At 45.3% G+C, this 288,358-nt stretch overlaps 2 protein-coding genes across 9 annotated transcripts in view; both read left to right on the top strand.

Annotated features, from left to right (window-relative positions):
- The window catches only part of LOC137424750 (SEC24 homolog B, COPII component), a 125,702-nt gene extending 117,448 nt beyond the window's left edge, over positions 1-8,254 (top strand). For both annotated transcript variants that reach the window (XM_068112516.2, XM_068112515.2), the window contains one exon: positions 7,073-8,254. In XM_068112516.2, the coding sequence (XP_067968617.2) occupies positions 7,073-7,187 (115 nt within the window). In that variant the 3' untranslated portion in view covers positions 7,188-8,254. The remainder of the gene's footprint in view (positions 1-7,072) is intronic.
- Positions 8,255-48,913: 40,659 nt separating this feature from the next.
- Positions 48,914-265,766, top strand: FCHSD2 (FCH and double SH3 domains 2). Of its 7 annotated transcripts, none has more exons than XM_068112523.2 (20): positions 48,914-49,059; positions 64,500-64,597; positions 67,490-67,535; positions 120,320-120,396; positions 134,588-134,732; positions 163,290-163,426; positions 179,551-179,614; positions 179,853-179,981; positions 180,328-180,450; positions 180,594-180,689; positions 185,432-185,560; positions 204,580-204,690; positions 208,080-208,241; positions 222,799-222,921; positions 229,607-229,690; positions 230,166-230,334; positions 235,664-235,953; positions 243,895-244,003; positions 245,890-245,954; positions 262,704-265,766. In XM_068112523.2, exons 1-20 carry the CDS (start codon positions 49,039-49,041, stop codon positions 262,779-262,781), a joined length of 2,256 nt encoding a protein of 751 aa, XP_067968624.2. In that variant the 5' UTR covers positions 48,914-49,038; the 3' UTR covers positions 262,782-265,766. The 7 variants fall into 7 exon arrangements, with proteins under 7 accessions (XP_067968624.2, XP_067968623.2, XP_067968629.2 ...); XM_068112522.2 differs by having other exon boundaries at positions 245,887-245,954; XM_068112528.2 differs by lacking the exons at positions 48,914-49,059; positions 120,320-120,396 and having other exon boundaries at positions 64,512-64,597; positions 245,887-245,954.
- Positions 265,767-288,358: the final 22,592 nt, after the last annotated feature.

Genomic DNA, 288,358 nt, shown 5'->3' with positions numbered 1-288,358 from the left:
GATCTCTCTGACTCTCTTGAAAATCCTCTCTATCTCTTTGCTGATGACTCCACTCTCTGCCGCTCCATTCCTCATCCCTCAGATCGGCAGTCTGCAGCCTCCTCACTCTGCAGACCTGGACAAAATCACAGACTGGGCAAACAAGTGGAACATGTCTTTCAATCCTGACAAATCTCACACTCTTACGATGTCTCTCCGAAAAGACCGACTGGACAACCCTCCCATCTACTTTCTGAATAATCCTCTCCAAGAAGTTCTGTCACTCAAACTTTTGGGTCTCACTATCTGCCATGATCTTTCCTGGGAAAACCATATTTCCAAGCTGGCCTCCAAAGCCAGTCGCCGACTGGGCATCCTCCGTCGTGCGAAGTCCTTCCTTGGCACACCTGAGCTCCTCACCACATACAAGGCTTTCATACACAGCTCAATGGAGTACTGCTCTCCCCTCTGGGCTGGTGCTCCTGCCTCACACCTAGCTCGTCTTCACGCTGTTGAAACCAAAGCGTTCAGAATCATTGGAATCTCCCGCGATGACGCTATCTCCGAGGGCCTTTCACTTGGTGGTCTTTCCGTGGTCTTTTCCGTGGCAGGTTGGTGGTCTTTCCGTCTTCTACCGATTCCTCCCCGGCCTTGCTCCCCCAGCTCTCTCTGGGCTCTGTCCCCCAAATATTCCTGCAGGTCGCACAAGATCTGCCTGCAACCAACCCTCTTATGGTTAAACTGCCAAAATCGAGACTCTCTGCTCACCTTCACTCATTCATTCCTCTTTTCTCCCGCCTCTGGAACAAACTCCCTCACTCTCTTCAATCCCACTCCTCCCTCCAGGTCTTTAAAACGGCTGTTCACCACCATCTCTTATCTTCCCCAATCCAAAACCTTGATCTTTTCTACCCCCGCTAATTTCACCCCAAATCCACTTTTTTGAGGTGACTTTTGACTTCTTTCCTGGAAGTCCTTGGTGTCCTTGCGTTTTATACCTATCCTGCCTCCCCCAGGCCCTCTCCCTCCAAAAACATCTCCCGATGTCCCTGCTCTGAAATGTTGTGTTTGTGTGCTTCCTCCCCTTCTCTCCCCATCTTGTCAACCGCTCCCCTTTTCATATACTTTGTTTGCTTGTTTGTTTGATTTGTTTGTTTGATAAATGTTAGGTCTTTCACGAGCCTTGAATCTGTACACACAAAAAAAACAAAAAAAAAACATATAGATAGATTTTTTTTTTTTTTTTAAAGAAAGAAGGCGCTTCCAACAAGAAAGTAAAACTCGATCTCCTCCACAAATTTGAGCAAATAAGCAAAAGCAGACCCGGTCTCAGGCGATGCTTCACCCGCTTCACAGCAGGCTTCCTCAGGCCAATTGACCACGTGCCCTGGCACGTACCGGTTTTTGGCCACATTGTTTGTCTCATTGTGTACTAAAAGTACATTGTTGTCTCTTTGTGTCCTTGTCCTGCATGTGATTGTGCAAAATGTCTTCACTTTTTATCTCCAATTTTAATTTTATATATATTTATATACAATTTTAATTTTATATATATATATATATATGTGTGTGTGTGTGTGTGTGTGTGTGTGTGTGTGTGTGTGTGTGTATACAGGGTGCGCCAGAAATATGGTCATTTTTAATAGTCTAGTAGGAAGACTAGGTCCCCCTGCACCCCCCGGAGATATACTTCTAATCAGTGTTTCTAGATTGGAAAAAATGTGTAGAAAATGACTAGCTATGGCCCCAAGCTGAAAAAATGTCCCACATACCATTTTTATGCAAATTACTGCTGCCATTATCAAAAAAACGATTTTTGACATATCTCAGCCAATATTGCAGATAATTGAAAAATGAAGGTGTCTAGACCCATGTTTTGAAGGGCATAGATCATGATAGAACTATTCATAACATGATTACATGTGTCTATGGTATACTAGTATGCATATTAATGCTGTAATTACAAAATAATCAGTTTTACAAATGATAAGGATACGTTAATACTGCAGATAACTTAACATGGTACATAAGGGGTCTAAACCCAGGTATTTTCAAGGTTAAATGTCAACAAGATGCTCCTGAGTCTTGCATAGGGGCGGGACATTGGCAGTAACATTGGTACCACTCAACTTTTCTTCCCACCATTGACTTTGTATTGCGAGAGATTTTCACTTGCTTATTTAAAGGTTTCTCACCCAGCCCACGTAAAATCTACCAACTCCTGCTGTTAACTCCCAAACATATTTTTTTATGTTATCCAATCACAGTGCAGAAATGACAGACTAGAGATCCAAATTAGTGCTGCTATAGCTGCCATTTTACATTTCCATCCATGTAACATGCGCGCTCGCGCGCTCGTATCAATTGGTAATGTCGCGCGCTCGTATCAATTGGTAACGTTGATGTTATTGAATACCTCAGTTGAAAGTTCAGTCTTCCATTCCATCTGTGTGTTGTTCTTGGTATTCATCCTCCAATCTAGCCAGGTAAGATGCTAACTATAATGTTACTCACACTCTTGACTTCAGTTTCTGCATGAAATCATAAACAGGCAGAATAACAGCTGAGCCAGCTAGCACCATGTTAGCTAACGTTAAAGCTAGCCTCATCTATGTACAGTATGTTCCTAATGTCGGTGTAACTTAAACTTTTGTTAATGCCAAACATGAGACATATCTGTTGACTTCTGTATATGAATTGAACCAGAAAGAGGCACGACAGCTGAGCTAGCTACAGTAACTTAGCACAATGTTTCATTGGCCTAGATAGCTAACGTTAGTGTGGAAGAATTTAGATGTTTTAGCTATTAGCACTTTTGATGCCACTAAACATGGTTTAGTCAGCTAAAAAGTACCCTAGTGTAGAACATGACTCAGAACCTCTGTTACCTCACTGAAAACTCAGAGCCTCCTTTCACAGGCACTTTTAACATCATTCGTGATTTCTTATTTGTCATTTAACAGTGATGGTAGACATCGACAGCAAGCATGCCCAAAAGAAAACGGAGTGTAGAACCTGCAGCCCAAAGCTCTCCTCCTACATGCATCCTTCATGTACCATCCATGTCTGATCATGGGGATTTCACGCCCCTCCGTAAAATTAAAGGATCTGCTTCAGAAAAACTGCAACTGCTTCAAAAGATCCGGGATAGACGTCTCAACCAACCGCATGACTCCCCATGTCGTATGCAATCAGTATGTGATCAGATCCCGGCAACTCTTCCTGATGACCTAGAAAGAGTAGGATATCACAGCAAGTGTTATAAGCACTTTGTCCGCCACTTTCATCGTCTGGGAGATGATACAGAACCAGGGCCATCAACCTCATCATGGCATCACTCTCCTCGTAAACCAGGAGGTTCTGCTGAACCCATCTTCCCGCCAGAGTGTATATTTTGTGAGAAAGTTGAGACCAAAGATGCTCATCGCAATACTGAGAGGCCTACAACCTTCCCATCCTTTAAAAACAAAGAAAATGCATGGGAGCAAATCGAAACACGGGCTGAGAAAATGGGTCTCTATCGACTCCATCGAAAGGTGAAAAACAAAGACCTCTTTGCATGTGAGGCCAAACACCATCCGTCATGTTTTAAAGCTTTCCGCACAGCATTCTACAACTATGAGCGTGCGATTCACAGAGCCGAAGCACCAAAGGAGCAGGCTTGCATGTCAGCCGCCCATGAAAAGGCATTCAACTCAGTACTGGAACACATTCAAACCCAGGTCATCCAGCAGAATAAAGTTCTACAGCTTTCTTCCTTGCGCTTGCTCTATGTCGAGGAACTGAAACTGAATGGATATGAGAACTCAAATTATCGGTCAGAGAAACTACTGAAACGCCTACAGAATGACCCAATCAAGGAGCATATCCACTTCACGAAGGTTGATCATGACAAATGTGATGTCATTTCTTTCTGGCTTGTGCACAGCTCAAACATAACAGTTTCCAATGCTCTCGCACGAGCATTCACACTCGGAAGCACAAACAAGAACCAAAATGTTGCCCTCCAACTTCGCCAGGGTATTCTACAGGCTTTCAGAGAGTGTAAAGACCAACCATGGCCACCAACAGCTGAAGACATGGAGCTCAATCCTGAAGACATCCTACCTCCAGACCTTGTCCGCTTTCTCAGCGTGCTAATGACTGGCAAGGAGGGCATCGAGACAGAAAAGGTGAAGCGTCTGGTCTTCTCCATTGGACAAGATCTGTGCCGTGCAGTGTCAGATGGAAAATGGAAGTTACCAAAGCACATTCTCCTCTGTGTGACTGTAAGGCACCTGTTCCGAAGCAAACAGCTCACCACAATACTACACAGGCTTGGACACTCTGAGAGCTACGATTTCGCCTTGGAGTTGGAAACTGCTCTCGCCAAGGTCCTGGATGAAGTCTCAACTTATCGTACACCACAAATTGTGACAGGAGAGGGCAACCTTGTATTCCACTGTGAGTGGGACAACTTGAATAAAACCACTACCAGTGTGCACGGCAGCAACATTGTAAACAGTGCTGGAGGAATCATGGTGCAGGAGGTCAAGCCCGGGTTCGAGAGCAGCAAGGACCGAATGCTACCTACCATCAATAGGTCACAACAGCGTAGCCTGAAGGTCGACACACCAAAAACTCTCCCACCCTTGCACTTTACTCGCGTTGGCCCGAAGTTCCCTGAAGGCTCATCATTCACACCGCCAGCAGAGAATGACACAGTCTATGCCACTACGATGCAAGAGTACTACATCTGGCTCTTCATCAGATACATCGGAAGCTGTGGCCTGCAGCCTGTGCCTGGGCTAGGGGGTTTCACCTCTGCAACTGGTTCTCCCCCACCCAGCAAATCAACAGTCGACTACTGCACGCCTATCCACCAACCGATCACAGACAACGCAGTTGTTCGTGAGCTACTGAAGCGTTCCGAGGCAGCAACTGCTGAGGTGGGTCAGAGATGGGTCCTGAATACATTTGATCTGGGTGTCTGCATGAAAGCCCTTCCCATCATCTGGCGCTGGCCAAATGAATTTGCTAGTCATGTAGTAACGATTGGACCCTTCCACACATCCATGAACTACATCGGGATGCTCACTGGACACAAGATGCGTGGTTCTGGATATGCAGAGATTCTCTTTGAGGCACAACTAGTAACAAGTGGATCTCTCAAAGGTGTTCTCAGTGGAAAGGCCTACGCAAAGTCCCTCTTTTGCCTCAAAACAGTGTGTGAGGCAATGGAGAGGCTGTTGATGGAGAGATTCACTGAGGAGGAGAACATCATGATCTCTGACCCTGCTGTGCTTCTCAGAATGACCCAGTCTTGCAACCGAGAGCACCTCGATGAAGCCCTCAAAGACCCCTCAACTCTACTCCTCATCAAAAATTTGCATAAAATTTGCATAATTTTGCATAAAATTTGCAGCAGTAATTTGCATAAAAATGGTATGTGGGACATTTTTTCAGCTTGGGGCCATAGCTAGTCATTTTCTACACATTTTTTCCAATCTAGAAACACTGATTAGAAGTATATCTCCGGGGGTGCAGGGGGACCTAGTCTTCCTACTAGACTAATAACATGCCATTTATTTGTGGAAAAGAACATCTTGGAGATGCGCACCATTTCGTCTGACACATTCCTCCAATCTTGGACGCCAATTATATTCATGACGTTCTGCAACATGGCCACGTCAGTATCATTGATTTTGCGTCTGATGTTTTCCTTAAGTTCCTGAAAGGTTTGTGGACGGTTAACATACACTTTAATGGTGTGTGGACAGTTAATGTGGTGATGGTCCTTTAGATATGACCACAATAAATAATCACATGCAGTCAAATGGGGTGACCTCGCTGGCCATGGAATATCGCCATTTCTGGAAATGACATGCTTTGGATAGAGCGCCCTTGCAGTAGTCATGGACACTGGCGGTGTGGGATGTTGCACCATTTTGCTGAAACCACGTCATTGGACTCACTTCTGCAAATCTGTTTAATTCTCTGAAGAAGAAGTTAGAAACCATTTCGGTATATCGAGCTGCAGTAACAGTGATGGCATTTCCGTTATCGTTCTCAAAGAAGTTAGGCCCTATGATGCCGAACGACGAAAGTGCACACCACTCTGTGACTTTGGGACTGTGTAACGGTTTCGTGTGCATTTCTCTTGGGTTTTTGGCTGCCCAAAAACGAGTATTTTGCTGGGTTGAGATAGCCACACAGATGAAAATGTGCTTCATCAGACATGAACAAATTGTTAGCAATGTTTTGGTTTTCATTTCCGTCCATAAATGAAAGCATTCCCTCATTCTTGCGTATTTCACCTCATTCTTGCGAAAGCATTCTTGCGGGCAATCTCATCATATTGGCTTAATTCCTGGACAGTTTGAAATATATAGGGATAAAAGTTTAAATCCTTATGCAATATGCGTTGTAGTGGCGTGTGAGAAATTCTTAAGGCTGATGCATGCTTTCGGCTGGAGCGATGCGGACTTCCCAAAACTGGCTCCCTTACACGCTCCAATTTTTTGTGCCGTTCTTACTGATTTGGCTGCTCCTGGCGGTTTCTCTTTTAAAGTTGAACCGGTCCTCTCAGACTTCTGAACCCATAACTTGATAGTACGAACAGACGGCACATTTCCATGATGTTGAACATTGAAATGGAGTTTGAGTTGATGTGCAGCAGTTGCACTATCATTATTCTTGTAAAAAGCTTTGATAGCAAAAGTGCGTTCTTCACCCGACCAGTTCCACATGGTCACTCAAGTGTTCTGCCTGCACAAAAATAAAACTAAATCAGTAAAAAAAATTTTTTAATTAAAATGCATGTTATGTAATTCAATATCATGAATGAATTTATTTTGAAATACAATTTTTTATTTCCTTCATACGAATTTCAAAAATGACCATATTTCTGGCTCTTTTTAGCCCTAGATCAGTTTCAAAAAAATTAAACCAATGCAGCCATGGTTTTCTTATAAATTATCATTGATAATAACAATGAGAATAGTTGTAGATCGTAAACAGTGATTGTTGTGACTTTATTCAGCTTCACATTAGCTCCGATGACTTAACCCATCTCCTCCCCTTCCACCTCCCACTCACCCATTCTCTTTGGCAGGGATGACAGCTCAGAGAGAAAGCGTATTCTTCAGCACATGGTCGAGGATCGCTCCGAATCAGCTCCAACATATTACGACTTTCTCGTCCAAATCCAGACACATGTTTGCAAGTGAAGAACGTGTCTGCAATGAATTTCAATGTGTTCCTTCATTTTCTTTTGCAGTCTCATCCAATGAAGAATCTGCACTTTCTGCGGTCCCTTGTTTTCTGTCTTTGTCGCTCTCTTGTTTGTGTTTATCATCCTTCAATCAAAGAGGTGTGTGCACTGCATCGCTACTGAAGTAAGATGTATCTGGATTTCGGAAGTTAAAGTGAGGTGTGATTTGTTCACTGGATTATGGAAGTGCAGTACATTTTGTTCGTTTGGTTTCACAATAGGCTACGCAGGCAAGATCACTGGAATAGGACATCATTGTGAAACTCATTTTTTATTTTGATACACCACATTTACCTGTCGTCTGACCTTTCCGCTTCTTGGAATTTCTTGCCTTTCTCTTTTCGCACGTGTGCCTACCCCTCCATTTACCCCACTCCCCCAAATGTCTCCCAATGTAACATCCTACTATGAAATGTATCAACTTGTAAATGTCAAGATGTCTTTACTCGCTGCCCTTTACGTTTTCATTTTGTTATAAAATTGGCTTGCCGGTTTTATGCTCTGCTGAGGATTTACAGTTGTTCTTCAAGTGAAGTTCAAGAAAAGGGCTTTTTTAACTTACAGGAAGTTGGACAAGTTGTGTTTTCATAGGTTTATGAACTTGCATTATGAAAGGTTATTATGAAAGAGCTGGAAATTTGGCATGAGTCATACTTTAATTGATATTGATTGAATTCATAATTAAGTAATTAATTAATTAATAATAAATAAATTAATAAATTCATTAATTTATTTCATAATTGAGGTTTAAAATGGATGAGGTCCCTACTTCTGGCATTTTACATTTACGTTGATAAATTTCAAATCTCACAAACCTGTTATTCGCAAATGAAGTAGCGGAAAATTGTCATTTGCCATATGGTGATTTTAATAGGGTACTACGTGTCCCTGATATTTGCCATATGGTACTACGTGCTCCCTGATGAATAAGTGGACAACTGTGTCTTTGCAATTTCTGTGTTCGCAGAAACATATCTGCATTTCTCATCATGTCTAGCATGTTTAACAATCATGTCGGGATTATTTCTCACGGGGGGGGGGGGGAGGGGGGGGAAGTGAAATTTTTTTTTCCAACCCACGACGAAACGGTCATACTCCAGCAAAGGTCCACTTCGATGTTGGTCTCTTTTGGCTGTAGACTACTTCCTCTGTAGACCGGTCGCACATTTTTCCCAGTGGTGTTTCCTTGTGCTGGAGGAAGAGCAGCCATTGGTTGTTTTTTTTAGTTTTTTTTTTTATTGTACTTCACTTTTGCTTGGGAACTTTATGTAGGAGTACACTTTTTGAGGCTTCCCTCTGAGGAAATGTTTGTCATCTTGATGATGCTCATCATGCATGTTCTTTTGGTTTCCACCTTTATTTTGCTCATTTTTGCTTCATTCTTTGTTCGATCTCCTTTTATTCTTATTCAAGGGTAATATTTTGAGAAGACACCTAAAACGTGCTGCGATTACTTTGTGTACAGATATTTCTTATGCAACGGCACCAATTAGCGTACACTCCCAATGTAATTCCTCCAATTAGATTTCTCAAGAAATTTGATTGTTTTACCTCTGTTTGTACTCAAGACATCAAATCTGTTTGTACAACAGATTTTATGTCTTGTAAATAATAAAATGTAAACCTCAAGAAATCTGTTTGTACAGAGATCCATAAAGTTTTGAGGAGCAATACATTTCATAAACAGTCACCATTCTTTGTTATCCTTTCGAGTTTGTGTGAACCAGGTTTGTCAATTCCTTTACAGTCAAATTCCTTGATACCCATCCTGCAAACCTTCATGTTAATTGACTGCAGAGGTAAATTGATGGGGTTTAAGCGATTACTGTCACTGGTATTTCTCTACTTGGATTGGTGAAAGGTTGGGCATGTTTGTTTGTTTTTTCCCCTCGTTTTTCTTTGGCGTTGTGATGAAGAATTTCTCCCATCGGTGTTTGCTCTCCCAATGCGAGTTTTCCATCTCAATAATGCCCTGAGTTGTTGATTGTCCATGTTGTGACACCCCTGAATGTCAAGAAGCATGCACACCATGAGCACCTTGGCTAAACGTTTTCTTGACATTCCGTTCGAATGCGCTCTTATCGTCACCATGCCATTGATTGATGTTTTCTTTCACGTTTAAACTGGAGAAAACACTATTCGTTCCAAGCTATCATTCCAGGGAAAAGGAAATCGTTTATCGAAATCATATCGGTGTAAAAGCTTGGTGTCGGTTTGAACGGCTTTCTCACTGCTACTATTTTTTTTAAATGAGAAACGAAAATATGGGCGACTTGCTTTAGTAGCTCTTCTCCTACATGAATTACCATTAAGCAGGCAAGAGGAAATACTTTTTGAAGTTACTGACATATTTGTCTTTTCGTGGACCTGTCTCCTCTTGCTCCCACTGCGTGGCACTTCTTCGTGAATGCTGTAAATAGATTAAAGCGTATTTGTAACGTTAACAGAAAAAGGCATGTTTGCCTTCCTTTAATTTTTATTTTTTTTCAAGGAAAATCTTGAGCAACACTTAATGCAACCAAAACCGTCTATTCTTTGCACTGCAGAGTTACCTGCCTTGTCCGAAAGTCACTACTGTACTTGTTTTGGGAGATGAAGGGGGTAAAAAGTCGTTCAAACTCGTGTCGTTTTCTATAGATTCGTGCAGGCTTATTGTTCAAATTTTAATTATTAATTTTTTATTCCTTGATGGGTCATCGCACTCTGAGGCTACATTTCCAGAGGGAAGTGATGCTGTAAAGAGATGCTTACAATAGCATATAGTACAGGCATGCAGACTCTGATCTGGCCCTTCAAGTATCCGCAATCTTATTCTTCACGACAAAAGAGATTATTATACATTTCTTTTTTTGCAAATGACCATCAACAAGCTAATATCTTACAACATCTACAGTTTTGATTTTTTTTTATAAGTTGTGTTGAGAATAAACAGACGTAGTAACTTTCCGCACTTACGAGGTGGTCTTGGTTTGTAAAGTTGAAATCACAGTCGTTACGTATTTAATACTTGCACTTTGAGTGAACGACAAACGTACCACATGTGCGGATTTTGTGGTGTGTATTTGTTTGTGTTCACGTCGAACAATCACTTTCCAGATGTGCACATCAATGCAGATCTTCATTCTGAACTTCCTCTCACACTTGACTCTTGTATCTGTATATTAAAGCATCGGATGAGTTTCTATGCTATTTGTAAAATTGCGGGCGGGGGTGGGAGAGGAGGGCAAACCTTTAACTTGTTCCTGATCTCGAAAGGATAACAAATTGCAGCATTTTTTTTTAAACTCAAACTGCTGTTGCATTTCAAAAGGCACATTAGTTCATAGCAAGTACTGTTGAATTTTTTTATGGGTTCTGACAAAGATTCATGATTCATCGTGGTGTGTTATTGCACTGACAGAGTGGTGTGCTTCTAGCATGGTGTGCTGCAGATCGTCATTGTGTGGAGGTTATGCTGCCATACCTGGGTTGTGCTGCCATACCAGAGTTGTGCTGCCATACCAGAGTTGTGTTGCCACACTAGGGTTGTGCTGCCACACTAGGGTTGTGCTGCCACGCTAGGGTTGTGCTGCCATGCCAGGGTTGTGCTGCCACGCCAGGGTTGTGCTGCCATGCCACGTTGTGCTGCCACACCCACGTTGTGCTGCCACACCCACGTTGTGCTGCCACACCCACGTTGTGCTGCCACCCCCACGTTGTGCTGCCACGCCCGGGTTGTGCTGCCACGCCAGGGTTGTGCTGCCACGCCAGGGTTGTGCTGCCACGCCAGGTTTGTGCTGCCACGCCAGGTTTGTGCTGCCACGCCAGGGTTGTGCTGCCACGCCAGGTTTGTGCTGCCACGCCAGGGTTGTGCTGCCACGCCAGGGTTGTGCTGCCACGCCAGGGTTGTGCTGCCACGCCAGGGTTGTGCTGCCACGCCAGGTTTGTGCTGCCACGCCAGGGTTGTGCTGCCACGCCAGGGTTGTGCTGCCACGCCAGGGTTGTGCTGCCACGCCAGGGTTGTGCTGTCACGCCAGGGTTGTGCTGCCACGCCCGGGTTGTGCTGCCATTCCCAGGCTATCCTGCCACACCCGTTCTGTGCACTTGCTGCATCATCCAGAGTTTTGTTCGTAATGATACGTTGCACCACATTTTAAAATGATACTTTGATTTTGCCACCAAGCAGCTCTTTCTTGCTGTCCATTTTTTATTTTTCTAAATTTTTTCCCCTCCTTCTTTGTAATGAAGTCAGATTGGTCTTTTACGTGGAACACAAATGATGACGTAAAATGCAGACTATGCTTTGTTTAGGAGAAAGTACAAATTTTTGAATAATTATTCACCTATGTAGTACCTGTTGCACCTTGACCATCCCCTTTATTATATTCATTGTCTGTTCCCACCTGAATCATCGTCATCTCTTAATTTTGCTTGCCTCCTACATTTCCCAAAATTGACATTGGAATATTTTCTTTTTTGGCCAATCCTGCTTAACCGCCTCAATATAGCGTTGTGTACTGTAGAGATGCCACAGGATCCTGTTTAGTGAGATCTCTGCTACTGTAATTATGTGGAATGTTATTTGTATAATAAACGTTTGAATACATGTCTGTGTTTTTTCTCTGAAGCCCATACTAAACTGGATTATTTTGTAGCCGGTGACGCCATTGTCACATCACAACACTTTTACTCGATGGACAGGAATATCATTATTGTCTGAGAAAATCTAAAAATACATTTCTGAAGGTCTGGGCTCTAAATGCGTATAAGGCCTGAAAGATCGAAGTAGAACGTGATTGTCATAGGGTGCTTTGGCTTGTTTTGATGAGAAAAATGATGTGCAGTGATTGGATACAGCAAACATCATCTCTTCGTATCAATCACACTACTGTATATACAAATTAGTGTGTGTGTTTGTATACCATGACAGATAGGAGCATGTCTACCCTCTCTAGGGGTTTGGAGAGTTACAAATGCAACACCATTATTAGCCCCGTTGGACTTGGTCTGAAACGGGTGCTTATGGATTGGGTCTCGTCTGTCCGTCCGTCCGTCCGTCCATCCATCAGCAACCATATCTCAGCGATGTATGAACCAATTTTGTTAATACTCGGTACAACGACAATACTTGATGGTATACATATGCACACTATTTTGTTTCACGATGCGATCAAAGATGGCCGACTGGCGGCCATTTTAGTTGTGAAAAACCCGATGTTGAACATGTTCTCAACCATTTATTGGATATGCATTTAGCGATGTTGTTCAAACTTGGCAAACAGATAATGAATTATGGTTTACATATACATGTCATTTATTTTCGAGATCAGATCCAAAATGGCCGACTGGCGGCCATTTGTTACTTACACGTGCCCCCAACCATTTATTGAACATGCATGATCTGACTGATCAAACTTGGTAAAAGCATGGTACATGATGGCATATATGTGCACCTCATTTTATTTTGTGATTTGATCAAAGATGACCAACTGGTAGATTGGCGGCCATTTTAGTTGTAAAAAAAAAACAACCCAATATTGACCACATCCTCAACTATTTCTCGGATATGGATTTATCGATCTTGTTCGAACTTGGCACACAGATAATGAACATATGCACATCATTTTTTTCGAGATCAGATTCAAAATGGCCGACTGGTGGCCATTGTGTTACTTAAACGTGTCCCCAACCATTTCTCAGACATGCATGGACTGATTTTGTTCAAATTTGGCAGAAAGTTAATATATGAGAGTATTCAGATGCAGAAAATTTTGTTTTGTAATCTGACCAAAGATGGCCGAATGACGGCCTTTAAGTCCATACAGCAAAATTACTAAAACCACAGGGGCTATGACATTTTATGTCTTTTTCTTATTGTTTAAGAAAGGATCCAGAGAGGAAACTGAGAATGATAGACATATTAGCTTAACTTCAGTTGTGGGGAAGATGTTGGAGACATTAATTAGGGATTGGTTGGGGAACCATTTAAATAAAGGAAAACATATTGTTACAGACACGACTTTGATGTTATGGTGGGCCGAGCGGAATGGCCGCCGTGTCCGCACAAGTTACCCGATTATGCTCGAACGTTGACTAAGTCACGCTATGCTAAATCAATGATGGAAAAGACACAACGGCTGGATTAAAATGACACGACACCAAGGGTTCAGTTCTCAAGACCTCCGGAGGAGGTTATATTAGGGCGGAAGGTCAGATTACAACGACAAGAGGGACAGCATAGAAAGGCAGGCACTTAGACACACTCTTATATTAGCCCCGACAGACGACAGATAAACGGGACAAAACTGACTCACACGGGGATTGATGGCAAGGAAAGCGGGTAGTCGATGGCTCAAGGTGCACTCTTGGCTCAAGGACAGAATCGACCCGCTCCGGTCCAGAGATGCGGGAGGTCTCACTCAGCGCTCGAAGGTCGTGACTTGTCTTCTTCAGTCGGGGGCGCATCTCACGTCATGTCCGGTAAGTGGCCGCGTATATCCGGCGGGGAGTGACACGCCCTCGGCTCGTTAGCTCCGCCCCAGATGGAATCGGCCCGTTGCTTCTCATTGGGTGCGTGCGGGGGGGTTACCGGCTCCGCCCTTGACGAGGGGCTGACAGGGAGCCCCTTCGTGGTAACCCCGTCGGAGCGCATGGTCAATGGCGGCTAACCGAGCCGGTGTGAGGACGCACACTCCCCCGCGCCGCGCCGCCCCCATTCTCCTCTGTTGTTGTAGTTGTTGTTGTTGTTGTTGTTTCATGGGGAAGATGTGAGGAGGTAAGGGGAGGTCCTAAACTCACTACTGGTGCCATACGATCACATTCTGGTGCAACGAAGAGTCAGAATTAATGGAAACGAGTCCTTAACTGACATAGACTAAGAATAACAAGCAAGATGTCCTATAGTTGTCTACGTGAGATGCGGTGAACCTGGGCACGACATTTAATGGGGGAAAAAGGGGAAGGTCGGTTCTACAGAGTGTTATTTACAGGCAATGGGACTAGGGAATGGGGGATAGTTGGGGAGTATTGGGGAAATAGGGGAGTATTTACAAGCGGATATTGAGGCCAAGTCCCATATCCGCAACATTGCACCCTTCTATACCCTCGGGGCGTCCCGACCCGATAAATTTTTACCTATTTTAGTGTGGCACTCAGATGTAGTTCCCTCTACTATTAACTCTACCCTGAGTGCGACAGTTTTACAGATATTCACAAACGAGTAAATATTTCCCCCTGCGACGTTGCACCCTTCTCCTCACAGAAACACACCCACAGGATAACCGAATTGCGGAAAGAATTCGCAAACTAAACATACAGCCGGTAGGGAGCATTATTTACAAGACTACGCTGCTATTTACACTACGATCCAGGACCTGTTTTTGGAGGAACACATGCAGATGTTATGCATAGAGAGAGCACGCATGCCAGCATCGATACACCAACCCACGAGTGCTCTGTGGCCTACGGCCTTTAATAATGTGCAGAGCACCCCTTCCCAGCACCAAAAGCACCACCCCATCACACAGTCAGCACCATCCGGTGCACCAATAAAGTGTTTAATAACCGTGGTGTGGTGTCGCAGCCGGCCGATGTTCTGCCGCTGGTCTTGCCTTCATGTGATGCACTTGGCCTTCTTACTTCTTTCAAAAATAAAGAAAGGCGCCAACCGCGTCCATTTCTCTATTGTGGCCGTCAGGGGGCCAACTGTTAGTGGTTCACCTTGTATGGCATAGGTGCCACGTTGACCCATAGGTCCATCCATGGGTGGTGCTTGGCCGCAAAAGAACTGCGGTCCATATGGTGTATCGATCCAGGCAGCAAGCAGCGAAAGTGCAGGCCCACAACTGCGTAGCCAGCACCTCTCTCTCCTCTCTCTCTACCCCAAAGCCAGATCCTCGGAGGTGGGAGACAAAAGAAGCAGACAAGTGAGTAAGGTGGTAAGGGCGCAAAAGTGCACGCAATATAAGATGATGCACACTGGGGGCACATGGGAACCAGGTGAGACAGGTACGTTCCTACCGTACGCCCCCCCCCCCCCCCCACCAGGTAACCTACATGGCCCCTCCCTTACCCCTTACTGTATCCACAAAACACAACACTACCCATAAACATCTACTTTACAAATCAACAAACGTCCCTACTGTCTTCCCCGTTCCTCCCATATACCAAATTCGTCTTCTCTCCCTCCTAACCAATCAAATTTGCCATTTTCAACTCTCATCAAAATTTGCCATCTCCAACTCAACATCATAATTTGTCATTACCAATTCATCATCAGTCCCTCCTAGGGAGGGAGAGATGGAATCACCCCAATGTCTCATCCACGTCGTGATGCGTCTCACCAATCCACACAGCAATTCTCATTTCCTGCACACAGAACAAAGAAAACACAGGTGTGGAGTCATCATCATAACCACAGGTAAGTGGCTGCGTATGGTGCGACAGGTTCATCAATCCTAACTATTTCCTAAATGACTTTAACAACTTTACACTACCCGGGGTCTTTCTCCGGCCAAACCATTGGCCCTCTTACACTATGGGTTCTAAAAACCAATTCCCATTGAGCAAACTGTGGTGCTTTTCAATTTGGGGTCTCACTCCCCCGATTCATCTCCCGGTGCCCTCGCACAATTTCTGGGCTGTGGCGTGTACCTCTCCCAGCGGGTCTACCCACCTGCACACCTCCACCACTGCAGTTGCCTCCGAGCTTACCTGCTCCTTACCCTAACCTAACTACCTGGGGAAGGCCCTCTGGCGCTCTCCCCACTCGGTGCCCTCTCTGGCACTGGGCTACCCGGGTCCGTCCTCCGGATCCTCGGGCCCCATCCACAACTCTACCGGCTCCCAGAGCCCACCTGCGGCCTCACCTGGCCGACATCCTCACAGTGGTGGAGTGCCCAACCAACTACACACACTAACAGGCTACACGCCCAGCCATTTCCACAACACTAATGCACCCATTCACAACACCATTCTGCAACCGCACCACAAATGCCAATATCCCACCACAATTTACCTATACCCTCTGCCTAACACTTACACTACCCGCCCCGGGTACTCGTGAAAGGGGTCCACTCTTCCCCCATCCACACCTTCGCACCATGCACACCACTCCGTACCACTTACTCCAACTCTCTCCACACACCTGTACCTGCACACCTGTGCTCTCACACCTGGTGCCACCTGCACCCTTCTCTCCCCAAGCGCATTCGCGCTGATCCACACACTCCCTACTCATACACTGCTCCACACACCTGTCCAGTTGCACACCTGTGCAATCACACCTGTTCAATTCTCACACACACGGCATCATCTCATCTAACTACTCCCCTCTGAAACTTGCGCTTCCCAGTCGTCCCTTTAAACTATTGCGCTCCCACGTCATTATCATCCACACTAATCTACCTGCGTCCCCACTACAGGTATCAGTCACTAACTAAACTTACCGTTACCTAATGTCATCTTCGCTAGATCCCTACCAATATAACCTAACCCACCCGGGCTAGTTTTCACTGCCATACACCCCATAAGCTATTGCGCATTTGCCCCCACTTCTGTGAGGGATGGTGGATTTGCCATCCCACCACATCGGGGGTCTCCCACTACCAATTTTGCACATCAAATTCCAACAAATTCAAAATTTGCCAATCACTACCCATCATCTGCCAATCACTACTGCCAATCCCTTGCCAATCATCAAATTTTGTTTTTCTCTAATTTTGGGTCCAAAACACTAACCTCATCACCCAGTCTACTCACTAATGCCTCTCGGTGCGCCAATTCCTGTCCAAAGCCCGGCTTCGTAAAGCCAAGCAATGGATGCGGGTTGTTCTGTGCCAGCGGCTGGATGCGTCCGGCACTCGGTGCAGGGACGGGGGCTTACCGGGGCCGAGATCCCACGCACCATCTCGGCGTGGAGCCATCCAATGTCCCGATCTCGACCCGCCGGAATGCCTCAACAAAAAGTGGTCGCCATGACGACCCTTTCTATCGGGCTGCCCGCTCCGCCTAGTGGAGCACGGACGCGGCCGTTCAAAGCGAGGCCCAGCACGCACCGAGGGCCCGATTCGGCTAAAAGTCGCTCTAACCTCTAAACCGGTTACCGTCGATGCTTCACCTGGACGCTTACACCCCGCAGCCCGTTCCTTGCTCACACATCCAGCCATTTCCATGCTCCTTGTACCGTTCCTTACACACCCAGGTACACCCATTCCACTCACAGCCTTGGTCACACACCTGACCACCGAACACTTTGGCACACATTCGTTGGTCGCACACCTCACCAACACACCTCTTCGCGCCCCCTCCTCTGTCACCTCCTCTGTGACAATCACAGGTGTGCTCTCATTCGCACACCCAACCACGTGCCTCACTACCAACTCAAATGTGCCTTCCCACACACGCTCTACCATTCCAGGTGTGCATCCTTCCATCCCAGGTGTACATCCTCGCTCACCTGTCACAACCAACTCACTCTCCTTGTCACTCTCACTACTCTCACCTCCATTCTTGACAGCGCACTCACCCTTACTCTTGACAGCGCACTCTTTCCTCATGCACCCGTCCGTTACACACCTTTCTCGCGCACACTCTCCCGTTACACACCTTTCTCGCGCACACTCTCCCGTTACACCCTCTGTAACACTCACCACAGGCGTGCATTCTTCCTTGCCTTTGACAGCGCACTCTTTCCCCATGCACCTGTCCATCACACACCTTTCTCGCGCACACTCTCCCGTCACACCCTCTGTAACACTTACCACACCGCGCTTCCATGTGCTCCCTCGCACACGCGCTACGACCGACTCACTCTCGCCAGCACCCTCACTCCTTGGCACGCACTTTTTCCTCACACACCCCAGAGTCGGACTTTCTTGCACACCTCCTTTTTCGCACACCAGACCTGTCGCACACTTCACCAACGGCCTCTCACGAACACCCGGGTCCATCTCGACCCCCAAGCTTCTTAAATCCCCTGGCGCATCATACGCACGACCATATTGGTCACCACTTACACCGGGTCCTCTTCCTCTTCGCTTCTCCTCCATCACCTGCGAATCCCTCATCCGGTTAATGAGCACATCATCACGATCCAAACACAGACTTTGGACCAATTCTTTTATCTCCTCTTTTATCTCTTTCTTATCCTCCCTCCGTCGCTTCTTAATTTCGCTCACCCCTTCTTCCACTTCTTCTAATTTCTGCTTCACCTCCTTTATTCCCCGGTACGTCTCCTCAAGCTCGTCCTCCAAGGCTACCTTGACCGTTTCCATGTGCGTCCTCACCTGCCGGTCCTTCGTCTCCATTACCTCTATCACCTCGTCCAACCTCGTTGTCAATCCCTCACGTACCATCTGACATTCCCTCTTCGTCGCTATCAAGTCGTCTTTTAGTTCTTTCTGTGTCGCTTTTAAACCTCCTAATACCGCAGTGTTCCTTTGAACCTGCTCCACTAACTCCGTCTGTCCCACCGTCAGCTGCTCCACCTCCTGCGTCAGGTCCTCTATGCCCCCCTGCAATTTTACAGTCCCCTTTCTCACCTCCTTCTCCATGCGCTCCTTACAGTGCCTCACCTCACGCACTCCTCCGACCTCCTCACTCACACCTCTTCTGATCTCTTCTCCCATCACTTGCATCTCCTGCCCAGATGCCACCCTCATCTGCTCCATTTCCTCCCTGTGAGCATCCAGTTTGGTTTCTACCCCCATTCTGACCCCCTCTATCTGCTGCCCCATTTGGTTAACTTCCCTTTCCGCTTGGTCCCTCATGTCCCTCAATTTGCCTTCCATCCTGTTTTCTAACCCCTCTAACCCTTTTTGCATCCCTTCCATTTGATTCTCTTGAGCGGCCATTCTGTTTTCTACCCCCATTAACCCCTCCTGTATTTCCCCTAATCTATTGTCTAATTTCCCAAATTTCTCGTCTAATCCCTTAAAATTATTGTCTAACCCCTCTCCGGTACCCCTCGCTTCGTCCCTCATTACCCCTATTTTGCCCTCCAATCGCTCACCCTGAGCATCCATCCGGTTCCCCATTACCCCCAATTGCTCATTCTGAGCCTCCATCCGGTTCCCCATTTGTCCCATACTGCTTTTCAAACCTCTAATTTGGTCTCCCAATTGCTCACCCATTTGTTCCATAAGGGCCCTCATTTGCAGGAGGAAAAGGTTCGAATCCACCAGGGGCGCTGCCACGGTCGCGGGCGCGGTGACCAGCGAGGCGCCATTTTGCGCCCCCGCAACGTCGGGCGCAACGACGCTATTTTGTGCGTCTGCTACCCTCGCTGCTTCGCACTCCTCGCGTCCCTCAATTTGGTCCTGGACCGACCCTGCCTCACTCTCCCCTACCGGACCCCAGCTGTCTTGATCCGCCATAGCGCGACTTTCAAAATTCGGGTTTTTATTTCCGTAAAACAAATCAAATTTCGCCGTTATAATTTCGAGCGCGGGAAACGCGCTCCGGATCGAATTCTACCTCCCAACACCAGTTGTTACCCTAGTGGTACAATTGGTGTTCCAAAATTTGGGCCTAATAAATTTAGTCCCAGGTTCGAATCCGACACTCCTGACACCAATTGTTACAGACACGACTTTGATGTTATGGTGGGCCGAGCGGAATGGCCGCCGTGTCCGCACAAGTTACCCGATTATGCTCGAACGTTGACTAAGTCGCGCTATGCTAAATCAATGATGGAAAAGACACAACGGCTGGATTAAAATGACACGACACCAAGGGTTCAGTTCTCAAGACCTCCGGAGGAGGTTATATTAGGGCGGAAGGTCAGATTACAACGACAAGAGGGACAGCATAGAAAGGCAGGCACTTAGACACACTCTTATATTAACCCCGACAGACGACAGATAAACGGGACAAAACTGACTCACACGGGGATTGATGGCAAGGAAAGCGGGTAGTCGATGGCTCAAGGTGCACTCTTGGCTCAAGGACAGAATCGACCCGCTCCGGTCCAGAGATGCGGGAGGTCTCACTCAGCGCTCGAAGGTCGTGACTTGTCTTCTTCAGTCGGGGGCGCATCTCACGTCACGTCCGGTAAGTGGCCGCGTATATCCGGCGGGGAGTGACACGCCCTCGGCTCGTTAGCTCCGCCCCAGATGGAATCGGCCCGTTGCTTCTCATTGGGTGCGTGCGGGGGGGTTACCGGCTCCGCCCTTGACGAGGGGCTGACAGGGAGCCCCTTCGTGGTAACCCCGTCGGAGCGCATGGTCAATGGCGGCTAACCGAGCCGGTGTGAGGACGCACACTCCCCCGCGCCGCGCCGCCCCACCCCCATTCTCCTCTGTTGTTGTAGTTGTAGTTGTAGTTGTTGTTGTTGTTGTTTCATGGGGAAGATGTGAGGAGGTAAGGGGAGGTCCTAAACTCACTACTGGTGCCATACGATCACATTCTGGTGCAACGAAGAGTCAGAATTAATGGAAACGAGTCCTTAACTGACATAGACTAAGAATAACTAGCAAGATGTCCTATAGTTGTCTACGTGAGATGCGGTGAACCTGGGCACGACATTTAATGGGGGAAAAAGGGGAAGGTCGGTTCTACAGAGTGTTATTTACAGGCAATGGGACTAGGGAATGGGGGATTGGGGATAGTTGGGGAGTATTGGGGAAATAGGGGAGTATTTACAAGCGGATATTGAGGCCAAGTCCCATATCCGCAACAATATTCAAGGCAGTTAGCCCAGATTTTACAATTTGTGTCCACTCTCAGGACAGCCAGAAAACAACATCTGGCCAACCTCAAGTTTGAACTATCAAACTTCTCCTTCCTCAATAAAAAAAAACCTGGTGGCACCCTTGTGAAGTCCACACCCCTCCACCCCTTCTCTCACTTCAAATGGCAGCACAGCTGACTACTTGCGAGAAGGCCGAATGCCTCAATCTTCAGTGTTTTCTTCCCATTATTGTGTACCCAACCGCTCACTTCCTAAAGCATCTGAGATGGTGGTGAACAGTGGTTTTGGAAGACCTGGTGGGAAGAATGAGATTGAAGAGAATGTGAAAATTGGTTCCACAGGTTGGAAGAAAGAGGAATGAATGAGTGAAGATGAGCAGTGATTCTGAATTTTGGGAGTTTCATAAGAAGGGGTTTTTGGAAACCCAAAGATACTTGGAGGAAACTCAAATATTTGAACCATCTGCTATTTTTAATTCCCTCTATATGACGGACCCAGATTGCATCTATTTCACAGTATTAAAGAAGCGGGAATTGGTGTGTCAAATATGATGACCATTTTTGGCCATTTGAACCAGAGGCATTCCTGACTCTGCAAGGCGGTTGAGATTTTGAAAAGAGCGGAAAATCCACATCGTATTATGGATTACATAAAGACTCCTTCGTTCACGTGTGTAGTTATGTCTGTGCATGTGGCGTATATAGAGCCTCGTGGCTTTGTAATTTATTGAAGACTTAAAACGAATAAGAAGACTATGATCCCTCCTCCATATTTAGCAAAGCGATGGTTGTACTGTTTTGTTAGAGTGCTTGTTTGGGTGCTTAATCCACTTGGTGAGCACTCTACAAGCTTCCATCTCTGCAAGCTTACATGGCGATACCGCAGCTTGGGTCTCCATGGGTACATCCCTGGAGTTAGCAACGCAAAATATATTGGAGGATTAGAATTAGTAAAGCAACTGGACAAGTGAACTTGAAGTTCAAGAGAGAATTGAAAAATGTTTTCAGTGGCAACAAAGCAATGAATCCCCACACCACTACACGGCAGAATGGCTGAGAGGTACGCACACTCGCTCCAAGCCATCTAACCTGGGTTTGAATCTCGACCCAGTTATAAACGGTCACCCCGGTGTTTCACAGGCAGAGTAATTCATCAATGTGTGTGCCGTCCCTCAGATGGACATTAAACTGGACGTCACATCTGCCAGATTTTCTTCCCCTCTCTCCCCCATACCCTCCTCACTCTTCCCTCCCCTTCCTCACTCTCCCCTCCCCTTCCTCACTCTCCCCTCCCATTCCTCACTCTCCCCTCCCCTCTTCCCCTCCTCTCTCTCTCTTCCCCCTCTCTCCTTCCACACCTCTCTCTCCTACCTCTTTCTCTCTTCCCCACAATCCTCACCTCCCTTGCTCCTCCTCCTTCCTCACTCTACCCTTTTCACTCTCCACTCACCCATCCCTCTCTCTTTTTCTCTCTCCCACCCACCTCCTCGCACCCTTCTCTCCTGGACTGTACAGTATAGCAACATGTGTCGCTGTCCCACCCATACATGCTCCCCCCCCCCCTTCCCTCTCTCTCTCCTCCTCTCTCTCCTGTTCCTCCCCACCCTTCTCTCTCCTTCCAGCTGCGTGACCAGTATTGGTGAAATTTCACCCAATTGGGTGAAATCGGTCGGAGTCTGGTGATCTGGTGGAAGAAATCGAAATTGGTCGAACTCTGGTGAAATATCAACAATACTCCCCACCACGAGGGGGCGGGGCATGTTAAGTAGTTAAGAACCAACAGGAAGCCAGTTCGGAGCACCGCCGATGGGGCCGCAGTCAGCCACATCACCAGTACAACACCATGACAGGCAAACATCATGCAAGGCAAGCAGTCAGCCACATCACCAGTACAACACCATGACAGGCAAACATCATGCAAGGCAAGCAATAGCCACGCCCAGGAGGACCTTTGATTGACAAGGGGGAGGGGCGTACAAGAAGCGGGCCACACTGATTGGCCACCGACAATCGAGGTGCGACCAATGACACCTCGGCCAATCAGTGAGGGAGGCGAAAACATTCGGCCAATCGGTGCGGAGGGCAAAAAATACCTACCAACAAGTTGCGCACAGTCCGCACACACACGTGTGTCGTGTGTGTGTTGGAGGGAAGGGCCGGTGGCGGTGACGTCAGACCACGGCGAGTAAACGGCGAGACAACACTTGGCACGTCAGGTAAGACAGTGTTTAGTGTTACAGTTGGACGCCGTCCAAAGATCTCGTAGACGCAGTGTGCTCCGGAGAGTGCCATTCCCGCTACACCACCGGACTGGAAAATGCTGCAGAGCAGAACTCCACCATCACTTTATATGACGTTGTTGATGATGAGTAATGATGAGGCCGTTTTGCGAACTTTACGCAACTTTTTTCGTTAAAAAAGTTTGTTCGACAGTTCATTTGTCAATAAAGTTTGTATCGTAAACAATATTTACAAGTTTGTTATCATTTAGCAGTCGATATCCAATGAAAACTTGGCATTTGGTGAAATCTACTTCAATTTGGTGAAATTTAGGCACCCGATTGGTGAAATTCGAAAAACCCGAGTGGCAGCACTGCCTTCCAGACCTCAACTAAATCCTCCCCTCTCTGCCGTCATTCCCCCTTCTCTCTCCCTCTGCCTCTCCCTCTCCCTCACCCTCTCCCTCTCCCCTCCCTGCCGGCTGTTGCGATTTGGGTGTGGCATCATGGTGGCTGTGTGCAACTGCTCTGTGTTGTGGTGAGTCCTTTGAGTGTTTTTCTCCTCTCCTCTCCTACCCCTCCCTCTCCTTTTCCATCCTGTGTGCGTTGGCGTTTTTGTTTTTCATCCTTTCTGTACCTTTGTCTTCGAGAGAGAGAGCGCACAGTCCGGTGGTGAGAGGGTCCTAAGCCGGCGGTCTGGTATGGCCGCCGGTGGGGGGAGGTCTTTTCTTCACTTTGTGGCTGTGTTTAATGGCTTTAGGCTAGAGCTGATCTGTTTGTTGGTGTTCGACAAACATTGGGTTTTCTCCGTTCTCGGTTACGAACGTGTCTTTGGTCGAGTTAGAATGGCTGGCGAACGTTTCCGCATTGATACTGTTACGGATTCCGGTCCATTGATTGCGTTACGAAAGCGTATAAATCATATATCTTTCTGGCGGGGTTCCTCTCACGGTCCGGGGGTCACCGAGACCAGGTAGTCACCGGGAGGACCACGTAACAGAATTGGGGGCTCGTCCAATTGAATTCCGGGATATAAAATTGTATAAAATAATAAAATAATATTTTTATTAATTTTAATTAATTAATTATTGATTGGTAAATTTTTGGGAAATTGTGGTAAAGTCTTGGGTGAAGGTTAACAGGTGTTAACGATAGTCACCATGGCGTTTGTGGCACAGAACTTTGCGGTAACCCCGAGTGAGGCACAGTTCCGAGCGTTACTAAAATCGGACCTCTTGAAATTGGCCAAACATTTTAACTTGGAGGTCCGAACTAATTTGAGGAAGGCAGAGTTGCAGACCACGGTGATACAGTCTATGGTGGGATTAGGAACATGGGACGAGTTAGCCTGGGAGTGGCTACCCGAAGAACCAGAAGACGTTGAGCTCCGGAAACTAGAGTTGCAATTGCGGAGCCAGGAACGGATCAAAGAAGAAGAAAGGAAAGCAGAAAAGGAAAGATCAGAAGAAGAAAGGAAAGCAGAAAAGGAAAGATCAGAAGAAGAAAGGAAAGCAGAAAAGGAAAGATCCGAAGAGGAAAGGAAAGCAGAAGAGAGGAGAGACGAGAAACAAGCAGAAGAAAGGAGAGTGGAACGAGAACTCCAGGAAAGGTTAGAAGGGAGAAAAGCAGAGGAGAGGAGAGCTGCAAGGGAACTCGAAGCAGAGGAGAGAAAAGCCGAAAGGGAATTAAAGGAACGTGACATGGCGCTTCAGCAAGAAATTAAATTCAAGGAGCTGGAGTTAATGAGAGAACGGGGAGAGGTACCACCCTTGCTGACTGGGCCGACACCTAGCCAGAACACCTGGGATGTGGGCAGACATGTGAGGCTGGTTCCACCCTTCAGTGAAAAGGAAGTCGCTAAATTTTTTCCACACTTTGAGAAAGTGGCTCGACAGTTAAACTGGCCGGAGGAGGCCTGGACCATACTAGTGCAAAGTGTGCTGGTGGGTAAAGCTCAAGATATTTATTCGGCGCTACCAATGGACCAATGTGCAGATTATGAGGTATTGAAGAAGCACATTCTCAAAGCCTATGAGTTGGTTCCTGAAGCTTACTGGCAAGAATTCAGGAATGCCAGGAAGAGGGAGAGTGAGACCCATGTGGAGTTTGCCAGAGTGAAAGAAAACAAGTTTGTTCGGTGGTGTGAGTCAAAAGGAGTCGGGAGAGACTTCGAAGCATTGCGTGACTTGATCCTGGTGGAGGAATTTCAACAGTGTGTCCACGAGGACATCAAAGTGTACCTGCAGGAAAAGAAAGTACCAAAGTTGTGGGACGCAGCCACCATGGCAGATGATTATGCCTTAACACACCGGATAGGGGTCCACAAACCTAACTCCTCGCCTAGACTTCAGCAGGGGAGTTATGGAACACCCGGTGCGGAGAACGACAATACATGGCGGCAGCCTCGAGATGATTATGGGGACAACTCTGATACCCCAACTGTTAGAAACCAGAAGGCTACGGGCCCAAGACAAACTTATTTTCCGGGGGGCTCAAGGCCGACCCCGAGGTTCTCCTCCGGGCCTACTTGTGCTTTTTGCCATAAACCTGGACACGATGTCCAGTTGTTACCTCATGAAAAGGGACAACCCAGAGCGGAGTCCGACTAGTACAACTCCGAATGCGATGGCAAACGTAAGAAATCGCCCACAGAAGAGTTACCAACCATTTATTTATGAGGGATTTGTCTCACTAGAGGGAGACTTGACTAACCCAAGACCTGTTAGGGTATTGAGGGACACAGGAGCCCATCAATCCTTAATGCTTGAAGGCATTTTGCCATTGTCAAAGAGTACCGCAACTGGTGATAGTGTTCGGTTACAAGGGATCGGTGGCTGTGTTAGTGCTCCACTTCATGTCATCCATTTGGAATCCGATTTGGTGTCAGGACCGGTCACCGTCGGTTTACAAGCCACGCTTCCTGTAGAGGGAGTATCTGTGGTTATCGGGAATGATTTGGCCGGGGGTCAAGTTTATGGTAACCCGAGGGTTGGTAAAGAGCCCAGCAGGGAAAATAACACCACACCAGCTCGGGAGGGCGACAAAAGTACCAAGTTATTTGTAGGGGGACTGAACTTCAAAACAGAGGAAGAAGTTCTGACCTCTGTCTTCAACAGATATGGGCCGCTGGTGGAAGTGCGGTTGGTAAAAGACAGGGAAACGCAACAGTCAAGAGGGTTCGGCTTTGTCACGTTTGCAAGCACAAAAGACGCCAGAAAGGCAGAGAAGAATTGGAATGGTAAGGATTTGGAGGGTCGGACCATAACAGTAGGGAAGGCATTTCGTAGGCGTCGAGAGGTCTACAGAAGAGGACAACTTGGCGGTAGTTTTGGTGTCGGCAGCAGCCGATATTACTATGGAGGCTCCCAGAGTTATGGCATCCCCCGAAAGAATGATTGTCAGAGCACTGGCCGAGACGGAGACCGCCAGTCAGGTGACTACTGGGTCAAGTGGTCCCACCGTAACTGTTAGGAGTCCGGAGAAGTTGAAGCACTATATACGGCGGAGCCGCCGAGCCTGGGCTCCTACACGGACTAACCGTGAACGCCACGTTCTTAAAGGCGTCCAGGTAGTGAACTTTCCTGCACGGACTAACCGTGAACTCCACATTCCTTAAGGCGTCCATGTAGTGTATACTCAGCTTGGCCTCCCGAAAAAGTGCTATCGACTTGTTTAACTTTGGGGTTTTGGTCACCACCCCTTAACCGGCATTCAAGAGAAACTAGAAGTGTTGACGCTTGGTCCAGAGTGAATTACCTTTGGAATCTCTGGGGGTTTTGTGAAATTTTGTTGCTTTGTTTTTGAGATGTGATAATTGTGCCCGGGGGAACTGATGATTTGGGGTGTGAGTTATCTTGTTTGTTTATCAAAGTTGGCCTGCAAAGAAAGTTTTCGCTGGGTTCAAACTTTCTTTCTTGAAGGGGGGGAGTGTTACGGATTCCGGATTTATGTGAATTACTATTCAGGTCATTGCTTATTAATGTTTATTTTATTAAAGGTTGTTGTGGTTAAATGGTTAGAAGCGCTCCTGATAACAGGAGACCGGAAACGGGATGGTGAACCGGAAGAAGAAGGAAGACAAGGTCGGGAGACAAGCGGCCATCTTGATCCTCGACCAGCTCCGACACGAGCCGAGTCGATCTTTATCTGCTTTGGAACGCTGCGTTTGAAAAGCCCGTCTGGCGAGAGGAGTTATCTGCGCGGGGTGATTGCCTGTTACGTGTCAGGTTGCCGTGGGTTCCTGGAAGGAACCAAGCGTCCGGCACGGTTCGCCTCGACGCCTACGAGTGCGTGTACGGGTCGCACCTTGGGCTTTGCGAGCCGTTCACAGCCCAGAGGCCGCGATCACGGGCTCCGACCCCGGTGGCGGCCCGAGGAGGCGTCTGCTGTAGCAGCCGTTCCCGGTACGGGACGTGCACGTTTGGAGCACGTCAGCCAGGGGTCCGTTCAACCGCCCGTGTGCGGAGAAGTCGACCTTCACCTTGGTCTGGAGGGGCCCAGAGACATTGTGAGGGACAGTGACCATTGAGGGTGCAGTGAGTGGGGTCAAGGGGGGGAAATATATGAGATGGCCATCTTAGTAATATTGTTGATTGATTGTTGATTGTTGTTGATTGATTGGGAATATATTATTGATTAATCCGGATCCTTGGTGTGGGGTTTCTTTTTGACTGGAATTCATATTGATTGCGTTACGAAAGCGTATAAATCATATATCTTTCTGGCGGGGTTCCTCTCACGGTCTGGGGGTCACCGAGACCAGGTAGTCACCGGGAGGACCACGTAACAATACGTACGAATCGCTAACTCAAACACGGGCTAGCTTGTGTTCCTCCCAACGAGGTGGAAATTAACGATGCGCTTTCCGCCATTGGAAACATCGTCGGTGCACACAGTATTCGCGCTGCCTCTCGTATGAATAAGAAATTTGTCGTATTTTTGTCCGAGGAGCACATGGTAGCGAGTGTAGTTGAACAAGGCTTGTTCATTGAACCGAACACGTTCCTCTCTGTGTTCGCTTTACAAGCCCCTACGGTAAAGATTACCATCAGTAATATCCCGCCATTTATTAGAAATGAGGATTTACGTGAACAATTAAGCAAGTTCGGTGAGGTCGTATCGAGGATTTCGATGGTGCCGATGCGAAATGTTTGCGATCGATTCAAACATGTCATGTCCTTCAAGAGAGTGGTGTACATGGTACTGCCTGCAAATGTAAAAACGCTCAATGTCGTGCTGAGTGTGAAAATCAACGGCTTTGAATACAAAATGTATGCCTCCTCGGAGGCTATGACGTGTTTCGGGTGTGGGGCTTATGGGCATGTGAGGAGTGCCTGCCCCAATGCGGTTACACCGCAGGAAAGCTGAAGATTGGTGAGGAGCGACTCCTCTTCACCGCACACTGACGGGGAGGAGGTGGATCGAGCGGTTAATCCACCTACTGCGGTAAGCGAAACGCTAGACCCGACCACTCCGACCGGGGGTGGGGGAGGGAGTGATAGATTTCGAATGTGAGGTGACTAACCCCGCCCCTCTACTTAAGGTGGGAATGAAAGTGGTTGAACCCTCTCCCATTTCGTCCACTGTACACGACAGTGCGGACGATAACATGGAAGTATCGGTAGCGGACACCAGGAAAAAAGGTCAGAAGCATTCAAGTGATGAATCCTGTGATTCCAAAGAAAAACAAAATAAGATTCAGATCGTGTCAGGCTCGCAGGACCTCCAGGGTGAGGCCTACACCGGAAACTCCTTGGCGGTAATGGAGATGGTACCGGAAGTGTATGTACGTGAGGAAGATTCGCTTGCACCACTTGCTGAGATTGAGTATGACCCGGAAAATAGTCGATCCTCTCAGGATGTGGTAAGTCCTTGTCCTGATAACCAAACTCCCTCAGACGAGTTAGCAGCTGGATCTGCTAGTGAGGAAAAAATAGATAAAGGGGAAAGTCCTTACGACTGTGAGGATAACGTTAACCCTTCCCTGACAGATAAAAATGAAAGGGATGATGAGGTGGGGGACATACTTATACTTATAGCCACAGGGGATATGGTAAATTTGGAAGGGTCTGCAAGAGCACGGAGGTCCTTGACCCTGTAGAATTGCTGTTTCCAAAACTAAGTGTTCAGCAAATAGGAGGAAAAGATGCAGATCAAGATGAAGCACTTGATTCTGATGAAACCTCTTCTACTCCACTCTTTAGTGCTTCAAGTGCTCAAGAGAGTGAGGCGTGTGATGACAATACCATCACCATGGTTTCTCAAGAAAATGTTATCAAGTTCCTTGAAGAAACGTTCAGGAAAAGACATGTAAAAATCAGACTACTTTCCGAATCTGGATGATTTTATTTTGACTGCAAAGAACATGATTCGTGAACCTTATCAGGTTAACATGTCAGAACCTCAATTCCAGAGGCTAAGAAAATGTGTAACTCGAGCGGGTAAGGAACTTCATGAATAGTTCACAGAGTGGAGATAAAAGTAGCATCCTTAAACATCAACGGTGGTCGCAGTTGTGTGCGTCGCCTCCAGGTGTTTCAAATGTTTCAGAATGAAAAAATTGATGTGCTGATGTTACAAGAGACGCACGCAAATCGGTCTTCTGAGGTTGAGTGGCGTAAAATCTTTAAAGGTTGTCACTTTTTCTCCAGTGCTTTCGTTGATGCCAAGGCTGGTGTGGCAGTCGTGTTACATCCTAGACTCCAGCCGTTGGAGATCAGATGTAGGGAAATTTGCAAGGGCCATTTACTATCTGTGGAGTTTGTCAGTGGTAACCAAAAGATTTGCACGACTAATGTATACTGGCCTAGTGCTAACTCTGCAAGAAGTGCTTTTCTTCACAAGTTAGCGGGTTTTTTAAGCACTATTGACCTGTCTATGTTGGTTTGCTTGGGGGGAGACTACAACTGTACCCTCAACCCACAACTTGATAGAAACACTCCTGAGCCTCATCCACCGAGTGCAAGGCCTTTGGCACAGCTCGTTAAAAAATTTCAACTTGTGGATGTGTGGCGGGTACAGAACCCTAACATCCGGCAGTACACGTGGGTTTGTGCTGCAAGAAATCTTTTGACAATGGCTCGTTTGGATAGAATTTATGTTAACCATGATAAGGTAAATCTTGTCAAGAATTCTTATATAAGGCCATCTGGTTTTTCTGATCATCACATGGTCGTTGTTGTATGTGGCTTACCTCATCACGTTTGTAGAAGTGCATATTGGACTTTCAATGTCAAACTTGTACAAAGTGAGCATTTCAAAGAAGCATTCAGAATGGTATGGAAAGAATGTGAAATGCAAAAGTTTTCCTACCTAAATTTAAGGCAATGGTGGGATTGCACAAAATCCCAAATTAAGTGTTTTTGCCAGCAATACTGCCGTTATAATACATGCAACACACTCGGTGTGATATCTGCCTTAAAAAACGATATACTTTATTGTGAGCAGAAATCTGGAATGTCCAACGAAAATGTGCAGCAGTTGTCAGAGAAAAGAACACTACTGGCTGAAATGGTGAAAGAGCGTGCATCTGGAGCTTTCGTCCGACTGCGAATGGACAATATCCAACTTGACAAACCAAACAAAGACTTTTCAATTTGGAAAAGACAGCCAAGATCCCTCAACAAATTCACGCTTTGCGCTCTTCTGTCGGTGCAGTTCTGTCTTCTCAAAGTGACATCAAGAATGAATTACGAAACTTTTATTCAAAGCTGTTTGCCTTGAGAATGGTGAACCAGGAAAATAGAAACGGGATGTTTGAACTGCTCCCATCTCTGTCTGAAGACCAGCAACAACAACTGGAGCCTGGCATCTCTCTCAGAGAACTTATATTACTGATGCTCTTAAAGGAATCCAAGATGGGAAAGCCCCTGGACTTGACGGCCTCCCAGTTTAATTTTACAAGGCCTTTTGGGACATTCTAGGCTCCACTCCACTTGACATCTTTCATGATAGTCTTGAACAAGGTGAATTGCCATTAAGTTGCCAGAGGTCAGTTTTGTGTGTCCTTCCAAAAAAAGGGAACTTGCAAGACGTCACAAATTGGCGGCCTGTGTCGCTCCTAAATACGGACTATAAAATATTGTCGAAGGCGCTCGCGATACGTCTAAAGGAAGTCATCCCCCTTTTGATTGATATTGATCAGTCTTATTGTGTTCCCGAGCGTTCTATTTACGATAACATTTTTTTGGTGAGAGACTTGATCAGTCTCGGTCGTACTACATCTCATGGTTTTGGTTTGGTTCATTTAGATCAAGAAAAAGCTTTTGACAGTGTTGACCATTCTTTTTTGTTTGCTGTACTAAGGAGAGCTGGTTTTGGACAAAATTTTGTTTCCTATGTTAAGTAGTTGTATGAAAATGCATCCTGTCTGTTGAAGGTAAACAACAGCTTATGTCGCCCTTTTCCCTTTCAGCGAGGTATCCGTCAGGGCTGCCCGCTTTCAGGTATGCTCTACAGTCTCTCGGTCGAACCTTTACTAGCTTTGCTCCGCAACTCAGTGGAAGGAGTCTCCTTAACAAAAAAACTACAAAAAGGTCACTTCAGCTTATGCGGATGACATTTGTGTTGCTGTTTCCAGCCAAAATTATGTGGGTGAGGTCTCTCGGTGTCTGTCCCAGTTTGAGCTCACTTCCACGGCAAAAGTAAATTGGAACAAAAGTGTTGCCTTATGGGTGGGTCCCAGTCCGCCTTCCTCAGCTCTGCCTGTGTTACCAGGAGGAATGCAGTGGAATAAAGAGGGGTTTAAATATTTAGGGTTATTTATAGGAGTCCAAGCTTATGAACCAAAAAATTTGGAGGGTTTCTTGGAAAGAATTAAGCAGAAACTAGCTAGGTGGAAATGGTTGCACCACCTTCTATCGCTTAAGGCAAGGGTGACAATAATAAATAACCTGGTGGTTCCATTTATTTGGCATAAAGTTATCCCCCTCCAACCTCCTAGATACTTGGTCACAGGCATTCAGAGGGTTCTATCTCAGTTTTTCTGGGGAGGCCACCATTGGCTTGGACCAGAAGTGGTGTGCAGACCCCGAAATGCAGGTGGCCAAAGCTTGATAAATCTCCCGAGTCGGATAATGGCTTTCCGCATGTTGACGATAAAGCGTTTATTGTATGGTGAGTGTGTCCCATGGCGGCCTCTCACAAATGCTTGGCTGCAGGAAGCAGATGGGTTGAAGTATGACCGAGAGCTCTTCCTCATGGACCTGCAACATGTCAACACGACTCTGCTCCCCGAGTTTCATCAGAGCCTTTTGAATGCCTGGCAAGTCCTTGGAATACAACGATTAGAGATGTCCTACGATGCCAAAAAATATATGCATGAGCCATTGGTTCTGAATCCTTTATTCCCTGAAATTTCAACCTCCAGGTCATTTATGCATTGCTTCACCAGTAATGGAATAAAGGGAGTGCGAGGCCTGATGAAGCCTTCCCTAAATGGATGGTTATCCACCGGCTCTCTCACATCAAAAGTGCGGGTTCGGTCATCTAGAATGGTGGACAAAGTTTTAAGAGTTGTGATTAAAACTTTCAGGGATTTAAATATCGGGTGGACTGGGGCAGATGAAGTGGTGGACTCTCGTCTCTATTTCCCCGACCTCCAAATCGCCTCAAAAAAACAACTGTGTCTTCTCAAATTCAGATGGTTGTGGTGTGTTTCATGTGATGGGAAAAAAAGTTATTTATGAGATATGCCAAGAGGTGCTTATACCGGGTTTCACAAAACCTTTTAAAAATCCGTGGGAGTAGCTCTTTCCGGTTAGTTCGTTCCTATCTCCAGTGTGGAAAGAGATGTATCGGTCTCCAACTTCAGGTCGAACCGGAGACTTAAATTGGAGATTAGTTCATCAGGCCCTGGTCACCAAATACTTACTTAATAAGTTTGATCCCTCTGTACAGAATGTTTGTCCTTTTCGTGAAGAGGCTGAAAATGTGACCCATGCTTTCGTGGAATGTAGGAGATTGGTGCCCCTTTTTGTTTCCTCCAACAGTTATTTTATAAATTTAAGTTTGTTTTTTCTGTTCCAATTTTTGTATATGGCATTTAAAGGAGCACCAAGAGCAAGACAGCGGTGCCTTTCTTGAATTTTCTGTGCGGGATTGCTAAACTTGCAATTTATAAAACTAGGAAGATCAAATTGAGTGGCAGAGATGAAAATGTGCTCTTTTGCTTTAAAGGAATAGTGTCGGCCCGGATAAGTTTCGGCAGTGTGAATGACGATTTTTTTTACAGATGAGGTGTTGTTTGTTTTTGTAAATTTTACTTATGCTCAATGTCCACATATATATGTATATACATCTTTTTTGCTTGTACAACCTTCTTCTCTTGTAAAAATTTGTGGTGTTTTCTGTGTGTGTTTTGATACTTTTATAATAAAAGCACACAAAAGTCAAGTCTCTCTCTCTCTCTCTCTCTCTCTCTCTCTCTCTCTCTCTCTCTCTCTCGCACACACACACACACACCTCTTTCTCTCTGCTCCTCCCCCCTCTCTGGGAGGGAGGATGGTGGAGTAGGAGGAAGGGCTGGAAGGGTGGTGTGGGAGGAGGGAGGGGAAGGAGTGGAGAGGACGTTTGGAGGAGGGGTGGGAGTCTGGAAGGGAAGTGGGAGGAGTAGGGAGGGGAAGGGTTGGGGTGGGAGTCTGGAGGGAGGGGTGGGTTGGGAGGAGATAGGGGACGGGATGGGATGGGATGAGGAAGGGGAAAGGGCGGTATGACTGAGAATGGACCCTGCTTTGCCTGACAATGCCGGGTACCTTTGCTAGTAGGAAATAAGATAGGTAATAACTAGTTGTGTTGTGTAAGTTACACTAATTGTGTAAGAACTAGAACGAGTGTGAGGATAGTGTTGAGGAAATAAAAGCAAGACACCTGGGAATACACCCACGACTAAAGCTGAGCACACTTTATATCCGAGGAAGGTCTTGAAAAAGGCCTTGCAGGCATTGACGATTCGAAACGAATAGCACAAAACAACGAAGCATAATCGTATGTCATTATTAAACTACCTCACGCTTATTCTAAACAGGCAATGAAGGAAACAACTATCACTATACTACGCAAAGTTTACCCCCGAGAAGGCTTTGCCACAACACACTCGTCTTTACTTAAAAAAAGAGCCTTGAGGAATTGTACCTTCTCTCATCCCCGTGACAACAATGCACCTGTTTTTAGGTAGGCATAACACTGACTGTTACCAATTTTAACAAATGCGTGCATAGGGATTCCAATATGTAGGTCTATAATGTATAAGCATATCCACGCACGCACACCAGTAACAACTAGTTCTTACCTCGCACTCGCACGTCATACTCCAGGAATATAATGAGATTTTACGGTCCTCGTCTTTGGAACACTATTGAGGGAGCAGTGAAAGCCCAGTCGTCCAGGAACAAATTTAAATCTTCCTACAATAACTTTATCATGTTCCAATATGTAGGTCTATAGTATAAAAAATATTCCCCTGATGTTCAAACAATTCTCGCATTTAGGTATTTAGTCTATTCTTGCGTTTGCTTTTTCTCGTAGTCATTTGCTCATCGTTCTTGCCTGGTAGTTGATAGTTTGTTGTGTTGTCATTTTATCACAAGCTTTAGTTTTTTGGAAATTCCCCTGTATTCCACATCCACGAGATGGGAGTGCAGGGCAACCTGTTGCACACAGGTTCCTACTTTCCAGCGACCAGTCCGGTCTCCATGCAGTGGTTTCATGTGGATGTACTCACCAACATTTAGCTCAGGTAAGTCTCTGGCTGACCTGTCATAGGTGAGCTGGGATATTTGCTTTTTTGACGCAGTTTCTCCAAAAGACCTGGCACAACACAAGGCTCGAGCAACCTGTTGGCCACAGGTAAGGGCATCTTCAACTCTCTCGACATCAAGCGCTGGGCTGCTATCCATGCCCTCCGTTGGTGTGTTCCTCCACTAGTGGGGCAGCTTAGCACCGAATTTCAAAGGGATGGGGACATGCCGGATAAAAGCACCAAAATTTTATCAGGCAATCTTCAGGGTCCCAGCTATGATTCTATAACCGGCGCCAAGCGATACGACCACTCTTATTTGAAATGTTTTATTATTTGTAAAATTTTGTTTTTGAAAATTTTGGGAAAAATTTTTTTTGGGGGTTTTTGGAAAAGAAATGTTTTTATTGCAGAAATGAGAATCTTTTCCGAACATTTTGGTGTAATTGTTTTTAAAATCGAACATCTAGAAGTATTTTAAAACAATATTTGAAAATTAGGTGTCTCGGGTGCATTTCCTCAATTTGGAAAATTTCTTGGAAATTTTTTTTTTTTTGGTTTTTGGAAAAGAAATGTTTTTATTGCAGAAATGAGAATCTTTTCCGAACATTTTGGTGTAATTGCTTTTAAAATCGCACATCTAGAAGTATTTTAAAACAATATTTGAAAACTAGGTGTCTCGGGTGCATTACCTCAGCATCTAAGCTTCAATTCTAGAACCAGCGCCAAACGATCCAAACAGCAAGATGCATGCACAATAGACATTTATATATTTTTTATTTAATTACATGCATATTATATTAAATCTGCTATATGTTGAAATTATATCTGCTATATGTTGCTATATGTTGCATGGCAAAAGAAGAGGTGGTCAAGGGAGATTGTATAGCCTGGTCCGCCTACCATGCCTCGTTTCAAAACAGTCCTGCTCAAGAGGTAGAAGCTGCCATCACTCAACTTCTGCCTCTCTTCAATGAGAAGGCAGCCACACCTGCAATGATCAAGCATGGAATGGATGTCATCCGTGAATCTACACAGTTCCTGAACCCTGGACAGATTCCAATAATAGCAATGGATGCTCCGCTGTATGCGCTTGCCAAGTTCATTCAGTGGCACTGGCCTACCACACACGGTGAAGACCAGTATGTTGTCATGTTCGGCGGACTCCACCTGGAGATGGCGGTGTGGAAGACACTTGGAGACTACCGAGACGGATCTGGATGGGCGACAGCAATAAACCAGGCAGGCATAGCCTCTGCTGGCACAGCTGAATCCTTCCTGAAGGCATCACACCTGACAAGAACCAGGCATGCCCACCAAGTCAGCGCTCTGGCACTCTCCAAGCTGCAACATGATGCCTACCTGAAGGGAGCTGCTGGTGCAGCAACTGAAGATAGGACAGAAGAGGACTGGAAACAAAGCATGATCACGAAGAGTCCAACCTTTCAGTACTGGGACACCATCCTGAGGATTGAGCTCCTGGGACTCACCTTCGTTCGCGCTCACAGAGAAAGAGACTTTCCCCTGTATGTCGAGTCTCTGAAAGCCCTGGCACCATGGTTCTTCGCACTTGACCACCATAATTATGCCAGATGGGTCCCGATCCACATCCGCAACATGGAGAGCCTCCCTCCAACAATCGAAGAGGAGTTTATTGTCAGAGGCAACTGGGTTGTTCAGAAGACAGCCAGAAGGTTCTCCAGCATTCCGATCGACCAAGCCCGTGAACAAAATAATGAGCTTGTGAAGGGCCCTGGAGGAGCAGTCGGCCTGACTGAAAACCCACCAGACTTCAAGAAGTGGATGATCGCCGGACCTGAGCAGGCACGCATTCTCACTGAGTTTGAGTGGGAGTACACTGCCATCTCAGAAGATGAACGACAGCACCACGAAGAAGGTCTGTCTGCGCAGAAGACATTTCACGAGCAAACACTGGGCCTTATTCAAGTTATCAACGAGATGAGCAACCCGTTCCTAGATGAAGGAAGCGAGCTGATTGCACTCAACATGCGGCATGTGATTGAAGAATCTGTGGCCAACACTGTGCATACCATAGAAGAAGTGGGAAAGGCTCAGTACGACAGCTACAACAAGGCTATCATCACTGAATGAAGGCAATCCATCCATGAGCCTGTGAAGAGGAACTCATTGCCTCTCTTCAGGTCACCATCCAAGGGGAAAAGGAAGCAGTCAGAGGATGTTTCCCTGTTGAAAGATGATGTGTCCCTCTTCTCTCGTCTGTACATAGTTGCTCAGAACAGGGATACAGATATGGGAACCTTCTTCCAGCATGAAAATCATCCGCACCCCCCTTCTCTATCTGAAAGAGGAAAACTGCGCCAAGGAAAGAAGTCAGACCTCATTGGTATCCTTGTGCAAGAGCCACAAAACTCTGCAAGAACCATTTCCAAATTGAGGAAATGCACCCGAGACACCTAATTTTCAAATATTGTTTTAAAATACTTCTAGATGTTCGATTTTAAAAACAATTACACCAAAATGTTCGGAAAAGATTCTCATTTCTGCAATAAAAACATTTCTTTTCCAAAAACCAAATGTTTTTTTTTCTTTTCCAAAAGTTTCAAAAAACATTTTCACAAATAATAAAAGATTTCAAATAAGAGTGTTCGTATCGCTTGGCACCGGTTATAGAATCATAGCTGGGACCCTGAAGATTGCCTGATAAAATTTTGGTGCTTTTATCCGGCATGTCCCCATCCACTACCTAAGCTGCCTGACTATATGCCCTTCCAGTAATCATTGCCATCACATGTAGCTTTCTTGCACAGGCTCTTTACAATTTTGACGGCAGACTCAGCTTTGCCGTTGGCTTTTGGGTGTCGTGGAGAGGATGTGAGATGCTCGAATTCCCATTCGATGGTAAAACGTCTGAATTGCTCACCTGCAAATTGAGGACCATTGACAGAGATCACAAGGTCCGGTGGACCGTGGCGTGCTAACTGCGCTTTGCATCGCCGGATTGTTGTCTCAGCAGACAGATCTGGGAGTAGCGCAATTTCCCAGAAGTCAGAATAGTGATCGACCATCAGGAGGAAGTCTTTCCCAATGTACTTGAATAAGTCCATGCTGATGATCTGCCAGGGCCGTGTGGGCAACTCGTGCGACATCATCGTCTCCTTTTGCTGCTCATGTGCATATTAATTGCACACTGAACATTTACTGACAAAGTCTTTGATCTCTGCTTGCATGTTTGGCCAGAAGAGAGTATCACGTGCTTGCCTGAAGCATGCTTCCCCTCCAATGTGGCTGGAGTGAATTCGCGCCAGCATCTCTGGGCGCAGTGACTTTGGTATTGTAACTCTCTGACCTTTGAACAGCATGCCATTCTGCACACTGATTTCGTCTCTGCATAGCCAGTGTCGTGAAAATCAACAAAGTCCACAACTTTGTCCCATAGGTAGGTTTAATAACAATCAGATCTCTGGCATCATCCTGTAAAATACAATCATGCAATATATATCAGGATCGTGGCATCATATAGGGAGGATCGATAATATTAGTCAAAGCAAGCAAGCCTAGAATATGAAAGGGTACATACCATCCGAGTCTACATGTCATAGAATAATGTCGCAGGAGTGGCCCGAAGTCGCGGATGTCCGAGGTCTTATAGACGCCTCTCAGTGGTTTAAGCGAGCATCACACCTGGGTTCAACTTTAATGCATTTTCACTACATTCTCCCCGCCGTTAGAACTACACTGCCGCTAGGCAGGAATCAAGCGTGCGTCAGCATTAATTGATTAGGAATGTCAATCCAAGTCAGTCGGTCCATCCGTAGCGGTCAGGGCAGCGAATTATCCTGCCAGCACGGGTATGGAAACTACCGGGTACGACATCCCCAAGCCCGGAGTCCCCTGCATTGGAGTAGCTGCTGGAGGCAGGTGGCGGAGGGGGCACCTCAGTGCCTTCAGGCATGGGTGTATCTGGCGAGCGGAGGGACGGCAGATGCTCCATAGTGGGAGCTTCGGGAGAGTCCATAGACTCGTAAATCGGTTCGTCGATATCCCTATAAGGGTCGATGACCCCACAAGGGGCGAGATGGCGTACGGAGACAGTGGACTCACGTCCATCTGCCGTCATCACACGAGCATGCTCGGGATTAGCCTGGAGTACCTGCACCTTATCCACTAAGGGATCGTACTTGCTCGTGTGAACCGCACGTTTGAGATAAGCCGGCCCCGGCTCAGCGAGCCAACTGGGTAAAGATCGGATACTACCCGAGCTTCTAGGGTGGTGGAACAGTCTTTCGTGAGGAGTCTGGTTGGTGGCCGTACATAGTAGAGCCCTGATCGAGTTCAGCGCCGCAAGTAGCGACCAAGCCCATTTATCTAGGCCCCGGCCGAGGGTTCTGAGGCTTAGCATGACGGCCCTCCATATGATCCCATTAAAGCGTTCGACCTGCCCATTCGCCTGCGGCCTGTACGGTGTGGTGTAACTCGAAGCGACATTATTCTGGAGCAAGAAGCACCTCACTTCCTGGGACAGGAACACTGCACCCCGATCTGTATGCACGTAGGCCGGATACCCAAACATAGAAAACAAATTCTGCAGGCACCGTATGACTGTGGCAGCCGTCATATCTGCGCACGTATAAGCGAAATGGAATCGCGAGTACTCATCAACGATAGCGAGCAGTTACGAGAGTTACTTGACACCGGCAGCGGCCCTTTGAAATCCATCGCCAATCTCTCCCACGGTCTAGTAGCCCTGACCAGCGTCCCCATGGGAGGGTTGTAAAAACGCGGTTTGAGTTCCGCACATACAGCGCAGTCGCGGTAGATCCGGCGGATGTCCTCAATTGAGTACGGCAGATTACCACGACGCACAAAATGAGCGAAACGCGTCACCCCAGGATGACACATAGTGTCGTGCAAAGCGCGCAGACCCTCCAAAGTTATGAGACCCGCACACGTAGCCGGCCTTGATAAGGCGTCGGCGACCAGGTTATCCTTCCCCGGGCGATATTTGATGGTGTAGCAGAAGTCGGCGAGTTTGATACGCCAGCGAGTGATTTTCTCATTCTTTATGCGTTGGGCATGTAAGGTGTCGTACATAAACGCCACGCTTTGTTGGTCTGTGATGATTTGGAAGCATCGCCCGAGCAAGTACGAACGCCATCGCCGAATCGACTCGACGATCGCGTACGCTTCCTTTTCGACAGACGAATGCCTCTGCTCAGCGGAGGTGAGAGTCCGCGAAAAGAAAGCCACAGGGCCCCCCCCCCCTGGGAGAGAGTCGCCGCTATCGCATGATCCGAGGCATCACTTTCTAAGACGAAAGATTTGCTCTCGTCGATCGTCGCCACAGCGGCACCAGCGATGTCGTCCTTAAGGCCCCTAAAGGCAGCCAAGGCGGCTGGGCTCATGGGGAACGCATCGCATGCCACAAGTGGGCGGGGTTTCGCGGAGAAATTTTGCACCCACTTAGAATAATGGGCGATCAGCCCGAGAGCACGCTTCAGCGATGCTCGATCGCAGGGCGGGGCCATATCGAGCAAGGGTCGCAGACGCTCCTTATCAGGAGCAACAGAGCCGTGGGTCACGGTGTACCCCAGAAGATCTATCTTGCGCATGGAGTAACGACATTTAGCCTCATTCATGGTTAAACGATACCTCTGCGCGACCTCGAGGAAGCGCTTCAGATTCGCATCATGATGCCCCTGGTCATGCCCGCAAACCGTAAGATTGTCCAGATATACAAAGACATCGGTCAAGTTCTCCTTAGCGATGAGGTCATCCATAGCCCTCTAAAAACAGGACACCCCGTTTGTCACCCCAAAAGGTAGTCGGGTGAACTGGTATAACCTTTGACCTGATTCAAACGCAGTATAGATGCGGTCTGCCTGAATGATGGGGATCTGATGATACGCACTGCGTAGATCAAGAGTGCTGTAGACTGAGTACTGGGCAACCTGTCGAACCAAGGCGTCCATTTCCGGGAGGGGGTAGGCGTCCAGCTGTGTAAATCGATTAATCGTCTGCGAATAGTCGATTACCATTCGTTTGCGATGCGCCTCACTTCGCACCACCAAGACCTGTGCCCGCCACGGCAACCGGCTAGGTTCTATGATACCTTCCTTTAAGAGCTGGGCTGTCTCTTCCGCAATGAATTGCGCGTCAGCTCGGGAGTAGCGCCGTGATTTTACCGCTACCGGTGTGCAGTCTGTGGTCATATTGGGGAACAGCGACAGAGGCTCAATCTCCATCCCTGCGAGTGCACAAACAGCCAGCGTATCAGTACCACCAAATTCCATTTCCAATCGTCCGTGTCGCTTAAAAAAGTCGTGTCCTAACAAGATATCAGCACATAGAGCAGGCAAGACCATGAGATGTACATCTGGAAACATTCGTCCCTTTATCACAAGCTTCAATCGACATTCCCCTTTTGTGTTGAGCCTAAGCCCTTGGGAGGCCATAAAGATCCGACAGCATGTCCCGAGAATCGGCCATCCATGTTTTTGCACCAGTCCATGATCGATATAACTATCCGTGGACCCTGTATCGATGAGAGCCAGTGCAAAAATTCCCTCGATCATAAGTGGGATGATGACCTGAGCCAGGCCAGGCGGTCCGGCAGACGCCGAGCCATCAGAGCGAGACGATCGCGCCTCGCGTGTAGATCCGACGCCAGCTGCAGTTCTCCGTTTGTTCGAGCAGCCCCCGGAGGGCGCTCGTGTCATGCGCGTAGTTTGAAAGCCATCTGCAGTCTACCGTGCCAAAACAGGAGCTTGTAGTGCGTACGAGCAGCCTTCGGATGGCACTAGAGTAGCGCGGATCTCATAGCTATCATGAGACGTTTGGATTCCAGCCAAGGACAGTCGCTCCGCATTCGGTCGTATTTTCGCCAGTTGTTTTGGCGGTCCGTTGAATCTCACCAAGGTCGAGCGTGCAGCCAGGGGCCCACGAGGAGGTACGCCGCTCATCAAAGGCGGGTGAGGCGCCCCGCTCTGTGCCCGGCCCTTTGGCCCGGCGATAAGCACATTCATTGTCATGCGTGTTCGTTTGCCCCGCGCAGCTTTTCGGCACACTTTTGCAAAATGCCCTTTTGTCGAACACAGATGACATATCGCCTCCCGAGCTGGGCACGCCGACCGGGGATGTTGTCGATTCCCGCAGAAATAGCACGTAGCGTTTTGTCTGGGCTTTGGACCAGCAGCTGCAGCCAAGCCGGAATCAGGGTCCTCCTCGGGAGAAGCCAGGGGTTCCGGCAGGGATGCCGTGTCGGCTTCCGGGTCGTCGGCGGTAGCTCTCTCCGGTCGGGCTTGACGAGAAATCCCCGCAGTGACGCGCATGTGATCATAAGCGTCAGATTGTTCACGAGCTGTAGTGTAGACGTGAGCCAGCCGTAAAGCTTCCGTGAACGTCAAGTCCTCAACCTCAAGAAGCCTCTGTCTAACGGTAGAAGACCCGATTCCTGAGACAAAAGAATCACGTACAAGGTCGTCCTGGACTTGCTCGTGTGTCCGCACCTCCTGGGCACTCTCAGCAAGCAGACGTCGCCATTCTTGTGCGTAGTGGTCTAGCGACTCTGTGGGCTGTTGAGTCCGCTTGGCGAGCAGATGCCGGGAATAGACCACGCTTCGCTTCTTAATGTAAATCTGCTTTAGCTCCATCACCGCTGCATTGAATGTCGTACACTGTTCGATTCCCCTGTAGACAGTGTGGTGTACTTTAGTTTGCAGTACCTGTAATTTTGTTTCTTCAGTGACATCGGCGTCCTGGGCTTTGAACTGATTGTCCAGGGACTTTAGCCAATGCGTCAGCTCCGAGGCCGAATCCATGGCTTATGGGTCGGCGGAAAATTGTGGCACCTGGATCATCCTGTGTCCCGTCATGTCCGCCTCGTGTCCTCGAGTGGACGGTAGACTGATTGTTATTAAGTGTCGTGAAAATCAACCAAGTCCACAACTTTGTCCCATAGGTAGGTTTAATAACAATCAGATCTCTGGCATCATCCTGTAAAATACAATCATGCAATATATATCAGGATCGTGGCATCATATAGGGAGGATCGATAATATTAGTCAAAGCAAGCAAGCCTAGAATATGAAAGGGTACATACCATCTGAGTCTACATGTCATAGAATAATGTCGCAGGAGTGGCCCGAAGTCGCGGACGTCCGAGGTCTTAGAGACGCCTCTCTGTGGTTTAAGCGAGCATCACACCTGGGTTCAACTTTAATGCATTTTCACTACAGCCAGTAATCTCTAACAGCAAGAGATGTCTCCTCTCTCTGGTCAGGCCTGTCGGACAAGTCAACAATTTTTAGTGCTTGCAAGTATTCGTCTCTGTTTGTGTACTGTCTGATCTGAAGCAGGCATCGATCAGTGACGTTCAGGTACTCTGCCTGATTGATATGCTCCACATCATTATGCTCCTGCTGCATGTTACAAACTGAGTGTCGCTCATGGTCCTCACTGGGAGTCCTGACCGCAGCTGTTGCCCTGCTGAACGTGTCGCTGGTGTACATTTTAGGCCCAGGCTTGTCCACAACCCTGAGGCTGTAGTTCCAGAGCATGAGCAGCATGCTCTGGAGTCGCTTCAGTGCGCTTTGGAGGGGCTCGCTGTAAATGGCAATGAGCGGCTTGTGATCAGTCTCTGCCGTGATCATTTCACGGTCATACAGATAGTGATGGAAGCGTTGACAGGCAAACACTATGCTCAGGCATTCTTTTTCAATCTGTGCATAGTTTTGCTCCATCAGCATTAGTGCCCTTAATCCAAATGGAACTGGTTATCCCTCTTGCATGAGACAGCACCCAAGTCCATTTTTGGCTTGAGTCACTTTGTATGGTGAGTGGCTTTGAGGTGTCATAGTACCTTAATACAGTCACGTTGGTGACCAAGCGCTTTATTTCTAAGCATCGTGTTTCGATAGCCAATGCCGTATCGCATCCATGTCCAGCAGTCTCCTCAACGGCTCACAAACCTCAGAGAGGCGTGGCATGAATTTGGCGAGGTAGGTCACAAAGCCGATTAAACGCTGGACCGCCTTCAGGTCTGTTGGGTGTGACTTTTCCAGGATGGCCCTCACCTTTTCGAGGTTAGCCTTCATGCCATTTGAAGACGGTATGTGTCCATGGAAACGGCCCTTTGTCACTTTGAACTACAGCTTCTTCAGGCCAAGTCTTAGTTTAACCTGCCTGCAGCGGTTCATCAAAGAAAGTAACTTTGCATCATGGTTGCTGTCTGTCTCACCATCTGTGCCCCCTGAGGCAACAATGAGGATGTGTCATCTGCAATAGGCTCTACTCCACCGATCCCAGCCAATAGCTCATGCTGCTTACGTTGGTACACCTCTGGTGCTACGGAGACTCCAAAAGGCAGTTTGAGCCACCATTTTCTGCCGCAGGGTCTAGATTCTAGAATGTTGTCATGTAACTGTTCTCCTCGTCGAGCCTGCATTGCAAAAAGGCATGGTGAGCATCTATGAGTGTGAGTGAATACCAGTGCCTTTGGTAGTTTGTACAAGACATCTTCAAGAGTTGTCATAATGTAGTGAGATCTTTGCAGTGCTTGGTTCAAAAACTTTGGATCTATGCAAATTCTCAGTTTCTCAGGCTTTTTCATGCTGACCATGTTACTTATGCAGTCTGTCGGTTCGGTCACAGGGGCAATGTGACCATCTGCCTCATGTCTGTCCAGCTGGGCCTTCACGGCGGACTTCATGGCTATGGGTACATTGCGTGGTGCGCACTGTACTGGACGGATACTGGCATCCAGTTCAAAATGTACTTCTCCTGGAACTGACTCTATTGGCCCATTGAAAACATCGTTATACATGCTTATCAGCTGTTGTTTGGCCAAAGGCCTAGTTAGATTAATGCTACATTTTGTTCAGTTCAGCAGGGACATTGAAGTGCATCAGTCCCAAGCGCTCACGTGTAGAGCCTGACAATAGGGGTTTCTGATTGGCCTCCACAAACTCAAGCTTGTGTGTTCGTCCACGTATTACACACTTTGTTTTGAAAAGTCCCAGTGACCTCATCAGCTCGCCCAATACAACTTCAGTCTCGTGTCACTTGGTAAGAGTCGGGCTTTAGGTGCTAGAGTCATCTTGTCTTTACGGCTCATTACGTCGCATGTTGCCCCCGAGTCAAGCTGGCATTGGTGTAACGTGTTATGCAGTTGTAGTGTGATGAATCATTTTTCCCCTCTCGACCTCACAGCACCGATGCACTCACTTGTGTAAATGAAATTGCCACTGATATCGTCTTCCTCATCCGATTCAGTATTTTCCACCCTGTGAAGATGCCCTGCTGTGGACCTTCTCATGCTCTTAAAGTATACTTTGGTAAAGTGATGAGCTCTGCCCACATGATCTACATGTCTTACCAGAGGCAGGACAGTGTACTCTTCCTCCTCTGTGTGCATTGCCACAGTATTTACACATGTCACGGTTGTCTGTCCACGTGGTGGGAGGCTGGTCATTTTGCTTTGTTGCTTTTGGAGAGCCGGTCCTGCTATAATGTTGTCTCGTGACATTAAGGAGAGCCTGGTGTTGGCTTTGCGGTTAGGGTGCCGGCTTGGGATCCTGGGTTTGAATCCCGGTCGATCGCTGAATTAACGCCAGGGGGGTTGACTCAGCCTGTCATCCTTCCGAGGTCGTCAAATTGAGTACCAGTTCACTGGTAATTCCCTGTGTGTCTCAAGATGCGACTAACAGGGTTGGCGGCAGGAAGGGCATCCGGCCGTAAAACATCGCTTCAAAAAGGGGACCAAGGTGCCCGAAAAAGGCCAACTCCTGCTCTGCGGGGAAAATGGCCTCTAAAGGTGGTTAGTTGTGACATTAACACTGTCGCTCAATGGCCTGTCCTACTCCATTGTTCTCATCCTCATGTCCGTGAGCTCCGCCACCCGGCACGTCTCAATGGCCACGTTGAGACTTCCCTCAAGAGGCGACAGCAAGTACTCTCAGTACGGTAACAACGCCGAGAACGATTTTGTCTCCACTCAGCTCGTCTTTCAGTAAACCACATTCACAAGATGCAGCTTTCTATCTTGGGCGAAACAAAATTATCAATTGATTCTCCCTCTTCTTGCTTCCAGCTGATGAACACGTATGGATCAAAAATCACATTTCTCACCGGATGGAAGTTTGTCTCCAATGGAATTAGTAAAGACGTAACGTTTTTCTCCTGCTCAGCTGTGAAATTCAAGTTGTTCTTATAAACATGCCGACATTCGCTGCCCATCACCCTTCTCAGAGTTGCTGCTTGCACTTCGTCTACCTTCTCATTAAGACCGGTTACTAGTAAATAATCCTCGAATTCAGCTCCAGAAATGTCCAAATTACCGCTCCAGTCACCACTCGTTTTCATCGCGTCCGGGGTGGAATGTTAGCAGCCATGTTGGTCAAGGCCTATCTATGTCCGTGACGTTTTATCTGGAGATCACAGTCTTCAGTTAGTTACTCACTTTGGCACACACGGTGGGTGCTTGGAGGAGTCCGTTACTGAATAGAAGGGTAACTCGAGCCACTTCTGTTACCATGTTTCAGACGCTTGTATAAAGGAACACGGAGCCAAAGTCAGTTCAAGTAAGCCATGTTCCACGTGCAGCCCGGATGTGACCCCGGAAGTACATCTCCACAGTATTGCCATGTATGCCACAGTCACCCACTCGACAGTGTATGTATTATGCAACAAGTTAACCCCGGTAACAGTAACGATGGTAAGAGTGACGATTTATGAGGTAACAATGGCAGGGGTGAAAAATGATGAGGTAACGATGGTAGGAGTAAAGACAGACGAGGTAACGATGGTCAGAGTGAAGACAGATGAGGTAACGATGGTCAAAGTGAAGACAGATGAGGTAACGATGGTAGGAGTGAAGACAGATGAGGTAACGATGGTAGGAGTGAATACAGATGAGGTAACGATGGTAAGAGTGAATACAGACGAGGTAACGATGGTAAGAGTGAATACAGATGAGGTAACGATGGTAAGAGTGAAGACAGATGAGGTAACGATGGTAAGAGTGAAGACAGATGAGGTAACAATGGTAAGAGTGAAGAAAGAGAAGGTAATGATGGTAAGAGTGAAGACAGATGAGGTAACAATGGTAAGAGTGAAGACAGACGAGGTTGCGGTTGTAAAAGTGAAGACAGACGAGGTAATGATGGTAAGAGTGAAAACAGACAAGGTAACAATGGTAAGAGTGAAGACAGATGAGGTAACGATGGTAAGAGTGAATACAGATGAGGTAACAATGGTAAGAGTGAAAACAGACAAGGTAACAATGGTAAGAGTGAAGACATGAGGTAACGATGGTAAGAGTGAATACAGATGAGGTAACGATGGTAAGATTGAAGACAGATGAGGTAATGATAGTAAGAGTGAATACAGATGAGGTAACTATGGTAAGAGTGAAGACAGACGAGGTAACGATTGTAAGAGTGAAGATTTACGAGGTAACGATGATAGGAGTGAAAAATGACGAAGTAACGATGGTAGGCGTGAAGACAGATGAGGTAACGATGGTCAGAGTGAAGACAGATGAGGTAACGATGGTAGGAATGAAGACAGACGAGGTAACGATGGTAAGAGTGAAGACAGACGAGGTATCGATGGTAAGAGTGAATTCAGACGAGGTAACGATGGTAGGAGTGAAGACATGAGGTAACGATGGTAAGAGTGAAGACAGATGAGGTAACGATTGTAAGAGTGAAGTTTATGTGGTAACGATGGTAAGAATGAAGACAGACGAGGTAACGATGGTAAGAGTGAAGACAGATGAGGTAACGATGGTAAGAGTGAAGACAGACGAGGTAACGATGGTAAGAGTGAAGAGAGATGAGGTAACTATGGTAAGAGTGAAGACAGATGAGGTAACGATGGTAAGAGTGAAGACAGACGAGGTAACAATGGTAAGAGTGAAGACAGACGAGGTAACGATGGTAAGAGTGAAGACAGACGAGGTAACAATGGTAAGAGTGAAGACAGACGAGATAACGATGGTAAGAGTGAAGACAGACGAGGTAACGATGGTAAGAGTGAAGAGAGACGAGGTAACGATGGTAAGAGTGAAGACAGATGAGGTAACGATGGTAAGACAGATGAGGTAACGATGGTAGGAATGAAGACAGACGAGGTAACGATGGTAAGAGTGAAGACAGACGAGGTATCGATGGTAAGAGTGAATTCAGACGAGGTAACGATGGTAGGAGTGAAGACATGAGGTAACGATGGTAAGAGTGAAGACAGATGAGGTAACGATTGTAAGAGTGAAGTTTATGTGGTAACGATGGTAAGAATGAAGACAGACGAGGTAACGATGGTAAGAGTGAAGACAGACGAGGTAACGATGGTAAGAGTGAATTCAGACGAGGTAACGACGGTAAGAGTGAATACAGACAAGATAACGACGGTAAGAGTGAAGACAGACGAGGTAACGATGGTAAGAGTGAATTCAGACGAGGTAACGATGGTAAGAGTGAATACAGACAAGATAACGATGGTAAGAGTGAAGACAGACGAGGTAACAATGATAAGAGTGAAAACAGACGAGGTAACGATGGTAAGAGTGAAGAGAGACGAGGTAACGATGGTAAGAGTGAAGAGAGACGAGGTAACGATGGTAAGAGTGAAGACAGACGAGGTAACGATGGTAAGAGTGAAGACAGACGAGGTAACTATGGTAAGAGTGAAGACAGACGAGGTAACGATGGTAAGAGTGAAGAGACGACGTAACGATGGTAAGAGTGAAGAGAGACGAGGTAACGATGGTAAGAGTGAAGACAGACGAGGTAACGATGGTAAGAGAGACGAGGTAACGATGGTAAGAGTGAAGACAGACGAGGTAACGATGGTAAGAGTGAAGAGAGACGAGGTAACGATGGTAAGAGTGAAGACAGACGAGGTAACGATGGTAAGAGTGAAGAGAGACGAGGTAACGATGTCAGCGCCACCTGGTGGTTGAATTGTGTATAATTACACTTCCCTTTCACTGGGTTCCTGAATGCCCAACACCCCCCTCTGTCCCAACCCCCACCACCATTACCCCGCGCTCTCCAAAACTCCTCCCACTCTCTCCACCTCCTCCCTCCGTCTTACTCTGACTCCACTCTTTGAGTCGCTTCCCTTCACGTCACGACGTTGATTTCGATTTCTGTCTTCATGCAGTGAAATACCATCATCTACACCGCGTTCCCTACGACCCAGAAATCATGCAGCCTCCGCCTCGGAAGGTCAGTCGTGTGTGGTGTGTTGGTTGGTGGGTGTGTGTTGGTTGGTTGGTTGTGTGTGTGTGTGTGTGTGTGTGTGTGTGTGTGTGTGTGTGTGTGTGTGTGTGTGTGTGTGTGTGTGTGTGTTGGTTGGTTGGTTGGTTGGTTGGTTGGTTGGTGTGTGTGTACGCGCGCGAAGGTGTGTTTGTGTGTGATGGAGGTGTGTGATAAAGGTGTGAGTGTTACGGAGGTGTTTGTTTGTGTGTGATAAAGGTGTATGTGTGTGGGTGTGATGAGTGTGGGTGTGTGTTATGGAGGTGTGTGTGTGATGGAGGTGTGTGTGTGTGTGATGGAGGTGTGTGTGGCTGTGATGGAGCTGTGTGTGATGGAGCTGTGTGTGATGGAGGTGTGTGTGATGGAGGTTTGTGTGATGGAGGTTTGTGTGATGGAGGTTTGTGTGATGGAGGTTTGTGTGATGGAGGTTTGTGTGATGGAGGTGTGTGTGTGTGATGGAGGTGTGTGTGTGTGTGATGGAAGTGTGTGTTTGTGTGTGTGTGTGTCTGTGTGATGCGATGGAGGTGTGTGTGTGTGATGGAGGTGTGTGTGTGTGTGATGGAGGTGTGTGTGTGTGTGTGTGTGTGATGGAGGTGTGTGTGTGTGTGATGGAGGTGTGTGTGTGTGTGTGTGATGGAGGTGTGTGTGTGTGATGGAGGTGTGTGTGTGTGTGTGAGTGATGGAGGTGTGTGTTTGTGTGTGTGATGGAGGTGTGTGTTTGTGTGTGTATGTGTGTGATGAAGGGGCGTGTGTGTGATGGAGGTGTGTGTTTGTGTGTGTGATGAAGGTGTGTGTGTTATGGAGGTGTGTGTGCGTGTGTGTGCGTGTGATGGAGGTGTATGTGTGTATGTGTGTCTGTGTCTGTGTCTATGTGGAGTTGTGTGTCTGGGTGTGTGTGTGTTTGTGTGTGTGTGATGGAGGTGTGTTTTTTGTGTTTGTGTGTGATGGAAGTGTGTGTTTGTGTGTGTGTGTGTGTGTGTGTGTCTGATGGAGGTATGTGTCTGTTTGCGATGGAGGTGTGTGTGTGTGGGGGTGGGGGGTGAGAGGGGCTGTGTTTGCAATGGATGTGTGTGTGATGGAGGTGTATTTGTGATGTAGGTGAATGTGTGTGAAAGAGGTGTGTGTTTGTCTGATGGCGGTGTGTGTGTGTGTGTGTGTGTGTGTGTGTGTGTGTTATGTAGGTGTGTGTGTGTGATGGAGGTTGTGTGTAGGTGTGTGTGTTTGTGTGTGTGTGATGGAAGTGTGTGTGTGTGTGTGTTATGTAGGTGTGTGTGTGTGTTATGTAGGTGTGTGTGTGTGATGGAGGTTGTGTGTGTGTGTGTGTGGAAGGATGTGTGTGTGTTTGTGTGTGATGAAGGTGTGTTTTTGTGTGATGGCGGTGTGTTTGTGTGTGATGGAGGTGTGTTTGTGTGTGATGGAGGTGTGTTTGTGTGTGATGAGGTGTGTTTGTGTGTGATGGAGGTGTGTTTGTGTGTGATGAAGGTGTGTTTGTGTGTAATGAAGGTGTTTGTGTGTGATGGATAAGTGTGTTTGTGTGTGATGGAGGAGTTTGTATGTGGTGGAGGTTGTGTGTATGTGTGATGGAGGTGTGTTTGTGTGTGTGACGGAGGTGTGTGTGTGATGGAGGTGTGTGTGTGTGTGTGTGTGTGTGTGTGTGTGTGTGTGTGTGTGTGTGTGTGTGTGTGTGTGTGTGTGTGTGTTGATGAAAATAGGTTCACCTTTTTCTTTCTCTTGCTGTGATTTACCTTGAGGACAGTGCGAAAAGCTTCGGTTATTCTTATTATTTCGTTTGTTTTCTTACACACACACACACACACACACACACACACACACACACACACACACACACACACACACACACACACACACACACACACACACACACACACACACACACACACACACACACATACACACACACACACACACACACACACATACACACACACACATATATATAAATATATATATACAATATACATACATACATATATACATGAGTGTGTGCATGAGAATATGGTGAATACTAATTAATAATCATTTGAAAGGGTGATGGATGGAAGTGTGTGTGTGTGTGTGTGTGTGTGTGTGTGTGTGTGTGTGTGTGTGTGTGTGTGTGTGTGTGTGTGTGTGTGTGTGTGTGTGTGTGTGTGTGTGGAAATAGGCCTTATGAGCCCGTTCGCCACGTGTCAGCACGAGACGGACGTGTATTGTAATCCCTTTTACAGACTTGGCATTTAATATGGAATATATATTTTTTCTTGACTTGGGTTTACTTTCTGAACTCAGTATATCAATCTGGTGAGTTTCTTTTACCCTTCGGTGATGTCTTTGTTGAAAGAACCATGTCACTGATTGTCTTTCGCAGCAAGAAGTCAATAACAGGATTATATCACAGGTGGCGTGACAAAATGTAAGGACAGGTACATTTGACGATTGGCTTCACAATCGGGTATATAAGGGTTGTTGCGTTCTGTATTCGTGGAAAACAACTGCTGCACGTCTACAAAAGTTATTGCCGCTTCCGCTGGAGATGGTCCGTCAACTTGACAATGCTGTTTGTCATGGAGTGGTGGCTTTACGAAATTCTGGCATGAAACAGCGTGCTATTGCTCGGCAGTATGGCATCCCTCAAGGTCAGGTGTCAAAGATCCTGAAACGAAATGCTCAGAGGGGTGTCCCTACTCTAATACCGAGGCCAGGACGTCTACGCAGAACCACAAGGAGAGATGATCACCAGCTGCACCGGTTAGTCTGCAATGGCCGTACCAAGTCAGCTAATCGGCTTAGGGCTGAGTGGCAGCAACTGACAAATGTGCCTGTATCCAGAAGGCTAGTCAACCAACGACTGGTTCAAGCAGGCTATCGTGCCAGGCGTCCCCTGAGAAAGCCACGCCTGACCAGACAACACAGCCAGCGCCGATTGCAGTTGGCCAGAGATCACCGTCAATGGCAGCCAGGACACTGGAATCACGTGACCTTCAGTGACGAGTCTAGATTTCTGGTCTATCGTCAAGATGGCCGCGTCTGAGTGCGCAGACAAGTGCACGAAGCCCACAACGAAGATTGTATCGTGCCAAGAGTCCAAGCTGGAGGTGGTGGGGTGACCGTTTGGGCTGCTTTTCATGCAGGGGGCAAAACTGACCTGGATGTTCTGAATGGAAACCTGAACCAGTTCAAGTACAGGGTCATTCTGGAAGAAACATTGCTTCCATTTGCTCGTGCAGCCTTTCGAGGAAACTTTGTCTTCCAAGATGACAATGCACGGCCTCATCGTGCTCGCGTGATCCAACACTTTCTTGCTGACCGTGGTGTAGAGCATATGGAGTGGCCTGCCATGTCCCCGGAAATGAATCCGATAGAGATCTTGTGGGCAGAATTAACGCGTCAAATCGACAACTTGGACCCGCAGCCTACCTCTGTGCGTGAATTGCAGCAGACTATTGTCACTGCATGGCAAGCGATTCCTGTCCAAACCTTGGCAAATCTCGTGAACAGCATGCCTCGACGTGTACGTGCTCTCCTGAATGCTCGTGGGGGTTACACGAAGTACTGAACTGTAATTTTACTGTCCATAATCCCAGTCATAATTTAGCTTTTGTTTTTGTTGAAATTTTTTTTGGCTAATATGCAAAATAAAGAGATACTTCTGGAAAACGTACAGAGGTTTAACACAGTACTGTCTGTGAATTGAGTTCGATATCAGTTTACATCACTTTCAAGGATCAATTTATTTGCTTCGAAATGTCAAATGTGGTTTTTGTTTCTTTTAAAGATCACATTAACAAAATCTAGAATAATTTCAACATAATTCCAATGAACTTTTGGTTCTAAGTCATCTTGAAAAGTAAGTTCACCCCCACAAAAAAAATATTCCATATTAAATGCCAAGTCTGTATGTTTCTCTATTTGTTCGCTTGCATTTTGAGATCATTTGTAGTCAACCATTTGAGCTTATTATGTTATCAATTTTTCAAAAATTATTTGCTGTTTTCTGACAATATGGAGAACATTTGTTAATAAAACTTATTTCTAATTTGTTTTTCGCTGTTCCTTTTCTTAATTTTATTTCGAGTTCAAAGAGGGCGCTTTGCATTTTCAGATGCTTTCTAGTTCTTATGTGTTCTCGTGATTTTGAGTACTAGGACGTGCCCGTACGTGGGTGCCCGTTCCTTGCCCAAAAAAAAAAAAAAAATGTCTTCGCCCATGCATGCATGGGCGTGCCCATGGGCCCATGGGCGTGCCCGTAAGTGCGTGATGTGACCGTACAATGAATGTATCGTCCCGACACCGCAGCTCGGATGGCGCTGCAGTTAATCGGGCCTGTATCGGCAGAGTTATTATAAACGTGTACTACAATCGATCGTACCTTACAGCGTCTGCTCGCCACGTTCAGCATCAGTACGTCGTCACTATGACTATCCGTAAGTCCGGAAGTGACGTCCTCATTTGACTGTCCGGAAGGTCGCATATCGCAGTTACGATGAATCGCAAATTAGTTTTAATTAGTTTTAAAACATAGTTTAACGCCAACATAGCGCCAACATAGTTTGCCAACGTGAAATAAATGAATACGCTCTCAAATGTGCCGTCCGAGGCAGAGTCTGTTCGCCACGTTCGGCACACGTGATAGCTCGCTGCTCTCTGATTGGTTGAATCGTTTTTTGGACATAGCTCGGTAACTACTTGTCCGATTAATATGAAACCTTGAAAAGGCACATCCTCAGGTCCCCAGCAATATACCTGGCAAGTTTCAAGTATATCGGACCCGTGGTTGTCGAGAAACAGCGGTCACAGACACACAGACACACAGACACACAGACACACACACATACACACACACATACACACAGAGATTACTGGAATTATAGATAGATGGAGGGGTGTGTTTAATGTCACTTAAGGTTGAAGTGGTGTTTTAAGTAATTGTAGTCTTTTCATTATGAAGCAAGCGTGTGTCTAAGGCCTACTGATTTTAGTGGCTAGTTGAGCAGCACATTCATTTTTACCTCCGCCACCGAACATGAACAGAGGTTATGTTTCACCCATGTGTTTCTGTTTGTCTGGTTGAGCAGGATACCTCAAAAATTTGTGTATGGATTTGGATGCAACTTGGTTGGAAGAAGGAATTGAGGCTTTTGTTGGGCAAGATTTTTATTTATTTATGACTAGCCGAATGCACCCGGCGTTGCCCGGTTTCTTTTTGAATGAATTTACTACTATAATTCAGCTTTTACTCGTGGCGGTAGAAGATTGACTACAATAATTCAGCTCGGCTTTTAATTGCGAAATGGGCCAACCCGGCCGAGGCGGCCTCGACCGGCCTCACCACCTAGCCTATAACCTTCCCGGGGCCCGTCCCGGCATTTTTAGTTCTTTTTGAATGAATTTACTACTATAATTCAGCTTTTACTCGTGGCCGTAGAAGATTGACTACTATAATTCAGCTGAGCTTTTAATTACGAAATGGGCCCAGCCCGGCCGAGGCGGCCTCGACCGGCCTCACCACCTAGCCTATAACCTTCCCGGGGCCCGTCCCGGCATTTTTAGTTCTTTTTGAATGAATTCACTACTATAATTCAGCTTTTGCTCGCGGCCGTAGAAGATTGACGACTATAATTCAGCTGAGCTTTTAATTGCGAAATGGGCCCAGCCCGGCCGAAGCGGCCTCGACCGGCCTCGTCACCTAGCCTATAACCTTCCCGGGGCCCGTCCCGACATTTTTTGTCAGAGGTTTCCTCCTATCTTTCACCGTTCAGGAGATTAGCGCGTGCAGCCAAACAAACAAACAAACAAACAAAAACTTTTTTTATATATATATAGAAGAAGATAATTGCCCCCAAGCAAGGCATAAAGCCACTCGAGGTACTAAGAGGCTACAGGAAATTTGGATAAAGTCAAGGCGAAACAAATGGAATAAAATAAAAAGAGGAAAAGAAGAAGAAAACATCCAAGACACGACGATAGAAGTACTGACAAACGTTCACAAAAGAGTTGGTGCCAACGCCTCGTCTCACCAAGGTGAGCAAACACCTTGAAATACAAGACAAATAATAAAAAATAACGAATGTTCAACTTCAAAAGTCTCGTGAAATACAGTGGGATGAAACTTCAAAGACGTAGGAAGTAGGAATTTATATTTCTCTTCAAGCTGAGTGGATCATAGGATGATGGGAAGCACATTACAGGAAGTGTATTCCAGAGCGAGACTGCACGAGGAGAAAAAATATTTGCAAAGCATTTCATTCTACACTTTGGACCAGCCACAGTCTATGGATGTCCAGAGACGGCAAGCCGAGTCATGCGTCCGGACACTCGGGCAGAAGGAACCAGGTTAGAAAGGCCAGCGGAACATTTGCCGTGAAAATATCTGTAAAACAAACTAAGAGTGGCAACTGACCTACGGTGAGAGAGTGATTGAAGAGTTGAACCCATCTCCGCACCACCCAGGTTGACTATGCGTTTCTGGAGCCAATCAAGTAAAGATGATTGTCAGGCTGGGGCTCCAGCTCATATGTGATTGAATTACTCCATGATGTGGTGTATAGTTATCTTGAACAAGTACAAAACAACATCAGGAGGTAAATAGCTCTGCTCTAAAAAAAGCCAACAAACTCTCTTGGAAACACTCTCATCTCAATACCAGAAATGTACTTATCCCAGCTAATGTTAGGGGAGATGTCAAGACCAAGAAGATGAAGTTCAGATGATTCCAGTAAGGTTGAAGACCCCCCCCATGTGCAGAAGGTAAAGACTGTTTCTGGAGTGGCACATGGACAACAGTTTCGTTTTTTTCGCAATGAAGGTTACCAGCCAATCATGTCCCCACTTCAACACATTCTCGAAATCATTGTCCAGAGAAACTCCCACCTCATTACAAGTAGTGTTGAGTGAGTTGGCAGATGTACAATAAAGTGAGGAGACATCAGCATACATGGCTAGCTGAGACAGAACATTATGAGGATGGTCAATGATATAAACAAGGAACAAAGTGGAGCAGAGGCCTGTGGGACACCAGAATTGATGGAGGAGAAGATTGACCCTCAAGTACCACCTTCATCTTGCGATTTGTAAGGAAAGACGACATAATGGAATGCATTACTCCAGATACACCATGTGACTGAAGCTTGTGTGGCAGATCCTTGTGCCACAACAGGAATATCAGTCATTCGAGATATCCAAAGCAGTTAATCGAGATTCACCCTTGAGCTCCATTGTCCTATTGAAATGATAAGTAATTAATGATAGCAAATCGCAAGTAGAGCAAGAATAACGAGAGCCATACTGGCAGTCAATGACAAGTTAATTGTCATCCATGGGGCTGCGAAGTTGTTGACTGATGAGACATTTGAATACCTTACTTATTACAGGAAGCAGGTTGGTTGGGCCAGGTGCAGATCCATAATTTAAGGTTAGGGTGGCGTGGGGAGGGCGCGAAAATTTACATTGGTCTGAAAAATACAATTTCGCCGAGCAGAGCGAGCGGAACATTTTTTTGTGGGTGTTTCTTTGTGTCATAAAGTCTAAAGACTTCTAAATATAGACAAATAATGCTCTAGAAATACACATGAAAATAAGTACTCTAATGATTTTTTTTTGTTGCTGAAAACTCAACATTTATTGACATTATTGTCTCATCGTAGACATCCAATTGAATGAAAAGCAGACATTGCATATGATGGAACAAATGACATGATGATCAAAACAAATTAATTGTTCCTATGCAATGTTCAACAATAATAGCAATTAGGCCAATAAAATTGATGTGTGACGTCACTGCGATTGTCTGATGTACTTATTTTCTATTCAGACAGACAGATTCATGGATAACATCTTTCGAGAATGTTTTCTTACATACATGGTCCACTACCCTCTCAATGTCTTTGTACACATATAACAACACCAAAGCATCGAATCTGCAATTGTTGTTGTTGTTATTTTTGAATGTTCAATCGGGAAATGAAATTGACAATAACAGAAACTACACCAAAAATACCTATCCTTCTTTTTCAAAATACTTCTAGTGACGAGGACCCTGATTTTTGGCACAATGTGTTGGTACACTTCAAAAATGTAAACATAATTAAATCCTGGAAGCATTTTCTTAAATGTAATAATTGCAGATTATACGTTTACATTTTGAAACGCAATGCAATATTAGGTAGGCGTACTTTCCTTATTATATATTTAGTCTTTGCAGTGCAAATATTTGAAATATTTCCTGCGAGAGAGTTTCCCACATTCCGAGATCGCATCTTAGGTTGTTATATACACTTCAAATACATGTGGAAAAAAAACAATCGCTTTTGGCAGGAGGTGATCCCCCCCGAATCCGCCCCTAGGGGCAATAGTTACTTGGCTCAGAATACTCATCCGCACCCGTCCCTTGAAAACAGGGACAAACAGAATCCACTTTCCAGGATGGAGGAGCAGACACCAAATCAGACAAGCACATGTTGTATAGCTTAGCAAGAACCAATGACAGTTCAGGACAACGCATCGTCACTACAATCACGGGATTCCATCAGGACCAGTAGGGGTCAAGGCATCTGGAGAACAAATAATTTTGGAAACCTTTTTCTGAGTGATAAAGGGAACAGGAATATCAGAGTCTGTACGTAATGGAAAATCAGGAAGAGGGCATCCCTGATCATTGAGTGTTGAATTAAAAACAAAGCGGTTTGAAAAGAGGTTAGCCTTATCCAGAGGTGAAGTAACAACCTCAGGTCCATGAAAGAGAGGACATATAGAAGATTTATTGTGGTTGAGTACACTGTTGGCAATCCGCCAAAAGTCCCAAGAGCCAATCCGCAGAGTCGCAATGTTATCGGCTACAGAAGCTGCATATTGCTGCTTGGCATCTTCAATAACTCTTTTACAGTGGTCACTTGCTTTGTCAAACAGACATTTGGACTCCAGAAACCCTTGCACATGGTGCTGCTTGAAATAGTGGTTGCAATGATCAAATGCTGATGCACAAGCTGGAGTGAACCATGAATGGCAATTACGCCTCACTTGATAAGTACGTGAGGGAATATAAATGCCCATACCAGTGCCTATCTGTTGGGATATTTCCTCGGCAGCCATATCCAGACCAAGACTTAATGCTGAGGTCCATGACACATCAGCAAGAAATGAACGAAACCCATCCCAATAAGCCTTCCTAAACTGAAACACAGTATGATGAAAAGGATGAGCTGGAGTTGAGAGTGAGGAGTAAGAAACACGAACAGAAACAGTGGAATGATCCAAGGTACCAATTGGAGGCAGGACATTGGCAACACAGTCATCAAGATTAGAACACAAAAATAGATCAATCGAGTATATTCTATCCAAACCACGATGAGGAATATGATTGGGAGAGACAATAATTTGGATGAGATTTTGAGAGATTGAAAAATGATTTGTATCAATATCAGAAATGTCAGTATTACGAGTGTAAAGGGCCATTCCTTGTGGTGTACATTGAAGTCACCACATACCATGATGTGTGCAGAAGGGTGGAGTAAGATAGCCCTGTCAATGCTGTCTTAGATTGCGTTCAGTGCAGCACAAGAGTGAAAGGTAGGTGAACGATACAGAAAGAAGAGATATGTTGTTGGATAAAGAAGAGCAAGGTGTAAAAACACAAAAGCATGACTGCCACTTTCAAGAGAAAATGAGGGAGGGGATGCTATACAGTATACACGATGGGGCTGCTACTGATAACATGATTGGTAAGACTAGGCAGCCAAAATAATTACAGGAGAAAGGTTTTTACAAACCACTCTATGCAAACGGCAGGAGTTTAAATTTTAAGATTGAAGGGTTTGAAGCTAAGGCAGATAGTGAGGAATATGATAAACTGTACGTAGTTTCAGTAAGTGAGACTTGGTTTAATGCGGAGAGTTGTTGGAGGATAGGACAAGACGTGCAGGTGTAATAGGAAAGAGAAAATTGGAAGAGGTGTATATGAGGAGAATTGTTGGCAGACAGGACGAGAAGACTACAACATGTGTAGGTGTAATAGGAAAGAGAAAATCGGAGGAGGTGTAGATTAGAAGAGGGAAGAGTATTGATTGTGAGGGATTTTAATTTGCCAGGTATATATTGGGTCCTAGAACAGCGAGAGGGCAAAGCAGATGAGGATTTCCTAGACCGAGTCCAATATTGCTTCTTAGATTTTGTAGATGAACTCACGAGGGGGTGGGGGGAGGGCAGAGGAACCTACGAGGAGGATGGGGAAGACCCACGAGGAGGGGGAGGCAGTGTTGTACCTATCCCAATAAGGGAGAGGAAGGGGAGATAGGAGAGTATTTTGGGATGAGTGACCCCAACATGCGCAGGAAGGGGCGAAAAGGACGATGAATGTATTACAAGAGAGATTATAGAGGCTAGGATGAGGGTGACAGATTACAGTGGAGGGATGTCGTGGAAAGAAATTTGATGAACAAGGGATTAAGAGTAGAAGGTACAGAAGACAGGAGAATAGAGACGGGTGATCCAAGTAGTCGACTCCTTACTGCTTGGATTAAGACTTAAGAAAGAAGACGAAGACCATGAAATACTACCATGTGCAAATAGTATTTTAAGTGTGAGAGTTTGGGATAATAGAGTAAGGCTATTAGATTTCATGAAGGTAAGCTTTGAGGGTATAAGGAGAGAGTTAGGCACTCTAAATTGGGACAAACCAACAATGAGGCAATCAGCAACACAGAAATTGGACACCTTCATGAAGCATAATTTGCAGTGTACTGGGTAAGTGTATTACAGTGAGGTACAAGTCTAGAGGCAGAAATAGATCAGGGTGTTTGAATAGGGAGGAAAGGAATGTTATTAAGGATAAGCAGGAGGAATTCATAAAGTACTAGCGGAGCCTACCCGTCGCTTCGTTGACGGACCAATTAGTCATCCTGTTTAACAAAATAAATTTATCCGTGCGAAGAGTGCTTTACCCTCAGCGTTTCCCATGTATAAAAGGAATTGTAATAGCCTCTACCACCACCACCAAGTGGCGCTACACGGTACACATTTACATAGAGAATTTATGCCCCCTCCCCAAACCCCCACTTGAGGTTGCGGCTACATAGCATATGTTACCCCCCACACAAAGTTTGTATTTATACCTCGAGTTTGGAGTTTGTAACTTAAAAGATGTGGTTGTGCATAGAACACATGCAGACAAAAAGAGAAAAAGAGAGATTTGCATTTTATAGGTTTAGATGAAATAACGGGGTGCAAATCGGATTACCCCAATCCACCTTAATATTATGTGATTACCAACATCACCTACTCTTACCTCATAACACGATTTCCTACCTTTCCAACTTCTCCTTTCACTCCATTCACAATGTCGGTAGTAGCGAGATATGTCTCAAACTACAATTATCCAAACTACTTTCAGGTCCCAATTTATGATCTCGTGAGATGTAACCCAAGGAATTTCCTTGGAATAGTCACCCTCAAGTGATTGTGAGCAACCTAATTGTGTTAATAAATGCTCCTAAATTAATTATCTTCTTTGTGATGCATACATACATCTATATATATAAAACACAGTTTGTGTGTGTGTGTGTGTGTGTGTGTGTGTGTGTGTGTGTGTGTGTGTGTGTGTGTGTGTGTGTGTGTGTGTGTGTGTGTGTGTGTGTGTGTGTGTGTGTGTGTGTGTGTGTGTGTGTGTAATGTTACCGATAGACTCCTAAACGGAGAGGCTTACGTGCTTGATATTTGACATAGACATGGCCATTGAGCCTGGGACGAACATGGCCGAACTCAAAATATTTGACGATCCATATTTTTTATTCATATTTACCTCAGCGCATTTCAGCGAAGTACCCGCTAATCTCAGCCGGTTCCAGAGCAGCTCGCTGATTCGCTCAGAGCGATCACGTGATGTTCCATTCCCGCCGCCAGACTGATTCGCTCAGAGCGATCACGTGATGTTCCATCCCGTCACACGTTTTTTCACCTTTTATGCGATCGTGTTTTATTATCGATTTTGTGCGATATGAATTAAATGTCTTTGAAACAGCTGTGAAACGTCTTTCCACAACCCTTCCGTAACCGATTGGAGCAGTTTATTGCCGCACAAAACGAGATCCGCGAAGCGAGTTGGTCGAGTCATGCTGACCAAGATGGCGACACGGTGGCTTCACTTTTCACGGAGTATGAGCGTTCTATATATTTTCAATTCAGTGCGCCCGTGATTTGTGGCATAGACATGACCATTGGGCCTTCACGGTGTAATTTGTGCGAGGCTTTTGTCCGAGTGAGCTTGAGTCGAGAGGGCGAATGTACGGGTTGGGAATGTACGGGTCTCCCTTCCCCCGCCCGGCAACGCCGGTACTGGAGGAGTCACAGGATCGGTGAGTCTCCAAAATCCGCTTCGTGCTGTTGCGAATATGCAGGACTATGTCCGATTGTTGTGCTGCTCTCCGACCATGAGAACTGCAACGTCATTGTTGACTGGCCATCCCCTTCCCTCCCCCTTCCCCCTCCCCCCCTCCATTTGCCCCCTCCCTTCCCCCTCCACCCTACCCCCTCCCCTCCCCCTCCATTTTCCCCCTCCCCTCCCCCCTCTTCTCCCCCCCCCCCATTCCCCTCCCCTCCCCCCCTCCCCCACCCAGCAATGCCGGGTACTTCTGCCGGGTCCCCCCCTCCCCCTCCCCACTCTCCTCCCCCTTCCCCCTCCCCACTCTCCTCCCCCTTCCCCTCCCCCTCCCCCTCCCACCCCTTCCCCCCTCCCCCTCCCCCCTCCCATCCCCTCCCCCCTCCCACCTCCTCCCCCCTCCCCCTCCCACCCCTCCCCCCTCCCCCTCCCACCCCCACCCCCTCCCACCTCCTCCCCCCTCCCTCTCCCACCCCCTCCCCCCTCCCCCCTCCCACCACCTCCCCTCTCCCCCTCCCATCCCTCACCCTCCCATCCCTCACCCTCCCCATTCCCCCCTACCCCCTTCCCCTCTCCCCCCTCCCCCCTCCCCCTTCTCCCCTCCCCCCTTCCCCCCTCCCCCCTCCCCCTCCCCCCTCCGGCCCCTCCTCCCTCCCGTCCCCCCTCCCCCCTTCCCCCCGCCCCTCCCCCCTTCCCCCCTCCCCTCCCCCCTCCCCTCCCCCCTCCCTCCTCCCCTCCCCCCCCCTTTATTTATTATCATATCTTTATCATTATTATTTATTCATCTTTATCTTTATATCTTTATATCTTTATATCTTTATCGTTATAGGCAAGCATCACCGACCTGCTGCTAGATATCAAGTTGAGTTTTTTGGTTTGTTTTTTACAGACGCGTTTGCTTTTTTTAATGTAAATTTTCATTGATGTTTTTAACTCAACTGGACTACTGCCCAGTTGACTTCATCACATACTGAACCCTCCCGCGTCCGTCGTCCGTCGTCTGTCGTCGTCATCGTCATCTGTCGTCCGTTAACTTTTCGACGTTAACACTCCAGCGTCCACAAATATCAACCGATTCTGATCAAACTTGACATGCAGGATCCTTACCCCAAGGACCAGGTTGGTATTACATTTCAGCCCGATCCGTTGAAAAATGGCGGACTTAGGCGACCATTTTGTTTTTGGTCATGAAAACGACATTAACACTCTAGCGTCCACAAATATTAACAGATTTTGATCAAACTTAGAATGTTTAACTCTTACCACACAAGGTAGGTTGCTATTGCATTACAACCCGATCCGTCACAAAATGGCCGCCACAGTCCGCCATATTGTTTTCAGCTCCGAAACGACGTTAAGACTTTAATGTCCACAAATATTTATGGATTTTGATCAAACTTGGTGTGTGAGACAGCGAATTACACCCGTTTCCTTTTATCTACACAACTATATTTCTGCAACATTGTTGCAGAAATTGTAATATTATTGTAATTGTAAAATGTAATCAATAATTGAAAATTGTAATCATTGTATCAATTGTAAAACAAGGACAAGTATAAGGATACAAGGACCTTAAAATTGTTACACAAGGTTGTTGGCTTTTCATTTAAGTCAAATCTAGTACAGACAACTGACCTACTTTAAAGTTGTCCAGTCAGTTCAGTTGAGTTCTGCTTCCCTGGAAGCTCTAGTTATTTTACAGTCATATAAATTTAAATTTTCGAATGCTCAATTTGGATTGAGGTTATTTTTATTTTTATTTTTTGTTAGGACGCGTTTACAGTTTTTTTTAACGTAAATCTTTAATTTATGGACACTTTTTCTTTTTTTCATTTACGGACATTATTGTCATGTTTATTACTCACTTTACGGTTATAGAAATTATAATTTTCAAATGCTAGGTATTGATTGAGGGTTTTTAAAAGGTTTTTTTATAGACGCTTTACATTTTTTAAAATGTAAGTCTTTCATTTACATACGCCTTTTTTTTCATTTACGGACATTATTGTCATGTTTATTTCACAGTTTACAGTTATAGAAATTACAATTTTCAAATGCTCAATATCGATTAAGGGTTTTTTTTGTTTTTTTTATGGACACATTTATGGGTTTTTTTAACGTAAATTACGTAAACTTGTAATTATTTACAAGACAGGTTCAAGTGTGCTTCCCTTTTCTTCCCTAATTTTTGTCTGTCGACCATATGATCTCTTCCATATATTTACAGTGCCTCGTCCATTCTTATTTCCTGTATGCTCTTTAATAAAACCATTTATTATAAGGAAGGTTTTCCCAACTTTTGCCATCGCGCTTGCCCAGAATAACCGCCAAATTTGGTTTACTTATTGAACAATCCTTGGGGGTTTGTAAATTGTTAGAGCATACGTAGTGTGAATCTGGAGTCTGTCTGTGTTGTTCATATGGTTTAAATACCACTCGGCATGATGGGAGACGTTAGTCCGACTTTTTTTTTGTCATTAAATACTGTTTGTGTATAAAACACTGGTGATATCTGCGCTTGCCCCATGGCTCTCATCCCCAGTGCTCCATCCCCCCCCCCCCCATCCCTAACCCCAGTAAATTTTGCTTGAAAAACTGTTTGACTGATATGGTGTAGATGTAGCCACGGCTTGATGGGCCGAATAACATCCTCCTGCATCCATGGTCCTTGTGTACCCTTGTGTAAATGTGTATTGTATTGCACAACTCCCAGGGGATATTACAAGGCACACTAAAATAGCCAATCCTTGAGAAATCATTCCATCCCTACTTCTGGGGGAATATACAGTACCCGCCGGTAAATCTAGGGGAATTAACCTCTCCATAAGGATTGGTTCTTCACAAGTTATTTTAATATATATGTAATGCTTTAAGAATTGCCTTTAATGTTCAATAAATCAATTATACATTATTTGTGAGTAATAGCTTTATGGAAAAATGGTGTTTGTCACTGTGTGTGTTGAAACCACATTATTGCCAGATAGTTGCAGTGAGCAGAGATTTTGATCGATTTTATGTATTGGTTCATCATTTCCCTTCCCAGGCAAAAGTTTATCAGGAGGTGCGGACTCTACACTCTGAACAACTGGCCCGTCTCCAAGCCAAACATCAATTAGAAAGTGACCTGTTAGAAGACATCAGGTCAGCTACATTATTCTTATTACTGAATTATTAGCAGTTTCCTTGTGTTTGTGATTTTTTACATCTTCCTGTTAGTCTTAAACTACGTTCACATATACGGATATGGATATGGCAAAGGCATGCGGCAACTCAGACGGTGTTCACAAAAACACACTTCCATGGATACGGACTTCCGAGTCAAAAGTGCGGAGATAGTGTTTTTCCTGCACAACTGAGCAAGATGCATCAGCAACACTATGTCAAGGAGGCAACGTTCTCTGCTGGAAGATAGTTGGTGATTCTCATATTGAATGCATATTATCTAAAGGAAAATAAATCTAAAGGAAGGCGCAGATGGTGTTTAAAGGAAGGCCCAATACTCCGAAAGAGACACCATGACATTAGCAATGCAGAACCAGACATTGTGTATATTTTGGGGATCTTTGTGCTCAGGGATTCTTGGGTCATATAAGCAACGTTTCCCCTCACCAGCTACGTAAACTTCATAATGACTCGGTATGATCAGGGAAGAATGGTGTGCAGCCGGATTCTTGATAGTCCACATGACATCATTTTTGACAAGTTGCCATCCGGTGGCATTGTGGATACAATCTTAATTGAGACATGGTGTGACTGGAATCTTCGTATGTATATTTGCATGCCGTATCTGTAGCCACGTCGGACATACTGTATATGAACATTGACATTATAAAAAAGTATTGACCGTGATTTTTATGGAATATGTGAACTGTATCCATGTATATCTGTACATAGCTGGTTTACCCTTTGCCGTGCCACTTGCTGCGTGCCTTGAAACCCCCAGCTACATCGTGCATCAACTTGTTGTGCCTGGCCACCCTTGCCGCTCCCGGCCACCACTTGCCGTCCCTGGCTGCGCTTTCCCACACCCGGCCGATCCTTCCCACCCCACTTGCGGCCCTGCTTGCCCGCCCCGCTTGCCCACCCTACTTGCCCGCCCCACTTGCCGCCCCCATGCCCGCCCCCTTTCCCACCCCACTTGCCCGCCTCACTTGCCCACCCCACTTGCCCACCACACTTGCCACCCTACTTGTCACCCTACTTGTCACCCCACTTGCCACCCCACTTGCCACCCCACTTGCCGCCTCACTTGCCACCCCACTTTCCGCCCCACTTGCCCGCCCCACTTGCCCGCCCCACTTGCCCGCCCCACTTTCCGCCCCACTTACCGCCCAACTTACCGCCAAACTTACCGCCAAACTTACCGCCCCACTTGCCCGCCCCACTTGCCCGCCCCACTTGCCCGCCCCACTTGCCGCCCCACTTGCCGCCCAACTTGCCGCCCCATTTGCGGCCCCACTTGCCACCCCACTTGCCACCCAACTTGCCGCCCCATTTGCGGCCCAACTTGCCGCCCCATTTGCGGCCCCACTTGCGGCCCCACTTGCGGCCCCACTTGCGGCCCCACTTTCCGCTCCCTGCCATGCCAGACCGCCTATTTCCCGCTTGTGTTTTCCCCTTGCCGCTTCAGGTTGCCCCGTAAATGATATGCCGTATGTGCAAACTCTTAATTTACCCATTTGCCGCTAACAAAGTATGAGTTTGCCTCAAATTAGACAAACTGCACATTGGAAAATAACATTTAGGCTGGAGTTCCCCAAGGCAGTGTTCTGGGCCCTGTGCTATTTCTGGTCTTCATTAATGATCTCTCCGACTCTCTGGAAAATCCTCTCTATCTCTTTGCAGATGACTCCACTCTCTGCCACTCCATACCTCATCCCTCAGATCGGCAGTCTGCAGCCTCCTCACTCTCTGAAGACCTGGACGAAATCACAGACTGGTCAAACAAGTGGAACATGTCTTTCAATCCTGACAAATCTCACACTCTCACTTTGTCTCTTGGAAAAGACCATCTGGACAACCCTCCAATCTACTTTCTGAACAATTCTCTCCAAGAAGTTCTGTCACTCAAGCTTTTGGGTCTCACTATGTGCCATGATCTTTCCTGGGAAAACCACATTTCCAAGCTGGCCTCCACAGCCAGTCTCCGACTGGGCATCCTCCATCGTGCGAAGTCCTTCCTTGGCACACCTGAGTTCCTCACCACATACAAGGCTTTCATCCATAGCTCAAAGGAATACTGCTCTCCCCTCTGGGCTGGTGCTCCTGCCTCACACCTAGCTCGGCTTCACGTTGTTGAAACCAAAGCTTTCAGAATCATTGGAATCTCCTGCGATTAAGCTAACTCTTAGGGCCTTTCACTCACTCACCGCAGGCAGGTTGGTGGTCTTTCTGTCTTCTACCGAGTCCTATCCGGCCCAGCCCCCCCCCCCCCCCCAGCTCTGTCTGTGCTCTGTCCCCCCAAATATTCCTTTAGGTCGCACAAGATCTGCCAGCAACCCTCTTTTGGTGAAACTGCCAAAATCAAGACTCACTGCTCACCTTCACTCTTTCATTCCTCTTTTCTCCCGTCTCTGGAACAAACTCCCTCACTCTCTTCAATCCCACTCCTCCCTACAGGTCTTTACAACAGCTGTTCTCCACCATCTCTTATCTTCCCCCATCCAAAACCTTGATCTTTTCTACCCCCGTTAATTCACCCTAGATCCACTTTTTTGAAATAACGACTTCTTTCCTGGAAGTCCCAGCAGTGTCAATGTGCTTTATACGGCCCCCCTCCCCCCTTTCCATACCTCCTCCCTCCAAGCCCTCTCCCTCCCACAGATCTCCCAATATCCCTGTTCTCTACTGTTGTACTTTTGTGCTTCCCTCTCTCTCTCCCCATCTTGTCTCCCACTCCCTTTATTATATGTTTTATCTGTCCATTTGTTTTTTTGTGATTAATGTTAGCTCTTACATGAGCCTCGATCTTGTATACAAAAAAAAAAAAACATCAGCATTTTTAAGGTTGTCATTATTTATTTATTGTTCCAGGACATTCTGCAAACAACGTGCAGCCATTGAGAAAGAATATTCACAGGTGAGGACTCTTTGGGGTTTCATACACATGGTCAGGAATATCATTCAGCCACTACACAGTACAAATTTGCCTTTAAAACAGCGATGGGAGTGGTTGTGATTGAGTGGGGGGTTCTTTTCATCTTTCCCTTTTTCCATCTTTCCCTCTTAATGTATACCTTTGACTTTGCAACTCGTCGCGTATCCTTCGTTGACATTTAGTGGTCCTTTGAAGGCAGGGAGATTCGTGTCATTGCTCTCGACCTGTTCATGAAAGATATTGGCACCAGTGTGCAGAAGAATTTTCCATTTATCTCATGGCCTTGTTTTGCTCTAAGCCTGTTGTGATCTGCTGTGTATGACGACCCTTTTGGCTGCAGTATATTTACAATTTTTCCTGTTTTTCTTCACCTTCACATAACTGCTGTGTTTGCGTAATAGTGGTAGGCGTGCGGGGCGCCCAACTAACAATGTCTGAATAATATCCAAATAACAATGTCAGGATGTTGAGTAAAGTAGTTTTTGCTTTACTTGGTTGTAATTTTAGTACATTTAGCCAGTTATTGTTTTGACTCTTAGCGCTGCTGAGGTCAACTTTAGTAACTATGAATTCTCAAATTGCTTTTGTATAAACGTTTTGGGGCATCCATAGTAATGACAAACATCTTCATCATTGGACAAAACTTTTACTTAGATCGTTGTTTTACTTCTGCCACCGAATGTGCAGATATGGGATTATGGACTATGGGTTGTGATTATGATTATTGATTATGGATTATGGGATTGTGGACGAGTTATGACAAAACTAGGTGGATGAGTTGGTTAGGTGACAAGAACAAGCGATAGGATTTTGGTTCAGGTCCGAGTCCAGATATGACCTATCAGTAGCAGACAAAACGTAAACAGTTCAGCCTGGCGGAGGTACACTCTCTACCGAGCACCTTTCTAGTTTATTGACCTGTATCGTTGATCTCGGAGAGCACATTAAACCAGCTCGTCCCATTATTTATCAGTTCCCTGTGATTGCGAAAGATGTTGTGATGCATATTGAAAGGGCATATGCAGTCACGTCTGGGCTGCCTCGACTGGGTTTGAATCCTGACCCAACTATGAACTGTTATCCTGGTGTTTCGTATGCAGAGCAACACATCAATGTTTGCGCCGTCCCTCAGATGGACATTAAACTGTGCATCCCATCTGCTGATATTCATGAGTGGATGTTAACGTTTCCACAGGGTCCTTCGCGAAGAGTAGGCGAGTTATTCCAAGTTATTCCACCCTGGCTAAATTCCAGATTCCTGCATGGACTTGCAGGTAGCAAGTGATGTGATGCGGTCTTAGAGGTTTTTTGACACTAGGTTACACGGCATGCTATCTTTGATTGTGGTTCCTGTCTGGGCAGCAGCTTCAGCACTTTAAACAAATTGACCAGGCAGTTCACATTTTTTCATGTGAACAGCCTTGGATGTGAAGGGCAATCAACAACATTAATGATGTAGCGGCATGTTGAGAAATTTTGGGCTATTCCTGATTTGGCACCTTGGCCACTTACTGAATCGACAGTGACACTGGCATAGGACGCCTTGATTAAAAAAATAACAAGTTTTCTGGATTCATAATTGAATCCTTGTTAAATGTGTGTTCTTCTGATCGATCAATCAATAGGTAATCTGTGTCTGTTTTTCATTGTGGTTCAAACCCCTATTCAGATTATTAGCTGTAATCTTTTCTTCTAATGCTGGGATGTTCATTCAACCTCACCCAACCTTTCTTATCATGCTGCCTTCTTCCACAGATCAGTACCCCAAATCCTTTCTATATGTATTTCTTTGGTACACCTTCCCATATCTACAGCTGGGCCTCACACACCCGGCCTGTTGCTCAGTTCTCATTTTCTCCATCCTGCATCCTTGTCTGTTCCCACGCAATGTCTCCTGGCCCAAGGGTCAGGGCCCCTTTGTACAAAAGCCTGAGAGGCCCACCGGCCCACCTCCCTGCATACACCCACTGCCATGTGGGAATTGTTTCTGCGTGCCAAATTGCACAGCACCATCCAGCACACTTTAACCATTTGTCAAACACCGTGACCTGCCACACTCGGTGCCTAGCCGGTAAAGTTTGCAGGTTGCCCACAATTCAGAATTTAGCAGGTGTTTTTTTTTTCTTCTGTTTGTTCACCTGCTGATAAGAGGAAGTTGGTGGTGAGCAATGGTTATGGAAAACTGTGCCAGCAATGGTAATGGAAAAGGCACAATCTTTGGTAACTTTGCAAGGGTTTTATTCTCAACACACACAGTCAACATATAGGCTGCAATATGGCCGTGCTTTGCAGCTCTTTTTGGGACTTAGTCATTGCAGCTGAGTGATAAGTGCTCACAGGGAGGTTATTGGGTGTTGGTGTGAGTACAGCATGTGCGCGGTCTGGCCAGTGTGTATTGCAAGTGCATAATTGGTTGGCCGACGTGAGAGGATGTGTGAAAGTTGGTAGGTTTACGTACACCTGGTACAGTGGTACATGCCACCTGGTTTGACCATTTTTAATAACAGTTATTTAAATTGGTCATTATGTCCTTACGCTTCAATCATTCGATTAAAGCCGATTAATGGTGGAGCTTGTAGATGAAACATATGCAGACATATTGCTGTATTTTTACATGAATTGCAAGGATATTGTTATGTTTGTGGGGGTGGGTAATGAAATACCTTAGTCAAGGTAGGATTACACAGGGTAATGTGCTCTGACTGTCGCGAAGAAGAAGAAGAAACCTTCCTGCAATTAAATCAGGCCCGGATGTCCGTGTAAGCGTTTTATGTCTCCATGCGAGGGGTGGAGCTATGCTAATTAGTTAGGATATAAGGGTAAATTCCTTGTGTGTAGTCGCCTCTGTGTTTTTCCCTTAGTTCTTATAACACTTACACCACCAGCCATGCGATCATTGCCTACATTAAATAAATCGATCGCCGACCGGATCCGGACATTATTACGACACCACCCAGCTCGAATTTTCTCAATGGGCATCAAGTGTGGCTGTTAGGCCATGCCCTGAAGGACGATTGGTTGGGGTAAGCGAGTGGCGCTCGGTGATTGGAGCAAGTGTGATGTAGGAGAGAATGTTCAAGTCCAAGGAGAAAAAAGGGACACGTCCCACCATTTTCTCTGTCTCTGCACTGGGCTTCGTCACGAACCGGCATTTCACATATTTTCTCATTCTGGGCTACGTGGAGTTTGGTCGCATATTGTCTCGCTCTTGGTCCAGGCTCTTGACGCATATTTTCTCTCTCTCTTGCGCTGGGTTTCATTGCGAGCGGATGCACAGTCGCACTCTCTTGGTCTGGCCTTCATCACGAGCGGTCACAATTTATACACTCTCCTTGGTGCTGGCTTTGTGACGGCTGCGCTTCATGCCGGGTGCGCTTGAGAAACAGCGGGGCTTTGGGGGCATGGGATGCTTTAAGGAAGAGGGATTCGGCCACCTCGCACAGACCGGCTGGCGGCGGCACGACTTCGCACCATTGCGTGATTTCCTGCACAGGAACATGGGACCTGTGGTGGCCCCGAACCGTCGTGGAGACTGGAGCTGAGTATCAGCAAATGCACCACACTACGCATTTGATTTCATTTATCATTCCCTTGTGTTGTATACGAGTCCATTTGGGGGCGCTCCAATTCGGAATTATATTTTACCGTACATTCATTTTTGTTGTCCTGGTTTGTTTTCATTAAATTCACTATTTATTGCATTTCAGTGTCATGCCTGTCTTGTACGTTTATTTGTTGTGGGGATCGGATAACCCCCGTGCCACGTCCGTCCATGCAGGTAAGCCCTCGCTGCCCTCCACTACCCCCCCCACCCCCCCGCGCGGGCACAAGGTACCTCCATAGTTGGGTATACGCCTCGGAGTTAACGCTCGTTTGGTCCTATGTCGCCCTGAGGTCTTCACTACAGGGTGGACACGACAATATATTAGCAGACAATCACCAAATACATAGGATATTGGATTTGAACCCGTCAAATCCATATACATAGTGTAGTATATGGGATTTTAACCCAACAAATACATATAAAGGGTAGTATATGGGATTTTAACCCAACAAATACATATAAAGTGTAGTATATGGGATTTTAACCCCAAAATACATATACAGGGGAGTATATGGGATTTGAACCCAAAAACTACATATAGAGGGTAGTATGTGGGATATTAACCCAACAAATACATATACAGTGTAGTATATGGGAATTGAACCCAATAACTACATATACAATATAGTATATGGGATTTGAACCCAAAACCACATATGCAGTGTAGTATATGGGATTTGAATCCAAAAACTACATATTGAGTGCAGTATTTGGGATATGAACCCAACTGATACATAATACAACCTTTAGGTAGTAGGTTGTAGACAGCAACCGCTCAGGGTGGTACTACCGTTCTGACTTAGGAGCGTTAAGGTGGTGCCCGGAACCATCTTGCACTCTCCGTGTCAATATTGCTGGTCTTACTTTCTGCCTCACTCAAACTACAGCGACCGGGCTAGCTTCAACCTCTCTTGCTCGCAAACAAACATCATACACTTTTCATTATACACTTTCCTTCTCTTTTATTTAAGGCCTGGCCTCAATGAGGGCGATATAGTCCGTGCGTGGAGCTTTCAACATAAATAAATAAATAAATAAATAAATAATAATACTGTAATAATAATTATATATATATATATATAAGTTCAAAACACACCTGGTCACAAGTGTGCCGCACTGACCAGGTCCTCAGTCGAGGTCCTCAGCATCATCCTGTTTCGGCCCTTCAACCTCGATATGGTCAGCTAAGGTGGGCCAGCAGAGGCACATACACATCCACATGCAGCAACTACACCTGGATGCATACATACCCTCACCCGCAGCCAGTGCGAACGCAGACTACAACAGCAACACCTCCGCATCCAGAATCCACAGCACCAAACAAACATGGTGGAACACTCAAACACCCACCTTTATACCCTTCACCACTCACCAACAAAACACACCAGATCATTCATACACACACATCCACACACATACACACACAACACCAACCAACCACCTACCCTTACAACATACACCACTCAACATACAAAAACACACACTCATGCAAAAATTTATTCATGCAAAAACACACACCTTCACCACTCACTCACTCACTCACATACACAAAATAAGAAATAATAATAGTAACAAAAAAAAATTTAAAAAAAATTAAAAAACCACACACAACCAACCACCTACCCTTACCAACATGCACCACTCATGCAAACATGCAAAACCATTCATGCAAAACCACACCCACTCATGACCCACTCCTGCAACACACACACACACACACACACACACACATACACACACACACACACACACACACACACACACCTCCATTTCTATTCCGTAACCTCAACCTACACCGTTCGATGTGCCTCCCTAAACTTCCTCCAAATCCAAAATGAGCCTTTCAAGGCAACCTGGGCCACCTTGTCATACATCCTCCTCCTTTCTGTCCCACACACTCCAAGCCGAGCAAGAAATGCAGAAAAGAAATTTCCAATACACCCTCTACACCCCACCTAAAATGGCTGACACGAAACTCGCCAACCCTTCTCCCGGCACTCTGCCTCCAGCTCACTGTACTTTCCTCTCTTCCTCTCGTGCACCTCCTCCATGTTCTCTTCCCAAGGTACAGACAATTCCCCTAAGATGACCTGTCTTGTTGCACCTGACCAAATGACAATGTCAGGCCGCAACCTTGTCACACATATCTCCTCTGGGAATACCAATTGTGGCTTTAGGTCTGCCACCACCTGCCAATCACAAGCATCTGACATTCTGACAGCCTCTTGCTTTCCACCTCCTCCTCTTTCCACCTCCTCCTCTTTCCACCTCTTACCACTTGGCCCTCCTTGACAAACCACACCTCTCCCCCATCAGTCTCCTTCTCCACTCTTCTCTCTCTCTCGACCTCAGCACCTCTTGTTGCACCATCTGCACAACCTGCACCACCACCGCCAGCACCTGATCATGTCGCCACCTGTATTGTCCTGCTGCCAATGCTACTGAACATGCACTCAGTGCATGCTGCACCGTTCCCACACCTCCACACAAATAACATCTCTCCTCCTGCAACAACCCCCACAATCTCAAGTTTACTGGTGACGGAAGCACATCATACGTTGCCCGCAACAGGAAATTCAACAATATTGGCTCCATCCTCCAAATCTCTTGCCACTTCAATATCATCACCCGCACACCTTCCCACTTAGTCCAAGCACCTTACTGTGCCTGACCGACTGCTTTCACATATCTCCCCTCCTCTTCCTTTCTTCTCACCTCCCTCTCAACCATCTTCCTCCTCTCTTTCACACATGCCTTTCCCCATCGCTCATGCTCCATCCACCCCAAGCCATGCTTCCCATGCTGTACCATCCCCATGACCTCCCCCTGTTGCAACCGCTCCTCCATCTCGTCCACCTCTGCTCTTGCATTCGACTTCCGACTTCCCTTATTCTCTGGGAGAGCATTCTTTACCACTGCATCACTTGAATTCCGCAACATCATGAACTCCCGCACCCTCACCACCTTAAACTCCTCGGTTAATGATGTCAAGGGAAACTGGTTTTTCCACTCTGACCATAAAAGGCAATCATATATAGATACAGTATCGTAAATACAGTAATAATACAGTATATACAGTATATACAGTAAAAGGCAAAGGTATATATATATATAAACAGTATAGTATATGGGTTTGAACCCAACAACTACATATTACATATACAGTGTTGTTTGTTTGTTTTTCTAGCTATCTGTGAGCGGGATATCTCAAAAACGTATTGACTGATTTGGACAACATTTAATGGACAGGTTGGGTGTGTGACAAGGATGAATCAATTTGATTTTGGTGAAGATCCAGATCCGGATTTGGATCCGGATATGAGAATTTTTAGGTGATTCTTCACCATTGATAGATGGGGCCAAAAACGATATATAGCACGATATCTCAAAAAGTTGTGGATGAGTTGATGAGGTGACAATGCCAATTCGATTTTGGTTCAGGTCTGAATGCAGATCTGGCCTATCAGTCGGAGGTATGCGCTCTCCTGAGTACTGTTCTAGTTTTTATCTCGAAGTTACTCTGTTTAGCTTAAGGGTCGTAAATAATAACGTTGATTATTGTGATTTAAAATCCATTTTGAGTGCCATTCCAAAGGTAATTTGAAGGAGTATTGCATTAAAAGGTTGACTGTGATGAAAACGATTGAGAGACAACCAAACCAATCAGCACAATGCTCCTCATTCGAACAAGGCTTGAGAGACCTAAGACCATTGTCTCTTTATCCATCCCTTCCTCACTGTCCTGGCATTGTGCCAGTTATCCTTTGTTGACAATTCTGTTCTTAGTCATTTACCTTTCATACGACCTATAAAAGCCAAGGGTGGATGATCGCACTGGCTAATTATATAGGATCTCTTCATGTAACACAATATAAAGCGATCAAATTGGTACCTGACAGTTCACCTTCATTTGGAGGTATTTAATGTCACTGTCATTTTTACACGTGACATGTCGCAGGTCTGCAAGAGCTTTGCTTTGATTTTGTTGCTGCTGCTGCTGCTGCTGCTGCTGCTGCTGCTGTTGTTGTTGTTGTTGTTGTTGTTGCTGCTGCTGCTGCTGTTGTTGCTGTTGTGGCTGCTGCTGCTGCTGTTGTTGTTGTTGTTGCTGCTGCTGCTGCTGCTGTTGTTGCTGCTGCTGCTGTTGTTGTTGTTTTTTGTTTTTTTTTCTTGTTGGGGGTCGATTTTTTAAATGTGCACCCATTGGTCGGACAGCTGCTGGACAACACCCACATATGTCACTTGACTCCAACCACCATAGCACCGAGACAAAATTATATGGCCGCCATCTTGGTTTTCTGGTGGGCCTAACACATTAGGCCTGTAGGCCTCTGCTGATTTATACACTGCCTGGGTTTGTTGCATCAGATTTTCTTTGTGTCGAGTGTTATTCACGATGAGGGAACCCGAAAAATCTAATCATATGTCGAATAATAGAAAGGTTTAATCAAACCCATCAGAACGCATAGTAATCAAGCTTTACGTTACATTGCGTAATCTTGTGTTATGCAAATTAGTAAAAAAAATAGTGTTATGTAATTTTTAATGGCCCCATATTAGGGTAAAGCAATTTGTGACCATGTGACGAATCAGCTCGTTCTGATGTAACTGTGGCGGAGGCTGTCATGGATGAAGTGTCGAGTTAATCTTTCAATAGCACATTAAATCTGTGCCTCCCAATCAGCCCCTGACCGGAATTTGTCGCAGGTTGTGAACACAGTGCAGTCATTCTTGTTTTTTTATGCATCTCAGTCCAGCTTGTGACAATTGGTATTCTAGCATTGCAGGCCATGGGTATAAAGCAGCGTATTTGACAGCAGTAAACGTGAACCAACCGGGATATCATGATTTCGAGCGTATGAGCAAGCATGTTGATTTGCTTCCTTTATATGAATGGATTTTCATGAAGAACCTGCTTTATCTCATAATTACGTGTATATTCTGGCATCTTTTACAAATAAATTCTGCTGGTGATTCAGTGACTGAGGTTCAGCTATGTCACTGATCAGTGCCCCCATCGTTTAAGACAGGAATTTTATATTTTGCTGAGGGTACCAACATGAGTGCTACTTCTTAATGGCCAAAATTATCCCCACCTTCCCCTCTGCCCTTCTCTTTTTTTTCTTTTTTTCTTTACATAATCAAGGCTCATGGAAGAGCTAGAACACAGAATTGATCAGAACATAACAAAAGGATCCGCAGGAAGCGAAGGGGAGAAATGCCAAAAGCAGAAAGGAGGGAGAAATTACACGAAGAAGGATAAACCAGGGATGTGGGTAATGATTAGGGGAAAGCGAGAATGCAACAGATGGACAACTTGGATACAGAAGCAAATTTTTGGGGGGAGTGAGGGGTGGTGTAACGGGTGTAGAAAGCATCATGGTTTTGGATGGGGGATGATCTGAGATGGCGGTGAACGGCTGTCCTTTTTTTCTTTTTTTTTGTATGCAGAATCGAGGCTCATGTAAGAGCTAACAAATTGGACATGAAAACATGCACAGATACATAAAACATACAATGAAGGGAGCGGGAGACAAGAGGGGGGGGGGGGGGGGGGAGAGGGAAGCATACAAGCACAACAACAGTAGAGAACAGGGACGTCGGTAGATCTGTGGGAGAGGGAGAGCTGGCGGAGGACGGGGGAGTCGTACACTGTATAAAGCAAATGAACACCACGAGGAATTTCAGGAAAGAAGTTGTGGATTGAAAGAGGCAGATTTGGGGTGTTTTAACGGGGTAGAAAATATCAAGGTTTTAGATGGGGGAAGATAAGAGATGGTGGTGAACAGCTGTTATAAAGAACTTGAGGGAGGAGAAGGATTGAAGAGAGTGAGGGAGTTTGTTCCAGAGGTGGGAGAAAAGAGGAATGAAAGAGTGAAGGTGAGCAGAGAGTCTTCATTTTGGGGGTTTCACCAGAAGAGGGTTTCTGGCAGATCTTGTGTGTCCTGCATGAATATTTGGGGGACAGAGCATAGACACAGCAGAGGTAGCAAGGCCGGAGAGGAGTCGGTAGAAGACAGAAAGACCACCAACCTGCCTGTGCTGAGAGAGAGAAAGGCCCTCAGAATCGGCTTCATCACGGGAGATACCAATGATTCTGAATGCTTTGGTTTCAACCGCGTGAAGCAGAGCTAGGTGTGAGGCAGGAGCACCAGCCCAGCGGGGAGAGCAGTATTCCATTGGGCTGCGGATTAAAGCTTTGTATGTGGTGAGGAGCTCAGAAGTGCCCAGAAAGGACTTTGCACGACGGAGGATGCCCATATGGTGACTGGCTTTGGAGGCCAGCTTGGAAATGTGGTTTTCCCAGGAAAGATCATGTCAGATAGTGAGACCCAAAAGCTTGAGTAGAATTGGAAAGGTGAGTATCGGCTGAAGAGGTAGAAGAAAAGGGAGATAAAGGGGGCGGGGCGAGACAACACGCACGTAGTCGTGTGCGGGGACCGCGAGGAGGGAAGGAAATATATATACAGTATATATATATAGTATTTAAAACTTTAGACGTTGTTCGTTTAACGTTTAAAATGTTAAACGTTAGAAGGGTAAGATGTTCGGGCGAGATAGGGGGAGAAAAGAAAATCGAAGAAAAAAGCAATACAAGAAAGAACTTAAGTTTACAAAATACCGACGGGGGGAGGGAAGTCTCAAGGGACCAGGCTGCCCATGCGGTGTGAACAAAAAACGTCTAATTGCACACTTTTGTCGTCAAAGTAGTCAAAGTTTTCACGGATTACAAAACCAAGACCTAACTTGAAACACACTGTAACACATACACGGTAAAATAACCAGTGGAAATTTGACAAAGACACGATTAGGAAAATACTTAACTTTGATGATTCTGTTACGTGGTCCCCTCGGTGACTACCTGGTCTCGGTGACCCCCGGACCGTGAGAGGACCTTCGCCAGAAAGTAGTATTATATATGCGCTTTCGCAACGCAATCCCTATGAATTCCACCCAAGAGAAACTGATGTTCAATGATATATTTCCAGGGTAAGGATATCATACAATTTCAATGATACAATCACGGATATTCCCCGAGCAATCAACAACAAACAACCATCAACAATTCCCAATCCACAATCAATTCCCTATATGATTAAGATGGCCATCTTATATATGTGTGTCCCCTTCGGTACTCACGACCCCCTTTTGGTCTCTGCCCCTCACAATGTCTCTGGGCCCCTCCTGACCAAGATGCTGGTCGGCGTCGCCGCACTCGGGCGGTTGAACGAACCCCGGGTGGACGTGTTTCCACCGGGCAGGTATCGTACCAGGCACCGCGGCTGCAGCCCCTCGTGGCCACGCGAAGCGGGTACGGTAAAGCAAGCCAAAAGCCCCACGCCGCTTGCAAGGCGTGTTAGGCCCCAACGTGCGACCCGCACGCGTCTGTTTAGACGGTGCCGCAAACGGTGCCCGACGCGGGGTCGATGCACGGCCCCACGTCAACTTGACGTCTCCACCGGGTAGGTACACGTCCCGGTAACTCCTCTCGCCAGACGGGCTTCGGAACGCCGCTTTTCCACGCGGCGCAAGGTCGATCCCACCTTTCGTCGGAGCGGGGCGAGGAAGAAGAATACTCGTCGCTTTTCTTCCTCGTGTCTTTTCCTCTTCCGTTTCCGGTCACTTCCGTTTCCGGACACTTTTCAGAAGGGCTCCTGACCCTCCAACCACAACAACCCTTAATCTACTACACATGGATAAGCAAAGACCTGAATGGTAATTCACATACATTCACATAAATATGTAACAATGTGGAGAGCTCCAAGGACGCTTCCTTGCCGGAGGAACTGGAAACGGAAGTGAAGACCTGGAGAGAAGAATGAAATTGAAGAGGATGTGGAAGTTGGTTCACAGGCAGGAAAAAAGAGGAACAATGAGTGAAGGTGAGCAGTGGTTGTGGATTTTGGCAGTTTCACCAGGAGGGGGTTGCTGGTCCCATAGATACCTGGGGATTGGGGAGGGGGACAAAGCATACAGAGGGCAGTGGGTCAAACACTAGAAAGGAGGCGGACGAAGACAGAGAAACCACCGGCCTGTCAATGATGGCTAAGTTTAGCCTAAACTTGGCTAAATGATGGCTAAATCACGGTGGCAGGGGTTTTCGACGGTCCACACGGTCTCCACGTTTTTCAAAGTTAAGTCTGTTCACAATTGTATTTTGTCGAAACTGTATTTATCGTTCGGTGTGTGAACTTATAGTGTCCCCCTTGGAAGTTTCTCGGTGTTTATCTTTCATAAATTAATCGTTTGTTTGCCGCGTCGCGAGCAAGGCCTTGCAGCCTCAGGCTTCCCCCGTCGAAGGTTGTTCCTTCCTTCGCTGTTTTGCTAGCTTTTTTGATTTCCCCTTCTCCACCAAGCTTCACCAAACATCTACTATTTGTCTAACGTTGTAACCCCCACACCCCCCCCCCCCAAAAACAAACAAAAAAAACTTTTATTTCCCTTTCTCCTCGTGTGCTTTTGCCTCTGCCCACGTGCGCTGTCTCGCCCCGCCCCCATTTTCCCCTTGCCTTCCACCTTTTGCCCTGTTCAAGTGACTCGTGGTCGTCGCTCTAGGCTTCCTCTCCCCATTGGTATTTTTGTGAATATAAGATTGTTCTTCACAGTTCTGTTTAAATATGTTTCAACTATCCCCTTCAGTGTTTTATTCAGTGGTTTATTACAACACGCTGTTTTTCTTCTTATTTAAAAGGCTCCTTTCAATTTCCTCTTCAACTCATTCCATTTCAAAAAAATATTCAATCTCTTATGATTCCAAATCACTCCATGCTCTAAATTCTCATTCATTCCATCCCTCCTCCATCGTTCTTAAACGAATCGCGAACTTGAAAATCACAACAAACCCAATTTGTTATATATGTTCATCTTTCATTAATCATCCACTTTCTAAACTCCCCCCTTGCCCCTCCCCTTCAAATCTCCCCCCCCCCAACCATCCCTCCCAAATTCTCCCTCCTCCCACCTCCTTCTCAAAGCTGCCTCCTCCCCACTTCCTCTCCCTCCTATGTCATACCTCCACCTCCCCCAACCTTCTACTTTCCTCTGCCCCCCCTCAAACAAACTCTCACTGTGCCTCATTCCATCACCATCAAACCTTTCGTCCTTCTCATCCTTCCCTTTCTTGTAACTCTTCTGTAATCTCTGACACACTATCAACTGCTCTTCCTACATCCCCCTCACCCTTCATCTGACCCTACCCCTCCCCTCCCCTGTCCTGCACCTGATGCTCCCCCTCTCTCCTCACTAACGGTATGGACCTCAAACATCCAGGGCCTTCGCTCAAACCTGATTGATCTCTCCATTCAGGTTGCTTCTGAAAATCCAGACTTGATCTGCTTAACAGAAACTTTCCTCCTTCAAGATGTCTCTGATTCCTTAATATCTCTTCCTGGTTACTCCCTCCTCCGGTACGATAGACCTGATCCTTGTCCTGGTGGTGGGGTGGCTATCTTTATCAAAAACTCTCTTCCTCACTCTCCCTGCACTGCCCTCTCTCCACCCCACCCACAGGAGTACCTCTGGCTACGGCGTCCTCTCCGCTCCCACCTTTTGTTCATATGTGTTCTGTACCGTCCTCCAAACAGTGATGACTCCATTTACATTTCTCTGTCGGACAACATGGACCCACTTCTATCAACTCATCCAAACTCTCTCTTCCTCATATGTGGCGACTTCAACTGTCATCATGCCAGCTGGCTGGGTGTGGGTTCATCTCTCACCAGCCATAGCACCTCAGCAAAGGACTTCTGCGACTCATTGGGACTGACACAATCTGTCAATTTCCCGACCCGGATCTCAGTCATCGGAGCATCTTCTCTGCTGGACTTGGTTATGACTAACTTCCCTGCAAATGTCTGCTGCTCTTCTTCTGCTCCAATCGGTTCTTCTGATCATGTGCTTGTTAAAGTGGACGTCTCACTGGCCATTCTCAGAGAGCCTCCTCAGCGCCGACGAGTCTGGCATTTCACTCAGGCCGACTGGCACGGTCTGCAAGCAGCCATCAATCAACTGGACTGGTCTCCCATCTCTAATGCCTCTGACATCAATTCTTCCTGGGAATTCTTCCAAAGCAAACTGCTCTCTCTCATGCACAGATTTATCCCATCTCGTCTTCAGTTGTCTTACCCTTCCTCCCGTCCATGGTACACTGAATCTTGTGGTGAGGCAGTTGCCCTGAAACAACTTGCCTTTGCGTCTTGGAAGGCAAATCCAACTGAAGGCAATCTCAGTTCCTTCCACCAAGCTCGAAACAAGTGTGTTTCTACCCTCAGGAGTGCCAGGAAGCACTATCTCTCCACACTCAAGATTGAACTCTCAAACCTGTCTCCTTCCTCCAAATCCTGGTGGCGTCTGGTCAAATCCGTTTCTGGTGTTTGTCCCCCCTCCATCCCCTCCCTTACCTCAAATGGCTACACAGTTGACACCGCACGTGACAAAGCCGAATGCCTCAACTCTGTGTTTGCCTCAAAATCTTGTGTCCCAAACCCATCTCTCTCTGTTCCCACCTTTTCCAGTCGAACCCAACTGCTCCTGGACTCTGTGTCCTTCTCTCCTGACAAGGTGGAGAAGTTTTTATCAAACCTCGACTCTGATTCTGCAACTGGACCAGATGGCATCAGCCCTCGGGTCCTAAAATCCTGCTCTGCCGCTCTATCTCACCCTCTCTCTGTTCTTTTCACCCTCTCTTTTGCTCAAGGTCATCTGCCAGCATCTTGGAAATCAGCAAACATTACCGCTTTACACAAAAAGGTGCAAAAACAGATCCTTGCAACTACAGACCAATCAGCCTGCTCCCAATTATCAGCAAAGTCATGGAATCCATCATTGCTTCAGATATCAAATCCTTCCTCTTCTCCAATGGCTTGATCTCTGATCATCAATTGGATTCAGACCAGGTCATTCTACTCTGGACATGTTGCTTCTGCTGTCTCAACAATGGATGGAGGTCCTCAATGCCAAACAGGAAATCAGAGCTGTCTCACTTGACATATCATGTGCCTTCGATACGGTCTGGCACCCAGCTCTGCTCACCAAACTCACCTCCTATGGTATTCAGGGAAATCTCCACTCATGGCTTGCGGATTTCCTCTCTGGTCGTAGGCAACGTGTGGCCCTGAATGGATTTCTCTCATCTTCCCTTCCTGTTCTGGCTGGAGTTCCCCAACGTAGTGTTCTGGGCCCTGTGCTATTTCTGGTCTTCATCAATGACCTCTCCGACTCTCTGGAAAATCCTCTCTATCTCTTTGCTGATGACTCCACTATCTGCCGCTCCATTCCTCATCCCTCAGATCGGCAGTCTGCAGCCTCCTCACTCTCTGCAGACCTGGACAAAATCACAGACTGGTCAAACAAGTGGAACATGTCTTTCAATCCTGACAAATCTCACACTCTTACAATGTCTCTCCGAAAGGACCGACTGGACAACCCTCCCATCTACTTTCTCAACAATCCTCTCCAAGAAGTTATGTCGCTCAAGCTTTTGGGTCTCGCTATCTGCCATGATCTTTCTTGGGAAAACCACATTTCCAAGCTGGCCTCCAAAGCCAGTCGCCGACTGGGCATCCTCCGTCATGCGAAGTCCTTTCTTGGCACACCTGAGCTCCTCACCACATACAAGGCTTTCATCCGCAGCTCAATGTAATACTGTTCCCCCCTCTGGGCTGGTGCTCCTGCCTCACACCATGCTCGGCTTCACGCTGTTGAGGCCAAAGCTTTCAGAATCATTGGAATCTCCTGCAATGTAGTCAACTCCGAGGGCCTTTCACTCACTCACCGCAGGCAGGTTGGTGGTCTTTCTCTCTTCTACCGACTCCTCTCCCGCTTTGCTCCCCCAGCTCTCTCTGTGCTCTGTCCCCCCAATATTCCTTCAGGTCGCACAAGATCTGCCTGCAACCCTCTTATGGTTAAACTGCCAAAGTCTAGGCTCTCTGCTCACGTTCACTCTTTCATTCCCCTTTTCTCCCGCCTCTGGAACAAACTCCCCCACTCCCTTCAATCCCACTCCTCCCTCCAGGTCTTTAAAACAGCTGTTCACCACCATCTCTTATCTTCCCCCATCGAAAACCTTGATCTTTTCTACCCCCGGTAATTCACCCCAGAGTCCTTGCAGTGTTCATATGTTTTATTCCTCTCCCACCTCCCCCCAAGTCAACCCGATGTCCCTGCTCTCAAATGTTGTGTTTGTGTCCATCTTGTCCCTCTCTCCCCATCTTGTCTGCCGCTCCCCTTGTTTTTTGTGTTTTGTGTGTCGGTTTGTCTTTTTGTGTGATTAATGTTAGCTCTTTCACGAGCCTCGATCTTGTATACAAAAAAAGAAGAAAAAAAAAAAAGTTATAGGCCTATAGACTTAGCATCATCACGAGAGATTCCAATGATCTTGAAAGCCTTGGCGGTTTCCAAGGCATCAATCTGAGCAAGATGTGAGGGAGGGGAGCCAGGCCAGAGGGGAGAGCAGTACTCCATAAAGCTGCAGATGAAGGCTTTGTAGGTCGATAGGAATTCAGGTGTGCAAGGAAGGACTTTGCATGACGGAGAATGCCCAGTAGACGTCTGGCTCGGGAGGCCAACTTTGAAATGTGGCTCGCCCAAGAGAGATCATAGCTGAGAGTGAGACCCAAGAGTTTGAGTGACTGAACTTCGTAGAGGGGGTTGTTGAGAATGTAGATGGGATAGTTTGCGGCCCGGTCCTTTCTAGACGGTCCTGGCTAGACAGCCTAGAGACGAGTGTGCGTACCTCAAGGCCATAGTCAGCCACAGCGAGAGATAAAACGAAATTACACCAACAGCGCTGAAAAGCAAAAGATAACTCAACAGAAGGATAAAGTTATTGAAAATCACCCAAAATTTAGTTCATTTTTGTTACACAACAAGTGGTAGAGAATAACGTCGGTGCTATCTTCTGAACCCTGTAGGGTTGGGGATGGGGTGGCAAACAAAGTAGAGATTATATACAGACTTGGCATTTAATATGGAATATTTTTTTTGTGTGGGTGAACTTACTTTTCAAGTTGACTTAGAACCAAAAGTTCATTAGAATTATGTTGAAATTATTCTAGATTTTGTTAATGTGACCTTTAAAACAAACAAAAACCACATTTGACATTTTGAAGTAAATAAATTGATCCTTGAAAATGATGTAAACTGATATTGAACTCAATTCACAGACAGTACTGTTAAACTTCTGTACGTTTTCTAGAAGTATCTCTTTATTTTGCACATTAGCCAAATTTTTTTTCAACAAAAACAAAAGTTAAATTATGACTGGGATTACGGACAGTAAAATTACAGTTCAGTACTTCGTGTAACCCCCACGAGCATTCAGGAGAGCACGTACACGTCGAGGCATGCTGTTCATGAGATTTGCCAAGGTTTGGACAGGAATCGCTTGCCATGCAGTGACAATAGTCTGCTGCAATTCATGCACAGAGGTAGGCTGCTGGTCCAAGTTGTCGATTTGACGCGTTAATTCTGCCCACAAGTTCTCTATTGGATTCATATCCGGGGACATGGCAGGCCACTCCATATGCTCGACACCACGGTCAGCAAGAAAATGTTGGATCATGCGAGCACGATGAGGCTGTGCATTGTCATCTTGGAAGACAAAGTTTCCTCGAAAGGCTGCACGAGCAAATGGAAGCAATGTTTCTTCCAGAATGGCCCTGTACTTGAACTGGTTCAGGTTTCCATTCGGAACAACCAGGTCAGTTTTGCCCCCTGCATGAAAAGCAGCCCAAACGGTCACCCCACCACCTCCAGCTTGGACTCTTGGCACAATATAATCTTCGTTGTAGGCTTCATGCACTTGTCTGCGCACTCGGTTGCGGCCATCTTGACGATAGACCAGAAATCTAGACTCGTCACTGAAGGTCACGTGATTCCAGTGTCTTGGCTGCCATTGACGGTGCTCTCTGGCCCACTGCAATCGACGCTGGCGGTGTTGTCTGGTCAGGCGTGGCTTTCTCAGGGGACGCCTGACACGATAGCCTGCTTGAACCAGTCGTTGGTTGACTAGCCTTCTGGATACAGGCACATTTGTCAGTTGCTGCGACTCAGCCCGAAGCCGATTAGCTGACTTGGTACGGCCATTGCAGACTAACCGGTGCAGCTGGCGATCATATCTCCTTGTGGTTCTGCGGGGACGTCCTGGCCTCGGTATTGGAGTAGGGACACCCCTCTGAGCATTTCGTTTCAGGATCTTTGACACCTGACCTTGAGTGATGCCATACTGCCGAGCAATAGCACGCTGTTTCATGCCAGAATTTCGTAAAGCCACCACTCCATGACAAACAGCATTGTCGAGTTGACGGACCATCTCCAGAGGAAGCGGCAATAACTTTTGTAGATGTGCAGCAGTTGTTTTCCACTAATACAGAACGCAACAACCCTTATATACACGATTGTGAAGCCAATCGTCAAATGTACCTGTCCTTACATTTTGTCATGCCACCTGTGATATAATCCTGTTATTGACTTCTTGCTGCAAAAGACAATCAGTGACATGGTTCTTTTAACAAAGAAATCACCGAAGCGTAAAAGAAACTCACCAGATTGATACACTGAGTTCAGAAAGTAAACCGAAGTCAAGGAAAAAGAATATTCCATATTAAATGCCAAGTCTGTAATTATCTACCAATTACATCAGTCACAGACATGCAGAGACAGACAGACAAGACACCAAATTGTGTATTTTAGTATGACAACAGGGGCCCCCACTGGGCCACTATGGTATTTTGCATGGGGCCTCCAAATGACTAATGCCGGCACTGTCCATCACAGACGGGTTGGTAGTGTCTCTGTCTTCTACCACCTCCTTTCTAGTCTCGCACCCTCTGCTGTTTCTGTGCTTTGTACCTCCTCCCCCTTCCAGGTTTATGCAGGGCACACATGGTCCACCACCAACCCCCTTCTGATGAAACTCCAAAAATGCAGGATCACTGCTCATTTACACTCATTTGTTCCTCTTTTTCCCACCCGAGGAACAAACTTCCACTTTCTCTTCAATCTCATTCCTCCCTCTAGGTCTTCAAGACAGCTGTTCACCACCATTTCAGATAATCCCAAATCCAAAACCATGATCTTTTCTATCCTTGTTAATGAACCTGCCCCCGGCCCTCCCAAGCCCCCCTCCTTCCAAATTTCCAGTTTTTTCTTCCTAAGGGTTTCCTTCTGTATCTATCTGGTCCACCCCATGTATCCTTTCCTGCTCCTCTTCCTCCCCAAACCCAGTGTTTGTCCAAGTCTTCCTATATTTTGTTCTTCAACTCTGCTTTGGTGTTGCCCCCCTCCCTCTACTGTTCCTTTTGTCCTGTTACTTCCTGATCCTTTCAGTGTTCTATCTCTTCCACGAGCTTTGACTCAGTAGTTCTACACCACCAACTCATGGTCTCTGCCATTTCCATGACTGAACCTTACTACACCTGCTGAGATCCTGTTCTCACTTTTCTCCTGCAATCCCTTTTTTTGTCCTATGGTGAATATATTTGTTATCATCCCACTGTTTGCCCTTTGCCCCATTTTGTCTGTTGATTCATTGTCTTCCTTTGCATATAATTTAATCCTCTCTTTGCCCCCTTTGATCCATTGCTCCCTCCCGATGTTATCTTCCATGAACCTTGGTACCTGGATGCAAAAGTGTATTGCAAAATAAATCCACATTTGGTTTAGCTTTTACTCTTATTCAATGTTAATTAAATGTATACGTTATAATTAGGATTGTTTGTCAGTTATACCATTGTGACATTTTGTTCTCTGAATACGTTGTATCGCATTGTGACAATTGTGACATTATTATTTTCAACCCTGTGGTTGAAATGTCAGACTTGAGGTTTTATCTTCAGTAATTAATGACTACCATGGTGTGACATTTTGGTTTTACTGCTCGTGTTTTCTGCACACTTTTTAAATGCAAATGAAAAACAGAGCAAATTAACTGCACAATGTATACTAAAAACAACCTGCATTACAATGAAAGGTGGTGACATCATTTGCATTGAAAGCAAAATGAATCGGTTTTATCCATTCTCCATTTTTATAAACAACTTCCTCTGCCACCACACCCATTACTTTCTCTTTGTCGCTTTTCCACAACCTCCCTTTCTCGATTCCCACCATGGAAAGGCTGCCACTGGAGATGAGGGGTGGGTGCGTGGGGTGGCAGGTTTGGGAATGCTGGTGGTTGTGTGATTGCAGGTTAGGTAGTTGGACCACCAATGGATTTGAACAACTAAAAGTTGATGTCAACATGTTTACCGCCATGGAAAACAAAGTATGCGGCTGACGTTTCATACGACAAATGGTTAATGCTTGAAAACATCAGTGGCACCATGTTTCCCACTGTGTTAAAGATACTCATCTTTTTTTTAGCTGATAAAATCCATTTGTTCATCTTGTTTGCTGACATAGACCTTCACAGAGGTTAGTGTTTCGTTATAGTTTGACTACCTCTCAATCTTATATGTAGTGTTTGGCCCCATGCCCATCATGCACACCAGGGAATGAGTGGTACCAGCTCTCCACTTGCTGCAATTTCCTTCTGCCCCTTCAGCTTGGGTACACTTACAGGTTTTCACACACGCAACAAAGGACTCGACCTTGTCAATTCCTGTGGTTGATTGCTGTACTGTAATCAGACTTTGTTACTCTGAAACAGGAATGGCCTCCAGTCAAGTGAAAGTAAATGAGAAGAACCATGGATTGCAACTTGTGTCTCATTGGTTGTTTTGAAATATTGTTTTAGGTTAGCCACAAGCAAGGTGAGAATATGTGCTCAAGATGTTCTCGCAGGTTTTTGGCATCAGTCATGCAGAGCACTAGATATCATTGTGTCATTTTCTTTGGCATGCCTACAAGATGGCTACCATGATAGGGAAAACAGTGCCAAAGCATTGCACAGCCTCATGCCATTAGCAATTGAGTTTGAAATTCTTGTTTTCTAATTCCACTTTCTTTTATTCTATTTTGGCTTTCGTGGGCTGGCAGGATAGCTTAGTGGTACACGCATTTGCCTTTGAGCTGTCTAGCCTGGGTTTGAATCCCGACCCCACGATCACAAAGAGGAGTTTCATTATCATTGACACCCTGAACAAATATGTAAATGAATAATTCAGAGTGGTATATCGGCATGAAGCAATTATAAACAAGAAAGAGCAATCAGAGATTGCAGACCCTCGCCAGGATATGTTTTCAGCGGTTTTTAAGGCTTTTGTGCTAAAACAAATATGGCGGCCGAACCACGTGACCGATGACGTCAGCATTATTATTTTTTCTCCACCAATTTATCCCGAGATTATGCTCAATGAATTTCGTCTTGATCAGATGAAGTTTTGTACTTGTCGAATTATGACGTCATAATGGAGGCACCTATGACATCATCATTAACATATTTTATTCCCCATGGAGTGTTCTTTACAATGAGCTATGTCAATTTTTTCTATTCAGCGCTTTCAGAGATATAGAGGTGCAACGTTTTTTGGTTTTTCCAAGATAGCGGACGAACCACATGACCTATGACGTCATAATTATCATGAAAAAAATTCTACAGGTGGAATTGCACCTATGGTGAAAATTTCCTGTCAATTGGACCAACGGTTGCAGTGAAAAATCATATTTATTCTGTGTGGACAAACAAACAGACATACAAACAAACGGACTCAAATGCAATACCCTCTCCTCTGGTGAGGGTAACTAGAATGTCACTTGGTAGAACGTATATCTCTACCAGGCTGAACAGTTTACGCTTTGTATCCACTGATTGTCCGGATCTGGATTCGGACCTGAACCAAAATCGAATAGGCTTGTTCTTGTCACCAAACCAACTCTTCCACCTAGTTTTGTTATAACTCCTCCATAATATTTTTAAATATCATGCTATATATCGTATTTGGCCCCATATCTAAATGGTGAAGAATCGCTTTAAAAATTAAAAACTTCTCATGTATGGATTTGGATCTTCACCAAAATCTAATCCATTCGTCCTTCTCACAACTCAACCTGTCCACAATGTTTCATTCAAATCCGTCCATAACTTTTTGAGATATAGTGTTATATACAATATATATAACTAAAGAAGCACACGAACCTTATGACATGACACTGACGTCATGAACATAAATTATACCAACACATCACCTCCAAACTAGGAGGCATCCGTGTGGTACTCAGGTCTTTGCAGACTGAGATTGAAACTCTATGGTCACAAATAGACAAAGGCAAAGTTAGTCACACGAGCAACATATAGGCCCATTTGTAGTATAGTTATGTCTTAGTATGTATAAGAATAGGCCATTTCCCCTCTTAGTACCTGCGTTGTGTAAAGACAGGAGAATAGGCCCCCCCCAATCATTTTGCTCCAACCTCCATTCTACCTTTATGGGCGCAATCCATCCCGCGTCCCATTTGGCTGTCCCCTAGTCGAGTTAACACGAGGTGGGCCTCGAAAGGTGAAGGAGGGGAGCGGGGTCGGGGTGAGCGGCGTGGGGGCACGGTAAGAGCCACCAGCCAATCGGAGCTCGAGCGGCATGGCGTGAGAGGGCGTGGTGAAGAGAGTCTGGTGAGTTCCAGAAGGTTCATGGGGCGGGTCTATATAAGCCCATACGAAAAGCCCTCGAAAGGACTTACAAGCAGGACTTGCAGAGGATAAGCGCATGGTAAAGGAGGACTTGCACCAGTGGCGCGATAGGACTTGAGGAGAAAGGACTGTGCCAGAGAATTTGCATCACTCGCCGTTGTTGATCTTTGACCCTCGCAATTGAACGTGCGCGCCAGGGGATAGAGGAAGAGGCGTTGGCCGTACATGTACGCAGGCGCAGCCAGACGCGCCGATAACGAAGACAGCGCATTTCGGCCACGCGAGTGAACGCGGCCATAACCGCGAGTGAATAAGCGAGTGAATAACCGCCAGTCCCGCCAAAGTCCGCCCTCTACCGTGCGCCCCGAGATAACCCGATTGTTCAGGCGACACGCCACGAGCTCCTGGCTTCTCCTGCCTCCATCTCCACGGGACGTGCCAGGGACCGGAGAGAGCTGCACGAGAGCCATTCCTGGACACGCTGGAGAACATCATCCTGCCGATCAGCAATCCCCATGTGAGTGTGTGTGTGAGTCGGGCCCGTTTGTCCAGGGGTATTAAGTATAAGACTGTTTAAGGATTTCCCTGTGTCTCTTCGTCCTGGCTGTAAATACGTGCAATCATAATTAAACATCTTTGTTCTTCCTTTCATTTCCAATTCGATCGCCTTTGTGGTTTCTCCATTGGCTAAGCGTGGTAGGAATAGAACCGCTTGAATCGGGTTCCACCATCTATAACGGTGCGGATCACGTGTACGCAACCCCTCGGCGTATCACCAAAACACGTGGTTCATGCGAGGCTTATTTCCTCGCTTCAGGGCAGCGCTAGTACTTAGGTAACAGCGAATTTGGTCCCGAAACCCTATTTAGCGCTGTCCGGAAGGGACGTAATAGGTCTCGGGTCGCACCAGGTCAGTCAAGACAAGGGGACTAATCCCCCCTTGGTAAGGGAAGAAGGCCGGCAGCAGATCCACAACAATTGGTGTCAGGAGTTGGGATAGGACCCGAAGTGCGCTTAACGCACTCAAAATTACGAGCGACCGAAATTTAATTATCAACATCCAAATTTAATTCGTGCCATGGCTAGCCAAATCGATCAGATGCCGGTGGGGGTAGAAGAGGAGGTATCTGAGGAGGAGTTAGAATCGATAACCCAGGACCCCCGGGAAGAATGGGAAGAAGAGGAGAACATTGATGAGGGGCCGGCCGTAGGGGTAGAAAATGGCGGCGCCTCGCACGTGGCGGCGAGAGCCGAGCCCGTGGCGCCAATGGATATGGGCACCTTCATGGCGCAAATCAAAGCATGTTTCGTGGTGCAAAGTAATGAAATGAATGCAAAAATGGATGCAATGGGGGGTAGATTGGAAAACAAAATGGACATCCAAGAAAAAAAGATGGATGCTCAAAGTGGCCAACTGAAAGAAATGGGGGACAAATGCATCGGGGGAATAAAAAAAATGGGGGAGGACATTGATCACATGTTGAGCGAGGAAGTCGCATTGGTACGTGACGGGGTAACGCGATGTGAGGAACGCGTGGAGAGCGGGGTAGAGCCGAGCGCGGCCGGAGTGACCGAGGGTGTAGAAATCGCGAGTCGGGGTGTAGAAAAGCCGACGGCCGCCGAATTGGAAAAATAAATTTTATTGGTGCCGGCGGTCGTCGAGGACAAAGAAATGTGTATAGTTGAAATTGGGCCCGAAGAGACGGCAGGTATAGAGGAATTATCGCGGGAGGAAAAAATGGAATCCGCGCAAAGTTCGTGTTCGCATTGTGATGCCGTACTTGCTAACAAAATGGAAGGTTTGCAGGTGCGGTTGCAGGAGAAAAGAACCCTGAAGGTGAGTCGGGGTGTGTATGGCGCGAAAGTGCTTGGCGCGAAAACATTTTTGGCGCGCTTGGGATCGCGACGAAACCCAGGCGCTCGTGGAAGGTCCGTGGTGCGATGTGTGAAGGTGAGTGGCGCGCGTGTGCGAACGGCACCGGAGCGCGAGTGTGTAACAGGAGAGTGTGTTACAGAGTGTGTGGAAGAATGCACAACGGAGTGTATGTGGGAAGAGTGTGAAACAGAGTGTACGATGGCCGAGAGTGAGAGAGGATGCACAACGGAGCGTGTTGTAGAGAGTGTGCAGGAGTGCACACCAGAGCGTGTGATTGGGTGTGCAACAAGACAGTGCACACCCGTGGGTAAGTGTGCGCTGATTGGGTGTGTACCGGGAGATTGCACACCCGTGGTTGTTACTGAGGGTGTAACAAAAGAGTGTGCGTGAGGGTGTGCGATGGCCGAGTGTGTAACGGAGTGTGCGAGTGGTATGAGAGCGCCAGGATATGTGCGAGGGTGTGTGATAATGGAGTGTGCGAACGGTGTGAGTATGCCTGAGTGGTGTGCACCTGAGTGTGCAAGAGAAGAGAATGCACGAGCGAGTGCAGTAACGGAATGCAGGGGGTGTATGGGGGGTACTGGAGCGCCTCGATGTGCGAGAGTGGAACGGGTCGCGTATGTTGGGAACGCGGCTCGGGCATCGACGCAGACCGGGGGAGCGTTTAGGGCGACGTATAGCCGACGCGAGCCCTCGGTGCATGGTGTGCTTTGTGTGCAGCGGGGATCGGCGGGGATCGTTGCCGCGGCGGCGTGCATGATTCGGGCCGGGCCCCGCCCTGAAAGGGTCGGTGCCGCGCCTTGGCGGGAAAGGCGATCGGCACGGTTTGAGGGGGGGGGGGGGGTAGGAGAGGTCGGAGCTTCGCCCCCTGGCGGCCGCGGTGCTCCGACCGTGGGCGGCTGGGCCATCGTGCATGGGACCGAAAGGCTCTGCGCAGAGATGGCGCCTGGAACCTTGGTCCAACAAAACCTCCTCCCCTGAATCGAAAATGCCGGACGGACCCAACGTACAGTAGACCAACCACCCGCATGCATTGCTCGGCTTTTCGAAGCCGAGATGTGACGAAAATGTGTTTCCACACCGAGAGGCTCATAGTACAGTGGATGAATAGCCATAGTGTTGGCGAATGGTACCCGGCGTAGGGAGTGGTGGTTTCGCCATTCCTCACAAATTTGGGGCACATGAGCAATAGATTATGGGGTGGCAGTGTAAACTAGCCGAGGGGGGGCTAGGCTAATTGATAGGGATTTAGAGATGACAATAGGCGACACAAGATTTAAGTAGTGACTTTTGTACAGGTAGAGGGGACGTAGTTAGATTAGATGGATGATAATGACGAGGGTGTGCTTAGTGTAAGGAAAGACGGGAAGCACGAGTTTTAGAGGGAAGTAGTTAGTTAGATGATGCTGTGTGTGTGTAGTAGTGTGGAGAAATTGTGTGTGTGGGTGAGCTTGAGCAAATGAGGAAATGAATGAAATTGTGTGTGTGGATGAGCTTGAGCAAACGAGACATTGGTTGGGGATAACCAGAGGTGGTGTATGGTGGTGTATTGAGGACGAATGGAGTGTGTTGAAGTGAATTGACTTGCATGGTGTGCAAGTGGGGAACAGGTATGAGAGCACAAGAGGTGTGCAAGAGGACTTGGTGTGTGGAATAAATGGTGTGGAACGAGTGGTGTGGAATGCTTGGTGTGAAGTAAGAGGTGTGGAATGCATGGTGCGAAGGAGTGAATGGGGGAAGATGGACCCCTTCACAGATACCCGGGAAGGGTAGTTTAAAGTTAGGTAGAGGGTTTAGGTAAATTGTTGGATATTGACACCTGTGGTGCAAGTAGTGGCAAAGAAGTGCTTGGATGGGTGCATGAGTCTGTGGAATGGCTGGGCATGTGGGCTTTGTTGGTGCGTATGGTTATTTGGGCACTCCGCCACTGGTAGTTTGTCGGCCAGGTGAGGCCGCAGGTAGGCTCTGGGAGCCAGTCAGAGTAGTGTTCAGTGGGGCCCGAGGATCCAGGAGAAGGACCCGGGTATCCCAATGCCAGAGAGGGCATCAGGGGGTGAGAGAGCCAGGAGGGGCCTTCCCCAATTTAGGTAGTCGCAAGGTGCAAGGTAAGCTCGGGTGGCGACTTCAGTGGGGGAGGTGCGCAGGTAGGTAGACCTGCTAGTGGAGCCACACGACCCAGCCCCGAAATTGTGCAAAGGCACAGTGTGGAAAATTGGGGAGTGAGACCCAAATTCAGGGGCACCGCAGAGTGGTCGATGGGAATCAGGTTTTTAGAACCACATAGTTTAAAGATGCCGATTGGCAGGACATGACCCCGGGTAGTTTAATTGAGTTAATGTAACTAGTTTAGTTAGGATGAGGAATTCCCTTTGCACCATCCACATTCATTCACCAAGGTGACAAAGCTCTGCACCAGCACCAAGGCTTTGCAATGATTTGAGTAAGTGAGACGCATCTCGACGTGAATGTGACATTGTGTGGTATTCCATCTCTTCCTTCCTGGGAGGGATTGGAGACGAATTTGGTTTAGAGGGGGATATGGGAGACAAGATGTAGAGACGGATTTGTAATTTGTAAATACAGGGAGGGGCAAGGGTAGTGTAAGCTGACATGGGGGGTACGAACGGTTAGGGACGAGCTTGCTCTGCTCGCTCTCCCGCGCCCCTCATGTTGCATTACGTTGTGTTTGGTGTACCCTTGCGCCCTGTCCTTTGCTAACCATGCTTTGTCTTTCCTCCCCACCCATGGACCCACTTTGGAGGAGGAGTGTGCAGCAGCTTTGAGCTGTGCAGCTGCACTTTGCTACACCTGTGCAGCTGCACCATGCTACACCTGTGCGGCTGCACATTGCTACACCCATGCAGATGAACGGCGCGGTACTTTGCTGCCGTACTCTTATTATAACTTTGCTGCATGTGCACAGACACTTTGCTGCACCACATTACACCTGGACCACACGTTTTGTGGCTTTACACTTTGCTGAGCAGTCATTTGCTGCAAACTTGCCTTTCATCTTTGGACCACGTATTTTGAGTGGCATCAATGTCACGCAGTTGGACCACATTGGGTTGGCCCTGCTGACAAATAAGAACGAACACGGTTTCTGTACATTTTATTGTGGTGTGCCAGGAAAGAAGACTTGTAAGTTTTTATGGCACACCGAAGACGAAGCAAGAAGACGCAAGATGCAGCAGCCCAGCAGCAAATGGTGAACTGTGCATTGAAATGTGTTTTGTGTATTGGTGCATTGCTGTGCTTTTTCTCCCCTCCAATCTTCTTTCCACAAAAAGAACAGGTCCTGGGTTGTAGAAATGTAAATAATTAGGTTGTGTGATTGTAAATAAGATGCTACCCACCGGCTTTATGTTTAGTTTCAAAATAATTCCGCAATTCGGTTAGTTGTGGGTGCGAGTCTGTTAGTTAGTTACACAACGCAGTAGGTGGGACATATTTAGTGTTGTAAAACTGTCACATACACGGGGTTGGAGTAAATGTTAGAGGGGAACCACATCTAAGTGTCACACGTAATTAAAAACTAGTCCCAAGTCTTTCTCAAAACCGGTTGTTCACACCTGTGTGGGTTCGACTCGGGGACGAGTCTGACGAGGGAAGGGGGCAGTGCTGCGGTTTTGAGATTGGCACATTGAAGTCATTAAAGGTTAAAGGTTTGCCCCCCATAGTTAGTCACACGAGCAACATATAGGCCCATTTGTAGTATAGATGTCTTAGTATGTGTAAGAATAGGCCATTTCCCCTCTTAGTACCTGTGTTGTGTAAAGACAGGAGAATAGGCCCCCCAATCATTTTGCTCCAACCTCCATTCTACCTCTATGGGCGCAATCCATCCCGCGTCCCATTTGGCTGTCCCCTATTCGAGTTAACACGAGGTGGGCCTCGAAAGGTGAAGGAGGGGAGCGGGGTCGGGGTGAGCGGCGTGGGGGGACGGTGAGAGCCACCAGCCAATCGGAGCTCGAGCGGCATGGCGTGAGAGGGCGTGGTGAAGAGAGTCTGGTGAGTTCCAGAAGGTTCGCGGGGCGGGTCTATATAAGCCCATACGAAAAGCCCTCGAAAGGACTTACAAGCAGGACTTGCAGAGGATAAGCGCGTGGTAAAGGAGGTAGCAGGGTTCAGCTGCACAGGTGTAGCAAAGTGCAGCCACACAGCTCAGTGTTCCTGCACACTCCTCTCAAAAAAATGGGTCCATGGGTGGGGAGTAAGACAAAGCACAGTTAGCGGAGGAAAGGGCGCAAAGGTACACACAATACAAGGCAATGCAACATGAGGGGCGCGGGAGAGCGAGCGGAGAAAGCTCGTCCCTAGTCATTCGTACCCCCCCCCCCCCCACCCCCATGTCAGCCTACACTACCCTTGCCCTTCCCTGTATTTACACTTTACAAATTCGTCACTATATCTTGTCTCCCATATCCCCCCTCTAAAACAAATTCGTCTTCCAATCCCTCCCAAGAAGGAAGAGATGGAATAAACACAATGTGAAATCCCGTCGAGATGCGTCTCTGCCATCCAAATCATTTGCAAAGCCTGGTGTGGAGTTCCGTCTCCTTGGTGAGTGGATGTGGATGGTGCGAAGAGATTTCTCATCCTAACTATACTCCAATAACATTAACTCTTAAACTACACGGGGTCATGCCCTGCCAATTCAATTGGCCATCGTAACACTATGTGGTTCTAAAAACCAATTCCCATTGACCCACCCTGTGGTGCCCTCCAAATTTGGGTCTCACTCCCCAATTTTTCTTACTGTGCCTTTGCACAATTTCGGGGCTGGGTCGTGTGGCTCCACTAGCAGGTCCAACTACCTGCGCACCTCCGCCACTGAAGTCGCCACTCGAGCTTACCTTGCTCCTTGCGACTACCCTAAATCGGGGAAGGCCCCTCCTGGCTCTCTCACCCCTCTGATGCCCTCTCTGGCATTGGGCTACCGGGTCCTCTCCTAGGATCCTCGGGCCCCACTGAACACTACTCTGACTCTAACTGGCTCCCAGAGCCTACCTGCGGCCTCACCTGGCCGACAGACTACCAGTGGCGGAGTGCCCCAATAACCATACGCACCAACAAAGTCCACACGCCCAGCCATTTCCACAGACTCACGCACCCATCCAAGCAATACCTTGCTACTACCTGCACCACAGGTGTCAATATCCAACAATTTACCTAAACCCTCTACCTAACTTTAAACTACCCTCCCCGGGTATTCGTGAAGGGGTCCATCTTCCCTCATCCACTCCTTCGCACCATGCACTCCATACCACTCATTCCACTCCATTTATTCCACACACCAAGTATTCTCACCATTTATTCCCCACTTGCACACCATGCAAGTCCATTCACACAACACAATTACACATGTCCTCAATACACCACTTAGACACTTTTACACACATACAGCATCATCTAACTAACTACTTCCCTCTAATACTCGTGCTTTCCCGTCTTCCCTTACACTAAGCACATCCTCGTCATTATCATCCAACTAATCTCTCTACGTCCCCTCTACCTGTACAAATGTCACTACTTAAATCTCATGTCTCCTAAAGTCATTTCTAAATCCCTAACAATTATCCTAGCCCGCCCTCGGCTAGTTTACACTGCCATCCCCATAATCTAAAGCTCATGTGCCCCCTAATGAATGGTAAAGCTACCATTCGCCAACACTATTTCTATTCGTCTGCTCCACTCGAGCCTCTCCGTGCGGCAATACATTTTCACAGCGCGACTTCGAAAAACCGAGCAATGCATGCGGGTGGTTGGTCTCCTGTTGGTTGGGTCCGTCCGGCATTTTCGATTCTGGGGAGGAGGTACGCTTGGGCCAAGGTTCCAGGCGCCATCTCTGCGCGGAGCCTTTCGGGCCCCGGCACGATGGCCCAACCTCCCCCGGTCGGAGCACCGCGCCCGCCAGGGGGCGAAGTTCCGACCTCTCCTACCCCCCCTCGAACCGTGCCGTTTGCCTCTTTCGCCACGGCACGGCACCGACCATACAGGGCGGGGCCCGGCAGGAATCGTGCACGCCACCGCGGCAATGATCCCCGCCGGCCCCCGCAGCACACAAACTACGCCGCACACCGAGAGCTCGCGTCGGCTATACGTCGGCCTAAACGCTCCCCCGGTCTGCGTCGATGCCCAAGTCGCATTCTCACATCAACACGCGACCCGCTCCTCACTCGTACACAGAGGCGCTCCAGCGCCTCCCATACACCCCCTGCATTCCGTTATTGCACTTTATCTCCTTGCATTCTCTTTTCTTGCACACTCAGGTGCACACCACTCAGGCGCACTCATGCCGATCGCACACTGCATATCATCACACACCCTCGCGCACATCCTGGCGCTCTCGTACTACTCGCACACTCCGTTACACACTTCACTTCCACGCACTCCTCTCGTGCACTCTCTCTCGTTACATCCTCTGTAACACCCACGGGTGTGCACTCCTGCACACACCCAATCAGCGCACACTTACCCACGAGTGTGCAATCTCCTGCTGCACACCCAATCACGTGCTCTGGTGTGCACTCCCACACACTCTCTACACCACACTCCGGTGTGCATTCTTGCACACCCTCTTTGGCCACTGCACACTCTGTGTCGCACTCTTCACACATACACTCTGTTGTGCATTCGCTCTCACTCTCGGTAACAGACTCTCCCGTTACACACTCGCGCTTCGATGCCGTTCGCACATGCGTGCCATTCACCTTCACACATCGCACCACGGACCTTCCACGAGCGCCCGGGTGACGTCGCGATCCCAAGCGCGCGAAAAATATTTTCCCGCAAAACATTTTTGTGCCAAACATTTTCGCGCCATACACGTTCCTACTCACCTTCTGGATTCTCTTCTCCAGCAACCGCACCTGCAAACCTTTATTGGGATTAGGCAGCATGACATCACAATGCGAACACGGACTTTGCACATATTCCATTTCTTCCTTCGGTTTAATCTCTAACTCTGCCGTCTCTTCGACCCCAATTTCCATTATAATTTATTTTTATTTTTCTAGCCCAACGACCGCCGGTGCACATAAAATTTTATTTTCCAACTCTGCGGCCGTCGGCTTTCCCATACCCCGAGTCGCGATTTCTACCCCGGTCAACTTGACTGCGCTCTGTTCTACCTCGCTTTTCACGCGTTCCTCATGTCGCGCTACCCCGTCGCGTACCAATGCGACCTTTCCGCTCGACCTGCGATCAATGTCCTCCCCCATTTTTTAATGTTCTTTTCTGACTGCTATCTGGGCATCCAATTTGTTTTCCAACCTTTTTAACCCATCGTTCATTTCACAGCTCCATTCTTTCATGAGCGCTGACAGTTGAGTCATGAATGATTGCTCGTCCATAACCCCCACTTGCGCAGCGGCTCTAGCCTTCGCAGCCACGTGCGAGGTGCCGCCATTACCAGTTGTCGCACCCTCATCTGTGTCCTCCTCTTTTTCTCCCAATTCTTCCCGGGGGTCCTGGGTTATTAGTTCTTCTATCTCCTCCTCTTCTACCCCCACGGACATCCGACCGTCTTGGCTAGCCATGGCACGAATTAAATTTAGATGTTAATACTAAATTTCGGCCGCTCGTAATTTTGAGTGCGTTAAGCGCACTTCGGGTCCAATCTCACTCCCCGACACCAATTGTTGCAGCCAATATTCCAATTGGTGTCCAAAATTTTGTCTAACAAATTTCGTCCCAGGTTCCAAATCCCCACTCCTGATACCAATTGTTGCGGATCTCAACGCTTTCTCCCCTTACCAAGGGGGGATTAGTCCCCTTGTCTTTGACTGACCAGGCGTGACCCGAGGCCAATGACGTCCTTTCCGGACAGTGCTAAATAGGGTTGTAGGACCAGATTCGCTATTACCTAAGTACTAGCGCTGCCCTGAAACAAGGAGATAAGCCTCGCACGAATCACGTGTGTTGGTGGATACGCCGAGCGGTAGCGAACACGTGATCCGTGCCGTTATCAATTACTAGATCCCGGTCCAAGCGGTTCTTATTCGTGCCACGCTTAGCCAATGGAGAAATCACAGAAGCGGTCGAATTGGGAAGACAGGAAGAACATAATTTATTCACACTATTTACAATCATGCGAAGAAGAAGAGACACAGTGCAGCCTTAATAACAGTCTTAACTTACTCCCAGGACAAACGGGCCCGTCTCACACAAAGACACTCACACGGGGCTTGCTGAAGAGGGTCAGGTTGATGGTCACCAGCACGTCCAGGGATGGCTTCCGTGCAGCTCTCTCTCCGGTCCCCAGCTCGTACCGTGAAGTAGGTGAAGGCAGCAGGCAGGAGTTCTCCGCATGTCGTTGGCGCACACGGGATAATACGGGGCGAACGGTAGGGTCTGGGCTCTGGCGGTTAACACTGGCAGTTATTGCCGCGTTCACTCACGTGCTGCGTACGTAATAGGCGAATACCGTCCAAGCAAGTTCAAGCAAGTCCTCTTGTACAACGAAGTTCTCTCTTGTGCTCTCTTGCATAAGTCCTCTTATCACGGGCAGTCCTTACCAAGTCCTCTTAAGGGCTTTGTGCAAAGGCTTTTATAGGTACGCCCCGCAAACCTTCTAGCACTTGCCAGACGCGCCTTACCACGCCCTATCACGCCATGCCCTTAGAGCCCTGGTTGGCTGGTGGCCCTTACCGTCATCGCCTCTGACGCGCTCCTTGACGCCGCCCCACTCCAACCCTGCGCTCCTCCCTCTTCTTAGGCCTACCTCGTGTTACTCGACTAGCGAGCGAACAAAGGGCAGTGAATGCTGCTGGCAGCCAAAGCGTAACAAACTGCTACGGGTAGCCCAAAGCGTAACAGAATGAGGGATCAGCCAAATGGGGCGCGGGATCAATTATGCCCATAGATGGAATTGGAGGGTGGACGCAAAATGAAAGGACCTAAACTCATGTCTTTACACAACGCAGATATTACGAGGAAAAATGGCCTATACTCACACATACTATGACATAACTAATACTCTAAGTGGGCCTACGTGTTGCTTGTGGACTAGCTATGGGGGGGGCAAACCTTTAGCCTTTAATGATGTCATATGCATAAATCTCAAAACCGTAGCAATATATATATATATATATATATATACAGTCACGTGAAAAAGTAAGTACACCCCATGTAAAGTTTTGACTTTTTCAAATGAAGATCACATAGCAGCTATGTGATGCTATGTGATACTGATGAAGATCCTCTTAAGGGCTTTGTAATTTGTAATAATTTTGTAATAATAATTTTGCTTTGTAATAATTTTTCTATTACATTATATGTAATACAGCTATGTGATGAAGATCACATAGCTGTATGTTGAAATATGTTGAAAAAGTCAAAACTTGACATGGGGTGTACTTACTTTTTCACGTGACTGTATATACAGTGCGTATCAAAAAAAAAAGGTAATCCGAATTCAAGGGGTTAATATGAAAAGGTTATTTAGTTTGACAATTTACATGTGGTTTACCAATTATGAGGAGAGCCTCAGCTTTCCATTGATGCCTTTCATGCATCATTGCTGTCACACATGACCGAGTACATGTTCATTGAAAATGACAAGGTCAAATCGCATTTTTACAAGTTTGGCTAATTGGTGCAAGACAGTTTTAAATGGACGCATTACTTGTCGACTGCCAAGTTGATTATGTAAAATTGTTAAGCTGGTCTGGTAATCATCGGTTGCGTCATCCTTTGTTTAAGATGGGTATTTAAGATGGGCCTACAGTGTATGGGTTTAGCGGCAGTCTGAGTCATTGAAAAGATGGTTCAACTTACGACTGAACAGCGGACCTTCGTGGTTACAACCTTTCACCAAACTGGAAGTTTGCAGCGAACTCGTGATGCGTTCAGGGAACGTTTCCCAGAACGGGAGCTTCCAGCAGCCAGAACCATCTGGGCGAATGTTAGAAAATACCAAGAGCATGGCACTAGCATCAACCGCAACAAGGAGAATTCTGGGAGGAGGCGCACTGGGCGATCAGAAATGAACATTGCAGCAGTAAGGCAGCAAGTTTTGGAGCATCCTAGGGATACCAGCGCAAGACTAAATGGGACGGGAAAGCCCCTGCGGCAACATTCAACCGAATCACAAGACTGGACATCCACCAACATCCATATCGGATTCACATCCAGCATCAACTTACGTCAGGGGATTTTGCCAGGAGGCTGGTGCTTGCCAGATGGTTGATAGCACGTTGCGAAGCAGATGTCAATTTCCTGTGGTATCTCGTTATCGGCGACGAACCTGCTTTCGCCATGGACGGCAGGCAAGGTTAATACCCATAATGTTCTTCAATATGCACCGACAGGACAACCCCTGGAATTTAATTTTGACACCAATGTGAATCGACAAAAGTGGACTGTTTGGTTGGGACTTTGTGGAAGTGGTCAGGTAGTCGGACCATTTTTCTTTCAAAGGATTGTCAATGGTAACAGGTATCTGCAGATGATCAATGATGAAGTTTTACCGCAGATGGAGGAGAACTTTGAGCGGCAGGTTCGTGGTGTCTTCAGATATCTCTGGTGGGCCCAAGATGGCATCCCAGCACATCGTCTTATCGCTGTGCGAGATCGACTGAGGGAACTCTTTGGAGGCCGAGTCATCGCCCTCAACCATGCAGTGGAATGGCCGCCAAGATAAACTGACCTCACACCATGTGATTATTTCCTTTGGGGACATTTAAAGAACAAGGTGTTCATAACTCCTCCCCGTGATCTTGACGAATTGCAGGGCCGTATTCGACATGAAGTGGATGCTTTGCGCAATGACCCGGCTATGATGAGATGAGCAGTTCAGGGCATGCTCCGCTGCTGTGAGCTTTGTGTTGAAAGGGGAGGTGGACATGTTGAAGGCGTGGGTGCATAAAGGCCAATCATTCCTGAGAAAAGTTCACATCTGACGTTCATTTTGCACCAATTATCCTGACTTGCATCGATTAGCCAAACTTGTAAAAATGCGATTTGAATTTGTCATTTTCAATGAACATGTACTCGGTCACGTGTGACAGCAATGAGGCATGGAAGGTATCAATGGAAAGCTGAGGATCTCCTCTTAATTAGTAAACCACATGTAAATTGTCAAAATAAATAACCTTTGCATATTGCATATTAACTTTTTGCATATTGCATATTAACTTAATGCATATTAACTTTGCATATTAACCCCTTGAAATCGGATTACATTTTTTTTGATACGCACTGTGTGTGTGTGTGTGTGTGTGTGTGTGTGTGTGTGTGTGTGTGTGTGTGTATATATATATATATATATATATATATATATATATATATATATACGTATATATATAGTTTTAGCCGTATCACGTTCTTACTTGATGGTGGAGAATCACTTAATAAATTATCAACTCTGGATCTTCACCAAAATCTAATCATTTTGTCCTTGTCACACGTCCAACTTCTCCACAAAATTTCGTCCGAATCCATCCATAACGTTTTGAGATATCCTTTTCATAGACAAAGAGTGAAAACATAATCTCTGCCCACCTTCATGGCGGAGGCAGCAATTCAGTATTTATAATTAGCTCAATGTGGTATGTTCAGTCAGTAGCAATGATTGTAATGTCCACATCCTATATATATACACACTACATGGCACACACTACATGGCCAAAAGTATGTGGACACCCGAACATCACATCCGTATGTGCTCATTAAACATCTCATTCCAAAATCATGGGCATTAATATGGAGTTGATCCCCCATTTGCTGCTATAACAGCCTCCACTCTTCTGGGAAGGCTTTCCACTAGATGTTAGAACATTGCTGTGGGGATTTGCTTCCATTCAGCCACAAGAGCATTGGTGAGGTCGGGCACTGATGTTGGGTGATTAGGCCTGGCCCGCAGTCGGCGTTCCAATTCATCCCAAAGGTGTTCGATGGAGTTGAGGTCAGCGCTCTGTGCAGGCCAGTCAAGTTATTCCACACCGATCTCGACAAACCATTTCTGTATGGACCTCGCTTTGTGCACGGGGGAATTGTCATGCTGAAACAGGAAAGGGCCTTCCCCAAACTGTTGCCACAAAGTTGAAAGCGACCAATCATGTAGAATGTCATTGTATGCTGTGGCGTTAAGATTTCCCTTCACTGGAACTAAGGGGCCTGGCCCGAACCATGAAAAACAGCCCCAGACCATTATTTCTCCTCCACCCAACTTTACAGTTGGCACTATGCATTTGGGCAGGTAGCGTTCTCCTGGCATCCGCCAAACCCAGATTTGTCCGTCGGACTGCCAGATGGTGAAGCGTGATTCATCACTCCAGAGAACGTGTTTCCACTGCTCCAGAGTCCAATGGCAGCGAGCTTTACACCACTCCAGCCGACGCTTGGCATTGCACATGGTGACCTTAGGCTTGTGTGTGGCTGCTCGGTCAGGGAAACCCATTTCATGAAGCTCCCGATGAACAGTTGTTGTGCTGACGTTGCTTCCAGAGGCAGTTTGGAACTCGGTAGTGAGTGTTGCAACCTAGGACAGACGATGATTTTTATGCGCTCCATGCTTCAGCACTCGGTGGTCCCATTCTGTGAGCTTGTGTGGCCTACCACTGCGCGGCTGAGCTGTTGTTGCTCCTAAACGTTTCCACTTCACAATAACAGCACTTACAGTTGATAACAGAAAAGGCAGCTCTAGCAGGGCAGAAATTTGACGAACTGACTTGTTGGAAAGATAGCATCCTATGACGGTGCCACATTGAAAATCACTGAGCTGAAAAAGTTCAGTATGGCCCATTCTCCTGCTAATGTTTGTCTATGGAGATTGCATGGCTGTGTGCTTGATTATATATACCTGTGAACAATGGGTGTGGCTGAAACAGCCGAATCTACTAATTATTAGGGGTGTCCGCATACTTTTGGCCATGTAGTGTATATATCTATATTATAATAGCCGTAGATGATTCTGTCTGTCTGTCTGTTGGGTGTCTGTCCGGGGTGTGGCTTACTCGGTTTGCAGAGTAGCTCCACCCATAGCTCCACCCATTCTGGGAGTGGCTTCATATAATTATAAACAAATATCCACCATTTTGTTAACTCACAATTTCACATAGCTTTGAGGCCTGTTTTGTAGGCCCGTGGTGTCTTGCTCTCTCTCCCAGTTTTATTTCAAATCAAATTCGATATATCATTTCATTTTTCACAGTCGCTAACATAGTTTTAGACTCGGTTGAAAAAAAACGGGAAGAAAATCCAATGAAAGTTGCCGTTTATAGAACGAAATGAATTCTCAAATGCCTGTAACTTCAAGGCCATTGAGTCTCTCTCACGCCTTTATCTCCATTCTAACTCACCATATGATTTCATTTTTATCGATGGTTTTAGAGTCGGTGTCAGCAATAATTGAGAACATTCCACACACGCGGGAAAATGCAGATATATTTTTAAAAATCGCTTCATGGTGTATCATACACTGCCCAACATGACACCGACGGCAGTGTCGATATATATTAAAAATTCGATATATCATTTCATTTTTCACAGTCGCTAACATAGTTTTAGACTCGGTTGAAAAAAAACGGGAAGAAAATCCAATGAAAGTTGCCGTTTATAGAACGAAATGAATTCTCAAACGCCTGTAACTTCAAGGCCATTGAGTCTCTCTCACGCCTTTATCTCCAATCTAACCCACCATATGATTTCATTTTTATCGATGGTTTTAGACTCGGTGTTAGCAATAATTGAGAACATTCCACACACGCGGGAAAATGCAGAGATATTTTAAAAAATCGCGTCATGGTGTATCATACACCGCCCAACATGACACCGACGGCAACGTGTCGATATATATTAAAAATTCGATATATTTCATTTTTCACAGTCGCTAACATAGTTTTAGACTCGGTTGAAAAAAACCGGGAAGAAAGTCCGATGAAAGTTTCCGTTTATATTATAGAACGAAATGAATTCTCAAACGCCTGTAACATAAAGCCCATTCATTGAGTCTCCCTCACGGCTTTATCTCGACTAATTCACCATCACAGTCGCTGGGATGGTTCAAGTCTCAGTTTCAGCTAAAGTTGAGAAAATCGGCGACATGTATTCCAACAGCCGTTTTGAATGTGTCGACTGTTACGTCGGCACGGGGAAGGAGAGAGGAGAGAACGTTCCCAGGACTTCATTATTTAAATTATCACTTAGTAAAAATACAGCGACTGAATACTGAAGTTCGGGATCCAATCGAAGTGTAATTATATTTTTCCATATCCCTGGGGTGTACATACAGAGTTTGTTTTAAGCGAGTCAACTCTTTTCCAACCATGGAATTAAACAATACAGTACTTCAAAAATTTACATAATAATGTAAACTAACTATGGAATACAATATTTATTAATAACGTTTGGTTTTAATCTATTTTTACTTTGTAAAGCGAAAGGTTATCGATACATTAAAGATTAAAAATGAAGAAGAGTCATGGGCTCCATAGGCCGACGATCGGCTTCTGTATGCTCTGTATGTCTGGATGATTGGATGTGCATTTTAAGACTCAATCAACACGTCTTCGATCATGAATTACTTTCAGAACAACTCGAGCAAAGGAAACGAGGTAATGCCTGTTTCGTTCGGAGCGATTATACACCACCCAAAGAAAATGCGTTTCGCAGCTGCAGGAACTACAATCATGAAATCTTTATTTATTTATTGTTAAATCGTGAAATCTTTAATTTAATTTAATTGAAAAAAAAAAAGTTTTCACATGAGTTTCCGTGTGTGTGTCACCCACTCTCCAGTGTGTGTGTGTGTGTGTGTGTGTGTGTGTGTGTGAGGGATTGGAGAGGAGTGTGAGGGATTGGAGAGGAGTGTGAGGGATTGGAGAGGAGTGTGAGGAAGTATTGGAGAGGAGTGTGAGGAAGTATTGGAGAGGAGAGTGAGGGATTGGAGAGGAGTGTGAGGAAGTATTGGAGAGGAGTGTGAGGGATTGGAGAGGAGTGTGAGGAAGTATTGGAGAGGAGTGTGAGGAAGTATTGGAGAGGAGTGTGAGGAGGTGTTGGAGGGGTGTGTGAGGAGGAGTGGGATTGGAGAGGGGTGAGGGTGGAGAGAGGAGAGTGTCAGGTGGAGAGGAGTGAGTGTCACATATTATGTGAAATATATAAATTGTGTTCATTACACCATTTCTGGATCTGATGAATTGCCAGTAACCATTATGTACAAGTTAATGTGCAGCATCTAAATCAAGATGTCCAAATGTCGCACACGTTCATGCCCGTGGGATTCCCACGGGTGACCCCACGAGACTGCAGCAACAAAAAGAACGAGACGGGAGAACGAGACCCTCGACGAACGTGATCACAGACTCACACAGGATGCTGCTGCAATGACGATGAGGAGGGTTGGAGAGGAGCGAGGGGTTGGAGAGGAGTTAGGGGTTGGAGAGTGAGGAGCTAGGGGTTGGAGAGTGAGGAGTTAGGGGTTGGGAGTTAGGGGTTGGGAGTGAGGAGCTAGGGGTTGGAGAGTCAGGGGCTAGGCGTTGGAGAGGAGCGAGAAATTGGAGACGAGTGAGGGGTTGGAGAGTGAGGAGCGAGGGGTTGGAGAGCGAGGAGTTGGAGAGGGAGGAGCTAGGGGTTGGAGAATGAGGGGCTTGGGGTTGGAGAGCGAGAAATTGGAGAGGAGCAAGGGGTTGGAGAGTGAGGCGCGAGGAGTTAGAGAGTGAGGAGCGAGGGGTTGGAGAGTGAGGAGTTGGAGAATGAGGAGCGAGGGGTTGGAGAGTGAGGGGTGAGGTGTTGGAGAGTGAGGAGCGAGGGGTTGGAGAGTGAGGGACGAGGGGTTGGAGAGCAAGGAGCGAGGGGTTGGAGAGCGAGGAGCAAGGGGTTGGAGAACGAGGAGCTAGGGGTTGGAGAGCAAGGAGCTAGGGGTTGGAGAGCGAGGAGCTAGGGGTTGGAGAGCGAGGAGCTAGGTGTTGGAGAGTGAGGAGCGAGGGGTTGGAGAGTAAGGAGCGAGGGGTTGGAGAGTGAGGGCCGATTGGAGCGGAGAGTGAGGACCGATTGGAGCGGAGAGTGAGGGCCGATTGGAGCGGAGAGTGAGGGCCGGTTGGAGCGGAGAGTGAGGAGCGATTGGAGAGGAGAGTGAGGAGCGATTGGAGAGGAGAGTGAGGAGCGATTGGAGAGGAGAGTGAGGAGCGATTGGAGAGGAGAGTGAGGAGCGATTGGAGGGGAGAGTGGGGAGCGATTGGAGAGGAGAGTGAGGAGCGATTGGAGGGGAGTGTGAGGAATTGGAGAGGAGTGTGAGGGATTGGAGAGGAGTGTGAGGGATTGGAGAGGAGTGTGAGGAAGTATTGGAGAGGAGTGTGAGGAAGTATTGGAGGGGAGTATGAGGAGGTATTGGAGGGGAGTGTGATGAGGTATTGGAGGGGAGTGTGAGGAGGAGTGGGATTGCAGAGGCGTGAGGGTGGAGAGAGGAGAGTGTCAGGTGGAGAGGAGTGAGGGGCACATATTATGTGAAATATATAAATTGTGTTCATTACACCATTTCTGGATCTGATGAATTGCCAGTAACCATTTTGTAAAATTTAATGTGCAGCATCTAAATCAAGATGTCCAAATGTCACACACATCCATGCCCGTGGGATTCCCACGGGTGACCCCGCTAGTCTATATTATAATAGCCGTAGATGATTCTGTCTGTCTGTCTGTCTATCTGTTGGGTGTCTGTCCGGGGTGTGGCTTACTCGGTTTGCAGAGTAGCTCCACCCATAGCTCCACCCATTCTGGGAGTGGCTATAAACAAATATCCACCATTTTATTAACTCGCATAGCTTTGAGTCCTGTTTTGTAGGCCCGTGGTGTCTTGCTCTCCCCCAGTTTTATTTCAAATCAAATTCGATAAATCATTTCATTTTTCACAGTCGCTAACATAGTTTTAGACTCGGTTGAAAAAAAACGGGAAGAAAATCCGATGAAAGTTGCCGTTTATAGAACGAAATGAATTCTCAAAGGCCTGTAACTTCAAGGCCATTGAGTCTCTCTCACGCCTTTATCTCCAATCTAACTCACCATATGATTTCATTTTTATCGATGGTTTTACTTTTAGACTCGGTGTCAGCAATAATTGAGAACAATCCACACACGCGGGAAAATGCAGAGATATATATTTTAAAATCGCGTCATGGTGTATCATACACCGCCCAACATGACACCGCCGGCAATGTGTCGATATATATTAAAAATTCGCTTTTGCTTTTCCGTTATGATATATTACTATTTCGTTTGATGATAGTCGTCACAAAAACGTCAACAATGATGCCGACATATATTTCTTCGTTTTTATTTCATTCAACATATTAGCCGGAAGTAAAATATGTTTCAGGAAATTACCGAGAGATTTTTCTTCGTTTTTTTTATTAGTTATGTGCGCATACACTTTAAATAGGTTTATTTGAAATCTTTAATTTTCCACAAACATTCCACACACGCGGGAAAATGCAGAGATATATTTTTTAAAATCGCGTCATGGTGTATCATACACCGCCCAACATGACACCGACGGCAATGTGTCGATATCTATTTTAAATTCGATATATCATTTCATTTTTCACAGTCGCTAACATAGTTTTAGACTCGGTTGAAAAAAAACGAGAAGAAAATCCGATGAAAGTTGCCGTTTATAGAACGAAATGAATTCTCACAGGCCTGTAACTTCAAGGCCATTGAGTCTCTCTCACGCCTTTATCTCCAATCTAACTCACCATATGATTTCATTTTTATCGATGGTTTTAGAGTCGGTGTCAGCAATAATTGAGAACATTCCACACACGCGGGAAAATGCAGATATATTTTTTAAAATCGCGTCATGGTGTATCATACACCGCCTAACATGACACCGACGGCAACGTGTCGATACATATTAAAAATTCGATATATCATTTCATTTTTCACAGTCGCTAACATAGTTTTCGACTCGGTTGAAAAAAAACGGGAAGGAAATCCAATGAAAGTTGCCGTTTATAGAACGAAATGAATTCTCAAACGCCTGTAACTTCAACTTCAAGGCCATTGAGTCTCTCTCACGCCTTTATCTCCAATCTAACTCACCATATGATTTCATTTTTATCGATGGTTTTGGACTCGGTGTCAGCAATAATTGAGAACATTCCACACACGCGGGAAAATGCAGATATATTTTTAAAAATCGCGTCATGGTGTATCATACACCGCCCAACATGACACCGACGGCAACGTGTCGATATATATTAAAAATTCGCTTTTGCTTTTCCGTTAAGATATATTACTTTTTCGTTTGATGACAGTCGTCACAAAAACGTCAACAATGATGCCGACATATATTTCTTCGTTTTTATTTAATTCAACATTATTAGCCGGAAGTAAAATATGTTTCAGGAAATTACCGAGAGATATTTCTTCGTTTTTTAAAATTAGTTATGTGCGAATACACTTTAAATAGGTTTATTTGAAATCTTTAATTTTCCACAATATAATTTACTTGCCATTTATCATTTGATGATTACGAGACAAATTCCTCTTGAGGATCGTGACAATTCATGCGCTGCGTGGAAACTTCTATTTCCAAAATGAATGAGACGATCGATGAAGAACGCAGACTTGAACAGGATGCAGCAAGAAAACGAATGAGACGGGCGAACGAGTCCATCGACGAACGTCAATGCAAACTTGCGGGGTCACCCGTGGGAATCCCACGGGCATGGATGTGTGTGACATTTCGACATATTGAGTTAGATGCTGCACATTCATTTTTACAAAATGGTTACTGGCAAGTCATCAGATCCAGAAATGGTGTAAAAACCACCGTTTAGAGGCCATTTTTCCCCGCAAAGCGGGGGTTGGCCTTTTCGGGGACCGTGGTAGTTGTTGTTTTTTTGTCCCCTTTTTGAAGCAATGTTTTACGGCCGGATGCCCTTCCTGACGCCAACCCTTTTTGCCGCCTTCAACGACAAACAGGGAATTACCAGTGAACTGGTACTCAATTAGCCGACCTCGGAAGGATGACAGGCTGAGTCAACCCCCCTGGCATTAATTCGGCGATCGACCGAGATTCGAACCCAGGATCCTAAGCCGGCACCCTAGCCGCTAGCCCAACACCAGAAATGGTGTCATGAACACAATTTATTTACGCACAAGCACAAAAGCAAGACGGGCCGATTTCCGATTCCGACGGGCGAGACGGGCCGATTTCCGATTCCGACGGGCCGATTTGGAGCAAGAAAAAGAACGAGACGGGAGAAAAAGGAGAGAAACGAGACGGGGAAAGCCGATTGGAGAGGCGAGTGAGGCGCGATTGGAGAGGAGTGTGAGGCGCGATTGGAGAGGAGTGTGAGGCACGATTGGAGAGGAGTGTGAGGCGTGATTGGAGAGGAGTGTGAGGCACGATTGGAGAGGAGTGATTGGAGGGGAGTGTGAGGCACGATTGGAGAGGAGTGTGAGGCACGATTGGAGAGGAGTGTGAGGCGCGATTGGAGAGGAGTGTGAGGCGCGATTGGAGAGGAGTGTGAGGCGCGATTGGAGAGGCGTGTGAAGGATTGCAGAGGAGAGGAGTGTGAGGGATTGGAGAGGTGAGGGATTGGAAAGGAGAGGGATGTGAGGGTTTGGAGAGGAGAGGAGTGCTAGGTGGAGAGAGGAGAGTGTCAGGTGGAGACAGGAGAGTGTCAGGTGGAGACAGGAGAGTGTCAGGTGGAGAGGAGTGAGGGGTCACATATTATGTGAAATAACTAAATTCACACCATTTCTGGATCTGATGACTTGCCAGTAACCATTTTGTAAAAATGAATGTGCAGCATATAACTCAATATGTCGAAATGTCACACACATCCATGCCCGTGGGATTCCCACGGGTGACCCCGCTAGTCTATATTATAATAGCCGTAGATGATTCTGTCTGTCTGTCTGTTGGGTGTCTGTCCGGGGTGTGGCTTACTCGGTTTGCAGAGTAGCTCCACCCATAGCTCCACCCATTCTGGGAGTGGCTTCATATAATTATAAACAAATATCCACCATTTTGTTAACTCACAATTTCACATAGCTTTGAGGCCTGTTTTGTAGGCCCGTGGTGTCTTGCTCTCTCTCCCAGTTTTATTTCAAATCAAATTCGATATATCATTTCATTTTTCACAGTCGCTAACATAGTTTTAGACTCGGTTGAAAAAAAACGGGAAGAAAATCCAATGAAAGTTGCCGTTTATAGAACGAAATGAATTCTCAAATGCCTGTAACTTCAAGGCCATTGAGTCTCTCTCACGCCTTTATCTCCATTCTAACTCACCATATGATTTCATTTTTATCGATGGTTTTAGACTCGGTGTTAGCAATAATTGAGAACATTCCACACACGCGGGAAAATGCAGAGATATTTTAAAAAATCGCGTCATGGTGTATCATACACCGCCCAACATGACACCGACGGCAACGTGTCGATATATATTAAAAATTCGATATATTTCATTTTTCACAGTCGCTAACATAGTTTTAGACTCGGTTGAAAAAAATTGGGAAGAAAGTCCGATGAAAGTTTCCGTTTATATTATAGAACGAAATGAATTCTCAAACGCCTGTAACATAAAGCCCATTCATTGAGTCTCCCTCACGGCTTTATCTCGACTAATTCACCATCACAGTCGCTGGGATGGTTCAAGTCTCAGTTTCAGCTAAAGTTGAGAAAATCGGCGACATGTATTCCAACAGCCGTTTTGAATGTGTCGACTGTTACGTCGGCACGGGGAAGGAGAGAGGAGAGAACGTTCCCAGGACTTCATTATTTAAATTATCACTTAGTAAAAATACAGCGACTGAATACTGAAGTTCGGGATCCAATCGAAGTGTAATTATATTTTTCCATATCCCTGGGGTGTACATACAGAGTTTGTTTTAAGCGAGTCAACTCTTTTCCAACCATGGAATTAAACAATACAGTACTTGAAAAATTTACATAATAATGTAAACTAACTATGGAATACAATATTTATTAATAACGTTTGGTTTTAATCTATTTTTACTTTGTAAAGCGAAAGGTTATCGATACATTAAAGATTAAAAATGAAGAAGAGTCATGGGCTCCATAGGCCGACGATCGGCTTCTGTATGCTCTGTATGTCTGGATGATTGGATGTGCATTTTAAGACTCAATCAACACGTCTTCGATCATGAATTACTTTCAGAACAACTCGAGCAAAGGAAACGAGGTAATGCCTGTTTCGTTCGGAGCGATTATACACCACCCAAAGAAAATGCGTTTCGCAGCTGCAGGAACTACAATCATGAAATCTTTATTTATTTATTGTTAAATCGTGAAATCTTTAATTTAATTGAATTGAAAAAAAAAATGTTTTCACATGAGTTTCCGTGTGTGTGTCACCCACTCTCCAGTGTGTGTGTGTGTGTGTGTGTGTGTGTGTGTGTGTGTGTGTGTGTGTGTGTGTGTGTGTGTGTGTGTGTGTTCCACTACCGTGTGTGTGAGAGTGAGGAGCGATTGGAGAGGAGAGTGAGGAGCGATTGGAGAGGAGAGTGAGGAGCGATTGGAGGGGAGTGTGAGGGATTGGAGGGGAGTGTGAGGGATTGGAGAGGAGTGTGAGGGATTGGAGAGGAGTGTGAGGGATTGGAGAGGAGTGTGAGGGATTGGAGAGGAGTGTGAGGAAGTATTGGAGAGGAGTGTGAGGAAGTATTGGAGAGGAGAGTGAGGGATTGGAGAGGAGTGTGAGGAAGTATTGGAGAGGAGTGTGAGGGATTGGAGAGGAGTGTGAGGAAGTATTGGAGAGGAGTGTGAGGAAGTATTGGAGAGGAGTGTGAGGAGGTGTTGGAGGGGTGTGTGAGGAGGAGTGGGATTGGAGAGGGGTGAGGGTGGAGAGAGGAGAGTGTCAGGTGGAGAGGAGTGAGTGTCACATATTATGTGAAATATATAAATTGTGTTCATTACACCATTTCTGGATCTGATGAATTGCCAGTAACCATTATGTACAAGTTAATGTGCAGCATCTAAATCAAGATGTCCAAATGTCGCACACGTTCATGCCCGTGGGATTCCCACGGGTGACCCCACGAGACTGCAGCAACAAAAAGAACGAGACGGGAGAACGAGACCCTCGACGAACGTGATCACAGACTCACACAGGATGCTGCTGCAATGACGATGAGGAGGGTTGGAGAGGAGCGAGGGGTTGGAGAGGAGTTAGGGGTTGGAGAGTGAGGAGCTAGGGGTTGGAGAGTGAGGAGTTAGGGGTTGGGAGTTAGGGGTTGGGAGTGAGGAGCTAGGGGTTGGAGAGTCAGGGGCTAGGCGTTGGAGAGGAGCGAGAAATTGGAGACGAGTGAGGGGTTGGAGAGTGAGGAGCGAGGGGTTGGAGAGCGAGAAATTGGAGAGGAGCAAGGGGTTGGAGAGTGAGGCGCGAGGAGTTAGAGAGTGAGGAGCGAGGGGTTGGAGAGTGAGGAGTTGGAGAATGAGGAGCGAGGGGTTGGAGAGTGAGGGGTGAGGTGTTGGAGAGTGAGGAGCGAGGGGTTGGAGAGTGAGGGACGAGGGGTTGGAGAGCAAGGAGCGAGGGGTTGGAGAGCGAGGAGCAAGGGGTTGGAGAACGAGGAGCTAGGGGTTGGAGAGCAAGGAGCTAGGGGTTGGAGAGCGAGGAGCTAGGGGTTGGAGAGCGAGGAGCTAGGTGTTGGAGAGCGAGAAATTGGAGAGGAGCAAGGGGTTGGAGAGTGAGGCGCGAGGAGTTAGAGAGTGAGGAGCGAGGGGTTGGAGAGTGAGGAGTTGGAGAATGAGGAGCGAGGGGTTGGAGAGTGAGGGGTGAGGTGTTGGAGAGTGAGGAGCGAGGGGTTGGAGAGTGAGGGACGAGGGGTTGGAGAGCAAGGAGCGAGGGGTTGGAGAGCGAGGAGCAAGGGGTTGGAGAACGAGGAGCTAGGGGTTGGAGAGCAAGGAGCTAGGGGTTGGAGAGCGAGGAGCTAGGGGTTGGAGAGCGAGGAGCTAGGTGTTGGAGAGTGAGGAGCGAGGGGTTGGAGAGTAAGGAGCGAGGGGTTGGAGAGTGAGGGCCGATTGGAGCGGAGAGTGAGGACCGATTGGAGCGGAGAGTGAGGGCCGATTGGAGCGGAGAGTGAGGGCCGGTTGGAGCGGAGAGTGAGGAGCGATTGGAGAGGAGAGTGAGGAGCGATTGGAGAGGAGAGTGAGGAGCGATTGGAGAGGAGAGTGAGGAGCGATTGGAGAGGAGAGTGAGGAGCGATTGGAGGGGAGAGTGGGGAGCGATTGGAGAGGAGAGTGAGGAGCGATTGGAGGGGAGTGTGAGGAATTGGAGAGGAGTGTGAGGGATTGGAGAGGAGTGTGAGGGATTGGAGAGGAGTGTGAGGAAGTATTGGAGAGGAGTGTGAGGAAGTATTGGAGGGGAGTATGAGGAGGTATTGGAGGGGAGTGTGATGAGGTATTGGAGGGGAGTGTGAGGAGGAGTGGGATTGCAGAGGCGTGAGGGTGGAGAGAGGAGAGTGTCAGGTGGAGAGGAGTGAGGGGCACATATTATGTGAAATATATAAATTGTGTTCATTACACCATTTCTGGATCTGATGAATTGCCAGTAACCATTTTGTAAAATTTAATGTGCAGCATCTAAATCAAGATGTCCAAATGTCACACACATCCATGCCCGTGGGATTCCCACGGGTGACCCCGCTAGTATATATATATAGCTTGAACAGTTTTGTAGCTTGAACAGTTTTGAACACAAGAATGGACAAATATTGCCCAATCAATGTGTGCAAAGTTGATAGAGACCTATCCCAACAGACTCAAAGCTGGAATTGCTGTCAAAGGTGCTTCCCCCAAGTATTAACTCGGGGGGGGGGGGGGCGAGTGGGGGAGGGGGCACTTATCCAATCAAGATAATCTCGTTTAGTATTTTTAATTTATTTTCTGAAATTTGTAGAATTTGTTTTTCACTTGGAAGTTGTGCGTTATGATGTGTAAATAAATGTGGAAAAGGTCTGTTTTAATGCAGTTTAATTCCAGTCTATAAGGCAACAAATGGTGAAAATTTTTAAATACAGACTTGGCATTTAATATGGAATATTTTTAGTCGCATCGCAGACGCTGCTAATAGAGTGCCCTCTGCTGTTGTTGTTGTTCTTCTTGTTCTTCTTGTTCTTGCAGAGAAGACAAAACCTCAAAGCTCCACCCATTCTGGGAACCATAGCTCCACCCATTTTGGGAGAGGCTTCATATAAACAAATATCCACCATTTTATTAACTCGCATAGCTTTGAGGCCTGTTTTGTAGGCCCGTGGTGTCTTCCTCTCTCACACAGTTTTATTTCAAATCAAATTCGATATATCATTCCATTTTTCACAGTCGCTAACATAGTTTTAGACTCGGTTGAAAAAAAACGGGAAGAAAATCCGATGAAAGTTGCCCTTTATAGAACGAAATGAATTCTCAAAGGCCTGTAACTTCAAGTCCATTGAGATTTTTTTTTTTTTATCGCGGCATGGTCAGTCATACACCGCCCGAAATAACAGACGGGAAAATGCCGAGATATATTAAAACTTCGTCCATTTGATGACAATCGTCACGATGAAATATTTAATTTATATGTCGTCACAATAATGTGGAGAGAGGAGCATAGCTTCGTTCACGTGTCGCCACACACGGGAAATTGCCGAGATATATATTTTTTAAATCGCGGCATGGTCAGTCATACACCGCCTGAAATAACAGACGGGAAAATGCCGAGATATATTAAAAATTCGTCGCCACACATGGGAAATTGCCGAGATATATTTTCACTTTGCACAAAAATAACATCAAGTAATCGAATCAATAGGAATGTCCTGTGCCTATAACATCGACGTTATAGGCACAGCTGCATATAGGCATTGTGTAACATCGACGCGGCTTTTGTTTTAATTAAAACTTTTTGTACTTGTTTTTTTCTTGACTTGGGTTTACTTTCTGAACTCAGTATATCAATCTGGTGAGTTTCTTTTACGCTTCGGTGATTTCTTTGTTAAAAGAACCATGTCACTGATTGTCTTTCGCAGCAAGAAGTCAATAACAGGATAATATTACAGGTGGCGTGGCAAAATGTAAGGGCAGGTACATTTGACGATTGGCTTCACAATCGGGTATATAAGGGTTGCTGCGTTCTGTATTAGTGGAAAACAACTGCTGCACGTCTACAAAAGTTTTGCCGCTTCCTCTGGAGATGGTCCGTCAACTCGACAATGCTGTTTGTCACGGAGTGGTGGCTTTACGAAATTCCGGTATGAAACAGCGTGCTATTGCTTGGCAGTATGGCATCACTCAAGGTCAGGTGTCAAAGATCCTGAAACGAAATGCTCAGAGGGGTGTCACTACTCCAATACCGAGGCCAGGACGTCCCCGCAGAATCACAAGGAGAGATGATCGCCAGCTGCACCGGTTAGTCTGCAATGGCCATACCAAGTCAGCTAATCGGCTTAGGGCTGAGTGGCAGCAACTGACAAATGTGCCTGTATCCAGAAGGCGAGTTAACCAACGACTGGTTCAAGCAGGCTATCGTGCCAGGCGTCCCCTGAGAAAGCCACGCCTGACCAGACAACACCGTTTGCAGTGTTGCCTGACCAGACAACATTTGCCAGCGCCGATTGCAGTGGGCCAGAGAGCACCGTCAATGGCAGCCAGGACACTGGAATCACGTGACCTTCAGTGACGAGTCTAGATTTCTGGTCTATCGTCAAGATGGCTGCGTCCGAGTGCGCAGACAAGTGCATGAAGCCTACAACGAAGATTGGATAATGCCAAGAGTCCAAGCTGGAGGTGGTGGGGTGACCGTTTGGGCTGCTTTTCATGCAGGGGGCAAAACTGACCTGGTTGTTCTGAATGGAAACCTGAACCAGTTCAAGTACAGGGCCATTCTGGAAGAAACATTGCTTCCATTTGCTCATGCAGCCTTTCGAGGAAACTTTGTCTTCCAAGATGACAATGCACGTAGTGCTGTTAGGTAGATTCAAAATGCCGTTTCGGAACCGTCTCGATAAATTTTCAATTTTCATAACGGGATCTCGGATCGGCTCGGTTCCTGACAAAGTAATACATAAAAATAAAAAAAAATAAAAAAGGCTTCAGAAATAATGGAATTTCATTACAATATATAAACAACAATGAAAAAAATTCATTTCTGATGTTGAGTACTTAAATTCCGACTTAGCTTCCATTTACCGGGATGAAATAAAATACAACGCCTACATGCAGATGATCGGCTAACGCTAAGCGTTCAATATAGCGTGCTCACCGACCTGACGCACGTCCCACTACCCAACTTATCAGGCCTAAAGTGGAGATAAGATAACCAAAATACTTTCATATTCAAACCGTCAAACCAAACCCACCCACCCCCCCCCCCCCCCCCCCCCCCCCGAGGCCCCGAGTCCTTATCTTCACAATTGTTATCGCCATGCTGTCTTATCATATTCGTTATCTTAAACGCCAAGATAGAAACAAATTAACTAAAAAAGCCATTGAAAAGTTTGAATGTGAACTCATTCTGGGATCTTGAAGTTAATTCGTACAAAACGAACATTAAACTCATTTTTTCAGTCTAACACGATGGATAATGACAACATAAAGCAGAGCGAAAAGCGATGTCAGGAAATAGTGTACTTTATATATTACGTTTTAGCGGTTGCCGAAGACGATAAGAAGAGGCAATTTCGTTAGGTACAAAAGGTTGTTTATTGTACAGGTATCTCCAGCAACTGCTAGCAAACGGAAGTCGTAACGGCTTATATAAAACAAGCACCCTCTTCGGAGGGCGTGGCTCCAGCAGCCGCGCGTGCGTCATGACGACACAACCAAACGTCCGTGTGCGTGGGTTCGACCAAACATTCGTAATGGTAACCGTCACATGCGGATAAGTTAACCGCGACAAGTGAATAAGTTAACCGCGACATGTGAATAAGTTAACCACTACAACGTGTACAATCCGAAATGCATTATAGGCTTATAAATATGACTTAAGAAGTGCATTGTTTGTTGACAAGGGGAAAATCCTGGAACAGTGAGTTTACTTTATCTATCATCGTTTGTGTCAGTTGAGCTGCACTTGCGAAAAATGATGCTTGTGCAGAAGCAGAGTAATGAAAGCAAGGCTCAATAAATGCCTCTATTATGGAAAATATCTGCAAGAAGTTGGAATTTTAACCGGGATTTTTTTACCGAGAAATTGCGTCAGTCAATTTATCTCGGGACCGTCCCGAGACCGTCTCGAAAGCCGAAACCGCCGGGATTTCGTCCCGGTCTCGGATCGGTTGACAGCCCTAAATGCACGGCCTCATCGTGTCCGCATGATCCAACACTTTCTTGTTGACCGTGGTGTCGAGCATATGGAGTGGCCTGCCATGTCCCCGGATATGAATCCGATAGAGAACTTGTGGGCAGAATTAACGCGTCAAATCGACAACTTGGACCAGCAGCCGACCTCTGTGCGTGAATTGCAGCAGACTATTGTCACTGCATGGCAAGCGATTCCTGTCCAAACCTTGGCAAATCTCGTGAACAGCATGCCTCGACGTGTACGTGCTCTCCTGAATGCTCGTGGGGGTTGCACGACGTACTGAACTGTAATTTTACTGTCCGTAATCCCAGTCATAATTTAACTTTTGTTTTTGTTGAAATTTTTTTTGGCTCATGTGTAAAATAAAGACATACTTCTGGAAAACGTACAGAAGTTTAACACAGTACTGTCCGTGAATTGAGTTTGATATCAGTTCACATCACTTTCAAGGATCAATTTATTTGCTTCGAAATGTCAAATGTGGTTTTTGTTTCTTTTAAAGGTCACATTAACAAAATCTAGAATAATTTCAACATAATTTCAATGAACTTCTGGTTCTAAGTCATCTTGAAAAGTAAGTTCACCCCCACAAAAAAAATATTCCATATTAAATGCCAAGTCTGTAGTATGGCAGATAGGTGCAGGAATTGTGCCTTTGATGATACAAGCATGGCATTTGGCACAGTCAGAGTATGTCCTAAGAAAGATATTTGGCTATAGGGGCATCGCAGATTTGTCTGATTTGAAAAATGGCCGCCATTGTTGTCACAGGACAAATCTGCGATGGCCCTATAGCCAAATATCTTCCTTAGGGCATACTCTAACTGTGTGCCAACTCTCGTGCTTGTATCGTCAAAGTCACAATTCTCCCAAATATTTCACCTATCTGCCGTACTAAAAGGGGGTGTAAACTTTCTGTAGGCACTGTAGTTTATGATGATGGGATCCAAGGTCCAAACCCCTGTGCTGTTTATACCTTGTTGATTAATTCATCATCTACCTATCCTATCTATCTATATATCTATCAATCTATCTATCTATCCTATCAATCTATCCTATCTATCTATCGCGGCGTCAGCAAGGGCATCCGGCCATAAAAACATTGCCTCAAACAGGGAACCATGACTGTCATGGGGCCCGCAAGGCTAACCCCTGCTCTAGCGGGGAAAATGGCCTTAGATCATTCATTCATTTCATTCTACCTAGGTCTTTGTAATCCATGTAAAAATGCATTGACATCATCTTCCATCCTTGTCCTGCAAGTGATGCATGTACAATTGTACATTGTACAAGCTCCTCCATTGCCTTTGGTGAATGTTAAAAAACATCCTCTCCAAAGATTGTCAAGTTAAATGATTTTGGTGTCTGCACTTAGATATGACAAAATTTGGTGTTGAGTCTTACAAGTACTTTTAGCTGCAAGTGGAATGGTTTAATAGTGATGTTTGTCTTCTCTCGTTTATGCTTTAGGCCCTACAGAAGCTGACAGCACAGTACATGAAGAAAGAATGGGCATTTGGACAGACAGACAGCAAAACGGACAGCTGGTAAAGTCAGTCCGTGGTTTCCATATCCGTGAATGTATTATAAAATATATATAAATAAATAAATAAACACTTCAAATTTTTGAGTTGATTTGATCAAATGATAAAACTCTATGTAACGAAATATGTTTTGCAGGAAGTTATAATTAATTATTGCTGAGAAATGATTGTGCTATTTCTGCCTAACTGTTTGTGGTTAATGAGCGCCATTTCATGTTCGTGTTGTTCGGAAGTGACGTTGGTTTGCTCAAACGGGTGTTGCGCATGCGCTGTGTGTGTGCCCCCGGTTCGGTTTGCTGAAATCCATCCTGTGGCCTGTGTTGACTGATCACCCTGATGTGTGGTGAATAAAGCCGATACATCTATAAAGCCTGAACGTGTTTGGTTGAGTTTTCCCTCGGAGTGAAGGAGGAACGACTTCCGTTGTTGGCGTGGTGGCAGCGTCTTTGAACCTCTTCGCCCGCTGGCTCAACAATCGACGGAGACCAAACAGTAAATTCCCGCCTCATTTTACACGAGCGTTGCCACATATACGTGATCAACCAACCAGGGGAATACCATCTGGATAATACGAGCATTGTAATTTCGGTTTCAGGCAGGGTACAACATGGCAGATACTCACCGAGCACCAAGACAGTGGTGTCTCAGTAAAATTGAAACTGTGAATTATTTCGAGAATTGGCGTCAGAACTTGCATTTTACACTGTCCCTGGATGCTAACTTTGCCCCGTATCTTGTTGATGGGACCCAATGGGAAAATAACCCCAGAGCTGCCCTCCTCAGGGGATTTACCGATGATGGGGCAGAGGTCCAGGAGGTGGTACGCCGCACAGCCCAACAGAAAGTAAACATGCTGGAACTGATGCTGGGTCATATAGCCAATTATTGTCCCGTGATTTATCGAAGCACCATTGTGAAGAATTCCACATCCGTAGAGAACATTTGGCAGACCATTCGCCTTCATTACGGATTCCAATCCACAGGCTCCCACTTCATTGACTTTTCTGATATTCACCTCGAACCAGAGGACCATCCTGTAAACCTTTACCAGCGCTTTATGGTCTTTATTGAGGACAACCTGATGCACCGTGACAGCAGTATCACCCATCATGGGACGGGACCAACCGAAGACGAAGAACTGTCACCTTCTCGCGAGAATTTCATTGTACTCACTTGGCTGCGTTTGTTACACAATGACCTCCCCAAGTTAGTCATACAACGTTTTGGTACGGAGCTTCGTTCTTGCACTTTGGCATCCATCAAACCTGAAATATCCCAAGCCTTGGCATCCCTCTTAGACGAGGTCCATACTGTGGAGGACGCTAAAATTATGCGTGCCGCCACATTTCTCCCTGGTAGTCCTGGTCGAAGACCTCTAGGTCCCCCAGCCTATCCAGTTCCCCGGAAAGCCTCGAGAACCGAGATTCGTAAAGGCATGTCCCTTGTGTAAGCAGGCTGAGCGTGCCGATTGTCATTTTTTTTGGCGAATGCAGCTTCCTGCCCGACCAGGATCGCAAGTATATGGCCAAAGCCCGACAAATTGCCCAGATTTTTGACGATGACAAAAACTATTCTGGTGACGATGGTAATGTTGACTCTGACAACGATGCCAATTCTGCCTCTGCTCTCCGAATCCAGATTTGTCAGTCCCCGTATTTGGACACTTTTTACGGTTATCAAACCACCCGCATTACTATCGACAGCAGAGCGACTGGTAATATGATACGTGGGTTCGCAGCCAAAAGCCTAGGCATTCCAATGCAAAAGAGCTCCCAATCCACTCACCAGGCCGACGGATCCTCGCCACTCGAGGTTATTGGGGAAACTCGTTTCACATTGGTCCGTGACAAAAAAAGAGTTTTTATTTGAGGGTCTTGTGGTAAAAAATTTGGATGTGGACATATTAGCAGGATCACCGTTCATGGAATGTAATGATGTTGGTGTTCAGCCTGCTAAACACCAGGTGACTCTCGTTGATGGCACAATTTGTACGTACGGATCGGTGGAAAGGTCTTCCAACCAACATAATGTGAGACGCACCCACATTTTGCGAGCTACATCCTACTCAACAACAGTTTGGCCGGGAGACTACCTTGAGCTAGACCTCCCGCATGAGCTCTATTCTTCTGATGACATATTTGCACTTGAAACACGCACTGATGCCCGTGGTGAGGATGGACGTGCCAGGCAGACTTGGCCTCCACATGACATCATTTCCAGCGTCTCAGGAACGATATGGATCCCAAATCTGACAAACTTCCCACAACAACTCAAACAAAATGAACACTTCTGCCAAGTTTGTTCTGTGTTTAGCCCCGTTGAAAATCCTGAGGACCAGTCATGCCCTAGCATACCGCAAAAGTCCACACGGTCGGATGTCAGACACTCCGACCCCTTCCAACTGGATCCACACAACATTATTCCCCCAGACATCAAAGCCAAGTTCCAAACTCTCCTTGAGGAATTTGATGACATATTTGATCTGAAGATTAAAGGCTACAATGGCACCTCTGGCCCGATTCAGACTGTTGTTAACATGGGTCCAGTGCAACCCCCACAGCGTAAAGGCCGCGTTCCCCAATATGCTTGTGACAAGCTTGTTGAACTCCATCAACGATTCAATGATCTGGAAGAAAGGGAGGTTTTTGCTCGTCTGGAGGATGTACAGATCACTATTGAGTACCTTAATCCATCCTTTTTGGTCAAAAAGCCCAATGGTGGTTCTCGCTTGGTGACTGCATTCGCTGATGTCGGGCTGTATAGCAAATTCCAACCATCTCTCATGCCTGACATGGACTCCACCCTGCGCCTAATCGCACAATGGAAGTACATTATTACCACTGACCTTACCAGTGCATTTTATCAGATCCCGCTGTCACGAGAGTCCATGAAATACTGTGGGGTTGCTACCCCATTCCGTGGCATACGGGTATACATAAGATCCGCCATGGGAATGCCCGGTTCGGAAACCGCCCTAGAATAATTGATGTCGCGTACTTGGCAACCTCCTCGAGGATGGGGCAGTTGCCAAATTAGCTGACGATCTGTATTGTGGAGGAAGCACACTCGATGAACTCTTATGCAATTGGCGACGAGTTCTTCAGGCGCAGGGGCAAGAACAATTTGTGCCTCTCAGCCCCTAAGACAATCATCTGTCCAGCACCTGTTGTCATCTTGGGTTGGATTTGGCATCAAGGCACAATCCAAGCCAGCTCTCACCGCATTGCAACACTCTCCACGTGCTCCCTTCCGGAGAAGGTGAATGGTCTGCGCTCCTTTATTGGAGCTTACAAGGTATTGGGCCGCGTAATACCATGATGCACGTCACTCCTTTCACCATTAGATGACGCAACTGCTGGTCGCCAATCTCATGAAAGGGTAGAGTGGTCAGATGACCTCCGCTACGCATTTCACACAGCCCAGTTGGCACTGGCATCCAACCGTACCATCATTCTCCCCCATCCCGATGAGCAACTTTGGATCATAACAGATGGTGCGGTGAAGAAACGTGGCATTGGTGCCACCCTGTATGTTTCACTTGGAGGTAAACTCCACCTCACAGGCTTCTTCAGTGCTAAACTACGGGGAAGACAGGTCACATGGCTTCCGTGTGAAGTGGAAGCTCTATCGCGGTCGTCACCAGGCATTTCAGCCCATATATCATCCAGTCCAAACATAGAGCCTGCATCCTCACTGACAGTAAGCCTTGTGTACAAGCGTATGAGAAATTGTGCCGTGGGGAATTTTCCGCTAGGCCGCGCGTGTCGACTTTCTTGTCCACGGCCAGTCGCTACCAAATGTCCATCCGACATCTTGCAGGTTCAGTCAATGTACCGTCTGACTTCGCCAGTCGCAATGCCACAATCCGTCGTGGAAGATTTGCTGTTTTGTGGCACGGACAGTGGACTCCTTTGCCAGGGGGTCATCGGTTCGCGATATTGTCGCGGGCAATAAGAAGCTTCCCTTCACTAACAGGACTGCTTGGCTCTCCATGCAGTCAGAATGCCCCGACCCACCCCATATTCCTTGTCAACTCTGAGCACCCATCAACATAAATGAGTCGTCCACACGTGCCCCTGATCCAGTTCCAGCTGACACTGCCGGGGTTCTACCTGCGTGTGCTGACCAGGCCCAGACACCCGCTGAGCCTCGTGGGTCTGAGGAGACAGATCGTGCTGCTGCCCAGAGACACTCCACTCGTCGGCGTTGTCCACCTAGACGGTTTGATGATTACCATTTGGACTTTTGAGGTGATGCATAAAGGTGATTGCTTCCGTGCTGTGTAACCAGTCACGTGGGTCAGATTAATCCTTCGTGTTTATTTTTGTTTTTGCCTGCAACAATCTGTTCATCAGTCCGGGTTTTCTGATGAGAAGAGCTACGTTAAGAATGGACTGAATTCAGTTGTCATTAGAAATGGTTACATTAGTATTGGATTTTGCCCTTGTGTTCTATTACTCAATGACATGTATTTGTCCCCATAACCACATTATTGGCTCTCTTTATCATATGGTTCCTTAACTCTCATTTAGAATAGAGCTTTGGAGGCGGTCACATGTAGTGAAAAGATTAGCAAAGGAGGAAAAGTGGCCACGCCATTTCATGTTAGTGTTGTTTGGAAGTGACGTTGGTTTGCTCGATATGGCGTTGCGCATGCACTGTGTGTGTGCCCCGGTTCGGTTTGCTTAAATCCATCCTGTGGCCTGTGTTTATCGATCATACTGATGCGTGGTGAATAAAGCCGATACATCTATAAAGCCTGAACGTGTTTGGTTGAGTTTTCGCTGGGAGTGCGGAGTGAAGGAGGAACGACTACTAGTCAGGTTCACTATGTTTTTTCGTTCAAAATTTTGGTAGATTAGCAAAACTATACATTTCTGGAATACTCAGAGCATGAGGAATCCAAAAATTAATGTTTGCATTTGCATAGACACCTTTGCGAAAATGACACTCAGGACAGTGATTAAGATCTGTAAAAGCATATTCCTGAACGGTGTAGACCTAGTAGATCCTGTGTATAGGACTTATAGTTCAATCTGATACTAACAAGGCTACTTTCTTGCTTTATAAACCCATACCTATAACTTCAAAGGACTTGCAATATCATGTATTATGTAATACAGTTATATCACAAATATAAAGACAATGGTTTTCAATTACCTTTGTTTGTTGCTTTTCTATAATCCTGAGCACTATTTTGAGGCCTTTATTGGATTCCTTAACCCAGAAAACATAGGATTAGCATATTTAATTAAGTTTCTAGGTTGACTAGAAGCTGAGATAGCGCAAAATATGTATTTTATGGCGGCCATTTTGAAAATCCAAAATGGCGGCCATGCAGGTGTCTGTGCAAATGCCAACATTGATTTTCGGATTCTCCATGCTCTGATGATTCCAAAAATGTACAGGTTTGCTAATCTCCCAAAATTTTGAACGAAATTATATTTGTTAACATAGTGAACCTGACTCTTCATCACTGTCCTGAGTGTCATTTTCGCAAAGGTGTCTATGCAAATGCAAACATTAATTTTTGGATTCCTCATGCTCTGAGTATTCCAGAAATGTATAGTTTTGCTAATCTACCAAAATTTTGAACGAAATTATATTTGTTAACATAGTGAACCTGACTATACCGTTGTTGACGAAGCAACATTATTACATTAATTTTGTTAGTTATGATATAAACAGTGTATTTGTGCTCATTTATTCGATTCTAAATGGCACTTTCTCCACGCTGTTTAACACGTGCAAAATGAATGGAAACAAGTACAGATACATTCAAAGTGCACCGCCCCCATGCCAAATAATTAAATATCCTACAGCGCGGCATTGCCGGGGTGCCTCCGGCGCCCGGCAATACCGCAGTGCAGCTCATAGAGGCTGCATTGGGAGGGAGAGGTGTACACTAATTGATTGATTAATTGTATAATTAAAATCAATAAAAGATCATCACAAAATATTTTCTTAATCAATTGGCTAATACCATAACAAAACCACTAGTGCTTCATCCGAAGATGTATCTTTTAGAAATTTAATCAAATAAGTCATTAATAAAAAATTAAATAATTAATTGATTAATCAATAAGTAATTCATCGATTAATCAATAAATAATGAATCGATTAAATGATTAATCAATAAATCAAAAATATCCTTGATAGCCACATCACTTGGTCACTGTCATGTCCAAATATTAGCTTCCCAGCTCAAAAGGTGCCTGAGATATTGGCCAAATGAGAAAGAAAATAAATAAATGATTAATAATGAAAATAAATAAATAATAATCATTAAAAAATTAAATAATAAATCAATTCTGTCACAGAACACATAAACCACCACCATTTCATCAGAATCTGTAACTGGGAAAAAAAATTTTTTTAAAGTAATTAATCGAATAATTAAATAATCGATTCATTGATTAATTGATTAATCAATAAATCAAAAATATCCTTGATAGCCACATCACTTCGTCACTCATGTCCAAATATTAGCTTCTGAGCTCAAAAGGTGCCTGAGATATTGGCCAAATGAGAAAGAAGATAAATAAATGATTAATAATGAAAATAAATAAATAATAATCATAAAAAAATTAAATTATTAATCAATTCGGTCAGAGAACACATAAACCACGACCATATCATCAGAATCTGTAACTTGAAAAAAAAAAGTTTTTGTCATTAATCAAATAATTAAATAATTAATCGATTAATTGATTAATTGATTAATTAATAAATCAAAATAGCCTTTGCAGCCAAATCACCTGGTCATTGGCATGTCCAAATATCAGCTTCCTAACTCAAAAGGTGCCTGAGTTAATGGTCAGAAGAGAAAGGAAATTTGATTAATTAAATAAGTACTAAATTAATCGCTAATAATTAAATAACTCCTCAATTAATTGATTAATCAAAAAACAAAAAATTGCGTTTTTGACAAAGGACTTGCTCACTACTGTGCCAAAATTTCAGCTTCCTAGCTCAAAGGATGGCTGAGATATCGCCCGGACAAACAAACAAGAAAGCAAGAAAACAACGAGAGTGAAAACTGAGTACTCCCTTTCAGCGTGCGTCACTGCCGAGCCCCCTTCGGTGCCCGGCAATGACGTTTCGCAATGCCTGGAGATGGCACAGGAAAGGTGCGGTGTACAATTATGGGTTTATTTGACACTATTGGTTTGTAAGGTTAACCTGTTCAACTGGTGCTGGCAGCATCGGAAGCTCTCTGTGCTGCATTTAATGGTTCTTCGCTCTTATTTTTTTTAGGGAAAAGCAAACAATGTTGTGGTCTTCTTCCAAGCAAAGCCTGAGATATCCATTTCTCATTACCTCCGCCACAAAAGGTGGATGGAGGTTTTGTTTTCACCCCTGTCTGTTTGTTTATCTGTCTGTGAACAAGATATCTCAAAAAGTTGTGGACGGATTTGGACAAAACTTGGTGGACAGGTTGGCTATGTGACAAGGAAGAATTGATTAGATTTTGGTGAAGATTCTAATCCGGATCTGGATCAGAGAATTTTTAAAGTGATTCTTCACCATTGAGTGATAAGGCAAAAAACGATATATTGCACGATATTTACCTTCGCAAAAGCGGAAGGTTATGTTTTGATCGCTGTGTATTTATTTGTATGTCTGTGTGTGTGTATGTTAATCGCATAACTCAAAAAGTATTCAACCGAATTGCATGAAATTTGGTGGGATGATTGGTTATTATACGGGACACATTTGATTAGATTTTGGGAAACAGATTTGCTCAAATTCTGACTATTTTTAACTCGATCGTATTTCACTCAAAGTTATGAGCGACTGAAGAAGAAGATGTCCATCCAGGACGTCATCACTATAACGCGATCTCCCGCGATCATTTCAACCTCAAAAAAAATTATAATTGCAGATTTGTCAAGAGATGAGGCATATTAACAAACGAATGAAACAGATTTGCTCAAATTCTGACTATTTTTAACTCGATCGTATTTCACTCAAAGTTATGAGCGACTGAAGAAGAGGATGTCCATCCAAGACGTCATCACTATAACGCGATCTCCCGCAATCATTTCAACCTCAAATGAAATTCAAATTGCAGATTTGTCAATCGGGGAGGCATATTAACAGACGAATGAAACAGATTTGCTCAAATTCTGATTTTTAAAAATCGATCGCATTTCACATAAAGTTTCACATCGCATACACTCCCATGCCAAGTTCAGAACAGTAGCTGCGGCGAAGGTATGCGCTCTACCGAGTGCCCGGATTCTAGTTCAGAGTTGTGGACGGATTTTGATGAAATATGGTGGATATGTTGTGTGTGACAAGGCAGAATTGATTCAATTTTGGTGAATATCTGAATCTGGATCTGGATACGAGAAATTTTTACTTTTTTAAGTGATTCTTCATCATTGAATGATAGGTCTAAAACGATATGTAGTATTGAAGGAGCTGTGCTCCAACTCGAATCGAAAGAATGGACGCGACAAAAAGCTGGAATTCGTCCGAGTTTCTTTATTGCATCAAATCAACTCGGGTACTCTGAAAAGCCCGTTTATCGGGCAGCATTATATACAAGCACTCGAATATCTCATGCCGGAGCGTTTGCCCATAAAAGGCGCGACTGGGCATGTCCGGGAGACCTGGGCGAGTCTGGACATGCCTGGGAACGGCGAGACTGGGTGTCGCCGGACGGGCCGGGCGTGCCTGGACATGCCCGGGAACGGCGAGACTGGGTGTCGCCGGACGGGCCGGGCGAGCCCGGGAAAGGCGAGTCCGGGCATGCCCGGGAAAGGCGAGACTGAGCGTCTCCGGGCGGTCTGGGCGAGCCCGGCACAGCGATCGCTCCGTGGTTGCGTCCTCGGCAGATGTAAGGCGATTGTGTATGTTCAGCGGCAACCGCTACACACGCCCCCCCAGAATCGACTTGCACCGGCAGGGTCAATTTAAGGGGGGTCCTGATGACCCGGCCGAAGCGACCCCTGGAGGGTCGTGGGGGGGGGGGGGGGAATTCCGGTGTGGGGGTGGGTGGTCGAGCGGGAGGCACCGTGGACGGGGGGTGGCCTCGCCGCGGAGGAAGGGCCAACCGAGGTGGTTGGTCGATGTCCACGTGCGCCGGCTTGAGGCGGTCCACCGAAATCCGGTCCGACCTGCCGCCGACGTCGATGACGAAGGACTTGTCGTCCCGTCGCAGGACCCGGAAGGGTCCGTCGTACGGTGGCCTGAGTGGCCCCCGGTGTGCGTCATGACGCACAAAAACGTACTCTGCTGTGCGAAGCGCTGGGGGGACGTAGGCCTGGGGGTCACCGTGGTGGGACGTTGGCACAGGGGCAAACCGTCGGGCGGTCTCCTGGAGGTCCGAGCGCTGGCGAGCTGCGGACCAGGGACTGGTAGCGTCGGGCACGAATTCGCCCGGGACGCGTAGCGGCTGGCCGTAGACCAGCTCGGCGGTGGACGCCCGGAGGTCCTCCTTGGGGGCCGTGCGGAGGCCCAAAAGGACCCACGGTAGCCGGTCGGTCCAGCCGCTGTCCTGAAGGCCGGCCATGAGCGCGGCCTTCATGGAACGGTGCAACCGCTCGCACAACCCGTTGGCTTGGGGGTGGTAGGCCATGGTACGGTGGAGCCTGACCCCCAGGTTGCGGGCGACCGCGCCCCACAGCTCGGAGGTGAACTGCGGCCCGCGGTCCGAAGAGATGTCCGCCGGTGCGCCGAAGCGGGCGACCCAGGTGGCGATGAAAGCCTGCGCCACGGCGGCGGTGGTGGTGGAGACGAGGGGAACGGCCTCCGGCCACCTGGTGGTCCTGTCCACCATGGTGAGCAGGTGTGTGAAACCCCGTGATGGGGGGAGGGGGCCCACCAGGTCCACGTTGACGTGGTCGAAATGCCGTTCGGGCACGGTGATAGGTGCCAGCGGGGCCTGGGTGTGTCGGTGGACCTTGGCCTGTTGGCAGGCCGTGCAGGTGCTGGTCCAATCGCGGACATCCCGTCGAAGGCCGTGCCAGACGAATCGCGCCGACACCAGCTTCTGGGAAGCTTTCCGGCCCCGGGTGGGAAAGGCCGTGGAGGGAGGCGAAGATGCGGTGTTGCCAGGTAATGGGCACGATGGGGCGAGGCTGGCCTTGGGAGACGTCGCAGAGCAGGACAGTGTCCGCGAAGGGCCGTCGGCCAGGCGGAGGCCCGTGTCTGCCGCCCAGAGGGCTTGCACTGTGGTGTCGGTGGTCTGGGCAGCCGCCATAAGCGCGAAGTCCACGCCGAGGTGGACCGCGTTCGCGCTGGCCCGAGAAAGACAGTCGGCCACGGCGTTGTCTTTGCCGGCGACGTGCCGGATGTCCGTGGTAAACTCCGACACGGCGGAGAGGTGGTGCTGCTGGCGGGCCGACCACGGCTCCGTGACTTTGGCCATTGTGTAAACCAACGGCTTGTGGTCGACGAAAGCCGTGAAGGGTCGGCCCTCCAGGAGGTGGCGGAAATGGCGAACGGCCAGGTGTAGACCGAGGAGCTCGCGGTCAAACGTGCTATATTTGAGCTCGTTCGGCCGGAGTTGCCGGCTGAAAAAAGCGAGTGGCTGCCAAACCCCGTTCACCCATTGCTCATGTACGGCGCCCACCGCGTAGTCGGAGGCATCCGTGGTGAGGGCGATGGGAGCGTTGAGCACCGGGTGAGCGAGCAGTGTTGCGTCGGCGAGGGCCCGCTTTGAGCTTGTAGATGCCGCGTCCATGGCTGCGGACCAGACGACGTCGTGTTTGGCCGGCTTGCCCCGGAGGGCTTCGTAGAGGGGCCGCATGAGCTGAGCAGCGCGGGGCACGAAGCGGTGATAGAAATTCACCATTCCGAGGAACTCCTGCAGGGCCTTGATGGAGCGGGGACGTGGAAACGCGGTAATGGCCTCGACCTTGGTAGGCAGCGGCACGGCCCCGTTCTTGGTGATGTGGTGGCCCAAAAAATCAACGGCCGTCGTGCCGAAGTGGCATTTGGCCGGGTTGACGATTAGGCCGTGATCGCTGAGGCGCCCGAACAGTGTTCGGAGGTGGAGGAGGTGCTCGGCCCGGGACGCGCTGGCGACGAGGATGTCGTCCAGGTAGACGAAGAGGAACGGCAGGTCGCGCAGCACGCCGTCCATCAAGCGCTGGAACGCCTGAGCCGCGTTCTTGAGGGCAAATGGCATTCGAAGGAATTCGAATAAGCCGAACGGCGTGATGACGGCCGTTTTTGGGACGTCGGCCGGCCTGACAGGTACCTGGTGGTATCCAGGCCAACGGGCGGAGAAGTCTTGAATGTGCGGGATCGGATACCTGTCGGGGGTGGTAACGTCGTTAAGGCGGCGGTAGTCGCCACATGGGCGCCCAGCCGCCCCCCGGCTTCGGTACGATGTGTAGTGGCGAAGCCCACGCGCTATCGGAGCGCCGCACGATGCCGAGGTGTTCCAAAGCGTCGAACTCGGCTTTGGCCACGGCGAGCTTGGCTGGGTCGAGGCGGCGGGCTCTGGCGTAGACCGGCGGGCCCGTAGTGGGTCTGTGGTGCTCGATACCATGTCGTACCGCGACGGCCGAAAACGTCGGCCGCGTGAGGGCCGTGAACTCCGCGAGCAAACTCGTTCGCCGCCGGGAGGGCGCATGCTAGCTCGGTTGGCACGGAGCTGCTCAACGTGCATGCCAGGGAGCTGAAGGTCTCGGCGTTGACGGGGCGACGCCGTTTGACGTCAACCAGCAGCCCGTGTGCGCAGAGGAAGTCGGCGCCCAGCAGAGCCATGGGCACGCTTGCGGTCACAAAAGTCCAATGAAAGCGCTGGCTGCCGAAGCAGAGGGTGACGTTGCGCGGGCCGAAGGTGCGGATGGCCGATCCGTTGGCCGCCACCAAGGAGGGGCCACAAACCGCGGACTGCTTGTCCTGATCGGAGGCGGGTATGACGCTCAGTTGGGCGCCGGTGTCACACAGGAAGCGCCGTCCGGACACTTTGTCCCTGATAAAAAGTAAGTTGCCCGTGTGGCCGGCGCTCATGGCTGGTAATGAACGCCGGCCCGGCCGTTTCCCGACTTGCCGAAAGTGCACGGGGGTCGGCATGTCCGGGCCTTTTGTCCGAACCTGGCATGGTAGTAACACCACGCCTGGTCAGGTGTAGGCCCCGGTCGTCGTGTTGGAGGCGGTCGGCACGGCGTAGCGGCCGCCAATTGCGCCGGCAGTTCGGCCGCCGACCGTGCCGGGTGCTCGGGCGCCATGGGCGTTGCTTCGGACGGCGGCGGGCTCCAGGTCGCTGCCCCGATGCGTTGGCCTGCCGAGGAGATCTTGTCGGCTTCCCTGGCGAGGGCGCGGGGATCCGTGATCTGCGTGCTTGCCAGGGCGAGGCGTACCTGGCTAGGAAGCTGACGGAGGAACAGCTCTTGAAAAAGAAAATCCGGGGCGTGCTCCCCGAGCAACGAGAGCATGTAATCCATTCGCTCGGACGGGCGCGTGTCGCCGAGCTCGGGCAGGTCGAGCAGGCGCCGTGCGCGTTCCGCCGATGAGAGGGCGAAAGCGTCGAGGAGGAGCTTCTTGATCGCGCCGTACTTGTCAGCGGCTGGCGGGTGCTGGAGGAGGCTGAGGGCGCGGGCCGCGGTGGGTGAGCCGAGTGCTGCTACCACATGATGGAAGCGGGTGTCGTCGGCGGTGATGCCTCGCAGGGCGAACTGAGAGTCCGCCTGGGCGAACCAAACCGCCGCGTGAGCCTCCCAGAAGGAAGGCAGTTTGAGGGCAACTGCCGTGTCCATGTCGGTAGGTCACCAATGAAGGAGCTGTGCTCCAACTCGAATCGAAAGAATGGACGCGAGAAAAAGCTGGAATTCGTCCGAGTTTCTTTATTGCATCAAATCAACTCGGGTACTCTGAAAAGCCCGTTTATCGGGCAGCATTATATACAAGCACTCGAATATCTCATGCCGGAGCGTTTGCCCTTAAAAGGCGCGACTGGGCGTGTCTGAGAGACCTGGGCGAGTCTGGACATGCCCAGGAACGGCGAGACTGGGTGTCGCTGGACGGGCCGGACGTTCCTGGACATGCCCGGGAACGGCGAGACTGGGTGTCGCCGGACGGGCCGGGCGAGCCCGGGAAAGGCGAGTCCGGGCATGCCCGGGAAAGGCGAGACTGAGCGTCTCCGGGCGGTCTGGGCGAGCCCGGCACAGCGATCGCTCCGTGGTTGCGTCCTCGGCAGGTGTAAGGCGATTGTGTATGTTCAGCGGCAACCGCTACAGTATAATATTTCATTATTATAGTATAATATATTATCGTATAATATTGCAATAACGTTGTGGATGACTTGTCACAAAACTAGGTGGATGAGTTGGGGAAGTGACAAGACAAGCTGATTAGATTTTGGTTCATGTCAAATCCAGATCTGACCTATCAGTGGGAGAGAAAACATAAACTGTTCAGCTTGGCAGAGGTACGCACTCTACTGAGTGCCATTCTAGTTTTATTATGCTACTAGTAAAAAGCCCATAAAAATGAGGGGTTGGAACAATTTATTCAACAGTGCAGCTTCGTGAGCGTGCCAAAGTCTGAAGCCTCGGCCTAATGTCAGATTTGCTTTTATCTTCTTTATTTATGAGACATCCTGTGGACGTAAATAAACACTCGTTTTACTCTGTACTCGTTGTACATAGCGTGCAGTGAATTTCACCTACCTGCGCCTTGTATTTATTGTTGTTAAAAAAAATGCTTCTGTACACCGCCCTGGAGGCTTGGTTTGCAGGCCACCGTCTACAATTCCAATATAAGAGACATATTTAATCTTTTATTGAAAATGTTTTTCGAGTTTGTTTTATCCTCAAAAATGACCGTAGTGAACACACATTCGTGTTAAAAGATTGGCCTTTAAAACTACCCTTATGAAGGGGGACAGCCATCTGTACAAACACACAAACGGACATTGTGTTTTATATGGTAGATTGGATTGTTGCACCAGGCTCGTTGGTGTATGTAATGGTTAGAGCATCTCATCTGGGTCTGGGAGGTTGGCAGTTCGACCAAAGACTTTGTTTCATATGTCGGCAGGCTATGTCATACCAAAGACTTTAAAAATGGCATGTGCTGCTGCTACCTTGCTTGATGCTTAGCATTTAAAAAGCGATAGAGCACGAACACAACAACTATATGTTGGCAATCTTAGCACAGGCGTTGACCTCCTTCTGCATTGAAGTTCCTTGGAAGGGAACTCGTGTTATTATTAAAGCAATTGTTTTTGCAGGACTATATTTTGTGCTTGGCACCTCCTTCTTGAAGGGACCATGTCTGCAGCACAAACCAGGCAGAAGATTTCCGAGATGTTTCGATGTGAGATCTCGGATGCAGCTCGGTCTGTACGTGCTGCTAAGGAGCAACAATTGAAGAAGGTGAGACAAGTTTAAAGATAGTGGTCTGATTACATGAGACCTGTGCACTGAGGGCTGAGGCAGGTGGGAGAGAAAAGTGACTGTTTTGAAGGAAGGTTGTGAAGTTACCTATGCCTATGAACCCAAAACCTGGAAATAGAATGTACTGCTTGTATGTAATTGAGGGAGTTTTATTTCTGTATAATTCGTTGTTCCTTTCAATTTTTAAATCTCTTTTTAGGTATCCTTTATCTGCTCTAGCTTCCTTTTGATACGTACTATAACAGACTATGGCAGCATCAAAGACTCTCTCTGATAAGTACTGTATGTACTATTTTTGATATGTATAAGTTTAATGCGCATCTTCGGACAAAAAAAAGACAACTTTGCTCAAACATAAACCCAATAAATATGCAATAAATACAATAAATATAATGGACAATGTCACAGCATGCGCTCATTAGGTTTGGAGAACTGAAACTATATTCTGATTGGTTACTCCCGACCGCATCCAGGCGACTCCATTAGTGAGTGGATACCAGAGGTAATGTACCGTGTAGAAGGCGGTGCTTATCGCTCCCATTAGGGTACAGCGATAGCTGGATGGGATACCTTAATGGCGGTTCACCACTGATAGTATGGAGTCGTATAATGACTGGTTTATAACCAAAAGATTTTCAGATTCACAAGTGTATGCAGGACTCACTGCATTGCCCTGATGAAGCCCCATCAAGGGCGAAACCAGGTCGGTAACTCTGAGTTTTGTATGCACTTGTGATAGTATCTGAACTAAGATCCAAATTACGCACTGTCAGATGGCTCTTCCAGAACTTGGCAGGCAAGGCGTACGTACCTGGCGGTGACGTCACAGCGTGTGCTCATTAGGTTGGAGAACTGAAATTATATTCTGAGATATATATATATATATAATATATATATATATATATATATACGTATATATATATATATATATGTTGGTGAAGTTGAAGAGAGTGGAAAGGATGAAGAGGCGAAGAAAGGAGAGGCAGAGGAAGAGAAAGAGGTTCTTTGAGAAGCCTTTTCAGTTTATGAAGGATCTGTTGGAGCCGTCTCGAGGTGGTGTACTAAAGGTACCAAAGGAAGAGTTGGAAGGTCACCTGCGTGTCACGTATGCAGACACAAGGAGGAACGAAGTGGTGGAGGACATCGAAGGATTGGTGAGACCGACAGAGCCAGGTGTTCCATTTGATTTGTCAGAGCCAAAGATGTCTGAGATTGAGGCAGTTTTGAGGAAGGCACGGGCGGCATTGGCTCCAGGACCAAGTGGAGTGCCATACAAGGTGTTTAAGAGTTGTGAAGGCATCAGGCACTATCTGTGGAAGGCTCTGAAGGTGGTATGGAAGCAAGGAGTGGTGCCCAGTCAATGGATTAGGGCAGAAGGAGTTTATATTCCAAAGCAGGAGGAGGCTGTGACACTGGAGCAGTTTAGACCAATATCATTGCTCGATGTAGATGGGAAGATATTGATGAGTGTCTTTGCGGCACGGCTATCAGGCTTCATCAGAGGGAATGGTTTTGTGGATGGTTCTGTGCAGAAGGCAGGAATACCAGGATCACCAGGATGCATTGAACACTCGGCAATGGTCTGGCAAGTGTTACAGGAGGCAAAGAGGCAAAGGAAGGATGTGGCGGTGGTATGGCTGGATTTGGAGAATGCATATGGGTCAGTGCCGCATGCCTTGATCAGGTATGCCATGGATTTCTTTTGGGTGCCACGGAGATTTAGGGATTTTTTGATGGCATATTATGATCAGTTTTGGATGCGGTTTGCGACACATTCCTATGTAACAGAGTGGCAGAAGTTGGAAGTGGGGATCTCAATGGGATGTACCATCTCCCCTATTTTGTTTGTGCTGGTTATGGAGTTGTTGATACGTGCGGTGAGTGGACATGGGAAAGAAGTGGAGCAAGCCCCTGGTCAGAGGTTGCCAGCAATGTTTGCTTTCATGGATGACCTGACAGTTGTCCAACAGTCCGCTGATGCAGCAGTCGAGGTGCTGGGACGACTGGAAAGGTTGATGCGGTGGGCAAGAATGGGATTTAAAGCAAGAAAGTCGAGGAGTGTGGTAGTCAGACGAGGAGTGGTGGATAACATGCGCAGGTTTGAGCTGGGAGGGGAGGTGGTTCCATCATTGGTGGAGGCCCCTGTGAAGAGTTTGGGAAGATGGTATACAGTGGAGTTGAATGATGTGGGACGAGTGGAGGAGGTCAGAAACAAGCTTTTGAGAGGTTTGAAGAGGATTGATGGATGTGGTTTGCCGGGTACGTTGAAGGTATGGTGTTTGAAGTTTGGGTTGATGCCACGAGTATTGTGCCCATTGATGATGTATGATATTGCAATTGGGCATGCAGAGAGGATGGAGGTTGTGGTGAGCGGGTTTGTGAGGAGGTCGTTGGGAGTGCCACGCTGTTTGACGAACATTGCCTTTTATGGTCAGGGTGGAAAACTCCAGTTTCCCTTGACATCATTAACCGAGGAGTTTAAGTTGGTGAGGGTGCGGGAGTTCATGATGTTGCGGGATTCAAGTGATGCAGTGGTAAAGAATGCTCTCCCAGAGAAGAAGGGAAGTCGGAAGTGGAATGCAAGAGCAGAGGTGGACGAGATGGAGGAGCGGTTGCAACCGGAGGAGGTCATGGGGATGGTACAGCATGGGAAGCATGGCTTGGGGTGGATGAAGCATGAGCGATGGGGAAAGGCATGTGTGAAAGAGAGGAGGAAGATTGTTGAGAGGGAGGTGAGAAGAAAGGAAGAGGAGGGGAGATATGTGAAAGCAGTTGGTCAGGCACAGCAAGGTGCTTGGACTAAGTCTGAAGGTGTGTGGGTGAGGCTATTGAAGTGGCAAGATATTTGGAGAATGGAGCCAATATTGTTGAATTTCCTGTTGCGGGCAACGTATGATGTGCTTCCGTCACCAGTAAACTTGAGATTGTGGGGGTTGTTGCAGGAGGAGAGATGTTATTTGTGTGGAGGTGTGGGAATGGTGCAGCATGCACTGAGTCATGTTCAGTAGCATTGGCAGCAGGACAATACAGGTGGCGACATGATCAGGTGCTGGTGGTGTTGGTGCAGATGGTGCAACAAGAGGTGCTGAGGTCGAGAGAGAGAAGAGTGGAGAAGGAGACTGATTGGGGAGAGGTGTGGTTTGTCAAAGAGGGCCAAGTAGGAGGAGGAGGAGGAGGTGGTAAGAGGAGGAGGTGGAAAGCAAGAGGGCTGTCAGATGCTTGTGATTGGCAGGTGGTGGCAGATCTAAAGCCACAATTGGTATTCCCAGAGGAGATCTGTGTGACAAGGTTGTGGCCTGACATTGTCATTTGGTCAGGTGCAACAAGACAGGTCATCTTTGGGGAATTGTCTGTACCTTGGGAAGAGAACATGGAGAAGGTGCACGAGAGGAAGAGAGGAAAGTACAGTTAGCTGGAGGCAGAGTGCCGGGAGAAGGGTTGGCGAGTTTCGTGTCAGCCATTTGAGGTGGGGTGTCGAGGGTATATTGGCAATTCCTTTTCTGCATTTCTTGCTCGGCTTGGAGTGTGTGGGACAGAAAGAAGGAGGATGTGTGACAAGGTGGCCCAGGTTACCTTGAAAGGCTCATTTTGAATATGGAGGAAGTTTATGGAGGCACGTCGAACGGTGTAGGCTGGTTGTGTGTGGGTTTTTTTTTTTTTTTTTGTTACTATTATTATTTCTTATTTTGTGTATATGAGTGAGTGGGTGAGGGTGTGTTTCTCCATGAATTAATTTTTGCATGAGTGTGTGATTTTGTATGTTGAGTGGTGTATGTTGTAAGGGTAGGTGGTTGGTTGGTTGGTTGGTGTTGTGTTTGTGTGTGTGTATGGGTGTGTATGTGTGTGTATGAATGATCTGGTGTGTTTTGTTGGTGAGTGGTGAAGGGTATAAAGGTGGGTGTTTGAGTGTTCCACCATGTTTGTTTGGTGCTGTGGATTCTGGATGCAGAGGTGTTTTTGTTGTAGTCTGCGTTCGCACTGGTTGGGGGTGAGGGTATGTACGCATCCAGGTGTAGTTGCTGCATGTGGATGTGTATGTGCCCCTGCTGGCCCACCTTAGCTGACCGTGTCGAGGTTGAAGGGCCGAAACGGGATGATGCTGAGGACCTCGATTGAGGACCCGGTCAGTGCGGCACACTTGTGACCAGGTGTGTTTTGAACTTATGTATCTATCTATATTATAATAGCCGTAGATGATTCTGTCTGTCTGTCTGTTGGGCGTCTGTCCGGGGTGTGGCTTACTCGGTTTGCAGAGTAGCTCCACCCATAGCTCCACCCATTCTGGGAGAGGCTTCGCTTCATATAAACAAATATCCACCATTTTATTAACTCGCATAGCTTTGAGGCCTGTTTTGTAGGCCCGTGGTGTCTTGCTCTCTCTCCCAGTTTTATTTCAAATCAAATTCGATATATCATTTCATTTTTCACAGTCGCTAACATAGTTTTAGACTCGGTTGAAAAAAAACGGGAAGAAAATCCGATGAAAGTTGCCGTTTATAGAACGAAATGAATTCTCAAAGGCCTGTAACTTCAAGGCCATTGAGTCTCTCTCACGCCTTTATCTCCAATCTAACTCACCATCTGATTTCATTTTTATCGATGGTTTTGGACTCGGTGTCAGCAACATGGGAAAATGCAGAGATATATTTTTTAAGATACACCATATCACCGCCCACCGCCCAACCGCCAACAACCGCCCAATATGTATCATACACCGCCCAACATGTATCATACACCGCCCAACATGACAGACGGCAACATGTCGACATTATCGCTTTTTCTTTAAACCGAGTGAACCGAGCCGAACCGAATAAACCGAGTGAATTCACCGTTTACTTTTGATGACAGTCGTCACAAAACGACATATATTTCTTCGTTTTTATTTCATTCAACATTATTAGCCGGAAGTAAAATATGGTTCAGGAAATTACCGAGAGATATTTCTTCGTTTCTTTATTTATTAGTTATTTGCGCATACACTTTAAATAGGTTTATTTGAAATCTTTAATTTCACAATGTAATATATTTGTCATTTGATGATGACGAGACACTTCCTCTTGAATCGTGACAATTCATGCGTTGCGTGGAAACTTCCATTTCCAAAATGAATGACACAGTCGATGAAGAACGACTCGGTGTCACCAACGCGGGAAAATGCAGAGATATATTTTAAAAAATACACCATATCACCGCCCACCGCCCAACCGCCAACAACCGCCCAACATGTATCATACACCGCCCAACATGACAGACGGCAACATGTCGACATTATCGCTTTTTCTTTAAACCGAGTGAACCGAGCCGAACCGAATAAACCGAGTGAATTCACCGTTTACTTTTGATGACAGTCGTCACAAAACGACATATATTTCTTCGTTTTTATTTCATTCAACATTATTAGCCGGAAGTAAAATATGGTTCAGGAAATTACCAAGAGATATTTCTTCGTTTCTTTATTTATTAGTTATTTGCGCATACACTTTAAATAGGTTTATTTGAAATGTTTAATTTTCACAATGTAATTTATTTGTCATTTGATGATGACGAGACACTTCCTCTTGACTCGTGACAATTCATGCGTTGCGTGGAAACTTCCATTTCCAAAATGAATGACACAGTCGATGAAGAACGACTCGGTGTCAGCAACGCGGGAAAATGCAGAGATATATTTTTAAAAATACACCATATCACCGCCCAACACCGCCCAACAGCCAACAAGTATCATACACCGCCCAACATGACACAGACAGCAACATGTCGACATTATCGCTTTTTCTTTAAACCGAGTGAACCGAGCCGAACCGAATACACCGAGTGAATTCACCGAGCGAATTTCATCCAATTCCACCGAGTTTCATGAAACCGAGAGATATTTCTTCGTTTTTATTTTATTAGTTACCAGCAGAAGTACCCAGCGTTGCCGGGCAGGGGAGGGGGGAAGGGCACGTACACTTTAAACATGTATATACATGTGGGATGTGGGATATATACATGTGGGACATGTGTACGTGTGTGTGTGTACGTGTGTGTGTGTGTACGTGTGTGTGTGTGTACGTGTGTGTGTGTGTGTGTGTGTGTGTGTGTGTGTGTGTGTGTGTGTGTGTGTGTGTGTGTGTGTGTGTGTGTGTGTGCGCGCGTGCATGTGTGTGTGTGTGTGTATATATGTGTGTGTATGTGTATGTAGGCTAACCCCCGCTCTAGCAGGGAAAATGGCCTTAAAATGCATGTTGTTGTTGTATGTGTATATATATATGTCTGTGTCTGTGTGTGTGTGTATGTGTGTATATGTGTCTGTACGTGTGTGTGTGTCTGTGTGTGTGTGTGTGTGTGTGTGTGTGTGTGTGTGTGTGTGTGTGTGTGTGTGTGTGTGTGTGTGTGTGTGTGTGTGTGTGTGTAGATGTATATATGTGTATATATGTGCATATATGTGTATATGTGGATACATATGTGTATACATATTTGCATATGTGTATATGTGTCTGTACGTGTGTGTGTGTATATGTGTGTGTGTGTGTGTGTGTGTGTGTGTGTGTGTGTGTGTGTGTGTGTGTGTGTGTGTGTGTGTGTGTGTGTGTGTGTGTGCATCTGTGTCGATGTACGTGTGTGTGTATGTGTATATGTGTGTGGGTGTATATGTGTGTGTGTGTGTGTATATGTAAACATGGGCCGGTGTGTGTGTAAAGTGTGAGGAGGTATTGGAGAGGAAAATGCAGAGATATATTTTTTAAAATCGCGCCATGATGATAAACGAAAATACACCGCCTAAAATAACAGTCGACATATATTTAAAATTCGTCACACACATCCATGCCCGTGGGATTCCCACATGGATGTGTGTGACATTTCGACATATTGAGTTAGATGCTGCGCCTGCTCATTCAGTTATATAAAATGGTTACTGGCAATTGATCACATCCACAAATGATGTAATCCACACAATTTATGTACTTTACATAACGTTAATAGGAATACATCCCCGTGTAGATGGGAATGACATATAGTTCACCGAAAACGTTGAAGCAACCGCATAATATTACGGTAATGTTTAACTCTGAGTGAGAATAGTTCTAAATTTTAAAAACTTTCTTCTGATATTTGTGATTTATTTCAAACAAACTGTATTTCCCATCTACACGGGCATGTATTCCTATTAACGTTATGTAAAGTACATAAATTGTGTGGATTACATCATTTGTGGATGTGATCAATTGCCAGTAACCATTTAATATAACTGAATGTGCAGGTGCAGCATCTAACTCAATATGTCGAAATGTCACACACATCCATGCCCGTGGGATTCCCACGGGTGACCCCGCTAGTATATATATAATCGACATATGTGGGAAAATTACGCACCCATACCGGGAATTTAACCCATGTCCTCTGGTGAATCGTCTCAGTGCTCTGCCATCTCAGCTATCTGGGTGATATGAACCTGATCAAGCATGCAATTTCCCCACATATGGAATTGCCACTCTCTTTCCGCCACTGCTTCTGGGGCACTCGTTGTCAACCATAGGAGCAACAATGCCCTGCTCATGACAGGGTCTTCCTCCAATGAGGGGACAAATCGATGTCTGCTATTATAGACATCACTGGGGTTGTAGTAACGCAATTATATAAATGAACATGATTACAAATAATTAATCTATACTGTATATGTGGGAAAAATTGCGTGCTCGGTCGGGGGTTGCCCAGATAGCCCAGATGGCAGAGCACTGGTACGGTTCACTAGAGGACCTATATATAATTAGAACTTTCCTGGTCATTTGGCTTGTTTTGAAGCGACTTTTATTTAATATTTTTTCACTCTGTGGAGCGTTTACCATGTTTCAGGGTGGGACAGACAGACAGACAGCATCAACCTCATATATACAGTCACGTGAAAAACTAAGTACACCCCATGTAAAGTTTTGACTTTTTCAACATATTTCAACATACAGCTATTTGATCTTCATTTCAACAATATTGATAGATAAAGGTGATATAATATAACAAATATCATGAAACATTTACATTTTGTAGTCCATTGTATAATTTAAATAAACATAATGCAAATTTCGCATGTGGAAAAAGTAAGTACACCACATGAAATGTAAAAAAAAAAAAATCTTTTTAACATATGTGGACATATCAATATTTGATCTTCATTTAAACAGTATCTACAGATAAAGGTGATCTAATTGAACAAAAAACAATGAAAGATTGACTTTGCAATAATTTATTCAACAAAAAATTAACAGAGATGCCATTTCCTTCTATTGAAAAAGTAAGTACACCCTTGGCTCTAATAGGTGGTATTGCTCCCTTTGGCAGAAACAACCTCAAGTAGGCGTTTCTTATAATTGTCTACCAGTCTCTGACATCGACAGGGAGAAATTTTTGCCCACTCCTCCATGCAGAATTCTTTCAGCTGTGCGATGTTTGAGGAGTTTCTTGCATGCACAGCTCGTTTCAAATACCCCCACAACATCTCAATGGGATTTAGATCCGGACTTTGACTTGGCCATTACAGAACCCTCCATTTCTTTATTTTCATCCATTCCTTGGTGGATTTACAAGTATGTTTAGGGTCATTGTCATGTTGCAAGGTCCACCTTCGGTTGAGCTTCAACTTTCCGACAGATGGCCTCACATTATCCTCAAGCACCCTCTGGTACAATGAAGAATTCATAGTGGATTCTATGATGGTGAGCTGCCCAGGCCCTGATGCAGCAAAGCTGCCCCAAACCATAATGTTTCCACAACCATGCTTTACAGTTGGTATCAGGTTCTTGTGGTGAAATTCTGTCTTTGGTTTTTGCCAAACATGTCTTCTGGTACTGTGGCCAAATAGCTCTACCTTTGACTCAGCTGTCCAGAGTACATTGTTCCAGAAGTGCAGGTTTTGTTCATCTAGAGGCCTAGATGTTCATTGGCAAACTTTAGTGTTGCCCTGATGTTCTTTCTGGACAGCAAAGGTTTCCTCCTGGCACACCTCCCATGTTGATCAAATTTGTGCAGCCTCTTTCTAATGGTAGACTCGTGCACTTTGACATCAACAGTGGCAAGAGCTACCTGTAGGTCCTGTGATGACATTCTGGGGTTCTTAGAGACTTCTTTCAGCATCTTGCGGTCTGCTCTCGGGCTGAACATGCTGGGGCGGCCTGGCCTGAACAAGTTGGCAGTTGTTTGGAATCTTCTCCACTTGTAGATGATCTTCCGGACAGTCGAATGATTGATTTTCAATTGTTTGGAGATCTTTCTAAATCCCTTCCCAGACTCGTAGGCTTCTATAACCTTCTTTCTGAAGGCCTCAGAGAGCTCTTTAGATCTAGGCATGGTGACGCCACACACTTCAACAACAAAGAGCAAACCAAACGAAATGTCTGAGGTTTAAATAAGACAGGTTCCTCCAAGGTCCTCTCTCATGATGTTCTAATCATTTGCACCTGAGCTGGTGCACCTGATTCTAATTTTAGGTATTTGAAGTAGTGATAAATGTAGGGGTGTACTTACTTTTTCCACATGCAAAATTTGCACTTATGGTTATTTAAATTATACAATGGACTACAAAATGTAAATGTTTCATGATATTTGTTATATTATATCACCTTTATCTATCAATATTGTTGAAATGAAGATCAAATAGCTGTATGTTGAAATATGTTGAAAAAGTCAAAACTTTACATGGGGTGTACTTACTTTTTATTATGTGTGTGTGTATATATATATATATATATATATATATATATATATATATATATATATATATACTGAAACGCAAAAGAAACTTACCACCTTTGAAACCTTTAAATATCAACAATAACACTGCGTGTAGTAAATGTGTGAACTTATTTGTGGACAATAGTGTCCTCACTGTCAGACAAAACGGTCACGGATGGTCACTTGAACCTTCAATGGTCACTTCATAGCACAGCTGTTGAACAGCCGTTTTGACTGTCATTGATTAGCCAAGGGGTACGGGATGATTTTAATGAGCTGCACGTGATGTCTTGATATTGGCTTTAAAAAGGCCAGTGCAAAATGGGCATTTCAATCAACATGCCACGATTGTCAAGGGATAAACGGCAGCGTGCCCTGGGCATGCTGCAAGGCGGACTGAGCTACCGTAAGGTGGCACGTCGCCTTGGCTGTTCACACCAGACGATATCGGCCCTGGTGGACAGAGACACCCTCCACAACTCTGCAGATGACAGACCTCGATCAGGGAGGCCAAGAGTCACCACTGCAAGGCAGTACAGGCAGATGGTCCGAAGTCACCTGCGGGATCGATTCCGTCCAGCATCCCGCACTGCGGCAGAAACTCCGGGGCATGCAAACCACGGATCTCCAATGATACTGCACGAAGACGACTGCATGACTATGGTCTGACTGCCAGAAGACCATACAGAGGCCCCGTGATGATGGCTGCCCATCGCCGCAACCGACAGAGATGGTGCCAGCAGCATCAGCGGTGGACCTTGGCGCAGTGGAACGAGGTCGCTTTCAGCGATGAGTCAAGGTTCTGTGTGGACAGTCCTGATGGGCGTGAGCGTGTCTGGAGAAGAACTGGTGAGCGATATGCCGATTGTTGCGTGCGTCAGGCCAACAGGTGGGGTGGCCCAAGTGTGATGGTGTGGGCCACCATATCAGGCCGGTACAGGACGCCACTGGTGGTTGTGGATGGGAATCTTAACACCAAGCGGTATGTGGATAACATCCTGCGACCTCATCTGCTGCTGTTCCTGCTAGACCACCCAGAACTGAGAACCTTTCAGCATGACAACGCTCGTCCCCATGCTGCTCGCTTTACCACTGCATTTCTCCAAGGCGAGAACATCAACACCATGCAGTGGCCTGCGTTCTCCCCTGACCTGAATCCCATAGAGCACCTGTGGGATGAGCTTGGGAGACGCGTAGTTGGCAGGGCCAGGACATGGGCAGAGCTGCTTCAGACATTGAGGACTGAGTGGGACAGAATCCAGCAGCAATCCATCCAAAGACTGGTAGGCAGTATACGCCGACGATGCACTGCCTGTATCCAAAACAATGGTGGCCACACACGCTATTGAAAGGGGACTGACATTGCACCCTGTGCTGTTCTGTACTGTAGAACAAACTGATGAGATGGTGTATCTTGGTCAAAAACTTGACATGTCATCAATAAAATGCCAATGTTTCAATTAGCAATTGTTGGTTTGTTTTATTTTGAACTGTTACAATTTTATTACATTTCAAACAAGTGATAAGTTTCTTTTGCGTTTTCGGTCTTTTTGAAGTTGGTCAAAATGGTCAAATTTTTTGGTCAAAATGCCCATTTTGCACTGGCCTTTTAAAAGCCAATATCAAGACATCACGTGCAGCTCATTAAAATCATCCCATACCCCTTGGCTAATCACTGACAGTCAAAACGGCTGTTCAACAGCTGTGCTATGAAGTGACCATTGAAGGTTCAAGTGACCATCCATGACCATTTTGTCTGACAGTGAGGACACTATTGTCCACAAATAAGTTCACACATTTACTACACGCAGTGTTATTGTTGATATTTAAAGGTTTCAAAGGTGGTAAGTTTCTTTTGCGTTTCAGTATATATATATATATATATATATATATATATATATATATATATATATATATTGTTACGGACGCGGGTTTTAGATGTTATATTGACCGAGCGGTGGTGTATTTAACCGCGTCCGAACAGTTACTCCCCGATTAAAACCCGATTCCACCCGACGTTGACCAGATCGCCCCACAGATATTCAATCGGGAAATCTCTAAAGCGACCGAAAGAGAATGAAAAAGAAGAAGAAGAAGAATACGGAGGAAGAACAGATTTTATTATACACACACAAGCAATGGATGGAAGAAGCAGTAACACAGCGAATCGTTAACTTACACTATTCATTTTTACTTAGCCCCAAGACACGAGTAGGACAGGACGTTCACACTTACACAGGGGATATTGCAGGCAGGTAGGGCTTGAGATGGATTGCTTGAGAGGGAGGCAGGGTCGGGAGGCCGCAGCTCACAATTCCTCGCGGTTTTGGCGGGAAACCCTCCGTCGTGTATCCACTGCGGTAGACGTCACGCGCTGGTTCGGCACACCTGCTCCTCTTCTTGGGGTGGGGCCGTCTCCCTCCTTTCAGCGCGTCTCTCCAAAGCTGGTTTCCTTGCCGAGTACCTCTCCTCTTTGGCTTGGAGCGTTTCGCATCTCACCTCTTGGTGCAGCCTCTTTGCTCATCTCCCAAGGCCTCTCCAAGTCATCTCGCAGCTCATCTGCTAAAGCAGTCCCTTACAGTCGCTTTTATCACCTCGGGCGAAATCAAGCCGCCGGCTCCCAGGGCACGCCTACCGGGGCGCTCACCGCGGTGTTGATTGTCTGTTAGAGCTGGTTCACTCCTTCCCTCTTATGACGAGGTGGAGACACGCCTTTCTTCCCCAACCCTACCTCGTGGCCAATGGTGGTTTGAAGAAAACCGCCCAAAATGCGGAAGGCAATTGGAAGGGAGGTTTTGGGGAAATTGGAAGGGCCTACGCTTATTTTGTTTGATACAATGCAAAGTCAATCTAGTGGGAAACACATATTTAGCCTACATGGAATAAGGAAATACACTATTTAAAAGATATATCGTGACCTGCGTGTAAGTTTCATGGAATTAACTAGGAGGCCGGCTACGACCATTATTTACATTACCAGGGTGTTACCGTACCTTTTGTAACGTTCACATTGTAACGTTTTCACATTCGTTACACTTCCTCCAAAATTGTTACACTTCTCAAAAACCGTTACACTTCTCAAATTCGTTACACACTTCTCAAAATCGTTACACTGCACCCCCCTTTCTTCAGGTCCGTCCTCGGGCCTATTAAACTTTAACTTAGTGTGACACGTAGGTGTAATTCCCTCTACAATTAACCTGACCCTGAGTGTGACAATTTTAAAACACAAATAAGTATGTCCCCCTATTGCATTGCATCCTGTCTAACAGACTCAAGCCCACAGCTAACCGAATTACGGAATTATTCTCAAACTATACATTTACGGTGGGGAGCATTATTTACAATGACGTGATTTCTTATTTACAACGCAACCCAGGACCTGTGTTTTTTTTTTTTTTTGTTTTTTTTTTTTAGGGAACAAGAGAAAGAAATTCCTGTTGGGAGGGAGGAGACAGCACGCATTGCATCGATGCACCAGTACCAGTACCACCAAAGCACCCCAAAAGCACCAAACACCACAAAGCACCACAAAGCACCCAAAAGCACCATCCGGTGCGCAGTCACCATGGTTCATAATAAACACAACAAAACAACTGGTGGTGGTCTTCTCTTTCTCTGCTGGGCCGATGTTCTTCCCGACGTCTTCTGGCTTCATGCGGCCTAGTTGGAAATAATAAAAAGCACAACTTGTGTCCATTTTTATTTAGGGCCTCAGGGGCCAACTAAGGGTGGTCCACCTGTTTGGCATAGGTGCCACCTTACCGAGGTCCGCAAGCAAGATTCCCTGGCCACTATGGCCGGTCTCCAACAGAGGTGCCCTGCCCCAGAACCTGGGGTCCATCAAGTGGTACTTGGCCGCAGAACAGCGGTCCATACAGTGGTACATCAACGCAATGCATGCTGGTTCTGGGAATCTCGGGCGCACAATGGCCACCTCACGCACGCTCCCATCGGCACCCAATGGCGCACAGGTCATGTGGGAGACAAAAGAAAGACAATTGAGCGAGGGGTAAGGTCACAAGGGTACACGTCAATAAGGCAATGCAAGGTGAAATGCGTACGGAGGGCGAAGTGAGAAAGCTCGTCCCTACCGTACGTCACCCCCCTGTCACCTACCCTACCCTTACCCCATATGTACAAAAATCTACCCATTTACAAATTCGTCACTACTGTCACGTCTTCCCCATATTTCCCCTATACCAAATTCGTCTCCACAATCCCTTTACTTCAAAATTTGCCATCACCAATTCATCATCAATCCTCATAAGGAGGGAGAGATGGAATTACGCACAATGTCATACCCACGTCATGATGCGTCTCACAATCCAAACATTTGCATCATAAAAAATAATCTAAACATGGCATGGTGTGGAGTACCTGTCACCTCAGGTGAGTGGATGCAGATGGTGCGAGGAGATCCTTCATCCTAACTATCCTCTAAATGACTTTAACACACTTTACACTACCCGGGGTCTCTCCCTGCCAATCCATTGGCCAACTTACACTATGGGTTCTAAAAACCAATTCCCATTGACCAAACTGTGGTGCCTCTCAATTTGGGGTCTCACTCCCCCGATTCATCTCCCGGTGCTCTCGCACAATTTCTGGGCTGCGACGTCTAGCTCTCCCAACAGGTCTACCCACCTGCACACCTCCACCACTGTAGTTGCCACCCGAGCTTACCTAGCTCCTCACCCTAACCTAACTAACTGGGGACAGCCCCTCTCCTGGCTCTGTCACCCCATGGTGCCCTCTGGCACTGGGCTACCCGGGTCCGTCCTCCGGATCCTCGGGCCCCATCCACAACAACTACTACCGGCTCCCAGAGCCCACCTGCGGCCTCACCTGGCCGACATCCTCACAGTGGTGGAGTGCCCAAACCAACTACACACACTAACAGGCTACACGCCCAGCCATTTCCACAACACTAATGCACCCATCCAAATACCATTCTGTCACCCGCACCACAGATGCCAATATCCAACCACAATTTACCTGTACCCTCTACCTAACACTTACACTACCCACCCCGGGTATCCGTGATGGGGGTCCACTCTTCCCCCATTCACACCTTCGCACCATCCACTCCACTCCACAATTTCCACCATCCTCACTCCACGACCATCCATTCCAATACTCCAGATATTCCACACTACCATTTATTCCACACAGCCACATACACCTGTTGTGGCACACCTGTGCCCTCACACCTGGTGCCACCTGCACCCTCCTTTCTTCCTGGACCATTTGGTCAACACAACACGCAATCATCATCACTCACTCATACACTGCTCCATCCACCTGTTCAGTTGCACACCTGTGCAATCACACCTGTTCAATCACACCTGTTCAATCCTCACACACACGGCATCATCTCAGCTAACTACTCCCCTCTGAAACTTGCGCTTCCCAGTCGTCCCTTTAAACTATTGCGCTCCCACGTCATTATCATCCACACTAAACTACCTGCGTCCCCACTACAGGTGTCATTGTCACTAACTAACCTTAACGTTACCTAATGTCATCTTCGCTAGATCCCTACAATTATCCAAGCCCTCCCTGGCTCGGTTGTCATAGCCACCCCATAAACTATTGCGCATTTGCCCCCACCTTCTGTGAGGGATGACAGCGTTGCCATCCCACCACAGCGGGGCATCTCACTACCAATTTTGTTCGTCCAGATTCCAACCAATTCAAAAATTTTCCATTTACTGCCAATTCTACTCACTTTTCTAAATTTCGTTTTAAATCACTATCACTATCACGATCACCATCATCACAGTCCGCTATATCCTAGCCTCGGTGCGTCATGACATCATTAAACTCGGCTTCGTAAAGCCGAGCAATGAATTCGGGTGGTTTGGTTGCCTGCAGGTTGAATCCGTCCGGCTTTCGGTTCAAGGGAGGTGGTTTGGTTGGGCCGAGGCTCCACGCACCATCTCGGCGCGGCACCTTGCGGTCCCGGGCCCGATGGCTCAATCTCCCCCGGTCGGAACCCCGTCCCCACGAGGGGGCACCGTTCCGCTTCCTCCCACTCGCCCTCGAACCGGACCGGTCGCCTCGCCCGACAAAGCCCGGACTCGACCGTGCGGGGCGGGGCCAAGCCCGAATCGGCAACGACGCTTCGAAGAGAAGCGACGCAGCATCGACCCGCGCCGGGCCTCGCACCCCTCGCACCGAGCGCTTGCATCGGCTATCCGTCGCCCTAACCGCTAACCTGGTTACCATCGATGCTTTACTTGCATGCTTACAAGCATACGCTACCCCTTTCACCCTCACAAAACCTGGCGTTCCAACGCCGTCCGTACATTCCACCAACGCTCTCCCTGTTACACACCACACCTCTCGCGCACACTTTGGTCCACACCTCTCCTCCGTTACGTCCTCCGTAACACTCACCATGGGCGTGCACTCTTGCATCCACCCACTAACGCGCTCACATGGGCTCTCCCACACCCGCGCCATGACCAACTCAGGTGTGCTTCCTCGCACACGTTCCACCACCACCTTACTCTCCGTGTCACACTTCGTACACCCCGACGTGCATTCTCGCTCGCACTCGGTTTCACACTCGCGCTCCGATGTGCCCTCTCGCACCTGCGCCATCACCAACTCACTATTCCTGTCACACTCCGTACACCCCGACGTGCATTCTCGCTCGCACTCGGTTTCACACTCACGCTCCGATGTGCCCTCTCGCACCTGCGCCATCACCAACTCACTATTCGTGTCACACTCCGTACACCCCGACGTGCATTCTCGCTCGCACTCGGTTTCACTCCCACACTTTATAACACACCCACTCGCCGACGCACACTTTTTCCTCACACGCGTGCCATTTCCACTCACACGGGACCCTTCACCAACGCCCGGGTGCTTCCTCGATCCCAAGCGCGCGAAAATTCTTTTGTCGCTAAACATCCTCCTGCAAAATCTACCCGCACAATATACAGCACGACTCACCTGGGGGATCCTTTTCTCCACGCGAACCTGCAAACTTCCATTCGGGTTAAGCACAGCATCGTGATGTGAGCAGGGACTTTGTACATAATCCATTTCTCCCTGCAATTCCCGGGCTACCTCCGTCATCTCTTCAATTTTAATTCCCAGCACTGCTTTTTCTTTATTAACCTCGGCAACCGTTGGCTTTAATAAAACACCCTCCTCTACCTCAGCGGTCGCCGGCTTTTCCAAACCCCGTGTCGCGATTTCTACCCCCGTCATTGTACCCGTGCTTTCCTCCGCTTCGCTCAACCGGCGCTTCTCGACCCGCGTTACTTCCTTGTGCACCCCTGGGACCCTTTCGCCCACCATGCGATCCATGGTCTCCCCACATTTTTGCATGCGGTCATCCATTCTGTTGGTTATTGCTTCAATTTGGTTTCCCCATCGCTCACTGTTAGCCCTCCTTTCGTCCCTCATTACTCCCAATTGCTCACTATTCTTCTCCATAAGGGCCTCCATTTTATTACTCAATTTCTCCCCGTTTATTCTCAGCATCTCGGCGAATTGCGCCATGAAGTCCCCCACATCAAAGCCCGCTGGTAGTGGTACGGTCACGGGCGCGGCAAAATTTGGTGCCGCTGTAACCACGTGCGCGAGAGCGCCATTTGGTGCACCTGATACCCCCTCAACCACACCTTCTTTACTCTCCTCCACCACTTTTCCCACTTCTTCCCTGGGGTCCTGGGTCGATTCTACCCCGTCTATCTCTCCCACCGACATCCGATCGCCTTGATTGTCCATGGCGCGATCTCAAAATTCGGGTTTTATAAAACAAAATAAATTTCGGCAGCTTGTAATTTTGAGCGCGTTAAGCGCGCTTCGGGTCCGATTTCGGGTCCGATATCCCTCCTCGACACCAATTGTTACTCTAATAGTACAATTGGTGTTCCAAAATTTGGGCCTAACAAATTTAGTCCCAGGTCCGAATCCCACTCCTGACACCAAATGTTACGGACGCGGGTTTTAGATGTTATATTGACCGAGCGGTGGTGTATTTAACCGCGTCCGAACAGTTACTCCCCGATTAAAACCCGATTCCACCCGACGTTGACCAGATCGCCCCACAGATATTCAATCGGGAAATCTCTAAAGCGACCGAAAGAGAATGAAAAAGAAGAAGAAGAAGAATACGGAGGAAGAACAGATTTTATTATACACACACAAGCAATGGATGGAAGAAGCAGTAACACAGCGAATCGTTAACTTACACTATTCATTTTTACTTAGCCCCAAGACACGAGTAGGACAGGACGTTCACACTTACACAGGGGATATTGCAGGCAGGTAGGGCTTGAGATGGATTGCTTGAGAGGGAGGCAAGGTCGGGAGGCCGCAGCTCACAATTCCTCGCGGTTTTGGCGGGAAACCCTCCGTCGTGTATCCACTGCGGTAGACGTCACGCGCTGGTTCGGCACACCTGCTCCTCTTCTTGGGGTGGGGCCGTCTCCCTCCTTTCAGCGCGTCTCTCCAAAGCTGGTTTCCTTGCCGAGTACCTCTCCTCTTTGGCTTGGAGCGTTTCGCATCTCACCTCTTGGTGCAGCCTCTTTGCTCATCTCCCAAGGCCTCTCCAAGTCATCTCGCAGCTCATCTGCTAAAGCAGTCCCTTACAGTCGCTTTTATCACCTCGGGCGAAATCAAGCCGCCGGCTCCCAGGGCACGCCTACCGGGGCGCTCACCGCGGTGTTGATTGGCTGTTAGAGCTGGTTCACTCCTTCCCTCTTATGACGAGGTGGAGACACGCCTTTCTTCCCCAACCCTACCTCGTGGCCAATGGTGGTTTGAAGAAAACCGCCCAAAATGCGGAAGGCAATTGGAAGGGAGGTTTTGGGGAAATTGGAAGGGCCTACGCTTATTTTGTTTGATACAATGCAAAGTCAATCTAGTGGGAAACACATATTTAGCCTACATGGAATAAGGAAATACACTATTTAAAAGATATATCGTGACCTGCGTGTAAGTTTCATGGAATTAACTAGGAGGCCGGCTACGACCATTATTTACATTACCAGGGTGTTACCGTACCTTTTGTAACGTTCACATTGTAACGTTTTCACATTCGTTACACTTCCTCCAAAATTGTTACACTTCTCAAAAACCGTTACACTTCTCAAATTCGTTACACACTTCTCAAAATCGTTACAATATATATATATATATATATATATATATATATATATATATATATATATATATATATATATATATATATGTATTGTGTGTATATATATATATATATATTGTTGCGGAACTCCTCGTCGGCCTTCCCCTTTACCAAGAGGGGGTTAATCCCCTTGTCCTTTTACTGGCCTACACGATCCCGGGGCTATCACGTTCCTTCCGGTCGGTGTTAAATAGGGTTGTTGGCCGAATTAGTCCTATTACCTAAGTACTAACACCGGCCGTGAAGCAAGGAAATAACCTCCGCCCCAATCACGGATGTTGATGCAATATGCCGAGCGGATGGCGATCCGCGATCCAGGCCGTTACCAGGGACTAACCCGATTGGAGCGGTTATAATCGTGCCGCATTTACCCAATGGAGAAATCACAAAGACGAGCGGATTAAGAGGAAAACAGGAAGAACAGGCAATTTATTCACACTTTGTACAAATGAGAAGAGGAAGGAAAAGAAAGAATGTACAGGGAAGAGGAAGAAGCAGATACACAGGGCAGCCTTATACAGTCTTACTTATTCCCTGGACACGGGCCCGTTCACACTCAGACTCACTCTAAGACTCACTCACACGGGGTTTGTAGATGGTCGGGTTGAGGGTCCAAGGGTCCACAGCTCGTCCGGTCCCCGACTCGTACCGTGCAGATGGTGGAAGACGGCAGGCAGCTCTCCGCGTGGCGTAGGCGCGAGGCGGACAGTTATATATCGGGGAAAGTTCGGTTGGCTGGTGATTAGATCGCGTACGCAATAGGTGTACTGGCACCTTTATACGCGCTCCCGGTATTGCTATGTACCATGCGCTGCTCCCCCAATGATGTTACCAATGGTGCCTTCGCACAAAAGTCCTTCTGCATGCTGCAGTCCTCCGCAATGCGTGCCGCGCGCCAGTCCTTTGTAAAGCGCAATCAATCCTTTTTAAGGCTTGTCACCGCGCGTCTCTCCCTCTCGTAACTCTGCACACGAACCAAGCGCCTCTCCCTTAACTCAACTCTGCCAGCGTCTCTCCCGTAACCCAACTTGTGCCTCTCCCTTCTCAACTGAGGTGGGGGCCTCGCGCGAAGGGTTTTATTGCCACGCCCAGCGAACCCTCTGGAATGTCCAGCCACGCCCTGTCAGGCGATGTCACCTCAGCCCTGATTGGCTGTTGAGGGCTTACCGGCTCCGCCTTTGACGGCTGCTTGACGTGGCCACACCCCCACCCTTGCGCTCCGCCCCCTTTTCGGGCCTTACCTCGTGGCCTTTGGGCTGGGTTGAGCGAGCAAGAGCAGCAAACGCTGCTGGCAAGCAAAGCGTAACAAACTGCGAGGGGCAATGGGGTGCAGACAGGATAGCGCTTAATGGCGTCGATTGGAGGGAGGCTGCAAAAATGGACGGATGGGGCCTACTCTTATTTGTTCTACACAACGCAGATGCAACTATTGGGAGTGGCCTTATCCCAAACACATACTATGAAATAACTAACGTCCTAAGGTGACCTACGTGTAGCTTGTGGCCTAACTATGGGGTGCAACCTTTAACCTTTAATGATGTTACCTGTGTGGGTTCTCAAAACCGCAATAATATATATATATATATATATATATATATATATATATATATATACATACATACATACATACATACATACATACATACATACATACATACATACATACATACATATATACATACATACATACATACATACATAGTTACATACATATATATATATATATATATATATATATATATATATATATATATATATATATATATACATACATACATACATACATACATACATACACACACACACACACACACACACACACACACACACACACACACACACACACACACACACACACACACACACGTAATAAAAAGCACGTTGCTGCAGAATTGTTTTTCACGATGCGGAAAGGTGAAAGCCATCGTGACAGATCTCAGCCTCGTACATTACCTGAGCATTCACTAACTTACAAGGATGACAAATGTGTATCGTGAAGTAACGAAAAACAGATTGAATGAATATAAATCCAGAACATGAAGAACATACAGAATACCACCTAAAGGTATGTGAAATTCAACACGTGGTTGTTAGAAACCAGATTTTCATTAGAGCATCAGTAATATTTAACTATTAACCGTCTTAGAGCAGAAATCTTCCTCTGCTTGGCAAAATGTTTCACTTCATAATGCATACTTTCCTGTAGTCATAGTTACCAGTTGTTCGTGTATATTTTTTATTTTTCTGAAGAGTTTTCTTAATCCAGCAGCGAATCGCTTTTTGCAGCAACAATGTTAGTGAATGGAGCTGTCATCTCTGAACATTTATCCCAAGGACAGAGCCAGGAATTTTGTGTAGGAGGGCTTGTGCTAGCAGCATGTCATGAAAGCTTTTGTAAAGTCTCCTGGGTGCAGGGTAACCTTTTATTGTGTAAAAATTGATTTTGTCAGCGGCATCGGCGATTTTATTTGAAGCAAGTGGGAATGCTACTCTGTCATCCCAATAAGCAAGTGTTTTGTACAAGTTGGATGTTATGATACAAAACAGTATTTCTTGGAAAATTATTCTTGTATTTGTTCACATTATATTCTTTCCTGTACAATCGATATTGAATTAAGTAAACAAATGAGGTTAAAAAATAGTGCGTGAACCAACACTGTAACCTCGCAAATCCAACCACAAACAGCACCTGCACCCAATTACTTCGGTTTTTGCTCCCAAGAACTTGCTGCCTGTATACCTCCGCCATTAGCGAGACAACGGATTACTCGACAAGCCACGACATCTCATGATTATTGTGTGGCCATTGGCAACTCAAGGGTGGGCCGTTATGATGTTTGTTTCTTCCCCTCCACTGCCAAACTCTGGAACTCTTTACCTTCACATGTCTTTCCAAACACTTATGATCTTCCCCTTTTCAAAAAGCAGATTTTCTGCTTTCTCAAAAACTCTGACTATTCTCTCCTTCTTTACTTTTCTATCAATGCAGCTCTTTTATTTGGCCTGGCCTCGATGAGGACGACATGGTCTGTGCCTGGAGCCTTCTATATATATATATATATATATATATATAAAATTGCCATTGGTATTTGGGGGAACCTACTTGATTGTTTATCCGATGTTCTTCCCGAGTGGAAAATACAAATCTTTCTTGATGGTGTTTTGTCTCGTGCACTTCCTGCTGAGGCTCATGTGCGTAAAGCATCGTTACAGGACCAACTGTATTATTGATCTATATCATTGACCTCTCTTAGGCTAACACAGTTTTAGGCTAACCCCCGCTCTAGTAGGGAAAATGACCTTTAAAATGCATGTTGTTGTGTTGTGTATCATTGACCTCTCTGCTTCATTTGGAAAATCTTTTGTACCATATTGCTGATGACTCCACCCTGTGTATAACAGGACAGAATGCTTCTTAGAGTCAGGCTGACACAGCATATCGGTCTCCAAACCTAAAAAGGCCAAGTCGTTAGTCTGCTACTTGGAAAATGTCTTTCAATGCAAACTCTCACTCTCTCCCTCATAAGGATTTGCTCTCGAACCCCAGAGTGTACTTTTTTGTGAACCCCTGGAAGAGTTGCTTTACATGGAGCTCATGGGCTTCAATATCTGTCACGAGTGTTCGTGGGTTGATCATATATCAAAATCGTGGATGGATAACATCTTTAAAATGGCCTCTCAGGCTGGCCAACAACTTGGTATTCTCTGCAGAGCCACGTCCATTCTGAGCCACTTGTACAAGACCTTCATCCGAATAAATATGGACTACGGCTCCACAATCTGAGCTGGTGCAGCTGCTTCAATCTTCCATAACGAGGTGCCATAAGTCTAAGGATTTTGTAATATTGGCATCTACTGACAAGAGGCCAAGTCCTAGGGTCTGCTTCTCGCCCCACCACAGACTGGTTGAGGGACTCTGAGTTTTCTATCACTGCATTCCTGGCCCTGGTCCACCTATACCCACTTCCCTCCATCCACACGTAGCCCTCCTGCGGCACACACAATATTCCAGAAACTCACACTTAATTTCCCTCCCAAAATCTATTAGCTGGATGCTCACGTCCATTCCCTTATTTCTCTTTATTCACTTGTCTGTAGAACTGATTCCCTGTGTTTGTTGCCTTGTGCGATGGCCTCCAAAGCCAGCTGCAGACTCAGAATTCTCTGCAGGGTCTAATCCTTCCTCTGCTGTCCTGAACATATAATGGTGTACAAAGCCTTAATTTGGCGTTTCATGGAATATGGCTCCGCACTGTGGATTTGTGCTTCTGCTTTCCATCCTGCACCCTGTTGAAGCCCTGGAATCTAACGCCACCCACCTCGTTGGAATTTTGTATCAGGAAGCTGAATCTCTGGGTCTGCTTCTTGCTCATTGTAGGCAAGTTGGTGACCTCGAGGTTATTGTTATTATTAATTATTTTTACCTGTTCAATTATGGTCTTGTTCCTCCTGCCGTATCACATTTCCACCCAGCCATTTCCCTTTCATTGTTGCACACATTCTGCCAGAAAGCCTTTCTTTCTTACCCTTCTAAAGTCTGAACTCAGTGTGAACCATCACAATTTCATCCCCTTCTTTTTTCACCTGTTGAAGTGTTTTCGTGGGCCCTTGCATTATTTTGAGCTCGTTTTTGTGAGATTTCAGGTTTGCTCCCCACTGTCTATTCATGATCTCTACCATTTTCACTACTAAGTTTTACTTCCCCCAGTTATGGTCACCTAGCATAAGATATTGTGAACTTAGGTGTACCATTAGGTGTTCATCGGTAAAGCTCTCTTAGCGCACCTACTCTACCCATCTCCTCCAGTTATCTAATCCTAGTTAAACTTCCAAAATCCAGGTTTTCTGCAATTTTTTGTTTATTTTCTCCTGTTTATAGTCCGATTGTCTTCTTGAGACTTAAATTTTGCATTATTACCCCCAGGACTTTAAACACTTGGTGCACCACCATCTGCCATCCCCTATCTATACCCACAAACAATCTAACCCCCTTCCCCCCCTCGCCCCCCCATCAACTCTACATATCTTGACCCTCTTATTGCAGGTTTCGGTGCACCCCACACCAACCCCCACCCCCCCATCTTCCTCTCTCTCTCCTCTTTTTAGGTTCATTCATTCCCTTGCTTGTTGTATCTAACCAGGGCCCCAAAGCTCCATTGTCAGTGTGTGGCCTTTTTATACCTTGCCACCTATCTCTTCCATGCACATATATTTTGTATTAGAAATGGGGGGTTGCAACCCCTTCAACTCCCCCATTTTGTTCCACCTCATGTACTCCATCCCCAGTGGCTGTGACTGAAACGGCAAGGCATACAAAGCAAATGTAGGATCTCTGCAAAGTGGTAAAACTTGTTCTCATTCCATAGTTTGAATTACATTTTTCATTGATCATAATGTTTATATTTAGGCAAAGAATGTGCAGTGCTCTGCTTTGGGGCATTGAGCTATGAATGTGCCAAATTATCATTCCTCTTTTGTGATATTAAGCAATATGTATTTAGGCCTGTGACACTGTGGCTGTTGTCGCTTCCCCTACCTTGAATAATGCTAGATGTAATTCACAGCAGTGTATGCCAACAATGCATTGGTACTTTAGCTGGTGAGTGGGAATAGCATATATGGAATGATTATGCAATTGTGGTATAGTGCATAATCCACATTGGCCCAGAATTATTATTTTAAGTCACCCAAGATCACTATCTCTGAAGTTTGTGTTTTAGGTCTTACCAGTTTCTGCTCTATAGATGCGCTTCCTAAACTTGTAATATTTTGTGGCAGTCTTTTGTTGAACTCTCTTGATTTTTCTTATTTTATTTTATTGTGACTATATTATTTCTTTTTGTGGTCTCGGACATGAGATTATTCATTGCAGAAATAGCTGTGCTACTGTATGGAGGTTTGCCCTTGCGGGAATGTAGCACGTCCAGCTTCAATAGGCATTAAAATATGAAATATTTAGTCATTCTTGTAACCACCCTTTACTTTCAGTTCTCGGTGGTTCTCTCCATGCTTGCTTCCAGTTTATCAACAATTTCCTGCCTTTCACAGTTCCTTTCATGCCATTTCCTGCCTCGACTCAAACGCCTCCATTGTGTGACTTTGGTCGGGATCATGATATCTTTCACTTTGAGACGAGTATTCATGAATGTGATGTCGATTTGCTCTTTGCATGCCAACTAATTGTCATGCTCGAGTTATATTACACATTAAATGTCAAATCTGGTTTGGCCTGTTTAGTGTTCGTTCCCCTCATATAAGGCTGGAACACAGGTTCAAATTCCATATTCTATATGCATTTGCATATTGTCTACTAATACCATGTAAAGGTATACTGATGTTGGTCGGGATCATGAAGTCTCTGTCTCTGTCTCTGTCTCTGTCTGTCTAATGTCTCTGTCTCTGTCCCACATGTGCTGTGACAAGAGCCCTTGGAACTTTGAATTAGTCTTTTGCCTTGTGTGTACTGGATTTACAGAAGGAAGAACTATATAAATATATTATGACCAACACACAAACATGCATGTGACTCTGCTGCCCTCTGCTGATGCAGAATGTCTTCAAATTATATCGAGTAAAATGTGGCCTGAACTGTTGGGGAACAGGTCTTGGGTCCTCCACCAACTTTAAATCATTTATGTCAATTTATGTAGGAAATGCTAATTTAAACCTGTACTTTTAACCTGTGCTCAAAATACGACACTATGGTCTATATAGTCCCACATACTGTACTCCACTCTTCATAACAGAGTGCAAGAATAAAAGTGGCGTTTTATGCGTTATTCTCTGCTCGTGTGGCTGTAATACTGCACAGGTAAGATGTTCGTTGAACTTAGTAAGGCTATACTCAAAATGGCGACAAGGAAATGGTGATTGGTATGGCAAAACTTAAGGTTACTGTACCAAACTGCCCCTGCTTCAATACAGCAAATATTTAGCTATTTTAAAGCTCCGATGATCTCATTTCACTCTCACTCTCTCACTCTCTCTTACACACACACACACACACACACACACACACACACACACACACACACACACACACACGCTGTGTGCCCTTTTTCACTGATTTCATTTCAATGATTAGACAAAGAAGGATCACTGGAATGGCTAAGAAGAGGTCAGCTCAACTGGGATGGAAAAAAAATCATTATTAATGCCCAAGACCAAGGATACCAGGATGACCGTTTATAGCTGAGCCAAGATTCAAACCCATGCAGGACAGATCAGAGGTGAGCGTGTATACCTCAAGGCTATCCTACCAGGAAGTATAATTTTGCCAATTCTTGTCTGTATTGGTTGAAAGTCTTTGGCATGACGAGCCAAAAACTTTAATATTGTGACCTTTGACCACTATAAGATCTTGAAATGGCTTTGGTCAGTATTTTATCTAAGCCTCACTATAGTGGCCATTAGAAAGCACCTTTGTGCTAGCTTCAGTCTTTATTGACGCAAATACAGGGAATTACAAGGCAAAATGGGAATTTTTCATTATTTCACCTTTAACCCCTGTTAATCATTTGGAAAGAGGTAGGGGTGGGGAAGGAGAGATTACCGGGGGTAGAAAAGATCATGGTTTTGAATGGGGACAGAGACACCACAGACCTGTCTGCGATGGGAAAGTCATAGGCCCATAGACTCAGCTTCATCATGGGAGATTCCAATAATGTTGAAAGTCTTCTTTTCCATGGTGTCAAGCTGAGCAAGGTGTGAGCCAGGGGCACCAGCCCAGTGGGGAGAGCAGTACTCCATCAGGCTGTGGCTGAAGGCTTTGTGGGTGGATCGGAGTTTAGGTGCAGTCCCAAGGAAGGACTTTTTAGGACGCAGGATGCTGAGTCAGCGACTGGCTTTGGAGGCCATCTTTGAAATGTAATGTGTCCAAGAAGGATCATGGCTGACAGTGAGACCCAGGAGTTTAAGTGACTGAATTTCCTGAAAATGATTGTTAAGAAAGTAGATGGGAGGGTTTGCAGTCCTTTTGGAGAGAGATAGTGAGCGTTTGAGATTTGTCAGGATTGAAAGACATGTTCAAAGTGTTTTACCAACTTGTTATTTTTTCAAGGTCTGAAAATAGGGAAGAGGCTGCTGCCTGCCTATCTGAAGGATGAGGGATGTCACGGCAGAGGTTGGAGTTGTCAGCAAATGCATTAAGGGGATTTTCCAGAGGGTCAGAGAGATCATTTGTGAAGATTAGGAAGAGGACAGGGCCCAGAACTGCTTTGTGGAACTCCAGCCTTGACAGGAAGAGCAGATGAAAGGATTTTGTTGAGAGGTACACATTGGCTATGAGAGTAGTGGAAGCCAGTAAGCCATATGCGGAGTTGACATTGGATGCCATAGGCAGAGAGTTTGGAAAGCAAGGAAGGATGCCAGATTACATTGAAAGTTTGAGATATGTCGAGAGAAACAGCCCTGATCATCTCATGTCTGACATTGAGGGCCTCCATCCATTGTTGGGAGAATAGGAGCAGCATATCCAAGGTGGAGTGCCCTATTCTGAATCTGTAATGGTGATTTGAGATGAGGTTGTTGGAGAAAAGGAAGGATTTTCAAGCCATGGAAGATAACTTAAAACAAATGATAGGATCAAAAGAGCAGAAAAAGGATGTGCGAGAGCAGCAGAGCAGTTTTTATAGGACACGCGAGCTGATGCCATCTGGTCCAGTTGCAGAATTTATAGTCGAGGGTTGCCAGAAACTTCTCCACCTTCTCAGGTGCAAAAGACACAGAATCCAGCAGCAGTTGGGTATGACTGAGAAGCGTGGGTACAGAGAGAGAGGAGTTGCAGACACAATATTTGGAACCAAACACAGAATTAAGGCATTCGACCTTCTCACGAGTGTTGTCGGGTGTGGTGCCATTTGAAGAGATGGATGGGGTGGAGTGAGAGCATACTCCAGAGACAGACTCAACGGGGCACCACAACGTTTTAGAGGAGAGAGACGAGTTTAAAAGTTCAATCTTGAGGTTGGCTGGATGTTGTTTTCTTGCTCTCCTGAGAGTGGACACACTTGTTACAGGTTTTGTGGAATCATCTGAGAATGCCTTAAGTCGGGTTTACTTTCCACAAAGGGAAGGCAAGTTTTTTCAGAGCATCTGCCTCACCACAGTATTCAGTGTACCATGGGTGGGAAGCAGGACAGGATAACTGAAGACAAGATGGGATGGATCTCTGCATAAGAGAGAGCTGGTCTCTGTGGAAGAATTCCCAGGCTGAGTTTATATCAGTGAAAGTAGATATAGGAGACCAATCCTGAAGTGAGATTGCTGCTTGCAGTCCCTGCCAATCCGCCCAGACTGGCGTGAGGAGTGGGCGAAGCCTTTTTCTTCTGCTTTTCTTTATTGTTCTGCTTTACTGTACTCCATTTGATTTATTTTTGTTTTTCCCTATCCTTTACTGCCGTTTATGATGTGGGAGCACTTGAAATTGTATAATCAGTTTTGCTACATTTCTTCCCGTGGCTTCAAGTAGCCTTTGGGTTGCATTGGTTCTTTATGACCTGTTTTGTTATGCTGGTAATTAACTTCACTAGCCGTTAGATACTGGCAGTTTGGAAGTTTTCACCAAACCACCAAACCCATGGCAAAATTACTTTTTGGGTGGTATTCTGAGAGTTTGGCTCAGAAAGTGTTCTTTAACTTTTTTGTGTTTTATTTGTTTTCAGTGTTCTGATCAGCTGCAAGAAGCACAGGCGGACCTGGCTGTCACTGTAAAGGAGCTTCACAAGACAAGGAGCAAGTACCAAGACATGGGCCGTGCTGCCTTACAGGCACGTGAGCGTGCTAGTGAAGCCGAGACAAGGTGATGTCATTTAACACTACTCACTCTGTGCCCTTTACAACATTCAAAAGTCTCATTTATTTTCAGTCTCTTCATTGTTTTTCTTTGTCTTTATTTTTTGGTCTACCCTCCCTTAGAAGAGTAGATGTATTGTTTCTATCTCTTTTTTTTCATGTTTCTTTCTTCTTTTTAATTTCCAGCTATTATAACCACAAACATTTCTTTCATTTCTGAGCCAATCTTCAAATTTGGAGTAATTTCTTTGATTTAGGCCCCATTTCCATTAAAGGGTCAAAGTTGAAACGCTAAAAATCCCACTTTGTATTTGAGTCGATAAGAATTAAATTTTCCTAAAGGATGCTTAAAAACAACCCCTATACGGATGCATAGAAACATTCCAAATTGTAGTCGTGTTGTGGCTTACATGGTGGTCACAAAACAGCCTTAATTTTGTGGCCACCTATTTTATGTGGCCACTTTCAGAAATACCGTTTAAATTCATCTAAATATTGTAATATGCAATTGCCTTGATTAAATTATGTGACTACCTGTCTTGAGTTGATAAAAGACTTGTCATTGAGGTTTGTACAGACCAATATTTTTTTGATATTTAATAGCCTCGATCAGGTGGCCACTTATTTTATGTTTCCACACTCAGCAATACTTCTTGCTTTGGCAGGAAAAAAAATCGTTTTCATCCTTTTTTTCTTCAAACCTGATTTCCGCGGTGTTCAGGAGAGCAGGTTCAATTTTACATGGGTCAAAGGTCAAAATCTGTCACAGCATAGTATGAATGTTAAAACACAGATTCCATGCCCTGTTATTTTATCTGATTGGGAATGTAATAAGAATACTGATTTGGTGTGTGGTTTTCTCGTGCGTTGCCGATTTATGTTTTCCAATCTGAATTTGCAACATTTTCACACCAAATCCAACTGGCTGAGTGGTGGCGATTAGATGGGGTGGAGGCACTAACCTAAAACCCTGTTAGCTTTACCTATGGCTGCCTGGCACTGCCCTGTCTGCTTACCCCCCGTATATGTTACCAACCCCAGATCCTTCTTCGATGTGACACGGTCCAAGACTGTTGCTTGTATTATATAAACTCTATTTTCATTATTTTTATCTTTTCCCAGCAGCTTACATTTCTTTATGTTAAACTGCATCTGCCAATCCTTTGCCCAATCTTTAAAAGTATCTCAACTTTCCTGAATCTGATCACCACCCTCTCTGCTATATGCCTTACCTCGATGCTCCGTTCTATCTGCGTATTTGTAAATCTGACTATTAACCCCACGATCCAAATCATTGATGGAAATTATCTATCTATAATTCCAGTAATCTCTGTGTGTGTGTATGTGTGTATGTCTGTGTGTTTGTCTGTGACCGCTGTTTCTCGACAACCACGGGTCCGATATACTTGAAACTTGCCAGGTATATTGCTGGGGACCCGAGGATGTGCCTTTTCAAGGTTTCATATTAATCGGACAAGTAGTTACCGAGCTATGTCCATAAAACGATTCAACCAATCAGAGAGCAGCGAGTTATCACGTGTGCCGAACGTGGCGAACAGACTCTGCCTCGGACGGCACATTTGAGAGCGTATTCATTTATTTCACGTTGGCAAACTATGTTGCCGCTATGTTGGCGTTAAACTATGTTTTAAAACTAATTAAAACTAATTTGCGATTCTTTCGCTTTCCTGCGCGTTTGTGCACGCTATGGCGATTTCTTTACCAAACTCCGCAAGCCGTTCGCTTTGGACCAAACCATTTCATGTAAATAGAGGGGGGGGATTGTCACCGTACTCGCAAGCCGTTCGCTTTGGACCAAACCATTTCATGTAAATAGAGGGGGGGGATATAATTTTAGATATAGATATAGTACGGGCATGCCCTAGTGAATAATAATTGTCCTAGTACTGATCCGTGAGGTGTCCTACTACTTACAACCTTCCACTCACAACCACTCTTTGCTTCCTATCACTAAGCCAGTTTCCAATCCAGTTAGCTACTCTACCAGCTGTACAACACTTTAGCTAAAAACCTCCACTCGCACCTTATCAAATGCCTTCTGAAAGTCTGGATAAACAACATCCACTGTATTTTCCTCATCCACCCAATCAGAAAATGCTTCTTCTAACTTCTACCCCCCGGATATATTACCAGAAGATTGTGAAGGAAGGAAGGTGTGGGGGCGCAGCACCTCAGCGACCATGTCAGAGGCAGGGGACTGTGTATGAGGGTTCGCAGCCTTGAGAAGCCCGGTGTGCAGCTAATCAGTGCTCCCGGCTGGGCACGGTTGCAAGAGGCTATAAAAGTCGTGGTACGAGAGCTGTGAGTCAGTTCGTCAAACGAGTGAGTGGTAGAGCGAGTCGGTGGGTTGACACCAATCAGAAACGAAGTGTGAGCGTTGCGAGGGTTAACCAGCTCAGTGTCCACGGAACAGCATGAGGGAGAACGTGGGAGTGATCCGACATGAAGCACAGCAGGAGTCCGGACCAGGACAGAGTGTGTCTCGTCCATATTGACCTCACCACTCTCATCACAACCACCAACTACGGGCCTAGTGTGTGGACAGGTTTCTTATCGGTCTTGCCCCCCTCTTTATGCCTCTTATTTGTGAGTGTGAGGGCGATAAGTTATTGGATAAGCCGGGAGGATTATTTGTGGGCGCTGTGATATCGGCTGTACGGAATTCACCATTCATTGTAGTGTTGCTTCTCTGTTCTCCCTTTCCCCTCTTTAATAAACCCTGTTTCTACGTTATTGGAGTGTTGGTTTGGTGTGTGGTACCGAAATGGCCGGGACAAATAACTTCGGTGTGAGTAAATCCACAGCCATTGGAAATTAACGCAAAAAAGCCCTCGTTAGGAGGGTACAAATGCTGTGGTTTGTCAAGGGTCTTCGCTCAGCCCCTGCCCTTTCAAACTGACAAACTCATCATAGGTGACAGGCTTGTAGTTATTGTGCATCAGACACCGTAGCAAAGATCTTTTGGGCTTTCCCGGCAGATGATGTTACAGTTCCAAGGACTACCCGTTGCTAAATTGGTGATTGTTCGGGTGGATGATTTGACCGTGTCCACCCGCATCACCATTACAATATTAACTTGTGGGCAATTTGATGAGTAGAAAGGCATATCACATGTCAAAGGTTGAAGGAAGCAAGTTTTTCTAGCTCGTCTATAGTAAGGTTTAGATGAGCTGTAAAAGCCATAATAATGTCCTTAAGTCAGGCAGGCAGTGGCCCATTAACATTTTTGTCATTTTTTCCCCTGCTCCTCTGAAGCAGCTCAACGGATCGTTTTTAAACTTGGCATGATGATTCATGGCGTCAATCCGCAAAAACTGATGGAGCCATTTTTTTTAGCTCACCTGGAACTAAGTTCAGGGGAGCTTATGCGATGGCGCGTCGTCCGCCAGCCCGTCAGCCCATCAGTCCGCCCATCCATCTGTAAACACTTGCAACTTCGTCTCCGAAACCGCTGAAGGGATTGTGACGAAACTTGGCACAAATGATATTTGTTATGTTGTGACTAAAGTTTGTTCACGGCACTAATAAAATCGAAGTCTAAGGAGGTCAACGGGGGATCAAAGTGGGTCCATGTTTTTGACCCCCCCAAAATAGGTATTTCCTTTCTTCTCTGAAACTACACGATTTCGATGAAACTTGACCACAACCTTTACCACCCGTGCTGTACCAAAGTTTGTTCACGGCATTAAAACGAATATGCCCCTTTGAGGGTTATGGGGGGGGGGGGGAGGGGAAGGGGTTGCCCCCCAAAATAGGTATTTGCTTCCTTCTCAGAAACTACGCACGCAATTTTGATGAAACTTCACTACAACCTTCATCACCTGTGATGTACCAATATTTGTTCAAGGCATTAGAAAAATTGGGGTCTGAGACGGTATACACGATGGGACGGGAGGGGGGAAGGAATGGTAGGGGGTCCCCCCCCCCCTCCCCCCCAAATAGGTATTTTTTTGTTTGTTTGTTTAAAGTCTTATGATTATGTTGGTATGATTCTACATGCTGCCCTGTATTCTAGCAACCCTTGAAATTGGTTTGAAACATCTTTAGTCAGTGCAGTATACTGTTTAGTCCACCAGGTGAGCACCAGGGGTATTGCCCGTATGTTTTTTAATTTCCATCCAGGTGGAGAGATAATTAGCTGATTAACGCAAAATGTAATCGATGTTTGTATGTCCATCACATACCACAAGATTCCGTCATCTCACGAGATTGTGAATTCTTCTGCCATCAATTCTTCCTGGGAATTCTTCCAAAGCAAACTGAGATCTGCTCTGACAACATGTTCTCAATTGTGTTTTTGTCGAGACTGTATCTATCTTTCGGTGTATGTACCTATAGCGTATCTTTTGGAAAATTTTCGGTGCTAATTTTTCGTACATGTATACACAATCGTCGGTGAATGCGTATCGAGTATTCTGCGGCCTAGTTCTCGTAGGCTTGGCTACCGTACCGTCTCCGACCTTGTGGTTTTGTTTTTCTCTTAGTGATTCGTCGAATCCGCTGCAATTATTTTCGTTCACTGTTTCGTCCCAGTCGTTCACCCCGAACCTCCTTGTTTAATATCTCTGCTCACAAAAAAAAAAAAAAAAAAAAAATTTTTTTTCCTTCCCAGGTCTTATTCGTTTATTTGTTGTTCTTATATGTTCGTTCGTTCTTCGTACGCGATCACGTGGTTATAAATGTATAATCTCTCCCCTGAACAACTATTTTCTCTCATATATTATAACACCCTTTTCTTATTTTCCTACAAAAGGATGCTTTCGTCTTGCTCACCAAATCTATTCATTCCAAAAAATATATATAATACCATCTCTTACAGTTCCTCCTTTCTACATTCCCTAAACTATCCAGAACTCCACCCCTCCTTCAGTGTCCTCAAACGTATTTTTGACTCGAAGGTCTCAAACTCATTTTGCAAAAAATGTTCGTTTCCCATGAATCGTACACTTTCTAAAATCCAATCTCACCCCTCCCCTCCAAATCTTCCCCATCACCCCTTCCCTCAAAAACTTCCCCATCATCCCTCCCCTTCAAAACTTGCCCATCACCCCTCCCCTCCAAATCCACCCCCTTGCCCCTCCCCTCCAAATCTTCCCCATCACCCATCTCTTTCAAATATTCGCCCTTGCCCCTCCCCTCCAAATCTTCCCCATCACCCATCTCTTTCAAATCTTCCCCCTTGCCCCTTCCCTCCCCTCCCTCCTAAACTCCCCCCACACCCCTCCCCTCCGAGACTCTCCCTCGCTCCTCCCCTCCTAGACTCCCCTCTCACCCCTCCTCAAAGCATCCTCCCTGCTTCTTCCCCCTTCCAACTTTCACCTTCATCTCCCCCAACCTTCTGCCTCGCTCTTCCCCCTCCTCAAATAACACCTCACTGTGCCTCACCCAATCTCCATCAAACCTTTTGTCCACCCCATTCTTCCCTTTCTCCAAGCTATTCTGAAATCTCTGAAATCTCTGACACACCTTCAACAGCTCTCCCTACCTCTTCCTCCTCTTCCACATCTTACCCTACCCCTCCCCCCCCCTGTTCTGGACCCGATGCTCCCCCTTCCTCTTCATTAACGGTATGGACCTCAAACATCCGGGGCCTCCGCTCAAACTTGACTGATCTCTCCATACACGTTGCTTCTGACAAACCAGATGTGATCTGCTTAACAGAAACTTTCCTCCTTCATGATGTCTCTGATGCCTTGGTATCTCTCCCAGGTTACTCCCTCCTCCGGTATGATAGACCTGAGCCTCGTCCTGGAGGTGGGGTTGCTATCTTTATAAAAAACTCTCTTCCTCACTCGCCCTCCACTGCCCTCTCTCCACCTCACCCCCAGGAATACCTTTGGCTACGGCTTCCCCTTCGCTCCCACGTTTTGTTCATATGTGTGTTGTACCGTCCACCAAACAGCGATGACTCCATCTACATCTCGCTGTCTGATAATATGGACCAACTTCTATCTACCCATCCCAACTCTCTCTTCCTCATATGTGGTGATTTCAATTGTCACCATGCCAGTTGGCTGGGTGTGGGTACCTCTCTCACCAGCCACGGCTCTTCAGCAAAGGACTTCTGCGACTCACTGGGACTGACACAATCTGTCAATTTCCCGACCCGGATCTCAGTCAACGGAGCATCTTCTCTTCTGGATTTGGTTATGACAAACTTCCTTGAAAATGTCTGCTGCTCTTCTTCTGCTCCAATCGGCTCATCTGATCATGTGCTTGTCAAAGTGGACATCTCTCTGACCATTCTCAGAGAGCCTCCTCAGCGGCGACGAGTCTGGCATTTCACTCAGGCCAACTGGCACGGTCTTCAAGCAGCCATCAATCATCTGGACTGGTCTCCCATCTCTACCGCCTCTGACATCAACTCATCCTGGGAATTCTTTCAAAGTAAATTGCTCTCTCTCATGCACAGATTTATCCCATCTCATCTTCAGTTGTCATACCCTTCCTCCCATCCATGGCACACGGAATTTTGTGGTGAGGCTGTTGCCCTGAAACAACTTGCTTTCGTCTCCTGGAAAGCAAATCCAACGGAAGGAAATCTCATTTCCTTTCACAAAGCCCGAAACAAGTGTGTGTCCACCCTCAGGAGAGCCAGGAAACAATATCTCACCGTTCTCAAGACCGAACTCTCTTGTCTGTCTCCCTCTTCCAAATCCTGGTGGCGTCTGGTCAAATCTGTTTCTGGTGTTTGTTCCCCCTCCATCCCCTCCCTCACCTCAAACGGCTTAACGGCTGACTCCGCACGTGAAAAAGCTGAATGCCTCAACTCTGTGTTTGCCTCTAAATCTTGTGTCCCAAACCCATCCCTCTCTGTACCCACCATACCCAGTCGTGCCCAGCTGCTCCTGGACTCTGTGTCCTTTCCTCCTGACAAGGTGGAAAAGTTTCTGTCAACCCTCGACTCTGATTCTGCAACTGGTCCTGACGGCATCAGCCCACGGGTCCTAAAATCATGTTCTTCCGCTCTTTCACTCCCTCTTTCTGTTCACTTCACCCTCTCCTTTGCTCAAGGTCATCTGCCATCTGCTTGGAAATCAGCCAAAATCACCGCTTTGCACAAAAAAGGTGCAAAAACAGATCCCAGCAACTACAGACCAATCAGCCTTCTCCCAATTATCAGCAAAGTCATGGAATCCATCATTGCTTCAGATATGAAATCTTTCCTCTTCTCCAATGGCTTGATCTCTGATCATCAATTTGGTTTCAGACCTGGTCACTCTACTCTGGACATGCTGCTTCTGCTTTCTCAACAATGGATGGAGGTCCTCAACGCCAAACAGGAAATTAGAGCTGTCTCCCTTGACATTTCACGTGCCTTCGATACGGTCTGGCACCCTGCTCTGCTCACCAAACTCTCCTCCTTTGGTATCCATGGAAATCTCCACGCATGGCTGGCGGACTTCCTCTCTGGTCGTATTCAACGTGTGGCCCTGAATGGGTTTCTCTCATCTCCTCTTCCTGTTCAGGCTGGAGTTCCCCAAGGTAGTGTTCTGGGCCCTGTGCTTTTCCTGGTCTTCATCAATGATCTCTCTGACTCTCTTGAAAATCCTCTCTATCTCTTTGCTGACGACTCTACTCTCTGTCGCTCCATTCCTCATCCCTCAGATCGGCAGACTGCAGCCTCCTCACTCTCTGCAGACCTGGACAAAATCACAGACTGGGCAAACAAATGGAACATGTCTTTCAATCCTGATAAATCTCACACTCTTACGATGTCTCTCCGAAAAGATCGACTGGAAAACCCTCCCATCCACTTTCTGAATAATCCTCTCCAAGAAGTTCTGTCACTCAAGCTTTTGGGTCTCACTATTTGCCATGATCTTTCCTGGGAAAACCACATTTCAAATCTGGCCTCCAAAACCAGTCGCCGACTGGGCATTCTCCGTCCTGTGAAGTCCTTCCTTGACACACCTGAGCTCCTCACCACATACAAGGCTTTCATCCGCAGCTCTATGGAATACTGCTCTCCCCTCTGGTCTGGTGCTCCTGCCTCACACCTAGCCCGTCTTCACGCTGTTGAAACCAAAGCGTTCAGAATCATTGGAATCTCCCGCGATGAAGCTAACTCCAAGGGCCTTTCACTCACTCACCGCAGGCAGGTTGGTGGTCTTTCCGTCTTCTACCGACTCCTCTCTGGCCTTGCCCCCCCAGCCCTCTCTGGGCTCTGTCCCCCAAATATTCCTACAGGTCGCACAAGATCTGCCTGCAACCCTCTTATGGTTAAACTGCCAAAATCAAGACTTTCTGCTCACCTTTACTCCTTCATTCCTCTTTTCTCCCGCCTCTGGAACAAACTCCCTCACTCTCTTCAATCCCACTCTACCCTCCAGGTCTTTAAAACAGCTGTTCACCACCATCTCTTATCCTCCCCCATCCAAAACCTTGATCTTTTCTACCCCCGCTAATTTCGGTCCCCATGTGTTTTATACCTCTCCCCCCCCCCCCCCCTCCCCTTCCCATGCCTCCTGCCCCCAAGCCCTCTCCCTCCCACACTTCTCCCTGCTCTCAAATGTTGTGGTTGTGCTTCCCCTTCTCTCCCCATCTTGGCTTCCGCTCCCTCTTTTGTATATTTTGTTTGTCTGGTTGATTTGTTTGTGAAATAAATGTTAGCTCTTTCACGAGCCTCGATTCAGTATACAAAAAAAAAAAAAAAAAAAAAAAAAAAAAATCTCCTTGGAAATCAGCCAACATTACCGCTTTACACAAGAAAGGTGCAAAAACAGATCCTTGCAACTACAGACCAATCAGCTTGCTACCAATAAATCAGCATGGTCATCGAATCGATCATCGCTTCTGACATCAAATCCTTCCTCTTCTCCAATGGCTTGATCTCAGATCATCAATTTGGATTCAGACCAGGTCATTCTACTCTGGACATGCTGCTTCTGCTGTCTCAACAATGGATGGAGGTCCTCAATGCCAAACAGGAAATCAGAGCTGTCTCCCTTGACATATCTCGTGCCTTTGATAGGGTCTAGCACCCAGCTCTGCGAACCAAACTCTCCTCGTATGGTATCCATGGAAACCTCCACACATGGCTTGCAGACTTCCTTTCTGGTCGCACTCAACGTGTTTCCCTGAATGGAATTCTCTCTTCTCCCCTTCCTGTTCAGGCTGGAGTTCCTCAAGGCAGTGTTCTGGGCCCTGTGGTTTTTCTGGTCTTCATTAATGATCTCTCCGACTCTGGAAAATCCTCTCTATCTCTTTGCTGATGACTCCACTCTCTGCCGCTCCATACCTCATCCCTCAAATCGGCAGGCAGCAGCCTCTTCACTCTCTGCAGACCTGGACAATATCACAAACTGGTCAAACAAGTGGAACATGTCCTTCAATCCTGACAAATCTCACACTCTCACTTTGTCTCTCCGAAAAGACCGTCTGGACAACCCTCCCATCTATTTTCTGAACAATACTCTTGAAGAAGTTCTGTCACTCAAGCTTTTGGGTCTCAATATCTGCCATGATCTTTCTTGGGAAAACCACATTTCCAAGCTGGCCTCCAAAGCCAGTCGCCGACTGGGCATCCTCCATCTTGCGAAGTACTTTCTGGGCACTTCTGAGCTCCTCACCACATACAAAGCTTTCATCCGCAGCTCAATGGAATACTGCTCTCCCCTCTGGGCTGGTGCTCCTGCCTCACACCTAGCTCGGCTTCACGTGGTTGAAACCAAAGCATTCAGAATCATTGGAATCTCCCGTGATGAAGCTGATTCTGAAGGCCTTTCTCTCTCCCACCGCAGGCAGGTAGGTGGCCTTTCTGTCTTCTACCGACTCCTCTCCGGCCTTGATCCCTCTGCTCTGTCTGTGCTCTGTCCCCTAAATATTCCTGCAGGACACACAAGATCTGCCAGCAATCCTCTTCTGGTGAAACTGCCAAAATCAAGACTCTCTGCTCACCTTCACTCTTTCATACCGCTTTTTCCCCACCTCTGGAACAATCTCACACACTCTCTTCAATCCCTCTCCTCCCTCCAGGTCTTTAAAACAGCTGTTCACCACCATCTCTTATCTTCCCCCATCCAAAACCTTGATCTTTTCTACCCCAGTTAAAATGCCCCAAATCCACCTCTTTGAATCCCCAGCTTCCTTCCTGGGGTTCCTCGAAGTGTTCATTTGCTTTGTGTACCTCTCCCTCCTCTCCCAGCCGTCCCCCCTTCCACAGATCTACCGGCGTCCCTGTTCTCTTCTGTTGTTGTGCTTGTGTGCGTCCCTCTCTCCCTCTCTTGTCTCCCACCCCCTTCATTGTATTTTTGTGTGTCTGTGCATGTTTTCATGTTCAATGTGTTAGCTGTTACACGAGCCTCGATTCTGTATACAATATATATATATATATATATATATATATATATATATATATATATATATATATATATATATATATATATATATATATATATATATATATATATATATGTATATATATATATGTATATATATATATATATGTATATATATATATATATATATGTATATATGTATATATATATATATATATATAATTATATATATATATATATATATATATATATATATATATATATATATATATATATATATATATAAAATGAAAAATGATGTTTTGTTATTAATTTAAATTAAATCTCTTAATTTAATTTGAACTTAATTATTATAACTAGCGTGACTCGGTGTGCCCTGTGCACCTCATCACACGTCGTTTCAGAGGGAAAGGCATCTTTGACCATTTCGGTGTCTTTTGGGTCTTTATGGTGTTTAGGGTCATTTGGGTCTTCAGGGACTTTTGGTTATTTTGGGGTATTTAAGGGTCTTTTTGGGTCTTCAAGGTTTTTGGGTCTTCGGGGTTTTTGGGTCTTCAGGGTGTTTTGGGTCTTCGGGACCATTTGGGGCTTCAGGGTCTTTTGGATCCTCTGGGTCTTTAAGAGTATTTTGGGTATTTGGGGTGTTTTGGGGTTTTTGGGGTCTTCAGGGTCTTCAAGGTCTTTTGGGTCTTCAGGGGCTTTTGGGTCCTTAAGGGTCTTCTGGTTCCTCTGAGTCTTTAAGAATTTTTTGGGTCTTCGGGGAGTTTTGGGTCTTCGGGGTCTTTTGGGTCTTCGTTGTCTTTTCGGTCTTGGGGTCTTCAGAGTATTTTGGGTATTCAGGGTCTTTAAGGGTCTTTGTGGTCTTCAGGGTGTTTTGGGTGTTCAGGGTCTTTTGGGTTTTCGAGGTCTTCAGGGTCTTTTGGGTCTTTGGGGTGGTTTGGGTCTTCAGGGTATTTTGGGTCTTCAACGTCTTTTGGGTCTTCAACGTCTTTTGGGTCTTCAACGTCTTTTGGAGCCTCAGGCCCTTTAATGGTATTTGGGGTGTTTTGGGTCTTTGGGGTCTTCAGGCTCTTCAGGGTCTTTTGGGTCTTCAGGGGCTTTTGGGACTTCGGGGTATTTTGGGTGTTTTGGGTCTTCGGGCTGTTTTTGGGTCTTCAGGGTCTTTTGGGTCTTTAAGGATATTTTCGGTCTTCAGGGGTCTTTGTGGTCTTAAGCGTCTTGGGGGACTTAAGCGTCTTGGTCAAAGGTCTGAGGGGTCTCAGCAGTCTAAACGTAATTAAGAGTTCACGGACTGTTTTGAGTGTTAATTTTATTTGAACAAGAAGAAGATGTTTTGGTCGCATATAAACATACATACATAACCATATACGTTTGCTCTATTATAATAAGATTTAGCATAACCTCCAATTTAAAATTTAACCTCTTAAATTCATGAATATAGACCCTCTTGATTTGAAACAAAAAACAAAAAACCGGAAAACAAAGAGGGAGAGGAGGACAGAGAGGCACAGTCCTTCCAGCCCCTTTTAAATCCCTTTTGCCATTTTAGTCCATTTAAGATCCTTTTGACACTTTACACAATTTATCCCCTTAAGACCATATAGACCCCTAACAACCTACAGACCCTTTAAACCTTTATATCCCAACTACTGTTGGAATGTACCCTTTGGACCTTTCAACCCTATAGACCCTGTAGTTTAGATTATGATACCCCTTAATACCATTGAGACCCCTTTAGACAATTTAGACCCCTTCATCATTTTATACCTCTTAGACAGCTTGACCCTTTAGACCTTTTAAAACATTTTGGATACATACATCCATTAAAACCATGAGACCCTTGAGATCTTAACTCCTATTGGAATGTACCCTTTCAGACCATTAGACTCCTTATGACCCTTTAAACCGCTATAGACCCTTTATACCTTTACACATTTTAGTGCCCTTAGACCTCTAGACCCTTTAGACCATTTAGATTTTTTAAAAGTCTTTTTCTGCCCCTTTTCATCTTTAAGACCCTTTCAACACTTTTGACCCTTATATCCTTGAGACCTCTTACGCCCTTTAGACCTCTTACGCCCTTTAGACCTCTTACGCCCTTTAGACCTCTTACGCCCTTTAGACCTATTGGACCCTTTAGACCACTTACACCCTGAGACTCTTTACACCCCTTTAGGGTCAAATGGTTTAAGGGTTATTTCACGTGACAAAAATGAATGGAACGTTTTTCATCAATTCAGGACCCACTCATCCTGCATAGTTTTCACTGTGAAAATACAATCATGCTATCAGGTCTTTCGGCCCCCAAGGGCCCCTAATTTTCCACTATATCAAATTGAAAATCAACGTTATCGCCTAATGCTGAAAATCAACTTTACCAGGATGACTACGAACCAAGCAATCCTCTATCAGAAGATGAGCATCTGTCCCACTTGGGACTATTCATTTTTAATTTTCTGGAACTAAAGCCAGCTATCCTATTTGCTGGCACCTGTCGATGTTATAGGTCCTATGGTAAAGATAGGTTGCATTATGGGGTACCTTAGTGGTCATACACAATAATAAGATTAAACTTTTCTCAGACAATGATATTAAAATCTTATCAGATGCCAGTGGCACAAGCATGATGGGCCAAGTGGCCTTTTTTTTACATTGCATACAAGTTTACTAGAAGAGTCTCATAATTATACCATACCATTTATCGAGCAAAGAAATTGGGAAACAAGTAGAGATATATTCAAAATACACCGCACCCATGCCAAATAAATAAATAACATATCCTCCAGCGCCCAATTCGGTGCCCGGCAATGCCGCTGTGCAGTACACGGAGATGGAATTGAGAGGGAGTGATGTACAATAATTGATTGATTAATTGCTTAATTAAAATAAATAAACAATAATCGTAAAATAATTAATATCTTAATCAATTGGCTAATAGCATACCTAAATCACCAGTGTTTCATTTGAATGTGTAAGTTTTGAAATTTAATTAAACAATTAATTAATCAAAAAATAATAATTAATTGATTAATTGATTTGTCAATAAATCAAAGTCACCGTTGTGTCCAAATTTCAGCTTCATAGCTCAAAAGGTGCCTGAGATATTGGCCAGATGAGGAAGAAAATACATGTGATTATCAATGGGGAAAAAAAATAATCGTAAAATTATTAATTTATTAATCAATTCGCTAATACCATACCTAAACACCGTTTCATCCGAATCTGTAACTTTTAGAAAATTAATCAATGCGGTAATTAATCATATAGTTAAATAAATAATTAATAGATGAATTAATTTACAGCCAAATCATTTGATCATTGTCATGTCCAAATATCATCTTCCTAGCTCAAAAGGTGCCTGAGATATCACCCAGATAAACAAACAAGAAAGAAAACAAACAAACGGAGTGAAAACTGAGTACTCCCTTTCAGCATGCGTCATCGCCGGACCCCCTTCGGTACTCGGCGATGCCAAACTCGGAGATGGAATAGAAAATGAGTGGGGTACGACCTCGGTTTACTGTACTGTACTTTATTTTGAGTTGCAAGAACATTGTTAAACTAGAACGGAAATTGGTAGAGTGCATACGTCTGCCAGGCTGAACAGTTTATGTTTTGTATCCCAATGATGGTGCAGACCTGGATTCGGACCTGCACCAAAATATAATCTCTTGTTCTTGTCACCTTTCCAACTCATCCACCAAGTTTCATCCATATACGTCTGAAACGTTTTGAAATATCATGCTATATATCGTTTTTGGCCCTATTAGTTGGGCGGATATGTGACAAAATATCAGAAAGATGTTCACCTCTGACAGGAAGCATAAAAATTCGTATATAAGGGTTTTAAGGTATGCTGAATTGAAATAGATGTGGAGACATTTGATAGGATCAACGTAACGTTCTCAAAAATGAGGTTTTGGGGGACGGGGTGTTTTTGCATTTTTCGCCAATTTCGCGCTATTCGCGGTAGGAGGGTACAGTTGGTTCTTGGCCTGCCATCTTATTGTGGCTTCAATGATCATTTAGCAGCATACATTACTGGAATGGGTATATAAATACCTCTAATATGGTGTATTACTTATCACATTGTGTTCGTTATCTCACTCTACATGGACTCTCAACCATAACTGCTAGTGCATCAACTGCACTGCGAAATGAGAAAAATTTCGATTTCTTTAAATGTGCCACATTTTAATAAATTTCAAAATACACCTGCATGTATATTTCTTCCAATCCATGCTAAAAGGAATAACAGTCCAAATAAGTAATATAGACAGTGTTTCTCTGGGAACATGTAGTGTTATGTGTTATGTGCTATGCTACTGGTAGTCGAAAATTGCAAAAAGACATATACTTTTTTTCTCTTTTTGGAAGTTAGATGTGTAGGCAGTAATATACGTATGTATTCTGTTCAGAAAGTTGACAACAGACAGATATGGAAAGACTTCTTTAATTCACAAAAAGATGTAATATGCAACATAGTATAAGCATGAAATTTGGTAACAAACATACAGAGCCCTTGATCGCCTACATTTACCCACAATGTCAGTTTCTTGTTAATTTTCTAAATGCTTGAATATACCCCATGGCTGCTCAAACATTGGCAACAATGTATGACAGGGGAATTTTAAGATACCAATAATTACTTTGTTACGCAAGTTATCGATATTTAGAAATACACCAGAAATAAAGCCAACCAGCTGAATTTCATAGAACCAGACAAAATAAAGTCTGTGGTTAAACAGTCCACAAGTGCACCTCTATAAGTTATATGTCAAGGACAATGTTAATTAATAAATAAATAATTACATTATTTGTACATAACAAATGTACATGTTGTGTTATGTTATGATTGTGTGTTTTATAATAGACGGACATATCTATTTATTGTATGTATAACACAATGGACATGTAAATAAGATGTAAACCTCTAACAAGAACATTCTCAACCAATTCTCTGACATCATCAAAAATTAGTACCACGTTGAATGGCTGTCAAATGTCTCCACATCTATTTCAATTCAGCATACCTTAAAACCCTTATATACCAATTTTTATGCTTCCTGCCAGAGGTGAACATCTTTTTCACATATCTGTCCAACTATATCTCTCAATGGTGAAGGATCACTCTTAGAAAATTAAAATTTTCTCGTATCCGGGTTCGGATCTTCACCAACATCTAATCATTTCGCCATTGTCGTACACACAACCTGTCCACCAAGTTTTGGCCAAGCCCATCCACAACTTTAAGAGATCCTGTTCACAGACAAACAAACAAACAGACAGACAGACAGACAGCGGTGAAAACGACCTTCGGTGGTGGAGGTAACAATTGGCATATCAACACATTGCATGGAATTTGAATTTGTGGTATTTGAAATTTATGACAAATTTACATTTTTGTGCCCTGACTAATGTGCCCTTTTGTGCCCTGGGAGAGGAAATGAGTACTGCCGGGTGGGAATGGCCACAGAAATGTCATGATGACCTATCAGGTCAAGTGTCAGACGAGACAAAACCCCGGTTACTGTCATTGATGAGATAGACCTCTGAAGTCTGGCAATGCGTTGTCATTTCGCGAACTTTTTTGATCGTTTTTCTTTCCCCATTATTCCTGGAATGTAAACAGCTCATTGCTGGAAGACGATTTTCCCTATTCCCCAGCCTGTGTGTCATAAAACGTGGTATGAAAGTTAACGTTTATTGATGTTTGCAAGTAAGTACTGCTTGGCACAATTGGATGAGATCGGTGCCAGCCAAATTGATTGATTAGTTTGTGACTTTTTAAGGAAGAGATTCTAACGCCTGTGTGTTACTTCCCCACCAGAAACTCCAAAAGGAGCAGTGGGTTGTTCCAGTTCAAGGGCAGCTTGCAAAAGGCGAACGCCAAGGTTTGTGGAGCCACCCGCACCACCTCAAACTGCACAGACACAGTTGGTGCGCTACTTCTTAAACTAAACACAGTACAGTACTATACATACAAAAGCTGCACCCAAACTGCATGATCACGTCGCCTCCCACTAATCATTTGTACCTTTCCACATGATGGTTGTGATTCCTGCTGTGACTTTTATTTGTTGTTGTTTTTTTCACTCCACCATCGCTGTACACGCTCCTGCTTCCGTGAAGCTTTCGGCCCGTCTTGTTGAGTGCAATGCACGTGTGCGGCAAGCTCGTAACGACTACATTTTATGCCTGGCTGCAGCCAATGCCCACCAGGAGCATTACTATGGTGTCAGAATACCTAATATAATGCAGGTAAGTTTCTTTATGTCATGCTGCATATCCCTGTTCTTTACATAATGCGGACGCGTTTCTTGAAATACAGTTGATTCTTTCTCGAGTGACCATTAAATACATAGTACGAGAATCAATAATCTGTACAATCTGCCTGAGAAGGAAGGGAAGCATAAACTTGTTGAAAATATAATTTATTTAAATTCCTCCCTGTTTATTCTGTCATTATGCTGACCATCTGGTCCCTTCCCTCTTCCACACCTTCTGGAACCTACTTTTATTACCTTTTTATTACCCTTTCTGCATTTTATAAGAGCCCTTTTGCTTCAGGCTGCCCAATATATACCTTTTACCCCTTTCCCCCAAGACTCTGGATGGAGATGTTTATGAGAGGTTTTCCGAATACTTTAAAGTTTTTGGACAAACAGAGCTCGAGGCCTGTTGCCATACACAGGAAGCCTTCACAACCCTTCTCCCTGCTGCAGATAAGGTGATTCGGGGGGAAGTCTGATGCACCATGCTGCCGACAACAGAACCGGCTAGCCTGGGCCGGATACATATGTTCACAACAACTTGTGGTTTCTTCTGGTTTCATCAGCTACCGTAATATTACTTTGTTTTTTGTTTTCTCAGGTGTCGAGGGAGAGCAGTCACCAGATATTCCTTCGAGACACCCCCTGCATCACTGAGGTCAAACCCTTCATCTTCCAGCCAGCGGATTCAGACCCGGTAAGGTTTCAACAAACTTGTTTTCATTTGATTCTATATAGACCGGTTCTTTAAAATCTTTATCATGAGCCATCAATTTAGTCTGCCAGGTCTTACCAGGAAGCTATCGGCTTAGCTAGCCACAGAAGCATCTAGCGAATTGATCAATTGCATATTTGGACCATTGAGAGGGTTGTGCTGTTGCTTTCATTCATCATTCGTTATCTATACTACTGTATAGCACTGTGGTGAGGATGCTGAATTTGTCTCCCAGAAGTTGTTGGTGTAATTTCAGTTGAAGGCTGATTAATGGTTTTAATTCTAGATTCTAATTAGGAAATTGAAGCCTGGTGTTGGCTTAGCGGTGAGGGTGCCGGCTTGGGATCCTAGGATCCTGGGTTCGAATCCCGGTTGATCGCTGAATTAACGCCAGGGGGGTTGACTCAGCCTGTCATCCTTCTGAGGTCGGCAAATTGAGTACCAGTTCACTGGTATTTCCCTGCCTGTCGCAAGAGGTGACTAACAGGATTGGCGGCAGGAAGAGCATCGGCCATAAAACATTGCTTCAAAAAGGGGACCACGGTGTCCGAAAAAGGCCAACCCCCACTTTGCAGGGAAAAATGGCATCTAAAGGTGGTTCTTATTCTAATTAGGAAATTCAAGCTTAGTTTCAGGATAAATACCATTCCACAGATACATTATCAGTAAACAGCCAGCTAGTTCAGTAATGACCTCCAGGGAGGGACATCTGCCTTGCCTTATTGGTGTGTCTACATGTGGTGTGTGCACACTTCATGGTCGACTTAAGGCGTTTATGTTATGGAAGAGCGAGCTGACAGAGAGTATGAATGCGACGTACTAACAGTTGAGGAGTGGCCACAGTTGGACCCACCCTGCAAATGAATGAATGAAAAGGAAAAGAGGAGATATAGGGAGAGAGGAGAGGAGAGGAGGGGAGGGGAGGGAACACAGTAAAGTACAAGGGATTGGATGAGGTAATGCTAATGGGGTTAGAAACAATTGCAGGAAGTGATGTGGAATGATATGGAATGGTGGTGCTCCATTTGCTTTTGAAGCCTTGCAGTTATGAGTGCATTGAACCATCTCTGGAAGGTAGTTCCACCAATGGGAGCAAAGAGGAACAAATGGGTTGAGTTGGGAGGAAAGCCCGGATTTGATTGGTGTTTAACCGCGAAGGGGTTAACGGAATAATGCCTGCATCCTGGAGGAGCTGAAGAGTGTTGGAGGGCTGAGAGAGCAGATGGAAACTAAAAAGGTTACAGGAGAAGCAGCAAAAAGGAGTAGTGGTAGAAAGATAAAAAGGCCACAGGAGGAGAAGCGGTAAAAAGGAGAAGTGGTTAAAAGATAAAAAGGACACAGGAGGAGAAGCGGTAAAAAGGAGAAGTGGTAAAAAGACAAAAAGGACACAGGAGGAGAAGCGGTGAAAAGGAGAAGTGGTAAAAAGATAAAAAGGACACAGGAGGAGAAGCGGTAAAAAGGAGAAGTGGCAAAAAGATAAAAAGGACACAGGAGGAGAAGCAGTAAAAAGGAGAAGTGGTAAAAAGATAAAAAGGACACAGGAGGAGAAGTGGTAAAAAGGAGAAGTGGTAAAAAGATAAAAAGGACACAGGAGGAGAAGCAGTAAAAAGGAGAAGTGGTAAAAAGATAAAAAGGACACAGGAGGAGAAGCGGTGAAAAGGAGGAGTGGTAAAAAGATAAAAAGGACACAGGAGGAGAAGCGGTAAAAAGGAGAAGTGGTAAAAAGATAAAAAGGACACAGGAGGAGAAGCGGTAAAAAGGAGAAGTGGTAAAAAGATAAAAAGGACACAGGAGGAGAAGCGGTAAAAAGGAGAAGTGGTAAAAAGACAAAAAGGACACAGGAGGAGAAGCGGTAAAAAGGAGAAGTGGTAAAAAGATAAAAAGGACACAGGAGGAGAAGCGGTAAAAAGGAGAAGTGGTAAAAAGATAAAAAGGGCACAGGAGGAGAAGCGGTAAAAAGGAGAAGTGGTAAAAAGACAAAAAGGACACAGGAGGAGAAGCGGTAAAAAGGAGAAGTGGTAAAAAGATAAAAAGGACACAGGAGGAGAAGCGGTAAAAAGGAGAAGTGGTAAAAAGATAAAAAGGACACAGGAGGAGAAGCGATAAAAAGGAGAAGTGATAAAAAGACAAAAAGGACACAGGAGGAGAAGCGGTGAAAAGGAGAAGTGGTAAAAAGATAAAAAGGACTCAGGAGGAGAAGCGGTGAAAAGGAGAAGTGGTAAAAAGATAAAAAGGACACAGGAGGAGAAGCGGTAAAAAGGAGAAGTGGTAAAAAGATAAAAAGGACACAGGAGGAGAAGCGGTGAAAAGGAGAAGTGGTAAAAAGACAAAAAGGACACAGGAGGAGAAGCGGTGAAAAGGAGAAGTGGTAAAAATATAAAAAGGACTCAGGAGGAGAAGCGGTGAAAAGGAGAAGTGGTAAAAAGATAAAAAGGACACAGGAGGAGAAGCGATAAAAAGGAGAAGTGATAAAAAGACAAAAAGGACACAGGAGGAGAAGCGGTGAAAAGGAGAAGTGGTAAAAAGATAAAAAGGACTCAGGAGGAGAAGCGGTGAAAAGGAGAAGTGGTAAAAAGATAAAAAGGACACAGGAGGAGAAGCGGTAAAAAGGAGAAGTGGTAAAAAGATAAAAAGGACACAGGAGGAGAAGCGGTGAAAAGGAGAAGTGGTAAAAAGACAAAAAGGACACAGGAGGAGAAGCGGTAAAAAGGAGAAGTGGTAAAAAGACAAAAAGGACACAGGAGGAGAAGCGGTGAAAGGGAGAAGTGGTAAAAAGATAAAAAGGCCACAGACCTGCAATGTGCGAGTGCAATGTGCGAGCAACAGGCCTTGTGCTTCGGCCTCATCGTGGGTGGATGTCACTAATGTTGAGAGCTTCGATTGAGGTAATGGCTGATGGTAAGGCCGAGAAGTTTAAGACACTGAATCCCTTCCAGTGGTTGACCATGGTAATAGATATATGGGTTCATTTGACGATCCTTCTGGAGCAACAGGATGACACTGTGATATTGTCCAGCATTGAGGGACATGTTTGATTTATCAAACCAGCATCTACGGTAATCAATTCCTGATCAGCATAGTGACGCAGCTTCTCTCTGCCTGTGAGTTGGATGGTGTACTGTGGTGTGACACAATGTGTAGTCCTCTGCAAAAATAAAGAGAGGCGTTTTCCATGGCATCGCAGGAAGTCAGACATCTGGTATGAAGGCGGTCACTATGGTATGTACGCCCATCTGGTATGTACACCCTACACTGCGAGCTTTGAAAGTAGAGCAAAAGGGTAGTGTGTCGAATGCCCAATGAGACTATTCTGACCACTTTCCCACCAAATATTAACACACATCACCCGATCCAAGGCGATATGATTCTGTAACATGAAATCTCTGATGGATTATTTCTTACAAAACGGATTGAACTGAATCTGACAATCAGAGTAAACGGTCAACCTTTCATCTGTACTAAATGGCTCTTCAGTTTTCCGAAGCCAACTGGCTTGCAGCTTTAGGTGACGTGACCACTACAGTTTGCATTTTCGACATTGTCATACATTCCTTTTTCAATTTTGCTGATACCGCGTGTCTTAATTCACCACTCCCTTTGAAGCCCGTGCCCTTACCGAGGTTCATCCCAAATGTTCTGTCATCCCAGACCATTGACAATCTTTACACATGTCGCATTATTTCACATTTCTCCATCCTTTTCAATTTACTGTACTTCTCCCAGCAGTAAACAACCTTTTGATCCGAGCACAGGCCACATTCTCAAGTACGTGCTCTTTGTACCAGTAGAAATGTTTGCGTTAACCTCTTTATCAGCTGCAGAACGTTTTCCACGAAGCTTGATGGATTTGTTTTCTTTCTTTCTAAAACCATTGATGGATTTTGTGTGCAGTTTTCTTTTGTGTCACTGTGAACTTAACAATAGCTCGGATGTCTGTTTCACTGAAGCTTTCTGCCACGGTACTAGACGCCATTAATTTTTATTACCGAAGCAAATCAGATTGCGTGAGAAACTTGATATTTGCCAGACATATCGGAAAGTAACGATACAGTAGATATAATGGATCAGCTATTTCCAAGGTTCCAAGTTTTGGATTCGCCTCTTTAGGGAGACCCGAAACACCCCTAGGTTGTCACTCGTGGTGCTCTTGAATGATCATGTCAGATCCACAATGATCGCGCACCAGCAGCACATGCATTTGCCAGCTTCAGCAAAATCCGATGAAGCTGATTAAAACTGAAACTATCCATTGTTTTGCTTTTGAAATGCACATACCAATTTGTTTTTGTAATGTACCTTTCTTGTTTCGTGATTTCGGTAGACATTGATGTTCATGTTGAGGCCGACAAATGCATCCTGCCAATTTTTGGCTTTTCGTATCACTACTTTATCAGTTGGTGTTCCTTTTGTCTTCTTCTTTCCTCCCGGGATTTTAACACAGCTGCACACTTGTGTGTGCATGTGGTGTACTTGTGTGTGAATATGCCAAACCATCTATCTGTGGTGTTTGTCTTTTCTACCTTTGGTTCCTCATTCTATAAGCTGTTTTACATTCCTTGAACAAAATACCTTGTATTCGATGGGAGAAATTAGGGATTTTTTCTTCTGGTTTGCTCCAGGAAACGACAGAGAAAGCTGCTGCTGCTGCTGCTGATAATGCCGATGCCATCACACAATGATTTTTTAACCAGAAATCTTTGTTTCTATTGCTGTCGGCAAAACAGGTCAGTAACCTGGAAGGGCCAGAAGAGGGAATAGAAGGACTCGAGGTGGAGAACTGGCTGGAAAAGGAAGCTCGCAAATGGGCTTCCAGGACCGCACGCAGCCACAAGCAGCTGGTCCACAGTCAGCGGGTATGTATGGCTCATTTCCCTCCAACTGCAGTTCTTGTAATATTTGTGCGCAGAAATCGGCTGCCGATGACATCTTGCTTGCTGACTTTCAGCATCGTTGAGTTCCATGTCGTTTGCACAGCATGCTTTTCAGAGTTGCGTTACTGTTCCATAGGAAAACTGAGATGCCGGCCTGGGATGGCATTTATATCTCACTGTTGTAATCAAGTCTGTGCAATACAATATCCATGCTGTATGTGTGTGTAGTGCATACACTCACTACTCACACCTTTAATTTCTACATTTATGTCATGGTTTGAATATGGCTGACAGGCCAGAGGTACCTGACTCGACTTTGAACCATCTAGTCTGTGTTTTATTTTCCAACCCGACTCCAGACTGTAATCTCGGTACTTCACAGAGCGTGGCGATGAATAAATCAGTGTGCCATCCTTTGGATGGGGTGCTAAGTCGGCTGTCGCATCTTCTAGGATTTGTCGTTTGCCGTTAAAGATTCCACAGTGCCTTTATAAAAGAGTAGGCCATTGTGTTACCAGGAACAGGTGTCAAATTCCTTTCAAAAACTGTCCACAGGCCTGGCCATTTAGTTTTTGAAATGTTAAACCGATCCTGCATGCTCCGTGAGCCGCTGACCCCAACCAATGAGGCATGATGATTATGATAATGATAAGGTGTGAATTCAACTGTGGGTAATGTAAGCTGTGACCTGTTTGTGCTGAAAACATCATGAAGGTAAACTTGGAGCAGGTAAACAAACATGACCCGAGGCTCCAGAGATGTGCCAACAACGAGTGAAATAAAATATAAACGCATGAAAACAACTTCAACTTTATTCGCGAGTTTTTCCAATCAAGAAATGGATGAACAACAACGATCTAAAATTGAATGAAAACAGCACGGAGTTTGCATTTATGTAATGGAGGGAAAAGGTAGTGGTGTATCAGATGAGATCGGCCGATCTGATCTGATGCACCATTACCTCAATATGGACATTAACCTCAAATCTCAAACTGCATCAGATCCTCTGTTTACCATCCATGAGAAATTCGCAAGATGAGGAAGTACCTTACCAGTTACCACCAGCAACAAACCAGCACGTTCACTCATTCAACATCTTTCGGTTGGACACGAGAAACTACCTCATTTGGACATAACAGCAAAATACGACGAGTACCATAAAATACAGAATGCAGCTGCACACCTGGTGACTTGCTCTAGAGTCTAGGGCTAGGCCATCCTCCCATATTACACACATTTTGTAGCATCTTCATTGGCTCCCTATCAAACAGAAACTGGAATAGAAACTCTTGATGATGACTTGTAAGGTAATACGTTATCAACTTCCAAAGTACATTCTGGATCTGGTCCAATCTCATGTGCATTGTCGTTCTTTTACTTCGTTCAAGCAATATCATATCAGACTGACTGGAAATAGGTCTAGAAGGTCGTGGAGGGATCGCTCTTTACTTGTGGTGGAACCTCGCCTTTCGAACAATCTCCTCTATTATCTCAAAGTTTGTCCAAGTCGAGAGAATTTTAAGAGCAACCTCAAGACTTGATGAACAAATTGTTTTCATTGAGAATGACTTTTGGTTGCATCTCATTTCATTTGATATTGTTTGTACTTGGAGGTAGTTTTATATACTATTGTAATCTAGCAGTGGTACCCAGTGTTGCCCGGTGCTCTTCCTATCCTGTTGGCATTTTGAATCAATTTGATTTTTTTTGTACACCGCACCTTTCCTATGCCGTCCCCAGGTGCTGCATAACGTCATTGCCGGGCACCGAAGGGGGCTCGGCAATGACGCATGCTGAAAGGGAGTACTCAGTTTTCACTCTGGTTGTTTTACACTGCACCTTTCCTATGCCACCCCCAGGTGCTGCATAACGTCATTGCTGGGCACCGAAGGGGTCTCGGCAATGACGCACGCTGAAAGGGAGTACTCGGTTTTCACTCTGGTTGTTTTCTTGCTTTCTTGTTTGTTTGTCCGGGCGATATCTCAGCCATCCTTTGAGCTAGGAAGCTGAAATTTCGGCACAATAGTGAGCAAGTCCTTTGTCCAAAACGCTATTTTTTGTTTTTTGATTAATCAATTAATTGATGAGTTATTTAATTATTAGCGATTAATTAAGTACTCATACATTTCCTTTCTCTTCTGGCCGTTATCTCAGGCACCTTTTGAGTTCGGAAGATGATATTTGGACATGCCAATGATAGTGATTTGGCTGTAAAATATATTTTTGATTTATTGATGAATCAATTAATCAATTTATCGATTAATTATTTAATTATTCAATGAATGACTAATTTTTTATTTTTTTTAGTTACAGATTCTGATGAAATGGTGGTGGTTTACGTGTTCTATTAGCGAATTCATTAACTATTTAATTTTTTGTGATTATTATTTATTTATTTTCATTATTAATCATTTATTTATTTTCTTTCTCATCGGGGCAATATCTCAGGCACCTTTTGAGCTAGGAAGCTAATATTTGGACATGACAGTGACAAGGTGACGTGGCCATAAAGGATATTTTTGATTTATTGATTAATGATTTCATTGATTAATTATTTATTGATTAATCAATTAATTATTTAATTTTTTATTAATGACTTATTTAATTAAATTTCTAAAAGATACATCTTCGGATGAAGCACTAGTGGTTTAGCTATGCTATTAGCCAATTGATTAAGAAAATATTTTATGATAATCTTTTATTGATTTTAATTATGCAATTAATCAATCAATTATTATACAACCTCTCCCTCCCAAGGCAGTCTCTATGAGCTGCACTGCGGTATTGCCGGGCACCGGAGGCGCCCTGGCAATGCCGCGCTGTGGGATATTTAATTATTTGGCATGGGGGCGGTGTACTTTGAATGTATCTTTCCTTGTTCTATTTTTTTTGTGGGGGCATAAAACACCTCCCTACACCCACTAAGGAATGGGGTTGGGGGATCATTTAATAATACCTTTCACGCAGCTACAAAGGCTTAGACACCAATAGAGCAATTAAAATAAAAATAAAAATTCCAACGTTTTTTTTTCTTTCAAAAATCCAACCAAAATCTTTTTTTTCACAAAAATCTGACAAAGATTTGTTTGACCATCTCTGAAAAAATGGCGACACATGCAGACACACACACTCACACACACACACACACACGCACACACACGCACACACACATACACACACGTTACAGACAGACAGGCAGACTCTCTTAAGGTATAGATTTACATTAGTTTAAGTTAGTTGTGATTAGAGTGTAAAATGTATTTGAATGATTTGTGACGCCCCGATTGTCTTCATTAACCGATATGTGTGCTGAACAAATATTAAACGTCGTCATTAAATTTTAACTGTATGCCATCACAAACAATGAGCAAATGTTTCTCACTGAGTATATACCGTGATGGCACTGTCTAACTAAAAGTTGATAAGGGTATTTTTACCGCCATGGTAACCAAGGTGCGGTTGAGGTTTCCACAAAACGATAGCCACACCTCATTTCCCACTGCGGTTTAGCCGCATGCACCACATGGGTGCTTGTATCCGTCTGTTCTTGGAGGGGTGTGGCAATGCCGCTGATGAGGTGCCCCCTATAGGATGGAGCTGGAATTTGGAATACTAGGGCATGCCCGTACTATATCTATATCTAAAATTATATCCCCCCCTCTATTTACATGAAATGGTTTGGTTCATGAAATGTTTTGGTCCATTCGCAACGCCAAAGCGAACGGCGAACGCTTTACATGAAATGGTTTGGTCCATGAAATGTGTTGGTCCATTCGCAACGCCAAAGCGAACGGCGAACGGCTTGCGAGTACAGTGACAATCCCCCCCCCTCTATTTAGATGAAATGGTTTTTATTAGTTTTAAAACATAGTTTAACGCCAACATAGCGCCAACATAGTTTGCAAACGTGAAATAAATGAATACGCTCTCAAATGTGCCATCCGAGGCAGAGTGTGTCCGCCACGTTCGGCACACGCGATAGCTCGCTGCTCTCTGATTGGTTGAATCGTTTTTTGGACATAGCTCGGTAAGTAATTGTCCGATTAATATGAAACCTTGAAAAGGCACATCCTCGGGTCCCCAGCAATATACCTGGCAAGTTTCAAGTATATCGGACCCGTGGTTGTCGAGAAACAGCGGTCACAGACAAACAAACGTACAAACAAACACACAGAGATTACTGGAATTATAGATAGATGGTGTACATTCTCTTATCAACTTTTATTTGATAAAACAAATTGTTCATCTTGTCCGCCAACGTAGACCAATGCTGGCATTCAACGAAACCAAGATACATTATGAGGTTTGCTGCAACAGAAAAATCATGTGTTGTTAAACAGTGAGGGTGGTTCAAGGTTAACTTGGATGTAAAGGGTGGTAAAACAGTGAGGAGGGTGTAAAAGGGTGTAAAACCTGGAGGGTGTAAAAACAGTGAGGGTGGTTCAAGGTTAACTTGGATTTGTTTTTGTTTTTTTGTTTGTTTTTGTATATTTTTTCAATATCGAGGCATGTGTAAGAACTAACATTAATCCCCAAAAAAACTAACGGACACATACAATATAAAATAACGGGAGTGGGAGACAAGATGGGGAGAGAGAGGGAAGCACACAAGCACAACATTTGAGAGCAGGGACATCGGGAGATCTGTGGGAGGGAGAGGGCTTGGGGGGAGGAGGCATGGGAAGGCCGGGTGGAGGGCGGTTGGTGGCAGAGGTAAAAAGAACACATGGACACAGCTAAGACTTCCAGGAAAGAAGTCGGTATTTCAAAAAAGTGGATCTGGGGTGAATTGAAGGGGGTAGAAAAGATCAAGGTTTTGGATGGGGGAAATAAGAGATGGTGGTGAACAGCTGTTTTAAAGACCCGGAGGGAGGAGTGGGATTGAAGAGAGTGAGGGAGTTTGTTCCAGAGATGGGAGAAAAGAGGAATGAAAGAGTGAAGGTGAGCAGAGAGAGTCTTGATTTTGGCAGTTTCACCAGAAGAAGGTTGCTGGCAGATCTCGTGCGACCTGTAGGAATATTTGGGGGACAGAGCACAGACAGAGCTGGGGGAGCTAGGCCAGAGAGGAATCGGTAGAAGACAGAAAGACCACCAACCTGCCTGCGGTGAGTGAGCGAAAGGCCCTCAGAGTTAGCTTAATCGCAGGAGATTCCAATGATTCTGAAAGCTTTGGTTTCAACAGCATGACGCCGAGCTAGGTGTGAGGCAGGAAGGAGCACCAGTCCAGAGGGGAGAGCAGTATTCCATTGAGCTGCGGATGAAAACTTTGTATGTGGTGAGGAGCTCAGAAGTGCCAAGAAAGTACTTCGCACGACTGAGAATGCTCAGTCGGCCAGCTTGGAAATGTGGTTTTCCCAGGAAAGGTCATGACAGATAGTGAGACCCAAAAGCTTGAGTGACAGATCTTCTTGTAGAGGATTGTTGAGAAAGTAGATGGGAGGGTTGTCCAGTCAGTCTTTTCGGAGAGACATAGTGAGGGTGTGAGATTTGTCAAGATTGAAAGACCTGTACCACTTGCTTGACCAGTCTGTGATTTTGTTCAGGTCTGCAGAGAGTGAGGAGGCTGCAGACTGCCGATCTGAGGGATGAGGTATGGAGCGGCAGAGAGTGGAGTCATCAGCAAAGAGATAGAGAGGATTTTCTAGAGAGTCGGAGAGATCATTGATGAAGACCAGAAAAAGCACAGGGCCCAGAACACTGCCTTGGGGAACTCCAGCCTGAACAGGAAGGGGAGATGGGAGAAATCCATTCAGGGCCACACGTTGATTACGACCAGAGAGGAAGTCCGCAAGCCATGCGTGGAGATTTCCATGGATACCATTGGAGGAGAGTTTGGTGAGCAGAGTGGGATGCCAGACCGTATCGAAGGCACGTGATACTGTATGTCAAGGGAGACAGCTCTGATTTCCTGTTTGGCATTGAGGACCTCCATCCATTGTTGAGACAGCAGAAGCAGCATGTCCAGAGTCGAGTGACCTAGTCTGAAACCAAATTGATGATCAGAGATCAAGCCATTGGAGAAGAGGAAGGATTTGATATCCGAAGCAATGATGGATTCCATGACTTTGCTGATAATTGGGAGCAGGCCGATTGGTCTGTAGTTGCAAGGATCTGTTTTTGCACCTTTTTGTGTAAAGCGGTGATGTTGGCTGATTTCCAAGCTGATGGCAGATGACCTTGAGCAAAACGGAGGGTGAAGAGAACAGAGAGAGGGTGTGAAAGTGCGGCAGAGCAGGATTTTAGGACACGTAGGCTGATGCCGTCTGGTCCAGTTGCAGAATCAGTGGCGAGGATTGACAGAAACTTTTCCACCTTGTCAGGAGACAAGGACACGGAGTCCAGGAGCAGCTGGGTACGACTGGGTACGGTGGTTACAGAGAGAGACGGGTTTGGGACACAAGACTTTGAGGCAAACACAGAGTTGAGGCATTCAGCTTTTTCATGTGCGGAGTCAGCTATGTAGCCATTTGAGGTAAGGGAGGGGATGGAGGGGGAACAAACACCAGAAACAGATTTGACCAGACACCACCAGGATTTGGAAGAGAGAGACAGGTTTGAGAGTTCACTCTTGAGAGTATGGACATATTGTTTCCTGGCTCTCCTGAGGGTAGACACACATTTGTTCTGGGCTTGTGAAAGGAAATGAGATTGCCTTCCGTTGGGTTTGCCTTCCAGGAGGCGAAGGCAAGTTGTTTCAGGGCAACTGCCTCACCACAAGATTCTGTGTACCATGCATGGGAGGAAGGGTATGACATCTGAAGACAAGATGGGATATATCTGTGCATGAGAGAGAGCAATTTACTTTGGAAGAATTCCCAGGAAGAGTTTATGTCAGAGGCAGTCGAGATGGGAGACCAGTCTAGATGATTAATGGCTGCTTGCAGACCGTGCCAATCAGCCTGAGTGAAATGCCAGACTCGTCGACGCTGAGGAGGCTCTCTGAGAATGGCCAGAGAGATATCCACTTTAATAAGGAAATGATCAGATGAACTGATTGGAGCAGAAAAATAGCAGCAGACATTTGCAAGGAAGTTTGTCATAACCAAGCCTAGAAGGGAGATGGTCCGTTGACTGAGATCCGGGTCAGGAAATTGACAGATTGTGTCAGTCCCAGTTGGTCGCAGAAGTCCTTTGCTGAGGTGCCATGGCTGGTGTGAGAGGTACCCACACCCAGCCAGCTGGAATGATGACAGTTGAAATCACCACATATGAGGAAGAGAGAGTTGGGATGAGTAGATAGAAGTTGGTCCATGTTATCAGACAGTGAGATGTAGATGGAGTCATCACTGTTTGGTGGATGGTACAACACACATATGAACAAAAGGTGGGAGCGAAGGGGAAGCCATAGCCAGAGGTATTCCTGTGGATGAGATGGAGAGAGGGCAGTGCAGGGAGAGTGGGGAAAAGAGTTTTTGATAAAGATAGCAACCCCACCTCCAGGATGAGGTTCAGCTCTATCATACCGGAGGAGGGAGTAACCAGGGAGAGATACTAAGGCATCAGAGACATCTTGAAGGAGGAAAGTTTTTGTTAAGCATATTAAGTCTGGTTTGTCAGAAGCAACCTTTATGGAGAGATCAATCAGGATTGAGCGAAGGCCCCGGATGTTTGAGTTGAGGTCCATGCTGTTAAAGAAAAGGAATGGGGAGCATCAGATGCAGGACAGGGGAGGGGAGGGGTAGGGTAAGATGAGGAAGAGGAGGTGGAGGAGGTAGGGAGAGCTGTTGATAGTGTGTCATAGATTTCAGAAGAGCTAGGAGAAAGGGAAGGATGAGGAGGACAAAAGGTTTGATGGTGATTGAATGAGGCACAGTGAGGTGTTGTTTGAGGGGGCAGAGCGAGGAAGAAGGTTGGAGGAGATGGAGGTAAGAGTTGGAAGGGAGAGGAAGCGGGGAGGACGCTTTGAGGAGGAGGGGTGAGAGGGGAGAATTGGAGAAAAATGGAGGGTGGGGAGATTTGAAGGGGAGGAGAGAGGGGGAGTTTTGAAGGGGAGGGGTGAGAGGAGAATTTAGGAGGGGAGGGGGGAGTTTGGCAGGGGAGGGGTGATGTGCGATATTTGAAGTGGAAGAGTTAGGGGAGAGTTCAGGAGGGGAGGGGTGATGGGAGATTTTAGGAGGGGAGTGGCGGGGGAGAGTTTAGGAGGGGAGGAGGGAGTTTAGGAGTGGAGGGGCAAGGGTTATATTTGAAAGGGATGGGTGATGGGGGAGTTTAGGAGTGGAGGGGTAAGTTTGGATTTTAGAAAGTGTTGGACGATTAATGGAAAACGAATATTTATTGCAAAATGAGTTTCTTGTGATTTTCGAATCAGAGGTCCGTTTTAAAATGTTGGAGGACGGGTGGAATGCAAGCGAGTTTAGGGAATGTAGAAAGAAAGAACTGTAAGAAATTGAATTTTTATTTGAAATGAAGAGATTTGGTGAGCAAATCGAAGACAACCTTGTAAAGAAGAAGAAGAGTGTGTTATAATATACAACAGAATACAACACTTCAGGGGAAAGTTTAAACATTTTAAACTAAACGGTGAAAACTATCTGGGGAAATTCGCTAAATGAGGGCATGAAGGATTCCTAAGGGGGATTAAGGAATCCAGAACAGGTTCAGAAGCAGGAACAGAAAAATAGGAGATTGACAGCCAGGAGAGCAGAGAACGAAGGAACAGGGAGGTGTATAAGCAAATGTGTTAGTATGGGAGGAGAGGCCTACTTTTTAAATTATTCGTTGATGTATTTTTTTGAAGGTTAGGTGAAAGTGGATCAGAGGAAGAAGGAGAAAGTTGAAGGAGTATGGTAAAAACTAGAATTGGAAAGGTGTCGGCTTGAGAGGATTGAGTTTTGAAGGAAGTAGAGAAAAAAAAAACGGGTGGGGTAAACATGTGGTCGAAGAACCAACGGACACGGGGAGAGAAGGAAATTAGATTATTTTTTTTATTTTTTTTAATTAAGTCTTTAAACAAAGGGTAAGATGTTCGGGGGAAGTATGTGGTGAAAAGAAAGACAAAGAAAAAAGCAAGACAGTGAGAGAACGAAAGTAAATGGACAACAAACGACCGCTGAGAGAAGACAGGAAAGCCTCGAGGGACCAGGCCTGCAAAATGCAGCAGGAACAACCAACGATTATACACAGGTATGCACGATTTACACCGAGATCTTATAGAAACACACAGTAGACACACACACCATTAAATAAAAATACAGTTTTGACAAAAATACAAATGGGAAAAATATTTTACTTTGATAGCGTGAAGAGCTTGGAAAAACACAACCTCGCCGGCAAAACCAGAAGTGGAAATCTCAAAAAAAAATTATTATAGATTACTTCTTTTATTGTAAAATAATAGCTCGATGTTGAAATTATGTGCAATTTTTTGTCAACTGTGAGAAGGTGATAAGGAAGTGACATCAACCCTGGTCAAAGCATTATGAGTAAAACCAATATGGCGGCCAACATCGTCGTGCGTGCCATGGAACAGAAGTGCATCATTTGGTGCATTGTGATGTAGAAGTAGGTCCAACCAGTTAAAGTTCTTATTCGTGTCTGCACCATTTGGTCACTCGCCTTTCACAAACTTGCCTGTTCCAATGTTGCAGTGGGTTCAAGATGATCGCCTGATTACTACATGTGAAAGCGCAGAACAATTTTATGCAAGTCTTGGAAGTGTGGAAACTATTGCAAGTTCCCACTTGAAATTCACTGAGGTAAATGCAAGGTGAGTATCAAAGGACCTCACGTTGTATCAAAAGGCAACCAGTGTGGTCATTGGCATAGGGCTCCTGGAAGACTACCAGAGGGAAGGAGATGATTTATTGAAGAAGATTTTGAACTTTGACGAGACCTGGGTCCATCATTTCATGCCAAGTCAAAACGACCCACGTAATTCCAGGTTCAGCTATCAGCTGGAAAGCCGAAGGCAATTTAAGGTTTGATTCAAGTGGAATTTCATGAGCGTGGATAAACCATCAACGCACAATACTACACATACAGTAACTTGTTACGCAATAATTTGGAGCAAGCAGTATGCAGATGATGGCTATCATGTGTGTGCTACCATGGTGCAATAAAACCATGCACTGTATTGCTCACCCTGACGCAGCAAATGTGGTGAGTACTACTCTAGCTGAGATGGTTTGGGAAATTGAGATTATCCTGCTACCGTCCAGACTGACTCACCTTGTGGTTTTCATCTCTTTTGTCCACTCGAAGAACATTTGGGGGGCATTCAGTTCACCACTGATGAACATATCAAAGCAAGTGTCTGTATGTCCATCTCCAAGGTTTCCACACCACTGACGTGTACTTTTTTATTTTCTAAAATATGAAGTCCATGTCAACCTTGTACTACCCTTGTCGCTGTAATATGCATGAAGCATTGGAAAATATAGTTTGCATTCACGCAAGTCCTGGATGCATTTCAAATGTGCCAGCATTTTCCTTGCAGGCAGGATCTCGAAATTGGTTTTGTCCGCCATGTAAAAGGGTCGACGATGGACGATGCTGAACAGTCCCGCCCCTCACCCATGATAGACGATACTGAACAACACCTGCCCCTCACCCATGATAGACGATACTGAACAACACCTGCCCCTCACCCATGATAGACTGTACTGAACAACACCTGCCCCTCACCCATAATAGACTATCTTGAGAATCCCCGCCCCTCACCCATGATAGACTATACAGAACAACACCTGCTCCTCACCCATGATAGACTATACTGAACAACACCTGCCCCTCACCCATGATAGACTATACAGAACAACACCTGCCCCTCACCCATGATAGACTATACTGAACAACACCTGCCCCTCACCCATGATAGACTGCACAGAACAACACCTGCCCCTCACCCATGATAGACTATACTGAACAACACCTGCTCCTCACCCATGATAGACTATACAGAACAACACCTGCCCCTCACCCATGATAGACTGCACAGAACAACACCTGCCCCTCACCCATGATAGACTATACTGAACAACACCTGCCCCTCACCCATGATAGACTATACTGAACAACACCTGCCCCTCACCTATGATAGACTGCACAGAACAACACCTGCCCCTCACCCATGATAGACTATACTGAACAACACCTGCCCCTCACCCATGATAGACTGCACAGAACAACACCTGCCCCTCACCTATGATAGACTGCACTGAACAACACCTGCCCCTCACCCATGATAGACTATACTGAACAACACCTGCCCCTCACCCATGATAGACTGCACAGAACAACACCTGCCCCTCACCCATGATAGACTATACTGAACAACACCTGCCCCTCACCCATGATAGACTATACTGAACAACACCTGCCCCTCACCTATGATAGACTGCACAGAACAACACCTGCCCCTCACCCATGATAGACTATACTGAACAACACCTGCCCCTCACCCATGATCGACTGCACAGAACAACACCTGCCCCTCACCCATGATAGACTATACTGAACAACACTTGCCCCTCATCCATGACAGACTATACTGAACTACACCTGCCCCTCACCCATGATAGACTGCACAGAACAACACCTGCCCCTCACCCATGATAGACTATACTGAACAACACCTGCCCCTCACCCATGATAGACTATACTGAACTACACCTGCCCCTCACCCATGATAGACTGCACAGAACAACACCTGCCCCTCACCCATGATAGACTATACTGAACAACACCTGCCCCTCATCCATGATAGACTATACTGAACTACACCTGCCACTCTCCCATGATAGACTGAATTGAACAACACCTGCCCCTCACCCATGATAGACTATACTGAACAACACCTGCCCCTCATCCATGATAGACTATACTGAACAACACCTGCCACTCTCCCATGATAGACTGCACTGAACAACACCTGCCCCTCACCCATGATAGACTATACTGAACTACACCTGCCACTCTCCCATGATAGACTGCACTGAACAACACCTGCCCCTCACCCATGATAGACTATACTGAACAACACCTACCCCTCACCCATGATAGACTATACTGAACTACACCTGCCCCTCACCCATGATAGACTATACTGAACAACACCTGCTCCTCACCCATGATAGACTATACTGAACAACACCTGCCCCTCACCCATGATAGACTGCACAGAACAACACCGCCCCTCACCCATGATAGACGATACTGAACACCGTCGCTCCTCACCCATGATAGACTATACTGAACAACACCTGCCCCTCACCCATGATAGACTATACTGAACTACACCTGCCCCTCACCCATGATAGACTATACTGAACAACACCTGCCCCTCACCCATGATAGACTGCACAGAACAACACCTGCTCCTCACCCATGATAGACTATACTGAACTACACCTGACCCTCACCCATGATAGACTATACTGAACAGCCTCGCCCCTCACACATGATAGACTATACGGAACAGCCTCGCTCCTCACCCATGATATACTACACTGAACAGCCTCACCCCTCACCCATGATTGACTATACTGAACAGCCTCACCCCTCACCCACGATATACTATACTGAACAGCCTCGCCCCTCACCCATGATAGACTATACTGAACAGCCTCACTCCTCACCCACGATATACTATACTGAACAGCCTCACCCCACACCCATGATAGACTATACTGAACAGCCTCACCCCACACCCATGATAGACGATACTGAACAGCCTCACCCCACACTCATGATAGACTATACTGAACTAAACCTGCCCCTCACCCATGATAGACTATACTGAACAGCGTCGCTCCTCACCCACAATATACTATACTGAACAGCCTCGCCCCTCACCCATGATAGACGATACGGAACAGCCTCGCTCCTCACCCATGATATACTATACTGAACAGCCTCACCCATCACCAATCATTGACTATACTGAACAGCCTCGCCCCTCACCCATGATAGACTATACTGAACAGCGTCGCTCCTCACCCATGATAGACTATACTGAACAGTGTCAACCCTCACTCACGATATACTGTACTGAACAACCTCGCCCCTCACCCATGATAGACTGTACTGAACAGCCTCGCCCCTCACCCATGATAAACTATACTGAACAGTGTCACTCACGATATACTGTACTGAACAGTGTTGCTCCCCACCCACCCTCACCCCTCACCCATGATAGACTATATGGAACAGCCTCGCCCCTCACCCATGATAGACTACACGGAGCAGCCTCGCCCCTCACCCATGATAGACCATACTGAACAGTCTCGCTCTTCACCCATGATAGACTCTACTGAACAGCCTCACCCCTCACCCATGATAGACTATACTGAACAGTCTCGCTCTTCACCCATGATAGACTATACGGAACAGCCTCACCCCTCACCCATGATAGACTATACTGAACAGTCTCGCTCCTCACCCATGATAGACTTTACTGAACAGTCTCGCCCCTCACCCATGATAGACTATACTGAACTGCCTCACCCCTCACCCATGATAGACTATACTGAACAGCCTCGCCCCTCACCCATGATAGACTATACGGAACAGTGTCGCTCCCCACCCAACCTCACCCCTCACCCATGATAGACTATACTGAACAGCCTCGCCCCTCGTCCATGATAGACTATACTGAACAATGTCGCGCCTCACCCATGATTGACTGTACTGAACAGCCTCACCCCTCACCCATGATAGACTATGCTGAACAGCCTCGCCCCTCACCCATGATTGACTGGACTGAACAGTCTCTCCCCTCGCCGATGATAGACTATACTGAACAGGACCTGTCCCCACTTCTCCCTGTTCCTTGTGTTACGTGGTCCTCCCGGTAACTACCTGGTCTCGGTGACCCCCGGACCGTGGGAGGCACCCCGCCAGAAAGATATATGATTTATACGCTTTCGTAATGCAATCAATATGAATTCCAGTCAATAAGAAACCCCACACCAAGGATCCAGAGTAATCAATAATATATTCCCCCAAGGAATCAACAATCAACAACCATCAACAATCCACAATCAACAATCAATCACCAATATGATTAAGATGGCCATCTTATATATGTGTGTCCCCTTTCCCCACTCCCGACCCCTTGGGTACTCACGACCCCTTTGGTCTCTGTCCCTCACAATGTCTCTGGGCCCCTCCTGACCAAGATGATGGTCGGCTTCTCCGCACACGGGCGGTTGAACGAACCCCTGGCTGACGTGCTCCCAAACGTGCACGTCACGTACCGGGAACAACGGTTGCAGCGCACACCTCCTTGCCAAGCCAAGCGGGCAAAGCAACGCGCGGCTTGTCCAGCGCGCGAGGCCCAAGGTGCGACCCGTACGCGTCCTTGTAGACGGTGAGGCGAACTGTGTAGGACGCTTGGTTCCGTGCACGAACCCACGGCAACTTGATGTGTCAAGGGGTAATTCCTTTCGCCAGATGGGTTTCCCAACGCAGCGTCAGACGCTGCTCAATATCGATACCCTCGCCTCGGAGCTCGGCGAGGAAGAAGAAGAAGATCGTCGCTTCTCTAGGACCTCGTGTCTTTTTCCTTCCGTTTCCGGTCTCCTTTTTCCCAGAAGGGCTCCTGACCCTTTAATCACAACAACCTTTAATCGACTACACATTGATAAGCAAAGACCTGAATAGTAATTCATATGAATTCGTAACACTCCCCCCCTTCAAGAAAGAAAGTTTGAACCCAGCGAAAACTTTCTTTGCCGGCCAACTTGGATACACAAACCAGATAACTCACACCCCCAAATCATCAGTTCCCCCCGGGCACCATTATCACTTAAAAATAAAGCAACAAAATTTCACCAAAACCCGTAGATTAATTCACTCTGGACCAAGCGTCAACCACTTCTAGTTTCTCTTGAATGACAGTTAAGAGGTGGTGACCAAAGCCCCAAAGTTAAACCTCTCGATAGCACTTTTTCGGGAGGCCCAGCTGAGGATTCCCTACATGGACGCCTTAAGGAATGTGGAGTTCACGGTTAGTCCGGGGAGGAAAGTTCATTACATGGACGCCTTTAAGAACGTGGAGTTCACGGTTAGTCCGTGCAGGAAAGTTCACTACCTGGACGCCTTTAAGAACGTGGCGTTCACGGTTAGTCCGTGTAGGAGCCCCGGCTCGGCGGCTCCCCAGTATCTAGTGCTTCAACTTCTCCAGACTCCTAACAGTTACGGTGGGACCCCTTGTCCCAGCCGTTACTTGACTGGCGGTCTCCTTCTCGGCCAGTGCTCTGACATTCATTCTTTCGGGAGGTGCCGTAACTCTGGGAGCCTCCATAGTAATATCGACTGCTGCCCACACCAAAACTACCGCCAAGTGGTCCTCTTCTGTAGACCTCTCGACGCCTACGAAATGCCTTCCCTACTGTTATGGTCCGACCTTCCAAATCCTTACCATTCCAATTCTTCTCTGCCTCCCTGGCGTCTCTGGTGCTTGCAAACGTGACAAAGCCGAACCCTCTTGACCGTTGCGTTTCCCTGTCTTTTACCACCCGCACTTCCACCAGCGGCCCATATCTGTTGAAGACAGAGGTCAGAACTTCTTCCTCTGTGTTGAAGTTCAGTCCCTGGAACTTTTGTCGCCATCCCGAGCTGGTGTGGTGTTATTTTCCCTGCTGTGCTCTTTACCAACCCTCGGGTTACCATAAATTTGCCCCCCGGCCAAATAATTCCCGATAATCACAGATACTCCCTCCACAGGAAGCGTGGCTTGTAAACCGACGGTGACCGGTCCTGACACCAAATCGGATTCCAAATGGATGACATGAAGTGGGGCACTAACACAGCCACCGATCCCTTGTAACCGAACACTATCACCAGTTGTGGTACTCTTTGACAATGGCAAAATGCCGTCAAGCATTAAGGATTGATGGGCTCCTGTGTCCCTCAAAACCCTAACCGGTCTTGGGTTAGTCAAGTCTCCCTTGACTGAGACCAACCCCTCATAAATAAATGGTTGGTAACTCTTCTGTGGGCGATTTCTTACGCTTGCCATCGCATTCGGAGTGGTAATAGTCAGACTCCGCTCTGGGTTTTCCCTTTTCATGAGGTAACAACTGGACATCAAGTGTCCAGGTTTCTTGCAAAAAGCGCAAGTAGGCCCGGAGGAAAAACTCGTGGTCTGCCTCGGGCCCCCCGAAAAATAAGTTTGTCTTGGGCCCGTAGCCCCCTGATTTCGAACAGTTCGGGTATCAGCGTTGTCCCCATATTCATCTCGAGGCCGCCGCCATGTATTGTCGTTCTCCGCACCTGCTGTTCCACACCTCCCCTGCGGAGATCTAGGCGAGGAGTTAGGTTCGTGGACCCCTATCCGGTGTGTTAAGGCATAATCATCTGCCATGGTGGCTGCGTCCCACAACTTCGGTACTTTCTTTTCCTGCAGGTACACTTTGATGTCCTCGTGGACACACTGTTGAAATTCCTCCACCAGCATCAGGTCACGCAATGCTTCGAAGTCGTTCCCGACTCCTTTTGACTCACACCACCGATCAAACATATTTTCTTTCACTCTAGCAAACTCCACATGGGTCTCACTCTCCCTCTTCCTGGCATTCCTGAATTTTTGCCGGTAAGCTTCCGGAACCAACTCATAGGCTTTGAGGATGTGATTCTTCAATACCTCATAATCTGCACATTGGTCCATTGGTAGCGCCGAATAAATCTCTTGAGCTTTACCCACCAGCACACTTTGCACTAGTATGGTCCAGGCCTCCTCCGGCCAGTTTAACTGTCGAGCCACTTTCTCAAAGTGTGGAAAAAATTGAGTGACTTCCTTTTCACTGAAGGGTGGAACCAGCCTCACATGTCTGCCCACCTCCCAGGTGTTCTGGCTAGGTGTCGACCCCGTCAGCAAGGGTGGTACCTCTCCCCGTTCTCTCATTAAATCCAGCTCCTTGAATTTAATCTCTTGCTGAAGCGCCAGATCACGTTCCTTCAACTCCCTTTCGGCTTTTCTCTCCTCTGCTTCGAGTTCCCTGGCAGCTCTCCTCTCCTCTGCTTTTCTCCCTTCTAACCTTTCCTGGAGTTCTCGTTCCACTCTCCTTTCCTCTGCTTGTTTCTCTTCTCTCCTCTCTTCTGCTTTCCTTTCTTCTTCTGCTCTTTCCTTTTCTGCTTTCCTTTCTTCTTCTGCTCTTTCCTTTTCTGCTTTCCTTTCTTCTTCTGCTCTTTCCTTTTCTGCTTTCCTTTCTTCTTCTGCTCTTTCCTTTTCTGCTTTCCTTTCTTCTTCTGCTCTTTCCTTTTCTGCTTTCCTTTCTTCTTCTTTTAACCTTTCCTGAAGTTCTCGTTCCACTCTCCTTTCCTCTGCTTGTTTCTCTTCTCTCCTCTCTTCTGCTTTCCTTTCCTCTTCTGCTCTTTCCTTTTCTGCTTTCCTTTCTTCTTCTTTGATCCGTTCCTGGCTCCGTAATTGCAACTCCAGTTTCCGGAGCTCAACGTCTTCTGGTTCTTCGGGTAGCCACTCCCAGGCTAACTCGTCCCATGTTCCTAATCCCACCATAGACTGTATCACCGTGGTCTGCAACTCTGCCTTCCTCAAATTAGTTCGGACCTCCAAGTTAAAATGTTTGGCCAATTTCAAGAGGTCCGACTTTAGTAACGCTCGGAACTGTGCCTCACTCGGGGTTACCGCAAAGTTCTGTGCCACAAACGCCATGGTGCCTATCGTTAACACCTGTTAACCTTCACCTAAGACTTTACCCCCAATTTCCCCAAAAATTTACCAATTAATACTTAATTAATAAATTTTTATTAATAAAAATATTATTTTATTATTTTATACAATTTTAGATCCCGGACGTAGACCCAATTGCGAATCCGCAAATCGTAATTTGGACGAGCCCCCAATTCTGTTACGGGGTCCTCCCGGTAACTACCTGGTCTCGGTGACCCCCGGACCGTGGGAGGCACCCCGCCAGAAAGATATATGATTTATACGCTTTCGTAACGCAATCAATATGAATTCCAGTCAATAAGAAACCCCACACCAAGGATCCAGAGTAATCAATAATATATTCCCCCAAGGAATCAACAATCAACAATCCACAATCAACAAGCAATCACCAATATGATTAAGATGGCCATCTTATATATGTGTGTCCCCTTTCCCCACTCCCGACCCCTTGGGTACTCACGACCCCTTTGGTCTCTGTCCCTCACAATGTCTCTGGGCCCCTCCTGACCAAGATGATGGTCGGCTTCTCCGCACACGGGCGGTTGAACGAACCCCTGGCTGACGTGCTCCCAAACGTGCACGTCACGTACCGGGAACAACGGTTGCAGCGCACACCTCCTTGCCAAGCCAAGCGGGCAAAGCAACGCGCGGCTTGTCCAGCGCGCGAGGCCCAAGGTGCGACCCGTACGCGTCCTTGTAGACGGTGAGGCGAACTGTGTAGGACGCTTGGTTCCGTGCACGAACCCACGGCAACTTGATGTGTCAAGGGGTAATTCCTTTCGCCAGATGGGTTTCCCAACGCAGCGTCAGACGCTGCTCAATATCGATACCCTCGCCTCGGAGCTCGGCGAGGAAGAAGAAGAAGATCGTCGCTTCTCTAGGACCTCGTGTCTTTTTCCTTCCGTTTCCGGTCTCCTTTTTCCCAGAAGGGCTCCTGACCCTTTAATCACAACAACCTTTAATCGACTACACATTGATAAGCAAAGACCTGAATAGTAATTCACATGAATTCGTAACACTTGTGAGTACCAATATGTTTGTGGTTCGGTTAAAACACTGACATGTGTTTAAAGGCTGGATTTACATTACAAAGTTTTTTGTTTTTTTTCTGACGTGCCTTTCTTTGTCAATTATCTTCCCAAAGCAAATGCTATGAGGTTTTATTATTTTAATCAAAAGCCTAGATTTTTACTGATCTTTATTCTTTCATCATGTTACTTCATCCTGACCCACCTGGTCCAATACAACCCTTAAACTTCTCACTTTTTTTTTTACTCAAGTAAGATATACTTTATTTCTGATGCAAGTATATGTGACTTGGCATATTAATCTGTGTTGCATGATCTTGCTTCCATTTCACCTTTTTCAGGTCCTGAGCGATCTGGAGGAGCAGCTTTCTCAGTCGCAACTTGTGGAGACTCCGCACCAGAGCTTGGAGACAAAATTAGTTGAGGCACAGAACAACAGGCACAAGGCAGAGGTATACTAAACTTTGGCTTGGGGTGTCGGGTGGGGGTTTTGGGTTATGCCTTGGACATGGTGTTGAAACAGTATATCAAGTAGGGTTACATTTGCTTCTGGAATCATCAACTGGAACAACTTCGCATTCATACTGATTGTTTTCTTGAAGACGATAACCTTTGTATTCCACCTGTCAGGATAGCCGAGAGGTGTGAGCTCTCACCTTTGACCTGTATTGCCTAAATTCAAATCCTGACTCAGCTATAAACCTTCCATCCTGGTGTTTCACTCGCGGAATATATGAAAAAATACCGGAATATCTGACTCTCCTATCTTCACATTATATGTCCCATGAATCCCTATCATTTCCTTTACTCCTATATCCCCCTAAAGCCTGTCTCCCTTTCCTTTTCTCTTGACTCCCCTAATCCCCTACCTGCCTCTCTTTCTTTAATCAATTCAAAATTTGTCACCATTTTGCACCCCTCCACCTTCCCCTCTTCCCAGTGATATGTATTAACCCATAAAGCACGCCGGGCCACGATCGTGGCCGACACTTGTATACAAATGAGGTTAAACTGATGTCAACCCAAATAACGAATCATGACCTTTCTTACAATGTATACTATCCGGGGTAACTTATGAAAGCTTACTTCTAATTGGTGGAGAAAAGCCAATGACAAAAAAGCATTTCTGGGCTATTAACCAGTAAATCCAGCACTTTATGGGTTAAATGAATGCTAATGCCATAGTACAGCCTGTTCAGTTTTTAGTGCCACCATTTTCAAACCACTATAGTGCTTTCAAATCCATGATGACAGGGATACGAGAAACAGGTGTGGGCGCACGTTATCAAAGAGCTTGTTAACTGAAAAAAAAAAAATTCTCATGAAACCTTTCCGCTGTAGCTCAGAAAGTGTTGAAGCCTTTTTAGTTTTGTTTTGGCCAATTTTGCTGTGTGCTCATTAAATGGGACCAGGTGGCCGGTCATTATGCTGCCTTCTCGCTCGGCTCATCTTGACAACCGAGAAAAACCGAGATCTTTTTTTTTTTCATTCTTCCTCATTGTTCTTTCAAAAAACCTCCTCATTATTTTACTTTTTTTCTAGTCTTCTTTATTTATCGCATTTCATATTCCTGTTAAACTAGGCGGTCTTCATTTATATTACCCTTGTCTTTAATATGATGGGAATTTACAATTCCACTCTGCATATATTTACTATGTCATGAATAGATGATGTGCTCCACACCTACTTGCTGTGGTATCAAATCTAAGGTTGGCAGTTATCGCTGACCTATGCGGTTCTTCCTTGTCTGGTCTACGCTGGCAAAAAACAATGATCAAAATGATGCTCTAGTTCTCTTTGCCTTTTGCAAACATGTGCCTCAGACATACCTGCATGCCCCCTCTCTCCATCCCTGCCCAAGGCTTGAATTCATCGTCCCAGTTAAAATCGCTGTTCATGCAACAAATATAGGTTTGATGTGACTTCTAATTCCTTGATAGATGTTTTGATTCCCATGCTGCCAAAGCTGATTTATTTCATTTATATTATTTTGGTGTATATCAATGACTTGTCATTATTTGCTTTCTATTTGTGCATAAGCTCATTCTGTAAAGTGTCAACATATAATATGTTAGAATTCATCAATATGTGACTGCAGGAAATATTGGTGTTAATGTAGAAGATATCACTATGATTAAATGCATGCAGTATATCGAGACCCTCAGATTGAAACTGAATGTGTCATTACCTGCCTGCTAGAAATGTAAATCCACCATGATGTAGCATTTGAAAGTTTTTAAATATGATGTTGAGAAATTCCTTCCTCAAATGCAATCTGCCTCTAGAAAACTGAATGGGTCATTAAGCATCTGTCATCGACTCATCATACACTTACAGGGTAGTACATTATTATGTGCATATATGTCTTGGTTTATTGGATAGTCTAGGGTACTCCACATATTTTTACCCTATTGAAATTTATTCCATTGATGTATGCAGTATATTGTAATGACATACTGTACGAGGTCTGACAATAAAGTTCCAGGATTACAGCAACAGAAAATTTTATTGGAAACATACCAATTATAATTAATGGTTGCCATCAAAGTAATCTACCTGGGACTCTATACATGCTTGCCAACATCACTGGCATGTTTCGTGATGGAGAATCCAATTGTTTGGCTCGAGCTCTGGTCTGACGCGCAGAACATGTTTTCTCAAACTTCCCAAAACTCCACAGTAAAATGTTTGGTTCACTGTTTGTCCTGGAGGAACAATCTCCTTTTGGATAATCCCTTTGATGTCAAAAAACAAATCTGCATCGTTTTTGACTTTGGACTTTGACATGCGAGCTTTTTTGGTCTTGGGGGCTGAGGGTGTTTTCCATTGCAGACTCTGGCCTTTCGTTTCTGGGTCGTACTTGTAGATCCAGGCTCATATCCTGTGATGATTTTGTTCAACATATCACGATCTTCTGATAACGCATTCTGACTGAAAGAGAACAAACCTGGAGCCTCCCTTCTTTTTATTAATTGCTCAGGCTCTTTGGGACCATCTTGTCACACACCTTTCTCATGTTGAGTTTTTGGGTTAAAATCAACCTAACAGTCTTTCTGTTCAAGTTCAACTGTTCCACTATCAATTTGACTGTCAAACATCAGTCAGATCAGACTAACATTCTCACCCTTTCAACATTTTTGTCCGTTTTGACAATCGATGGGCATCCTGACCACATATCATCATTCACGTGCATTCTCCCTTCTGCAAACCTCTTGGCCCACTCAAACACACGTGGTCTTGACATTGCGTCTGCCTCGTACACTAGCTCCAACTTGTAGAAAATAAACGTGCCACTTTTGTTTCATTTTACCAAAAACTTGATGATGATTCTCTGTTCCATAAATTTGTCATTCATCTTCAGAACACGATTGTTGCACTTATAATTTTAACAAACCTCCAGTACAGCTACAAAACACAACTAGTTGATGCAATGGCTAACACAATACTGACAGGAAGATTTGAAACATGCATGTCCAATTACGAAACCCAAGCCTGTTGAGAAACAGTGCTGCCACCTGTTGAGAAAAAACATCAGTCCTGGAACTTTATTGTCAGACCTCGTATTTGTATGACCCGTATTATTAGTGACAGACCCTGTATTATTAGTGACAGCAAGCAAATAATATTCTCTTATCAGTTTGTTAAACAACAGCACATTAAACCAACCTCATGATCATAACAACCGACAAGGAGCATAACAAACTGATAAAATAATATTATTTACTAGCTGTCACTAATAATGTGGGTGTACCAGTCTGTAGTTCTTGTGCATCAGGATTTGTAACCATTACCTTAATCTATTTCTACTTTGTACCTTCAAACCCACATTGTGCTGTCACAGACTGAGAAGCTACGGGCTGAGGCTTGTCTAGCGGTGCTGGAGCAAGCGGGAGTGGCAGTACAGGATTGGCTGTCAAGTGCAATGAGTCGAGCCAATGAAGAGCTTGAGAGGGAGCAACACTCGAATGAATCTCGACTTTCTAATGGAGAGCTTTCTCCCACGGTACGGGACTCTTACAACTCTCAAATGTGCATGGCATTTACATGTTGCAATGCTGAAGCCTGCTGGTATATTTTAATTCTCACTTTTCATTGTGATATAATTCTTCTGTGAATAGGGAAAAAATATATATGTGTTCATATCACACTTTGATATTATACTTGTCAAATATCATGCAATACCTAAAAGCAAACTTTCAATTGCACAGTTACTCAATATGCGCACTTGATCCGTCCGGACTGTACATTAGATAAATGATAATTCCAGTAATCTCTGTACGTTTGTACGTTTGTACGTTTGTCTGTCTGTGACCGCTGTTTCTCGACAACCACGGGTCCGATATACTTTTAACTTGCCAGGTATATTGCTGGGGACCCGAGGATGTGCCTTTTCAAGGTTTCATATTAATCGGACAATTACTTACCGAGCTATGTCCAAAAAACGATTCAACCAATCAGAGAGCAGCGAACGATCGCGTGTGCCGGCGTTGCGAATGGACCAAACCATTCCATGTAAATAGAGGGGGGGGGGTTCTGTGGTCGTTGCGAATGGACGAAACCATTTCATGTAAATAGAGGGGGGGGGTTGTCACTGTACTCGCAAGCCGTTCGCCGTTCGCTTTGGCGTTGCGAATGGACCAAACCATTTCATGTAAATAGAGGGGGGGGATATAATTTTAGATAGATATATAGTACGGGCATATATATAGTACGGGCATGCCCTAGTTAGATAAATGACAAGGTATGTGTTTATGTGTTGATATTGTATGACTTCCGTTGCATGCAATTTGTTGCTTATAATTGTACTCTGCACAGTCCTGTTTGATACCGACAGTGTGATTGTAAGGGAGTTCATGAGTGTGAGGAGCTTTTGGTTTTGAGAAGAAGATATAGGTTGAGATGTCTTGGGATACATAAGGGCATCTAGAAACACACTTAAATACATTTCCAGCGAGAGATGGAGAAGTGGAAGTGTAAAAGGATTGAGCTATGAACAGGATGAGGAGATCTGAAGATTTGAGATGTGTTAAAGGCAGAGAAAAGTAAGAAAGACAAATCATGGATTATGCCCAGTCTTGTTTGTCATATACATAAATGACCTCTCCGATATTCTGGAAAACCCTCGTTTCCTTTTTGCAGATGACTATATTGTGTCATACAGTACCCCCATCCCCCTGATAAGCAAAATATAGCTGCATCACTCTCTGCTGCTTTGCAATTGAATCGCTGCTGATGTGATAAATGGAACATGTCCTTCAATCCAGATAAAATGTCGCTGTCTCACTCTGTCACTCTGGAAGGGTCGTCAAGCTAACCCACCAACCAAATAGTTATTTGTTCAAAGTCTCATAACTTCTCTCCGAATCAAGCTAGAATTGTGATCCAAATGCTATTTTTGAGCTCTCAAAGAAACGAAAATTTTTATTCAAAAGAAAAGGCTAAAATAAAAATGAAAGTTTCCTCTTTATGTGACGTTTGACCCGATCGGCAAAAAAATGACATCGTCAATTGTTATAAAAAAAACTTCACAGCATAAATCTGTTACTGTTCAAGATTCTCTGATAATTTCACGCTGGACATTAAAATAGGTTCTGAGAAGTTTTCACTCAAGTATATCTCGGTGCTTCACATCAGCTCTTGCCTCAATCAATGCCTGGAGGGCCAATCTTAGATTATTTCCGATCTGAAAATACACCCTTTGCCAATATCTTAGGTAACTGAAATCAATTATGTGATGCCATTAAAGTATTTTTGCGTTATTATCGCACCATCTGCTTACATGGTCATGCCTACAGTGCTTTGGTCGCTTTCTGTGCTTCCATCCTTTCGACCATGAATTTAAGTTGGTGGATTGGCCGAGGTCAACACATCACTCACATGGACCATAAATAGGCCTGACCACAAAGGGTGTTCAACCATGTTCCAAAGAAGGTGAAGGACCTTGTCGGTGGAGGAATTTTAGTTACTCGTTTCAATTTCTGGGATTTGGCATTCACGACACATAACAGCCACCAATAGTCATCATACATGTTTGTCACACATCCCTTGATTTTCAAAGACTGGGATTGTCCTCCTCAATAGTCACTATTTCTCACTCAATTTTTGGAGAAAATAAATAATCCTTTACCTTCGGGAAAACCAGCAACACCAAACTAAATAAATGCAGCTTTTGAATACTAGGGATGTATTTTGTTTTTTCCGGTAGTGGCCCATGGACCGCAGTTTGTCGGTAGTATTTGGTGGTCGTAAAGTCAAAGTGACTGGAAGGAATATTACTGGATGCAAAATCGAGCAGTTGTCGAGAAGTGATTGTTTGCTCATCACAAGATCTCTGTAAGTTGGATGTGGGAGCCATTTGCTTGACTATTCTATCAATACTATTGCAGGATCCCTTTGTGTGGGGATGACTTGAAAACAGGCCATTCTGCCTCAATTCTGAAATGTTTTGATGGATGTGCAGGTTGAGAACGTTAAGTAGATGATCCTTTTTACTTACCTGAAATGCCCACAAAATTTCATATCGTATTTCTTGGTATCGGTGGACTGCAATAGTGTCGTGGTTGTTGCATTCAGAAATAATGGCGTAGCTCACATGGGATTCCTTTCTCTCCTTCTATGTATTAGTAGGACATGAATGGGTGCAGGGTTATCTGCGAGTTGTTCCAGTGAAACGATTGCACTTCATCCTACCTAATTAATAAATAATTGTCTGCAAAGCCCTCAACAACCAGAACTGTTGTTGCTCAGATTCCACCATCCTCCCATCCTTTTAAGCAATCAAAACACACACTTTACATGAAGTTTTAAACATTGCTTTCGCAGAGAATTTACCCCAGACAGATAATTTTCATTGCAGAGTGCTGCCAAAACAGCCTTTTAACTAAGACTGGAATTTGGCTTGAATGCGAGCGCACAATTGCTGACCTTTACGAAAGGTACAGTAAAATGTGTATCACCCATAAGGGTATGCTAGCAGATAGGACAGCCGGCTTAACATCCACACCAAAAAGCGGTGTATTTATTGAACCAACTCGATCATGCAGTATAGTTCTTTCTCTGGGTCCAGCTGCTGAACACTAATTGGAATTGGACCTAGAATAGCAATTCAAGGCGACAATGCTACCTCTGAGCTATTCTCGTGATGTCACTGTCACTGCAGCAAAATGCAGGAAATAAAAGTGAAACAGAAATATCATGCAATATGTGGAAATATGTGCCTTAACTCACTTATATTAAACATATTTGACGACTCAGTTGAAAAATTGACTCTTTCTCAAATTGTGTATTTGTACAGCAGATGTTAATTGGATTATGATATTGTATTAGGTGTGAGGCATGCACATGTTGGGATGAGAATAAATGTTCACATTTTATAAACCTATATAATGCATTGTGCATAACAGCAAAAATACTTGTCCCCAGTGACAGGACAAGTTTATGATAAACTATCAATTTAAATTATTTCATGGACTTTAAAACGTTTAATTGTGTTGCATTCTTGGTTTTACTCAGAGCCAAAGGTGTTTTTACCACCCACCGCAAATTGGTGGTGCAATATCGGGCAGCGGTGGTTGGATTTACTTTTATTTTATTTTTTTGTATACAAGATTGAGGCTCGTGTAAGAGCTAACATTAGTGACAAAAAAAATCAAATGAACACATAAGACGAAATAAAGGGAGCGGGAGACAAGATGGGGAGAGAGGGGGGAGCATACAAGTACAACATTTAAAAGCAGGGACATCGGGAGATCTGTGGGAGGGAGAGGCCTTCGGGGAAGGGGGCATGGGAAGGGTGGGGGGGGGGGGTGGGAGAGGTATAAAACGCATGTAAACTGCGAGGACTTCCAGGAAAGAAGTCGGTATTTCAGAAAAGTGGATCTGGGGTGAATTAACAGGGGTAGAAAAGATCAAGGTTTTGGATGGGGGAAGATAAGAGATGGTGGTGAACAAATGTTTTAAAGACCTGGAGGGATGAGTGGGATTGAAGAGGATGATGGAGTTTGTTCCAGAAGCGGGAGAAAAGGGGAATGAAAGAGTTAAGCTGAGCAGAGAGTCTTGATTTTGGCAGTTTCACCAGAAGAGGGTTGCAGTCAGATCTTGTGCGACCAGCAGGCATATTTGGGGGACAGAGCACAGACAGGGCTGGGGGGGGGGGGGCTAGGCCAGAGAGGAGTCGGTAGAAGACAGAAAGACCACCAACCTGCCTGCGGTGAGTGAGTGAAAGGCCCTCAGAGTTAGCTTCATCGCAGGAGATTCCAATGATTCTGAAAGCTTTGGTTTCAACAGCATGAAGCAGAGCTAGGTGTGAGGCAGGAGCACCAGTCCAGTGGGGAGAGCAGTATTCCATTGAGCTGCAGATGAAAGCCTTGTATGTGGTGAGGAACTCAGGTGTGCCAAGGAAGGACTTCGCACGATGGAGAATGCCCACTCAGTGACTGCCTTTTGAGGCCAGCTTGGAAATGTGTTTTTCCCAGGAAAGATAATGGCAGATCGTGAGACCCAAGAGATTGAGTGACAGAACGTATTGGAGAGGATTGTTGAGAAAGTAGATGGGAGGGTTGTCCAGTCGGTCTTTTCGAAGAGACATAGTGAGTGTGTGAGATTTGTCAGGATTGAAAGACATGTTCCACTTGTTTGACCAGTCTGTGATTTTGTCCAGGTCGGCCGAGAGTGAGGAGGCTGCAGACTGCCGATCTGAGGGATGAGGTATGGAGCGGCAGAGAGTGGAGTCATCAGCAAAGAGATAGAGAGGATTTTCCAGAGAGTCGGAGAGATCATTGACGAAGACCAGAAAAAGCACAGGGCCTAGAACACTGCCTTGGGGAAATCCAGCCTGAACAGGAAGGGGAGATGAGAGAAATGCATTCAGGGCCACACGTTGACTACGACCAGAGAGGACGTCCACAAGCCATGTCTGGAGATTTCCATAGATACCATTGGAGGAGAGTTTGGTGAGAAAAGTGGGGTGCCAGACCATATCGAAGGCATGTGATATGTCAAGGGAGACAGCTCTAATTTCCTGTTTGACATTGAGGACCTCTATCCATTGTTGAGGCAGCAGAAGCAGCATGTCCAGAGTAGAATGACCTGGTCTGAATCCAAATTGATGATCAGAGATCAAGCCATTGGAGAAGAGGAAGGATTTGATATCCGATATTACCTATGATACCTATGCACCACACCAGGCAACTGCACCATGCTACATTTTGTTACTTTCGTTATTTTATCATCCCCTTGTGTTGTCTTTGAGTCTGTATGGGGGCGCCTCAATTAGGAATTAGTTTTACCGCACATTCTTTGTTATCCTTGCATTTATTTTCATTAAACCCATTATTTGTTACATCTTCAATTTTGTGTCTGTCTTGTTTACTTGTCGTGGGTTCGAGGACGCCCAAGTGGGCTGTCACCACGTAAGTGATGAGGTCCGTGGGTTCTAGGCCTGGGTTGTCAGAATTTTTTCACACTCGTGATTGAGGATCAATAATAAGATATATAATGTAACGTTCCCACCGGTCTGACCATGTTGCCCAAATTTGTGGTGCACAAAACAGTTATTGAGAGAGCCAGGACCGATTTTAATTTTCACTCCGGGGAGGAGCCTCCACTCCATGCTGATGAGGGTCAACAAGCCTGAAACATGTGCCTGTGGATGATCCTTCTCCGGGGTGGACTGGTTGAGAATTACATTCTCTTCCTGGTAGTGTCCGCATTGCAATCTTTCGGAGATGTCGAGGGCTGTAGCTCTGCTAATCTCATGCCTAATAGGCGCAGCCTATGCAACTGATTAGCCAGAAGAGCCTTTTAAAAATGTATATGCTAGATGGCCCATTGCAGTTCACGCCTGCAAACCTGCTCACTTTTATCTATTTACTCAGCAACCCCTTCACCTATTCCCCTCTATCCATTCACTCACTTCCCCCAATCCCTTCATCTACACCTACTTGTATCCTTTCTCTCAGTACCTTTTATATCCCTTCACCCCTGAGCACAAGCTGCAGTTTTAAGCTAATTCGGTTGAGCAGTGCAAAGATGAGATTGAGCCACCCCTGTTTTTCTTTCTTTGATTTTCCGATGTGCATACATACATACATACATACATACATACATACATACATACATACATAGAATTTCCTTGTTTAATATCCGTGGGATAATGACTTGTAATAACCGCCACCACTGGGAATAGCACTGCATGATACACTCACACTATTCAGCCTCGATAACTTGGGCTAATAATGTACAAAAATCTTCCTTTATTATAAAAATTGCTCATCCCTTTATTTGGCGGTGTATTGTCAGCTGGCAGAGATATGACGCTGCCTCGATCACTCCTGAAAAAATAATTAATCCGGCTTACGTGAATGAATGAATGAATGATCGTTTTGAGGCCATTTTCCCCGCTAAAGCAGGGGTTAGCCTTGCGGGCCCCATGACCTCATGGTTCCCTTTTTGAGGCAGTTTTTATGGCCGGATGCCCTTCCTGATGCCAACCCTTAGTCACCTCTTACGATGAGCAGGGATACGGTGTACCTATTCTCTGCCGGGGTACACACCGGGATCATTCATCCCAGCAAGCTGGTACTCAATTTTTCCGACCTCGGAAGGATGACAGGCTGAGTCAACCCCCCTGACGTTAATTCAGCGATCGACCGGGATTCAAACTCAGGATCCTAGGATCCCAAGCCTGCGCCCAAACCGCTAAGCCAACACCAGGCTGGGCTTACGTGCATGAAGCAAAAACATGCGTACTGCTTATGTGCATATATAATACATGGTGGTTTTCTATATCTGGGATAATTCAAATTGCGAATATGAAACTTCCAAAGGCATCTTAGGCTTACCAGAAAAAACCAACATGGCGGACGCATGATTTTCTTCCTGACAATTGTGGGTGGAGTCAAGCCAGCTCACCAGCTAATGGGTTCGAAGGCTTTATATGCACACAGCTCCATTACATTTTATATCTACTGTAACTGTAAGTATATCCCTTCTATCCCTCTTTGACACCTCTCAATTTTTTATTTCCTAACTCAGCCCCACACCTTCCCCCATATTTCTTGACATAACGAGGTGGTCCTTTGGCTGTCTGGGTTCTTGAGGTATCCCTTTTGTACATTCACAACCTTGGTTGTTCTGAATCACTCCCGATAAACTCTATTGTCATATCTCTGCCAATCCAGTATTTAGAGGCGAGATCAATCTGAAAGCTGGGACACTGTTGGAGTGTTGGATTCAAAATCATGATTTTTTTTGTTTATGTTGTTTTGGTTGTCGACATGGAGACACTGCTGCTTGAACACAAGGTGATGAAACCTATTAATTAATTGACATTTTTCTCATCTACATTTAAGAGTTATTTTGGCACTCCAGAATGCAAAACGGTTATTTGATATCTCCAGTTCAAATCACTTCTCATTGGTATGTGCTCCGATCATCCTCTATCTGTGCGTGGCGCGCTGCACAAATACATGCAAATTGGGAGGCAGCATCCCTTTCAAGCAACTGCTGTCTTTCATCGTTCACAATTTCCTGGCAGCTTTATCTCAAATAAAATTCGCTGATAGCAGCATTAGGGGATAGAAATATGTGATGTTTTGGAGAAAGAGGAGGATTGGGGTGGAGGGATGAATTTAACCTGGAGCTACATGAGCTGGCAATGATGTAGATTGTAACCTTTGCAGTTCAAAACTGAAAACCAAAGCTATGGGTTTATCAAATGAAGCTTCTTCCTGTGAACCTGAGCCTGATATTCTCCATAAATGATCAAATATACCACTTATTTGCCTTTGAAATGCGAGTAACCGACTTCACTGTCTACTACCGTCTCAACGATGGACTTGTAGATGTTTTCTTGATCATGAATACTAAGCTTTACAGCCATATTTTACTTTCTCTTCCTCTTTTATTCTCTCTTGTCCTTTATACCCTTCCTTGCTGTTTTAGAAACTTGCATTTTTCATCATTGTGGTTTTGATTTTTGTTGGCACAGCTACAGTAATTTCCAGAAGCCTTATTGCTCTTGCCTTTTAACTGCTGCCATGTTATATCTTGGTTTGATTTTCCTTTTACTCCTATAATGTAAGCTTCTCATGTGTCTGTATGTATATAATGTATTGTGTGTACATGTGTATGATACATTCATACATACAATAGGCTGGCAGAATGGCCAAGAAGTTGAGCTGTCTGGCCTGGGTTCCAATTCCGACCCAGGTATAAACTGTCATCCTGGTGTTTCACAGGATGGGCGAGGCATCAATGTGTGTGCCATCCCTCAGATGGACATTAAACTGGGAATCTTGTCTGCCAGCATTAGTTGGTGGACAGTGAAGATCCCACACGTGTCCTTTGCAGAGAGTAGTCGGGTTGTTGCCAATACCCTGAATATATTACCCATTCCCTCCACCTTCCGTTGAACATCAGGCCCGACCAGCCGGTTCATGAAAGACGTGGGCCAAAAACCTTCCTGGTCGACCCCACAATAAGGTGGGAATATTTGGGGCCATTAAAGTAGTAGTAGTCGTAGTAGTAGTAGTAGTCGTATTCGTATCTAAGGAGAAGACATTCATTCCTACCCACTTGCTGTATCCAGAGCTACTGTACGTAGAATCCATTCCCACCTCGTGAAAATCTCTAATCCTCATGCCAGGGATTTTGCTTCTGCCATTTCAGAAAGCCATTAGATAATTATATGCCTGCTGTTTAACTGTTGCTTGTTCGACCCATTGTGTCACTTTAATTACTGCCTCCAAACGTTTGGTGATCTCATGTCTACTCGTGCCTGTTTCCATCTGCCTGTTTGTCTAATTATTTTCATCTGTCTGTATCCATTTGCAATTTGTTGTTCAAAAATCGTATATAATGTGTGTATATCTGTTTTGATTTGTTTACCTTTTCATTTCCTTCTCTAGCCTGTTGGGTGACGATAATGGTTATTATAGGTTTTTTTTTTTGGTTTTTTTAAATACTGAATCGAGGCTCGTGAAAGAGCTGACAACCGCGAGGGAAAGACAGCACAGGGGGAAACATTCATTAAAACACATTCAACAAAAAGACATCCAGGAACACAGTACAGGGGGACCGCGAGGGAAAGACAGTACAGGGGGAAACATTCATTAAAACACATTCAACAAAAAGACATCCAGGAACACAGCACAGGGGGACCGCGAGGGAAAGACAGTACAGGGGGACCGCGAGGGAAAGACAGCACAGGGGGACCGCGAGGGAAAGACAGTACAGGGGGACCGTGAGGGAAAGACAGTACAGGGGGACCGCGAGGGAAAGACAGTACAGGGGGAAACATTCATTAAAACACATTCAACAAAAAGACATCCAGGAACACAGCACAGGGGGACCGCGAGGGAAAGACAGTACAGGGGGACCGCGAGGGAAAGACAGCACAGGGGGACCGCGAGGGAAAGACAGTACAGGGGGACCACGAGGGAAAGACAGTACAGGGGGACCGCGAGGGAAAGACAGTACAGGGGGACCGCGAGGGAAAGACAGCACAGGGGGACCGCGAGGGAAAGACAGTACCAAGTATGCCTTTATTAGTCCCCTACCGCTGTACACCGGATGGAACCATAGGTTTGCACGCCGTCCCTCCGTCTGTCAGTCCGTCAGTTCGTCAGTTCGTCAGTCCGTCAGTCTGTCAGTCCACCACGCAAAGAACAGTTTTCCGGACTTTTTTCTAAACTCTTAATGCTAATTATTTCAAACTTGGTACATGGTTTCCTCATGATAAGTTACAGATCAAGTTCGAACTTCACGACGTTTCGATCATTTTTGACAAAGTTATGGCACTTTGTTTATTCTAGAGTACAACTTGGTACAACTCAAGCCGCACGCCACGCCCTCAGCCTCGTCTCGCAAACGTCAAAAGCGCGACACAGCGTGCGCTTTCGGGAGGGGCGGAGCCAAGCAGAGCAACATATATATACACATCGATCATTGATCGTGAACTGTAAAATATAATAAATTACTGATATTTAGCGACTCGAAAGGTTCTTTATCAAAAACTTATTTTCTCGTGCTTCTGCTGACCTGTCTGCAAGGTGTATAAATCGAAGTCCTGAGTGCGAATCACAGGTGAGCCCGTCCTGAGGTTACAGTGACTATACAGACATGGAACTTTGTGCTAAGAAACCGACAGTTAATTTGGGGTGATTGTAAATTAATGACTGAATTGCAAACAAGTTTTAGTTTAATATGCTATGGCATCTATAATACAAAAAATAGGTGAAAATAGGAGAAAATAGTGAAAAAATACATATGGAAATATATATTTTTCCTATTTTTCTGCATACGAAAAAATATATTTTAAATAGTGTGTTTTGGAACAAAAACAAACTAGGAAAAAAATAGGAGAAAAATACATTTTAAAAAGCCAATTTTGGTACAAAAAAATATTGAAAAAACAGCAACAAAATCGGTGAAAAAAAAAACAAAGTCCTGGAAAATAGTCAAACAATAGCAACTAATTTGGTGTAAAAAAAAAAATCCAGGAAAATAGTCAAACAATAGCAACTCATTTGGTGTAAAAAAATTAATCCAGGAAAATAGTGAAACAATAGCAACTAATTTGGTGTAAAAAAATAAATCCAGGAAAATAGTGAAACAATAGCAACTAATTTGTTTGATGTAAAAAAAAAAAAAATCCAGGAAAATAGTGAAACAATAGCAACTAATTTGTTTGATGTAAAAAAAAAAAAAATCCAGGAAAATAGTGAAACAATAGCAACTAATTTGGTGTAAAAAAATAAAATCCAGGAAAATAGTGAAACAATAGCAACTAATTTGGTGTAAAAAATAAAATCCAGGAAAATAGTGAAACAATAGCAACTAATTTGGTGTAAAAAAAATAAAATCCAGGAAAATAGTGAAACAATAGCAACTAATTTGATGTAAAAAAAATAAAATCCAGGAAAATAGTGAAACAATAGCAACTAATTTGGTGTAAAAATAAAATCCAGGAAAATAGTGAAACAATAGCAACTAATTTGGTGTAAAAAATAAAATCCAGGAAAATAGTGAAACAATAGCAACTAATTTGGTGTAAAAAAATTAATATCCAGGAAAATAGTGAAACAATAGCAACTAATTTGGTGTAAAAAAAATAAAATCCAGGAAAATAGTGAAACAATAGCAACTAATTTGGTGTAAAAAATAAAATCCAGGAAAATAGTGAAACAATAGCAACTCATTTGGTGTAAAAAAAATAAAATCCAGGAAAATAGTCAAACAATAGCAACTAATTTGGTGTAAAAAAAATCCAGGAAAATAGTGAAAAAATAGCAACTAATTTGGTGTAAAAAAATAAAATGCAGGAAAATAGTGAAACAATAGCAACTAATTTGGTGTAAAAAAAAAATCCAGGAAAATAGTGAAACAATAGCAACTAATTTGGTGTAAAAAAAAAATCCAGGAAAATAGTGAAACAATAGCAACTAATTTGGTGTAAAAAAAATAAAATCCAGGAAAATAGTGAAACAATAGCAACTAATTTGGTGTAAAAAAATAAAATCCATGAAAATAGTGAAACAATAGCAACTAATTTGGTGTAAAAAAATAAAATCCAGGAAAATAGTGAAACAATAGCAACTAATTTGGTGTAAAAAAATAAAATGCAGGAAAATAGTGAAAAAATAGCAACTAATTTGGTGTAAAAAAATAAAATGCAGGAAAATAGTGAAAAAATAGCAACTAATTTGGTGTAAAAAAAATAAAATGCAGGAAAATAGTGAAAAAATAGCAACTAATTTGGTGTAAAAAAAAAATCCAGGAAAACAGTGAAACAATAGCAACAAATGAAGCTTCTTCCTGTGAACCTGAGCCTGATATTCTCCATAAATTTATCAAAGATACCACTTATTTGCCTTTGAAATACGAGTAACCGACTTCACTGTCTACTACCGTCTCAACGATGGACATGTAAATATTTTCTTGATCATGAATACTGAGCTTTACAGCCATATTTTACTTTCTCTTCCTCTTTTATTCCCTCTTGTCCTATATACCCTTCCTTGCTGTTTATAAACTTGCATTTTCATCATTGTCATCTTGCTTTTTGTTCAAGGAAAATAGTGAAAAAATAGCAACTAATTTGGTGTAAAAAATAAAATCCAGAAATATGAAAAAATAGCAACAAAATTGGTGTAAAAAACAAGACCAAAAGTCTAACAGCGGGGTAGCCGGGCTTGTAAAATATTATAAACCACAAACACACATGACTAGCTTTTTAAACAGTCGCTAATGCTGTTTATAGCATTAAAGAAAGAAATTTGGAGGAATCCCTACATCCATGAGGTAAGTTTTACTTACAGAACTGAGCGAAGATCTACTGTAATCTATATACCCCACAAGGGTTGGAGGTGTGCTCATTTACCAAGCAGATGGCTAGCACTTGCCAAGCCAGCCGTTCCTTAACGGTTTTGAATGGAGTGCTTGCTCGAATGCTTAAACCACTTGGCGATCTCTCCACAAGAAACTTGGTAAACGAACACACACCCAATGTTCTTGAGACCCGACCATAGAGAGACTGTAATCTATATACCCCAAAGAGGAATGACCTTTCCTACCGAACTAGAATTGAGCAGGTGTTTACGCCGTAATGACATCATATACGTAATGACCTAGCATGACGGCCAGACACAAAACTGCCGCTACTTTAATATATATACGATATATATTTCACCTCCAGTACATTTGCAGTCACTAAAAGGGATTAGTGTTACGATTAGATTTACCATAATAATAACGTTACGTTATTATTACGAAAATTCTATATATATATTTTTTAACCTGAGGTGAATTCCTTACTTCCGCGGTTACACCGCTTCAATCCATCAACTTTCCATTCACGACTATGGGATTAAAGTGTTATGGTTATATTTATTATTACGAAAATGATACTACTGAAACGATACCACTGTATTAAGAAACCTGGGCTTAATTTATCCGAACCGGAAGGTGAGTCATAACGCCTAAGGCCTATACGTACCATATTGTTGGAAGAGCCGTAACGCAGATGCTTTCGATATTTTTTGGTCATTTTCACAATCGGTTTGTTTGTGTTTCACACTGAATGAAAAACGTAAAGGTAGAGCATGGCAATTGTGATATATGACACGTTCGACGATATGATCGGCATATAAATCAAAATGGCGGTGGATGGAGAGTCGGCTGCAGCACTGCCGTAATGACATCAGACGTAATCACATCACCCTGTCATGTGACCAGATTCTCAGCTCTGATTGGTATACGTTTGAGGGGACATACATACATACATACATACATACATACATACATACATACATACATACATACATACATACATACAGACGGACAAACACTGTTTTCGACGTCTCTGCCCGATGTGCCACGCCGTAAAATCAAGGAAAATAGTGAAAAAATAGCAACGAATTTGGTGTAAAAAAACAAAGGCAAGGAAAATAGTGAAAAAATAGCAACGAATTTGATGTAAAAAACAAAGCCCAGGAAAAAAGTGAAAAACAATGAAAAGGGTGGAAAAGAAGGTCCAGGAAAATAGTAAAAAAAAATAGCAACAAATTTGGTGTAAAATAACAAAATCCAAGAAAATAGTGAAAAAATACCAACTAATTTGATGAAACAAAATCATAGGCCAGGAAAATAGTGAAAAAATAGCAACAAAATCAGTGTAAAAAACAATGTGCAGGGAAATAGTGAAAAAAACGAAATTGGTGGGAAAAAAAACTGCAGGAAAATAGTGAAGAAATAGCAACGAATTTGGTGTAAAAAAAACAAAAACAAAGTCAAGGAAAAGAGTGAAAAAATAGCAACAAAATCTGTGTAAAAAACAGTCCAGGAAAATAGTGAACAATATGCAACAATCGAAGTCTGCGAAATAATAACAAAAGAAAATAGGAAAGGATTACCTATTTTTATGCTATTACCTATTATGATTACCTATTATGCTATATTACTAAGGATTACTATTATGCTATTTTTTAAGAGAAAAATATTTTTTAAATAGTGCTGAAATACCAAATATTGAATAAAAATACCCCCAAAATAGGGGAAATATATATTTCTGCTTACTGCAAATCGACTCAGGATACCATACAAGTGTTTGTGAAGGCGACTGCTGGTACCCACCTCTCCTCCTTGCCACGTCCCTCCCCGTAACCCATCTATTTTAATTCTTACTCTGCCAATGGGCTAATGCTTCAAATGCCACTGCACCTCACTTCCCACAGAAGGTTAACATACTTTTATTAGCTTTAAATTGATAAAATATATCAGTTTAATATGCAGTTGGTGCATGGATCAGGGCTGCAGAGAAGATGGTACAAAGGTATAGTGTACCCACCTCTGTGCTGTCTAGTCTGGATTTGATTCTCAACCTGCTGTAAAATTCCATTATGGTGCTTCACAAGCAGAGAGCTTTCAATCGTTGCTGTTTTTTGCCCATGTTGGTTTGTTGGTAGTTGTTTCATTTAGATTTTAGAACCATCAACAACAGGCAATGTCATGCGGCATTTCTAAAGTTTCAGTTCTAACATCGAAGCCTTCTCTGTACACAGAATAGCTTCACTTTGGACACGTTTGATGACTTTGATGGCAGAGCATTTGATGACAGTAGTTCGAGTCCAACAAGCACATGGAGACATTACCCCCAGAAATGCAAGGTTTTCTACGAATACCGGGTGAGCTCCATTATTAAAGCCATTGGTCAAGTGATGATGATTTTATTTCTATGAGTGGTGGTCTGTGACGCTATTTATAACTTAACCCTCTTTCTTTTTATCTGCTCTTTGATTTTATATGTACAATGCTGATGTCGGAGGATGACCATTTGTTAAAGGATTGCTAAGCTTGCACTCATGTAGTGTCATTTAATTTCTGAATTAATTCACACAGAGAGAATTGCATGTCCCTAATGGGGCTAAAAAGAAAAAGCATTGGCTGGAAGCATTTGCAAATTGAACAGAATCCATTAGACAAAGTGATCAACCATGTGCTGGATTCATGAGGGATTTTAAAGTCCGTCCAAATTGCTGTCACGAGCTTGCCCTATCAGTCCAAAGGATAGACGAATAGCCATTATTGGATGATAGCGGAATGGGCAGTCACCATAATGCCTCTTTTGATAAATTATCAGAACTGTTTAATTTCTGTCTGTGTATATTAGACCTTCAAATTATACCTAATTTTTTTTAAATATATACTGTGTATGAAAAATGACAGAATAATGAAAACAGAATAATTTGAGGGAATCTATCATTATAAATGATTGAAACCATCAAGCCTGTTGAAATTTACATCGTATGGCAATGATTGGCTAAAGGTTATAACAGGGTAATTTTTTTATGTCCACGTTTCCTTGTCTTTACCGAAAAATGTTTTTGATGTTTCGCAAGCTCTGTTGCATTCATCGTGGCCTCCAGTTTTAAGGATTTATTTTCACACAAACTCTGTATTAACTGTTTTTGTCTTGTGAATAAGATTGGAGCTAACAACAATTGATATCATGTTATCAAAATTGACCATTGTACACGATTGTGTGTGTGTGTGTGTGTGTGTGTGGTATTGGCTGCCACTCGTGTCCACGTAAGGCCGCTGTAGATGGATGGTTCAGGTGGCTGCACCTAGTATGACTCTTTTCGCGACGTGACATGATTTTACGACGTGTGATCGGCGGCCAATATTTCCTCGTGGCTCACTCTTCACCATCTGTCATGGTCCAGAGCCAGCGGGGACTAGGGAGGTGGGGTGGGGGAGCCGGTAGTGGGCTGTCTCTCAGAAGTGTTAGCTTTGAAACCTCTTTCCTCTTTGAAAAGTCTTTTCCAGTAAAGACATGGTCTGCCGACCTTCCAAGAACCAGACTGCAGAGTGCCTGCCATATGTGATTTGATTTATGGGCCACACTTTAACCATTCGCGGGACATGTACCACATATAGTGCCATCAGAAAGTATTCACACCCCTCGACTTTTTCACATTTTGTTGTGTTACAGCCTGAATTTAAAACGGATTAAATTAAGATTTTTATGCCTCCACCGACAAAGTCGCCGGAGTCATTATGTTTTTGGGTTGTCCATCCAGCTGCCCGTGTGTCCGTCCGTTATAGGTTTTCGTTACCGCAATAACTTGAGAATGGCTGAAAGGATCTAAGTCAAACTTGGTGCAGGTGTGTAAAATGAGGTAACGATGAACTGATTAGATTTTGGGGTCATGAGCTCGAAGGTCAAAGATGAGAGGGCATCTTAGGTCAAAATCCTGTTACCACGATAACTTGTGAACCAGTAATGGGATTTTGACCAAAGTTGGTAGAAGTATTTATTGTGATGCAAAGATGAACGGAATTGATTTTGGAGTCAAGAGGTTAAAGGTCAGAGTTTGTAATAGGTCTATAACTTGAGAACGTGGAAGGGAACTAAATCAAACTTGGTACAAGTATGTATAATGATGTAATGATGAACCGATTCGATTTTGGGGTCAAGAGGTCAAAGGTCAAATGTCAGACATCCCTTTAGGTAAAAATTCTGTTACCAAGATAACTTGTGAACCAGTGATGGGATTTTCACCAAACTTGGTATAATTATATATGATGATGCAAAGATGAACTGATTAGATTTTGGAGTCAATATATCAAAGGGCAGAGGTCATGTTAAGTTACAATTATTTTGTTACAGCAATAAGTTAAGAGCGGCTGAAGGGATCTAAGTCAAACTTGATACAGGTATGTATAATGATATAAAGATGAACTGGTTAGATTTTGGGGTCAAGAGGTCAAAGGTCAGAGTCTGTAATAGGTTTTCATAACTGCGATAACTTAAGAACGGCTGAAAGGAACTATGTCAAACTGGTACAATTATGTATAATGACGTAAAGATGAACTGATGAGAATATGTGGTCAAGAGGTCAAAGGTGAGTCGTCCTGTTAGATAAAAATTCTGCTACCGAGATAACTTGTGAACCAGTGATGGGATTTTGACCAAACGTGGTACAAGTATATATTATGATGGAAAGATGAACTGATTAGATTTCGACATCAAAGGTCAGACAGAGGTCATGTCAGATAAAAATGTGATACTTGAGAAGAGCTGAAGAGATTTAAATCAAACTTTGTACAAGTATGTATAATGATGTAATAATGTGGGTGGAGGCATATCGGTCGACGTAGCTACATTGAAGGGTGCCCTTCTAGTTTGTTACTGATCTACACATAATACCACATAATGTCAAGTGGAATTTTTTTCAGAAATATTTACAAATTAATTTAAAATGGAATACATAAATATCTAATTTCCATAAGTATTCAACCCCCTGAGTCATTACTTTGTAGAAGCGCCTTTGGCAGTGATTACAGCTTTACGTCGTCTTGTGTATGTCTGCATCAGCTTTGCACATCTGTATTTGGGGAGTTTCCCTCATTCTTCTTTGCAGATTTGCTCAAACTCTGTCAAGCTGGATGGGGAGCGTCAGTGAACAGCAATCTTTAAGTGTTTCCACAGATTCTCAATGGAATTCAAGGCTTGGCTTTGCTGGGCCACTCAAGGCCTTTCACATTCTTGTTCTGAAGCCATTCCAGTGTTGCTTTGGCTGCCACCACCATGCTTACATCCCTACATTACATGATGTAGGGATGATGTTACATGAGTGATGAGCTGTGCTCTGTTTCTGCCAGATGTAGCACTTTGCATTCAGCCTTGTGAGTTCAATATCCGTCTCATCAGACCACATAATATTTTGCCTTATGCTCTCAGAATCTTTCACATACCTTTTTGCAAACACCAGGCATGTTGTCATGTGCCTTTTTCTCAGGAGTGGCTTCTATCTGGCCGCTCTCACATAAGCCTAGATTTGCGAAGTGCTGCAGAGACAGTTGTCCTTCCAGCAGGTTCTCCCATCTCAGCCAAGGAACTCTGTAGTTCTGTGAGAGTGGTCCTTGCGTTCTTGGTCACCTCCCTGACCAAGGTCCTTCTTTCCTTGTTGCTCATTTTGGTCAGACGGCCAGCTCTAGGAAGAGTCTGGGTAGTTCCATATTCTTTCCAGTTCCCAATGATGGAGCTCACTGTGCTCTTGGGAACTTTCAAAACCCTGGAAATTGTTTTATACCCTCCCCAGATCTATTCGTCCCTACAATTATATTTCAGAGTTCTACAGTCAGTTCCTTTGACTTCATGGTAGAGATTCTGCTCTGACCTGCACTGTCAACTGTGGGGCCTTATATGGAAAGGTGTGTTTCTTTCTAAATCTTGTCCAACCAGTTGAATTGGCCAAAGTGGACTCCAATCAAGTTGTAGAGACATCTGAAGGATGGTCAAAGGAAATCGGATGCACCTGAGTTTAATTTGGAGTGTCATAGCAAAGGGGTTGAATACTTATTGACTCAAGACATTTCAGCTTTTCACTTTTAATTATTTTCGAAAGAATTCTAAAAAAATGTTCCACTTTACATTATGCGGTATAATGTGTAGATCAGAAACAAAAAATCTCAATTTAACACATTTTAAATTCAAGCTGTAACACAACAAAATGTGAAAAAGTCAGGGGGTGTGAATTCTGAAGGCACGGTACTGCACAGCATAGCTGACTGCGAGTGATCAAGTAACCCACATCCTCGCATTGATAACCATTGAGGATGGTATCGTTTATTAGGCAATACTCAAACTCGGCATGCGAGATATGGTGGAGATGTGTTTATTGAAACTTACATAAAACTTCTGATATTGTGCTGATACAATGTCCACGTCTCGCCTCCACAAAGTAATACTGCCACAATTCATTGCTTGTATATGAGAAGCTTTGTGGCTACTGTTAGGTCCTTATCACTAAAGATGTGATCATGCATGCATCTGGAAGCTGAATAAGTAAATTTAATGTGACTCTCAGTAAAATCAAAACACTGCATGATATTGAGACCGAGCAACCGAGATGCTTCAAATTCTCGATTTGTTGGAGTGAAGTGTCAGCAATCGCAAATGATCACTGTGGCCCAACTCATATCACTTACATCTTGATGCAGTTGAAGTCCAGTCGAAATTCCTTGCTGGTTGCACTAGAACAGTCGATCACATGCGGATTACACCTTCATGAGATTAGATGAGATGAACCATTCTCATGACATAAGCCTGGTGTTAGCTTAGCTGTTAGGATGCTGGCTTGGGATCCGAAGGATCCTGAGCTCGAATCCCGGTCGATCGTTGAATTAACGCCAGGGGGGTTGACTCAACCTGTCATCCTTCTGAGGTCGGAAAAATTGAGTACCAGCTGGCTGGGATGAATGTGCCGGTGTGTACCCCGGTTTAGAATAGGTACACCCTATCTCTGTGTGTGGCAAGAGGCGATAGGTACACCCATCAATAGGTACACCCATCAGGAAGGGCATCCGGCCATAAAAACATTGCCTCAAAAAGGGAACCATGATAATTATCATGGGGCCCGCAAGGCTAACCCCTGCTCTTGCAGGGAAAATGGTCTTAAAAAAAGGGAATATATAAATATATAAATATATATCAGTTACTAGTTACATGTTACATGCATGTTACATGTTACATGCATGTTACATCTAGTTACATGCGAAATTTGCATTTATGTTTATTTAAATTATACAATGGACTACAAAATGTAAATGTTTCATGACATTTGTTATATTATATCACCTTTATCTATCAATATTGTTGAAATGAAGATCAAATAGCTGTATGTTGAAATATGTTGAAAAAGTCAAAACTTTACATGGGGTGTACTTACTTTTTCACGTGACTGTATATATTATATATATATATATATATATATATATATATATATATATATATATATATATATATATATATATATATATATATATATATATATATATTATATATATATATATTATATATATATATATATATATATATATATATATATATATATATATATATATATATATATATATATATTTATATATATATTGTTGCGGTTTTGTGTTTTTGCAATAAAAGGTTAATTTCCCCCTCATAGTTAGTCACACTACAACATGTAGCCTCGTTTAAGATCAGTTATGTCTTAGTAAGTGTAAGCATAGACCTTTCCTATGTGTAGTTTTGCGTTGAGTAGAATAATGAGAGTTAGGTCCCCTTCCATTGCTTTATGCCGCCTCGATGCTTTGGTTTTTGGTGCAAATTAACACGAGGCCGGCCTGACAAGTCGAGGCAGGCCGAAGGAAGGCGGAGGAGGAGCCGACGGTAAGCGCGAGCCGCCAATCAGGGCTCGAGGGGAGTGGCTTACGACTGTGGCAAAGGCGTGGTTTGGAACATTCGATGCGGGCTAAGGGCGTGGCAATATAACCCTTTGCGCACAGCCCCCACCTCAGTTCTGAGGAGAGGTGCATTGAAACAAGTCAAGCAGTTTTGAGGAGAGAGGCACTTGAACAAGTTCTGAGGAGAGGTGCGTTGAAACAAGTCAAGCAGTTCTTAGGAGAGGTGCATTGAAACAAGTCAAGCAGTTTTGAGGGGAGAGGCGCTTGAACAAGTTGAACGCTCGGTTGAGCTTGAGGCAAATCCTCTATTGAGTTATGCGAGTGAAAGCGCGCCGTTGATTAATCGCTCTGTGAGGAATCGCCGAGCTGGGCGAGAGACGCGCATATTGGCCTGCCTGCCTTTGTTCGAGATACATGCCGCAAGGATCCCTCCCGCCTGCCTGCCTGCTTTCATCGAGGGACGTGCTGTGACCGCGGAGGGCCACGCCCGGCGAAGCTGTTCCTGAACAACGGAGCCAGCGCATTCAGCGCATGAACATTTCCTTCCTTCATATCCCCCTGTGAGTGTGAACGGGCCCATGTCTGGGGAATAAGCTAAGACTGCTTAAGTGTCTGCTCTGTGTCTCTTCGACTTATACAGCTGTAAATAAACCTGTGTTCTTCCTTCCATTCGATCGTTCCCGTCATTTCCATCTATTGACTAAGCGTGGTACGAATTATATTTCTCTAATCGGGTTCCAATACTAAGGTAATTGCACGGACCATGTGGTACGCCATCCGCTCAGACGTACTCAAATTACGCGTGGTTCGTGCGAGACTTGATCCCCGCTTCCGCGGCGGCGTAGGTATTTAGGTACGTGCGAGAATTGTCCCGAAACCCTGTCCTGCGTCTGCCCGGGAGTGGCGATTCAAATCTCGTGGTTGCGCCGACCCAAAAAGAACAAGGGGCTTAATCTCCCCTTGGTAAGGGCAGGATGGTCGCTCGCGGAAACCGTAACAATATATTGTAATCATTCTCATTACAGGGCATTGGTGCTGCTGCAGCAGTTTCTTGGGATCATGAGGGGTGCTGGCAGAGTATGCAAATTTAGCTGATGTGTTTTCGTTATTGGGAAGACATTGCGACTTGTCTGTTCCTTTTAGGCTAACCAACCCGATGAGCTGACCATTGATAAAGATGACATCTTGGAGGTCATTGAGGATGGAGATATGGAGGATTGGGTTAAGGTAAGTGACACACCAAAAACAAATTGAATGGGGGATCTAATGCTGTGAAAAGATGACAAATGTTGTTTTTTTAACGTATAGGATATAACCTTTTTGAAATTCAATGATTATGGGTTCAAGCTTTTTAGGGTTGATTAAAAAAAAAACAGTACAAATAGTAATTTTTGTTGGTGTTGCTAAATATAGGCTTCAACCCTTTTATTGAAAGCCTTGGGTTGTTCGGAAGATGTAAGACCGAAAGATAAAAAGCAAAATAAACAAATAAAAAAAGACTGAAATTGACGGAAGACTTCTGAGATGTATATGGTATATCACTTTTGACACCTCTACTTTTCTATCACAGATCTACTTTTTCGCAAGTGAATTCCTTATTCAGCCAATTTGTATTGGACTATAATGGTGAGCATGTGACTGTAACTAATATCTCGCATGAATTGTTTATGCTTGGTTGTTGGGGGGGGGGATTCTGTGACAGGCTCGAGATGCAGCAGGAAACGTGGGTTATGTGCCGGAGAAGTATCTGCAATTTCCCGAGCCAGGTGGATTGACCATGAGCCCTTCAGCGGATGGTCTGTCACATTCATCGTGCAATTCCATCGAGCCCGAGATTGCATTGCCTTCGCCTCCAGCCGAGGACTTCGGGGGTATGCCACGTGGCTTCTTCCCCTTATGTGTGTGTTTGTGTGTAAAGTTTTATTTCTTTCTGTTTCTGTGATCTCAATTTTTGTGTTCGTTTCTGTGTGGTTTTGAATTACGTTTCTGTGTGTGGATGGGAAGCAATGAGAAGTTGACGTTTTTGGTGTTAACCTTTAATCGTAGCAAAAGACTGTTGGAAGATAGTTTTGGTACTATTTAGTCATAAGAATATCAAATTTAATTTGCACTTCCTTCACCCAGATCTTTAGATCTTCAGAAATTAGATATTCTTGTACACAACATATACAACATCAGCTATAACCTCCAGCATCATCACTAATACTATCAAGAAACACTTACTTTGTTAGAAACATGTTTTTGAATTGCCTGCCATTCGTTCACACATGACGTTAATTAAATCATTCATATTCCCACACCCAGCACTGCATGGAGTAAGACCTCACTCTAACGTTGTTTTTCTGGAGCTTTGAAGTTCCATTTTTGTTCATAGTTGGGGATCGAATGGAAGGGCATGCACGTACAATACGAGAGGCATCAAGATGGTGAGATTCAGTCCCCGCCAATTCACCAAAAGTGTTGAAGAACATCTGACTTCTGTTACATTTATCACATTCTCTGATTTTCTAGAGGAATGATTTGCTGAATCCATTTCCGAGGAATCAAAAACAAAGTGAAACTAGAAAGCATCTGAAAATGCAAAGCCCGTCTGCATCGGTTTGTATTCAGACGTCTTCTTCTTCTTCTTCTTCTTATCCCTTATGCTCAAAATAACTAAAACAGTTTAACAATAGATACAAAATGGAAATTTATGATTTCATGCAGTCTTGACCTTTCAGCTTGAGATCTAAAAAAAAAAAATCAGCTTCTAGCTTTTGATTGGTGAACCAATTCTGTGACCCATTATGCAAATTCTTAAAATTTGAGGTCAACTGAATGAAAACTGATGATTTTATGCAACCTTGACCTTTGATCTTGTGATCTAAAAAAACAATCGACTCCTATCTTTTGATTAGTGAACCAATTCAGTGACCCGGTATGCAAATCACGACATGTCAGGTCAATCGGGTGAAAATTGGTGATTTTACGCAACCTTGACCTTTGACCTTTTGACCAAATTATTAATTTAACTTCTCCATATTATCATAAAGCTTTGTAGAAAATTTGATGACTAAACTCAAATGGTGTATTAAAATTTCAGGTCAATTGGATGAAAATTGATGATTTTAGGTGATGCTGTCCTTTAACCTTTTGACCGTTTGACAAAATTATTAATTTTACTTTTCCACATTTTCACAGTAAAGCTTGGTTGAAAATTTGATGACAATAGCTCAAATGGTAAAAACTTACAACCCGGACAGACAGACAGACAGACAGACAGACAAACACACACACACACACACACACACACACACACACAGAAGTGATTACAAAACCACGTCTCCTGTTGTGCAGGGGACAAGCTAATCATTGTTTTTTCAAATTATAATTGTAAGACTGGAATATTAAACACAGGGAATTATACCAAATGTTTTTACAATTTGCCCATGAAATACCTGGGATTAATTCATATAAGTGAATATGTTGATTTTGTTTGTTAATTTGCATGACTATATTACTGACCCAATACAGATCACATGGCATTTGCACGGAGTCCCCCCAGAGTATGGCTGCGTCTGTATTTGCATGCACCTGGCACGATTAACATTACCCCACCTCGTTTCCTTGCAATTAACATCAAAATCCTCAAAGGATTCCGAGTCAAGATGGGGAATGCTCAAATTCTTACTGACCAATTCCATGCTCTCTGTAGCATTCGCCATCTTCTTTCGTGCAACCTGCATCTTACATATCGGGCCAGCAGGACTTGAGTTCATCATCCCATGTGATGTCAGCTGCTCACAGCACTCCTCGTCGGCCATAATGCAAAATTAATTGGAATACTAGAACGTCACTCCGTAGAGAGCATACCTCCGCCTGGTTGGCCATATCATTCAATGGTGAAGAATCACTTTAAAAATTCTACTAGCTGGATCCGGATCCGGATCTTCACCAGAATTGAATCGATTATTCATTGTCACACAAATTGACCTGTCCACAAAGTTTTGTCCAAATCCATCCATAACTTTTTGAGATATCCTGCTATGTATAGATTTTGGCCCTATCTCCCAATCATGAAAAATCACTTTTAAAAAAACTAAATAATTCTCATCTACGAATCCATATTCAGATCTTCACCAAAATCGAATCGAATCGTCCTTGTCAGACACCCAAGCGGCTCATCAAGTTTCGTCCAAATCCGTCCTCAACCTTTTGAGATATCCTGCTATGTATCGTTTTTGGCCCTATCTCCCAATGGTGAAGAATCACTTTTAAAATTCTAGTAGCCGGATCAGAATCCGGATCTTCACCAAAATCTTATCATTTCGTCCTTGTCACATACGCTACATCCCTGCCGAATTTCGTCCGAATCCGTCCACAGCGTTTTGAGATATTTTGTTCACAAACGGACAGACAGACAGACAGACAGGGGTGAAAGCATAACCTCCATCCACCTTTGGTGGTGGAGGTAAAAATCTGTCTTTCAGAAGGAATTGCTTTTTGTTTGTGGGAAAGATTGTTGTTTCCGCTGCGCTACTTTGTGTGGAAATTTTGTTTTTCCTCCCTATTTTATTTCAGTCATCTGTTGTCTTCATCTGATTGTTTGTCTTCCATGAGTGTTTTTTTCCTGTAACTTTAACAGCATCATGGAGGATATGAATAATAATGAGTTCTCTTACAAGGAACTCCATCACAGGAGGGGAGGTCATTGGGCCGTCAAAGCCTGCACTAGTATTGCGAACTTATGATTGCTTCTCTGTGCTCTGTCGTTTTAAATGTTGAGCGTCAAGCAAGGAAGCAGCACATAACATATTTGAAATCTTTCATATAACTCGGCCAAGCCGCCAACCTTCCTGATTCAGAGCGGACACTCTAACCACTACACCACCGAGTCTGGTGTTTGAAACAAATCTTGTATAAAAACAAGACCGAAAGTCTAACAGCGGCGTAGCCGAGCTGGTTTGATACCTTAGTTGAAGATAGACGTAATGACGTAGTGTGACACAACACTGCCGCTCCTTTAATATATAGAAGATATATTTTAACCTCTAGTAACTTTGCAGTCACTACGAAGGGATTCATGTTACAATTACATATATATATATATATATAAAACACAGTTTGTGTGTGTGTGTGTGTGTGTGTGTAATGTTACCGATAGACTCCTAAACGGAGAGGCTTACGTGCTTGATATTTGGCATAGACATGGCCATTGAGCCTGGGACGAACATGGCCGAACTCAAAATATTTGACGATCCATATTTTTTATTCATATTTACCTCAGCGCATTTCAGCGCACGGAATCAACGGAATCAGAGCAGGTGGGCGCTGATTCGCTCAGAGCGATCACGTGATGACGCTATGACGCTATGAACGCTATGACGCTATGAAAAAAAAAATCGCTATGACGCTATGACCGCTATGAAAAAAAAAATCGCTATGACGCTATGAAACGCTATGACGCTATGAACGATATGACGCTAGGAACGCTATGACGCTAGGAACGCTATGACGCTATGACGCTATGAAAAAAAAAATCGCTATGACGCTATGAAACGCTATGAACGCTATGAACGCTATGACGTTATGACGCTATGAAAAAAAAAATCGCTCGCTTTGCCAAGGGGCTCGCTCCCCCCCGCCCCCGTTCCCCTCCCCTCCTCCTCCCCTCCCCCGCCCGGCAATGCCGGGTACTTCTGCTAGTTTATTATAATATGAACGTTACATTATCATTATTAAGAAAATGATATTGCTATAAATTTAAAAAACCGAGGCTAATTCCTTACTTCCGCGTTATCATTGATTCATGAACCATACACCACTTCAATCCATTAACTTTCCATTCATGGATTAAATTAAAGGTGTTGTGGTTATATTTATTCGGATTCGGATTAAAGTGGTGTGGTTATATTTACTATATTATTATTATTATTATTACGAAAACGATACGACTGAAACAATACACCACTGTATTAAGAAACCTGGGCTTAATTTGCCTGAAACGGCCCGAAGGTGAGGCATGAAGCCTAAGGCCAAATGTACCATATTGTTGGAAGAGACGTAACGCCGATGCTTTCGATATTTGATGATCATTTTAACAATCGGTTTGTTTGAGTTTCACACTGAATGAAAAACGTAAAGGTAGAGCATGGCCATTGTGATATATGACAGGTTCGACGATATGTTCGGCCTGAACGAAATTGGAATTAAAATGGCGGTGTGCGGAGTCAGCCATTGTACGCCGTAATGACATCAGATGTAATCACATCACCCTGTCATGTGACCAGATCCTCAGCTCTGATTGGTATATGTTTGAGGGGACATACGGACAGACGAACTCTGTTCTAGACGGCTTTGCCCTATGGGCTACACCATAAAAATTAAACAATGTGGGACAAGGAACTTCCTTGAGCCCAGATTTTGTATATTCAACTTAGTACCCTCAATGTACTTTAACTGCAAAGACAAGTGATGGTGATGGTGTGAGTTGTGGTTTTCGACGAATCTCTTCCCTTCGTTGGTGTGCTCACTAAGCATTGTGCATTGTGTGATGTCTGTGTAGTCTAATGCGGGACTCACATCATCTACCACAAACATCGCAGGTATAGACTGGTCCTTGCGGAGATGGATGTTGGCAGGTTTTCCTTTCTTGCCTTCGCTGTTTCTCGATAGCAAGTTTCCTACATTCAAAGTGGTCCAGGTCTTTGCGGCAGATGTTACGCCAAGCTGACCTGTTTGTGGGCTGATGTTCCCAGGTGACAACTGGGATGGCACAAGACTTCAGTGTAGACTTAAGGACCTCCTTATAGCGCTTTCTTTGTCCACCACGTGACTGTTTACCAAATTTAAGTTCTTCATAGAAAAGCGCTCTTGGGATTTTATGGTCTTCCATGTGTGTGAGGTGTCCTGACCAGCGAAGCTGGACATGACAACAGTTTAGGATTGACGTGTTAGGTAGACAAGACCTAACACCTCAAAGACAAATAGGCAATGTACAAATCAATATAGATGTAACATTTTAACCTGGTATGCCAGCATCATGAGTTTGTGCTCAGATTTGAACACCAAATATGCCCAGTCAAATCTGTGCTTTAAAATAATAGTATCTGGGCTTAACTTCCTCATACTCCATTGTTGGCCTTCTCTCTTTTGTTGGACCCTTTTCCAACTTCATCCATCTTTCCATCTTCTTCTCCCCATTCTTTCCTCTTTTGGCAGTATGCTTGGCCCGTGCACTGTATGACTACAATGGACAAACGAACGAGGAGTTATCATTCTCAGAAGGAGCTGTGCTGCGCATTCTCCAGAAAGGCACAGGTGGAGTCGATGACGGTTTCTGGCATGGAGAGTTCAATGGACGCGTGGGTGTTTTCCCCTCAATCATGGTGGAGGAGCTGAGTGGTAGTGGTATTGTGGGTGCAGCAGCATTTGGTCAGAGTTCAAGTCCTCTGCCTTCCTGTGACAGATGGGGAAGCAGCAGAGGAATGTCGCCAATGTCTGGGATGATGGTGAGTTCTGCCAAAATCATGCTGACCTTGGAAATTGAGTCTTTTATAGTATGACAGGAGTAAGTTATAATCTTGCTGTTATGTCATCATATTTATAATTTACTACTGTAATTGTTTTGAAAATGTAAAGGCACATGCATCAGGGAGTCAGCTGTAGTATTTATAAACTGATATTTGACTTCATAATTTGTCATAATGGCATATTTTTCTGGTACATACCCAGTTATATTGCTCGGTTATGATATTGATGAGTGAATATGAATTTTGTCTCTGTATAAGTACTTACTATCTTACACATGCCACTGTATCCTTCCAAATATATTACTGTGATACATAACTTAAAAAGGAACATGCTTTGAAAATGCTCTCTAAAATAGCGATATGACCGTTTCATTCACCACTGTACTTGTGGGAGCAATTAGTCCAGTCACGGAACGGGATGATAATCGATAAATATCTATCGATCAATATTATCAATAAAACTTTCCGGTGCAAAGGTTCTTCCTCTTCATTAATTAAATTGCTGTATCTCTGCAACAGCTATTTCGATATTTGCAAAAATCTAACTAATCGTTCTATTACATAAGACGTGCAACATAAAAATACAATTTTTGTCATTGTTTAGGTTATGTCATTATATCGTCATTGAATTGCACCGAAGATGGACGGAGGTTATGTTTTCACCCCTGTGGTGTTTGTTTGTTTTGTTTGTCAGTGAGCAGGATATCTCAAAACATTATGGACGGATTTGAATGAAACTTGGTGGCCAGGTTGAATGTCTGACACGGACAAATTGTTTCAATTTTGGTGAAGATTCTGATCCGAGAATATTTTAAAGTGATTCTTCATCATTGCGAGATAAGGCCAGAAACGATATACAGTACAGCACAATTGTCTCGAAATGTTGATGGATTTGGACGGAAGTTGGTGGACAGGTTGGGTGTGTGACATTAATTAATTAATTAGATTTTGGTGAAGATCCGGATCCGGATCTGGATATGATAATTTTTCTATTTTTACTTACTCCACCGAAGGTGGATGGAGGTTATGGTTTCACCCCTGTCTGGTTTGTCTATCTGGTTGTCTGTGAGCAGGATATATCAAAAGGTTGTGGACAGATTCGGCCAAAATTTGGTGCAGAGGTCGGGCATGTGACAAGGACAAAACAATGAGATTTTGGTGAAGATCCGGATCCAGATACTGGAATTTTAAAAGTGAATCTTCACCACTGAGAGATTGGGTCAAAAACGATATATAGCACGATATCTCAAAAAGTTATGGACAGATTATGACAAAACTTGGTGGATGAGTTGGGTCGGTGACAAGAACAAGCTGATTAGATTTTTTCCATCCAGATGCAGATCTGGCCCATCAGTGTGATACAAAACGTAAATTGGTCAGCCTGGTGGAGGTATGCGCTCTACCAAGTGCCATTCTAGTTACTTCTGAAATGCCAAGAAGGTTCAATATTCCAATCCCAAGAAATTTCCAAAAGATGAATTTCTGGACTGGTAGATTATTTGCATTCAAATTGATCGTCGTATGAGGATTTCTGCATATGTTATTGATGCTCGTGGCTGAGTTGGAGAAGAATGGAAGTGAACAAAATGGAAAGGGGAAACACGAACACAGAGTAGAAGTGAGAGTGAGATCAAGGGGACAAATGGGGGTGAACAATCTGCACACAAGCTGAATGAAACACAACAATAAGAGGAAGGGGAGAGTGGAGATGAAAGAGAAAAGGAACAAATCAACCGACAACGAACAAATGAAGATAGGTGAGGATGAGGGTAGGAAAATCACAATAACCTGGAAAAGGGGAGTGCTTGGGAATGGGGTCATTTGAGTTGTTGGAATGATTTACCTTTATAATTTGGGTAATACAAGCAATGAATTGCCATTATTATTTTTGAAAGTGGAAATAAAGTTTCAAGTTTGGGGACACAATTATATGGCTGCGATTTATCAATTTCTTGTTTTTCAATGACATGGCTCAAAGTAGACTACCAAAAAAAGCAATCGTGAATGATATTTTTTACTTTCATCTATCTATAATTCCAGTAATCTCTGTGTGTCTGTGTGTGTGTGTCTGTGTGTATGCGACCACTGTTTCTCGACAACCACGGGTCCGATATACTTTAAACTTGCCAGGTATATTGCTGGGGACCCGAGGATGTGCCTTTTCAAGGTTTCATATTAATCGGACAAGTAGTTACCGAGCTATGGCGATTTCTTTACCAAACTCCACAAGCCGTTCGCTTTGGACCAAACCATTTCATGTAAATAGAGGGGGGGGATTGTCACCGTACTCGCAAGCCGTTCGCTTTGGACCAAACCATTTCATGTAAATAGAGGGGGGGGATTGTCACCGTACTCGCAAGCCGTTCGCTTTGGCTTTGCGAATGGACCAAACCATTTCATGTAAATAGAGGGGGGGGGGGATATAATTTTAGATATATATATAGTACGGGCATGCCCTAGTGGTTTGCAATGTTGATTTGTTAAACATTGTAGTTTAAATGTATTTTGAGTCCCAGGTTAAAATATGTAAATATGAATCTTGTAATGCTACTACCAAATGCATCCCAAAGATCGGTCAGCAATAACATGCTTATATCTGAGCTGTTTAGTCTTGAGGTCGAATGGAATTAGATCCAACTGATCCAATATACTGCCTTCTCATCTAATAAGCGGAATACAGGGGACAACTGCATTTGCCTAGCTAATTGTGAAGATGAAAGATCCCTTGATATCCTTTTGATTTCATGGCTATAATTTTTTGGATTTTTAGGCTCTGTCAAATATAGATTTTAGATCAGCAACAGATGAATAAAACAAAACAATTTTATGCATTTTGGGTGAAATGTCTTTTAAAACTACATTACAATAACGGTCAATATTTTGAGAAACAGCAGTCAAGATGGGCCTGTACTAATGTTACATACTGGAAAGAGTACTCGTAAATAAATGAAAATAAAATACTAGTACAAATACCAGTAAATAAAAAATAAATAAATAAAAATATAAAATAAAATACTAATAAATAGTAATAAAATAAAATGGAGAGGGTAACAAAATTATTTGGACCTTTGGCGAACCATCAATTTGTTATTTCTCCCTTATATAACGCACAGGTTAATTCAAACTGAAAGAAGTACCGTGCTTAAGGTCATATCTCCGGACAACCACCCGATACCGTTAAATCAACCACCATATACAGTTAAATCAATGTAAAATCAACCACCCTATACAGTTAAATCAATGTAAAATCAACCACCCTATACAGTTAAATCAATGTAAAATCAACCACCCTATACAGTTAAATCAATGTTAAATCAACCACCCTATACAGTTAAATCAATGTTAAATAAACCACCCTATACAGTTAAATCAATGTTAAATCAACCACCCTATACTGTTAAATCAATGTAAAATCAACCACCCTATACAGTTAAATCAATGTAAAATCTCTCTTCATTAACGGTATGGAACTCAAACATCCGGGGCCTTCGCTCAAACCTGACTGATCTCTCCATACAGGTTGCTTCTGACAATCCAGACTTGATCTGCTTAACAGAGACTTTCCTCCTTCAAGATGTCTCTGATTCCTTAATATCTCTTCCTGGTTACTCCCTCCTCCGGTATGATAGACCTGAGCCTCGGCCTGGTGGTGGGGTGGCTATCTTTATCAAAAACTCTCTTCCTCACTCTCCTTGCACTGCCCTCTCTCCTCCTCACCCCCAGGAGCACCTCTGGCTACGGCTTCCTCTCCACTCCCACCTTTTGTTCATATGTGTTCTGTACCGTCCCCCAAACAGTGATGACTCCATCTACATTTCACTGTCTGACAACATGGACCAACTTCTATCCACTCATCCCAACTCTCTCTTCCTCATATGTGGTGACTTCAACTGTCATCATGCCACCTGGTTGGGTGTGGGTTCCTCTCTCACCAGTCATGGCACCTCAGCAAAGGACTTCTGTGACTCACTGGGATTGACACAATCTGTCAATTTCCCGACCCGGATCTCAGCCAATGGAGTATCTTCTCTTCTAGACTTGGTTATGACAAACTTCCCTGCTAATGTCTGCTGCTCTTCTTCTGCTCCAATCGGTTCTTCTGATCATGTGCTTGTCAAAGTGGACATCTCTCTGGCCATTCTCAGAGAGCCTCCTCAGCGTCGACGAGTCTGGCATTTCACTCAGGCAGACTGGGACGGTCTTCAAGCAGCCATCAATCGTCTGGATTGGTCTCCCATCTCCACTGCCTCTGACATCAATTCTTCCTGGGAATTCTTCCAAAGCAAACTGATCTCTCTCATGCACAGATTTATCCCATCTCGCCTTCAGTTGTCTTACCCTTCCTCCCGTCCATGGTACACTGAATCTTGTGGTGAGGCAGTTGCCCTGAAACAACTTGCCTTTGCCTCTTGGAAGGCTAATCCAACTGAAGGCAATCTCAGTTCCTTCCACCAAGCTCGGAACAAGTGTGTGTCTACCCTCAGGAGTGCCAAGAAGCACTACCTCTCCTCACTCAAGAATGAACTCTCAAACCTGTCTCCTTCCTCCAAATCCTGGTGGCGTCTGGTCAAATCCGTTTCTGGTGTTTGTTCCCCCTCCATCCCCTCCCTTACCTCAAATGGCCACACAGTTGACATCGCACGTGACAAAGCCGAATGCCTCAACTCTGTGTTTGCCTCAAAATCCTTAGTACCAAACCCATCTCTCTCTGTTCCCACCTTTCCCAGTCGAACCCAACTGCTCCTGGACTCTGTGTCCTTCTCTCCTGACAAGGTGGAGGAGTTTTTGTCAATCCTCGACTCTGATTCTGCAACTGGACCAGACGGCATCAGCCCACGGGTCCTAAAATCCTGCTCTGCCGCTCTATCTCACCCTCTCTCTGTTCTTTTCACCCTATCTTTTGCTCAAGGTCGTCTGCCAGCATCCTGGAAATCAGCAAACATTACCGCTTTACACAAAAAAGGTGCAAAAACAGATCCTTGCAACTACAGACCAATCAGCCTGCTCCCAATTATCAGCAAAGTCATGGAATCCATCATTGCTTCGGATATGAAATCTTTCCTCTTCTCCAATGGCTTGATCTCTGATCATCAATTTGGTTTCAGACCAGGTCACTCTACTCTGGACATGCTGCTACTGCTGTCTCAACAATGGATGGAGGTCCTCAATGCCAAACAGGAAATCAGAGCTGTCTCCCTTGACATATCACGTGCCTTCGATACGGTCTGGCACCCAGCTCTGCTCACCAAACTCTCCTCCTATGGTATCCATGGAAATCGCCATGCATGGCTTGCGGACTTCCTCTCTGGTCGTAGTCAACGTGTGGCCCTGAATGGATTTCTCTCATCTCCCCTTCCTGTTCAGGCTGGAGTTCCCCAAGGCAGTGTGCTGGGCCCTGTGCTTTTTCTGGTCTTTATCAATGATCTCTCCGACTCTCTGGAAAATCCTCTCTATCTCTTTGCTGATGACTCCACTCTCTGCCGCTCCATTCCTCTTCCCTCAGATCGGCAGTCTGCAGCCTCCTCACTCTCTGAAGACCTGGACAAAATCACAGACTGGTCAAACAAGTGGAACATGTCTTTCAATCCTGACAAATCTCACACTCTTACTATGTCTCTCCGAAAAGATCGACTGGACAACCCTCCCATCTACTTTCTCAACAATCCTCTCCAAGAAGTTCTGTCGCTCAAGCTTTTGGGTCTCACTATCTGCCATGATCTTTCTTGGGAAAACCACATTTCCAAGCTGGCCTCCAAAGCCAGTCGCCGACTGGGCATCCTCCGTTGTGCGAAGTCCTTCCGAGGCACACCTGAGCTCCTCACCACATACAAGGCTTTCATCCGCAGCTCAATGGAATACTGTTCTCCCCTATGGGCTGGTGCTCCTGCCTCACACCTGGCTCGGCTTCACGCTGTTGAATCCAAAGCTTTCAGAATCATTGGAATCTCCCGCGATGAAGCTATCTCTGAGGGCTTTTCGCTCACTCACCGCAGCCAGGTAGGTGGTCTTTCTGTCTTCTACCGACTCCTCTCCGGCCTTGCTCCCCCAGCTCTCTCTGTGCTCTGTCCCCCAAATATTCCTACAGGTCGCACAAGATCTGCCAGCAACCCTCTGATGGTTAAACTGCCGAAATCTCGGCTCTCTGCTCACCTTCACTCTTTCATGCCTCTTTTCTCCCGCCTCTGGAACAAACTCCCACACTCCCTTCAATCCCACTCCTCCCTCCAGGTCTTTAAAACAGCTGTTCACCACCATCTCTTATCTTCCCCCATCCAAAACCTTGATATTTTCTACCCCCACTAATTCACCCCAGATCCACCTTGTTTGAAATTCCAACTTCTTTCCTGGAAGTCCTGGCAGCATCCATATGTTTTATACCTGTCCCACCCCCCCCCCCCCCCACCTTCCCATGCCTCCCCCCCAAAGCCCTCTCCCTCCCACAGATCTCTCGATGTCTCCATGTCCCTCGGTCCCTGCTCTCAAATGTTGTGTTTGTGTCCTTCCCCCTCTCTCCCCATCTTGTCTACCGCTCCCGATGTTATTTGTTTTATGTGTCTGTTTGTCTTTCTGTGTGATTAATGTTCGCTCTTTCACGAGCCTCGATCTTGTATACAAAAAAAAAATAAAAAAATAAAAAATCAACCACCATATACAGTTAAATCAATGTAAAATCAACCACCCTATACAGTTAAATCAATGTAAAATCAACCACCCTATACAGTTAAATCAATGTAAAATCAACCACCCTATACAGTTAAATCAATGTTAAATCAACCACCCTATACAGTTAAATCAATGTTAAATCAACCACCCTATACAGTTAAATCAATGTTAAATCAACCACCCTATACAGTTAAATCAATGTTAAATCAACCACCCTATACAGTTAAATCAATGTTAAATCAACCACCCTATACAGTTAAATCAATGTAAAATCAACCACCCTATACAGTTAAATCAATGTTAAATCAACCACCCTATACAGTTAAATCAATGTAAAATCAACCACCCTATACAGTTAAATCAATGTTAAATCAACCACCCTATACAGTTAAATCAATGTTAAATAAACCACCCTATACAGTTAAATCAATGTTAAATCAACCACCCTATACAGTTAAATTAATGTTTTCAGAAATATCAGTGAAAAGTCGCCCTTACTTTCCTGAGCTATCAGACCATGTAAAAATTAGAGTATTTGTGAGTGACAAATATCCTTCTGCAAAATTGATTGCTTACAGGCTTATGGTGAGTTGTCTCACCTTGACAACAAAATTGCCTTGCTTACAGGCTTATGGTGAGTAAGCACAATTCATTGCAGTTTTTAGGTATAGTTCATCCAGAAACTACATTTCCATAATTAAACCCTTTAAATAATGAAATTCAGGATAAAATATTGGTTATTTTTGCCTTTAAGCACCAAATTCCTAATTTTATTTTCAAACTTTGAGTTGTAAGAATTTTCCAAAAATATGTTGTTTGATATTTTTCAATACTGAGTGCTCTAATATTCTAATATGACAGGCCTCAGTTATCGAACAAGTCAGGCAGCTAATGGACAGTATTTGAGTGACATTTTTTTTTAATGGGGAGAAAGACTGGTAAAGGGTCATATTCTCTTTGAAGCAGCTGCATGCCAATTTTCAGTATCAGATTATCCTCAATTATTCAAAACATCCAGATTATAAACTTCCAGCTGTTAAAATGTATTAAAAATTAATGGACATTTGCAAGGAGAATCAGTTTGGAGGAATTTCATTTTCTATCTGGAATTGGCAAACATTAGGCACGTGCCTTATAGAAAGAAATAAGTGCTGCGAACAGTGTGGACTGACTTGTGGCTCAACTTCAACGGTTTTTCAATTTGGTGATTAATTGTGATACCAAGAGACGTTCTTTCTGCCTCTCATATTCTTGCAGGCCCATTCCTCAAAAGTCACTTCTTCAGTAACCAGTCACAGTGGATCTTCAAGCCCGCAGTTGCAGGGAGACTCTGGCCGATCTGGCCGACCCTCCTCTATTTTTCTCGGTAATTGCGCACGGGATCACCTGCCTTTCATCCATGTTGGCCTTAAAATTGGAAGCTTTCCGCCCACATTTCTGCACCTCTCTCAGCCTCATTTTCTCTTCAAAAAGCTGCCTTTGTGGCACACCAGGGGCCAGTTGATGTCTGCCAAGACAGCAGGTGGTTCCGAAATTATCTGTTTTTCTACCACAACTTCTGCCCTCTCCCTTTACACCGTTGCCAGTTCCGATGGGCCTTATTTGGCATGAGGTCATGTGACATGGGAATGCTGTCATGAATTGTATTTCTCTTTGCTCTCCTTACATCCTATGTTGCTGTGTTCATGGTTCTGTGATATATCTTTGACTATCAGTCTTTGTTTTACCACCTGAGTGTCCATTTGCTTTGAGTAGAAATTATGATGATATATAAGAAATTATAATGTATGCAAAGCAGAGAAGATTGGGAAAATCTATTGCATAACAGTAATTATTTGCATTGCGATTGAGTGTTATAACAGTAGGTGCAAGCAACTGGCAGTTTGCAAAACTGCAGAAGCATTGCAACGCATGACATTTAAGCATGGAAGTGTGGGCTGGACAAAACTTCCGAAAAGACATCAGTGCTATGCAGGGGCCGAGGCAGATGCAGGATCGTGAAAAGGATAGTATCCACAAGTCAGGAAGATTATTTTTAAAGTAAAGAGCAAGTGCCATAAGTGTGTAGCCATTATCGTCTTTTCAATAAATGCAAGGCAGGTGGGTGGGTGGAGAGGGCCACTTAAAATGCTTTGAAGAATCATGCTATAAATGCTGAACTGATTAATTATCTTTGAAAGGTAAAGGGGAAGTTGGTGGAAGAGGGGAGGTGAATTTAAACATTATAGATTCCCCAACCACCTTTGCTTCCATGGATAAAGGTTATTTGGTAAATGATGGTGGGAAGATCAACACAGAGGAGAATGGAACATGATAGAAGAATGCTCTTTAGGATGCGCAGAGTGTGGTGAGCATTTTAAGCCATGGGAACTCTGCTATGTGCCTCAATGGGAAAAATAGCCAACACTAAAATATATCTAGGTATTGATAGATTCACAAGGCATGGAAATGACTGATGGTATGGAGCAGAGGTTCATAGATGAGGTCACAGTATGAATCAGCTGAAGCTCTCGAGAGCAATGTTTATTGTGTGGAATGTGAAGAGCCTAAAAACTAGGCACTGTAATGTTAACAACCATTCATCTCAATAATGATGATCATGACCACTCCTGCATCATCAGATGCATATGCCTGCCGAAGTAGTTTCTTGGATATTGGGCACAATCCTGGTCGGGGCGTCACTCCCATGCAGGATACTCGAATGGCACATTCATCCCAATAAGGTGGTACTTATTTCGCCGACCTTGGAAGGATGACAGGCTGAGTCAACCCCACCTGGTGTTAATTCAACGACCGACTGGGATTTGAACTCAGGACCCCAGAATCCCAGGCCAGCACCCTAGCTAGCAGTTAAGCCAACACCAGACTGTTATTCAACTCGTTGGACATAAGATATGCGAAACTCGATAAAAGGGCATGTAATACGGCTGTTCTTAAGGCTCTTTGCCTGAACAAGAGTGTGATTTTGTTGGTTTCCAATTTAATGAATGCTTTTCCTAAATAGGATTCGGAAATGCAAGAGCAGTAAGGAATTGCTTAAAGGCAACAAGTTTAAATTATGATGAATGTGAGATGGTGGAAGTGGTAACGGAGGCATTTTGAAATGGAAGCATTTATTCTTCATTTCAACATACATATTACAGTTCTTAACGACTTTCTAGAACATGTGTTTTTTTATTCCAATATTTGTCTTCCTCTTGGCTTCTAGTGTAGCATAATTTATGGACACCCCTGCTCTCTCATTTCCAGCAGGTGTGGACAATGGAAGCAGGCAAGCACACAGTTCTGAGCCAGATAAAAGCCCAGTCTTGAGGCCGGTAAGTCAATTAATTTGAAAAGTGTGTGTGTGTGTGTGTGTGTGTGTGTGTGTGTGTGTGTGTGTGTGTGTGTGTGTGTGTGTGTGTGCGTACGCGTGTTTGTTCTCCAAAAAATAAAAAAAAGAAGAGCACACTCAACTGTAACGGAAAGTCCATTTTAATGTAGTTTTTTCAAAAATAAAGTTCAGGAAAGTACTAGATTTATCTTGAAAGTGGCTACCTTACATTTGGCAACAGGAGATGATGGGGATACACAAGGGTTCTGATCTAGCACCTTTATTTGTAATATGTACAATATGTACGAGTCTGGGTACAGAACATGAGCAGAAATAAATTATAACATCTGCAAGAAGGTGGAGAAACACATTTAGATTCAATGATGATTTACTGGTAATTAATAATGGGTTTATATTTGATCATCAGTTTCATGACAACATCCATTCAAAAAAGCTGTAATAAAAAAAAGGAAAATCTAGCTCACACTTCATTCAGTTTTGTAGAATTACAAATCCCAATCAAAAACTATTTTCACACCAAATTATTCGATTAAAATAAATGCTTTTCCATTCCACATTGTTTCAACAGTAACATTCCAAGGAAGTTCTTCTTTTGGTACACTGGCCAGTGAAATAATCAGAACTGTGAGAGCAACTACACACAGGACAGAACATATCAATATATTAAAATAGCGAGTCAGATGTTTACTAACGCAGGGAGCAACAATGAGCAGATTAAAACTGAAGAAGGTATTTTTGAAGGTCACAAAACGACAGTAAATGGAATCGTACCAAAATACTCAATTTGGTATCTGTCTGACCGTGATATATTCGGTCGTTACTTATCCAATCTCAACCAGTCCTCCTGTCAAGTTTGGTCGAGATTGGATAAGTACATGATGGAGGTTGTGGCGACTTCATTTGCCCAACCTCTTCCCCTCCTCCCCCCCCCCCCCCCCCTCCCCAATGGGGTTTTCCGTCTTCGGCAAAATCCCTGTTAAGGTGTATATCCTTGTTAAAATAGGTAATTGCATGGCTGCTTCTAACAACAAAAGTAACTAGAACAGCACTCAGTCGAGTGCATACCACCGCCAGGCTGAACAGTTTGTTTTGTATCCCACTGATAGGCTGGATCTGGATTCTGATAATTCCCGTATCCGAATCCATATTTAGATCTTCACCAAAATAGAATCGATTCGTCCTTGTCACACACACAACCGGTCCACCAAGTTTGGTCCAAATCCGTCCACAACTTTTTGAGATATCTTGTTCACAGACAGACAAACAAACAGACAGACAGGGGTGAAAACAACATCCACCCACCTTCGGTGGCGGAGGTAATAACAACATTAATGATAATAGCATAATATTAATGTTATTACACAAAAATATCAATACTAATAATACTCCCCCTCCCCAGGGGGGGGGGGGGAGCGAGGGGGGGGGGGTTCCTCCTTGGATAAATGCCATGTTTTTTTTGTATACAAGGTCGAGGCTCATGTTAGAGCTAACATTGATCACAAAAAAGACAAACTGACACATAAAACATTTGATAAAGGGAGCGGGAGAACAATATGGAGAGCAGGGACGTTGGGAGATCTGTGGGAGGGAGAGGGCTTGGGGGAGGAGGTGTGGGAATGGGGAGGGGGGGGGTGGGGGTGGGAGAGGTAAAAAAACAAACAAACACGTGGACACTGCTAGGACTTCCAGGAAAGAAGTCGGTATTAAAAAAAAAGTGGAATTGGGGTGAATTAATGGGCGTAGAAGTGCTTGCTTGAATGTTAACATATATAAATAGCTTATCGTAGCATTTCATGGGGCCCCCAAAAATATTATCAATGACAAACACGTATGATTACCTTTTGAAACAGTCGCTACTGCTGTTTAACACTAAACCTAAAGGGAGGGACCCTGGGTGTGTTTAGTTACCAAGCAGCTAGCCAGCACTTGCCAAGCCAGCCGTTCCTTATCAACGATTTCGAATGAAGTGCCTGCTTGAATGCTAAAACCACTTGGCGAGCGCTCTACAATAAACTTGGTAACTGAACACACCCCCGAGGCCTGAGGCCCGAGCCTAGATCTACTGTAATCTATTTACCCCAGAGAGTATAGATAATAACATGACCCTTCTTACCGCTCCCGTACAGAGATGGTGTACTTGTTTATTAAATACAATTTAAAAAATTTTAAACTATATTTATGAAGCAATCAAATAAACACATTTTAAAACATTTCATTTTGATTGCTAGGGGCTTCCGTGGAGCACATGGGGAAATCTGTTACAATGACAGTTTCTATATTGAGACTGAACATAAAAAGTGCTGTTGTTCTACTGTGGTAAAACATATACACGTAGAAATACCAAGAAACAAAACAGGCCTTCTGTACTCTTGCCTCATATTCATATTTTGATCTCAAATGCAAATTTCTTGAGTATGTAGCAATATTAACAAATTTGACTTCACTGTTTCAATACCGAGGGAGGGCACTGTATTAAACTATCGAACAACAAAGGTCGACAGTTTAAATAGTGAGGTTGCATTGTTGTGTGGACTGACTGTCTGGATACAGCTGAGGTTCCAGATCTACTGATGCATATGCATGGCCACAAATGACTGTGGACCCACAGTTTGGAGAGGTTCTTGGTTGAATGGGTCGAAACCTCGAGGAAAAAAGGAACTCAGCTGATGATCTGGGCTGTCAGAAAATCTATCAGTTGCTTTGCAGGTTAATAAGGTTCTTACTTGGGGGATGACTTGAGATAGTGGTGAACAGCTGTCTTGAAGATCTGGAGGGAAGAATGAGATTGAAGAGAGTATGGAAGGTGGTTCCACAGATGGGAAAAAAGGAATAAATCAGTGGTGAGCAGTGGTTCTGGATTTAGGCAGTTTCTCGAGGAGGGGGTTGCTGTTGGACCATGTGGGTCCTGCAGATACATGAGGGGGACAAAGCACGGAGAGGGCAGAGGGTGCAAGTCTTGACAAGGCACCACCAGGTTTTAGAGGAGGGAGACAAGTTTGAAAGCTCATTCTTGAGATTGGACAGATGTTGTTTTCTGGCTCTTGAGCGAGTAGACACACTTGCTGCGAGCTTTGTGGAATGATCTGAGGTTGTCTTCAGTTGGATTTGCCTTTGAGGAGGAGAATGCAATTGGTTAAAAGAAACTGCCTCGCCACAGGATTCAGAGTACCAAGAGCAGGAAGAGGGGTAAGATATATAATTGAAGAGATGGGATGAATCTGTGCAAAAGAGAGAGCAGGTTTCTGTAGAAGAATTCCCAGGCTGAATCAACATCAACGATAGTGGATATAGGAGACCAGTCCTGATGTTACTTCTTTTTCTTTTTTTTTACCTCAAATACGTGAGGCGCAAATGTTGAAGCAGGTCACATGTTATGAACCGTAAATACGCGGAACCCGCAAATGTTGGGACCGTGAATGTTGAGGTCTGAATGCATATACACATATATATATATATGTATATATATATATATATATATATATATATATATATATATATATATATATATATATATGTGTATATATATGTATATATATATATATATATATATATATATATATATATATATATATATATATATATATAACTTTTGCCTTTGAGTATATATATATATATATATATATATATGTGTATATATATGTATATATATATATATATGTATATATATATATATATATATATATATATATATATATATATATATATATATATATATATATATATATATATATATATATATATATATACTCAAAGGCAAAAGTTATTGTGACACACAAACAACAAACAGAATCAGTGTTAAACTTTTACTGCCGCGAATGAAATGTTATTACATGGAAAGACAAATGTTTCAAGGTATGGTAACGATCAACAGTCCATAAGAACAGCACACCTGGCATATGCAAATGAGCCACAACACAAGAGGGGGTTCACAAGCAAGTTCACACGGTCAGTAGCGAGTGTGTCCACCTTGTGCATTGATGCAGGCCTGGCACCTTCGCCTCATTGAGGCCACTAAACGTCGATGAAAGTCCTGGGGAAGATCATTCCATATCCGAGGAAGGATTTGGCGGAGTTCCTGCAGCGTTGTTGGAGGATTCGGATGACGTCGTAAACGTCGCTCCATTTCATACCAGACATGTTCAATGGGTGACAAATCAGGGGATATTCCGGGCCAGGGTAACACATTAACATTGTTCTGATTAAGATACAGCTGTACAACTCGAGCAACGTGTGGTCTGCTCCACTGGAGACGTCGACGTCGATGTTCTGGCGTTAGAATTGGCCGTCGGGCTGGGCGTCTTGCACGGATGCCGTAGACGCGTGGACGTCGTCGGACTGTTCTCGCAGATACACCTCTGTTGCCAGGTATGGTACGGGCTGTAAGGGTTGCTGGCTGGAACCTGTTTCGGAGGTGCGTGGTTCGAATGCATCGGTCTTGACATGGGGTCGTTACTGGTGCGCGGCCACTACGGGGACGGTCTATAACTTGATTGTTTTGCTGAAAACGTCGCCATAAGTGCCAAATGGTGTTTCTATGGACGTTGAATCGACGAGCAACGTCACGCTGCGAGGTACCAGACTGAAGCATACCTATAGCTCTCCATCAGTCATTTTCCCCGAGGCGTGGCATGTCGAACTTGTTCCAGAATGATGAATATAGGTGTTTTTCTGACTTCTGCACTTCTTAAGACTGCATTGAGTGGAAATGATAAGCGTCTGGTTGTCTGGCCTTTTGAAGTGAACATTGCTGGCCATTTTTCTCGAATATGTCATGCTTCTTGCAAATTTCGTGCAATTCGAACAACAATTGCTTGGTTGCGTTTCTTCGACCATTTTAACAAAGTCTTTCTCTGGTTCAAATCCAAAAATTCATTCACAAGATTACCAATGAAAAAATTCCATGTCACAATAACTTTTGCCTCTGAGTATACATACACGAATCGTACTTTCGAGCTCTCCACGGCATCAAAGTTTAGAGATCGTCGTTCGTGCTGACTTCGAAGCGGCGGTTCGTCCTGCGGACCTTCTTTAAGCTGTGCATCCTGGTTCGTGCTGACTTCGAAGCGGCGGTTCGTCCTGCGGACCTTCTTTAAGCTCTGCGTGGAGCGGACACGCAGCGAGGCCTAGTTCGCGCCAACGAACACATTTTCCCGCCAAGGCCTCAGACGATCTTTGACGATTCCTGACGGAGATACACCAGCCAATTTGGAGGTACATCGATCAGGCAAGACATTCTCACGTCGTGCGAGTTCGAGTCCCGGCTTCATCAGGAGCGGTCGTCTTCTGACGTCTTGCTGGGGTCGGTCGTGAGGAGGGGAACTGTGGACGGAGAGCTGTGGTTTCCGTGCAGACATCGTGAGGACAAGCACGGCTGGGAAGAGCGAGCTGCACGCCAAGGCCGTTCGCTTCACGCGGAAGGCCTACTTCGCGCCAAGGAGTGTGTTTCATGCGCAAAGACGCCAGGGCCTCGGACGATCTTTGACGATTCCTGACGAGATACACCAGCCGATTTAAGACTAAGTGCCCACTAAATCACACCTCTTTGTTTTTCAGTTGGATTTCCTTTTGTCTGTATTTGGGTATGTTTGGGAGTGCTCCATTTGGGAATATAGTTTATTGATGGTTTTTTCGTGCACCAAGCATTTTCATCAAGCATTTTCATTTTCATTTCATCAAGCATTTTCTTTCGTGCATCATCACCTTCGAAAGTGTTGCGTTTACATTCTGTATGCCTGGCCATCTTAGCTACTTAACGTGTAGTGTAAACGAACCTTTTCTTTGTTATCAATGGTGATCTCAAGCTTGTGGAGGAGCTTGGATGTGTAATGTATTTGGGAGGACGACTCGGCCATCCTTGTGCTTTTAGTTTTACATGAATTGACTTGGACCGGTGTGTACGGTGTGTACCCTGGTTAGAATAGGTACACCGTATCCCTGCGTGTCGTAAGAGGCGACTAAGAGGGTTGGCGTCAGGAAGGGCATCCGGCTATAAAAACATTGCCTCAAAAAGAGAACCATGACAATTACAACTACATATGGGCAGGGTACAGCCTGAAGTGGAGATCGGTTTCTGAGGTTTGGGACATGGAATGTAGGGACAATGACAGGGAGATCAGGAGAAGTGGTGGAAGTATTGGTCAGAAGAAGAGTGGACATATGTTGTGTGCAAGAGATGAGATGGAAGGGAAGTGGTGTGAGAATGGTGAAGGGTAGGCAGGGACAGAAATACAAGTTTGTGTGGCAAGGGTGCCCGGAGGGCGTGAATGGTGTTGGTGTCCTGTTTTCTGAGGAGTTTGTAGACAGTGTGGTGAGTGTGACCAGAGTGAGTGATAGGTTGATGATGGTGAAAATGATGATTGGAAAGCTCTTGGTGAACATCATCTCGGGATATGCTCCGCAGGTTGGTCGGAGCGATGAAGAGAAGGACAAGTTCTGGTGTGCGATAGAGAAGCTGATGGAAAACGTGAAAGATGAGGAAGTTGTTGTGGTAGGAGGAGACCTAAATGGACATGTGGGAAGGAGTATGGACGGTTTTGAGGGAGTTCATGGGGGTTACGGATACCGGTGTGAGAAATGGAGAAGGTGAAAGGATTTTGGAGTTTGCTGATGGAGCTGATTTGTTGATTTGTAATACTCAGTTCCAGAAAGGGGATAATAAGCTTGTTACATACACGTCAGGTGGGTCATAGACAACTGTTGACTACCTGATGGTGCGTAGGCGAGATAGGGGGCACCTCCGGGACACAAAGGTGATCCCGGGGGAGGATGTTTCACAGCACCACTTGGTTGTCTGCGACATAAGGGTGAAAGGTGCGAGGAGAGCTTGGCGGGTGAAGTACCAACCGAGAATGAAGGTGTGGAGGTTGAAAGAGGTGACAGTAAGGGAGGCATTAAAAGAGAGGCTGAGTCGGGTCGAAGATGATGTGGTTGAGCTTGAAAGTGGTTGGATGTCAATCAAAGATAGTCTGTTGGGAGCCGTTGGTGAGGTATGTGGATGGACAAAAGGACCACCGAGGCACTCGGAAACATGGTGGTGGGATGATGAAGTTGGAAAGAGGATTGACGAGAAGAGAAAGAAGTTCAAGGAGTGGCAGAAGGTGAAGGGTACGGGAGCAGAAAACGCAGAGCATGAAAGTTATAAGGCAGCCAAGAAGGCTGCAAAGAAAGAGGTAGCAAAGGCACAGGAGCCATGTAGGAAAATGTTCGGAGAACGCTTGGATTCGGAAGAGGGTCAGAGAGCGGTATTCAGGATTGCAAAGCAGATAGCGAAAGAGAGGTGTGATGTGATGGGGGTGAGTTGCTTGAAGGATGAAGTGGGACAAATCGTTGTGGACCCAGATGGAATTAAAGGAAGATGGAAAAGATATATGGAAATGCTGTTGAATACAGAGAATGAATGGGATGGCAACATAGAGAATAACCCAGTTTTAGGACCGGCAGAGAAGATAACTGAGAAGGAAGTTGAGGAAGCGATAAAAGCAATGAAGAGTAGAAAAGCGGGAGGGCCGACGGGAGTTGTGGGAGATATGTTGAAGGCAGCAGGAAGTTGGGGTGTGAAGAGAATGACAGAGATCTGTAATCTTGTGGTGAAAGAAGGCAGCATTCCAGTGGATTGCGAACTGAGTACCCTTGTCCCTCTATACAAGGGGAAAGGTGACCCTCTGGAGTGTGGCTCGTACCGAGCGATAAAGTTATTGGAGCATGGAATGAAGGTATTGGAAATGGTGTTGGAGAGGAGGATAAGGAAGAAGGTGAAGATCGACGAAATGCAGTTTGGATTTATGCCAGGAAGAGGAACGACAGACGCGCTCTTTATTGTGAGGCAGTTGCAGGAGAAGTACATGGAGAAGAGGAAGAAGTTGTTTCTTGGGTTTGTTGATCTGGAGAAAGCATTCGATAGGGTTCCACGTGAAGTATTGACATGGGCATTGAGGAAGTTAGAAGTGGAGGAATGGTTGATCAGAGTTGTGATGGCAATGTACAAAAGAGTGCGCACAGCTGTAAGGACGAAGGACGGGAACAGTGTTGAGTTTGAGGTGAAGGTGGGAGTGCATCAGGGGTCGGTACTAAGTCCACTACTATTTGTAGCTGTGATGGAGGTGCTGGCTCAGACCGTAAAGGAGGGTTTACCATGGGAGTTGTTGTATGCAGATGATCTGGTGTTGATTGCGGAAAGTATGGATGGACTGAAGGAAAAGATGAACAAGTGGAAGGAAAGTATGGAGACAAAAGGTCTGAAGGTGAATATAGGAAAGACGAAGGTGATGGCAAGTGGTAAAGCATGTGGTGAGGTGGAAAGAACTGGGAAGTGGCCATGTGCTGTGTGCAGGAAGGGTGTTGGAGTGAACTCCATTCAATGTACAATGTGCGCTGAGTAGGTTCATCAAAAATGTAGTGGTCTGAGAGGGTCATGAACCAGTGTGGCAGCTACATTCAAATGTAAGGTGTGCACAGAGGGAGCTGCAGATGGAGGAAATGTTGAGTTGGATCTTGGAGACGGCGTGAAGCTGGAAGGTGTGAAAACATTTTGCTATCTCAGAGACATGCTGAATGGAGAAGGTGGATCAGACTCGGCAACGGTTGCTGGAGTGAGATGTGCATGGAAGAAGTTTCGGGAACTGAGTGGCGTGCTGATGAGGAGGGGAGTGTCGTTGACGCTGAAGGGAAAGGTGTATGCTGCATGTGTGAGAAGTGTTATGATTTATGGGAGCGAGACATGGGTCATGAATGTAGAGCAGCAACGAAGGCTGGAAAGGGTGGAAATGCGAATGGTTCGGTGGATGTGCGGAGTGTCGCTGAGAGAGAGGAAGACAAATGATGAATTGCGAAAGATGATGGTAATAGAGCCTGTGATTGATGCTGTGAAGAGGAACAGGTTGAGATGGTTTGGTCATGTGTTGAGGAAGGATGAAAGTGACTGGTTGAGAAGAGTGATAGAAATAAATGTAGAAGGAAGTAGAGGATGGGGAAGACCGAGAAAGACTTGGCTAAAGACGGTGGAAGAAGACATGCGGGCAAGGGGGTTAACAAGGAGAGATGCAGAAAATAGGGCAAAATGGAGAAGATTGTCATGGGGACCGCAAGGCTAACCCCCGCTCTAGTAGGGAAAATGGCCTTAAAATGCATGTTGTTGTTTTTGTTGTATATATACAGACTTGGCATTTAATATGGAATATTTTTTTTGTGGGGGTGAACTTACATTTCAAGATGTCTTAGAACCAAAAGTTCATTGGAATTATGTTGAAATTATTCTAGATCTTGTTAATGTGACCTTTAAAAGAAACAAAAACCACATTTGACATTTCGAAACAAATAAATTGATCCTTGAAAGTGATGTTAACTGATATCGAACTCAATACATGGACAGTACTGTGTTAAACTTCTGTACGTTTTCCAGAAGTATCTCTTTATTTTGCACATTAGCCAAAAAATTTTTTAACAAAAGTTAAATTACGACTGGGATTACGGACAGTAAAATTACAGTTCAATACTTCGTGTAACCCCCGCGAGCATTCAGGAGAGCACGTACACGTTGAGGCATGCTGTTCACGAGATTTGCCAAGGTTTGGGCAGGAATCGCTTGCCATGCAGTGACAATAGCATGCTGCAATTCACGCACAGAGGTCGCCTGCTGGTCCAAGTGGTCGATTTGATGCGTTAATTCTGCCCACAAGTTCTCTATCGGATTCATATCCGGGGACATGGCAGGCCACTCCATATGCTCTACACCACGGTCAGCAAGAAAGTGTTGGATCATGCGAGCACGATGAGGCCGTGCATTGTCATCTTGGAAGACAAAGTTTCGTCAAAAGGCTGCACGAGCAAATGGAAGCAGTGTTTCTTCCAGAATGACCCTGTACTTGAACTGGTTCAGGTTTCCATTCAGAACAACCAGGTCAGTTTTGCCCCCAGCATGAAAAGCAGCCCAAACGGTCACCCCACCACCTCCAGCTTGGACTCTTGGCACTATACAATCTTTGTTGTATGCTTCATGCTCTTGTCTGCGCACTCAGACGCGGCCATCTTGACGATAGACCAGAAATCTAGACTCGTCACTGAAGATCACGTGATTCCAGTGTCCTGGCTGCCATTGACGGTGCTCTCTGGCCCACTGCAATCGGCGCTGGCAGTGTTGTCTGGTCAGGCGTGGCTTTCTCAGGGGACGCCTGGCACGATAGCCTGCTTGAACCAGTCGTTGGTTGACTAGCCTTCTGGATACAGGCACATTTGTCAGTTGCTGCCACTCAGCCCTAAGCCGATTAGCTGACTTGGTACGGCCATTGCGGACTAACCGGTGCAGCTGGCGATCATCCCTCCTTGTGGTTCTGCGGGGACGTCCTGGCCTCGGTATTGGAGTAGGGACACCCCTCGGAGCATTTCGTTTCAGGATCTCTGACACTTGACCTTGAGTGATGCCATACTGCCGAGCAATAGCACGCTGTTTCATGCCTTAATTTCGTAAAGCCACCACTCCATGACAAACGGCATTGTCGACTTGACGGACCATCTCCAGAGGAAGCGGCAATAACTTTTGGAGACGTGCAACTGTTGTTTTCCACTAATACAGAACGCAACAACCCTTGTATACCCGACTGTGAAGCCAATCATCAAATGCACCTGTCCGTACATTTTGCCACGCCACCTGTGATATAATCCTGTTGTTGACTTCTTGCTGCGACAGACAATCAGTGACATGGTTCTTTTAACAAATAAATCACCAAAGTGTAAAAGAAACTCACCAGATTGATATACTGATTTAAGAAAGTAAACCCGTCAAGAAAAAAAAAAATTCCATATTAAATGCCAAGTCTGTATATATGCGATATATGCAGTATGTGTGTGTATATATATATATATATATATATATATTGTTACGGTTTTCCGCCACCCTTCTTACCCTTACCAAGGGGGGATTAAGCCCCTTGTTCTTTCTGGGCTTGGGGGAACCGAGAGACTTGAAATGCCTCTTCTGGGCAAACGCAAGGTAGGGTTTCGGGACCAATTCTCGCTCGTACCTAAATACCCGCGCCGCCACGGAAGCGGGGAACCAAGCCTTGCACGAGCCACATGTAATTTGAGTACACCGAGCGGATTGCGTACCACGTGGTCCGTGCAGTCACCGTTGATATTGGACCCCGATTAGAGCGGTTCTATTCGTACCACGCTTAGTCAATGAGGAAAACACAGGAACAATCGAATGGAAGGAAGAACACAGGTTTAATTTATTATTCCCACAAGTATGTACAATGATCGGTAGAAGCAGAGACACAGAGCAGAACTTAAGCAGTCTTATTCTTAAAACCCCAGACTCGGGCCCGTTCACACTCACACAGGGAATTGCAGGCAGGATGATGTTCAGGCCAAACGCGCCGGCTTGGTCGCCCAGGAACGGCCCCGTCCGGCTCTCCTCGGTCCCAGCACGTCCTGCGATGATGGCAAGCAGGCGGTGGAAGGATCCTCGTAGCGCATCTCCCGAACAAAAGCAGATGATGATGATGCAGGAAGGCGGGAAATGTACGCGTCTCTCAGCGCGGCTGGCGGTTCCACAGCTCGTTCAGTAACCAGTGCGCTATCACTCGCGTAACTCAATGCACTATAGCGGCTTGGCTTCAAGCTCAACCGAGCGTCACTTTCATATGAGCACGTATCCTGGTTCATGCGCGTCTTTCCCCGATCCCTTATCTTTCAAGCTCTCTACTGCTGACCGCGCTCCTTCAACTCGTGAGTCCTTACTCAGCTGCTGCTCGACGCTCTTACTCGTGAGTCCTCCTGGGAGCTTTGCGTGACGGGTTATATTTGCCACGCCCTGAGCCTTCTCGAACCTTCCAACCACGCCCTGTGACGCAGTGCTGCAGCCACACCCTGTGAGCCCTGATTGTCGGCTCGCGCTTACCGTCACGTCAGCTTCTTCGCCGCCCTCATTCGGCCCCAGACTCGACCCTCCAGGCCTGCCTCGTGTTAATTCGCGCCAAAAAGCCAAAGGCAGCACAAAGAGACGTAAGGCGATGGAGGTGGCATATGACAATGGAAGCGATGAAAGGAGCTATTCTCCTTACTCTACTCAACGCAAAACTAACACAGGAAAAGGACTATTCTCACAAATACTAAGAGATAACTGCACTATCGGGTGGCTACATGTTGTTTGTGTGACTAACTATGAGGGGGAAATTTACCTTTATTATACAAAACTCAAAACCGCAACAATATATATACATACACACACACGTACATGTCAAAAGATTTGCAACTCAGGATTCATATTGTAAAGGATAGCACACTGAGCAGTAAAATAATTTTAAATCCCTTATTAATCACCTGACATTTCGAGAGCAAACTAGTTCTCTTCCTCAGAGGTGTTGAGTGTGGTGTGGACACACACACCACACCACACTCAATGCCTCTGAGGAAGAGAACTAGGGATGGGAGTCAGTGTGGTATCATGGTGCTGGTGGGGGTGGGAGGTCAGTGTGGTATCATGGTGCGATGTAGTGCAGCCTCGTCCTCCACCAGAGATCTCTGCTTCTCAGCACACGGGTCTCTCCCTTGGCGCCACGCGCCCCTTCCCCAGTGCAACGTGGGTTTCTCCTCCATGCACGGGTCTCTCCCTCAGCACAATGCAGGTTTCTCCTCAGCACAGGCAAGTCACTCTTCCTCTTCAGCAGATCTTTGGCTCGGTTCGAAGGCGAGGATTTCTCCTCAGCAGCAGATCTCTGTCTTGGTTCCAAGGTGGAGTGAACAGTGATTGCGTTCCGCCTTTATACTTGTTTAAGCGGGGTGAGCCTGGTTCTGCACAGAGCATCTGTATTGGTGTGCTTCTAGAAGCTCCACCCCCCTCTCCTGTCAATCATCCATGCTTGGTGCTCGGGGAACTTCTTCACGGAGCACCCCACTCCTCGCACTTCCTGCCAAGGCGAGTTCAAGCTGAAAAGACTTGGCTGTTTTCATGTGTGGTCTTTGTGTTTAATAAATGAGGTGTTTGTGTTTAATAAATGTGTCGGAACGGAGGGAAAAATATTGGTTATGAGGGGAATCAAGGATGAAGCATGTACTTTATGTGTTTGCTTACTATCGCTAATGTCTCAAATGTGTCTAGAGAGGTAAATAAACTGAATTGGAGCGGTGTATAACAGTGTTTGGAAAGAGGAGAAGCCGATTTAAATAATGTGCCTAAAATGTACAATGGTTACCAGCCCAGTGCTGTGAATGTCGAGTTATGAAGAGGGGGTGGAGGTGGAAGATGTTTATGGAGGGAGGAACAAGATTGTATGGAGGAAGAAGCCCTCTTGCCCCTGCATACGCATATCTCCCGTTCTCGCACTACACAAAAGGGAGGTATATCTGAATACAAATACTCATGGGATAACTTAACTCGGGAACCTTGTGCATGGATGTGTGTATCTCACAGCTCAAAATACACAGAAATACACGATAAAAGCAACAGGTTTAATAAATAATGGGGATGGGGGCCAGGATGTGAATATGAATTAAAATGTTACAGAGAAACCCGATCGGTGCACTAAACCGAGACAGTAACGGTTTCAACTACTATTCTTGGTCTGTTCTTATGCGGGCAGACTTGGGCCAGGATAAACAGAAGAGTTGACACAACTGTGCGGCAGGTGTATGCTGTCTTCCCTGTGGTGAATCTCAGGAGGCACGATGCAGGCTTTTCTCGCAGGCTGGACAGAGATGCCAATGGCGCTTTGCAGCAGGCTCACCCTTCAAACCACTCTTTACCTTGTAGACCCTTATTTACCGATTTGGGATTTCATAACTGGCGTCTGCCTACCTCTTCTGCGTCTCCCTGGGGCCCCTCAATGCAGCGTCTCCTTGGAACTCCCTGGGACATGCGTTCACCTCGGTGTCTCTCTGCATCTCTTAGTCATGCAAGCGTTTCTGTATTTTAGAGGTCACGCATCGCAGGTGAAGCTATCTCACTCTGCGTATATCGTGCATGCACTGTTGTAGCTCAGAAGTAGCACACATGGACATGCCTTCTCTGCAGAGTGTGTGCGGGAGTCACCCCTAGGTTACATTGATGTGCCATGTTGAAGTGCAGTTGTAAGGTGTGAAAGGACAATAGAGGTGATTTGAGAGTTAACACAGAGGGAAAAGAGACAGATATGAGGGTCTAGGGCGATGAGGAACTGCCTCTATATCTTATGGTCATTGGGCTTACAAACACTTATGCTAACATTCATTAAAAGATAACTGATTCATAATTAACACCCACGTTTCGTTACACTGCCCCATGCTTCCCCTCAGACTCCTCCCGAGTCTCACACGTAGCTTTGCTGGTACAGGATGGAAATTACTATTTTAAAACAACAATGCTGTCCTACTCTCGTACCCAAAGTATTCAAAGTGTAGTGAATGCGGCCGGTTATCTATTCTATCAACAGGATCCTTTCCTTCACAGAGGCACCCATCCCTAAGCAGGTACTTCCCGTTTCTAAACGGAATTTTTAAAAGCACAATAAAAATAAAAATGGCTCTGAGCATGAGCATTCATATTCATAAAAGTTGAACAGCATCCAAGACTTCATGGAGGAGTGAGGCAACATTTCATGGGCAGCAGATTGTCCATTGGCCATAGGGCCAGCAAGGCAAAGTCAAAGACAAGGGAAAAGGTTTATTGCAACAATGGCAACAGGCTGGTCTTGGAGCTTGTCAGCAGAGCAGGCAGACAGCGATTTTGTTTTTGTCTGGCTGGAGATTGGAGGGTTGTGGGGAGTTGGCAGCAGGGGAGAGAATGGCCAATTCTAATCTGTTTTCTTTCCTGGGGAGGAGATTATGGTGCAGCTGGGAAGCTTACTGGCTGATGTGGTGGCCCAACTTGACTCATTGATGGAGAAGGTAGCTGAGTGGCACCTACCCACTACCCACCAATTTGGGACTCAATGGGTCCTCTCAAATGCCAATTTCCCTATTCTGTCCTTATCAGTGGCAGGGACTCATTGTATGATGTAGAGGAGAGCCTCTAATCTTACCCTAGTGCATTAATCAAAACACATTTTTCAATTTACTTTCAATCTTACTACAATGGTCCTAATGAACAATTTACCCACTGCTTATCTTGTTGGTCTCATCATGCGAATTTGAGCATAGCCCTCATAACTTCCTCCTCTGTGCTCTCACACAATTAGCTAGCTTGGTAGTGTGGCCCAGACTCAGGCCTCCTCACCTGGCTTTATCTTGCTATGGCATCTGTGATCTGACACCTTGGGGCTAATCTGGTGCGTTGCTCCACGCTCCATAGCCAATTATGGTGACCTCCCTGGCTCCCACCGTGCGACTCTCTCTGACACCAACCATGCTCTCGTGACACCAACATGCTGAAAGCCTTCTCTTTTCGACACCTGAGTCCTCCTCAATGCTAATTCGCCTTCCCTGGCATCTCTGGCAGCTCTCAACTACTCAAGAGACCCCAAGGCTCGGTGCCTTCAATAATTGCTCTCCTTCTAATCCCACACACTCCCAGCCCACAAACGATCCATTTCTACTCTCACTCGTAATTTCACTACTAATTTGCAACACCCAATGACCAGCAGCTTTGCAACTCCAATTTTCCAAATTCTCTGACCCCTCCCTGGCCTACACTATAACTAGATATAGGGGCATTACTCTTCATACCACTCACTCCCGACACCATAAACACCTAAAATTTGGCAATACACCCAAATGTTTCCACTCACATCAGCTCATTTTTCACACAGTCTCCAGTCATCAAAAATCTTCCACAGAAAGAAAAGGGAGGAGCAAAATACACTCGAATGCCATAAATCATCAAATACATGCCACTTTAAACCATTTCAATTTCCCCAACTCTAAAATTTCACACACTTTTCAAATTCACTGAAACGCAAATTATCTCATACATGATTTGAGCATAAATTTAAATGCTCCTGCGTCCCCTTTGCTCTCTATCACCTGTCAGTCCATTGCTGCCACTGATACTGTCACCTAAGATGGTTCCGTAGGCTTGGCTCACTTTGCTTCATGCTTCTACCTGCTCCTTTGACTCCTACCTCCGGCTTTACCTGTTCCTAGGTGGGCCCTGGAGACCTAATATCAATGCGCATAATGGCCTTCACCTTTCCTCAAAGACTCGTGGAGCCGACGCGGTTGTACACAATGACCCCCATCTAAAGGGGCACAAAGGACTAGTAAAAGTCACCAACAACCTCGAAGAGCATCAAATTGATGCAAAATTATCTTGGGGGAGAGGAGATGGGAAACACCTTTTTTGGCCATTCTTTTTTCCAGATAATGGTGTCTTTCATTACTTGGATGTCTGGATAAAAGAGGTTCCACTCTATGAATAAATATGTATGTATATTTACTGATATACAAGTTGGATATTGAAAAAAGAAACCACATATTTTACCATATCATACACTTTATTACCAAAAACCATGTCTTGTACGTGCCAGTCTTTGAAGTGCATCCTCTGAAATATGAAGCAGCTCATGCTTGACTGTTGGCTGTATTAAGTAGGTCGCCATATGATTGAGGGGGAAAGGATGTGGTTTCTTCCCTTGGAAAACCCTTTTTGCCTGTAAAAATTGCCATATGATGAAATTAACCATTTGTTGGTGGACTGCATCATACGACTTTTACTGTTTTACCAAATTGTGTAAACCGATCATCGCTTTGTGCCAAATTGATGAACTCTTAATACTTGGTTGTTCCAAGTCCTTTTAATCTGTCTGCTTTTTCTTGTGTCCCTTAGGTCCGAGTCGCACCACCACCACCCCCCTCGAAAAAGTGTGCCTCCCAGAATGACCACCTACAGTTTACGCTTGTCTGAGGCTCGCTTCCGATGTTGTACACTTGACCTCTACGCTTCCAAAAGCCACGAGCCAAGACTACGGCTGCCACAATGTGGGCCAAAATTTTGTTTGCTTGATCAGAAAGTAACTTCTGGATATTGAGTTGTTTTATACGCATGGCAGGGCCAGGTGCAATGTGAGCATTTCCATGAGATTCCACAGCAGTTTGCTCTGGACTTTGCTTGCAGGTTTGGGTAGCTTTTAGTTGTTTCAGATCATTTAAGGTCTCTTTTTTCAGTCATTATAAGTGTAGTGATGCTCGTGCCATTGACAAACTTGGGGGACTTCCATATTGACTGTAATATTATGAAGATGTGTCAATGAGGACTTCTTCTTTTTTTTCCAGAATTTTTTTCTTGCTCAGATGCTGTCATATGCGCTTTGCTGAATTAGCAAGGATGATGGGCCACAAATGAAGGATGTTATATTGAAAAGGCTAAGAAAGGTCACTTGTCAATTCGGATGGTAAGCTGGTGATGGGAGAGCAAATTAACTACGTTACTTGAATTGTCGCAGTTTTTCTTGAGGAAGCGTTGACACGTATGCAAAAATGGCAGGGTTTTTAGACATTCCATTCTCTTCCCTTTTTCCTCCATGCAACTTGTTTTCCTTTTGGACACTGTTGTCCTTTCTCACCGCTCCCTTCCATTTCTGTGTATAAAATATGTCGATAGCCTCTAATTCTGTGTATACTCGGTGTGCATACGCATGCTTCTCTATCTGAATGTTTATTGTTCATTTTTCTATAGGAATGAATGCAGATTTAAAGTTGGTTTTAGTCCACTTTATGCAAGCTTTTCAAATTTATACTATATATTTATATTATCATTTTGCAAAAAAAAAAAAAGGTTCAGCTATGATCGAATGGGCAAGGAGTGTCTTTCTATTTTTTCACGCTTTTGTAAAGTTTATTACAATCCAGGGCGTACTTGCATAAAGCACCATGTACCTACCTATAGGATGAAAGCTGATCACTTCAGGACCAGTAAGTGTATTATAAGTAACTCCAGTCTTTCAATAACCATGGTCGTTAACTTGATTTGGTTGGTCAAACCAACCCAGGGAAAGAGGTAGCATGGCGGGGTGGTGGAGAGGGAGGGTTAAAATTGGCTTTGGCTACTCGATATACAGACTTGGCATTTAATATGGAATATATTTTTTTTCTTGACTTGGGTTTACTTTCTTAACTTAGGATATCAATTTGGTGAGTTTCTTTTACACTTTGGTGATTTATTTGTTAAAAGAACCATGTCACTGATTGTCTGTCGCAGCAAGAAGTCAACAACAGGATTATATCACAGGTGGCGTGGCAAAATGTACGGACAGGTGCATTTGATGATTGGCTTCACAGTCGGGTATACAAGGGTTGTTGCGTTCTGTCTTAGTGGAAAACAACTGCTGCACGTCTCCAAAAGTTATTGCCGCTTCCTCTGGAGATGGTCCGTCAACTCGACAATGCTGTTTGTCATGGAGTGGTGGCTTTACGAAATTACGGCATGAAACAGCGTGCGATTGCTCGGCAGTATGGCATCACTCAAGGTCAGGTGTCAAAGATCCTGAAACGAAATGCTCAGAGGGGTGTCCCTACTCCAATACCGAGGCCAGGACGTCCCCGCAGAACCACAAGGAGGGATGATCGCCAGCTCCACCGGTTAGTCCGCAATGGCCGTACCAAGTCAGCTAATCTGCTTAGGGCTGAGTGGCAGCAACTGACAAATGTGCCTGTATCCAGAAGGCTAGTCAATCAACGACTGGTTCAAGCAGGCTATCATGCCAGGCGTCCCCTGAGAAAGCGACGCCAGAACAGACAACACTGCCAGCGCCGATTGCAGTGGGCCAGAGAGCACCGTCAATGGCAGCCAGGACACTGGAATCACGTGATCTTCAGTGATGAGTCTAGATTTCTGGTCTATCGTCAAGATGGCCGCGTCCGAGTGTGCAGACAAGTGCATGAAGCCTACAACAAAGATTGTACAGTGCCAAGAGTCCAAGCTGGAGGTGGTGGGTTGACCGTTTGGGCTGCTTTTCATGCAGGGGGCAAAACTGACCTGGTTGTTCTGAATGGAAACCTGAACCAGTTCAAGTACAGGGCCATTCTGGAAGAAACATTGCTTCCATTTGCTCGTGCAGCCTTTCGAGGAAACTTTGTCTTCCAAGACGACAATGCACGGCCTCATCGTGCTCGCATGATCCAACAAATTTCTTGCTGACCGTGGTGAAAAGCATATGGAGTGGCCTGCCATGTCCCCGGATATGAATCCGATAGAGAACTTGTGGGCAGAATTAACGCGTCAAATCGGCCACTTGGACCAGCAGCCGACCTCTGTGTGAATTTCAGCAGGCTATTGTCACTGCATGGCAAGCGATTCCTGTCCAAACCTTGGCAAATCTCGTGAACAGCATGCCTCAACGTGTACGTGCTCTCCTGAATGCTCGTGGGGGTTACACGAAGTACTGAACTATAATTTTACTGTCCGTAATCCCAGTCGTAATTTAACTTTTGTTTTTGTTTAAAAAAATGTTTGGCTAATGTGCAAAATAAAGAGATACTTCTGGAAAACGAACAGAAGATTAACACAGTACTGTCCATGAATTGAGTTCGATATCAGTTTACATCACTTTCAAGGATCAATTTATTTGTTTCAAAATGTCAAATGTGGTTTTTGTTTCTTTTAAAGGTCACATTAACAAAATCTAGAATAATTTCAACATAATTCCAATGAACTTTTGGTTCTAAGACATCTTGAAAAGTAAGTTCACCCCCACAAAAAAAATATTCCATATTAAATGCCAAGTCTGTGTATATATATATATATATATATCACCTTGGGATCATAATTATATAAATAAGTTCTGACATCACAATATACTGTATATTATCTTGTATAATTATCATGTAAAACGTTCGACATATCTGTTTATAGCTCTGTCTCCTGTGGAAACGAATAAAACACAAAAATGGGTGTGGGTGGCATTATCTTGTATGATGTTGAGATCTGACGGGAGGAGACGAAAGGATCTCCTTGTGCAGAGCGAGCTGCGTCACATCGGGAAGCGACGGGGGAGTCTCTGGGTGAGGTCAGGGTGCTTGGTGGGGTGGATGGGACGAGGAGGGAGCGGCGATATACTGAGGTGCGCGCGGTATCCGCGCGTCGTTGCGTACGGAGCTTCTCGACTCCAACCGCACTCGCTCCGCTAGAAAAGGTTCCAGAGGCTGTAAAAACAAGCGACACGGAAAAAGGTGAGGCGAAGCAATGGGAGTGGCGTGCGGAGCAGTCAGTCGGTGTTCCTGGGTCGGAGTGATGGCGGAAGAGCCAGTGGTGGAGATGCATGTGAGGGGATAATCGTGCGTGTGGACTGCACCCTTCCTCTCTCGCTCTCCTCCTCTCTGCACGACTTGTTTTCATGATCACATCGCCTTGTGCTCCGTTTAGACCGTAACCTTGTGTGATCCTGAGCGTAAACCCCTGGACAATGGCTGTAAGTGTATTCTCATTCATTCCTGACGTTTCCATGTGAAGCTTCGTTTTTGTTTAATGGAATGCTACTTGATGCCGCCCGAGCTGCACGTTTTGCCGCATTTTAATGCGCAAAGCGTATTCTTTGCGAGCGGCCACGTCCTGCCCGAGCAGCGCGTACTGGTCTCGTCACCACCTCATCAATGCTCGGCGCGCAATCCACTTGGCTTTTCCTAATCCCCAATAACGTCCTCAGTAAATACGGTTAAGATTTTTTTTTTTCCGAACACAATCCTTTCACCGTTCTTCTCAGCCTGGTGTTGCCTTAACGGCAAAGGTGACCGGCTTAAGATCCTAGGGTCTTACGTTTGAGCCCTTGTCGTTCCGCTGAAATAACACCAGGTGGGTTAGACTCAGCCTGTCAACCTTCCGAGGTGGGCAAAATGAGTACCGGCTGACGAGTAACAGGGGCACTGCATCAGCGGCACAGCGGCGCTCCCAGAAAACGATACAAACAGCAGCTACCTGCAACACACGAAACAACAACAATCGTACTCTTCTAATCTATTTACAACCTTTCTTTGTATTATTTCCATCTGAAACCCGGCAAACTTCTCACTACCTGTCCACCTGTCTTTCAAATTATCTCGTAACAACCTCGACCCGGTTTATCACTCAACTTTACCACATACCCGATACCCACACCAGGCTTCGCCGATATTTCCCTTCTCTTTCACCCACTATCTCTGATAAAATGTTATGTATGTGAATGACACAACGACCATGCGGCTCTCCGCTCCCTTCAACTCATTCAACCCCCTCATACTTTCATTCCCATAATGTTTACCTACGTGGTATATGCATCCACAAGCAAGCTCCGTCCTCTTACCAGCATCATCTCAATAATGTATGCAGTAGGTATAATATATAACATACAATTTCTCATCTCATTCCATTCCTTCACTAAAATCGAACAACTATTGTTGTCCTACTTATGAAGTGCATTCAAAACGTTATACAAATGACATGCTGATAAAAAATACAAAGGACACGAATGTTAGTTTTATAACTACATCTATATACGAGTGTGTATATTTTGAAAGAACATCTAAAATGTATTTTGGGTGTGTGTGTGTGTGTGTGTGTGTGTGTGTGTGTGTGTGTGTGTGTGTGTGTGTGTGTGTGTGTGTGTGTGTGTGTGTGTGTGTGTATACAGCGCCTAAAAATATTGGCACCCTTGCACTTTTTTCAAATAATGCACCATATATATATATATATATATATATATATATATATATATACTAGCTTGGCTTGGCTCGCTGCGCTCGCCTCACCAAGCGTCGATACTGAGGAAGGGGCTTATTTTATCTGAGGATAATGACTGTACCTGAGTTGCTGTGTTGTCACCAATCATAATACAAACAATTATTTTGCACAAATGTATTTGTTGTGTTTGTGATATTACATTTTTATAGGCAATTTAGGTTGAAGATTTAGGTTGAATGTTTTTTTTTCAAGAAAGAACCCCTCCGCACATACATCGGGGAGGGGTAGGTGCAGACTGGAAGTTTGGGACGATTACACCTCACCACCACGTAATACAAAACACCTCACCACCAAGTAATTCAAAACACCTCACCACCAAGTAATTCAAAACACCTCACCACCAAGTAATTCAAAACACCTCACCACCAAATAATTCAAAACACCTCACCACCAAGTAATTCAAAACACCTCACCACCAAGTAATTCAAAACACCTCACCACCAAGTAATTCAAAACACCTCACCACCAAGTAATTCAAAACACCTCACCACCAAGTAATTCAAAACACCTCACCACCAAGTAATTCAAAACACCTCACCACCAAGTAATTCAAAACACCTCACCACCAAGTAATTCAAAACACCTCACCACCAAGTAATTCAAAACACCTCACCACCAAGTAATTCAAAACACCTCACCACCAAGTAATTCAAAACACCTCACCACCAAATAATTCAAAACACCTCACCACCAAGTAATTCAAAACACCTCACCACCAAGTAATTCAAAACACCTCACCACGAAGTAATTCAAAACACCTCACCACCAAGTAATTCAAAACACCTCACCACCAAGTAATTCAAAACACCTCACCACCAAGTAATTCAAAACACCTCACCACCAAGTAATTCAAAACACCTCACCACCAAGTAATTCAAAACACCTCACCACCAATTAATTCAAAACACCTCACCACCAATTAATTCAAAACACCTCACCACCAAGTAATTCAAAACACCTCACCACCAAGTAATTCAAAACACCTCACCACCAAGTAATTCAAAACACCTCACCACCACATAATTCAAAACACCTCACCACCAAGTAATTCAAAACACCGCACCACCACGTAATTCAAAACACCTCACCACCAAGTAATTCAAAACACCTCACCACCAAGTAATTCAAAACACCTCACCATCACGTAATTCAAAACACCTCACCACCACGTAATTCAAAACACCTCACCACCATAAAACACATAATAAAAACACCTCACCACCACGAAATTAAAAACACCTCACCACCACGAAATTGAAAACACCTCGAAATTGAAAACACCTCACAGCCATCAAGCACGTAATAAAAACACCTCACAGCCATAAAACACGTAATAAAAACACCTCACCACAACGAAATTAAAAACACCTCACAGCCATAAAACACGTAATAAAAACACCTCACCACCACGAAAATAAAAACACCTCACAGCCATAAAACACGTAATAAAAACACCTCACAGCCATAAAACACGTCATAAAAACACCTCACAGCCATAAAACACGTAATAAAAACACCTCACCACAACGAAATTAAAAACACCTCACCACCACGAAATTGAAAACACCTCGAAATTGAAAACACCTCACAGCCATCAAGCACGTAGTAAAAAAACACCTCACAGCCATAAAACACGTAATAAAAACACCTCACCACAACGAAATTAAAAACACCTCACCACCACGAAATTGAAAACACCTCACAGCCATAAAACATGTAATAAAAACACCTCACCACAACGAAATTAAAAACACCTCACAGCCATAAAACACGTAATAAAAACACCTCACCACCACGAAAATAAAAACACCTCACAGCCATAAAACACGTAATAAAAACACCTCACCACCACGAAAATAAAAACACCTCACAGCCATAAAACACGTCATAAAAACACCTCACAGCCATAAAACACGTAATAAAAACACCTCACAGCCATAAAACACGTCATAAAAACACCTCACAGCCATAAAACACGTAATAAAAACACCTCACCACAACGAAATTAAAAACACCTCACAGCCATAAAACACGTAATAAAAACACCTCACAGCCATAAAACACGTAATAAAAACACCTCACCACAACGAAATTAAAAACACCTCACAGCCATAAAACACGTAATAAAAACACCTCACAGCCATAAAACACGTAATAAAAACACCTCACAGCCATAAAACACGTAATAAAAACACCTCACAGCCATAAAACACGTCATAAAAACACCTCACAGCCATAAAACACGTAATAAAAACACCTCACCACAACGAAATTAAAAACACCTCACAGCCATAAAACACGTAATAAAAACACCTCACAGCCATAAAACACGTAATAAAAACACCTCACCACAACGAAATTAAAAACACCTCACAGCCATAAAACACGTAATAAAAACACCTCACAGCCATAAAACACGTAATAAAAACACCTCACAGCCATAAAACACCATAAAAACACCTCACAGCCATAAAACACGTAATAAAAACACCTCACAGCCATAAAACACGTAATAAAAACACCTCACAGCCATAAAACGTAATAAAAACACCTCACAGCCATAAAACACGTAATAAAAACACCTCACCACCACGAAAATAAAAACACCTCACAGCCATAAAACACGTCATAAAAACACCTCACAGCCATAAAACACGTAATAAAAACACCTCACCACAACGAAATTAAAAACACCTCACAGCCATAAAACACGTAATAAAAACACCTCACAGCCATAAAACACGGAATAAAAACACCTCACAGCCATAAAACACGTCATAAAAACACCTCACAGCCATAAAACACGTAATAAAAACACCTCACAGCCATAAAACACATCATAAAAACACCTCACAGCCATAAAACACGTGATAAAAACACCACAGCCATAAAACACGTAATAAAAACACCTCACAGCCACGAAATTAAAAACACCTCACAGCCACGAAATTAAAAACACCTCACCACCACGTCATTTAAAAACACCTCACCAGCAAGTAATTCAAAACACCTCACCACCACATAATTCAAAACACCTCATCACCAACTAATTCAAAACACCTCACCACCACGTAATTATAAATACCTCACCACCACGTAAATCAAAACACCTCACCACCATGTGATTTAAAAACACCTCACCACCATGTGATATTAAAACACCTCACCACCACATAATTCAAAATACCTCACCACCACGTGATTCAAAACCACCACAACGTTATTAAAAACACTGCACAACCACGGAAACAAAAGTTTGAGGGAGTCGTTAAATGACAACACAGACACTGCCCAGATGTGTAGATATATAGATAAATGACTGTACCCGAGTTGCCGTTTTGTCATGGTTTAAACCAATCATAATTCAAACAATTATTTTGCACAAATGTATTTGTAATATATGTGATATCACATTTTATAAACAATTGAAGTTGAAAAAACAAATTCCCCCAAAAAAAAAAAAAATTGGAAACTTTTTCAAAACAAATACCCTTAGGACATACCGACGGGAGAGATATGTGCATTTAAGAAGTTTGGTACGATTTCACAAAAGTTTGAGAAAGTAGTTCAGTGACAACACAGGACAACACAACACAACACAGGACAGACGCTGCACATATATATATATATATATATATATATATATATATATATATAGTTGCGAATCTCACCGTCGGCCCTTTTTCCCCTTACCAAGGGGGGATTAATCCCCTTGTCTGCGACTGACCGACGTGAGTCCTGAAGCTGCCCAGCTCCCTCCAGGGAGGCAGGTGAGCAACCTCGTTCGAGACCGTGGACAAGATGTTATTTTGCCGAGCGGATGACAGCCCGCGGCTCGAACCGTTAGCAGAACTAGACCCGATTCTTATGCGTTGGCCAAATCGTGCCACAGGTATTCAATGATGGAAAAGACAAGGACGAACGGATGTGAAGGAAAGAAGGCAAGGTAGGAAGAATAGGATTTATTACTAACTATTATGTACACAATCAAAGAAACCAAGGAAGATGGAAAGATACGAAAATAAAGACAGAAGGAGTAGACACAGTGCAAATATTAACTTACCTATACAAGCTTACTTAAACCCCAGGACAACATAAAGGACAGACGACAATCAGACTTACACGGGGAATGAAGCAGGAATGAATGGCAGGAGGTGGATGGCTGGACGGACGAGGAGGTGGGATCACAAGGCGGGAAGGATGCGGGTGGTTGGTGTGATCGTGCGGCTCGAGGTGAGCAGCCGCCGACCCTATTCAATCGTATCCGCACGGCGGCGTTTTTTCGCGGCCGCAACTGCCGTCAACGCTCAAAGCTGCCGTGGTCAGAAGCTGCGGTGGATTTCGCTGCGGTGGACTCCTTACTCATTGGTTCGTGGGGGGGCTTCCTCGGTCATCCCCTTCCTCAATCGTCTCTGGTGGGGGCGTCGCGCCGCGGGTTATATAGCCACGCCCTACCAAGCCATGACCACACCTTACCAAGCCGTGCCCACCGAGTCCTGGTTGGGCGCAAGGGCTTCCTGGCTCCACCTCCTGATGACGAGGTGCGGGCCACGCCCGTAATGTAGCTCCTCCCCCTTCTTCTCCGAGGCTTGACCACGTGCGTAATGGAGGCAAAGGCGCTGACAATGCGAATGGCAATGACGCAGTTGGAAATGGAGGTTTTGGGGCAATTGTAAGGGGATCTATCTTATTTCGATTTCAGTGCAATGCAGTGTCAATTAGTGGGAAACACAGCCTTATACTAACATAGAATAAGAAATAACTATTTAGAAGGGTATCTGGTGGCCTACGTGCTTGCGATGGATTAACTAAGAGGATGACCTTTGACCTTTACACACAAAACAGAGGTATTTACAAGGAATCATTACACTACTTACAGAGGGTGATATTTACACAAAAAAAACACAGGATTCTCAAATCCGCAACACTGCACCCTCATCCTCTAGGCACGTCCTGGGCCTATAAAACTTTACTTTGTGTGGCACGTAGGTGTAATTCCCTCTACAATTAACCTGACCCTGAGTGCGACAGTTTTAAAACACAAATAAGTATGTCCCTCTGCTGCATTGCACCATACCTAACAGATTCACGCCCACAGGATAACCGAATTGCGGAATGGTTCTCAAACTAAACATGAACGGTGGGGAGCATTATTTACAAGTGACGCTACTTGGACTATTTACAAAACGCAACCCAGGACCTGTGATTTTTCTTTTGGGGGGGGGGGGGGGGGGGGGGGAGAGACAGCCTGCACTGCATCGACGCACCAGCACCAACAAAGAGCACCATAAAGCACCAAAAAGCCCCATAAAGCACCAGTCAGTGCACAGTCACCACAGTTTAAAAAAACAAACCCCTACTGGTGGTCTTGCTCTTCGGCTCCCTCTGCTGGCCGTTGTTCTTCCAGATGTTGTCAACCTTGTTCTTGCTGGCGGCCTATTTGGACATAAAAAAGCACAGAACGTGTCCATTTTTATTTATGGCCCACAGGGGCCGACTATGGGTGGTTCACCTGTATGGCATAGGTGCCACGTTACCGAGGTCCGCAAGCAAGATCTTCCTCTGGCCAACCTGGCCGGTTCCAGCAGAGGGGCCCGTGGGGTCCATGAGTGGTGCTCAGCCACAGACATGTGGTCCATAAGTGGTGCATCGATGCAGGCAGCTGGTTGCGGGGGTTCGGGCACACAATGGCGGACTCCCGCACGCTACGCTCAGTGCCCAGAGAGCACGATCCATGGGTCGGGGAAGGAAGACAGAGAGGGCAGGTTAGCGAGGGGTAAGGGCGCAAGGGTACACACCAATAAAGGCAATGCAAGGTGAGGTGCGCCTGGAGACCGAGCGGAGAAAAGCTCGTCCCTATCGTACGTCACCCCACCCGTCACCTGTTCTACCCTTGCCCTTACCCATACTTACAAAAAAAATCTCCACCTTTACAAATCCATCACTATGTCTCGTCCTCCCCATATTTCCCCTATACCAAATTCGTCACAATCCCATTAATCCTAAATTTGCCATCATCAATTCATCATCAATCCTCATGAGGAGGGAGAGATGGTACAACAACACAATGTCACACCCACGTCATGATGCGTCTCACAATCCAAACATTTGCACAGAAAAATAAAAACATGGCATGGCGTGGAGTTTTGTCACCCCAGGTGAGTGGATGTAGATGGTGTGAGGAGATTTCAATCCTATCTACCTTCTAAATGACATTAACACACTTTACACTACCCGGGGTCTTTCCCTGCCAATCCATTGGCCATCTTACACTCTATGCGGTTTTAAGAACCAATTCCCATTGACCAAACTGTGGTGCTTCATCAATTTGGGGTCTCACTCCCCCGATTCAACTCCCTGTGCCTTTGCACAATTTCAGGACTGGGTCATGTGGCTCTCCCAGCAGGTCTACCCACCTGCACACCTCCACCACTGCAGTTGCCTCCGAGCTTACCTGCTCCTTACCCTAACCTATCTACCTGGGGAAGGCCCTCTGGCGCTCTCCCCACTCGGTGCCCTCTCTGGCACTGGGCTACCCGGGTCCGTCCTCCGGATCCTCGGGCCCCATCCACAACTCTACCGGCTCCCAGAGCCCACCTGTGGCCTCACCTGGCCGACATCCTAACAGTGGTGGAGTGCCCATTTAACTACACACACTAACAGGCCACACGCCCAGCCATTTCCACGACACCAATGCACCCATCCAGACACCATTCTTCCACACGCCCCACAGATGCCAATATCCAACCACAATTTACCTACTCCCTCTACCTAACTCTTAAACTACCCTCCCCGGGTATTCGTGATAGGGTCCATCCTCCCCATACACACCTTCGCACCATCCACTCCACTCCACAGTTTTCACCATACTCACTCCACACCATCCATTCCATACTCCATATATTCCATACTCCATGTATTCCACACAACCATTCTCCATACACCTGTATTTGCACACCTGTGCCATCACACCTGGTGCTTCCTGCACCCTCCTTCCTCCCAGGCTTCTTCAATCATTCCATACAATGCACAACCACAATTGTTCCTCATGCACTGCTCCATACACTTCCACGCTCAATACAACTCACAATCACTTCACACTTTTCACAATACACTTCTAACTCTCCAAACCATTGCCTCAGGCACCCAAATTCTCCCACGCTCACACACACATCCTTCCCGAGCATTGCCTAGCAATTCCTCATTTCACCAAGCCCAAGAGGCACCCATCGGCTGCACCACGGACGCACCCATAGGCTGCACCACGGACACACCCACCGGGCTGCACCACGGACACACCCACCTGGCTGCACCACGGACACACCCACCGGTGCACCACGGACACACCCACCGGCTGCACCACGGACACACCCACCTGGCTGCACCACGGACACACCCACCGGCTGCACCACGGACACACCCACCGGCTGCACCACGGACACACCCCCCGGCTGCACCTCGGACACACCCCCCGGCTGCACCTCGGACATACCCACCAAGCGTTCCACACACCTGTTCTTCCCTTGCACCCCATGCAAGCTCATTCACTCAACACAATGTCACTCATCTCACACTTCTCACAATACGCCGCTGAGTACACTTTCAACACACACACACGGCACCATTCACGAGCATTGCCTCATTTGCTCAATACTAAGACTCTCACACACACACGGCATCATCTGATCTAACTACTCCCCTCTGAAACTCGCGCTTCCCAGTCGCCCCTTATACTATTGCGCTCCCTCGTCGTTATAATCCAACTACCCTACTCTCTACGTCCCCACTACAGGTATAATGTCGCTACTTACCTGTACAGTTACCTATGGTCATTCTTCTCTAGATCCCTATCATTTTATCCTAACCCTCCCGGGCTAGTTTTCACTGCCATAACCCCATAGCTAGCGCTCATGTGCCTCCTCATGTGAGGGACGGTGGATTTGCCATCCCACCACATCGGGCATCTTCCACAATAAATTTTGCTCATCAAATTCCAGCCAATCAAAAATTTGCCAATCCTATTCACTATTCTAAATTTCGGATCCAAAACACGATTACCATCACAGTCGGCTATATCTGAGCCTCGGTGCGTCGTTATATCATTAAAACTCGGCTTCGCAAAGCCGAGCAATGAATTCGGGTGGTTTGGTCGCCTGCAGGTTGAATCCGTCCGGCATTCGGTTCAGGGGAGGCGGTTTGGTCGGGCCGAGATTCCACGCACCATCTCAGCGCGGATCCTTGCGGCCTTCGGCCCGATGGCTCAATCTCGCCCGGTCGGAACCCCGTCCCCGCCACCAGGGGGCACCGTTCCGCTTCCTCCTACCCGCCCTTGAACCGGACCGGTCGCCTTGCCCGGCTAGGCCCGGACTCGACCGTGCGGGGCGGGGCCAGGCCCGAATCGGCAACGACGCTTCGAAGAGAAGCGATGCTGCACCGATCCGCGCTGGGCCTCGCATCCAACAAAGCGCACCGCGCCCCGAGTGCTCGCCTCGGCTATCCGTCGCCCTAAACGCTGCTCCGGTCCACGTCGATGCCTTACTCGCATGCTCACACGCACACGCGACCCTTTTCACACTCACCAAACCCGGCGTTCCAACGCCGCCCATGCATTCCACACATTCCGTCCATTCCACCACCGCACTCCCTGTTACACACCACACCTCTCGCACACACTCATCGTTCGCACACTTCGTTCCACACCTCTCCTCCATTACGTCCTCCGTAACACTCACCATGGGCGTGCACTCTTGCATCCACCCACTCACGCGCTTCAATGGGCTCTCCCACACCCACGCCACGACCAACTCAGGTGTGCTTCCTCGCACACTCATCCCAAGCGTGCATCCTCGCACCCTCTCCTCGGTCACATCCTCTGTGACAACCATGGGTGTGCACTCTTTTGCACACCCTATCACGCGCTTCCATGTGCCCTCTCGCACCTGCGCCACTACCAACTCAGGTGTACACTCTCGCACACGTTCCACCACCACCTTACTCTCCGTGTCACACTCCATACACTCCGACGTGCATTCTCGCTCGCACTCGGTTTCACACTCGCGCTCTGATGTGCCCTTTCGCACCTTTGCCACCACCAACTCACTCTCCGTGTCACACTCCGTACACCCCGACGTGCATTCTCGCTCGCACTCGGTTTCACACTCGCGCTCCGATGTGCCCTTTCGCACCTTTGCCACCACCAACTCACTCTCCGTGTCACACTCCGTACACCCCGACATGCATTTTTTCTCCGACGCACACTCTCCTCACAAGCGCGCCATTTCCACTCACACCACTCACAGGGGACCCTTCATCAACGCCCAGATGCTTTCTCGATCCCAAGCGCGCGAAAATTCTTTCTGCGCCAAACATCCTTTTACAAAATCTCCCCGCACAATATACAGCACGACTCACCTGGGGGATTCTTCTCCTTCGCTCCAACACCACCTGCAAACTTTCATTGGTGTTATTAAGCACAGCATCGTGATGTGAGCAGGGACTTTGCACATTTCCCATCTATCCCTGCCGCGAGTGCTTTTCTAAGTCCCCGGTCTCTCCAATTTCAATTCCCACTACCTTTTCTTTACTCACCTCGACGACCGCTGACTGTATTAAAATTCCCTCTACCTCAGCGGTCGCCGGCTTTTCCATACCCCGGGTCGCGATCTCTATACCCGTCATTTTACCCGCGCTTTCCTCCGCCTCGCTCAACCAGCGCTTCTCGACCTGCTTTACCTCGTCGTGCACCCTTGGGACCCCCTCGCCCAACCTGCGGTCTCTGTTCTCCCCCATTTTTTTTTTCGGTCACCCATTCTGTTTTCCATTCCCTCTCTATCGGCCCTCATGCCGTACGTTATTGCTTCAATTTGGTTTCCCAGCTGCTCACCCATCTTGGCCATAAGGGCCTCCATTTGCAGCATGAAAAGGTTCAAATCCACCGGTGCTGCGGGCGTGGCTGCCGCAACCTCGTGCGAGCCGCCATTTTTTGCGCCTGAAACCTCGTACGCGAGGGCACCATCTTGTGCACCTGAAGCCTCCGCTACCACATCCTCATTGCTCTCCTCCTCCATTATTACTCCCACCTCCTCCATGGGGTCCTGGGTCACTATTACCCCTTCTAACTCTCCCACCGGCACCCGATCGCCTTGACTATCCATGGCACGATTTTAAATTTGGATGTTATTCCAATCTCGGCCGCTCCAAATTTGAGTGCGCTAAGCGCCCTTCAGGTCCGAATCCCACTCCTGACACCAATTGTTGCGAATCTCACCGTCGGCCCTTTTTCCCCTTACCAAGGGGGGGATTAATCCCCTTGTCTGCGACTGACCGACGTGAGTCCTGAAGCTGCCCAGCTCCCTCCAGGGAGGCAGGTGAGCAACCTCGTTCGAGACCGTGGACAAGATGTTATTTTGCCGAGCGGATGGCAGCCCGCGGCTCGAACCGTTAGCAGAACTAGACCCAATTCTTATGCGTTGGCCAAATCGTGCCACAGGTATTCAATGATGGAAAAGACAAGGACGAACGGATGTGAAGGAAAGAAGGCAAGGTTGGAAGAATATGATTTATTACTAACTATTATGTACACAATCAAAGAAACCAAGGAAGATGGAAAGATACGAAAATAAAGACAGAAGGAGAAGACACAGTGCAAATATTAACTTACCTATACAAGCTTACTTAAACCCCAGGACAACATAAAGGACAGACGACAATCAGACTTACACGGGGAATGAAGCAGGAATGAATGGCAGGAGGTGGATGGCTGGACGGACAAGGAGGTGGGATCACAAGGCGGGAAGGATGCGGGTGGTTGGTGTGATCGCGCGGCTCGAGGTGAGCAGCCGCCGACCCTCCTCAATCGTATCTGCACGGCGGCGTTGCTTCGCGGCCGCAACTGCCGTCAACGCTCAAAGCTGCCGTGGTCAGAAGCTGCGGTGGATTCCGCTGCGGTGGACTCCTTACTCATTGGTTCGTGGGGGGGCTTCCTCGGTCATCCGCTGGTGGGGGCTTCCTCGGTCATCCACTTCCTCAATCGTCTCTGGTGGGGGCGTCGCACCGCGGGTTATATAGCCACGCCCTACCAAGCCATGACCACACCTTAACAAGCCGTGCCCACCGAGTCCTGGTTGGGCGCAAGGGCTTCCTGGCTCCACCTCATGATGACGAGGTGCGGGCCACGCCCGTAATGTAGCTCCTCCCCCTTCTTCTCCGAGGCTTGACCACAAGCGTAATGGAGGCAAAGGCGCTGACAATGCGAATGGCAATGACGCTGTTGGAAATGGAGGTTTTGGGGCAATTGTAAGGGGATCTATCTTATTTCGATTTCGGTGAAATGCAGTGTCAATTAGTGGGAAACACAGCCTTATACTAACATAGAATAAGAAATAACTATTTAGAAGGGTATATGGTGGCCTACGTGCTTGCGATGGTTTAACTAAGAGGACGACCTTTGACCTTTACACACAAAACAGAGGTATTTACAAGGAATCATTACACTACTTACAGAGGGTGATATTTACACACAAAAAAACACAGGATTCTCAAATCTGCAACAATATATATATATGTGTGTGTGTGTGTGTGTGTGTGTGTGTGTGTGTGTGTGTGTGTGTGTGTGTGTGTGTGTGTGTGTGTGTGTGTGTGTGTGTGTGTGTGTGTGTGTGTATACAGCGCCTAAAAATATTGGCACCCTTGCACTTTTTTCAAATAATGCACCATTTCTTCCAGAAATTGTTGGAATTAAAAAATATTTTGGTATCCACATGTACTTCTTTGGTTTGCAGTGGAACAAAACAAAAAAAAGCTGAAAAAATTACTAAATCTTAGCGTATTCCACACAGCAATCCTACAATGAATGAATGATCGTTTTAAGGCCATTTTTTCCCCGCTCGAGCCTTGCGGGTCCCATGACAATCCTGGTTCCCTGCTTGAGGCAATGTTTTATGGCCGGATGCCCTTCCTGATGCCAACTCTTGGTCCCCTCTTCGATGCGCAGGGATACGGTGTACCGATTCTAAATCAAGGTACACACTGGGATCATTCATCCCAGCAAGCTGGTACTCAATTTGCCGACCTCGGAAAGATGACAGGCTGAGTCAACCCCCCTGGTGTTAATTCAGCGATCGACCGGGATTCGAACCCAGGATCCTAGGATCCCAAGCCTGCACCCTAACCGCTAAGCAAACACCAGGCTACAGCAATCCTAAAATGGCACAGACAATATTATTGGCACCTTTTAGAAGTTGTTAGAAATAATTAGATTTCAAGCAGGTGATTCTCCTTTACTTTGGAATTGAACTCACCTGTGGTGAGTTGCAGGTGCCTGCAATATAAAAATCTCTCATTCAACCAGTTTGAATAGCGAAAAGGAGTCATTTTGCAGTTTTCTGTCACTGTGTGTACCACAATGAGCATGGAGAAAAGAAAGAAAACCAGAGAATTGTCTGAGGAGATTAGACACAAGATTGTAGCCAAGCATGGACAATCTCAAGGCTACAGGTCCATCTCCAGAGACCTTGATATTCCTGTGTCCACCGTACGCAATGTTATCAGGAAATTTAAGGCTCATGGTACTGTAGCCAACCTCCCTGGACATGGCCGCAAGAGAAATCTTGATGGTAGATTGCAGCGATAGATTGTACGAATTATGGAGAAAGTACCTCGATCAACTGCCAAACAGATTCAAGCTGACCTTCAGATACAAGGTACGACAGTTTCAACTCGCACCATCTGTCACCACATCAATGGAAGGAGACCCAGGAGAACCCCACTGCTGAGAGAGAGAGACATAAGAAAGCCCGACTGAAGTTTTCCAAAACACACCTGAACAAGCCAAAATCCTTCTGGGAGAATGTCCTGTGGACCGATGAGACCAAATTAGAGCTTGTTTTTTGTTAAAGCACATCATCTCTATGTTTACAGAAAACAAAATGAAGCCTTCAATGAAAAGAACTCCTCCCCTACAGTCAAACATGGAGGAGGTTCAGTGATGTTTTGGGGTTGCTGTGCTGCCTCTGGCACTGGGTGCCTTGAATGTGTGCATGGCATCATGAAATCAGGAGTTTACCAAGGCATTTTGGAGTGCAATGTTCAACCCAGTGTCAGAAAGCTGGGTCTCCGTCGAAGGTCATGGGTTTTGTAGCAGGACAATGACTCCAAACACACTTCAAAAAGCACCCAGAAATGGTTCAAGACAAAACGTTGGACTGTTCTGAAGTGGCCAGCAATGAGTCCAGATCTAAATCCCATTGAACACCTGTGGGGAGATCTGAAAACAGCAATTGGGAGAAGGCACTCTTCAAATCTGGGAGAACTGGGGCAGTTTGCACAAGAAGAGTGGGCCAAACTTCTAGTAGAGAGGTGTAGGAAGCTCATTCATGGCGATAGGTAGCGCTTGACTGCAGTTATTTTGTCCAAAGGCTGTGCTACCAAATATTAAGTCTTGTGTGTCAATAATTTTGTCAATGCCATTTCTATTTATTTTCTGATTTAAAATGATATATTAAGTTCTGAATCAAAAATAAAAAGTTCTGTAATACTAACAGTGAAATAATGAATTGTGGAGACCAAATACTTTTATGAATTCCAACTTATTTTTCGGCAAAATTGTTATTTGAAATTGAAAGTTATTTGAAAAGAAGTGCAAGGGTGCCAATATTTTTTGCCACGACTGTATATACAGACTTGGCATTTAATATGGAATTTTTTTTCTTTCTTGACTTGGGTTTACTTTCTTAACTCAGTATATCAATCTGGTGAGTTTCTTTTACACTTTGGTGATTTATTTGTTAAAAGAACCATGTCACTGATTGTCTGTCGCAGCAAGAAGTCAACAACAGGATTATATCACAGGTGGCGTGGCAAAATGTATGGACAGGTGCATTTGATGATTGGCTTCACAGTCGGGTATACAAGGGTTGTTGCATTCTGTATTAGTGGAAAACAACTGCTGCACGTCTCCAAAAGTTATTGCCGCTTCCTCTGAGATGGTCCGTCAACTCGACAATGCTGTTTGTCATGGAGTGGTGGCTTTACGAAATTACGGCATGAAACAGCGTGCTATTGCTCGGCAGTATGGCATCACTCAAGGTCAGGTGTCAAAGATCCTGAAACGAAATGCTCAGAGGGGTGTCCCTCCAATACCGAGGCCAGGACGTCCCCGCAGAACCACAAGGAGGGATGATCGCCAGCTGCACCGGTTAGTCCGCAATGGCCGTACCAAGTCAGCTAATCGGCTTCAAGGCTGAGTGGCAGCAACTGACAAATGTGCCTGTATCCAGAAGGCTAGTCAACCAACGACTGGTTCAAGCAGGCTATAGTGCCAGGCGTCCCCTGAGAAAGCCACGCCTGACCAGACAACACCGCCAGCGCCGATTGCAGTGGGCCAGAGAGCACCGTCAATGGCAGCCAGGACACTGGAATCATGTGATCTTCAGTGACGCGTCTAGATTTCTGGTCTATCGTCAAGATGGCCGCGTCCGAGTGCGCAGATAAGTGCATGAAGCCTACAACCAAGATTGTATAGTGCCAAGAGTCCAAGCTGGAGGTGGTGGGGTGACCGTTTGGGCTGCTTTTCATGCAGGGGACAAAACTGACCTGGTTGTTCTGAATGGAAACCTGAACCAGTTCAAGTACAGGGCCATTCTGGAAGAAACATTGCTTCCATTTGCTCGTGCAGCCTTTCGAGAAAACTTTGTCTTCCAAGATGACAATGCACGGCCTCATCGTGCTCGCATGATCCAACACTTTCTTGCTGACCGTGGTGTAGAGCATATGGAGTGCCCTGCCATGTCCCCGGATATGAATCCGATAGAGAACCTGTGGGCAGAATTAACGCGTCAAATCGACCACTTGGACCAGCAGCCGACCTCTGTGCGTGAATTGCAGCAGGCTATTGTCACTGCATGGCAAGCGATTCCTGTCCAAACGTTGGCAAATATCGTGAACAGCATGCCTCAACGTGTACGTGCTCTCCTGAATGCTCGTGGGTGTTACATGAAGTACTGAACTGTAATTTTACTGTCCGTAATCCCAGTCGTAATTTAACTTTTGTTAAAAAATTTTTTGGCTAATGTGCAAAATATAGAGATACGTCTGGAAAACGTACAGAAGTTTAACACAGTACTGTCCATGAATTGAGTTCGATAGCAGTTTACATCACTTTCAAGGATCAATTTATTTGTTTCGAAATGTCAAATGTGGTTTTTGTTTCTTTTAAAGGTCACATTAACAAAATCTAGAATAATTTCAACATAATTCCAATGAACTTTTGGTTCTAAGACATCTTGAAAAGTAAGTTCACCCCCACAAAAAAAAAATCCATATTAAATGCCAAGTCTGTATTTGAGAGAGATTTGTACATAGTTGAATTGTTGTGTTTAAGGGTGTAGAACGTTAAGGAGAACAGGTAAGTTAGCTATGGCTTGCTTCCCACAGCCACTCCTAATTTATTTCACAGGCTAATTAGGTTTGAGTCGGTAAGTGGTAAGGCTGGAACGGTAACGCCTGCATTGAACCTTGCAAGAGATGCGGTTCCGAGGGAGAGGGGGGGGGGCGGGAGAGGCGGGGCTGTGTTATGTTTGTGGTGGTAGATGAAGGAATCCCATAGGAAAGGTAGGCCGTGGGACTGTATAATTATTACATGGACCATGGACGCGTAGGAGAAATCTTGGCGTACTTCAGTCGGGAGACTGTAGCTTAAGATTGTTTATGTGTACACCACACGGTGTGTGGTGTTGTGCTAATTAGTTAGGGATTAGGGTTAGTTTTCCCCAGTATGTGATTTTCCCTTTACGTTTTACATTTACAAAGGCTGGCCACGCAAAACCTCCGTTAAACCACAACAACCATCCACTGCAAGCCAGGTCGGTTCCCGGACACTAAGACCCGCTTTAATGGATCTCATAGGCAGGCCCCGCCCAGTAGAGGTGGAGAATCAGTGGACGGTCAAGAAGGCCATGAGGCCACGCCCCAAAGTTCATGATTAGCCGAGAGGACCATGGCGTTATTTGGAAAAGAGCTTTGCCATTGGTCGGTGTGATGTCATCAAGAAGCTTCTGGAGTGCACTTGGTTCTTGCTGGTCGAAGAAGGGCGTGCCTCTTGGGCTTATAGAGGTTCTTGGCCATTTTTTGTGCACTTGTAAGGAGAGCTTTTGGAGCTTTAGAGAGGTCGGAGTGAGGAGGTTTTGGCGGCTGTGGTGCTCTTCGGAGGAGCCGGGGGGGTGGGGGCGTTGTGCTTGCTGGCCAGGAATTGAGAGGCCGACGTCTTGGCCTGCCCGCTTCACGGCTCGGTGCACTCGCTTAGTCGGCCGGCGCCATATTGGGCGCTCAAGCGCGGGAAGGGTTCGACTTGGCCACCACTGCCAACCTCACCAAAGTACTCGTTGGGACGATGAGCTAAATGCACTATAAAAAGGAAGCATTTTATTAGCTCACATGGAACGAAGCTCAGGGGAGCTTATGCGATGGCACGTTGTCCGTCCGTCAGTCCATAAACACTTGAAACTTCTTCTCCGAAACCGCTGATGGGATTGCGACCAAATTTGGCACAAATTATATTTGTTGTGTTGTGACTAAAGTTTGTTCACGGCATTTTTAAAAATCGGGGTAAAAGGGGGTTTACCGGTGTCAAAGTGGATCCAGGTTTGACCTCCCCCCCCCCCCCCTCTCCCCCCCCCAAAAAAATAGAAATTTGCTTTTTCCTTGAAACTACACACTTGAAATTTGAACTTCGGTACATCATGGGTGATGAAGGTTGTGGTCAAGTTTCATCGAAATAGCATGATCCCCTGAACTTTGTTCCTGGTAAGCTAAAAATGACACTCGGGGCGAGATATCACATTGCCGCCCCTCGTAAGTTCCTATAAGTCTTTGAAAAGTGTGTGTGTGTGTGTGTGTGTGTGGTGTGTGTGTGTGTGTGTGTGTGTGTGTGTGTGTGTGTGTGTGTGTGCGTGTTTGTGTGTGTGTGGTATGTGTATGTGGTCAGTGTGTGTGCGGTCATGTGGTGTGTGTGTGTATGTGCATGTGGTGTTTGTGCGTTTGATGTCAGGGCTGTAACCTTTTTACCATTTGAGTTTTGTCATCAAATTTTCACCAAAGCTTTATGATGACAATATGGAGAAGGCAAATTAATAATTTTGTCAAAAAGTCAAAGGTCAGCGTCACATAAAATCATAAATTTTTGTGATTGACCTGCAATTTTAAGAATTTGCATACTGGGTCAGCAGAAGCTGAAATCGGTGTCCCTGGCTTAAATGAAGTCGGTGTAGCTGGCGTAAATGATGAGCGGTTTCGAAATCAAAATCCGTTCTGTGTAGTACTGCATTGTAATTTATTGATTTTAATCACCAGGTGAAAATAATTTAACGGTTGCGCCAGACCAAAGCAAGATCACGTGAGCAAGATGGCGGATCATGGAAGAGACAAGATGGCGGATCATGGAAGGGACAAGATGGCGGATCATGGAAGGGACATTTCAAATGAAAACATGAAATTTTGTTCCCAAGGGAATGGGGAAAATATACTTTTTTGGGGGGGGGGGAATTTGAAATGAAAGTGAAATTTTGAATGGATTTACATATACATGCAATTGGCATAGAGGTTCGCTTACGAAGCTCTCTATTAATACAATGAAAGTATATCACACAAAAATGTTTGCTCTGTCTACTGTAATGCCATGGCTTGCAAAAGCAGCCTGAATAAAAACAAAAAGGGAGCTCTGTCTTCTGTAACGCCATGGCTTGCAAAAGCAGCCTGAATAGCGTTCACCAATCGCTAGATATGGTAAATTTTGTGAGATTGCACTCCAGATTTGGACATTTATTTAGTCTACAGCATCCAATCCGAATCCAGATTTTTATGATATGCTTCAATTATGTAATGATAATTAATCGATCGTGCTTCTAAGGGAACGCACGTTTGAGTAGGCCAAAACAAAATGGCGGCAGAATAACCCAGCAAAGTGCAGTGGGCTGACCAAGATAGCAGGCCGCCATATTGGTAAGCCTTTTCTGGGTTTTTTTCTTATGAGCACCTCGTTAATCACCTTCAGAAAGGGTGTTATAATACATCAAAACACCCAGTTTTCATCATTGCAATCTGTTGGAGGTCCAGGTGTATGCATGCAAAGTTTGGGGTCGCTAGCTGTTATGGTTTTTGAGTTAAGGAGGAGACAGACAGACAGATGGACACTGCCTTTTATTATATATATATATATACAGTATATATATATATATATATAGTGAGGCACATAGCATGGACGTATCCTGCAATAGAAGAGGAATACCAACCAGGTTGGCTTCCTCATGGGTTTGTGAGAATGGCTCCAACTCTGGTTGAGCTGAGGGACAGGCAAAGGGTGCTGCATGTGAGCAGGCCCCTGGAGTGTAGTTAGGTATGGGTTAATGTGCTCCTTCTGGGCTTTCCACAAAACCCGGATGGAGTACGAAAAGAACATGCCGCATTGGGTGCGCACTGTATGGTCACTGCAAGCCTGAAGCCTTACAAACTAGAGAGGGGCCGCCCCGTAAATTTGGGAAGACATGTCCTCCATGAGTCCTATAGAAAGGGAGGACAATGATGTGAGGTAAATTTTAGTGGTGTCACCCACGAGTATTGGCCTTATGGGTTGGGACACCAAGACTGATGAGGGTTCTGTGGAGAAACCAGCTGAGAGTGCACAGCAAAATTGGGCGTGTCAGCTGAGGCTATTATGTCTTGGTGGGGATTCCATGGTAGCCCAGAGGGAGGGGTAATAATAAGAAGCAGAGATGAAATCGGCAGACTGACAGGGATGGATCGATATTTAGAGATTGAGGGGTTTAGCAGACTATTTTAAATTGATGTGTTTATTTTAATTTTGACAATTGGCTAACTGTTAGAACAGATGCCTTCCTCATTTTCTCATCCTGCCATTCATGGGCCGAGCAGCTTTACTTTGCATCTGGCAACTCGCGTGCAGACTCCATCCTGCATTGCAGGCATACATATAGGCAAGCACACAAACCTCGAAAGTGTCCCAGTCCAGGCCTTCTTTAATTGGATGTGCTCTCCATTAACACAATCGCTCTGTATGTTCATGTAACTGCTTGTATCCCACCCACTGTCCACATATCCCATTCCTGACACCAATGTTGCAGTCATCAGACATGTCCAGGTTGCCAGGTTGGAATCTCCACAAATCAAACAAAGCTGTTGCACCAGACAACTGATTCGGTCACTCCCAACAGGGTTTCAGGCCTCTTTGCAGTATTAATGTATTCAGGTGGAACACCCGAGCCAGATGATGCGCTTTTAGGTACCATGTCCCTGGTTACCCTAATTATCAACCCGGGTAGTGGTTGCTCGGACATAAGCACCTTTTGTGCTGAGCACTAATCTTCCGAACCTAATCTGTCCTTTAATGGATGTACGAGTGGATATAATTTGCAATCATGACACTCAAATCACTCATAAACCAAGTGAATTTGTAATGGTGTATTAAAACAACATGCAAAAAAGGCAAGAGTACATATAAGCAATTCAATTATTTATAACAAACCCATACGTGCCCCCGAGTAACGAACGAACAATAGCTCATTAGCAATTTATTGCTTAAACTCCTCATGCACACCACAGAAGACTGGGCCAGAAGAATGATGAGACGGAAATACCGAAGGCTGCACCAAATGGGATGCAGCTAGTGGAGATATTCCCCGGTGGGAGAACAATTTGTCTGCAAGCAGGAGCTGGCACGAGGGGGGAGTGGGCATGGTCTGTGGTGGAAGGCTCAAGCAAATGGGTCCCATGCCTCGGAGAACCCCAAAAAATCTGTGTGCGGCTTTCACCGCAAAATTCCCAAGCATCTCTTCTCCTGGAGTATGCACCATCCCCTTTTATAGCTTCAGCCCCCACCTCGCCACAAACCCCACCCGCTTAGCTGCCATTGGCCCGGGGCCGAGTCCGTGGGTGGGGCAACCCACCCTGACATTTTACCCAGATCGGTGGCATGTTTTCTGTCGTCATGGCAAAATTGTGAAAAAAAATATATGTTTGATGGAATTGACTGAATAATTTGCAGTTATATAATTTTTTTTACTTCTGGTAGGTGTGTGAACCAGCGACTGAGTCTATACACTGCCTGTGAAACTTCGTGCTGATGCTCACACAAGGCATTGTCATTTGTCACCATGTGAGCACGTTCTTCTGTATGCCTCACATGTGCATGAAAATAAAGTGGAAGCAATAGTAAGGAGTCCCGGGGTCCATTTGTACAATAATTCATTCCCATTGGAGTGTGGAATATTTATGGAGTTTGCTGAGAATGTCCTTTAACAGCATAATAGTCACTAACTGTTAAGACTGCTAAGTTTTATCGGTGAAGTAAAATCAATGAAAAGGTAATTAATGTTGGACGGAATTGACTGACTAGTTTGTGGTTATATTATTTTTTGCTTTCGGTAGATGTGTGAACCAGCGACTCTGAGCCTATACAGCACCCATATGTTCAAAATTGCGTGAATATCGATGTTTGTAGACCTCCACATACACTGTCTGGATCTAAGAGCTCTTAAATGAGATATCATTCAACATTATACGTGCTGTGGTTATGACGTTTACCCCATTCAGACGCAATTGCAGTACCTGCATTTACATAAGTATGTGTATATGTTTGCATGCAGACTTAGTCCTTGGTTAACATTGTAGTTACATTCTTGGGGCCATTTTTGCATCTTCAGATGCATATGGCTGCCAAAGCAGTTTCTTGGCTATTGGGCACAATCCTGGATGGGTCGCCA

Source organism: Myxine glutinosa, chromosome 4 (genome assembly GCF_964187855.1).
Source record: "Myxine glutinosa chromosome 4, kmMyxGlut1.1, whole genome shotgun sequence".
Lineage (NCBI taxonomy): Eukaryota > Metazoa > Chordata > Myxini > Myxiniformes > Myxinidae > Myxine > Myxine glutinosa.
This window is presented reverse-complemented; position numbering and strand designations above follow the sequence as displayed.

Coding starts and splice junctions, on each gene's coding strand:
- FCHSD2 (XM_068112522.2), top strand. CDS start 49,039: ATGCAGCCTCCGCCTCGGAAG. Junction 67,536..120,319: donor TTGAGAAAGAATATTCACAG/GTGAGGACTCTT, acceptor TTTATGCTTTAG/GCCCTACAGAAGCTGACAGC. Junction 120,397..134,587: donor GACAGCAAAACGGACAGCTG/GTAAAGTCAGTC, acceptor TTGTTTTTGCAG/GACTATATTTTGTGCTTGGC.